Source organism: Carcharodon carcharias, chromosome 8, assembly GCF_017639515.1.
Source record: "Carcharodon carcharias isolate sCarCar2 chromosome 8, sCarCar2.pri, whole genome shotgun sequence".
In the NCBI taxonomy this organism is placed as follows: Eukaryota; Metazoa; Chordata; class Chondrichthyes; order Lamniformes; family Lamnidae; genus Carcharodon; species Carcharodon carcharias.
Window position 1 is genome coordinate 28,872,635 of NC_054474.1, and position 288,358 is coordinate 29,160,992.

Consider the following 288,358-nt stretch of genomic DNA (forward strand, 5'->3'; position numbering starts at 1 on the left):
GGCTCCTCCAGGCCACGGGCGGCGCTGCGGCGGCGGCCAATGGCTCCTCCAGGCCACGGGCGGCGCTGCGGCGGCGGGCAATGGCTCCTCCAGGCCACGGGCGGCGCTGCGGCGGCGGGCAATGGCTCCTCCAGGCCACGGGCGGCGCTGCGGCGGCGGGCAATGGCTCCTCCAGGCCACGGGCGGCGCTGCGGCGGCGGGCAATGGCTCCTCCAGGCCACGGGCGGCGCTGCGGCGGCGGGCAATGGCTCCTCCAGGCCACGGGCGGCGCTGCGGCGGCGGGCAATGGCTCCTCCAGGCCACGGGCGGCGCTGCGGCGGGATGAAGCACGGTGGTGTGCCCGGCGGTAGCAGCGGGCAGCGAGTCCCGCCGCGTGGAGCAGGCGGTGATCGGGGGAGACATGGCCGGGCTGCTGGAGGAGTACGGAGCTCGCATGCAAGAGCAGGTCAGTCAGTGTGGCTGGCTGAGTTGTGCCGGAGGATAGGGAGAGGCTCAGGGCCCGGAGATAGGAACCTCCTCTCTGCCCGGCTGAAAGTGGCGCTTCCCCCGCCTGAGGATGCAGCTTGTTCGGGCAGTTCTGTTTCCTTTCCCCGCCCTCTCGCCTGCTTTCCGGCCGCAAGAAGCTGATCAGGCCCTGAGAGGCAAAGCTTCATCCATTCCCCAGCCTTTACCCACTTAAAGCACTTCTTCACCTCTCTTAATTCAATCTTTGCTCCTCTCTGATTCACCTTCTGTATCTAAGAGTTTGACTATAATTCGCCCTAAAACTCAAGGACCGCAGTCGATATCTAGAGACGCAGGTTCATAGATCTTGAAGTGTGAGAGTGCAGATAGAAAAGGATATTTAAATGATAGGTAAATTGAGTTGTTGGATTTGTAAATAAGGGCAGAGAATATAAAAGCAAGAGAGTGATACTGAATTTGCACAAGACACTGATTGGGCCACAAGCCCCAGCAATAGGTGTAGTTCTTTCCATAATAGGGTGCCCAAGATAGCAAAGATTCGCAAGAATAATTTCAGAAATAAATACATTTATTCCAATCATTAGACCACTATTGTGATCCAGCAGTCAGTGCAGACCTGTCACTGGTTTAAATTTGCCACATCACAGTAAGGCACATTCGCCCGCATGGCTCAGTTTTTAATGTATTCTAGCAGCCACCCATTGAGACGATAACAAGTGTCTGGGATCCCAGCAGACAATCAGTTATATGCTGCACACACTTCCCTTGCATCCGTCAATCATGGTGAATAGTTGGGGGATAGACACAGTTCTCTGCAGTCAAGAGTGTGAAACCGGATTGCTGTGTTGACTGCCCAGTGCCAGGGTTTGGGACACCTGCTCTGGGCTGGAGAGGAGTTTGCAGTGGGAGGGGGAGGATCCAGTTGTCGTGGTCCAAGTTAGTACCAACAACAGAGGTAGGACTAGGAAAGAGGCTCTGCTTGGGGTTGATGAGCAGCTAGAGGCTAAATTAAAGAGCAGAACCACAAAGCTAATAATCTCTGGATTACTATCTGATCCACGAGCCAATTGACGCAGGGTGAAGAAAATGAGAGATTTGAATGTATGGCTCAAAGATTGAAGTGGGAGAAATGGCTTTTGATTTGTCGGGTACTGGCACCATTACTAGGGAAAGTGGGGGCTGTACCCTTGGTACGGTCTTTTTTTATTCATTCATGGGATGTGGACTTCACTGGCTGGGCCAGCATTCATTGCCATCCCTAGTTGCCCTTGAGAAGATGATCTTCCTTCTTGAACCGCTGCAGTCCATGTGGTGTAGGTGCACCCACAGTGCTGTTAGGAAGGGAGTTTCAGGATTTTCACCCAGCAACAGGGAAGGAACAGTGATATATTTCCAAGTCAGGATGGTGAATGACTTGGAAGGGACCTTCCAGGTGGTGATGTTCCCATCTATCTGCTGTCTTTATCCTTCTAGATGGTAGTGGTCGTGGGTTTGGAAGATGCTGTCGAAGAAGCCTTGGTGAAATCCTGCAGTGCATCTTCCAGATGGTACACATTGCTGCTACTGTGCGTCAGTGGTGGAGGGAGTGAATGTTTGTGGATGTGGTGCCAATCAAGTGGGCTGCTTTGTCCTGGGCGGTGTCAAGCTTTTTGAGTGTTGTGGGAGCTGCACTCATTAGCCATGTGGAGAGTATTCCATCAGGTCTTCACCATGCTCGGACTATTGTTCTGGCACTTTATATAACTAGGTTGCTAGAGAGCGCTTTAAAGTAAATGGTTGGGGGTGGGGTGGGGGCAGTGATCATGTGAGGGGAGATATGGTAAATTAAAGAGCAAGGACAAGGCAATAGAGCAGGGTAGCAATATGGGTAATAATCAGAGTGTGGCTGGAAGGGACAGGTGAGAAAAATCTTTTTCACACAGCGAGTAGTCAGGGTTTGGAAGTTTGGAATGCGCTGCCTAGAAGTGTGGTGGAGGCAGTTTCAATTGAGCATTCAAGAGGCCATTGGATAATTATCTAAATAGAAATAAAGTGCAGGGTTACGGGGAAAAGGCAGGAAATTTGAACTAAGTTAAAATGCTTGGCTGGTGCAGACACCTTGGGTGGAATGGCCTCCTACATCATAACAGTTCTGTGGCTCTGTAATGCTCTGGAGACGCGGGTTCAAATCGCACCACGGCAGATGGAGTTTGAATCCAATCAAATCTGGAATTAAAAGTTGGATGATGAGCATGAAACCGTTGTCGATTGTTGTAAAAACCCATCTGGTTCACTAATGTCCTTTAGGGAAGCAAATCTGCCGTCCTTACCTGGTCTGGCCTAAATGTGACTCCAGACCCACAGCAATGTGGTTGACTCTTAAATGCCCTCTTAAATAACCTAGCAAACCATTCAGTTCTGAAGGGCAGTTAGGGATGGGCAATAAATGCTGGTCCAGCCAGTGATGCCCCATCTCACGAATAAATAAAAAGAAAATTGAAAGAAAAACGCACAATATTTTGTATCCAATCCAATGTATCTATCCAGTGTTGGACCTTGTCTGGGAATCTTTACACACTCAGCTATACTTGGCACTGTTTCTGCATCTTTATGCACTGCCCTCCCTCCCACCCACCCACCCACCCAAAGTCCAGGCTGTTTATTATTATTGTTGCAGGTTGTCATGCAGGTTAGTAATGAAAGCCTATCCCAGTCTATCCAAGTGAATATTTTTGCCTAATTCAGTGCAATAAGGAAAATTAGCTTATCTGATTGCATTCTAATTTAAAATATAAGACTCAATAAATAACTCAATAAATAATTTACAGCTGTTCTGTGTTGGTTTTCCTTTGTAGATGGGGGCTGGATGCTTGAATCAAAGGAAATAAAAATCCCAACACCACTCTTTAAACAAACTTCCATTTAAAATTGTTATTTATTGTTTTTAATCCTTTCTAATCAAAGAAAGGCACTTTAAAGATAGTTGGATTTGAGTCAGTAAAACTGCAACACATGCAGCCGGTTACTGGGTACAGATAAAAATAACAAACATCCAGGTGCATGCTAATGATCAGTGACCTCTATGTGCTTTTCTTGCATTTGTGATTGAAAATTAGCCATAAGCCGTCCCTTTCAAATTTCCCTCATTTCTGTTTTCATGTGGTCTCCGCACTGAATCAGGCTAGAGAGGCACTACAAAGGGAGCTAGAGATGGTGAAGTACAGAAGTACATGGTGAAAGCAAATGATGAGTAGCCATCAGCACTTACAACACCCCTTCAAAAATTTCTACAGGATGTATTTTAATGTACTGTAATTATTTCTTCTGTATACACGCAATTGATTTGACTTGGGTCATGCCAATGTCCACACTGCAATTGCAATGAGTTACTCTATTTTATTTGCCCTACCAATGCTTGTACCAATAGCCTTTACAGTTCAGAGATGGAGCCCATTGGGTCGATGCCAGTGTTTGGGCTCCATATCAGCCTCCTCTCACCCCTCTTCATCTAACCCCATCAATATCTTCTCCTTTCTTCTTCATGTGTCTATCGAGCTTCTCCATAAGTACAACAATGCTAGTCACCTCATCTACTTTTTTTTGGTAATGAGTCCTACATTCTAACCACCCTCTGGGTAAAGAAGTTTCTGCTGAGTTCCCTATTGGATTTATTAGTGACTGTTTTATATAATTTATGGCTCCTAGTTTTGGTCTCGCCCAAAAGTGGAATGTCTTCTCTACTTTATCATATCAAACTCATTCATAATCTTTAACACCTCTGTCAAATCACCACTCATCAGCTTTCTTCCAGTTTCGTTAGCTGTTTTAGAAATGTTGGTCAACTTTTGCTAGCTTTTTACGTTGCCTGAAGGCTCACAAAGGCAGCTAATTCACTACCAATGAAGATTATGTAGGATTTTAATGAAGGTTTTCAAGGTTATAATATAGTTTGAACAAATAAATAGCAAAAGATTGTTTTCACTGGTGAATGGGTTACAAGGGTGCACACATGTAAATTAAAGCCTAAGCTACGAGAAACATTTTCACACAAATGGTTTATACAGGTTTATGTGCTTAATCTCACGTTGCAATTCAGTCAGATACTAATGTCACTTAAAGGAAATAAATATATATCTCCTTTCCTGAACCTTGTGACATGCCAATAACAGTTTACAGCCAATGAGGTCCTTCTTGAATTCTGTTGTATTGTAGAGGCATGCAGCTAATCTGCACACAGTAAAGTCCCACAAACAGCAATGAGAGAAATGCCCAACATGGTTGAAGAATACACAGGGAGAATTCCCATATTCATCTTTGAATAAAAATCTTGGATAAGCATTTCAAAACAAATAATATAGAAGGGTATGGTTAAAGTACAGAGACATTATTTTGGAGTAGGTCGCTTGTATTGAATAACTTGCACTGGTACAAAGGCCACCTCCTCTGCCATAAATTCTTGATGAGTTTGTGAAACTGCACTACTTCTGTGCCCTCAGCCTCAGCAATAGCTGGCCATCCACTATATTTACACTGAGTCATCACATATTGGAAATTTGTTAGTGAGCCAGATCACACATTGAAAATTCATTATATTCAATTAAAAGGCTAAAATTCTGGCAGGGTTTTCTAAATGCTGAGAGGCCAGGAGATGCTACTTTTTTTTTACAGAAAAAAGGTCTATGCGTTTTAGTGACATCACTCAAAGCCAATGGTTCCCAAACTTTAACATCCACGAAACCCTTTCATGAAAATGCCATATCTCGTGATCCCCCTCCTAAAAATAAGCATTTTCCAGGGATTTTCTCCCTCACCTGAGTATAAATAATAAAAGCAACGATCTTGGAAATATAAAATTTGTTTTTCTTAGGACATTTTTATTGCATGCTATTTATTATTACATTATTGTTTATCATTACATTATTAATTTTATCACATTATGAAAACAGCAGCGCTCTTCCAAGATTTCATTTTCGTAACTTGTATCACTTTGATTCAGCTTAAACTTTCTCATGTCTTTACACTTCCCATTTTCAGCCAGCTGTCCCATAATGGGTATAAAACAGTTTTAAAAAAACACTGAGAACGCTAACAAATGAACAAACTAGTAAATGAGAACATTCACTTGCTTCTCACTGGAGCAAAACAGTACACTACCGAGAGTGACTGAGTACAGACTAACTGAAGGACTGCACTGTCGCTACATTGGCTACGATGACTTTGGCTCTGGTCCTCAAGCCACCAAGATAGTTAATGAGTGCATTCGCTCATTTTATGGGTGCCAAGTCGACAGCTGTTTCTGAATAATGTGAATTAAAACTAAATAGCTTAGTTGTGTCGGTGTTGCTTTTATTGGGCTTGCATTTCCGTAATTATGTTTATTTAATTATTTATTTAAACATATGTCAAATTAATTGTGTCTGCGATGCCCGTAGAAGTTTGGCATTTTGGCGTGCAAAGGCTTTTGCTTCTGCCATCACCAAATTTTTCCAGAGAACCCGGGTTCACAAACCACAGTTTGGGAACACTGCTCTAGGCATTATGTGATGTTTTGTGGAAGCTGAAGTATGTATAATATATAGTTTGCTTTTAAAATTCTGTAAAGTTTGAGTCAATTTGCAGTAAAAAGTTGATATGGATTGACTGATGCAATAGAATTTACATGCACGGTAATGTTTGCACCTTTGTAATTTTTTTTTGTTTACAGTGTATCAGTTTCGAATAGGCGAAGTTTGCTAGATAAGGAATCTAACTGTCAAAGATGAGTTTGCTCAAATAGGCTACAGCGGACCAGTTCATGCTTTAATGTTATATTGTCTGCTTGGATTGCATTTCCAAGTTAAGAGTTGTTCTAAAAGCCACCCATGTCCACCGTCTACTGACCTTTTAGCCTGATTTTTCAGTGAACGAGAACAGTTTTTGAATTGCTCCCACTTTTAAATGGATGTTGGGAGTAAAAGGATCAACAAAAGAAGGATCAGATAAAGTTAAACAGCAAAAACAATTTAGTGCAAGAAATGAATAAAAAGTTAAAATATATAAATCAATAGGGGAACCTGTTTGTAATTTTAATGCTACATATGTTAGCGGATTGCCAATCACATTGCTCACAGAGGTAGTGTTCCAGACTGAAGTGGACCTGTTGTGCTGGTGGTGGTGGTCCTGCTGTCCCCAAAGCCCAGTACTGATTTGTTTAATTTGTAGATTTTTTTTGCCTGCTATGCTGACTGATAGACCAATCCTGAATAAATACAATGCGGTTAATGAATTTACTCCTGGCTTGCTGGGCAGTAAACACTATTGTAAGTTTTCAGGGCAGGTATATTTAATGAACAAGTTGATGGCTAGTAGAGTAAGTTATTTAATTACTAGCTGGGACTCCCCTGAAGACTAGTTATATGAAATAGAGACCATATATATCTATTTATTAAATTCCCAGTGGATTGAAGCCACCTGAAATATAATTCAAGGATTTTAGTGAATTCATTTATTTAATTGCTGCCTGAAACCTAATTCCAGGTATTTTGGGCACATTTATTATTATAATTCATTCAAGGGTGGCTGTTGATCCTGAAGCCATTGTTAAATATAACATACATAAATGAGAACTCATCAATGCAGACAAGTCACATTGAAGGAAAAAGCACCAGTGGCTTTGCTGGGAATATCGGTTAATATTGGCCTGTTTGAATTAATTCAAAAGCCACTCAGCAATGAGTCAACGCCAGCCAGCCTTGCACCGCAGCGCATCATTGATCTTTAATTAAACGTGATTTTTGCAGATAATGGGTGAGATTAATTTTTTGCTAATAAAATTAACTTTTCTTTCAAATTTATTTTTCTTTTAAATAACTGTGGCTCTGTTTTCATCTCCCAAGATGCAAGAGCTGGGTAAGGAGCAGAACCCAATATGAAAATACAACCCTATTAATGTGTTAGTGAATTCTAGTGACAGAAATAGATTTTCTTCAATAATTCTATCTGTGATTATCAGCTGACGGAAGTAAAGCTCCATTGTAACAAACACGAAGATTAACATTGTATTTGTTCTTTTAATAGGATCTCATTCTCAATGGTGTGACACCAGCTCTGGCTGAGTCATGGAGGTTTTTAGTCTTTATGTTGTGAGGGACAAACAACATATCTAGGGATTACTATTAGTTATGTGGGAAGACAGCCTGCCAGTGTTTTGCTCTTACTATCTGATCAGAAATAATTCAGGTTGTACGATTGTCCAGTCCAATACAATCTGACATTTTAATCTCGGCAAACTTGCAGGCGAATGATAGGCAGTCAGAAAGATTTCTATCATGGCCAGGAGTCTTGAACAAATAAATCAATACAACCCACTAGAGTGCATGTAGCATTTAACACCTTAGCAGTAACAATATTAATACTCTGCCTGACTGTTGACAAAGAACCTGTTTAACCTTCAGAGGTTGCAGCTCAGCCCACACTGCTGCATTTGCCAATCCAAGGAACATTAACTTACCAGTATTTCTATCCTTCAGCCAGCCCTCTCACATGCTGGCATTTCAATATCAGGGATTTTAATCTCGCAACAGGTTTATTATGTTGGATTTATCATAATAATGCAGCACTTTCATAGCATTCATACCATTAACATGAATGAGGTTAGCAATCTATAATTTTATATGTTGTGAATAGCCAATTAGCTAAAGGTACTGAGACATTTCTGCTTCATTATGTTTCTTTTAGGGAAAAAGTAAGATTTATAATTAATTTTCAGATAAAGCTTGTTCTTCCAGTGGAATATATGTGGAGTAATTTTATTAGTTATAATAATTGCAATAGTGATCACACTTGAAAAGTGATTAATTGGAATTGAAGTACTCGGGGATGTTGTGAAAGGTGTGATGTAATTGCTTGTTTTTCTCCTTTCTTGCTATTATATTCTTAAGGTTAGCATGATCATTGTTATAAAATACTTAATAAATAAATAAAACCTGCCTGGTGTAAACTTGCTTACATTTATGTTGTGTGAGTAAGAGATACTGAAGTAGATTTTCAACTTGTTGCCCAAGCAAAAAAAAAAACCCAAGACTTGGATCATTCACTATGGAAACCAGTTTTTTTGTGTCCATTGTTTGAGAAATGTATTGATCATTTCTACAGAGGGCCTATTTTACACATGGGTGCAAGCTGGGAATCTAATCCCACTGCTTATGAATTATAGTCACATCTCCATTTATTTTTGTTAACTTGTTTGTCTAGGAGAAAGAAATCAGGTCCCTTATTGCTGAAATTGAGAGTTTAAAAAACCCTGTGATACTAGATTACTCTTTGGGACTGGGCGAGATGTTAGAGGAAAACACCAAACTCAAGTACCGATTAAATGTTCTCAAGCGGGTGAGTAGTATTTTGATATGAAACCTTGTAACTCATTTCTGAAACAGTGTTGGGCCCGGCTTTGCAACTCGCAGCTATTTGACTGAGGTTCTACCTAATGTTTTTATGCTGCAAAATTGATTTCCGCTGAATTCCCTTTACCGACATAAAAGTTAGATACTTTCACCTTCTCGTCATGCAGAAAATGTAGATCTGACTCCAAAAAGCAACTTTTTTCTGCATTTCATTTATTTCAGAGCCTACAAGAAGAGGAGAGCAAAATAGGGACCAGCATGATAAATATCAACCAGCGTCTACAGAACATTTTCAGTGTTGCCATCAAAGTTGCCTATCCGCATCTTGAAAACCCACCATTAGCAGTCACACCAAGCCAGCATTCAAAATTTGGAGATTACCAATGCAACAGTGCCATGGCAATATCTCAGGTATGGGAATGTTATGAACTAGGGAACAAAATGACTTGGAGAGGATTTATCAGGAGCGGGTAATCACCTGGACAAAAACAAAAATACCTGGAAATACTCAGCAGGTCTGACAGCATTTGCGGAGAGGAATACAGTTAACGTTTCGAGTCCGTATGACTCGGGTAATTACCCAGGTAATCACCTGGGTCTGATGTGATTTATTTTACAGCTTGTTCGTAATAAGTGAATTCATTTGTAGAGTAAAAATGGTCTTGAAACATGTATATGAGCTCTGCTTTTGCACTAAAACACATCTTTGCGGGGGGTTGGGGCGGGGGGGGGCGTCAGATTTAATTTTGAGAAATGCTTTCTGAATAATTAAGAAAGATGGGCTGTCCAAAGGAAATAGTTTATTAATGTAGCAGGACAGATAAAATAGCACATTGCCACAACAGCTGGGAGTACCTTAATCAACTGTGCCCACCAAAATGTACACTAAAATTACATGGGCATGTACTGAAAAATACACGCTGCAGCTAAAGATTTTGTACCTCAATGCCAGAGACAGATTGGGTGAGGACACTACCTTGAAACATTGAGCAAGCCTTCAATACTTTAAAACCGCAGGCTGGTACTAAATTTCCCAGACTGCACCATTATCTCATGTTATGTTCTCTGGTACTGCATAGTTATATTCATAACAGATTCTGTCCTATTATATCACCTTTTTAACTAAAAAAAGAGAATCTAAACTCACAGGCATTAGCAACAAAATTTGCAGAGGATCATATTGCATTTTCAGTTAATGGGTGGTCTGTCGAGGAAAACCCAAAAGCACCACATGCCAGGTAGAAGTGTATTTTACTTTATCACAAACCGAGGTGGTGGGAAGTCTTAGAACTTGAAAGCTTTACTTTGGCCCAGTGGAGGACTGAAATTGCTCTGTGTTTGTTCACTGTAAAGCCTGATTCCTATTTATTTATAATTACTGAAGAGCTGGCTAACTTGGTTTTCCAGATATCCTTTCTTCCCTAAAGACTGTATCAGGAAATGCAGCCTACAATAACAGTATTATGCCTTTAACATAGTTGAACATCCCATGGCACTTATAAATTAGTTGCTACAGACTACCTGTGACCTAGGAAATTTAACAGAAACTGACCAGCTGAAGAACATTGATTTTACAAAGAAGTAACTTTAAACCCACAATCTGTGAAAACCAAGAATTACACTAAAAGCTCTTGTGACCCAAGGTAATATATATATATATATACATTCCAAATATTCCTTCATTTATATAGAACAAAATAAATCAATATTTTCTGAATCTGAAAAAGAGATCTAAGCGTTGGTGGCGTAAGATTTTTTGCTAGGCATGGATCTGTCCCAGAAAATTGTTTTTTTTTTATTAAAACACTTTCCATGTTGCCTTTCTAGCCTCTTGGAGCCTACAATAAAAATTGGATTTTTATTTTCACCCGAGAAGAGTAATTTCTTCAATTGTGTTGAAAACTGTTCATGTAGTTCATAATTTTTTCTCGCATTTTGTTCCATGTCCAATTGTACAAAATTGTATCACATAAAAGGAAGGGAATTTTAAAAAAAGAGGTTGAACAACCAAGCGCATAAATTGTCAACATCAAAACAGGGCTAGGGGACATCCTTCAAATATTTGAGCAAGCCTTGGTGATGCTAAAGTTCATGAGCAGTACCATTGATTGTTATTATTTATAAATAGTTCTGTTTTACTGTCTGTATGGGTAGAAAGGGATAAGTGAGAGAAAGAGTCTTGATTTTATGAGCAAATGAAGATCATAAATGAAGATTCATGCATTATAGCTCAGAACAATTTTCTCTAGACAAAGAATACACAATATTCCTTGTTTATGGATTGTATTACAGCTATTGAAAGCCAAAGGAGAGAAGATTGATCCTACAGAGATTGCCAAGCAAATTATCAATAACATTCCAAAAAATGATATAATTGAAAATGTTGAGATTGCCGGACCAGGTAAGTGTTTCATTTAGATTTCCACTATCCACAGTACTTTGTTTTTATTTGTGTTATTTATGGTCTGCGTTTGTTTCTTTTAGTTCATTTCTTAATCTCTGTTATGTGAGGTTTTTCTTTTCCTAATTAGATTGATGCAGGTGTAAAGATCCTTCACTATAGTTAATTTTATCATTCCAGAACACCAACAGTAATGTCTTTCCCATAAGCATTTTATCAACTAATTGGAAGGTCAAATGGTTTTAACTGAAGGAAAGCATCTTTAACAGTGCAGCACATTCTTGATACCACATTGGTGTTTTAGCAAGGAATATGTGCTCAAATCCTGGAATGGGATTCAAGCCACCATCTTCTGTTTCAGAGGCAAGAGTGCCAGCAACTAGGCTAATCTGACACTTACTTCATGTTTCCTTAGTTCACTTAGCATTTTTAGCTGACAGAACATTTGGTAAAGGACCCCAGACAGTTCCAAAAACATAAGGTGGCTATTACAGATTGTATTTTACACAGTACTTTTGCCTTATTTGTTGTAAAAATGTGTTCTTTATGCAGTCTCCTGTTGTTCAAAGTCTGCCTACATGCCATGTATATTTTAATGTGACCACATTTAGAAGTTAGTCCCTTGTGAATGGATAATATGGGATGCCCACCAAATTCCTTGGCCTTTACTGAAATGCAAAATATGCTATACTAAATACACACTAAAACTATTTCCAGGTTAATACATAGAACCCAAATGAAATTGTGATACTGAATTAGAAAAATACAGCAAAGTCCCGCCATTTGCAAGGTTTACATTCCCGCAAAACCTCTCAAATGGTGAAATCGAGAACGATAAACATGCTTTTTAGTGGGAGTCAATAAGATAGGTTCTAGCAATGCGAGGGCAGCATTGGTTTGTGCTGTAATTGTACAACAAATTGTGATACCTGTATACAATGGGGGAGCATCTGAGCAATACAAGACATGTAATGAGAATCTTTAAAAAGAGCCAATCCTCATTTGAGAAAAACATGAATCACCTCAAAACTGACAGACAAAAGTGGTGAACATTTCAAAATTGAACAGAACTGTTGTTGCAACTCTGGACCGAGAGATTCGGACATTTGCAAGCTAATCTCTCCGTTTGGGTTGCTCTTCAGCTGCAACCGTTCCCAACACCACTTGGAATAAAAGAGAATTTAATGTCCACAGCCAGGACTGATGGAAGGAATGGCTTCCAGAGACTTCGTCACCATCTCCCCATTAAAGTGTGCCGAGGTCTCTGCTCTCTCATGGCTGCCATCTCTTTGGGGAAAGAAAATGTGGATAAGTGAACAATTGCTCACGCAATGGGTGATATAGTGTACATAGACTTAAGTGCGGGCAAGCAAATATGTGAACAAGGAAGTCACGAAAGGTGAGACTTTTCTGTAATTGGTTCAGCAGAGATCAATTTTTTTTAAGAAAGTAATTCAGAATATGATAGCATTATCACTGGTGAATAACCCTTTGTGGGACTTCTTAAAATAATGATTACAGGTAGTTGGTGAAGATGTCTTGTTTACCAATGGAGTTCAGATCTTTTACCAGAACTGAAGATTTAGAAAAATTCTATAATACTTATTTAATCCAGAACTTCTCAAGCCAGAAGAAACAGTACTGCTTACTGATAAGCAGGTATTCACATGTAACCTGGGCTCTGACAAATAATGCATTGAAGTATAATTTGCTTGCAGAGCACGTATCATGATTATTTTTCTCAAACAGTCGATCTACTTCTTCTGTCTTTTCTGCATTTTGAAAATGGATAGGGGAGGGCTGTTTTAATTTTAACTGCATCAAAAGTATGAAATAAGTATGGAACTATTTTGTTATCCAATTTCCTGGCTGTTCAGTTTTTTTACCTGCTCACTCTGGAGGGAGTGCTAGACCTGCACAGGCTCTTAGTGACCCCGTGACTGAGATAAAAACTCATTATGGAGAGAGCTGAAGAAAGAACTGATAACCCCCCAATGATTCTGTGTATGCTGTTATTTCAAACTTCCAAACACTTCACCATCCACCCACACCTGGGAGCCTCTTATGGTAAAGCAGTGTCTGGAAAGGAATGTACAATAAGTACATATACATTAGCATAAAATTACAAAATGAATGCACCAATCTGATAATTAGACAGCCTGGAAGTTCCCTCACTGAACTGTTAACATTTAAAAAGTGTAGTTGAGAAATTCTGGACTAGGGTGCCTTCAAAGCTATTTTCCATATTTTTGATTTTTTTTTTAAACTGACTGCTCTTGCACTAATTTTAATTTCACATATATAGGTTTTGTCAATGTTCATCTCAAAAGAGAATTTGTCTCCAAGCTGCTGACAGACCTCCTTGTAAATGGAGTTCGGCTTCCGCCGGTAGGGCCAAAGAAGAAGGTATGCAATTAACAAATGAAGAACAGAATATCAATTTTTTTTACTAACAGATGTCAGTCTTGGCTCAATGATAGCACTCTTGCCTCTGAGTTACAAGGTCATTGGTTTCAGCCAATATTCCCTGCCAAATGTTGCTATTGTGTGTAGCTGTTTTTTTCAATGTGCGGAATCTTTACATACTTACATGTGGCTGTGAGGCGCTGTATTTATTATGCAACAAGGGCTGCACAGTCCCTTCCTAATGCGAACATTAATTCAGAAACTTGAACACACAATTCAACTCTGCACTTCATTGCCGTACTGAGGGAAATGCTGCACAGTCTGAAGTGCTGCTTTTCGGATGAGATATTATACTGAGGCCCTGACTCCCTTCTCTGTTGGATCTCATTGTTTTGAAGAGGCGCAAGGGAGTTCTCTTAAAATGACTGCCTGAAAGGATGGTGGAAGCAGATTCAATAGTAACTTTCAAAAGGAATTTGGACATATGTTTTAAAAGGAACTATTTGCAAGGCCAAAGGGAATGTGCAGAGGAGTAGGACTAATTGAATAGCTCTTCCAAAGAGCTCACCTAGACACGATGGCCTCCTCTGTCCTGTTATGTTTCACCTGGTGCCTTGGCTGACATTTATTCTTCAACCATTACCTAAAAGCAGCTGATTTTAGTTATCTAATTACTGTTTCTGAGACCTTGATATGTGCAATTTGGTTACTGCATTTTCTACATCATGATAGTGGCAAATAGTTTTGTCCTTTAAAATGGTTGTTGAAAGATCCACCACTTCATTGACAAGGAAAGAAAAACTTGCATTTATATAATGTATTTTACAACCTCAGGACCTTACAAAACATTTTACAGCCAATGAAATACCTTTGAAGTGTAGTTCATGTTATAGAGCAGGAAATGCCACAGCCAATTTGCGCACACCAAGATCCCAAAAGTAACAGTGAGATAAAGATCAGTTAAATTGTTCTGATGATGTTTATTGAGTGATAAATAGTGGCCAGTCTTTGCATTTCTTCGATCATTGTCATGGGATTGTTTATGTCCACAAGCGGGGACATGCAGGACTATGATTTAATGTAGCAACCAAATGACTTGCCTCCTGCAGTGCAGCATTCTGCCAGTACTGCACTGTGGAATGGAATGTGAGCCATAACCTTTTGACTCAGAAAGATCTACCACTGAAACAAGGCTGACAATGTATTCATTAGGTATCTGGTTTGTAATAATTGAATCAAATTCCACTTTTGTTACATGGGATTCCAAGAATTTTATTTATATTTAAGGGTCACATTCCGTGATTCTTTCCAGAATTCTCTGGGAATCACCAACTGGTAGCATTGGTGATTTTTGATTAATATTCGCTAATGGGGAAATGTATCTGATTAAATTGTCACATAATTTTAAATGTAATGAAGATAAATGTATGGATCTTTACCAGCTTCTGTCAGTCAACCCTTTTTATTACATTTTTAAAACCTTAAAACTGCTGCTTAGAAACACCATTGGAACAGATATCTTGGGCAGAATTTTGCCGTCAGCGAGCAGGGGGTGGGGCCTCCGATGTCATCCCGCCCCATTTAAAATTTCAGGAAGGCGGACCCGCAGCAAAATTAGCTGTGCGCCCGCCGACCTGTCAATGGCCAATTGAGGCCATTGACAGGATCATATATACAATTAAAGGACCTGTCTATCCAACCTTAAGGTTGGCGGGCAGGCCAGGAGCCATGGTGGCAAATCGTTAGAACTTGAAACCTCATCCACGGGCGGGATGAGGTTTCATGCAGGGCTTTAAAATTTTTAATAAAGTTATTATGTAAATTATGAACATGCCCCATCTCATGTGACATTGTCACGTGAGGGAGACATGTTAGGGAATTTTTTTTTCTATTTTTAATCTTTTTCAAAGTGGAAGCGATCTCCCTTAGCCTCAGGGAGATGTGCACTCTTTCGTGCGCATGCGTGAAAGTGCGTACACTTGCTTTTGGGGAATCCCCCCGCCTGCACAGGAAGCCCACATAAAATGGGGATGGGGCCCGCTTCTCCAGTGGGGATCATCTCCCCACCCGCTGGAGATTGGGATGGGTCCGCTCGCCCGACAGGCAGAAAATTCTGCCCCTTGTGTCATGCTTCAACAGCCATTGTGGATAGTAATAATCCCCAATCATGCTACAGCATGATATCACAGAATCATGATATCACATCAAAACAGGCAAAAACAACAAAAGAAAATCAATAAAAGCAAAGGAGATAAAAAGGAAGACATGGTTGCAGAAAAGGACAGCAAGACAGAGAAACACACCTCGAGGAGGCGATGGCGTAGTGGTATTGTTGATGGAGTAATAATCCAGAGACCCAGGATAATTCTCTGGGGACCCTGGTTTGAATCGTGCCGCGGTAGATGGTGGAATTTGAATTCAATAAAAATCTGGAATTAAAAGTCTAATGATGACCATGAAACCATTGCCGATTGTTGTAAAAACCCATCTTGTTCGCTACTGTCCTTTAGGGAAGGAAATCTGCTGTCCTTACCTGGTCTGGTCTACGTGTGACTCCAGACCCATAGCAATATGGCTGATTCTTAAATGAAACTCTGAACAAGGGCAACTAAGGATGGGCAATAAATGCTGGCCTAGTCAGCGACGCCACATCCCGTAAATGAATTTTTAAAAAGCACAAAGGAACCATAACATAGAAGACGGTGAAGAAGAAAGAATTTGAATTTATACAAAGCCTTTCATGTGCTCAGGATATCCCAGAGTGTTTGATGAAAGACTAATTATTTTTGAGATTTAGTAACTTGTTACAGAAACAAACATTGCAGCCAATTTGCACATATCCCCAAAAGCGGCAATGTGATGATTGTAGTTTTTCAGCACTGACTGTTGGTCAGGACAACAGGAAAATTTCCCTGCTCATTTTCTAAACCGTGCCATGGAATCTTTTATGTTGATTTGGATAGATACTAATGGTATCAAATAGATAGCAAGCAACTCACCTGAAAGACAACGTTTCTAACAATGCAGCACTCCTTCAATTCACTGAAGAACCGGCCTGAGCTGCCACACTCAAGTCTAGTAGAATTTCCTGCAGTGGAAGTGCTACCACTGAGTTAAGCTAAAACAAGAATGTTAAAAGCATGCTGTGGCATAAAGTGAGAGAGCTAAGCAGAATGGCTTGCAGTCAGAACATTGGAGTGGGTGGTGTGGGTGTTATCAAACAGCAGAGGAATATCACAAACAGAAATTAAGTTGCACACACAAAGTTCTTCCCCACACATACCTTAGTCAAGAATTGCAGAAGTAGACTTCTGTTTTGCTGAACCATAATTTCAACCACAGCCATTCAGTACAATACACTTTAAAGGGGAGTTAAGGCTTATTTTCCTTGAATTTCCCTCCCCATCTCTCTTTGCCGCATGAATCATATGCTAGCATACCAAAGCTTTTGGGTCAGTCATGGCTTAATAAGTAGGATCCTCGCCTCTGAGTTGAAGGTTAAGGTTTCAGTTCGCATTGCAGGGCTTGAGCACAAAAGTCGAGGCTGACACTCCAGTGCAGTACTGAGGAAGTACTGCATTGTTGGGGAAGACATCTTTTGGTTAAAACAAGGCCCAGTCTTCCCCCTCAGATGGATATAAAAGATCGCATGGCATTATTTTGAAAAAGAGTAGTGTAGTTATCCCTAGTGTCCTGGCCAATATTCTCCCTCAGTCAGCATCACAAAAAGCAGATTGTTTGGTCATTATCACACTGCTATTTGTTGGAACTTGCTGTGCATAAATTGACCTCCGTGTGTTTTCTGCATTGTAACAGTGACAACAGTTCAAGTACGTCACTGGCTGTAAAGCATTTTGGGATGTCTGGAAATTGTGAAAGGCACTATATGAATATACAAGTTTTTCTTTTCTTTTCGTATGAACTTAATTCCACCAATACCCAATATTACTGTCCTGCAACTGTTATGAGGTGCACAGAAGCATCCTGATGATGTCACTTCACACATTGGTACTACAATGCCATCACAATGCCATTGCTTATTTGATGTTTGTATCTACTGTAATTTACGTTACAAAGTTAATTTATCACATGGAGGTTTGAGACCCTTGTTCTATGCTTGACTTAATCTCTGGTCCTCGCTTTTGGAGCAAGCCTCAAAATTTGGTATTAATATTGCATTGCATAAAAGTATTTATTCAGATACATTTTCTTTGTAGGTGGTGGTAGATTTCTCCTCTCCCAATATTGCCAAGGAGATGCATGTGGGCCATTTGCGATCGACCATCATTGGAGACAGCATGTGTCGCTTGTTTGAATATGTGGGTTATGACGTTTTAAGGTCAGTGGAAATGAGTAATTTTGCGCATGAATGAATCCCACTTCACTCATGGGCAAGTTATTAACCCAGTCTCATAGATTTACTCTCCAAAGTTTGAACACTAATACAGAAGCAAAATACTGTAGATGCTGGAAATCTGAAATTAAAAACAAACAGCCTGGAAATACTCAGGTCTGGCAACACCTGTGAAGAGAAAAACAAAGTTAATGCTTCAGGTGTATGAACTTACATCAGAACTGAGGAAAGTTTGAAATGTTATAGGTTTTGAGCAAGCGAAAGGGGGGAAGAAAAGCAAAAAGGAGAGGTCTGTGATAAGGTGGAGGGTAGAAGAGATTAAGTGACAAAATGTCTCATAGTTCAAAAGCCAGAAGGGGTGATAATGGGTAAAGAAACAGCATCAGCTTAGATTTTAAAAATTTGTTTTAAGGGTAGAAAAGGAGTTGTGGTGAATGGTTGTTTATTCAAACTGGAGAACGGTTGGCAGTGGTGTTCCCCAAGAGTCAATGCCAAGACCACTTTTTTTAATATATATATATACATATATATATATATATATAAATTACTTGGATATTGGAATTCAGAGTAAAATTTCAAAATTTGCCAATGACACCAAACTTGGAGGTGTGGCAAACAGTGAGAATGGTACCAGTCGACTGCAACAGAACATAAATAGGCTCACAGAATAGGCAGATCAGTGGCAGAGGTGACAGGCCCTGTCAATCACGCTGGGAGGGAGGAAAAAGGACGACACATCAGAAGCACTGCTGTGGAAGGTTGCATCATCAGAACAGATGCAATGGAGATGGAGAAACTGGGAAAATGGAGTGGAGCCCTGTCCATGGGTTTGAGGCGAATATTAGTTGATAGCCTATTTCTAGAGATGGAGACAGAGAAGTCAGGGAAGGGAAGAGCCAGAAATGAACCATGTGAAGGTGAGAGAAGGCTGGAAGTTGGAAACGAAGCCAATGAAATCTGCCAGTTTATGGCAAGAGCAGGAGGTGGCACCGATCATCAAAGTACCAGAACAAGAGATGAGGGTGTGGGCCCAAGTAGAACTGAAATAATGAATATTTTGCATAGCCCACAAAAAGACAGGCATAGCTAGGACCCATATTGCTATCCATAGCAACACCAGTTGTTTGGAGAAATCTCCCATGTATGCTGGAACTCATCAGGTAGAGGCAACTGCACAGGCTAGAACATGTTCGCAGCATGGAAGATGGTCGCGCCCCCAAGGATTTTCTGTATGGCGAGGCAGCCGGAGCCAGAAGACCAATAGGACACCCAAAGCTCCATTTTAAGGATGCTGGCAAGTGTGACATGAAGACCCTGAACATTGATTTTCGCACCTGGGAGATGCTCACCAAGGACAGAGACAAATGGTGATATCACCTGTGGGCCAGCATGCACCACTATGATAATCAATGGCTACTGCAGCTTAATCACAGGCACTAACACTGAAAACATCAACCCACAACAACAGTTGATAAACACTCCTTTTGCGGTATGCTCCTTCGACAACACCCTCCAAACCTGCAACCTGTACCACCTAGAAGGATTTGGACAGCAAATGCATGGGAACACCACCACCTGCAAGTTCCCCTCCAAATCGCTCAACATCCTGACTAGGAACTATATCACCGTTTCTTCGTTGTTGCTGGTTTGACGTCCTGGAACTGCCTCCCAAACAGCACTGTGGGTGTACCTACACCGCAGGGACTGCAGCAGTTCAAGAAGGTGCCTCACCATCACCTTCTCAAGGGCAATTAGGGATGGGAAATAAAAATGCTGCCCTCGCCAAGGATGCTTACATTCCGTTATTAAACTTGTGGCTGAACCTGCCTCACAAGGGTTGGTCTCTTCAGCCATCAGCAAAATGTGCCTTATGAAGCTACGGCACCCCCATTGGATTTGATTTGCTGCATATCCATCAGCTTACGCAGATGGAAGAATGCTGATGACTATTACATAAGCACAATGGCACCACTTATATGCCACACTTTACTGTAGCTGAGGTTATGAAATGAACATTATGGAAATATTTTGAAATGCCTTTGTAATTCTACCTTATCACAACCCTTTTTAAATTGCATCTTTGTTGATTTCAGGCTAAATCATGTTGGTGACTGGGGAACACAATTTGGTATGTTGATTGCTCACTTGCAAGACAAGTTTCCAGATTACCTGATCGTTTCCCCTCCAATTGGCGACCTTCAGGCCTTCTATAAAGTAGGTTTCCTCTCGTGCTGCACAAGGGGTTTAGACATTAATTGTCCAGTCATAGATCTGAGCTTGGCAAAGTAACTTTAATGATATAGTAATATTACAATTGTTGATGTCCCACACCACTGCTCAGGTACAGTGGTAAAAATATATATTTTTTTTTGCTTAAAAATTTCCTCTTCCCTCCCAGACATCCTATTTTCCTCTTTTCCCTAGGTTTTCTTTTCCCTGCAAGGCTTGTACACGTTTTCTGTCTTTACTTCTTTTACTTTCTTTCTCAAGTGAGATAACTGACTGACCATCTGCTATCTCCCTTTGAAGGCGCACAGCCATGACAAACTATTTTGTGTCAAAATGTTTAAACTGCTTCAAGCATTCATAACCCTTTGTTTTCTCTTGCCAAACTACTTCAGCTTTTTAAAAAAAATTTCTTGGGCCATGGGCGTTGTTGGCAAGGCCAGCATTTATTGTCCATCACTGGCTACCCTTCAGAAGCTAGTGGTGAGATGGCAACTTGAGCCGCTGCAGTCCATGTGGAGGTGCCACCACAATGATAGGGAGTTTCAGGATTTTGACACAGTGAAGGAGCGGCATTATAAGTCCAAGTTTGGATGTTGTGTGAACTGGGGGAGAACTTGGATGATATTCCCATGCAACGACTACCCTTGTCCTTCCAGGTAGTGGAGCTTGTAGGTTTGGGAGCTGGGATACCAAGGATATCAAGTGGCAAACGTAATGGAAGAAGAACTTCGGATCCAATAATGCAGCTTTCAGTGATGTGGAAACTGATTGGAAATGGGAGTTGTTTTGAACAGATACTGACTGGACCAGGCATATAAATACTGTGGCTACAAGAACAGGTCAGAGGCTGGGAAATCTGCAGTGAGCAATTAATCTCCTGACCCCCAAATCCTGTCCACCATCTTCAAGGCTCAAGTCAAGAGTGTGAAGGAATACTCTCCACTTGCCTGGATGAGCACAGTCCCAAGCTTAAGCTTGACCCCATCCAGGACAAAGCAGCCTGCTTGATTGGCACCCCATCCATCAGTTTAAACATTCACTCCTCCACCATTGTACATAGTGACAGCAGTGTGTGCCATCTATAAGATGCACTGCAGTAACTCACCAAGGCACCTTCATCAGCACCTTCCAAACCCATGACTTCTACCACCTAGGAAGAAAAGGCCATTTGATGCATGGGAACATAGCCACCTGCAAGTTCCCCTCCAAACCACACACATCCTGACTTTGAACTGTATCACTGTTATTTCACAGTCACTGGGTCAATATCCTGGAACTCCCTTCTTAACAGCGTTGTAGGTGTACCTACACCACATGGCCACACAAGAAGGCAGTTCACCGCCACCTTCTCAAGGGTAGTTAGGGATGGGCATTAAATGCTGGCCTATCCGGCGGCAGCCACACCCCATGAAAGAATAAGAAGAAGACTGGGAACATCTAAAACTATAATCTCGTGCATTAAATAGGTTAATGCATAAATCTTTATCAAAGCAAAGTATCAACAAAATGTGTGCAACCAGTTTTGACATTTGGCTTGATCTGTTGTTCTGTGAGATATTTATAATTTATAGACTGATATTAGGTCAAGGTCTTGTGAGGTCAAGGTCTTGTGAGAACAAGGAAAGTTACCTGTATGCCACCAACAGCTTTGCAGGAGTCCTTGGGGATGGAGATAAGGGTGACCTTCCTGTTTCTTCCCTCCCAAGTTTCCCCAAAAAATCATAGCCGAGATCAGAAACTTGCCTTTTATCATAAGGAAAAATTCATTAAGCTTGCCCTTCTTGGTGTATTGTGTTGAGTTGGAACTTGATGAGAGAAAAATACTGCATTTTTTGATTAACTTTCACCTGTTGAATGTTAACCACATCCATATTGCACCCTAAAGTAAATGTAATTTGTCCAGACCTTCTGTAGTAGTCAGCAGTTAATGAATTTGAAGTAAATTTTATCATACCAGTAAAACCATTCATTTTGCCCCATTATTCATTGTTTAGTTGAGTTAATAGTTTCACATTTTAAATGGTGAATGATGATTATGTTGGACTAATTGAATGAAAATAAGCTCACCTAGGTGATCATGATCTGTTCGAGCAGCTTTATTATTTTAACTGCAAGATGGCATTGCCATTGTAGTCACTGTCACTCGCTCGTCAGTCTCATTTATGCACAAATGTTATGTCTGATCAGTTTTGGCTGAATGGAAGGTGCCATTTTATGATGGTTGTCAAGACAACGCTGAATGCTCCATTAAGATGTCATACTGTACAAAATTTGCTAAAAAGCTAAATTTGTGGTGTGCTGACTGCAGATTACTGGAATTTAATCTTCAATTATTGGGATATAATAGTGCTTTATATTCATAGGGTCACATAGAATATGCAGCACAGAAACTCATCTGGTCCATGGCAGTGTTTGTGTTATACATGAGCTTCCTCACACCCCTCTTCATTTACACCTCTCAGCATAATCTCTTATTTCTTTCTCCCTCGTGTGTTTAGCAAGCTCTTGCTTAAATGCATCTCTGATATTCCCTTCAGCTACTTCCTTTGGCCGAGTGTTCCAGGTTCTCATCACTCTCTGGGTAAAGAGGTTTCTTCTGAGTTCTTTCTTGGATTTATTAGTAGCGATCTTACATTTGTGGCCCCTTGTTTTGGTCTTGCCCGCAAATAGAATCTTCTCTATGCCTACCCTGTCTAACTCCTCAGTTCTAGTATTATTCTAATAAATATCTTTTTGCATTTTCTCAAGTGGCTCAATGTTCTTTTGTATAATAAGGAGCCCAGAACTGTTCACAGCACTTCAGGTGTGGTCTAACCAAGGTTCTGTGCAACTCTAACATAATTTCTCTGCTTTTCAATCTGATCCCTCTAGAAATGAATCCCAGTGCTTAATTCAGCATCAAAATTTATAAAGTTTAAAGCTGTATTATAGCCAAAAGTTGAGCACTCCTGTCCTTTTTTAATGTTTTAAAATTCTCAGCAATTGTCATGTGTTTACAGGAATCCAAGAAGAGATTTGATGAGGAGGAAGCCTTTAAGAAGCGGGCATATGAGTGTGTGGTACTGCTACAGAGCCACAATCCAGAAATTATTAAGGCTTGGAATATGATCTGTGACGTTTCTCGGAAGGGTAAGCTAAAAATCAAGTTAAAGGAGCCCAACAAAGGAAAGGATTTAGCTGGGATTTGTCAAGAAGGGTAAACCCAGTTCTTTGCGGGACATTAGAGGAACTTTTTAGTTCGACAGTTGAAGCTTTCAATGCTGAAGATAGTCTTTTTTAGGTAAGGATATCAAGGCATAAGGATCAGAGATTAATAAATGTGGTTTAGGTACAAATCAGCCATGATCTAATTTAACGAGAGCTGAATGACCCTACTCCTTTTCCTATGTTCCTGCAATAGTATTTGTCAGAAACATTATCTACTGCTAGTGTCTTTCCAGTATTATGGAAAATCCTGTTTTTTTTAAAAGTGCATGTCTAATAAAATTAATGTGCAGTTTCTCACGTGACATTCATTAAGCAAACATTGGATTAGTAGATGGGTTAAAACAGTGCGCTATTTTTATAATTTTTGTTTGTATCTTACAGATAGGGCCTATGAGGTTAGGATGTTGTCCTTTGTCGAACACTAGGAGGGACTTAATAGTTTGTGGCTCCAGTCTAACTTCCTAGATTGAAGTGCACCCTGGGTCTTTGTGTGAGGTTCCAGGTCGTATGAGATTCTACCAGTGGATTACAGACTGCATGGCAACTCTTGAATTCTAATCCAAATCAATACATCATACTTTCCACTTGGTGTAAGTCCCACAGTGGGGAAGTATATTTAAGAGTGACAGTTGCACAGGTGACCCTGTTGCAGGGGCTGCTTGTTTTCTTTTGAGTTAACCCTAAAGCCACAGGCTAGGCTTGCAGGGGTCGAAAGGAGGTCTATGAAGGCAGGTTATGAAGGGTTTTCAAATGGCAGGCCCTGGTTTTCAACTTGCACCAAGAGATATGTGGAGCAGGCCTAGTTCCAGTCCATAATCCCTCAGAGTTGGTTTGTATAAAATTTAAGTTTGTATCTTAAAGGTTATCCAGCCTACTAGCTGGAAAGATGTTGGGGACTGATGGAAGAACTTGACTAATTAAAGTAGGACACTATCTGTGTATGCAACATTTTATGTTCTACAGCTGTTAAAGAATGCAATCCAGCTGTGCAGCTTGCTTCAAAGAGCTCCATGGCCAGGCATTCTTGTGTTGACTCTAAGTGGAGGAGGAATGATAGTGTGCCATTGGTGCACACTATGAGTGTGGTTTTGGACTATAGGATTTTAAGCCACTTCAGTGCCACATCACCAAAGACTATTTGTCACAGTATGGCGAGTATCCTGCTTTCAGGGCTACTACCTTTTGTTGCACATCTCCATTTGAGACCAGTCTGGTTGCCAATGTTTTATAGTTATGTTCATAAGGTAAGCAATGAGTGGGATCTTTGCTTTTTTTTTTGTATGTTCGTGTGATTAAGTCTGTGAAAGTGTCTGGAATGGTGCTCATCTCTTCCAAGTGGGGATAGAGTTTCAGCAGGAGCATTGCCAGTTTAGGGAGTAGGGGCTTACAGAGCTCAGCTAGCTAGTCATTGTATCTAGAGATATTCTCAGACTACAGCTTTATATACTGCTGTATAGATCTCCTCGGCTGTGCCCATTAATAGTGTAGCTTCCCAAGTGTGTTGGGAGAGAGAGGAAGGTTGACAGATTGCTGTGATGTTTTGTTTAGGGTAATCTGGGGCTTAGAGGTGTTTAGTAAAGCATGGAAGTCTGCAGATTTCTTTTTGATTTCATTGCAATCAGAGGATACTTCTTCCTGTTTTCCTCATTGATACGAGTGTTTTCTCCTGTACCTTTTGTTATTTGGTGTACACCAGTCGTTTTCTCATGTTTTTAATTATTTTTTTGTAGAATTCCAGAAAATTTATGATCATTTGGATATAAAGCTGATTGAAAGGGGTGAATCGTACTACCAAAGCATGATGAATGACGTTGTTAAATTGTTTGAGGAAAAAGGTAAAATGAGACTGGATTAGACAATGCTGGAACTCCTGTTTAATTAAATAAAAATTGCTCCGAAATTTCTCTCATAAGTTGTATCTTTTATACACAGTTTCCTGATTCATCACTGTTTTAAAAATTTAGATTTTAAAGACCCAAATGTCACTCCTTGCTGACATTAACTGAAATTTGCTGTTTTATTTTTCTAAAAACTGTCTTTTCTTAATTAAATAACTAAATTTGCTCTCCAGTTGTCAATGAAAGTGAACTCGTTAAAGTCCTTTACGCCCATGACATTTTTCTTCTGATAGAGAATCAACTCGCCTGTCCTTGACTTTTGGGCTGAAATTCAATAGGAGTCGGATAATATATGCATTATTCATTGGATAATATATGGTGGATAACTGGGAGTGATTTCAAGCCAATCTAGTCTATTCCTGTTAATTCAAAGCTGCTTAATTTAAACTTTTTAGTGTATATAAAAGGAACAGAATTATCAGACATTGACTATAAACTTACTGAGAAAGTCACATTATGTTATAAGTGATGCTTGTCTAGTTTGTAATTGTCTCTAAATATGGAGGTTGGATTGCACCTAACAAAATAAAAACAAAGTGCTGGACTGGCAGCATCTGTGGAGAGAGAAACAGAGTTAAAGTTTCCAGTCCAATATGAATCTCTTTTAGAACATATTGAACGGGAAGCGTTAACTCTGTTTCTCGCTCCACAGATGCTGCCAGACCTGCTGCGTTTTCCCAGCACTTTCTGTTTTTATTTCAGTTCTCCGGCATCCCCAGTATTTTGCTTTTATTGCACCTAATGAGCACTCCTCATGTTTCTGTGAACTTCACAGGGGTGCTTTTGTTTAGATTGGGTCCTTTATTTTTGTATTTTTTTGCTAACAGTTATCTACAGGCAGTACACTCAACAGAGGTGAAATGTGACAAAATCCTGTCTGAAGTATAAGAGTATTGAGACATTGCATGCAGGTTTATTAACTATTTTAAAATTGCCTGAGAAAATTAGTATAACCAGGAGAGCTTTGTTTTGTGTTGTCATTATCCAGAGGGCTAAAGCCAGGTTGCATCATTTATTCTGACAGGTATGATACAGCTTGACGAAGGCCGAAAGATTGTTTTCCCACCAGGATGCTCGTTGCCCCTAACAGTGGAAAAATCAGATGGAGGGTACACATATGACACGTCAGACTTAGCGGCGCTTCGACAAAGGATTTTTGGTGAAAAGGCTGATATGATTATCTATGTTGTGGATAATGGGCAGGTGAGTTTGATTCTTCAGTGCATTGCTGCTGCCTTATCCCTCATATATTTGTGTTAAAACAGGAAAGCACTTTGAAGTTGATTTCATCCACTCTTTTGGGATTTCAGCTTCATTCCTTCAAAAAGAAATCTGTAGATTGATGTTGATAGTCAGTAACTCTATAAAAATATATATAGGGCATGGAAAATGGAAACCATATAGTCAATCCTGGATTGTTCATTTCTTATGTTGTGCATCAGAACTGGAAAATGTTTAAATTCTCTAACGTTGAAAAGCCTCACCTGTTGAGCACAAAAGTAATAAAGGTGAATGACTGATGGATCGAGTAAGTGGAGTATAATAAATAGCATTTGCATCTGAGTGTAAAATTCTCATTTAAATATTATAAGCAAGTAGCTCCTCCACTGACAAGATTATTCTAATATCTGCATTGTCACTGTTATTCTGATGTGTGTGTGAATGAGAACTGAGCATCAGGTGGTTGCCAGGAATTATCATTCTATCAATGTTGTAAATTGCTTGTATTCCCATGTTGTGATCCTAATCATGTTTTACCTTCTATCCCAGAGTGTCCATTTCCAGACAGTCTTTGCTGCAGCCCAGATGATTGGCTGGTATGACCCCAAAAAGATCAGAGTGGAGCATACTGGATTTGGTGTGGTATTAGGTGAAGATAAGTAAGTGCTCTTAATTCCTGTTTTCATGGTTTTCTGGCACCTAATGATCCTTTGACTATTGAATTACGGTTCTCCTCCAAAAACCTTGTAACATACTTATTTACATTTTTAAAGTGATTTGGAGCCTCTGAAACAATAGTGTGGTGGGGTAACATACGGAAGTTTCACCTCTCAGAACTGAGGTTAAGTTCTCCTAAAACAAAGATTAAAAGTTTGCTCTTTCTACTAGGTGTAAGGGCCTAATATGGAGTGGGTTTTGCCCCTTTCCACCCAGACTGCAAGTCAGGACAAATTGACTATCACTCAGGCAACAAAAGTGGAAACATAAGGAGTGGAGGTGCAATAAGAGTAAAATACTGGGGATGCTGGAGAACTGAAATAAAAACAAAGTGCTGGGAAAACTCAGGTCTGGCAGCATCTGTGGAGGGAAAAAAACAGTAAATGCTTCCAGTTCACTATATTCCAAAAAAAAGACATATTGGACAGGAAACTTTAACTGTGAAATAAAGTTGAGAAATCCATACTGATACAGAAGAGAAGGTAGTCTTTCACAGTGGAGTAACATTGTTAGGCGGTAGGGAGAACTTGAATGTTGCCTCGAGTAAATAACAGAACTAGAAAAGCATTTAAACCCCCATCACACACACGCATGTTTACAAAAAAATTCACTGTTCTACCTGCCCAAAACAGCCCGTAACACATTTCGGGGTTCTCTCAGCTTTCTTGGAACTAGGAACATTAAGAATAATGCTTGGGTCTTGTATATGTTTAGCAATAACAAAAGAACACGTAGAAGTTTGTTTTTTTGTGCCAACATTTAACTTTGACATTTGTTCACAGAAAGAAGTTCAAAACAAGGTCAGGTGAAACTGTGCGATTGGCTGACCTACTGGAAGAGGGTCTCAAAAGATCAATGGATAAACTATTGGCAAAGGAACGAGAGAAGGTAATGACTTTTAGTCATACCACAGACTTTGTTACTCGCATTTTTTTAGTTTCTCATAAACTTAAAAGAAGCATGTGGCAAGCTGGTGTGAGATTTGATGTATTCATACGAATCAGGAGCAGGATTAGACCTATTGAGGCTGCTCTGCCATCCAATAAGAACATGGCTGATCTAATCGTGGTCTCAACTCCACATTCCTGACTACCCCATATCCTTTGACTCCCTTGTTAGTCAAGAATATATCTTCCTCTGCCTTAAAAATATTCAATGACCCTGCCTCCGAAGCCCTCTGGGGGAAGATAGTTCCAAAGACTAGTGACCCTCTGAGAGAATAAGATTCTCCTCATCATGAAGGCAGTGAGATTCCTTGTTCAATGTTCTTTTCTGCTGTTTATTTATCACAAATCATATTTGAGCCTTATGTTGTAGGAATAATACTCTTCAGATTATGGCAACTTACGTTTATACAGTACCTTCAACGTAGGGAAGTGTCCCAAGGTTCTTCAGAGGTGTGTCAATAGATAAAGTTGACACTGAGCCAAAGAGGTGGATATTAGGATGTTTGCTTATAGGTTTAGATTTAAAGTGAGTCTTAAAGGAGCAAAAAAGGTGTTGAGCTAATAGGTTTAAAGAAGGAATTCCAGGGTTCAGTGTCTAGACTGTTGATGTCATGGCTGCCAATGGCAGGATGAATAGAGTTGGGGGGTGTGATGCTCAAATGCAGAGGGAGTTACACAGAGGAGAAAGGCAAGACCATGGATAAACAGAAAATATTTGAAAATAATCAAGTCAGTCACATCAGTGGAAAGGATGTCAAGTCAGTGTTTCAGATGCTTCAGAACTGGAAAAAATGAAAGCTGAGCCATAAAAAAAGAACATAACAAATGGAAGGGAGCAGGGAAAAACAAACATACTTACAGATACAGTAGTAAAATGACCTGTCAAGTATTTAAGAAGGAAAACAAGGTGATTAAATGGCTGAATTGGTATTAAGAAGCATAATAAAATAAATTAAGGACATTTAATAGACAGAGAATGTGTGAATATGGTGGCAGTGGGTGTAAGGCAGCTCAGAAATGGAAACAGCGTGGCCTGGCAAAGTGGAAGAGAATGTACTGTTCTCCAACTCCTGAATTACGCTTCACTTTGCCTGCCCTTCCATTCTTGGGCTGAATAGCCTCTTCCTATACTATAGATTTCTATAATCCTTGGTAATTGTTATGGACTAATGTTGAAGATCATAAATTTGCAGTGTCTCAGGTACTTCGTTTGATTATGATCTGTTGGCATTGAATACAACTGTTGTTCATAATGTTTTTGTTTTTGCCTTCCTGTTATAGGTTTTGACACCTGACGAGCTTAAAGCAGCAAAAGAAGCTGTTGCATTCGGATGTATCAAATATGCTGACCTTTCTCATAATAGGATTAATGACTATATCTTCTCTTTTGACAAAATGTTGGATGACAGGGGAAACACAGCAGCCTATTTGCTGTACGCCTTCACTAGAATCAGGTGAGACACCCCTGAGGAAATGTTATCCTTTCTAGGTTATAGTAGTGCCTGTGAGCATACTGGTCTATCTCCTCACATCATTCAAAAGTCCCATGTCAATGAGCAACTCAGTGGAACAGCAGTTTGTATTATTACTTAGTTGTGCCACAGCAGTGGTATGTGCATCTATGTCCTTGTTAGAGAAATATATTGAATTTTTGGGACCCCCTCCCAAATCAAAATGCTTTTTGAGAAGAATTCAAATCCTTCTCCATTGGAGCGAAACGCAATAAGTTGCCATCTCACACCTCTTCGGCCTGCATTAGCAAAGGCTGGTGTGTGACATAAGGGATATGCAGAAACACAATAAAATGGGGAGAGGTTTGCACCCATGTCTTCTTTGGCTGTTTAAGAAATTGTGAAATCTTGACCCTATTTGCAAGCTAAATCTTAAAACAAGCCTCATGGATGAAACCATTTTCTGTCTTTTTAAAGCAGAAAAGTACAATAGCATTTGAAACTTCAGTATCTAGTTTGCACCACTAGAGGTTCTCAGCAAGCTGTAGGAATGTTGTCTGGTCATTGCACAGTAGCCAGTCCTACTCATAACTCCTCAGATAATGAAGCAGTTCGTTGGGGAACATGGAGTCTTGGGCTATGAAGTGGCAAGTTATACTCGCATTACACAAGTGTCAGGCAAAGCACCATCTCAAAAAAAAGAGTTTACTCACCTTTCCTAGACTTTCAACAACATTGCCATCATCAAATATAAACCATCAACATCCTGCAGGTTGTCATTGATCAGCCATATAAATACAGTAAAATCTGTGTTACCCAGCTCAGAGAATGGGCGATACTGGTTAATTATAAATGTTGGTTTGTACCTTGATCAGGTATTGTTGAGGTGCAATTTTGAAAGTTTTTTTATTCCCTTCTGTTCACCCAGGTGCTGCAGAAACTTGGGCATTTATCTAAAGGCTGAACTGTTGTAAACAGAAATCTAAACTAACAGATTACTTTTTTTCTTAATTCTATCATGGGATGTGGGCGCCGCTGGCAAGGCCAGCATTTTTTGCCTATCCCTAATTGCCCTTGAACTGAGCAGCATGCTAGGCCATTGCAGAAGGCAGTTAAGAGTCGACCACATTACAGTGGGTCTGGAGTCACATCGAGGCCAGACCAGGTAAGGATGCCAGATTTCCTTCCCTAAAGAACCAGATGGGTTTTTATGACAATCAATAGTTTCATGGTCACCATTACTGAGATCAGCTTTATATTCCAGATTTAATAACTGAATTCAAATTCTGCCAGCTGCCATGGTATGTCCAGTACACAAAAAGCAGGACATATCCGACCCATCAGTCTATTCTCAATCATTGGTAAAGTGATGAAAGGGGTCATCAACAGTGCTGTCAAGCAGCACCTGCTTAGCAATAACTTCACTGATGCTCAGTGTGGGTTCCACCAGGGTCACATAGCTCCTGACCTCATTACAGCCTTGGTTCAAACATGCACAAAAGAGCTGAACTTCAGAGGTGAGGTGAGAGTGACTGTCCTTGACATCAAGGCAGAATTTGACAGTGTGTGGCATCAGGGAGCCTAAGCAAAACTGGAGTCAAGGGTATCGGAGGAAAACTCTTCACTGGTTGGAGTCGTACCCGGCACAAAGGAAGATGGTTGTAGTTGTTGGAGGTCAATAATCTCAGTTCCAGGACATAGCTTCAGGAGTTCCTCAGGGTAGTGTCTTAGACGCAAACATCTTCAGCTGCTTCGTCAACAAACTTCCCTCCATCATAAGGTCAGAAGTGGAGATGTTCTCTGACACTTGCACAATGTTCAGCGCTATTTGCGATTCCTCAGATATTGAAGCAGTCCATGCCCAAATGCAGCAAGACTTGGATAATATCCAGACTTGGGCTGACAAGTAACATTCGCACTACACAAGTGCTAGGCAATGACTATCTTCAACAAGAGTGAATCTAACTATCACCCCTTGATATTCAAAGGCATTACCATCGCTGAGTGCCCCACTGAATGATCAACATCCTGGGGGTTACCATTGACCAGAAACTGAACTGGCCTAGCCATATAAATACTGTGGCTGCAAGAGCAGGTCAGAGGCTAGGGATCTTGCAGCGAGTAACTTACTGCCTGACTCCCGAAAGCCTGTCCACCTCTACTACAAGGCACAGGTCAGGAGTGTGATGGAATGCACTCCACTTGCCTGGATAAGTGCAGCTCTAACAACAGTCAAGAAGCTTGACACCATCTAGGACAAAACAACCTGCTTGATTGTCACCCCATCTACAAGATGCACTGCAGGAACTTCCCAAGGTTCCTTAAGACAGCACCTTCCAAATCCATGACTGCTGCCATCTAAACAGACAAGGGCAGCAGACACATGGGAACACCACCACTTGGAAGTTTCCTCCAAGCCACTCACCATCCTGACTTGGAAATATATCGCCGTTCCCTCACTGTCGCTGGGTTAAAATCCTAACAGCACTCGGTGTACCTACACAACATTGGTATCAATGGTTCACCACCACCTTCTTAAGGGCAATTAGGGCTGGGCAATAAATGCTGGCCTAGCCAGCAATTCCACATCCCATTACTAATCCAGCAACGTTAACAGTAACATGTCTAACTTTTCAGCCACTTTAATCTGTGGTAGTAATATTTCCTTTTTATTTCTGCCTTCCTAGCTATTCTAACTTTTAAAAAATATATCTGTTTCAAGTTACAAACAGAAAATACGAGAGCCCATCAGGTACACTGTTTATTTAAACATATTCTCAGCATATCCTGTTATTACCTATTTGACCGAGCCGTGGAATCGGGGAGCCCTTGTAAGATTGAAGTCAGGGAGAAATCTTTCCATTAGTTGGAGTCATACGTAGTACAAAGGAAGATGGTTGTGATTGATGGAAGTTGATTGTTTCAGCTCCAGGACAATGATGCAGGAGTTCATCAGGGCAGTGTCCAAGGTCTAACCATCTTTAGCCACTTCATCAATGATCTTCCCTCCATTATAAGGTCAGAAGTAGGAATGTTGTCTGGTCATTGCACAGTAGCCAGTCCTACTCATAACTCCTCAGATAATGAAGCAGTTCGTTGGGGTCTTGGGCTGTGAGATGGCAAGTAATGCTCACATTACACAAGTGTCAGGCAAAGCACCATCTCAAAAAAAAGAATTTACTCACCTTTCCTAGACTTTCAACAGCATTGCCATCATCAGATATAAACCATCAACATCCTGCAGGTTGTCATTGATCAGCCATATAAATACAGTAAATTCTGTTACCCAGCTCAAAGAATGGGCGATGCCAGTTAATCAAAAATGCTGGTTACATTACAAGGTAAGGTGCTGTTCTATCTTTGAGGGGCTGAGGGATAGGGGAAGCAGCACAGCAGAGCATCACAGTAAAAACACCACAATTGACACCATCAGACCATCTTTTAAAGGAATTGAGCTGTCAGTTTCACTGTTAGTTGCTTTGAGCGCTATATCTTTGTTCAGACATAATAACCAAAACTGACCCAATGATTTAATAATTTCAATGTAATGCCTAAGAACAGCTTCTGCAGATTTACAATCACTGTTAGTATTATAATACTAAGGCATTGTATGAACACTGAAAGTGACCGACTTTTAAAAAGAATCAAGTTGTCAGAAATTCCGGTTACCAGAGCGTTCTGGTTGGTAGAATGCTGGACAACACACAGTAAACTGTACTGTGGCTACAAGAGCAGTTCAAAGGCTGGGTATTCTGTGACGAATGACTCACCTCTAACTCCCCGAAGCCCAGGTCAGCAGTGTGGAACCACTTGCCTGGATGAGTGCAGCTCCATCAATACTCAGGAAGCTCAACACCATCCAGGACAAAGCTCCTCCTCGATTGGCACCCCATCCGCCACCTTCAACATTCACTCTTTCCACAACCGTGCACTGTGGTTGCAGTGTGTACCACCTACAAGATGCACTGCAGCAACTCGCCAAGGCTCCTTGAACAACACCTTCCAAACCCATAATCTCTACCACCTAGAAGGACAAGAGCAACAGGTGCATTGGAATCCCGCACCTACAAGTTCCCCTCTAAGTCTCTTGTTCTCCTGATTTGGAACTATATCACTGTTTCCATATTGTTGCTGGATCAAAATCCTGAAAGCCCCTACCTAACCGTATTGTGGGAGTACCTGCAGCAAATGGACCATAGTGGTTCAAGAAGGTGGCCCGCCACACCTTCTCAAGGGCAATTAGGGCATGGCCAGTAACACCTAAATCCAATGAACGAATAAAAAGAACTGTAGATCTGGAATATTGTGCTGCTGCAGTACTGAAGTCCTGCCACTAGACACCCCCATTAAACCATGGAAATCAGTTTCCAATACTGTTCATCTTATTATTTCTTTGCTGTAGTACCAAAAACGAATCCTTCAGTTCTGTATCTTCCCTGTTTCAAATATTTATCCAATTTTGCCTTAAAAGATATCATGATTTCTCCTCCCTGTGTTAAAGCACTTCATGCTCCAGCAACCTCCCTAAATTCTGACCTGAAACTTTAACTGTTTTTCTCTCCACGGATGCTATCAGACCGGCCAAATATTTCCAGGACTTAGTTTTTAATTCAATTTCTATCTTCCTATTTTAGTCACAATTTTTAATTGATTCTTCTTCACAAACTTCCCAACCAGAGAACATAGGCCTATTGAGTCCCTTCAGCATTTTAGAACCCTTTATTAAATCTAATTTTAGTCATTTTTGCTTCAATAGAAATAGCTCCAGTATCAACTTTATCCCAGCAAGCTTTAAAAATTGGCCTCTGGAAAATCATAATGTTAATGACTCAAATTTGACTTGCAAGTTCAGTCATAGGATATCAATCTAGCTATTTGTATAGGTGGTGTTTCTCCTCTCCATGCTTTTCCTGGCTTTGCTGGTTGATCACATAGGTGATAATATGGATAACAATGGTTTATGAGAATTAAGCTTATTACATTATAGGGCAGAAAGGAGCAGACTTGTGTTTGATTTCCTGCGCAGCTACTCTCTTGAATAGACTGTCAGGAGAGGAGGGAGCCAGTGAACAGCGGGTTACGGAATGCCATTGATTTGAGAATAGGTCATCCACCTTCTGCTTTCTTGGTGAAGCAATAGTTTCGAAAACCATAAACCTTTTAAAATGACTAGATGGAATGTTCTCTTCATAATGTTCACATCTAGGTCTGAATCATTCATCCCAGACTTAACTATGGCAGTCTCTCCTTTACCAGGTCCTACGTGGAATGAGTTTAGAAATGTCACACTGATGGTGTAGTGCATCCCTGAAAAAAAAATGGGTTTCTCAGTATGCAGTTGCAATCTCAGTTTAAAATGTGATGTCCTTTGCAGATCCATAAGTCGACTCGCAAACATTGATGATGCAACCCTGCAGAAAGCAGCTGCAGAAACAGCCATCCTGCTAAATCATGAGAAGGAATGGAAGTTGGGTAAATGCATTCTGCGATTCCCAGAAATCATTAACAAGATCTTGGATGACTTGTATCTGCATACCCTCTGTGACTACCTCTTTGAACTGGCCACAACCTTCACAGAATTCTATGACAACTGTTACTGTGTAGAGAAGGACAGGCAGACAGGTGAGAGAACTGCATTTCGGCATATTGCATTGTTTGTCATCAGTTTCTGTTTAATAGTGTATTGCTAGAGGGCAACAGTAGTGAATGTCAGCAAAATGCCTTTCAAATGGTATAGGCAAGCAAAGACTTTTGTGACACTTTAAAATGGTCAGGATGTCCCAAAGCACTTCACAACTAATTATTTTTTTAATAATGTAGTCACTCTTATGTAGGTAAATACACACAGCAAGATCTCAAACAGCAATGTGATAAACAAGACAATTTGTTTTTGATGATGAAGTTTGAGTGAGAAATGTTGATTGACATGCTCAGAGATCTCCTTGACTCTTTTGAATAGTGGTGTGGAATCTTTGTCTGACCAGGCCCGATCAGATCAAATGGGGTCTTGCTTTCGTGTTGCATCTGAAAGGCAGCATGCATGACAGTGCAGCATTTTTGTTAAAATATTAACTTTATGTGCTCAAACCCTGAAGTGAAGACATTATGGCTTAGAAATGAGCACTACCAACTGAGTTGAGATGACTAGACATGAGGTCTTCAAGTTGAATGAGATTGTGTGGAGATCTGAAAATGCAAATGAGGGTCTTGTATTTTGCACACCAGTGTAGTGGACTATTTTAAATAAAATGGCTCTTCATATTGGATTCCAAACTATGAAAGTTAAATTAGAGATGATGCTTAAACAAAAGTATAGGGCTGTGTTCAGTAAATTCTTACAAAATAATACCTGTTTATAAATCATATACTGCTCAATCTTAACTGATTTTTTGAGGCTGGTGGCATTTGCAATTTCAGATAGATGTACGTGTACATGTGGATCTGCAAATCATTCAATCCAAAGCTTCAAATTATACTGTTCTTTCAGGATGTAATAAGATACATTGATGTGCTTGGCCAATAAAAGAAGAGACATTGTACTTGAACTAATACAGTAATGCTTTTCTGAATTCGGAAGCTACATCACATTGTGGGGAGTTTTGCTCTGCATCTTAGCTAGTTTGTGCTGGCACTTTTTCACCACATTAACCCCTCTCAATAAAAGAGAAAGAATGGAAATGTTCATAATTGAGTCCTTTTTTTAAAAAGGGCCTTGCTGAAAAGGCTGTTGAGGTTGTAGCTGTGGCTTTAGACACCACCACTGAAATCAATACTTGCAAAATAACTTGCAACCGTTAAATGCAAGTAAGGTTAATCGTACATCATGCTGTTCCCCTATTTCTTAACTGGGGGTATTTGATTTTCTGTGCGTAATTGCGAACTTGTTCACTTAATTTGTCTCCGTTTTACTTCAGGTGAAGTTGTCAAAGTGAACATGTGGCGGATGCTGCTGTGTGATGCTACCGCTGCTGTTATGGCGAAGAGTTTTGCTATCCTGGGAATCAAGCCTGTTCAGAGGATGTAATTTTGTGTGTTGCCGTTGCTGTTGTAGCCATCACTATGAAAACTTTGATGCTGTGTTTCTAAATCTTAAATAAAAACCTAAAAGTAAAGAAAGTGTTCATTATTAATATATTGGGGGTAGATAATCACCAAGTTGACAGAAGGAATCAGACACTTGAAGAAAAGTTCCAGAGCATACCATATGCCCATTGTAAATGATGAACACAATGTGCTACTTATAAGGGACAAGAACTGTCACCTGCAGTATTCCATGTACTCTCAAACTGCAGCTCCACTCGTTTTTACATTCCCTGGAACATGCACTTTTGTTACAAAGTTGGCAGCCCTTTTTGAATGTTGCAGAGGGACTGTGGAAAGGAAGGCTAACTAACACAAGTATCAGCCACTTTTCACAGGGAATAGAACATGGGAACAGTAGCACCTGCAAGTTACACACCATCCCAACTTGGAACTATGCTACTGTTCCTTCACTGTCGCTGGATCAAAACCCTGGAACTCCCTAACAGCATTGTGCATGTACTTACACCACATGGACTGAAGCAGTTCGAAGGTGATAGTGAGCTGCTTTCTCAAAATTGGGGATGGGCAATAAATGCTGGCCTTGCCAATGACACCAATATCCCAAGAAAGAGAAAAAAAGCTTGTTAGCAGTACGGTGTTTGTTGATGGTTTAAAAACTTTCAAAATTCCCAAAATTAAAACAAATGTTGTACAACCCTGATTCACAGCACAGTGAAACATCAGCCTATGGTTCAGGTGATAGCCTCGCAACATGGGATTGCTATCCTGATTGCTGGCACTTTATTCTTAATGATCTGTGGTACGGCATGATTCAGATGGAGGTCTGAGTAAGGTGAAAGAAACTACTACAGCAACATGGGAGAACATGGCTCTTGTGTCTCTCATGTTAAATTACAAGAGGCAGTGTAGCACAGATACATTTCACTTGAGGGAAACAAGCCAAATGCAGTTGCTTTTATCATTACATATTTAATAAGTAAGATAAATTGATGGACATGAAGTTTAAGATGCAGTAAATATATTTACATAACAAAAATACAAAATGTATAGATGCACATAAATAGATAAAAATGTAATTTGATTTCTTTAATTTTGGGCAATAAGTAATAAAAATCAGAAATGGTTCACTTCACATAAATATCTGCAGTTTTTTTTGGCAATCCAGTATCTTGAAAGACAGGACTACCAAGATTCAGCAGCTGCATAGAAATCAAAGTGATTGATAGCTCAGTATCCTTGAACTTGTCATCCAGAGTAATATCTTGTACATCTTTACTAAGTAAAACAATATAAAATGCAAAAAATTGTTAAACTGTTATAAGGAATATGAATCAAATTGTGCAGATTCAATTAGTTTACACTTGGACCTACTAGACACATTCTGCAAAATTGATTTTTAATTTTCTAACCTTTCTCCCCGTCACTGTCAATGAAGCTGACTGGCCCATATTTTAAACCACGTCGTCACTCATTTGCCATATTTTTAGTCTGGAGGTAACTTTAACTTCGTAAAACAGGCACTACCTGATCAAGTTACAATTGCCCCAGGCTTGTGTCTTGTGTACTATTGATCAGTAAACACCAGCAGTGCAGTTTTCCAGGTAATTCTGCTTTTGTTTTGGATTTCCAGTATCCGCAGTTTTGCTTTTAACCAAGTCACAGTTGGGTAGATGAAATATCAATTGTTCATTTGATAGTGAGACTTGTGATATCTTGCCTGAATGTTGTAGCTCTAGTTAAATTCCTCTACCATTTTCACATAGTAAAAATTGGAGTAGAAGGACCTTCTGTCTTCCCCTCACTAACCACCAGGTGACCATTGTGGTTACTTTATCTGCTACAGAAATAAAGCAATTCACACATTTACAGTAAACAATTGAAGAATAAGAACAGACACAAGACAAGTAACCAGATCAAAGGTTGTATAATATAGAAGCTTAAAAACACCATTTTGGAAACTTTCAGTTTCTGCGAAATTTTAATTCAACCCATTAACTTCCTCACCACAAATGAAATCTTTGTCCCTAATTTTCCTCTAAAGCTTGTTTTTCTTGACAAACTCTATGGATTATCATTCAAAACATTTAAACCTTGATTCAAACTGTAATGCCATGAACATGAAGCAAGACCATGTGGTCTGATAATTTTTGCAATTATTCCAAATGCCAAGACTTTGGTGATATAGAGGGTAACTACCTCAAAACGGGAAAAAAAAATTCCAAATAATGCGATTAGAAGTTGCAATGCAGGGTTAAAATTAGGCCCATAAGCAAAATACTGCAGATGCTGGAAATCTGATTTAAAAACAAAATGCTGAAAATACTCACTAGGCCTGGCAGCAACTGGAGAGAGAAACAGAATTAACATTTAAGGTGTTTGAAGAAAGATCACGACCTGAAACATTGGGCTGGATTTTACAAGGTGCCTCCCTCCCCACTCCCTACCCCTCCAGCTAAAAAGTCAGGGAGAGCCTACCCACGACCCTGACAGCTCCCCAAAGCAATTTAATGCTGGGAGCAGCGATAATTACTTTAGGGTGAGACCCCCACCCTTTTCTTGGAAGGAAGTCCTACCTTAGAGAGCTGCCGTCTAATTGGTTTGGTTGGCAGCTCTTTAGCAGCACAGCTGGTAGACAGTCCTACTGACCCTGGACTTAGCTGAGCTTCTCACTGGGGAGGAGAGTCTCAGCGAGGTGCAGTGCGTCTGGGTTCGAGGCCGGGGCGTGGGGGGTGGAAGCGAGCTCAGGTGGGCCGAGGGGGCCCACAGAGGATTTTCTCCTTCCCTTCGCCCAACAGCAGCCCACGCAGCTGAAGCTGGGTAAAATACTGACAGTGGTGGGAAAGGCTCTGCCACTTAAGGGCCTCTATCGGGCCAAGAGCTGGCAGGCCACCAGACACCTTCCTCGTTTCCATCTCCCCAACAACAATAACATTTCAAACAGACTGATGGGTTGGGTAGGTGGCAGGAAGTCCATGCGCTGGATTTTATGTATGCCCCCCTTTTAAACCCTCCAATGGGAGAGTGTAAAATCTAGCCCATTAAATTTTGTTTCTCCACAAATGCTGCCAGACCTGCTGAGTATTACAGCATTTCTGTTCTCATTTAAAATTCGTTCTGTTTGTTTTTTTTTATGCCCACATCACTAAGGTCTCATTTTCCATGGGATAGGGATAGTTTATAATTTTTTTTTAAATTGGTCTCTACGGCCATCATTGCTTATTTGACATTAGTTAAAACAAAATGGAAAATGTTAATGGTTATGATGATCTATCTCTTCACTCACTGCCATCCTCTATATTTATACAGAATGAAAGAAGGATTTGCATCATTTAACAGCAAGGGAGTTATGGCAATCAGGTGACGATGTTACAGGTATAGTTAAACTTGAAGAGGCACATAATTAGATTATAAATTGAGAAAGATAATTTTGAGAGTAAATGTAGGGAACTTTTAATAACTTTACTCTTAGAATTTTTTTTCAATCCCTGCATTCTAGGTCAACAAATTACAAGGGCAGCCTTCTTGGTAAAAACTCATTAAGGAGACACTAGAGACCCTAAAAGGTAAGTTAATAAACATCTTTGCTTGGTGCAGAAGACGATGAGTGAGCCTCTGCTATTATAGATGCCTCACTTTCCAATTACTGAGATGTTGATGAACCCATGACTTGCATACTGGCAGGCTGTGATCACCCACAGCAATTGGCCAACTGCTCATTACACTTGTTAGTGGGTGGGCAGCTTGTTGGTGGGATATTATTTTTGGCCGGCCTACAACTTCCCATGCTGGAGTTAAAATACTCCTTTAAATGTCTAAATATATGTTGAAGAAATGCTTATAAATGGGAAATGCAACTTGCAGGCATTTGACCAGATTCAATCATAATTTAAATAGCAATATTTATGATCAACATATTCCAACCAGTAGCAAATATTAATTAGTACTTTTTAGAAATCACTGCTGTCCATTCTTCCCCACATCCACCCACTCCACCCCACCCCAAACGTTCCCATCAGATCATAAGTTGAGTGAATTTGCTTTGGGTGTTTTCTCTTTCTCATGCCTACTCCCTCACCACCACCCCCCAACCCGATCTGTCATTACCACTGCAGCTGCTGGCTTGCTTTCCCAGTTGCTGAAGAATGGTACTTAAAAAGACATTGGGTTGGTCAAAACGCTCATTGTACAATTAAACTGCATGACTGTTTCAAATTTTTGTTTCCCGTAATTCAGCGTCATATGTTGTAAAGGAGTCTCTAATCTTGAGTAGTTCAACAGCACAGCGATAGCCAAATACTTTGTTGTACCATTCTGGTGTTCGTCCTCTGCAAGAAATCAGAGTGATAGAATGAGTGTGAAGCTTTGTATTCTGGTTTACGCTGTAATTTCCAGCAGCTTTATAACAACAACATTATTCATTTATATAGCACCTTTAACATAGTAAAATGTCCCAAAGTTTGATGATAACAAGCCCTATAGTGAGGAAGCTGCAAGTTATTATCTGTATGTAGGCCCATTTTTCAATCAGAAGGAAGAGATGAATGGAGACTAATCTAATTGAAATTAGTTATAGGTTTACAGGAGGTTGCCTTAGATCACGGCATATAAGTTAATCTTAGAAGCCTCCAGAAATCCTTCCAAAACTGGGTTGACTTATACGCATATATAAAATGTGAACCTGCAGTGTGGGTGGTTTCCATTTTGAAATGTGAAAAACTAACAGCACATGTAATTCATAAAATTAGTGTGGCACAGTTTATTGAATGAAGTAATTGTAAAAAGATACTTTTAACTATAATCAAAGCATTTTAAAGCCATCAAATTCATTGCCTTTGGCATTTGATGCAAAGAGCTCATTGAATTCATTCCGAGTCACTTTGGCTATGGCATCATCATAAGGAATCCACTCTGGATCAGATTTGGCACTTTTTCTTTCTGAATCATCCCTCCATAACAAATCATCTTCCCCTCCTTCCACTGAATTGGATTTTCCGTATTTCTTGAAGAATATGATGACACTTTGCGCACCAATGGATAGCATCTCATGATTTGATGTGGTTTCATTGTCAATCATGTCAGTACGCATGTTTCAACTCTTTATGAAGGTGTTTTGTCATCAACCCTCCACCTATTCCATTCTGTGTGAACATGATCCTTGAATAGCTTGTCAAGGCACAGCTCCAAATGTTGAGCTACAGACGTTAGACCTCCTGGTATAACTGCAGTGTGGGTGTTATTTCTTCGCAGGCACTTCTGAACATGTCCTACACTAACAAGCTGCATTCTTCACATAGGCCACCAGGACACCTATTCCACACATTAACAATCCATGTTCATCCATCCAACTGTTATCATGGACATGCACAAAAACTCCTGTAAGGAATTCGATACTTGGCATGGTTTTGTGTTTGAAAATTACCATAGGCTTTAATTTCATTCCATCGTCATGCCACCGTGAATCTTGTCTTATCGTACTGTCGTTTTCACTAGAACGGATTTTGATTCTTTGCACTCCATGGTTTAGCTGCTGGGCATACTTATGATGCCAATGTGACTTAATAGGTAGTTGTGCTTTTGCCGCTGCCTGATGAACTGCTAGAAATTGATAGTTTCAGCATTGAGGTCTCTTGGTTGTCTCTGAGCAACCTTGGTCTTCTGTTTCAACACTAGACTGTTTTGTTCCATAAAACGGCTTCAACAACTAGCTTTGGTCTGAAATCTTTGCTGGACCTGGTTTGATATGGCTCACTTAAGTGTGTATATATTGCATTTCTAGTCACAATGTATCAATTCTGACAACCTTCGAGGGCTCATTCTGAGATGATATTTCTGAAGATCAGGCAAGTGTCTGGTCGCCTTAATGATGGCACATTTGGTCTTGCTAAATCTTCTTCAGGACAGATTCTGTCTTCTTGCATTTTTGCACTAGTTTTTCACTAACACCGAATTCCCTCGCTGAAGAACCATTTTTTTGATGAGTTAGCAAATGTTATGACTTTTAGCTTGAAAGCAGCTTCTTGTTTCAATCCTTTCGCTGGGGGACCCAATTCTGTTTGTTACCCACCATGCCATGCACAATCTGTTCTGTGGCTGTGTTAAACTCCTGCGCATCTTCTTCGCAACAACCCATTTTGCCTAAATGATCCTAGAATTCGATGTACAGTTTAAGTTAAGTAAAACATGCATTTCCGGGGTGAAAAATTGAGGCTGACCACTAATGCGAGGAAAGCATTTGTAGCTGAAAAGACTTATATGCCGAGTATATACAAAAACATGATGTTTGACACTGAAAAAATGGGGTAGTCTTATATGCCGTGATCAATGGTATCAATACACTAGACAGATAAAATGGCAAATGGAATGCACAATAAATGGAGGATGCTGAGTAATGTAGAGGAAGAGAGAAACTTTGGAGTTATGTAGCAGGACATGCATATAAGGTTTGTATGGCATGCTTTTCTTTGTCAGCTGAGGCATTGAATATAAGATCAGGAAGGTTATGCTAGAACTGCATACATCAACGCTAGTTGGACCACATCTTGACTACTGCATAAGGTTCTCCTCACCACATGTAACTGCACTGGAGATTTATGAAGATGTGGCCAGGACTGGAAATGAGCTATGAGGAAAGATTGGATGTCTTCTTCGAAACAGAGGCAGCTGAGGGGGTGACTTAATTGAGGTGCAATACATTAGGAGAGGCTTATATGGAGTACATTTGGATGACCTAATTACCTTAGCAGAGGGATCATAGATTTAAAGTATTTGGTGGAGAGATTAAAGGGGAGATGAGGAAACATTTTTTCATCCAGAGGATGTTTGGGAATAGGAACTCATTGCCTGAAGAGGCAACAACTCTGACCACCTTTAGAAGGTATTTGGATGTCTACCTAAGCTACAGGGCTATGGACTAAGTGCAGGAAGGTGAGATTATGCAAGGTAGCTCTTCATCAACCAGCACACACACAGTAGTCCGAGTGGCCTCCCCTGTCACGGAAATTTTCTATGATTCTATGATCTCCTGTCTTACTGTGAAAAACATGCTAAAATTGAGGTAATATAAATACCGTAACAATAATTCTAGTAGAATCATTACACATTAAAGGAAAATAACTCTCTTAGAATCTCACAACAGCCCTGCACCCCTGATTAACTCTCTTTGGACTCTTTCCATTTACCTTGTGTCTATTCGACAGATATGCGACAGCTTGGATTTTGGTGCTCCAACTGGTTCGATGAGAAACTGGGACGTGATCACATTTCCTTGGACTCCTTGTAAATGAACCTCTTTGGCATCCACAAATGTGGCACCTAACACACACATTCCGGTTTGAGAGTCTGTCTGCCAATTCCTGGAAGAAAATTAAATCAGTTAGTGTACCACATTGCACAGCACAAATGAAACTCACCTGCACTCAAGAGCTTTTCATACAATTACGCAAATTAATTTATCTCCATTTTTGCTCATTTATATATCAATATATTTGATTGGGATCAGGACAACAGCACAACACTTATTTTATTTACACACTTTTAGTCTCATGAAATAGCACATGCTACTACTAATCAGATCAGTGATTGTGTCAGATTTTTACTTTGCTCAGATAATGGTATCAAGTATAGACAGGGTTATTTGAGTGATTGGAATCCAACAAAAGAAAATATTGAACTGAGTCAGGGAAAAGGGTGCTTAAGGCAAATGAATGGGCATTCTGGAATCCTTTAGCAATCCTTGGGTAGAGTTTCCGCTTCTGGCGCAATTGGCAATTCCAGCGCAAATGCCATCTGCTTTGAGAAATACTTTCACTGCCAATCCCCCCAAGACAACCTGAGTTTCCGCCCAAAGCTATTTGCATATTTCCAAATACAAAAATGAGCCAGGGTGCAATCAGGCAGTGTTTTAAAACTGAATATTTTTTTTGGCAGAATGGCTTGAGGGACCAAATGGCTTATTCTTGGGCCTGAATTTCACACTTCCCGCTTGGGGGTGGGGGACCATGCTATAGCACAAATGGGATTCTCACTGGGTTCCTGCCCACTCTGACCTCTCAGCGATGTTATGCTGGAGTGGGCAAGGCCTTGGACAATCAAATTGGTGGGCAGCTCTCTGAGGCGGGACTTCCTCTCGAGTGAAGGGTGGAAGTCCCACCTGCGGACAATTAATGCTCACTGGAGCGTGAAATGGCTTTAGGGCAGGTGGTGCCGGTGGGGGATGTGTTGCCCACCGACTCTTCGGATGATGGGACGGGAAACCCTGCCATCCGAAATATCCTTGCCCTGATCCTATTTTCAAAGTTCTTAAAATGTTTCCTTCACGTTTATGCCCATTCATTTGCTTAAGCACCCTTTTCCCAGACTCAATTCAATTTTTTTTGTTGCTGGTTTCCAATCATTTAAATAACCCTTTATAATCTGGGTACCATTATTTAAGCAAAGTGAAAGTCTGACACAATCACTGACCTGATATGTAATAAAGGTAGGAAAAATAAATCCAGAGCGCCCTGGATGATGAGAGAGCTAAAGGTAAAGATGAAAAGGAAGAAGTGCATGTACTACAGGTGTCATATAAAAATTCTATCAAGAATCAGGCTGAATACAGAAGGACCAGAGGGGAAGCGAAAAAACTAATAAGGAAAGGAAGGAGAAGGTGGTTGATGTCGGGAATGAACTTCCTGAAAGGATGTTGGAGGCAGGTTCGATCGAGGTATTCGAAAAAAAATGGAATTGCTACCTGAAAAGAGAGAATTTGCAAGGTAACAGGGATAAGGCAGGGGAGTGGGACTAGGTAGAATGCTCTTTCAGAGAGCCAGTGCAGTCTCGATGAGCTGAATAGCCTCTTCCTGCACTGTAAAGATTCTGTGATTTCATGATTATGTGAGCTAGGGTGTGTAAATAAACTGGAGTATTTGAATGTTGTGCTGTTGTCTTGATCTTAATCAAATGTATTCATATATAAATGAGTGCAATTAGTGTAACTTCCAACAGTGACTAATTCACCCCAGGGCACAGCCAATTTTGGAGGTAGGCCTTGCTTCCGACAGGTCTTTGAAACTAATGAGAAATATGCTGGAAGCTCCATGCCCTTATGTTTTATTTTTATCACAAGAAGCTTTGGGCAATCTTGTTAATTTGCATGCTTTGGAACACCTGGTGGCACTTTTGAGAGCAATATGACTTCAAGTGTCTTTCTCCTTTCCAATCTACTTCCATGGATTTCTTTCGAGTTTCTTATTGCATTCAATAGACTACTAATGCTGACAAATACTTTCAATAATGTGCTGTTCTTATCTGCTGACTTCATTACAAATGAGTTTATAATTTTAAAAAATTGAGCTAAGGTTGAACATTATTCATGCCTTTGTTATTTCTAGACTTGACTATTTCCAATGCACCCCTGGTCAGCCTTCCACTTTCTACCCTCTGTAAACATTAGGGTCATCCAAGACCCTGCCAATCGTGTCCTAACTTGCAATAAGTCCTATTCACTCATCAGCTCGCTGACGTGGTTAAGCAACATTTCATTTTTAAAATTCTCAACCTTATACTCAAATCCCTTCATGCTTGCCCCTCACCATCTCTATAATGTCCTTCAGTTCCAATGTCCTCTGCACTCTGCAAATTCTGGCCCCGATCATTCGATTTTAATCGCTCCACCTTTGGTGGCCGTGCCTTCAGCTGTCAAGGTGCTAAGTTCTGGAATTACATCCCTAAAGCTCTGCCTCACTACTTCTCTTTCCTCCTTTAAGAGGCTCCTTAAAATCCACCTCTTTGACCAAGCTTTTGTGGCTCAATGTCAATTTTATTTTTGTTGATAATGCTCCTTGGGACATATTAACACCTCCTGTCTTCCCAAATTTTATCCACCGTCTACAAGGCACAAGTCAGGAGTGTGATGGAATACACTTCACATGCCTGAACGAGTGCAGCTCCAATAACACTCAAGAAGCCTGACACATCTGTTTGGGTTTTAAATTGCAAAAGTACAACATGTTCTATTTAGCTTGCTGTATTCCCTCTGCCACGAGGGAATCTGACTATAAGTTGTCATTTTACATTAGTTCAATAAAGACCTCATACTGAGAAAGACACTAAGAAGCACTGCTGTCTTTGTACTCAAAACACCGTCCAGATCAAAACAGTCAGCTTGATTGGCACCCCATCCACCACCTTCAACATCCACTCCCTCTGCCACCAATGCACAGTGGCAGCTGCATGTAGTATAAACAGGATGCTTTGCAACAATTTGCCAAACCTCCTTTGACATCACTTTCTAAACCTGCGACTCCTGCCACCTGGAAGGACATGAACAGCAGATACATGGGAACATCACCAGCTGCAAGTTCCCTTCCAAGCCACACACCATCCTGACTTGGAACAATATCACCGTTCCTTCACTGTCACTGAATTGAAATCCTGGAACTCCCTAAAAGCACTGTGGTGTTCATTAGATGGATTGCAGCCATTCAAGAAGACAGCTCACCTTCTGAAAGGGCAATTAGGGATGGGGCAACAAATGTTAGCTTAACCAACGATGCCTACATCATATGAAAGAACATTTTTTAAAAATCACGTCAAAGGCACTATATAAATTTAAATTGCTGTTGTTATTGGTATACATCACAGCAAGTACTGTGTAACATCTGGAGCCATGTTCCCCTTGAACTATGTCATCTCCACATTGTATATGAATCCAAATTTTTTGCCAATAAGTTCTACATATTTCTTGTCTTAGCCATAGAATCCAGAGGTGCCACGACCAATAGCTCTGACCCTTCTACATAGATGTTCCAATGCAGACTTAACCATTACCTCCTGACCCAGAGTCATTGCAGGATGCAGTGGTCTGCAAGAAGACTGTAGGCTTTCTCCATTGTAACGGCATTGCTAATTTTGCTGGTTTTTTTGTGCTGTTAAGAACTAATTGCTCAAATTTTGTGGAGTCACCTTCATCAATCTTGTTGCTGTGACTAAAGCAAATCACTTAGTACAGACAGATCAAAATATAGATTCAAAGGAAGGGAAAGAAACAGGCAGAAAATTACTGCTTGTGCAGTGAACAATCTTACAAATCAGGCTCTTCATGACAGCGCTGCCAAAGTCTGAACAAAGGATTCTGTCTCGAAGGAAACTATTAAAATGTATATTTTCAAAATAGGGTCAGCACATGTAGAATTTTTGAGATTAAATTCTTGTTGCTTACCTCAAAACTGTGTAATCTCTGGCTGGGTGTGGGAATGTACTCCTGATGGTGTAATGATAAATCTCTGTCTCATCATCCAGAGTTTCAATGACTTTTGAATGAAGGAGGTCTTTTTCCCAAAGGTGATGCTCCCTAAGCAAGTGCTTCAGAATCTCCTCTGGTGGCTTTTCCATCTCAGTGGATACTTTCCACAGCCGCAAGGGATGATTGTCATCAACCTGAAAATGCAGATAAATGAAAGTAAAACATTCTAACTTGAAGTCCATCAATGTCAAACATCATTAAATCTGTAGATTTAAAGCTGATATATGGCTCAAAGATCAAGTTTTTGACTCGGCTCATGAAACTAATGACTGAATTATATGAGGTGCTGGATTCCCCACTCCCCATCCCAGCTAAAAAGTTGGTGGCAGAGCTCGCCAAGGGGAACAGCGGCTATCCCGCAACCATTTAATGACCAATTAGTAGTTTGCGGGGAGGGGGGGGGGGCAGGATTTTCTCCTTTCTGGATCAGAAAGTCCCACCTCAGAGAGCTGCCGGCCTCTGATTGGTCAGAAGTTCGCCAGCACTTCGGGACAGAGGCAAGTGGTGCTGGATCAGGACGTGGGCAAGTGTTTGGGGGTGTCACTGAGTACCAAACTGGCTGGCCCTGGCAGTGGGGTTGGGGTGGGGGATAGCGGGGCTGGGGTTTGAGAGGCCATGGAGGAGAAATTTAACTCGTTTCCCCTGCCTTCAAACCTGCTGTTGGGGAAGCATTAAATCCAGCCCTTCCTTACTTGATCTCCAATCAGTGCTGGGTTAGTTAATCTCAATCTGCTAGCGGTATAGGGTCACAACACCCCTGGATTAGAGAAAGGAATATCAGTGGCCGTCACTCAATATAAGTTATCAGCTTACTCCAGGGGGCTACAAAGATTGTCAGCTGTGGGATTTGAATGGCTAGACATTCAAATGAAGTATGGAAATGAAGGCAAAAGGCTGCCTCTTCAACAGTATAAAACACATCACATTTCTACCTCTCTTCAGCTCCAAAGTATCATATGGACTCAAAACATTAACTTTGTTTCTCTCTCCACCGATGCTGCCAGACCTGCTGAGTTTTTCCAGCATTTTGTGTTTTTATTAGAGAAGTATGGATATAGCAGAGGTTGCTTAAGCCAACATTGCATGGTCAGAACACTTAACTTCGACTCCTGACCTGGAATTATCCAAGGTTGGCTTGAGTAGGATAAAATTTTATTAGATGTGCATTTTTTATATTAACTAATAGGAAAGAACTGAAAAAAGGAACAGTTGACATAATGTTTCACCACTAAAGGCACAATATACCCAGTATCTTTTTAGATGGCACCAATTATTAAGGTATTGAATGTTTCACAGTGGAAGTTAATATCAGAATTAGACTATGCACTCACACTGCTGACCCTCATCCATTTAGTTACTGGATCATATCAATCACAGAAGCCAGAGGACAAAGGCCAACATTGCCAGAATTGATATTTTAATTAAGAGTTTCAACAAAATGAAAAAACAGGACTAATGATGCTGAAAAGTAGCACTAACAAAGGATTTGTGGAATTATTAATCTAAATCATTGTTCATGTGAGGGAATAATAGAAAGCAATTATTTTGCAACACTTGTAGAATTACACGGCCCATCATAGGTGACAAACAACAATTACATTCATATATGAAACCTACCAAATAAAGCCACAATAATTAACAAGTGTCTTGCACTCACTTCGCCAATGGAAATGTTTGTTGCGTGATACTGCTACCTGCAACATCAAAACTCATTGCACTGTCACTTTTGATAGCTTTTCCTACTTATGGCCATGCCCCTCCCTGTCTTGATAACCTCCTCCAAAGTCATACAGCTGCCCTGCAAAAACTTTCTGCTCCTTGGAGTCTGGCCCCATGCATTTATCTGCCTCATCTCACATTTGGCACTCATACCTTTAGCCCCATTTTCTGGAATCCCTTCGCAAAAACCACCACTCCTCTCTACCTTGTCCGCATCCATTAAGGCCCTCTTTAAAACTCATCACTTTGACTAAACATTTGGTCACCTCACTCTTAATATCTCCTTTTTAGACATGGCGCTTATTTTCGGATTACAGTTCTGAATGACATTTACGTTAACATAAGAAATAGGAGTAGGAGTAGGTCATTCAGCCCCCTCAAGTCTGCTTCTTAATTCAACAAGATTATGGGTGATCTTCTATAGCTCAGCTGCCCCTTTCCCACACTATCGCCAGGTGCCATGATTCCAAAAATATACTCAATGAGCACCCACAGCTCCCTGGGGTAGAGAATTCCGAAGGTTCATAATCCTCTCACTGAAGAAATTTCTCCTTAGCTCAGTCCTAAATGGCTGACTCCTGATCCTGAGACTGTGACCCCTATCTAGACTCTCCAGCCAGCAGAAACATTTCCCCAGCATCTATTGGTCAAGTCCCTTAAGAATTTTATATGCTACAATTAAGAAAGTATATAGACATATAGATATAGACAGATTCAAGTTGTCATCATTAGTCACCTTTTTGTATGTGATTTCTGCATGTTCTACACTGGAGCAGCTGATCCAACCTTTAAATTTCTCTTTCGCCTCCTTCCGCAGGTTCTGTAAAGAGCCCTGTAGTGTAGCTTTGACATTACAATACCACTCAGAATTATTTAGACCATCATCACAGTCAGACTGGAAATCCTGGTTGATGGACAAGCTCTGGCATTGCTCTATCCACTGCTCAGGAACCTAGAAGAAAGGAAATAATTGCCAATACCTCAATTTCTTCATAAAAAGTAAATTGGGAGCAAGGAGCTCAATGACAGGAAGGGAAAAGATCAACGGGCAAAGGAAAACAAATAATTTAATCAGATTACTCTAACTTTACTCTGTATCCATTTCTAAATAAGTTTAAGCAAGTTTAGCAAATTGGGCAAAACATTCACCTTGGCACGCATTAAAAGGACATTTTAAAGCCAGTTGAAAAATTCCAGAACCAGTTCACTTCCTGCTATATTTGGATCCAAAAAGATCCATATGCGTTAGCTCTCAGACCACGAGAGACTCAACCATGGCTTAATTAAGTTTATTATTGCACAGCCATATAAGGGGCGAATTATTTACTCATGCTCCAGGGATTAGATAGGAGCTTTTAGCAGACTGTGGGAGTTGATTCTTTGCGGTTCGTAAGAGCATTTTCCTGTAATAAGATCTTGCCGTACGTTGACAGAATATTTATTGTGGATTGAGCTAGATTTTTGTTTCAGTTTCATAGTTGTGAAGGTGTTTAAAAAAAAGCACAATTGTTTTAAGAATGAAACATATACTGTATGATTCGTAAACATATTTGATTAAATGGGAACTATAATTGAATTGAGAGTTAACTTTACAATAAGTACTGATTGGCAACTGAGCAACAGTTTACAGAATGTTATTACCAGAAAGAGATTTGTACACTCTGCAATCATATGGGCCAATCCCTGTGTGGCAGCAAGGTTTTCACTCAGATCTCTCTGGTCAGGTTTCCCGAGACTGTACTTCCTTTGGCTCACCCTAGGCACAAATGAGAAAAAAAACATCATCTAAATTGCTATCTAGTTAGCTAATGTTGTTCATTGAACAAAAGCTGCATGTAATATTTATTCCAGGGACTGTATCTGGCAGCATTCCTCTACTCCAGCGTAGAATCCTAGCTATCAGGAGGTGATAAGCAGCCAGTCTGCAGCAAGACTTTGAAAGTTTAAAGCCAAGCTTGAGAATTAAAAGAGCAGCTTTATCTGTAATTCTAAATTCAAAGCTACTCCTCTCCAAAGGAGATAAACTAACATTCCCTCTTAAGGGTGATTGCATTCAACGTGCATTACAGAATGGAACTCAATCAGGCCTGCTGTGTCAGCGCATGAACTACAGTCCATTGTACAATCTATTTATTTGCTGTAATCCTGGGCCAATTGAATAATGGAGTATTCCTGGGTCTATGCATTGAATTAACCGGGAGATAAATGTTTTTGAAATAAAAGAGCCTTGTGATCTGGTATCGACTGGTGTTACATTTTACAATTCCCCCCATAGTGTCTGCCAATCCACATCGCCTCTGATTATACAGTAGCACACAAAGTATCCCAACCTAAAAAGGCGAATAGGTCCCTTGCCAATACTGCCTTTTTAGTTGTGCCCAAAGAGGGGAAAAAAACCTATGCACTTTATCCCATTGTCGCTCTGTTACCCATTGTCCATCTTTTATATGTGCACAGGTGCAGAAATTTCTCTTATTTCCACACCTGCCGGGTGTTAAAGTTCTCTTTTGTGCGATGTTTAAAATTTACCTTGAGGTAGTGCTTTCCCTTCTCAGGGTATTGAGGTGGAAGAGGGATGGAGCCAGGCAGACTGCAAGGTTTGTAGGGGTCATTTGGTTCTCGTTGACACAAGCCACAACGTCACGAAGAAAGAAGAGGAGAGTCTGCAGAGCTTCACGATTTTCATCTGGAAGGAGCAGAATGGCTGATTGCACGGCAGGAAGTTGCTGGTCTGTTGGCAGGACTGTAGGCGAGGACAGAGTAAAGATTCCAAGCAGGATTGATAAATAAGGACAATAAATAGCCATTTTGTGCACTCACAAAGGTAGATTAATCAACTTTACAAAGCACAGAACTGATCAAAACTTTACTCATACATAGACTTATAGAATTTTACAGCACAGAAGGAGACCATTCTGCCCCATCACACCTGGCTGTCAGGAACAAGGGCTGGGGAATGAAATTACATTTGTAGTTCTATTTTTCCCCAAAGATGCATCTATTTTTCTTTCAAAACTTATGAGTTCTGTTTCCACCATCATTACTGGTAAAATATTCCATGTCCCATAACCTGTATAAAAATAATCAGCTGTTTTTCTGATGACCTTGTATGACTACCTAGTATTTTTGAAAAAAAAAGACAAGTAACATCCTTAAACCACATGGTATTTTAGTTGAGGAAGCACACAACTAGTTTATCAAATGAAAGCAGTGTGTTGTAAAATAGGCTACACTGATAATTGCATATCTCTCTCCAAGATGCCTAGTTCACACAGTTAAAGATTCCCTTCTGGCATCAGGGTTACAATGTATCAAGGGATATGGAGAAAGGGTGGTTAAATGGAGTCAAGGTACTGATCAGATATGGTCTCATAGAAAGGTGAAATGGGTTCAAGGAACTTAATGGCCTACTCCTGTTTGTTTGTTAAATTAAATCCCACTATCCAATGTGTTTGATAAGCCAACACTCCTGCAGAACTGGGAATCAATCTGCATCTCTCCATCTGCTCTCTCATAAAACAACCATTTGGGACACATTAAAAAGTTCTAACCCTTCTTTTGGTAAAGAAGCCATGGGTGAAAACAGATTGTATTATTCCATTTGAAAGAAAGGGTAAAGGTTTCCTCACTGGCTTTATGCACAAATGATATGAGATCTGGCAATTCAAATCCTTTCAGTAGTAAAATCAGTGTATAGAATAAAATCGTCTAAACTTCAAATCTTGCTCAACAGGAACGTGCAACTTTTAATGGGAGGGACTGCATTTGTATTGAAAGAAATGACATCTGGCTATCAGAATCACTTCTTTAAAACAAAAACAGACTGCATACATGAATTGGTGACTGTTTAACACAAGTGCACTTACACTGATATATATGAAGGAATGACTCGCAGAGCTTGGTGGTCAACAAGGGTTCAGGTAGATCCCGGAAATACTGTTTCAGCATGTCTGCTACATCAAATGCAGATTGGCCTTCATAGCTGACACCATCTGGACAGCTCTCATTCATTTCTCGTAATGCCTGGATCCTCGATTTCACTCCAGATTTTCTGAATAATCCAACCTAATGTGCAATGAATGTGAAAAGAAATTAAACATCATTGCATTAGAAGCAAACAAACTTTTTTTTATTTTTGATAAATATGATCAGCTTTATTATCAGCAACTAGCACAAAGATCAAAGTCGACCTGGATTTAAACATTTCAAACCTGATGCTTCATTTGAACTTACAGGTGAGTCCATTGTGCATGGAACTATACCAAAGTTGAGGAGGCATAGTCAGTGATAATGTTTTTATATAAAGCCTCATTACACAAAAAAACTATTAAAATGTTTTACATAATGTTCACATTGCAATAATAAACACACTGGTGGTAAAGTCAATGGAAGTAAAATCCAGGAAAGATGTGCTATTAACTATTTTACACCGTTGCAAGTCAAAACTACCCCCACAGCCCTCTGATGTCCAGAGTATGAAACCAGAGCACATAAGAGAGGAAAGCCTCCTCTGCTACTGATACTGAATTCCAAGCCTGGAGCATTCTTGTTTTGTTTTCATGGGTTACTTATTAAGAAAGTAAAACTGGCCAACAATTGGCACTAAATTATCTATTTCACTCAGGGGCTGATTGATCAGTTTAGAAAACAAAGAAATTCATAAAAATACATTTAGAAGGAGCACTTCTGAGGTGGGGGTAAAGACACAAACTGGTCCAATCTACAATTGACCAGGATGTGCTTGAGTACAACATTGGCTGACAAAAAGGAACTGGACATTCTTACTTTGTGATGAGGACAAACATGGGTCAGAAACAATACTGTTAAAATAACTACACAAACCTGATCCAGGCAGTGGCTCCTGAGGAAGTACATGGCCTGCAGAATACTCTTTGGTAGAGGATGTCCTGTGCGCTGAACGTTCAACAGCAATGGAACACCAAACACCACTTGGTCCTTGTAATCAGGTGCTTTCATTTTCCTGATAAACTTGGGAACTGTCCTACAGAATCAGGGATTCAATAGTTAGTGTGACTTTATACACAACAACTTGTGCCAATTTTAGGATTGAACAAAACACCAAATATATTGCTCCAGATTTTGCAGGCAGGGGGTGAAGTGATGCACTCACAGCTGGCCTTGAATAAAGTTGTCCAGAAAGATTTAGTAGGTTCTAGATTTCCTCCATTCTGATGTGGCTTTGAATTTGGAGCCACCTGTGGCGTCCAACAACAGTGCAGGCAACAAGCAGACTAATCAGCCAATCAGGCTGGAGAACGCTCATAGACAGCAAAGCAGGAAGTAAAAAGCAGGGATTAGAATTCACATTTTAATCAATGAGACATAGTTAGCATGCAGGTACAGCAAGTAATGAAGAAGGCAAATGCTGGACTTTATTGTGAGAGGGATGGAATGTAAAAATAGGGAAGTCCTGCTCCAGCCATACAGGGCATTGATGAGATTACACCTGGAGTACTGTGTGCGGTTTTGGTCTACTTACTTAAGGAAGGATACACTTGCAGTTCAGAGGACGTTCACTAGACTGATTCCTGGGACGAAGGGGTTGTCGTAGGAGGAAAAATTTAGTTGGTGGGCCTACTTTTATTAGAGCTTAGAAGAATTAGAGGTGACCTTATTGAAGCACAAAAATTCTCAAGGGACTTTACAGGGTAGATGCTGAAGAGAATGTTTCCTCCTGTGGCAGAATCTAGAACTAGAGGCCACAGATTAAAGATAAGGGGTCTCCCATTTAAGATGAAAATGAGGAGGAATTTATTTCCTCAGAATGTTATTAGTCTTTGGAATTCTCTTCCCAGCGAACAGTGGAGGCTCGATCATTGAATATATTCAAGGACGCGTTAGACAGGTTTTTGATTGACACAGGAGTCAAAGTTTATTAGGGACAGGCTAGAAAGTGGCATTACGGCCACAATCCTATCATCCACGATCTTATTGAATGGCAGAGCGGGCTTAATAGGCTGAATGGCCTACTTCTGCTTCTATTACTAATGATCTTATATGGGATTAAAGGAAGAAGCTGAAAAATAATTTAAAAAGTAAATAAAAATGTTTATTTTAAAGATCATTGAACTTATAAATTGTTCTGAGGGAATGAGACAGCACACTCAAAGTTAGTTTTTCGGAATGAGAGAAGTTGTTGAGCAAAATTAGGGCTTAGAACACCATTCAATACTCAGTTACACGTGATTAAACAAGGTTCAACATTGCCATTGGTTCTTACAGTCAGAATAGTACATAAAAGGTTGAATCAATTCACTGATTGTGTTGATTGCATCTGCTAAGCCTGAAACAGTGCACTGTGTAGAGGAGCACTTGTGCTCCAGAACTTGCCGCACTCCTAGCCAAGCTGTTCTAGTACAGCTACAACACTGGCATCTACTCAGCTATGTGGAAAATTACCCAGGTATATCCTGTACACAAAAATCTGGACAAATCCAACCCAGCCAATTACTGCCCCATCATCCTACTCTCGAACAGCAATAAAGTAATGGGAGGGGTCATCAACAGTGCTATCAAGCAGCACTTGCTTAGCAATATCCTGTTCATTGATGCCCAGTTTGGGTTCTGCCAGGGCCACTCAACTCCTGGCCTTAGTTCAAACATGGACAAAAGAGCTGAACTCCTGAGGTGAGGGGAGAGTGACTGCCTTTAATATCAAGGCAGCATTTGATCAAGTGTGGCATCAAGGAGCTCTAGCAAAACTGCAGTCAATGGGAATCAGGGGAAGACTCTCCGCTAGTTAGAGTCATACGTAGCACAAAGGAAGATAGCTGTGGTTATTGGAGATCAATCATCTTACTCCAGGACTATCACTGCAGGAGTTCCTTAGGGTAGTGTCCTAGGCCCAACCATCTTCAGCTATTTCATCAACAACTTTCCCTCCATCATAAGTTCAGAAGTGGGGATGTTTGCTGATGATTGCACAATGTTCAGCACCATCTGCAACTCCTCAGATACTGAAGCAGTCCAAGCCCAAATGCAGCAAGACCTGGTCAATATCCAGACTTGGGCTGACAAGTGGCAAGTAACATTCATGCCACACAAGTGCCAGACAATGACCATCTCCAACAAGAGATAATCTAACAATCGCCCTTTGACACTTAATTGCATTACTGTCACTGAATTTCCCACTAACAACATCTTAGGGAACACCATTGACTAGAAACTGAACTGGACTAGCCATATAAATACTATAGTTACAAGAGCAGGTTAGGGGGCTAGGAATCCTGTGACGAGTAACTCACCTCCTGACTCCCCAAAGCCTGTCCACCATCTACCAGGAATGTGTTGGAATTCTCCCCAGTTTCCTGAAAGAGTGCAGCTCCTACAACACTCAAGAAGCTTGACACCATTCAGGACAAAGCAGCCTGCTTGATTGGCACCCCATCCTCAAATATTCATTCTCTCCACCACCAACGCACAATAGCAGCAGTGTGTACCATCTACTAGATGCACTGCAGGAAATCACCAAGGCTCCTCAGATAGCATTTTCCAAACCCATGACCACAATCATCTGGAAGGACAAGGGCAGCAGATAGATAGGAACACCGCCACCTGGAAATTCCCCTCCAAGTCACTCACCATCCTGACTTGGAAATATATCGTCGTTCCTTCACTGTCACTATGTCTAAATCCTGGAACTCCCTTCCTAACAGCACTGTAGATGTACGTACACCACATGGACTGCAGTGGTTCAAGAAGGCAGCTCAACACCACCTTCCCAAGGGCAACTAGGGATGGGCAATAAATACTGGCCCAGCCAACGAAGCCCACATCCCTTGAATAAATAAAAAAAACGCAGGGCATTATTGACAATAACTTCCAGATCCCCACATTTGACTGTACATGTACTAGAACTTACTGTCAGCTTTCCACAGTAATGATAGCAAGCACTGACAATTTCACCACATGTATAACTTCAAATTTAGGGCCTTGTAATATTAAATTGATAGCATGACAATTGTGAATCCTCTTTAAGAGGACATGTAATAATAATTTAATGAATGGGACTAAAAGACTGTCATTCTGTGCGGACTTATAGGGTCAGATTTTAGGCCTCCCTGGGGATGGTATGGCAGGAAAGAGATGGCCCACAAAATTAGGCACCATGCAATGGACGCTATGCCCACCGCTTATCCATCCACCCTGTCCTGCCACAATTTTACCAACGGTTGGAGAGGCATCAGGAGGCCTTTGGGTGGTCATAGGCCTCCTTCCACCACTACTGGGATTTAACCAGCAGCGGGGGAGGCCTAAACAGGGGCAGAATTTTTCCCTTGTTGGGCATGTGCGCATCCGACCTGAATGGGAGTAAGTAGTGTGCAATGACGTCAGACGAGCGTCCTGACATCATCGTGCACTCTCACGATATTCTGCTCGGCTGGTACGCATGAGATGCGGCAGCACACATTCCGACAATTAAGAGGTCTATTAAGGCCCTTAATCAATTAATTAAATCGAATTTTTCACTGTCCACCCAACCGTTCAGTTGGCGAGTGGGCGAATAGGTCAAGTGGCCTTTGCACAGGGGGGTGGGGGTGGCGGGCGGTGGGGGTGTGTGTGTGTGTTGGGGGGGGATGAGGTTTCGACCAGTGATTAAAAAGGAAACTTTTAAAACTTGTTTTTAACATGTTCCTGCTCATGTGACAGAATCACGTGAGGGGACATGTTTTCCTTACTTTTCAACTCTGGTAATGTTAAAAATCTTCAGCTTCCTGGAGGCAGCTCTGTGCCTTCAGGGATCTTTCACTGAGTGCAACTCCATGCATGCGCACACTCCAGCGCTCGGGCTCCTCTCGCCAGTGCTGAGGCTCTGAGCGCGTCTTTCACATTGGCTAGCCATTACCTTTAATTCCAGCCCCATGGCTCCTTGCTTTTGAGGACTGCATGCAGTCCCAAGCAGTGGCCACCATTCCCAATGGCACTAGTCAATAATCTTATGTTCTAGACTAATAAAGCATTTTAAAACAGTTCTGAAATATAGGAGGAACCAGAAAGACACATGTCATGGTATAATTAGGAAATATCCAAACATTAAAGAAATGCCATAGAGTTGTCAGGTATTTCACCACAAAGAGAAAGGATGAAATATATGAACCAAAAAATAGAAACTGAGGACAATGATAATTTAAAATGTATTGACATTATACAACACTGACACTATTCTGTCCTATATTTAATGCAGTTGTAAATAATTTGGTGCAGGTCTCAAGATGCCATTGGGTAATCCATAGATAGATGCAATGAAATGGCGATGCAGCCGTTGTGTAACAGATGGCAAATGTTGTTTAAATAATGCTTTAACACTACAAAAACAGTTTATGCGCTGCCAACACTATGGGGTGCTGCTTTGATCTTCAAAGAGGCATTATTCTGTGGTAATTACACTAAAATAGCTTCTTGCAACCTCCAAATCAATGTAATTTTGACACTCTCTTTAAATTCTTTGGGATTGATTCCACTTTCATGAAGCTGTAACATACATAAAAGTGATAAATGATAGGGCCCAACTAACTTGGTTTCATTTAATCTAGGAATGTGAAGGGCATTAATAAAGCACTTGAATTTTACTCGTGAATTACAATGTTTCTTGAGCCAAGATTAATTTATATCCATGTTTACCAATTCCAGCCTTGCTTGCTGGAGGGAGAGTATTTGTCCATCAGGGTAGTGAGCTTCAGGAGAGCCAGTTTCTGTAAGAGGTTGAGCTGAGCAGCGGACTGGTTATCAATTTGCAGGTGTAGATTCTTAGGATTCAAGTTCTGCTCACTGGGCCAACATAATCTCTGCTGCCTGTAACATAAAACATCATCAGTCTGGCAATGAGTTTCTACCGGTTAGGTGTAGAAATTACACTCTTTTTGAAATAAGATCAAGATGTCAAGAATGATCTTGTGGTAGTGTTCTGTTCTGTGCGTGCAAATTACGCTGTTCATATTACAGTTCGAGTTTCTAGTAAAATATATCAAAACAATCACAAATGCAAAACCTTCCATGAACTAGTGCAACTAGTTAGGATAAGAGAATATAGTTTTTTTTTCTTTGCATTTAAAATGTTTACTGCTGTATATAAAAGAGTGGTAACCTGGCAATTTTATTAATATAGCTGAAAATGCGCTTGTCACAAAAATTAACATTTTTAGGAAGAGTGTCTAGTTCTCCACATGTGAGTAACAGATTTTTAAAATCACTGAAGGTGATTTATAAAAACTATACTGAACTATTTTCTAGTTTCATTGGTGTAAAATCAGTTTTAGTAAATTAAATCCTAAATGTTAAAACATTTAAAACGTACCTACTAGTGCCTGTGTACCTATGAAAACAAGTTCACTTTGAGCTTACTAAGTGTATAATGTTCAGTTTTTGAGATCTTCAGTCCATATTTCCATTTTAGAGAGACTCAGATTTTTTTGAAAAATTACTCATCTTCCTCAATACAAAAAGAACAGCTTTATTTATTTGCCTTTGCAAGTTTAGGATCTGGCTCAGTTTTTCTTGTAGGTTCTCACTATTTAAACAAGCTGATCCTGTTTTTTTATCATATTGCTAACATTTAAATAACCTTGCAGAATTAGCAATAAAATTATAACTTACAATAATAGTTTCTAATGAACTGAAAACTAAAAAAGTGTTTTTACGGGCAATCTCAGCAAAGTGGCATTCCCACACTAGGAGCGGAATCTTGTGGAGGCAACGGGGGTCTCAGCTGCTATGGGAAAAATCAGTAAGACTTGGAAATGACTGGTACTGGTCCAAACTGGTCTTGTACGCCTTAAAATGGAACTCCAGTTCAGACCAGTACCAATCATTTCCAAGTTTTATTGGTTTTTACTTCTGGGCGGTGAGACCTCAGTGTTGCCTCTTTTTGGGAGGGCCCATCCAATTTGTGCCACTGAGGCCAACGGTGGGCCTACCCTCAAGATCAAAGAATCCAGTGACCAAAGTTCCGCCCTCCAAGAGCTGTTGACCAATCAGAGGCCAGGACCTCTTCTCAACAGTGCCACAGGGGAGGCAGTGGCTGCTGCCAGTAATATGCCTCAGATTGAGGAGGGACCCAGGCACAGGTGAGTGATGGTGGAAGTGGGGTCATGGGGGAGGCCGGTTGGCAGCAAGGGTATGAATCAGCTTCCAGCTGGCGCTTCAATTCCCCATGCTGAGTCCCTCAATCAGACACTAAGTGCCTTTGAATGAGGGACAACCATACCTTGCTACCCCCACACCCCCTTCCCATCAACACACTAGGGTTTGCTCATCATGCTTCCTGCCCCAAATGCCAGCAGACCATCTCACCTGCCACCCTCCTGCCTGATTAAATGATCCCCTGCCACTAAGCTTGTCATGGGGTAGGGCACAAGATTCTGCCCTAGGTTTTCTCATGATTGACATTCCATGGCTGTCTGCTCAAGTTGTCTTGATTTTGTGCACAAACTTAGTGCACTTTGTGACTAAATCAACCTTTAAAGTCCAACACCAAAGCTGTGTACCTGTGTACTTCAAATTTCCAAAAAACATTGCTTGTCTCTATCTCACCAACCAGACATTGTCACTGCCAGATCAAACTTTTTCCACATCCTCCTCAACCATCTCTTGCATAGCCTTCAACTTATCCAGAACTTAAAACAGCCATATCAAGAACCACCCTTCTGTCACCTCAGTCACCACCCACTCTATTGGATTCCCATTATTTTGAAGTCTCATCCTTGTCTATAATCCTTCCATAGCCTGCTTTCACCCAACTTCTACATCCTCCTCCAGCTTTATATCTCCATTTGCACCATCTACTTTTCCAAGCCAGGCCTACTCTGCATTCCCTCTGCTACATCAATGACAGCAGAACCTTCAGTCATCCCTTGTCATATTTTCAAAATCTCTTCCTAATATTTAGTCTTGCTGCATATCTGACCACCTCCAAAAGCTTCCTTAAAAAGTTACCTTTATGATTGTGTCATTGATAGCATCTTTCCTTTCTTATTCAAATGCGAACCCACCCCTCCTCCCCGCCCTTGAAGCTTTGGGACATCATGATGTTAAGGGCACTATATAAATGCAAATTATCATTGCTCCCAGTGTGGAGCCTCAAACAAATACTTACTCTTAAGCAAATACCTCCCAAGTTATTTTCATTTTAGGATCAAGACGGCAGCAAGAGTCATCATCTTTACTGGATGCAAACACGGAACCCCAGTGACACAAGGAAAGTCTCTAAAACCACATCAGCCCAAAAAAAACACACTCTAATTCTAACAGTTCGGAGAGAAACTGCTTTTAATGAGTTTAATTATCCTGTAGAAAGAATTATATGAAAAGAATCGATCATAGGGATCAGAAAATCCATGACATGGAATGACACAGGCTAGACAACTCACGAGCAAGGGAAGTTGACGTTGATTAATGGTCAGTCATCATAGGAACATAAGGAATAGGAGCAGGAGTAGGCCAGTCACCCCCTCAGGCCTGCTCCACCATTCAACTAGCTAATCTTCTAGCTCATCGGCATTTTCCCACACCATCCCCATATCCAATGATATCTTTAATAATATCAATATTATTTTTAATTTATCAATAGACATGTTTATTTCTTATTGCAATATAGCCCCCTAATATCACACCTTCCAAACCCACGACCACTACCATCTAGAAGGACAAGGACAGCAGATAAATGGGAATACCACCACCTAGGAGTTCCCCTCCAAGTCACTCACCATCCTGTCTTGGAAATATTTTGTCGTTCCCTCACTGTCACTGGGTCAAAATCCTGGAACTCCCTTCCTAACAGCACTGTGGGTGTACATATACCACATGGACTACAGTGGTTCAAGAAGGCAGCTCACCACCACCTTCTCAAGGGCAACTAGGTATGGACAATAAATGCTGGCCCAGCCAGCAAAGCTCACTTCCCGTGAATGAATAAAAAAAAACTAAAATTAAAATAAAATGTTTCACGAAAAATAGCAATTGCATTTTCAGATTCCACGTGTGCAAATATTTCTATTATGTATTTTTCAAAATAATTTTAAGTTTTCTAAACTGTGTGGATTTTCTGCTCAGAAAAGCTCACCGGTGAGGGGGATGGCGTGCATGGGGGGTTGAGTGGGTTGACCATATCTTTTCAATAAGCCTTGGCAAGTAGAAGTGCCTAAGTGTTGTTACCTGTGGGAACTCTCAACTTGATTGCAATAACTGCATATTTCACTAACCCAAGTCACTCTGCATTATTGTTACATTTTAAATGTGCAAGAGAATGACTCTGTACCATGAAACTACTAGATTTAACCTGAGAATATAAATGGTAACTACAAAACTGTAAATGTTAGGAGCCTTATTTCAGTGCAGACATATAGCACAAATTGCAATTTAGCTGTTCACTTGCATATACACAGAGAGTAAATTGGCTAGCTGAATGTGGGTTGTACAAGGGGTTTAAGCATACAATAGCCCAACATTTTGAATGTGATCACATTGATTGATTGATGCTAACATAACAGTGATGGTTACAGCAAATTATATTTACAATGCAGTAAAAACTGTGTAAAACAATCCTGATCCTTCATGCAATTCCTCCTCAAGGGAATAAGATCAATAGTTAATACCTGTTAGTATGCGTTAAAGATGAGCCAACTCCAGAGTCTCTCTCATAATGGAGCGCTGATGGGTCAAATTCACTGACAGACTTTTCAGCAATATCCAGGTTATTAGCTGGTGCCCCCTCATTAACACACTCAAGGTGTTTCTCTATCTCCAGATGAATATCCTTTGGAGAGGATGGATAAGGGGATGTTGAGTCATTTGCAGAATCTGATTCTCCTTCATCAGAAAACTTTTCTGACCACTTGTTCACTAGTCTTTGGAGGCCATTCACATGCTCCATGACATCATCTAGTTCTGCAAACACGTCATCATCAGCTGCATCTGTTACCTCTCCATTGTTCAAGTGAACAAGGACCCTTGGGACATTATCATAAATGCTCATTCGATTGTCTAGCAAATTATGAGAGTTGTGTCCACAGTCTATCTCCTTTGAACTGCTCACCCGACTGTCTCTGCCAAATCTACTCCGACGATAACCATGGAAACTGCCAGTTCTCCAGTTTACTGAAGTGTTGTCTATTGGTGATAAAATGCCATGCTGAAGTGCTTTAGGAAACGTTCCTGGTTTGTGACCTTGTGGAATCTGAAAAAGAAGATGGTCATGCTGACCTTTCTCATTCATATAGTTCTGTTGGCCAATACACCTGCAAGGTGGCGGAGCAGCCGAATTAAAATTCTCCGTATACATTCCACCTTGCTTTCTACTCAAGGTTTGGTTCCGTGTTCGAAGGACAGGGCTAGGTGTGCTTACTGTACTACTGTTCTCTGATTGACTACTGCTGCTGCAAGTTTGGGAGGAGTATAATGGGTTTTGTCTAAGAATGGGCTCATCAAGTTCTGCAACATCAACACAATTGAGATTTCTCAGTTTTTCTTCATCAAATCCTTCTTGGAGCACAGGTGCACTGATAAATGGTCTAATTTTTGCTTGATTGCCTTTTTTCTGGCTTGAGCTTCTTAATCGAAGCCTTTCCATTTTCTTTAACAAACCCTTTCCCTTTGTCTTTGAGCATTTTTCAGTGACTTTTTCATCAATACTAAAACTTGAGAGCTCATTTGGGGATGGTGGGCCACTGAAGGAAGAATCTGCAGATGGCAATTTAATTGAGGAACATCTTGAGGAACTTCGACTGGTCTCAAAATCTGTAATGTGGGCTTCAGAGTTTTTTGGTAAGCTGATGCTATCACTGCCTCCACTGCTGCTACTGCTGTGAATTGATGAGACTTCCTGCTTCTCTCCCAGCTCTGGAAATACATCATCATTGTCGATGCTTTTCAAACATGGGCTACCAGGTAATGAGAGATTTTCTGGATGGAAAAGTTCCAACGCCTCCATACGAGACCATCGCTTGCTGTCCCTTTGGAAAGTCCATTTGTTGCTGATGGCACAAGGCTCTTCATCTTCAGAATCATCACTCTGAATGTGGAAAAACAGAAGACAAAAGCAAGCATTGATTCCATGTCAAGGCTAATAAACAAATGTGAACTCTTGAATTCCTTCTCATGTAACATGACATCATAATTAGGGCTGGCAGTGAACGGCAGCTTATCTTTTAAAAAAAAAGCTTTCAATAGGATTGTGTACATTTTTAAAAATGTTATTTTTTCATGGGATGTGGACATTGTTGGTAAGTCCAGCATTTTTTTGCCCGTCCCTAATTGCCCCTTGAACTGAGTGGCTTGCTCAACCATGTCAGAGGGCAGTTAAGAGTCAACCATATTACAGTAGGTCTGGAGTCACATGTAGACCAGCCCAGGTACGGATGGCAGATTTCCTTCCCTAAAGGACATTAGTGAACTAGATTTTTTTTTACAACAATTGATGACAGCTTCATGATCATCATTACTCAATCTAGCTTTTAATTCCAGATTTTGTTAATTGAATTCCACCAACTGCCATGGTGGGATTTGAATCCATGTCCCCAGTGATATTACCATTATGCTACTGTCTCCCCAAGTTACAGAAATTACATGAAATCAACAATAACTTGGATGCTTTCAATTAAGGAACAACGGACACCTTGGGATAGAGGGGCGAAACAGAAAAGGCTAGAACAAAATTTCAAAGGCATTGTTGAACAGGATAGTTTGAAAGAATATTCCTTCTTAAAAAAGGAAGCAGAAAGGGAGGTGGCAAGATAGACAGAACTGGTGAAAGTGTTCCAGACGTGTAGAGATGAATGGTGGATGTTCAACTGCTGATGGTGAAACAGAGGGTGTGAGCGATAAGAAATTCTGTGTTAGAGGAGTGGACAGTGCAAACTGGGATCATGAAACTAGTATGAGGCAAGATGAGGTCATGGGGAGATTTGAAACAAGAATTCTAGCTTCAATACGTTGAGGTATGCTGTGCCAGAAAAGGACCGAAGTGACAAAGATGTTGGATTTTGTGCAGCTGAGGGTTTGATTTTTGACATCTTGGATGAGTTGTAACATTTAAAGGGTTGAAGTGGGGAAGCCAACTAAGAGACCCTGGATGATGAAGGCATGTATTTTGGAAGTGGAAGGGGAAGTGGATAGCATTATAAAATAGAAGTAAATCCCTTTTACTAATGGAGCGTGGGCAGGATTTTCCCTTCGTCAGGCGGCTGTGGCGGGTGGGCCACGGAGCAGCCGCGATATTGACTGCCGACTATGATCAGGTCCTGACATTGATTCCATGCTGGCTGGCCAATTACCAGCTAGCCAGCCAGCCAACGTGAAACGCGCGCTGCAGCACTTAGCGCTGCCAGGGTGGGGCAGGAGGAGGGCGAGCATGGAAGTTCGCACAAGCATATGAGTGCGCGCAATGAAAGCTCCCAGAGGGACAGAACTACATCAGGGAATTGAGAATGTAAAAAAATCAGAAAATAAAAACTTAGCAATGTTAAAAACATGTCCCCACGTGACTCTGTCACATGAGCAGGGACGTTATGTTATAAATAAAATTTAAAATTTTTCATTTAATTTTTAATTGCTGTTGGAAACTTCATCCCACCCGTAGATGAGGTTTCCTAAAAAATCCAAAGACCACTTGGCCAGTGAAAAGTTTCATTCAATTATAACTTTAATGGCCTTAATAGGCCAGTTAGTTGTCGGTGGGTGTGCTGCCGATTCCCATGCTTGCATGCCAAAATATCACGTGAGTATGAGATGACGTCGGCACGCTTGCCAGACGTTATTGAGCATCATTTTACACTCGAGCGGGTTGGGCATGTGCCGTCACAATGCAAATTGCGCCCTCATCGGGCAGGTGAGGTAGGTGGGCTCAAAAGCGGCCACAAAGCCGACCGCCGCCCACGATTGGGCCCCGACATGGATTTCACGCCGGCTGGCCATTTAACGGCCAGACAGCATGAAATGTGCGCTGCGGTGCTCAGCGCTGCCGAGGTGGGGGCGGAGGAGAGTGAGTGCGCATGTGTGCGCATGTGCAGCGGTGTGTGTACTAAAAGCTCCCTGAGGCACAGAGCTGCCTCAGGGAGCTGAAGATTTTTAACAATAAAAACAAACATATTAAAAATAATGAAAATGTGTCCCCTCATGTGACTCTGTCACACGAGCAGGGACATGTTAAATATGTGTTAAAAGTTTTACATTTTCTTTTAATCATTGGTCGAAACCACGTCCTGCCCATGGATGAGGTTTTGCCAAAAATGCAAAGGCCACCTGGCCTTTGCGCCCGCCCGCCAATTGAATGGTTGGACGGGCAGTGAAAAATTAGAGTCAATTGGGTTCTTAAGGGGTTAATAGGCCGTTTAATTAATGGCGGGTGTGGCTTCGACTCGCGCGCATACCCGCTGACCGGAATATCACGCGTGTGCACGATGACATCAGGATGCTCGTCCGACATCATCACGTGTCATTTTACACTCGATCGGGTTGGGCGTGCGCCCGCCTGACAAGCGAAGAAGTCTGGCTCATGTGTGCAAATGGAAATCAAGCTCAAGGTCTGCAGAACGCAACATCCTGACAGGCTGAGATGGCAGCATGATGATGGGAGTTGAAGCCAGAAACTATTACAGTAAGTGATTTTTGGCGTGGAGTAATACATTTAATAATCCGGTTGCAATATTAATTACATAGGTAACTCACCCTTTAATATAACAACCAAACAAGCAGCTAAGGCATTTTCTTGACCATGTCATTTAATAATGAACTTAGCTTTTAAATAGTTGTTTGGTATTGCTTTTACTTACAATGTAACTTTTGAAGGGATGAATGATTTGAAGCTCTCAAAGAATCAACACAAAGTCCTGCCTTAGTGCAAATCTGGGATGATTCTGCCCAAGTGCTGTAGCGTGCGGGTAAAATGACGTTTTACCCACCGGCAGGTTTCCACGCCGTATTGTCCCAAACCCGCCACATTACTTATGCATTCCCGGGGACACGTCATTTCGATGGCGGGCAGGCTGTCATTCACCCACCGCCCCATCACCTCGCTGCTTCATCACTCCAGGCATTACGTTTAAAGTACAGCCGTGCTCAGTGCTTCCAGCCCAGGACTGCAGCAAAGAAGGCATGGCCACGAAAGGCAAGATGACTGCAGCCCTCGAGTGCCTTTTGGACGCGATGGAGGCCTGCTGTGATGTCCTCTAACCCCACTCTGGTTGCAGGAGGAGCAGGTACATTACCACTCCAGCTAGGTAGGCAATGGCAGCAGTGATCAGTGCCAATGCTGCACAGAAGGGGCTGAATGATTTCATCCATGCAGCCAGGGTATGGCAACCATCTCATCACTCTAAACTCACACACTCAAGCCCATCACACATTCACTGGCATCTTGCTCAGTGCCAGCTCAAGGGGCATCACCACCCATTCTCACACACATACTTTCACATGTCCATCTGGTCTCATTTTCTCTAGAGACTGGCCTCCTCAGCCCTCACCATTTTGAGGCCACTTGCACAAATCAACATGTGCCCCTCCCACCCACACCCTGGGTTACCTGCCTTCCCAGTACAGCCTTTGCCCTGCAGCCTCTTCTCCCCCTTCCCCAAGCAACACCTTGCCATGCAGCCGTTGAAAAGCCACCTACATATGGCTGATCTGGTAGGCAAAGACCTACCTGCGAGCCCCCCTAAAAGTGATGTGGGGCTGGTGACTGTGAATGCTGCCCAAAGCAAGGTAGACAAACAAATTTTGAAGGCCCGTTTTCTGCCAACGTGGGTGGATGATCCAGCGGCAGGTGGAATGAATCCAGTGGGTTGGCCTTATAATGATATGCAGCAGTATTACAATAAAGTTCCCGATGTCCGATGGTGGGAAACGCGGCCCGCCATTGGTGGGCTAAGCCGATCATTACAGACTGATTTCACGCCGTCATGAAACTGATCGCACCATATTGTTCACTCACGCTACCGAACAAGCCCGACGCCAGTGGATGCAGAAAATCCCGACCCCTTATCTAAGAAAGGACTTACCATAGGAAAATCACTGAAGACACATTTTGGGTTCAATAAAGGCAGTTGGATTGGCAGTTAAGGTGCATTTTGTTTGCAAATAAATCTTCTTTATTGGCTGGTCAATACATAATTTATTTATATATTGAAAAGGAACTGCTTTTATTTTCAACCTATATCTATACAGTCCACTTATTATAAAAGTCACAGCTCTGTATATATCTGGGAAGTTTGTCGGGGGGTTTTCTCTTTCGTTTGAGAGAGTAAGAAAAATCTAAATACCTAGTGTTAAAATTGAACAGAAGAACAACGTTTTGTGCTCCAAGGAATGTTCTCTTCTATTTAGGATTCTGCAGCAAGGATCAGTAATTCGTATAGTACAATTATTAACATGAATAAAAAACTTGTGGAGGAAGGATAGTCTTCTGACATACCTATTATTGTCCGATGACAAGTGAAATTGTGCATGTTTTGAATGTTCAGTCTTGGTTTGAACCTTCACAGTGAGACAGAATTCCCATTGGTCAACACCAGATTTGTACATTCTCTCTCAGGGGAAATATATTCCCATCCTTTTTCAATCCCCACTGGCAAGGATAGCCCAGTAACATTGGCCAGATCAATGATCTATCTCTTATGAACTGTGTGAGTACTGTGTTGTTTCACACTAGGATTTTCCTTCCTCTGAAAGGTCTGATTTAGATTGGGAACTCACCAGATGGAACAATATAATGCTAACCCAGTGCCATACCATTCCATCACGGAATGTATGGATAAACCTACGTGACGTATTCCTGAACCTTATGTAGTCTCACTTTCTCATAAAGACCATGCACATTTAAGAAATTAAAATTCTGTGTTCAGTATTTTAAATTCCAATCATACGCTGAAAAAGTAAAATGCTTGAAGACAAATTACCTTTCTCCTCTCTCTACCAATTTCCAATTTCATCATTGCACATTTGTTCAGTGTTTTCAATCGTCTGAAAGAAATAAAATATCTAAATTAATATACAGCCTATGAAAATATTAAGATAAGAAAAGCCAACTCTCCTCTGGTCCCCACAAACCACACCCCTCCTCCCCCTCGTGTCTTTTAGGACACACATATATCTCAGCTAAGTCTATTTAATTAATCTACATACAGGTGCTTTGCACTTTGACCTACCAAGGTTACTGTGGAATAAGTTATGGATTACATGATTGTTGGATCCTGGTCACCAGTTTGTTGGGACTTATCGATCTGGGTTGCACGCTTGTTGTGGGATGGCCGAGTTGGTACAATAGACAGAGCTGATCAGCAGATAGTTCTTAGTTGGAACTCATTCTGTTTATTTACAAAAGGTACTCAGCAGCTACACTTGTGTGCTTTCAACTCAAACCCTGTCTCTACACTACAAACTCTAACTATAGACTACTGGCTACAGAGGTAGCCCACGCTACTCTGCTATTAGGTACTAAGATCATGTGATCTTCCATTATAACATTCTTTGTAAAAGGTATATTACACATCAGATTACCACAATGATGAATATGTAACAGGAAAGCTATTCATCCCATTTTAACTTAGAAAACCTACTCGGCCTAATACATCTAATTTTAGGGGCAGACATCTAGACTTCCGATGCAAGAAACTTAGCTTCAGCAAAACATTGGGAGAAAAATGCAGCCCCATGTTTGCAAATGCATACTTTTAAACACAGACACAGAAGCGCGCCAGTCTAATTTGTCTAATTACAGTCCGCACATGATATTAAAATCTGCGATTGAGGTTTCTCATCACAAATGGTCAATTTTAAAATTTGACAATTGAGTAGTCTAGATGTTTAACAGACAAACTAAATAAACCAGCTCAGCAAACACAAGTATGAATTACCGCCATTGAATTGTATGTGACGATGGACATGACAGTGTGCAATTGATGTGCAAGAACTGTTATATTAAACTGAATATAAACAGATAATTGGTGGGTGCAATAAAGGCAGGATTGAAAACAAAATGTAAAATTTGCATTTTAAAGCACACTTATGTATCTCTTTGCTCAACAGTCCTCTTCTAGACCCTTGTGCAGTACAATACTATTTATAGTATCAAGCTTAGAATCAATCTCTAATCTATGTTAACCACTAAGTCCTGTAATTTCCTGCAATTAAACAGAATTTAGCTATTACATCCCAATTCCTGCCAGATCTCTCTGCTGTAAATTCTGGGTGGTGCTCAGGACCCTGGATTCCAGACTCTACATAATAATTACTTTTACATTGCTCCACAGAAAAAAGCTACCTGACAACAGACTAGCCCCATGCATCAGTAGCTAGAACAACTAGCACAAGTCTTTTGCAATATAACAGTAGCTAATGCCAAGACCTTACTCTCAAGTATTTCATTGCGTGATCTAAGGAGTTGGCCACTTGTACTTAGTTCATATTGGTGATGCCTTCTATGATGTGAATGTTTTGCTGTGACTCCAAGTATCGACACAGACACATCCACATAGCTTCAAATTAACAATGAAGAATCTAAATAAACCAGAGGAAACATTCAGATTTTTTGTAGACTACATAGAAGTAATGAGCTGTACTCTTAAACTACTGTTACACTTTGCTGTTTTGCAAGGGCTACGTTTTATTGATGGTCAAGCAATTATTGGCAAATGTTTAAAGCATCCAACGTTATACCTTGATTCAAGGTCTTTACACGAGTTGGGCAACATATGTTGGATAGGGTTCTTAAAAAACCTTACCTAAGTATGTCTATTCAATAAAGTGACCTTAAAAACAGAAGCCAAGTAGAAATTAGACCAGGGCCCATTTAGATATATTAGTCCAATGAGTACATGGATTATGCAAAGGTGATTTGATTATGCAGTCAGGCAGTCCTCCTGGGAAATAGTTGGCCTGAATTTTGCAGCCAGCAATGGAACAGTAGCGTCATCACTAACCTCGAAGTTAGCTGCCTACAGAGGCCTAACAGTTTCTGTGGTGTCTTGTTTCCTTTTCCAATGACGGTTTAAATATGGTGCCAAGCCAAGGGGAATGTCAGTTTCAGTGGAGTTACGATGGTGAATACTGACAGCTTTGCTGTTATTAGCACTGCAAAATCTGGGCCAATGCAACCAATGAGATTGTGGTATGCATTCTACATTTATCATTAGATACATTTGTATAGAGGCATAGAAACGTAACATTAGTTTATGACTTCTATGAAATAGAAAATTTGTAGAATCCAATTTTAGGTACAACATGAATTACATGCTAGGTAAACTGCATTATTCTATTCCTGCAATGCCTTTCAATCTCAGTTTCAAAAGAATATCTCTTGCCAGCCAGTGTGATATTTTGGATTCTTATACCAGCCATCTTTATGGCAATTTTGTGCAATGGTTTGTAGGTTTATTCAACTGATTTAGCCTCTAGGGAACTAGATTGCAAATTCTGGCACCCATTTAATTCAGGATTGAGAGAGAGAATCGCACAGTCATTCTGAGTTGGATTCAATCCCAGAAGTGCCATGCTAGTGTTTGAACCATTCTTTAAATTTAAGATGTTGTTTATATAACTAGCTTGTGGAATTTACAGCATCACAGTGGCATTCAACTCAAAAATAACAATGAGAATTTTTAAAAAAAATTTCATTCCACTAATTGAACAGTATTTAAGGAGTAATTGCTTGGGCATCTGTGGGAAAAGTTTGAGTAATAGGGCAAGTATCACATGGATGCCAACGGCCTCAGGGGAAAGCACCACAACCATGTTTAATTTTTGCTGTGTGATTAAACTTTCAGGGATCATTGGGTATTGATCAGGAATAGAAACCCTGGTTTATTTTCCCCCTTGCATACCTGGGCAATTATAGTAACCTAACTGTTTTTCTAGTTTGAAGATCGTTAATTAAGGACAAACTGGGGAACGAACCTAGCTCTTCCTGGTGTATAATGTCAGCTACTCTGAGCTGTGCTACACAAAGATTTAACATAGATCAAAACCAAAGATGAACAATTTGACTTGCAACATCATCATGTGAATTGCACTATTGCATATTTTGTATATAAACAAAGAAAGCTATGGAACAGATAGCTCTTTCAAAGAACCAGCACAGGCATGATGGATGAAATGGCCTCATTCTGTGCTGCAAGATTCTAGAACTTTATAACCAAGGCAGATGGAAGACAACAACTTTAGTAATTTTGTGCTCATATTGTCAGAATGGGGAGATTTTCTCTAAACCAGTATTTTTTTTATTCTTTCGTAGGATGTGGGCATCATTGGCAATAGCAACATTTATTGCCCTTTCCTAATTGCCCTTGAACTGAATGGCTAAGCCATTTCAGAGGCCAGTTAAGAATCAACACATTGCTGTAGGTTGAGTCACACGTAGGCCAGACCAGGTAAGGATGTCAGATTTCCTAAATGTAACAAATTTTAATTGCACATCTTTAAATACTGATACTATAAGTTGTACTTGGCCATTCTACATCTATAACATTGAATATGCACCCTCCCAACTTCTAGATCTACATCTCAACATCCACTACAATAATCAATACTTTCTCTGCTCTGAAGAAGAGTCACATGGACTCAAAATGTTAACTCTGTTTCTCTCGCCACAGATGCTGCCAAACCTGCTGAGTTTTTCCCCAACATTTCTTGTTTTTATGTCAATACCTCCTATCTGGGTAGTCAAGGTTCACTTTCTGCATTGTGTAGGGAGAGACGAAATTAACCATTAAAATAGCCATCTTTTATTAGGCTCATTGCCATGGTCCATAGAAACTAGGTGTGAGTATAACTACTCAGTCTACATTCTAAAATGATGGGTCTAAAGCAAGATCTTACCTGCACAAAGACTCTGTGGCATCCCTGTCTAAAAATTCATGATCATTTTTCACTACTTCAATATCAATAGGAAACTGGGAGGCTGTGAAGAATGAAATGGAAGGGAGTAATTAAATTGTGCGGAATTCTAATATATCATGAAGAACTGTTAGTTTAAATCACATAAGAGGCTTTGAAGCAACAGTTTGATGCTTGGGAGTTTTAGTACATAGTTGTATGAGTCAGATGCCATGATGGATAATGATTGAAATAAGAAAATGCACAACCAGATTTATCCTTTCATTTATTATCCATATGTACATCTTTGAACCATAGGACAGGAGCAGGGAAAAAAACAACAGTGCTTAAAATTGCTTAATTTAAACTTGTTTTTCCCCACAATTTACTTTAGCAGTTTGGGATTACTATTACAGCAATAGAGCTACCCCATCACACTTCAGTAGATTTCAGCTTCGGTTGTGCGAGCTGAAAACTGAGGAAAGAAATGGTCACAACCCCAACATGGAGATCCCAGAACCTACTGGCAATATATATCTAAAAGGACAGGCAACTTGCCTTCAAATAGCTGTGAGTACTGTGGAAATCCAGCAGCTCTCAGCCAGTCACAAGCATCCTTTGCTTCAATTTCTGTGGAGGAAAAGAAAGGAAGGCAATCAACATTTGATCCACATAGTCCAGCAATAAATTATGGCAGTGCAAGCTGGAAAATAAAGTTCCAGTCCCTGGTGATGTAAACTCAGCAAGTTGTTTACCCACCAGGACAGAAGGGCACACATTTCTGAGCAGGACACATGTCTTGGCAAAGGTGAAACAACGCGATTTATTTCAGAATTCAAGACACATTGTTAAAATAGAACACAAGCAGAATCAAAAGGGTTGGCAAGAATTGTGCAGCTTTAGCATTCCTGCACATTGATCTCCAAAGTCATTTTATCTTAATGGAAGTTGTGTGAATGCAGTGGGTTGCAGCATCAACCTGGCTGATTGAGTTACCTTTCTAAATCCTGCTCCACCAGACCTGTTTCTAATTGAAATCTGAAGGCTATTTTAAAACTTGTGTTTCCAGTTCTGCCTCATTCTTCGACATCAAGCAGTTGTTTGTCCCTGTTTACTTCCATATTATAACGAGACAACGGTTTCTGCGGTGGCCTATGCTACTCAATTTTACTTTTTCTTTATTATTTATTCACAGGATTAGGGCATCGCTGCCAAGGCCTGTCTGTAATGCCCTTGAACACGTGGCAGTGAGCTATCTTCTTGAACCACTGCAGCCCCTGCGGTGTAGATACAGCCACAGTGCTATTGGGGATGGAGTTCTAGGATTTTGATCCAGGGACAGGGGAGGAATGGCAATATTGTTCCAAGTTAGTGTATATGGCATAGGGAAACTTGCAGGTGGTGGTGTTCCTATTATGTGCCTGCTGCCCTTGTTCTTCTTGGTCGATGCAGTTGTGGGGTTGCAGGTTTGGAAAGTGTTGTTGCAGGAACATTGAAGAGTTACTGCAGTGCATCTTATAGATGATACACAATGGCAGCAGTGTATTTCAGTGGTGGGGGGAGTCAATCAAGCAGGCAGTTTGGCCTGAATGATGTCAAACTTATGAGTATTGTTAGAGTTGCACATGTTCAGGCAAGTGGAGAGTATTTCATCACACTCTTGACTTGTGTCTTGTAAATGATAGACAGGCTCTGGAGTTACTTGCCACAGAATTCCCAGCCTCTGGTCTGCTCCATTAGCCACAGTATTTATGTGGCTGGGCCAGTTAAATTTCTGGTCAATGTGGGGAATTCAGCGATTGTAATACCATTGAAGATTCAGAGGAGATGATTAAATGCCAGTGTTGTAGCTGTACTGGAACAGCTAGGCAAGGGGCGAGTTCATTCCGCAGCATTTCTTGCTAATATGTTGAGTGAATTTAATTGGCTGAAGTCTTGCATCTGAGAGGCTGGGAACCTCGGTCGGGGGGTCAAGATAGATCATTCACTCAGCAATTCTGGATGAAGATGGATGCAAATGTATCAGCCTTGTCTATGTTACTCATAGGCTGGGCTTCACCATCATTGAGGATGGGGAGGTTCGTGCAACCTCATCCTCAGTTAGTTGTTTACTTGTCCACCACTTCATGACTGAATGTGGCAGGCCTGTACAGCTTTGATCTCATCAGTAGCTTGTGGGCTGCTTAGCTCTGTTTGTAGCACAAAATGAGGCCAATCAGCAGAATTTGAAGACACAAGCAGCACTTGTTTAGCAATAACTTGCTTGCTGATGCCCAGTTTGGGTTCCACCAGGACCAATCAGCTCCTGACCTCATTACAGCCTTGGTTCAAATATGGACAAAAGAGCTGAACTCCCAAGGTGAGGTGAGAATGACTGCCATCGACATCAAGGCAGAATTTGACTGAGCGTGGCATCAAGGAGCCCTAGCAAAACTGGAGTCAATGGGAATCAGGGTAAAGCTCTCCACTGGTTGGAGTCATACCTAGCACATGGTTGTTGGCGATCAGTCATCTCAGCTCCAGGACATCAAGCACGCGTCCCTTAGGGTAGTGTCCTTGGCCCAACCGTGTTCAGCTGCTTCATGAATGACCTTCCTTTCATCTTAAGGTCAGGGGATGTATGCACAATGTTCAGCACCATTCATGACTCCTCAGATACTGAAGCAGTCCATGTCCAAATACAGCAAGACCTGGACAATATCCAGGCTTGGGCTGACAAATGGCAAGTAACATTCACGCCACACAAATGCCAGGCAATGACCATCACCAAAAAGAGTGAATCTAACCATCGCCCCTAGACGTTCAATGGCATTATCACTACTGAATCCCCCACTATCAACATCCTGGGGATTACCATTGACCAGAAACTGAACTGGACAAGCCATATAAATATTGTGGCTACAAGATAAGGTCAGAGACTAGGAAACCTGTGACAAGTAACCACCACCTGATTCCCCAAAGTCTGTCCACCATCAATAAGGCACAAGCCAGGGGTGTGATTGAATATTCCCCACTTGCCTGGATGAATACAGCTCCCACAATATTCAAGAAGCTTGACACCATCTAGGACAAAGCAGCCCACTTGATTGGCACCACATGCACAAACATTCACTCCCTCCATCACCAACACACAGTAGCAGCAGTGTGTACCATCTACAAGATGCACTGCAGGAATTCACCAAGGCTCCTTAGACAGCACCTTCGAAACCACTTGATTGGCACCACACGCACAAACATTCACTCCCTCCATCACCAACACACAGTAGCAGCAGTGTGTACCATCTACAAGATGCACTGCAGGAATTCACCAAGGCTCCTTAGACAGCACCTTCGAAACCACAACCACTACCATCTAGAAGGACAAGGGCTGCAGCTAGATGGGAACACTACCACCTGGAAGCTCCCCTCCAAGCCATCCTGACTTGGAAATATAGTGCCGTTCCTTCACTGTCATTGGGTCAAAATGCTGGAATTCCCTTCCTAACAGCAGTGTGTGTGTACTTACACCACATGGACTGCAGCAGTTCAAGAAGGCAACTCACCACCACCTTCTCAAGGGCAATTAGGGATGGGCAATAAATGCTGGCCCAGACAGCGAAGCCCACATCCCATGAATGAATAATAAAAAAAAATCCCAGCTTATTATTTAAACTGGCATTTCAAAACATTGCACATTGTTTTCCACTCACACAATTTTACATAAAAAATATAAGGCCTGTATTAAAGCCAAATTTGTGTTGCTTTGCTTTCTTGTAATTAATATTTCATTGATTATATCACAGATTCAGTCACAGATATGTTTCCAATCAGTGTCTTTCTGGTTTTTAAAATGTACCATTTTTTCAGAATGGCCCCCAAAAAATGAACTAATTCTCCTCAAGTATTATAGTGTGATGTTGAATAAGTCACAGTCTTTCCTGTGCTCAAATGAGCAAAACAAAACTTGTGGATAGTACATGAGTTAAAATGGTGAATGTATTTTGTGAAATTTATGGAAATATGTCAGATGTTTTCTCATTATATCACCTCCCCAATTGAATGCGGGTATCCAGTAGTTGGTGGCACCACAGATTGCCTGTATTTCAGGACCTCAAAGAATCCCTTGCCAGCCATCTGCCATCATAATTATAAGGTCATGTGGACATTGAACTAGAAGCAACAGATGGTATCCAATTAATCAATTCTCTGTGTTTAACCACAATAATTATTTGATGAATGATCAACATTAAATAAAAGGGTTTTCCTGCAATTGAACAAGAATGTGATTTAAAAGGACAGTACAGTAAGTCACAAAATAATATTGCAATCTGGAAAAGAATCTTGCCCTCTTTGACAGTGCCAACACAAGAAACTTTTTGTTTCAAAGCAAAAAAGAAACTGAGCATTTATTTCAGTTGCTCGACTAAATATAAATTCACCGGTTTAAAAAAAGAGATGCTACTGGAAATTGAATAGGGATTTCAAAGGGTGATCTTATGACACTGAATTGTACAGAGCAGAGAGGTTTTCAGTACAGAGTACTGCCCATGCTGAATTAGCTAAATACACTTCTGACAGTGGTGGGGATACTTTGATTATCCTTGATGTTCACAAGGCAGGCAAGGGCAGGGGGAAATGGTCAATGATCCCATTATGATCACTCTTCAGTAATCCTGCTTCAAGCGTGCACGAGTGGATACCAAATGAGAATAGATTAGAACTCTACCATCATGGCAGTGAAGTAATCCATTATCACCTTACCATGCATCAGGGTTCTCACACACGAAGAATGCAATGTTGTTTTAGTCCAAAGAAATTAGATTAGAGTTTATAGACAGTTGTTGTATGGAACCACAAGTTTCACAATTGCTGCTCGCCCCAAAAATCTTTTTTTCTTAAAAAAGAAAAATAGCCCTCATCTTCTGTCTGGTTAGGAGCTGATATCTAACTCCTCTCTCCAACCAATTAATGAGAAACATTTGTAACAGATGACTAGGCCTTCAAGAACCTGGAAACTTTCAATGGATGAAAATCAGGTGGGTTCTCCAACAAATGGGTGCTCTACTCTATCTGGTTACAACCCAAGCGACAAAGTGGATATTATCCACTGAATCACTTCCTGACCCCCTCTGTACAATATGTGTTCAATGGGCTGGTCACACAACTGCCTTATTGGGAGAAACTCTCCATGGCTTGTGTTTTGCAGGCATTGGCTGACAATTCATTGGCCTGAAAATAACACTGAAAGAGGTCCTTTGTCGCACATTGAGTAAGCAACATTACATCATTGGTGCTGTTGAACTGAACACATATGCTATGACTTCAAATACTGCACATTACTGCATTGCTAAATATTCCCAGTTCATTAGATTTGTAATATAACTGCTTAATTCACTAAAATAATCAACCTGAAAATAATTTCAAATCTGAAGTTGAAGGGTCTGAACACTGAGCAATTAGGAGCTCATTTTAGCAAATGAAAAGGAGCAGGAAATCCAGCCCTTAGAGCTTCAGTTCAATTTAGCCTAATGGATGTTTTTGGCTTGATGTTTGTTGGACAGTCTGTCTCCTCCCAAAAGTAATCAGGAAACCTGGCAGCCTTTGACAACTTGGCAGTGCTAACGTTGGCCCCATCTATAATACATGCAGATCCAAATCATTCTTATCTAGTATCTACTGGAGTCTTGGATTGCTTGATTGAGCATAACCGTCTCCAGAACACAGTAGCTTACCACACGCAGATGCACGTACACACCAGCTGCCAGTGTTCCCAAGCACAATGACCTCCCTATATTGGCTATGGATTTTTTACATTCTTGCAGCAGATTCTTTTGCCATGCATTCTATACAGTACAGTATAAGTAGTGTGCTCTGGAATACAGCAGGACACACCACCCCCCACTCATTATACTTTTGCTTCGCCTCAGGCTGAATTTGAATTAGTCACACACTCATGCCACTGATGTAATGTTCTGCTATCTACTCAATCTATATTGTGAAGTTCCTTAATGCCCTCCAACCAATGCCAGAACCCCATTTGATATACCTCACTCTCATTTAGTTCACACTAGTATCGAAGGCTACTTGACTTGAACATCTACTTTCCTCTTCCATTTCATCTCCAATAACCTAGCACCTAAAGAAATCCTTCAAATTAAAGCCCTGTTTTTAACTCTGGACAAGAAAATCAAAACTGTACAGTTTGAAGGCTGTTTTGGAAAATGAAATAACCAAAACTAGCGCCAAAGAAAGCCTCAATGATACAGTCTGATATGTGGCAAAGAGTACAGTAGTAGAACTTGCTCAATTTAGATTTGATCAGGAATTTCTCATGGTTTTCCACTCCACACCGGCCAGTATCCAGTAACTAGAATGGTTTACTAACAATGTTGCTGACAAGGTGAACCAGAATGAACCAATTACAAGACTTTAGATCCCTCAGTTTTATTCAGTGGTTGAAGTTTTACACCATCCTGTGTAGATTTTAGAAGGCAGGTACAAGGCAAACATGCAGGAGATCCTGACGATCCCAAAATACAAAAATAGGACAGTATCTGGAGTGAGAAGGAGCTTAAACAAGCTCACACTACAGCTATTTAACAAAACAGGTACAATGGGGGAGCTTTTACCACTCCCGAGAAAGCTTCAGGTGTTTCACTTGTGTGTCGCAAATCAACCATTCTCAATGTGTGCTCCCAGTTCAGGTGATTGATTAGAAAATTCCAATCAGTCTGTGGGCTCCTTGCAACATAGGGAGAACAGCAGATGCCTGGAGGCTGTCTTCTAAAGCAGGAGGCTGCACTCCAGGGTGAATGTAGTTCCTGCCCCCACCACCTCATGGCCATATATATGGCGTCTGGGCACCTTGTGGAGGGGATCCCACCATTTTTTATTTCAAAGCTTTTAAAAGTACTGAAGGGGCATTTTAAGATTGAAGCGCACTCTCTCTGCCCTACCTGTATCGACAAGCTGCAGTTCTTCAGTTCTGGAGGGCCTCCTGCTTAGAGACACTGCCCACTATCTTTAATTGGATGGTGAGTCACCCTTTAGCCACCAATTGGCCAATTCAAGGAAGTTACTGTAAGGTTGCTGCTCCCGACAATGCAGAGTTGGGATCCGCATTTGATGCTAACGTCAGGGTCCTAACCCAAAATGGAAAATCTTGCCTGTGAACTCTGACAGCTTTGAAACCAAACCTGTGAAATTACCATGTTCTGTTCTTGTTATTAGTCTCATCTTAGCTATAGTCAATCCTACTCAAAAGATATGCCCAAAAAAGTCAAGGAAACTTCCAAATGATTTGAATTTGATTGGTATGATTGCCATCAAAAGTATTCAAAAATTCCCAGAGGAGCCTATTTTCTAATGACAAACTGTAATAACCAGAGTAAAACAGGCAGCAACACCAATAAGAGCAATAGCGCAGGGGCAGAATTCACTGGGAGGAGTTGGAGAGGGATATGCCTTTTGCTGGGTTCCATACAATTTCAGGTCCTCTAAGGTTGATATCAATTTAGTCAATTATAGGATATTCTCATTATAATGAAATCCTAAACTTCACTGGTATCAGATGAGTTTGCGTTGTGCTAAAAGTATTTGGGTGCAAAGCTAGACAGATTATTATTCATGTAAATCCAGGAAACTCATGAGAGATGGTCTTTTGCATGGAAAGCAAGGGCAGGATTTTCACCTCTGTGGGCGGGCACGCACCCGACCTGCTTGAGCGTGAAATGGTGTGCGTGTGTGTGTGTGTGTGTGTGTGTCCGGAATTACATGTATGCCACACCAGGTAAAAATGACAGATTTCCTTCCCTAACGCGCATTAGTGAACCACTAATGGTTTCTACAACAATTAACGATGGTTTCATAGTCACCATTACTGAGATGAGCTTTTAATTCCAGATTTATTCATCGCATTTAAATTCCACCAGCTGCCATGATGGGATTTGAACCTATGTCCCCAGAGCATTAGTCAGGGCCTCTGGATTACTAATCTAGTGACCATGATGCCACCACCTCCCCCTGAGTCATGTGGATGAGTGACAGAGCGTTTTGGCATGAATATCTTGTACAAGGAACAAACATTCAAGTCATTTTTTTCATAATGCTGTTTCAATGCCTAAGGGGTCAGAATTGGAGGAGTGTAGAGCTGGAGGAGATATCAGAGCTAGGGAAGGGTGCCCTTGGAGGAGTTTGAAAAGATGATTAGAATTTTAAATTTGAAGCATTGCTGGATCAGAAGCCAATGGAGATCATGAACCACATCCTATTCACCATCATCTTTGTTCCAAGTTAGGGTAGGGGCAGCTTTGGGTGAGCTCAACTTTACAAAAGGTGCAAGGTAGGAGGCAGAGCCAAATAACAGCCAGAAAGTTAGCATGCAAGAGTCTGTGAACATTTATGCTCTCCAAGAATGAAATACTGTGGAATGAATCATCTTGTAAGGGGATTAAGTAAGCTTCCCCGCCCCAATTGATAAAGCACTACACAAGCCAGATACAACACAATGTTTCCCTACACTCTTTCAACCACATGTATGAGGTCCAAGTTTGGAAGTACATAATTTTCATTGCCCAAACCGTTTACCCATATGGCAGTATAAAATAATAGTGCTATTTACAGCATGGTCAATGACAGCATTGGTACGTATCAATATGTCCACCGAGAACCAATGCAGCTCAGTTTAATTCAGAGAAATTCAGAGCTGAAGGAACAATGCTTTAAATGCACAGCTCCTAAATTATATTCATTTTAATCAAAACTCATGGAAACAATCTGAAGTCATTCCTCGGATTTCATTTCATCAATGCTTGAGCTCCATTCTTTACATTATCAAAAATTTCCTTGTAAACAAGACTAGAGTCCAATAAGTTATTTTTGGAGTTGCGATACTTGCGCTGGATGGTATTTCTAATTGTTAAGAATATTGTCAGATTATAAGTTCTACTAGCCCCAAGTCTGCTTGGCACTGTTGCACAATTTAACTCCTGGTTTGCCCAAACTCTACCCTAATGATTTTCTTCTAACACTGTGATATTGACCCCCAATTGATTTCTTTAATACATATGCATAATACACAGACTAAAACAGCACAGAGTAAGATAAGACTTTGCCTTACTAAATAAAGATATGTTTATCCCCCAACAGCTTAGAAAAATATTTTGCTCCCAGGCAACATTTCTTAGGTGGGAGCCAGTCCAGGCAACTTGCTTCCAGGCTTTGACCAATTCCAGTCATTAATTGTTGGAGAAAACACAAAAGGACTAACTTATTCTTTCTTTGTGGTGCTGCTAACAGATTCAGAACCTCCCTCCATTAGATCAGAAACTCACTGTAATGGTAGAGCCACCACGCATAGTCTAACAAAGTACCATGTCAGACATTTTAGCACTAAAGTGTTGAAGTCTTATAATGCATATGATGCTGGCTTCCGAACCCTACTGTCTGATCAACCTGGGAAAGATACATTTCCTTGATATGTGGACGTTAGCACTGTAGTCTCATTTTGTCACTTACAGCCCAAAGCTTGCCAATAATCATGTGGGCAAATGGACCATTGAAGAGGTACAGTCATAAGTTCAAGGAATCTTCAGACTTCATGCCTGGTCTATACTAAGTGAGCTGTTCTCAGTCAAGAGGCTACATCTTACCTTGGCACCTGGACCAGACAAAGTAAAAGAAGAATTAGCAAAGGCTTCTGATTTTGCTACCCAGTGAGTCCTACTGGAATTGTATGTGTACAGATACCCTGCAAGGACAGAGTGGAGTGTATCTGTAATGATAAAAGGCTGGCAATGTCTGAAATGATACCTCAGCAGGAGAATTGGCAGGGAAAAAGTAGGAGAAAATGTTGGAAAATTAAAATGTAATCTTCTTGCAAGAGAGAGAGAGAGAAAGATTGACCCCTCCCTCTTGGCTAATAATGGGTGTGATCCCCTCTCCAGAATATTTGCTGCATAACTCACATTTTTAATCACCATGAATTTCCCATTGGAATAACTGACAATCCTACAATTTTCACTGCAATAGCATGTCTCCGCTTAGAAATTAAGCTTTCAACAAGAATCAGAGGCAGCAACACTGTGTTACATCATTCTTATTAGACATTTTTAAATAAAATAAAGCATATATGGTTGATGACTCAAACACTTCTTTAAACATCAACTCTTTCAACGCTCCACATCTCAGCTTCACTATAGTACAATGAGAAATTTAATACTTTTCATTGTTTGCCTGGAACAGCAGTTTCTCCCCAGTAGAAATGGGTAACCATTCAATAGTGGTATATACTCTGAAGCAAAGAAATATTTACCAGCTTAGTAAATATAATGTACAAGGTTCAGTCCTAGTGAAAACAGATGTCCAGCCCTTCAAATTGATCTTTGGTCTTCAGCCCATGCATCACGGAAAGGGAGTTGATTCCATTGCTGTTCCACTCCCCTCATCCAGCTAAACCATTAGCAGACTGATACCAAAGTAACTACCTCTCTGACTTGGAAGATCATTAAATTATTAAAAAGATGTGTTCTAGTTGCAGTTACCAATACATGGTATGAAATATAAAAAAAATAAAGATCTCAAAGTTGTCACATTTATTTTTGTCTCTTATTAAAGCCTCTAATTCACAAGCTCATGAATATTTTAATGCCATAGATATTTTAAAGAAGGCATATCTGTTATTTTAATAAATTAGCCCTTTGTTCATTCCACCAGCAAGTCAGTGAATCTCAAACCAGCTACGTTTCAAAAGCAGGAATCTCATAGCATTATAATAGCTGTAAATTAGTTTGACAACAATAGAAAGTAAAAGTTATTCAGTAGATACTCACGTTTTATAATCATCTTACTGAGAAGGCTCACACCAAATGTGAATGGCTTGCAGGGGTACCAAGACTCTTGCTCAATAGGTTATATAGAAATCGTTTCTTAAGTTAACCTGTCACATAAGTTAAAAGTCAATTTCCTAGTAGCTTAGGAAGCTGCTGAAGATTAAGATTCAATCTTAAATTGCTCAAGTGATTTTACTTCCTTCCAAAAAAGTAAAAAAAGTTTTGTTTCCTCCACACCATCACCCAACTCCTTACAAAGACATTACTTTGCAGCATGCTCCTGTGAACTCCCTGCACAGCTGGTGTATGTATGACTTTAAGCTCCAGTATTGGCATGAACACTTAGTGGACTCTTCCATTCGTGACTCAGGGGTAATGAGCTGTCAAATTTAAGCAAGTACTCTCTGACTTCTTTCACTGCTTTAAACAGCTAGTAAGCCACATCCAGTTGCTAGTGGAAATATAGGAAACCCTTCCACTTGATTTGGGAAGACTGTGCATACAATTAGAAGAAACATGAAAGAGTGTTTTTGTTCTGGTCTGATCCTATTCTACTGTGGAACACTCCACAAGTACGCAGAAATGAATTACTGCCTATAGAATGGAAGAAAATGGTCATCCACCCAGCTGACCAGCACCTGCACCAAAGAGACTTTACCTCCAGGGCTCTAGGGCTAATAGAGGCATAGATTAATGGTTGCACCTAATTGAATAATCTCTTTCAGTAAAAAAATACTTATGTCATAGTAACGTGAATCCAAGTTGTTTTTTTAAAAATACTTGAAAGAAAAATAGCTTTACCAATATTTTAAATCAGCTGTCACCTTCCAGAAATTGTTCTTACCCTACAAGATCCAGAAATGACTACAAATCACCAGAGTTCAGAAAAATATTATTTAAATTTATTTAAAAAATGATTCAAAAAAAAGGAAACTCAAGATGCACAAAATTCCAGGAGTGCGATTTAATAAGTTGGACAAAAAAGATTATAATATTTAATGCACATTTAAAATTATAGCTGGTGCCAATGTATTAATGTAATTAAGAACTAACATCTGCAGCTTGGTAGCTATGAACACTCCTTGTGACAGATACGGGCGGAGTTGGGAACACAGGGTAAAGCTTGTTGTACTTGGTCTTGGATTGTTTAACAAATTAACAAAGGATGAGGCTACAAATGCTTTATGCAAAGGTTGTTGAATTCCCATTAGAAAATGGTGTAAATGAATCTATGTTGGATTTTAAAAGGAAAGTAGATAAATGCTTGAAAAAGAAAATATTAAAAGGGCAAGGGAAAGGGCATGGGAATGGGACTAAACAGCAGAAACGGCATAGGCAAATGACTTCTTTCTGTGCTGTAAAATTCTATGACGTTAGTGTCCTTTGAAGTCTCTTGCTAAGCTTGCCTATTCACATGTGACTGAATCTGAAATATTCTGAAACTATTTCTTGGTTACAAAACCCAGAAATTGGAAAAAAAATCTGGCATGTATAAGTTATCATAAAATTGTCATCAGATTGCATAAAAATCCAACTGGCCACTCATATCCTTTTGGGAAAGAAACTTGTCAAGTTTGCTTGGTTTAGCCTATTTAAGGTCTCATACCAACATGATTGCCTCTTAACTTCCTCTCAAGTGCCCTGGCAAACCAATCTATTTAAGAACTGCTACCCAGCAGCTCAAGAAGGTAGCCCACTGCTGCTGACTTTTCAAGGGCAACTATGCATTTCCTTCTGACAGAACCACTGCATTTGCATTGAAGGGTTAATTTTCAGATGTTTATTAAATAATTAATAGTGTTTGATGTCACCTAATCTAGCAGAGGAAGGCATATAGAGAACATCTGGTTTCCCATGGAACAGTAATATTTGGGAGGTGGAAAGTGGGATAGATTTTTAAAAACAGGATTCATGACAATTTTGATTTTCATTCCCTTGAACCAATTAAAAAAGGGCCATTTTCCATTATTGAAGAATTTGTTCTGTGTAAACAATATTGGTCCACTTAAATATCATATAAACTTTTTAAAAAATGGAAGTAGCTGCCATCCAACAAATGCAACATTTAGTGTCATGACACAGTAAAAGGGTTAACTAATAGTGAGTGTCACAAGACAGCTTGCACGCAACTCAAATTCAACCATGGCTAATTCAGTTTATGCACTAAGCTACTGCATTGTAACTGAACCTTCACACACAAATGGGACGCAGCTGCAAAGTACTTTGCATTGTTCCTCATTGGCTAACTTTCCTAGCATTAATCTCTATGGATCCAGAAGGCAAACTGGCCAGATGCACGGCTGGCTGACATCACAGTCATCCTTCGATCAGTAAATATCCTAGGAGACACCTGCCGTCTCTGGGGACTGATTTGACTACTGATTTTCCCTATTGTTATTAGGTAAGAGATCTGATGCTTCGAACCACTCATGGGTTTTTGATTTTTAAATGTTTTGATCAATACATTTGACCTTTCAAAGATTTCTGTATTTTCTCTACCCAAGTGTACATCTAAATCAGGGTGCAAGCTTCAGCAAGCATGTTTGGGATGCAGCAGAGAGAAAGAATGGTTCCATGATTCACATCGAACATTTTACGAGTTGAAATTAAATATGAACAAATATCTTGTCGCACTATATTGTGTGATGATAGGGTGCAAAGTTGTTGCTACAATTTCCCTAAATAGATACTGATAGAATGTCAATGTTGACCTTGGAACGATTTGTCTAGCTTCATTTTTCTAGAAATTTTATAAATGGATTCTTGACAAATTGTAGCACTGGGGGAATTGTGCAGCATGGTGAGTAAACACTTACCTCCAGGAGATCAATAATGCTGAAGTGGTCCGAAGAAAGATTATCTTGAACAATCCAACTGAGTTATTACTATACGCAATAGCATAAACATCAGCCACAATTTTACGATCCTCCCAGGAAAGATGCAAGGGGATGTAAAATTGGCCACCCTGGTAGTTGCACCATGCCTGCTGTCTATCTGCTAACCCCCCCACACCCCGTTAGGATTTTACCAGCAGTGGGGAGAGCCCACTCACCCATGGGCCAATTGAGGCCCTTCAATGACCAATTAATGGCCATCTAAGGGCCTCCTCCCACTACTGCTGGGATTTCGCTGGTGGTGGGGAGGCTGGCACCAAGTGTCCAGCCTACCAGCTCAAAACTTTAAGTCCAACTCCATTATTGTATGTCCCTTACAGTCCCAACAGTGGCCACAGCTCCCAGTGGTGCTGGTGGAACAAATGCACTCCAGGCATTTGATTGCTTGGCAGCTCCTGGAGCTCAAACTTCCTCCCTGATGGGGGTAGAAGGGCTGTCTTGAGCCAATTAATAGCCCGATAGTTGCCAAATGGCTGAGGCGAGCTGTGGCCAAGCAGTTGTGAGTTCACCACCAACTTTTATGTTGGGGGGCAGGGAGCCCACACCAGCGTAAAATTCAGCCCCACAATTGAACATAATGGACCGAGTCCTCCATGTCCGCTGGCGTCAGGCATGTTTGCTGGCATGAGTCGACAATATGGCAAGAAGGCAAAAATCGTTTTCACGACGTCTTGAAACCAATTTGCGATCGTCTGCTCCGCCTGCTGATGGTGGGCTGTATTTCCTGCCATTGGTCTACTCTGAGGAAGACACTGAGGGAGATGAGGGTGAGGAGGTCCTCAAAGGCGACGATTACCGGGATGAGGCCCTCGCACTGGCCAGTCGAGGCAGGCGCACTCGGGAGGCCCTCATAACTGCGAGTTTTGTGGAGGATGATGACGACATGCAGTGAGGAGACACCATAGATCCTCACATTGCATCTATAGATGTTTGACTCCAGTCTGGCTTATGGCAGCGCACATACCCTATGTGATAATGCTCCTATCATGGAGACGCAGTGGAGGCCCTAATAGTTGCTCAATTGCAGGAGAATGATGATGACATGCAGTAAGGACACTCCATAGATCTTCACATAGCCTCTGAAAATATCTGATTCCTGTTTGGCCGACAGCAGCTCGCTTGCGCTCTTTGATCAGGGTCATGTCATAGAGATGCAGTGATGAAACTTTAAAAGTATTTGACCCTTTGTCTGCCTTCAGAACCTGACCCCTTCAGGAGCACAGCGTCACTGGTCACAGATGCTGAAGGAATGGGGGTCAGCTCCAACTTAAAAGGCGTTGAGAGCACACAGAGAGAATGACGGTACTCTGTGGTACCTGCCCATTACATTTTGGTAGCAATGACAAGCATCATCGAGGTGCAGACATCAGTAATGTGTCCAGCGAGTGTGAGGCCGGACCATCACTTTGTTCTGAAGGCTGCACAAAGCACAGGGGAGAGGCCCTGGACTGAGACACCTGCTTTTTATCTTGTGCAGAAAGGTTTCACATCTGAGTGACACAAACACTGCTCATCAGAACAAGGAGCCATAGGCAGGGAGACATTCTTGCAAGTTTATTGACAATATTGGACGGTATGTATAAATGATTAACGTTTGTGCCCAAGCTGTGCAACAACACCTTCTTCACTTTTCTCACCCTGCCGCTACATCTTGGTTCTCCCCAGCCATCCAGAGTGGAGGTGGAGACAGGCTATTGTGCCCCGCCTGTGATGACAGTGATGAGTGTCCTCTGGATGGCCGAGACCTGGAGGGCCCCGGCTTGCTTTCGGGGTCCTGCTGTGTGACAACGGCACCCTCCTCTGCCTGTGGAGCTGAAGCTGCTGAGGTCACAGGAAGGAGGGTTCAAATGGGCTGGACACTCCTGGAGTATCTGGACGGATTGCCCCAGGTGGTGGTGGTGGTGGTGGGGTGGGGGGGGGGGGGCTAGTGGGGGCGGGTGGTGGCGGTGGGGGGGGGGGTTCACCTGCTGATCCTCCTCCATATGGGTGTCCAAGGGTCCTGGCTGACTCCTTGAGAAGGGGTAGCTAGAGTGAGATCAAGCTGCCCCATACCCCTCTTGCATACACACTGTTGGAGGCCAACTACGGCATCAGCGATGGAGTTGAGCCCGTGCAGCAGTGCAGGAGCGACATTCTGGACCAAGGTCTCCATGGAGGCCACCATCCTACCCAGTGTTGACCTTGGTCCATTAACATGCTGGCGCTATTACCTCAGCCTGAAGGCAGATGGACTCCTCCATCGTGCCTTGCAATCCGAGGAGTGCAACGGACATCCCTTCCTGATGTTCCCGAGCTTGCCTTTGCAACTCCAGCAACAGTGACATGACCGAGTCCAGAGGCTCGTCACCTGACTCGGGCTCAGCAAATTTCTGGACTCCTACAGTCCTCTGAGTGCTGGACACCTGGGAAGTCCCTCTGCCTCCTGCTGCAGATTAGCCAACGCAATGTGCTTACCAGGTTGTGATTTCAGGCTCCTGGAAAGCTAGATGCCGCTGAGGTGTCTGTCTCTGTACTGGTGGAGGGTGTGGGTGAGCGCTGTGATGGGACTTCAAGGAGGGTGCATCCAGATCCCTCTTCAGAGGGTTCTGGGGCTTGATTGGAAGCTCTGGGTCATGGACTTCATCGGCTGTTTCCCAGATGTGCCTGCGGTAGCAAGAGGAGATAAATAGTGCATGTCAGCGGCCTGTGAAACAGGACACATCAGTCACAGCATGGTTGTCTGATGGATGCTGCACTACTGGATCCTCACTTGGTAGAGCACAGCCGACATCGCCGTCAGTAAAGGAACAATCCAGATTGTTTTTGCCAGCTGGATAGTTCTGTTTTCAAAGTCCATGAGGACTTTGATTTCAGGCATTCCTCCATGGTCTGCGACCTCTCCCTCTTATTGTGTGCCAGCTTGCCCTGCACGAATAGAGATGGAGAGAGTGCAAGCAGAACGCCTGCCAGGCCAGATGATAAGTATGCCTGGCATGTGCAGGTCGTAAGTAGTTTCGTGGACGGGATGAGGACAATGAAGGTTTGTGTGAGCGTGTGAATAGTGATGTCCCTTGAACTGGCAGTAAGTGAGGCCCCTGTGGATGTGTGATATGCTTGTGAGTGAGAGAGTTGAGAGTGATGAGAAGAGTGACATACCCTGGTAGAAGGGAGGAGATTATTCATCCTCTTGCAGCACTGGGTCTCTATGCTCTTTTGTAGGTATTGCTGCTGACCACCACTGCCACTGCCGCCTAAAGCGGATTAGTGAGGTTGTTGCGCATCCTGCAGCCAGAGTAGGGGTAGAGGACATCATGGAGAGACTCCACTGTGTCCAAAGGAACTCGAGAGATGTGTCATTGAACCTAGGGTCTGCAGTTTGTCTGTCTTTCAGGGCCATGTCTTCTTTACAGCAGTCATGGGCTGGAAGCACTGAGATGTGTGCATGTGGCTGAACTTTAAATATGGCACCCGGCATGCTGAATTGGCGAGGTGATGACGTGGCAGGCGAATAAGAGCCTGCCGCCATGGAAATGCCGTGTTTCCTGGAAATACATAATTAACGTGGCGGGTTTGGGATGATACGGCGTGAAAAGCTGCCGTTGCAGTTGGCAGGTAATTTGTCATTTTACCTGCTCACTACCGCACTTAGTGCAAATCTTGGACGATTGTGCCCAATGGCACTAAATTGTAACTCTCATTGAAAGAGGGCACAAGGATCACTGTGGTGGGAAATGAAACATTGCGCAGTAGATGATGCCACTCTACATTTGGATTTAAAGTATGTTGTAGGAGTAGACCTTTCTGGGTGTTCCATAGAACCCTTTGCTGAGTCCATCAGGAAGAATCCGGGCATAAGAGGAGTGACAATCCCAGGCAGTGGAGGCACTCAGCTCAAAGCCTCCCTGTACATGGATGATGTCGCCGTCTTCTGCTGGGACCTGCTGTCAGTGCGCAGACAGATCCACATCTGCGACCAGTTTGAACTGGCTTTGGGAGCCAAGGTAAATTGTGGGAAGAGTGAGGCCATGTTCTTCGGGAACTGGGCTGACTCGACCCTTTGTCCCCTTCACTGTCAGGGCTGATGGTCTGAAGGTGCTGGGGATATGGTTCGGAGGGACTGGGGCATGCGTTAGAAACTGGAAGGAGCGAGTGTCTATGATGAAAAGAAAACTGGGCATGTGGGAGCGACGGTCCCTCTCCATTGCGGGTAAGAACCTGGTCATCAGGTGTGAGGCACTCTCGCTGTTGCTGTATGTGGCGCAGGTCTGGCCCATTCCAGACTCCTGCGCGATGGCGATCACCCGAGCCATCTTCCGCTTTATCTGGAGGTTGAAAATGGATCGTGTCCGCAGGGATGCGATGTACAAGCCTCTAGATAAAGGGGGAGAAAACATGCCCAACATCGCCCTCATACTAATGGCCACCTTTGTGTGCGGCTGCATCAAGCTGTGTGTAGACCCTCAGTACGCAAACACCAAGTGTCACTACATGCTGTCCCCGGTGTTGCGAAGGATGGGTCTGGCCATACTGCCACGGAATGTGCCAAGTAGTTGGACCGTGCCGTACCACCTGTCCCTCGTGGAAAAATTTATGCAGAGAAACACCTTTGACCACAAGTCCATCATGCAGTGGTCAGCACGTAACGTCTTAAAGGCCCTGCGGGAAAAGGAGAGGGTGGATCCGGTGGGATGATTCCCTGAGCAGACTGTCAAAGTCATTTGGCAGAATGCCTCATCGCCAGAACTTTCCAACAAGCACCAAGACGTAGCTTGGCTGGTGGTGAGAAAGGCCCTCTCCGTCAGATTCTTCCTACATGCCAGGAGTCTCACCCCCTCCGCACATTGCCCTCGAGGTGGCTGTAGTGGGGACGAGACTGTTGTTCACCTCCTTGTGGATTGTGCCTTTGCAAAGAAAGTCTGGAGAGAGATGCAGTGGTTTCTGTGGAGGTTCATCCCGAGCAGTTCTGTGACACAGGACTCTGTGCTCTACGGGCTGTTCCCAAGGACACACACAGAGACAAACATCAACTACAGCTGTAGAATCATCAACTCGGTGAAAGACGCTCTTTGGTCTGCCTGAAACTTGTTGGTCTTCCAGCGCAAAGACTTGTTCCCGACCGATTGTTGCAGACTGGCACATTCCAAAATCCAGGACTACGTGCTGAGGGACACACTAAAGCTTGGGGCAGCCGCTGCAAAGGCACAATGGGGAAAGGTCGCTGTCTAAGACCTTTCTGCCACAGTGCACAGGGGGACTGGGAACTATTGAGAGCACCTCGGGCTGTACAGCTCAAAATGAATGTCTGCATTGAATGCTAATTGTATTATAATTGTATTGAAGCACCTCAGAGTGCAACATGATGTATGTTGACAACTCCAATACCATTGTCTGATTGTCTGCATTGACCATATTGAAATGATTGTAATATTCATTGGTTGTATTGATGTACCTTGTGATACATGTTGTAAAAGTTGAATCTGATTGGACTTACGTGATGGTGATTTTGAAATGGTTTGGAATGTTCTTCCAGATATTTTATGAATAAAGTATATTTTTTTTTAAAAAATGTAGTAGAGTATAGGATGCTTCGTACTATGTTGGGCTTGTTACAACTAAACTAGGAATGCTCAGTATGGATAAGTTACCAAAAACAAAAAAGCATTATACTCTTCAGCTTGAAGGACTCACTTTGATCAGCAGAAATTTCATCACAGGAACACAATAGAAAAAAAACTAATTTTTAAATCTTCTACCCACTATTTCTGGAAGTGATAATCAGGCTTATCAGGATAATCAGTAACTAAAAAGATTTGAAGGGAACCTATCCATTCAACTATTGGATAGTTTATTTTATCCCATGCCTCAAAAGGCAAATAGTGACTCTCTCTGCTCCCCCCCCCACCCCCCCCACCACCACCACCCCCACCACCTCAAGAGGTCAAGCACATCTCTCAAATTTTGATTGGTTTCTTACTACTGACATCTCCAGAATTTCTTGTTTGAGAAATGAGTGTAACACTTCATGACTCAGAATAGACTCAGAAGAATAGCCCCTCATTGTGACTAATTCTTATCAGACAGCACTAATTAACATTACATTTGTCAGTTTTATGCTGTGGTTTCCTGAAGTTAAAATCTACTACACTTAATTCTCATCAAACGTTCATAGCTGGAAGAGAGAAGAAACTTGGATTCAACCAAACTAGAGGTGGAAGGATAGTGCCATGACCAAACATGGAACCCAGCCAAATTTTACTTGCATTTGTAACAAAAAAATAAAAGTTTTAAGGTGGTCATCAATATATCATTTCAAACTGTACTCACATTGGTCGAATGCCTCACTTTGATCAGCAGAAATTTCATCACAGGAACACAGACAAATCATGATTTTGGCACAAAATAGTGCCAAAGATCATGAGATAAAAATATATGACAAACTTTACATCATTAGATACAAGAACTCTTAGGGGATAATTCTTGATAGACCTCTCATGATTGGGTCTGGTGGATCTGAAGAGATGGTAGCTACACTGGAGGGGGAATTTTCTCCCCGTTTGGTGGGGGGCTGAGTGGGAGCGGGAGCGGGCGGGCACACAGCCAATCGCTACCTGCAATCAGCTGCGCGCTGCCATTTTACGTGGGCGGGCCAATTAAGCGCTGAGCTCTCCCTGTGTGGGCGGGGGGAGTAGCCTGAGTCAGGGCCCACGCTCCTTCACGTGCATGCATGTGAATGAGTGCAGGCAGCTCTGTGCCTCAGGGAGATTAATTTGAGGACCCCTGTGCTGATTAGAATGGGAATTATTTAAGGATAAGAAATATTAGAATAGACCATACAACCCTTTGTGCTTACTCCATCATACAATATTATCAACATTAAAACCCAGGTGCATGGTATTGCGAGATTCGTTTAACAACTACCAGTAGCTCACATTGTAATATTGTAGTTGATAACATTGACCAAGCTGATCACAAAGTCATCATAGATGCAATATATTCGCACATTGCACCTGTTGGAAATTATTACAACTACTGAACCCCCTCCTTACTCCCAGGCCAGAATCTTCAGGTCAGCGTGCGGGGGTGAGCCCCGCTTGCCAATGCGTAAAATGATGTGCGGTGATGTCAGGCGTGCATCCCGATGTCACCGTGTATCACTCTGATTTTCAGTTTGGTGGGCGCGCACTGGAGTCGGCTGCACGCCCGCCGAACTATCAAAGGCCTATTAAAGACATTTAAAAACTAATTAAAATACTTAATGAAGCTGCGCGTCCAACCTTAAGGTTAGTGGGCAGGCGAAGAGCCCAGGTGGCCTTCTCATTTATCCTGAAACCTCATCCATGGGTGGATGATAATTCATGAAGTGTTTCTTAGTTGAATAAAAATATTTATTAAAGTCCATTAACATGTCCCAGCTCAAGTGACACTGTCACATGAGGGGTCATGTCTTAATTTTTTTTCTTCCTGAGGCACAGAGCTATCTGCACTCTTTCACATACATGCACGTGAAAGAGCGTGGGCCCTGACTCAGGCTACTCCCCCCGCCCACACAGGGAGTGCTCAGCGCTTAATTGGCCCGCCCATGTAAAATGGCAGCGCGCAGCTGATTGCAGGTAGCGATCGGCTGTGTGCCCGCCCGCACCCACTCCCGCTCAGCCCCCCCCAACCGGGAGAAAATTCCCCCTCCAGTGTAGCTACCATCTCTTCAGATCCACCAGACCCAATCATGGGAGGTCTATCAAGAATTTAGGAGAATCAAGACTCGTAAAGTAAATAGTCCTGATAGTGTCTCCACAGATTCATCTGCTAGTTCTCTTTATGAACTTGCTGAACCCTTGATGGACATAATCAACACAACATATGTGTAGACAATCTCAGCACAGTGGAACAGGGTGTATGAAATTCCTATTCCAAAATAGTCACCCACCACCATTGACATCCTGCAGTCAGTCATTCTAGCCGACAGTTTATCCAAAATCACAGAACACTTTATAGCACAATGAACAATGGAGGAAATACAGCACAACCTTAACCCCAAACAGTTTGGAAACATGAAGGGTGCATCAACTTCACATTGCTGATCGATATCCAACACACATTCATTGAGCATGCCATTACATTGGGATCAATATCTTCGATGATGAGTGCAGACTTCTCAAAAGCATTTGATCACATCAATCACATGATTGCCATTTCAAAACTTCTACAAATGGGAGTCAATTCATGTGTTGTTTCTTGGATTATTATGACACAGCAGATGGTAAAGGCTGAGTTGTTTAAATCCCAGAGGGAAAGTTGAAACAACTGTCAGAACCCATTTTTGCAAGTTGTATGTTTCGAGATGTAGGCTTTGAATTCAGTAATAATAAGACCAAGTCTCAAGGGTTTTTTTTTAATAAAACTAAATTAAACATTTATTAATACAAGAAAAATTGTAAACACATACATGCATCTACAAAATTACTACTATAGTAACTACAAAAATCTCCTAATTAATCTGATTCTCAGTTAACCTCCCATTAAGGCAACAGTAAATCTCAGATTTAAACAGACACCTGGCAAAGCACAACCTGGACAGTCACATTCAATATGAGTTTCTTTCAGCTCTGAGTCCTTGCAGGCAGCAGCTTGAAGCTTCTCATACTTGTTGGATATTAAAAATGCCTCTGCCTCTCTCTCTCACACACACACACGCATACACACACACACACACACACACACACACACACACACACACACACACACAATCTCCTTTATACATATCTTTCTCTTTGAATGTAAATTTTCCATTATATTACTAGGTTTTTAATTTTACCTCTTCCAGCAATAACATCCTTTGATTCCACCAATGTTATTAGTAAGCTGAAAAAATAAACACGTTGCTTGACATCTTCTAGCTTGGTGAAAGATTTCACCCATTCTTTTGAATGGTTTATTTAAAAATGCAAATTGTCCCCTTCCCCATGTTTATCTAATTATCATTTCAAGCCTACTTTTTTCTATTCATCAAAGCCTCTAGACCAACTGGCTTTAATCCAATTAAGACACACACAAATAGACACAGACACCACTAAACTCTATTTTAATATGTATTTTCCCATAACATTAAAAACATTAATATCCCTTCATGACACGGATCAGCTTGACACGCTTGATTGCAAATCATGAACAATGTGTCAAGTTCGCTGATAGTGTGAGTGGCACAAATTTGAAGAATTGGTGTCTTCACCAATATTTATCCCTCAAATCAATATTATTTAAAGAATACAGATTATCTGATTTTTACAGTGCTGTTTTCTAGACCTTGCCATGTGCAAATTATCTGCAGTGCCTTGTACTTTCCAATGAAAAGAGCTGTATAAATGTAAATCTTTTTTTAAGCTCGTACATATCTGAGACACATTGCTTATATTATTGGAATGACGTGAAGACCAAAAAAGGGTTTTTTAAATAAAACATGAGGGGGTTAAGCTAATGAGCATCTTGAAAAATTAGGCCCAATTTCTGAACCCTCTACAATTTATATTGTTGGCAAATAATATGGGATGTGTGTCACGGAATATTATATTTGCTGATAATAACTGAGTTACATAGCTAGGTTATTTTTATAGAGAGATGGTTAACATTCAAAGGGATATGGATGTTTAAGTAGGATGAGGAAAATAGAATGGCACTTATCTGGCATTGGTTGTCAAGATGTAATCAGTGGTGTGCCATAGGGATCAGTGCTGGGACTTCAACTTTTTACAATTTATATAAATGACTTGGATGAAGGGACTGAAGGTGTGGTTGCTAAATTTGCTGATGACACAAAGTTAGGTAGGAAAGTAAGTTGTGAAGAGGACATAAAGAAGCTACAAAGGGATCTGGCAATTGGAGTACAATGTGGGAAATGTGAAATTGTCCATTTTGCCAAGAAAAATAAAAGAAAAGCATATTATCCAAATGATGAGAGATTGCAGAGCTCAGATGCAGTGGGATCTGGATGTCCTCATGCATTAAATTGCAAAAGGTTAGTATGCAGGTACAGCAAGTAATTAGGAATGCTAATAAAATGTTATTGTTTTTTATGAGGGAATGTGAATATAAAGTAGGGAGGTTATGCTTCAGTTATACAGGGCATTGGTGAGATCATGTCTCGAGTACCGTGTACAGTATTGGTGTCCTTATTTAAGGAGGGATGTAAATGCATTGGAAGCAGTTCAGAGAAAGTTTACTAGACTAATTCCTCCAATGGGAGTGTTGTCTTATGAGGAAAAGATTGGACAAGCTAGGCTCGTATCTGTTGGAGTTTAGAAGTGTAAGAAGTGACTTGATTGAAGTATCTGAAATCCTGAAGGGTCTTGACAGGGTGGATGTGAAGAGGGTGTGTCCTTTTGAGGGAGAATCTAGAACTAAGGGTCATTGTTCAAAAATAAGAGATCATCTATTTAAGACAAAGATAAGAAGGTTTTTTTCTCTTAGGGGGTTGAGAGCCTTTGGGACTCTCTTCCTCAAAAGGTGGTGGAAGCAGAGCCTTTGACTATTTTTAAGGCAGAGGTAGATAAATTCTTGATAACCAAGGGGATGAAATGAGCAAGTGGGAATGTGGAGTTGAGGTTAAAATCAAATCAGCCATGATCTTATTGAATGGTGGAGCAGGCTCAAGGGGCCAAGTGGCCCACTCTTGCCCCTAATTTGTATGTTCGTATGTTATGTGGAGAAGACTTGGGCTGACAAGTGCTAAGCAAAGGCCATCTCCAGCAAGAGAGAATCTAACCATCTCCCCATGACATTCAATGGCATTATTATCACTGAGACCCCACTATCAACATCCTGAATATTGCCATTGACTAGAAACTGAACTTAAATAATCATCTAAATACTGTGGCTCTATGAGCAGGTCAGAGCTTGGGAATTCTGCATCTCCCCAGAGTCTGCCCACTATCTACAAGGCACAAGTCAGGAGTTTGATGGTGTACTCTCCAATTGCCTTGATGAGTGAGGCCACAATAAAATTCAAGAAACTCAATACTATCCAGGACAAAGCAACTTGCTTGATCGGCACCCCATGCACCACTTTAAACATTCACTCCTGCCACCACTGACGCACAGTGGCAGCGGTGTGTACTATCTCCAAGGTACACTGCATCAAATCACCAAGGCTCCTTCAATAGCATCTTCCAAACCCATGACCTCTAGCACTTAGAAGGAAATGGGAAGAAGATGCATGGGAAAATAACCGCCTACAAGTTCCCCTCCAAGCCACACATCATCCTGACTTGGAATTATATTGCTATTCCTTCACTGTTGCTGGATTAAAATCCTGGAACTCCCTAACAGCACCTTGAGTGTACCTACATACCACATGGTCTGAAGTGGTTCAAGATCGTGACTCAACACCATCTTCTCAAGGATAATTAAGGGATGGGCAACAAATGCTGGCCTTGCTAGAGATGTTCGCATAACATGGAAAAGAATGAAGATAAGGGTGCGCAATGTCCAAAAAGTATATACATAATTGATTAATATCCACTGACTAAAGTGGAAGGAGGAATGTTGAGTATACATTGAATTGCATTTCAAGGAAATTAAATCTCAAGCCTTAAAAAAAAAACACATTTTTAAAAAAGTTTTTATAAATTCTTTGGTAAAATCTTGGAATGTTTTGAGCAGTTTTGGTCAATATATCTATAAAAAGTAATTGAAAAAATCTGAAAAGGTCAGGAAAAAAAAGAGAGAGAAGGGAGATGCCAAATCAAACTAGAAAATTGTGCAGGAGAGTTAGAGAAACTGGGTTTAAGTCACTGGAGACAAGATTGACAGGAAACATGATCTAGATCTTTAAAATGCTGAAAGGCATTGATAGTTTTAGTTAAACAACCTTCCTACATCTACACCAAATAAAACTTGACATAAATACAAAATTATGAAGCCTCAAGCAAGGCTAGAGGTTAAAAAAAAGGTTTCCCAGATTATTAAGTTCAGAAAATAGACGTCCGGCAGAAGCAGTTATTACATTGTCAATTAACTCCTTTGAAAATAAGTTAGACAGACACCTGGTTATGAAGAAAGTGGAGATTTGAAAGATGCTAATGGATAAAGGTGATTAAATAGTGCAAAGAAAGTTTTAGCTCCAGTCCTGTTGGGACAATAGATATGCCATCTATGGAATGCAACAACCCAGATTGAATAATGATTGAGATATTGTAGAGCTTTTTTTAAAAAACAAACTCTGTTGCAAAATTCTTCTGCCACCCCGAAGGCAGAATTGTCTCTCAAAACCTTTCATCTTACCTAGGGTTATTCACATCTTTCAGAAGATTGAATAAGTAGAGTGCATGAAGAAATTGGTTCAACATGGGCTTGGAGGACCAAACAGCCTTTTCACATTCTAAGTCTTTTTCCTATTAATTTAATAAGCAAGTTGATGGTAGGAGGTACTTCCAGGGTAAATGCTTATTTTTATCTTGCCAATCAGAAATAAATAGGTCACTCCCTGGTCTAAATCCAGGGATGGGAGGAGTGTATGATAGCTGGAGCTGGTTTGGCACCAGAAGCCGATTGTACAAATTGGAAGGCTGCCCACGAGAAGGCAAAGGAACCACAAAGGGGAAAGCCATAAACGCAAAACTGCAAACTCGGCTTTTCCACATGTCTCACCACAGCAACAGGCCATATAATGATTCCCAGCCCTTTTGGCCAAACACTGTTCTCCAGAATTACTAGCCATCAAAGGTGTACAAAGCTAAGTCAAGTATAGGGAAAGGTTATTTGGACCCATCAGAGTGCATCCCTCAGGGACCCCAACTCTCCCATTTTAACATCCAGCTGCATCCAAATGCCAAAAGCTGTTGTCTCCATCAGGCTATTACTCTAATCATTTGTCAATCTTTCAATGAGGAAATGGAAGTTTTACTGATGATTTCTAGAATAAATTTTTTATTGTCACATAAGATGCCATAGGCTAATGTATACTGAATTCCCGTTTCAAGAGTAAACTTTAGAAAATAGCAGTTACTTATTCAAACAAAATCAACACGGTTAATTGACTAACAGTGAAAATCACAGATCATGCCTCCATTTCTAAGGGTATATAGTGCTGTTTATAGCGATCATGCAATGTCCCTCTCCTTTTTTCTCTTTTAAAGGGGCAGGCATTGGCATAGTGGTATTGTCACCGGACTGGTAATCCAGAGACTCAGAGTAATGCTGAGGGCCCGGGTTCCAGTCACACCACGGCAGATGGTGGAATTTTAATTCAATAAAAACCTGGAATTAAAAGTCTAATGATAACCTTGAAACCATTGTTGATTGTCATAAAAACCCATTTGGTTCACTAATATCCTTTAGAGAAGGAAATCTGCCAGCCTCACTTCGTCTGGCCTACATGTGATGCAGTAACGTGGTTGACTCTTAAATGCCCTCTGAAATGGCCAAGCAAGCCATTCAGTTGTATCAAGCCACTACAAAGTCAATAAAAAGGAATGAAACCGGACAGGCAATACGGCATTGACCTGGCACCGGAAATGACAATGGCAAATCCAGCCCTATCGATCCTGCAAAGTCCTCCTTCCTAACATCTTGTTCCAAAATTGGGAGGGTGGTCCACAGACTAGTCAAGCAACAACCTGACATAACCATACTCAGAATTATACCTTCCAGATCATCACCATCCCTGGGTATGTCCTGGCCCACCGGGGGACAGAACCAGCAGAGGTGGCGGCACAGTGGTATACAGCTGGGAGGGATTGGCCTGGGAGTCCCATGAAGCCTCATAGCATCAGGTCAAACAGGCAAATATACCACCCTCCCTCAGCTGATGAATCAGTACTCCTCCATTTTGAACACCACTGGAGGAAGCATTGAGGGTGGGAGGGGCGCAGAACGTACTCTGGGTGGGGGACTTCAATGTCCCCACAGACCGAGCTAGCAGAGTTCTAAACGACATAGCTGCTAGACTGAGTCTGCAGCAGGTGGTGAGGGAACCAACAAGAGGGAAAAACATACTTGACCTCATCCTCACCAACCTGCCTGCCACAGATGCATCTGTCCATGACAGTATCAGTAGGAGCGATCACCACACAGTCCTTGCAGAGATGAAATATCATCTTTCACATTGAGGATACCCACCATCGTGTTGTGTGGCACTATCATCGTGCTAAGTGAGATAGATTTCAAATAGACCTAGCAGCTCAATACTGGGCAACCATGAGGCCTTGTGGGTCATCAGCAGTGGCAGAATTGTACTGAACCACAATCTGCAATCTCATGCCTGGCATATCCCCCACTCTACCATTACCACCAAGCCAGGGGATCAATCCTGGTTCAATAAAGCATGCAGGAGGACAAGCCAGGAGCAGACTCAGGCATACCAAAAAAAGTTAGGTGTCAACTTGGTGAAGCTACAACACAGGACTACTTGCATGCCAAACAGCATAAGCAGCAAGTGATAGACAGAGCTAAGTGATTCCACTACCAACCAATCAGACCTAAGCTCTGCAGTCCTGTCATATCCAGTCGTGAATGGTGGTGAGCAGTTAAACAACTCACTGGAGGAGGAGGTTCCACAAATATCCCCATCCTTAATGATGGGGGAGCCCAGCATATCAATGCAAAAGACAAGGCTGAAGGATTCACAACCTTCAGCCAGAAGTGGATGATCCATCTCGGCCTCCTCCGGAGGACCCCAGCATCACAGATGCCAGTCTTCAGCCGATTCAATTCACTCCACATGACGTCAAGAAATGGTTGAAGCCATTGAATACTGCAAAGGCTATGGGCCCTGACAATATTCCGGTATTGGTACTGAAGACTTGTGCTCCAGAACTTGCTGCACCTCTAGCCAAGCTATTCCAGTATAGCTACAACACAGGCATTTACCCAGCAATGTGGAAAAGTGCCCAGGTATGTAAAAACAAAAAAAACTGCGGATGCTGGAAATCCAAAACAAAAACAGAATTACCTGGAAAAACTCAGCAGGTCTGGCAGCATCAGCGGAGAAGAAAAGAGTTGACGTTTCGAGTCCTCATGACCCTTCAACAGAACTAGGTGAATCCAAGGAGGGGGTGAAATATAAGCTGGTTTAAGGTGTGTGGGGGGTGGGGGGTGGTTTCGGTGGGGGGAGTGAAGTGGAGGGGGCGGTGGTGGTGTGGTTGTAGGGTCAAACAAGCAGTGATAGAAGCAGATCATCAAAAGATGTCACAGACAACAGAACAAAAGAACACATAGGTGTTAAAGTTGGTGATATTATCTAAATGAATGTGCTAATCAAGAATGGATGGTAGGACACTCAAGATATAGCTCTAGTGGTGGTGGGGGGAGCATAAAAGATTTAAAAATATTTAAAAATAATGGAAATAGGCGGGAAAAGAAAAATCTATATAATTTATTGAAAAAAACAAAAGGAAGGGGGAAGAAACAGAAAGGGGGTGGGGATGGAGGAGGGAGCTCAAGACCTGAAGTTGTTGAATTCAGTATTCAGTCCGGAAGGCTGTAAAGTGCCTAGTCGGAAGATGAGGTGCTGTTCCTCCAGTTTGCGTTGGGCTTCACTGGAACAATGCAGCAAGCCAAGGACAGACATGTGGGCAAGAGAGCAGGGTGGAGTGTTAAGATGGCAAGCGACAGGGAGGTTTGGGTCATTCTTGCGGACAGACCGCAGGTGTTCTGCAAAGCAATTGCCCAGTTTACATTTGGTCTTTCCAATGTAGAGGAGACCACATTGGGAGCAACGAATGCAGTAGACTAAGTTGGGGGAAATGCAAGCGAAATGCTGCTTCACTTGAAAGGAGTGTTTGGGCCCTTGGACGGTGAGGAGAGAGGAAGTGAAGGGGCAGGTGTTACATCTTTTGCGTGGGCATGGGGTGGTGCCATAGGAGGGGGTTGAGGAGTAGGGGGTGATGGAGGAGTGGACCAGGGTGTCCCAGAGGGAACGATCCCCATGGAATGCCGACAGGAGGGGTGAAGGGAAGATGGGTTTGGTGGTGGCATCATGCTGGAGTTGGGGGAAATGGCGGAGGATGATCCTTTGAATGCGGAGGCTGGTGGGGTGATAAGTGAGGACAAGGGGGACCCTATCATGTTTCTGGGAGGGAGGAGAAGGCGTGAGGGCGGATGCGCGGGAGATGGGCCAGACATGGTTGAGGGCCCTGTCAACAACCGTGGGTGGAAAACCTCGGTTAAGGAAGAAGGAGGACATGTCAGAGGAACGGTTTTTGAAGGTAGCATCATCGGAACAGATGCGACGGAGGCGAAGGAACTGAGAGAATGGGATGGGTCCTTACAGGAAGCAGGGTGTAAGGAGCTGTAGTCAAGGTAGCTGTGGGAGTCGGTAGGCTTGTAATGGATATTGGTGGACTGTCTATCACCAGAGATTGAGACAGCGAGGTCAAGGAAGGGAAGGGAAGTGTCAGAGATGGACCACATGAAAATGATGGAGGGGTGGAGATTGGAAGCAAAATTAATAAATTTTTCCAAGTCCCAACGGGAGCATGAAGCAGCACCGAAGTAATCATCGATGTACCGGAGAAAGAATTGTGGAAGGGGGCTGGAGTGGGACTGGAACAAGGAATGTTCCACATACCCCATAAAGAGACAGGCATAGCTGGGGCCCATGCGGGTACCCATAGCCACACCTTTTTATTTAGAGGAAGTGAGAGGAGTTGAAGGAGAAATTGTTCAGTGTGAGAACAAGTTCAGCCAGATGGAGGAGAGTAGTGGTGGACGGGGATTGTTCGGGCCTCTGTTTGAGGAAGAAGCTAAGGGCCCTCAGACCATCCTTGTGGGGGATGGAGGTGTAGAGGGATTGGACGTCCATGGTGAAGAGGAAGCGGTTGGGGCCAGGGAACTGGAAATTGTTGACGTGATGTAAGGTGTCAGAGGAATCACAGATGTAGGTGGGAAGGGACTGGACAAGGGGAGAGAGAAGGGAGTCAAGATAACGAGAAATGAGCTCTGTGGGGCAGGAGCAAGCTGACATGATTGGTCTACCGGGACAGTTCTGTTTGTGGATTTTGGGTAGGAGGTAGAAGCGGGCCGTCCGAGGTTGGGTGACTATCAGGTTGGAAGCTCTGGGAGGAAGATCCCCAGAGGAGATGAGGTCAGTGACAGTCCTGGAAACAATGGCTTGATGTTCAGTGGTGGGGTTGTGGTCCAGGGAGAGGTAGGAGGAAGTGTCTGCGAGTTGACGCTCAGCCTCCGCGAGGTAGAGGTCAGTGCGCACTGACAATTTCCAGTTCCCTGGCTCACAGCTTAAACCAGCTTATATTTCACCCCCTCCTTGGATTCACCTAGTTCTGTTGAAGGGTCATGAGGACTCGAAACGTCAACTCTTTTCTTCTCCACCGATGCTGCCAGACCTGCTGAGTTTTTCCAGGTAATTCTGCTTTTATTTTTAAATAAAGCTGAATAAATTGCTCCCAGGAAGCACACCAATGCTATCCTTACACAAACGTCTGTCCCACAAACTACCACCACATGCATTTAGTAACCTAGCTATTAAGCTACTTAATGCCACTGTGCCCACCAAAATGACTTTTGCATTTTATTCTTCCTCCCCATCCCCCCTTTTATCTTAAGAGAATCTCTCGTGAGCTTCCTTGTAAGTGATAAGATCTTGTATATTTACACAGATTCAGTTGCATTTGCAAACTCCTCAAAGCCACCAGCCTGGCAAACACCACATCATGCTATTTGCTCTGCAGAAATTCATGTCCCCCTCCTTCCTGTGATTAATTACGGAAACATAATAGTTTGTGCATCAGGAATCCACATCAGATTCAACACAAGTATGTGTTACATTACACAGTTTAGAGCCTAAAGACCCACAAACCATTGAGGTTTTTTTTTTGAATTGAGCTCCCGTTGGTTGATCGTTGTCGGGCTTCATGGCCAGGATTTTTAGGATCGCAGCGTTTCCCTTCCCAACACCCAAAGAGTCAGCGGGGGGAACACCCACATCCCCACTGACACTGCTTGCTCTGCAGCTATTTCACGCTCCGAGTGTTATTTGGCTTGAGGCGGGATTTCCGCCCCTCATTCTGGAGGCCAATCTGATTGGCTGGCAGCTCTTTAGTCCTTGCATTGCTAGAAGGTGCAGTGTACAGGGCTGGGATTGTGTACAATTTCCAGAGCCTAAGTCCTGGGATTCCAGGAACAAGTAAGTTTGGAGATCTCAGAGCAGGGAGGCCTAGGGGAAGGGGGATGGACAGTGGGTGTTGGCAGAGTGGCTGAGGGCTTGGGGGGTGGTGTGGTCCTGTGGGTACCGGATCTTAAAGGGGCCGGGGGGTGGGGGTTGGCGGTGATGTCTGATGTTAGAAGGTAGCTGCTGATGGAAGCACCCCTGCCTCACCTTAGAGGCCTGAACTTGATCATTTTTAGGCTGGTGGGAAGAGTTCTGAGATATGGGGGAAGCCCAAAAATAAAGGCCGGGCAGGTAATGGCCGTTAAGTGCCTCAACTGGGCAAGGGTGGGCCAGCTGGCTGGCCGAAGCTTCGCCCATCCCAGTATAAAATTGCAGGGTGGTCAAGATGGGTGGGAACCCAGCGAGAAGTCCATCTGAGGAAATTTACACTCAATCCCCACCTACAAACCCCCTCGCGAGACTTTAAAATTCTGCTCCATGTCTAGAGTCTTCCCATTACTTAAACAGGTGGTGAAAAATGCAAATCAAAAGAATGGGCTTAACCAGTTTGAGTAAGCAATTTATTTTCCCAATGCAGCAAAAATGAGGCCTGGCTTTGCTCTCTCTCTCTTATTGGCAGTACTACTCCAACTCATGAATGAAACACTGCTACGCGCAAGAGTCTCAATAGTCTTAGAAAAAAACTAAAATCACAATCTCTCAAAAACTAATCAGAATTTGTTCCAAACCCACAGCATTGGCTCTTGCTTCAGAGCAGCAGGAGGTCAGAGTAGAAAACGGAACCTTAATCATAGTGAGGAAAAGGGGAAAGGAGGGTGAGAGATGCTAGCAAGTATGAAGTGAGAGAGAAGGAAAGTGCTTGATGTGGAAGGAGGGAGACTTTCATGAATTATTTTCATAGTGATTAAGACAACATGCTAAACTTAGTTGAAATACTGTTGGTAAAAATAAACCCTGGATTGAAGACAATGTGTTATTCAAATAATATTGCTTCCTCTTTTGTAATAAAGAAACTTATTCCACCTTATTTTCTTATGCATCAAATAATGTGCTGTGACTTTTACAAGTAAAATAAGATTTCCTTAGTTGGTACTGTTGGCAACAGAGACACAAACACTTCACTTGAGCCAGGAATTTGTCAATTAAGGTTTTATCAACTTGCAATTATGTTACAGATACAGTAGTTCACACACAATGAAGTGCTACTTCATTTATATCGCATACAAGAACTATATAACAGCAGAGTGCAATTACAGATGTCCTATGGGCAAATGGCATCTTACACTGGTGTTCAGTGGATTTAAACAAAGGAAGATAGTGTGAGAAGCAAATACTATTGATAGTAATTAGTTACCTGAAGATCATTTTCACAATATTTCTCAATCAAATAAAGCTGGTGCAATATTCTCTTTTAATTAAAGAGAAAATAAACCATTAAGTTAGTCTAATATTCTGGCTTTTCTACAACAAGTTCCTCCCCAACAGTGCACAACTGAAAAAGAAATCTCCCAAACACACATGGTGCTTGTTTAGCTCAAGTGAAATCAGTGATGATCAATGTACCCCTGTCACCTGTGATTGCAATTATCTTTCTCTGGTAATATGCCAAGTTTGACAGAAGTGGTCTTGTCTGGTGGAAATAAATGAGTGATGAGTGACAACAATCAAAATAAAAACAGGAGTAAGACTTCTGGATCACTGACCAAGCACAAGAATCTCCCATTATCAGATTTGAAAATGTACAAAATATTTAACCCCAGTTGATCAGCAACTTTTCATCTAATAAAGGCATTCTTGCCCTTACACTGACAACAGCACTTTAAAGCCTCGTGCATTGCTGAGGGTATAAAAAAAACCATACTAACAACTATAAAAAGTCAGCTTAAAATATAATAATTGGGAAAAGGATCACTTGGATTTGCTACAGAAGGAAAAGGGAAACAAATAGCTCTCGGGAATCATGCAAATCTTTTTAGAGTTTGGGTGAACGGGTAAATTATTCTCTTTTTTCCCCAATTCCCAACCACAATACAATTCCCAGCTGAGATCGCAACCTTAGAAAATCATCTTCGATACTATGGAAAAGAAGAGCTTTCACAACATCATGTTTTTGTTTTGAGTAAGAACTGGTTTTGAACACAAGATTTAGGTCATGAAATAATAGTAGACTCTTAAAATAACCTGTCAATACTCCCCCATGTCAGCTCTCACATGGAGAATGCCTCTCCAATGAGACCACTTATATTAAATTTTTAATTGCAATGGGGAATGATGGAAGAAGCAGATAGATAAATGTTATTAACTAAAGTAAAGATACAGAAGTAAAGCATTCTATAGGCAACATAAGAAATAAAAGAATTGTAAAGATAGGGATATTGGCAAGTGAAGTGCACAAAAATTTATAATGAAATTGTAAAGGTGCTGAACAGATGTTTTGCCTCAAGTTTTCACTGAGGAGGCTTATACAAAAGAGGAAACTACAATAGAGGAAACTACAATAGTAGAAATCAAGAAGGATTTTCTAATGGTTGAGATAAGAAAGGAAAGAGATAATAGATAAACTAGCCAATCATGGAGGCATAATGGATTGCACTTGTGGATACTCAAAGAAACTCGGGAAGAGAAAGTAGAGGCGCAATATACCTATATGTGTAAATAAAAAACAATAAAAAAGAAATCAGTGCCACATAATTAGTTGACAGCCAATCTAATTTCTATCTTCAAAAAGGGGAGATAGAACTAGCCCAGTCAATTGTAAGCCAGTTAGCTTACCGTATGATTTTATGATTCTAGGTTGGGTACAGCACAGGAGGAGGCCCCTCAGCCCGTTGTGTCTGTGCCGACATCTGAAAGAGCAACTCAGCTAAATGCATTTCCCCACCTTTTCCCTGCAACTGTGCAATTTTTTTCTCTTCAGATAATTGTCCAATTCCCTTTTAAAAGCCACAATTGGATTACCTTCATCACACTTTCAGGCAGTGCATTCTAACCACTCATGCCGTCTTTGGTTCTTCCCTGGTGGGAATGGCACTAGAATTTTGGTGAGATATCAAGTAAAACAGAATATAATTAAACCTAATCAGTATGGATTTCTAAAAGCAAGGTCATGTCTAATCAACTTTATCAACTCTTTTAAAGAAACAAAAAAATGGGCAATGGGGACAGTGTATACATGGGAATTGGCAAAGGGGATGGTGTATAAATGGGAATTTTACGAAGATTTTGATAAGGTGCCACATAAGATACTTATGACAAAGCAGGCCACAACATATATAATCAGAGATCAGGCAGCAGAAAAGGATTGAAAAATGTTTACAATACAGTTAACGAGGGAAGGTAGGAGTTAAAGGAAGTTCTTCAGGTTGTCAGAAAGTGGAAAATAGACTCCTGGAGAGAGCTGTGCTGGGACCACTCTTCTGGGGGATATTTTTGATTTGTAAAGTTATTGATCATACTAAATATTCATAAATTATATTGCAAAGTATATGTACTGAGCTAAATGGAGTTCTAAAGCAATTATACATGTTAATGTTTTGTTGCATCTTTGTATTCCAGAAGGACAAGGACTCTCATCTTACATGATATGCTACCATGGTAATGCTACCTACTAAAGTATCTGTGTTTTAATGATTGTGAGCTGCATTACAGACAAACCAACAAAACTGTGCCCGTAACATGAGAACTACTCCATGTGCCTCTAGTCTGCTTCATACAAGCTGATTTATTTGATTATATTTGACATATTTTCCAAATTAGTGGCCAGTAATCAAGCCTGTGTTTGGGTTCCCAGCTGTCAGTATTCTTCTGGTATGCACTCAGTTCATTGTGAAACATGTTGATTAATTTTGCAGCTGACAATCAATCATGCTAATGTTGCAGAACACTCAAGGCTACTATCAGATTTCGCACATACGTGACCTTAAAGTAAATTCCCATTCTAAATGACAACTGAAAAAACTTTTTAAAAAAAATCCAGAATTTCATGCTTGCACAAAAATTATGATAATGAGTCTCATTGCTCTGAATTTGTACTTTATTGGAAAATTTGTTACTCTCTCAGTCAATGGACACTGTCACTTAGGGTTGAATTAAAAGGTGCCTGCTTTGCACCTCATTTTGATTCCTGTATCAAGTTGTTCAGGTAGTCCAAATAAGGGCAACATCATTGAGGCAACACAATGTTGGGATGAAGATCTGCATCTATAACATTTTCTAGGCAGTACAGGGCCTGAGATTTACAGTAAGGCAGGGAGGGTACAGGGAAAATGCAGCAAGGCCAAGGATGTGGAAAGCAGGGAGAAAATAATAGTGATCTGAGACATGGCGACAAATCATATCTCAATGGATTCTGGGTAGTGAAATGGGAAAACAAAATAAAGCAACAACTCAACAAGCTGGGAAGATGGCACGAAAGACAAACTTAAAATTAAAGTTCTATCATGATTTGAACCATGTTTAGGAAAGAGTTCTCACAGATCTTTGAAATGACCAGCGTACTTTAAGAAACTAACAAATGTTTATTCAGTTAAAGTAGAAGGCAGGATTCAAGGACAAGTTTTGAAGCCTTTCTGAGTAAATTTCTCCCTTTACAATCCGAACGCAGTGAATCATAGGTTTACAGCATATAAGGAAGCAAGTCAAACATTTGATAGAGCAATCGAAATCTAATCTCTCTGACTTGCTGTCTACCGTTCTATCCCAACCAGACTTTGTCTGTCCACCAAATCTTCTCTTCCATTAAATGATGCAATCGTATAGGCTTGGACAACTGTGTGGCAAAGCATTTCATAGAATCATAGAATGTTTACGAAGAGACCACTTGGCCCATTGTGTCTGCGCTGGCTGAAAAATGAGCTATCCAGCCTAATCTCACTTTCCAGTATTTGGTCTGTAGCCCTTGAGGTGAATATCCAGACACCTTTTAAATGCCTCCACTACCCTTCAGGCAGTGAGTCCAGACACCTACTACCCTCTTTAAGCTCCCCTCTAATCTTTCTACCAATCACTTTAAATCCATGCCCCCTAGTCACTGGCCTCTCTGTTAAGGTAAATAGGCCTTTCTCATCCACTCTATCCAGACCCCCTCAATTTTGTGCATCTCAATCAAATTTCACTTCAGCCTCCTCTGTTCCAAGGAGAACAAACCCAGCCTATCCAATCTTCCCTCATAGCTGCATTTTTCTCAGTCCTGGCAACATCCTCGTAAATCTCCTCTGTACCCTCTCTACAAAAAGGATATAATTGCACTAATGAGGTGACCAAAACTGCGCACAGTTTCAAAAGCCCTCATGTTAAGAAATTTCTCATAATCTCTCTTCTCACTCAGGGTGGAATTTAATCCAGGTACCAGGGGTCTTGCCCGCTGGATTACTTGCACATCAGGCATCAATTGTGGCCACTGTCAAGCCTTCTCTGGGATTAAGGGCCTTGAGGGTGAAAATCCCAATCCCTGAAAGCTGTCAGCTAGAGGTCAGGAGCTCTTCATTGCAGTCAGTACCAACAGGAGCAGTAGCTGCTGGCAATGCACCCACCAGAGGCCCAGGATCAACGAAGGAGCCGAAGCCAAAAGTGAGTGAGGGCAGGATGGGTGGGGGTGGGGGTAGGGGTGGAGGTAAAGGGGGTGGGGAGGGGGTTTTGGTGGGAGAAACCAGGGAATGGGGTATCAGAAGCAAGGGCAGTGGAGTGGCTTTCAGCAGCCACCCCCCACCTTCCCAGTGTTGTGTCCCTCAATCAGGCACTGAGTGCTTTTGAATGAGGTATCTGCCCAGGAGCCCACAAGCAAACCCGACAAGATTTTTGCTTTATGGACTTCCTGCATGGCAACTCATCTGCCTACCATTGGTTGAATACCGGAGCAGCATGAGGCCCTGAAGTGGACATTAATTGCCCGCTTAAGTGTCTCAATTAGCATTCGGGTGGGAAGCCCATCCACAAGCCTGCCCAACCTGGACATAATCAGGTAGAGACAGGCAGACAACAGGGCCCCCAGCCAGTATCCTCTGGTCCCATTAAATGTCCATTCACCCTCCCCCATCTCCAGGGAGACATTAAATATTGCCCTCGGTCAGCCATTGGAACTTACAGAATGGTCAGTGGAGCTTAAAAGACAGCAACATTTACAACGATGATGGCCGTGTGAATAGTGATGACCTTTGACCTGGAGGCAGCACAGTAAGAAAAATCTGTATTTTGTTTTAAATGTCTAGGGAATGTATTTGTTATTAAAAAAAGTTTGAAATGGATTTTAAAGCATTTGCACCAATTGTAATTTCCCTGAATAAGAAATACTGGTCCATGTGACCTGGTGATTTGACCAGGAAGCAGAGCCGACAGAAAGGAAGTTAACATATGAAAGCCATGAGGCTGGTAGACACAAAGGAGAATTACATCCAGAAATGAGGAGTTACAAGCAGAGGAGCTGGAGGGTGGAGGCAATCAGCACACACATGCAGGCACAAACAAAGGGGAGCACAGAATTTTTGTGTGGAGAAGAAGCAAATCTCTCTCAGGAAGAGGCCAGTTTTTCTGCTTGGCAGTGAAAGAGCCAGGAGCTCTTGAAGGTATTGTGCAAGGTTAAAAAGGTCTAAAGCCTGGAAAGCTGTGTGAATAGCTCAGAGACTGTAAAGAGATGGGTTTTTTCCCAGAAGTGGCCAAACCATGATCTGGGGTGTTATTGATTGGTCAGTTGAAAAGGAACTCTAGAAAGCTACACCATCAGGAGTGTCATGACATGAGGGAGAGAGGATTTGTAGAAGTGTGGGTAGCTGATGATAATTGTACCTGTGAAACATGAAGGTGAAAGCTGTTGTTGATAGGACTCCTGATCTACCCTAGGTGAATAAAGATCAGCATATTGTGGGACTGTGTAGATACATGATGCCACATTTGCTGGGGAGTGATGTGAATAATTATGGTTCCCTATAACATTAATGTTGTATTAATTATTAAAGTTCAAATGAAAACGTAAATTTCATTATCATTTGCCTGTAAAATCATTTGTAATTTGTGTTGGTTCTGATTTGTGTTAATGTAAAAGCTACAAAAAGTGGAATCCTGTTGGCAATTTCTTCATTTGGGGTCATTCAGTAAATATGTGATTGTTTGGCTTAAGGTATCCCAAGGTGATTGTAACGGGATACAAATGCCTAACTGTATTGTGAGTAGCTCACAAAATGATTACTGATAGAGTTGTCCACATTACTCAAGAGAATATCACAATAGAAAAATTCAGAATTATTCCATGATAACCAACTTAGATCCAAAAGTAATACAAAAAATGTTTGCCATAAAGCATGAGTGCAGTCTTCATATGAAGACTTTGATGGGCTCAGATGATTGGCCAGTCAGCCTGCCTTGCTGATGGGTCAAAATGCCACAGGGGGTTTGATTTATTTTGATAACCTGAAAAGCCTATTTTGTAACACAGAAGGTGTAGTCAAGCACCTGGGAAACCATTTGGTGTTCTGTACAAGTCAGCTATGCAATGTTAGTTCCTACATACCTGTGAGACTTCAAGCCTTGGTTCATGACACCTTGCACCCAAGTTTTTTGGCTTAGGTAATTAGGAGTAGATCCATATAAGAGAATGCACTTCACATCAGGCAAATGTAAACTCTTTTATAAGAGTTTTTAAGGTATTTGGCTGAGAGATTCTTGAACACAATGGTGGGTTTCCATGTATGCCAGGTGCTTGGCTGACCAAAAATACTGATAAGTGTTTAATCAGGTTTAGTTGCATGCTGGTCCTTAGCAATTATTGACATCAATAGTCTTTCTCCAACCAAGAGTACCCTGACATATCAAATGCTGCATTAAATGGGATAGTAACAGTTATCATTCTAGTTCCTGTCCCTGCACAGGTAGCTGCAGAAGTCCAGCTGTAATATCCTTACCAAATGCAAGTCTAATCAACTGCTTTACTTCAGAATTTCTGTGTTTAACAGATGGCCTTGCTTAATGAGAAAAACATGGATACAATGTATGGCTAAGCAAGGGAGGGTGGTTCTTTAAAATATGTAACAGAATAAATTCTGATAAATCACTGCAGCTTGAACCACATTTGAAATTAAATCAGAACAGTAACAAGACAAAGTATATTATCTTCCCCAAACATTGTGTGTGCATGCGCGCATGTACTTAAAAGATTCAAGTTACATCAGTAAAGTGCTCAAACCTTATTTGCATCTCTCGAGATACTCTGTATAAGTGGAAACTAATGTATGAGATAGAGACATAGACAACAAATACGCATATTGTGTGTGGAGAAAGGACAGGCATAGAACGGCATGGCGGATGGTAAATGCTGAGTTGCTCAAATCCCAGAGGGAAACTGGAAACAGCTGTCACAGCTGTTTTTCAATTTGTACTTTCTTTTGAGATATGTGCCTTTAATTCAGTAGTAATAAATCCACCAGGTCTTGGAGGTTTTTTCATGAAACTAAATTAAATAATTATTAATAAAAGAAATGATTTTAAGCACATACATAGGTCTACAAGTTACTACTTTGATTACTCCTAGCTCCCCTAATTAACCTGACTCCCAGTTACACCACCATGAAAGCAATAGTAAAAACAAATACATTTCAACAGACGCAGGCAAAGCACACAATACCCTGGACAGTGATATTCATAGTGAGTTTTCTTAGCTTTGGTCCCTGCAGACAGCAACTTGATATCTAGAGGCTGGAGGATTTTCACATTTGTTAGATCTTAGAATGCCTCCCCCTTACACATAACCTCATTTCCTTTATATATGTTTCTCCCTTTTTAATGTAAATCCCATTGTTCCAATATGTCTTTGTAACTTTACTTTCTCCATAATATAAATCTTTCATAGTACTCAAATTATTAGTTATCTTTGAGAAAAATAAACACACTGATTGGCTTAGCTTATTATGGCTAGGTGTAACATCTTACCATCTCTTTGAAATTCACTACACTGGTTTATCTAAAAATGCAAATGTTCCTAACACCTCACATTCTAAAACTTCAGCCATGCTTATGTATTTGGCTTCCCTTTTGAACACTCAAAAGCTCCAGGCTAGCTGTCTCTAATTCAATTAACACTACCACCACCCGCACCCCCCCCCCCCCCCCGCCAACACACACACACACACACACACACACACACACACACAGAGGAACTAATCCAAACCCCAGTATTAACCTACTTTTACAATAAATCACAATATATTATGAAAATTACTATATTTTCATGGCAGAACCCAGAAACAAAGCTTTCATGAATAGTTGGAGGAGGCTGTGAAAAGTGAGCCAAGTCTATTGAGAGTTTCATAGATGAGAACAAGAATTTTAAAATTAAGGTTTAGGGATTGAGAGTCTGTGGTTCAACAAGATCTGGGGTTATGGGTGAGAAATGTGGCTGAAGTGACCACACACTTGCAATTGTATATCATTCAATTTGTCAAAATCTCTTGATACCACCAAGTCTCCTTATGACCCCTTGACCAAATGATGAAAAGTAGGCAATCACCTGTTTAAAGTAAGCAGAGTGACTGCTGTTACCAAGAGTTCTCATGACAGCCTGGAATGAACAGGATATGAAAGAAGTTCAGGGCTACTATGCTGGACTGTTTGCCAAAGTTACCTTTGGTTATCAGCTGCAAGTCTTACTGCAAGTGGTGGCACAACTCTGCCACAGCCTCAGAACAAGCGAAGTCTTATAGCACTGCTCCTCAGGAGTACGGCAGGCATGGGCCTATAAGTTCTATTGGGAAAGCAAAGATTCCTGTGAGCATGCCTCACTTCACAGTCATAGAGTCATAGAGGTCTACAGCACAGAAAAAGGCCCTTCGTCCCATCGAGTCTGCACCAGTCAAATAGATATCTAACAATTCTAAACCCTTTATCCAGCACTAGGCCTATAGCCTTGTTTGCCATGGCATCGCAAGTGCACATCCAAATACTTAAATGTTACGAGGGTTTCTGCCTCTACCACCCTTTCAGGCAGAGAGTTCCAGATTCCTACCTAGGTGAAAATATTCTTCCTCACATCCCCTGTTAACCTCCTACCCCTTACCTTAAATTTATGCCCCTTGGTTATTGATCCCTCCACCAAGGGCAAAAGTTCCTTCCTGTCTACCCTATCATTGCCCCTCATAATTTTATACACCTCAATCATGTGCCCCCTCAATCTCTTCTACTCCAGGGAAAATAACCCCAGTCTATCCAATCTGTCCAGCCCAGGCGACATCCTGGTATATCTCCTCTGTGCTCTCTCTAGTGCAATTGCATCCTTCCTATAATGCAGACTCTATTTTCTGTTCCTTTAGCTGAAGCAATTTGCTCCCTTCTCTTGCTGCACTTCCTGCACACCCCATTCCCAACCCCCTCCCACCAACCCCACTCCTCCTCCCTGCTATAGAGGAACCTTCATAAAGCCACTTCTACCTAGATTTAATCACTTGTTGACTGTCCAAACTCATAGGCCAGGATTTTCTGTTGGGGGGGGTGGGGGGAAGCGGGGGTGGGCGCGGAAACGATCGCTGCCTGTGATCGGGTCCCGCGCCGCAATTTTACGCGGGCAGGCCAAGTAAGGCCCGCCTATAGCATTTGCCGACTCTCGTGGATAGGAGTGTGTGGGCGGTGGCGGGCATGCACAGACTGCCGGGTCTAACGTGAACCTGGCAGTCTGTTTGAAAAGTGGCCTGGTAGCCTTCTGTAGGCTGCTCACAATGGCCAATTCCAGGCCGCACCAGTGGGGTTCAGATGAGCAGGCCAGGCTGAAGGGTAGGCCAGAGGAGCAGGGTAAGTCAGAGGAGGTCAGGCTGCAGGGTAGGCCAGCGGGGAGCCAATGCACCCCTAATTTTTCTGATGAATGGCTTGTTGCTCTCCGAGGAAGTGGCAGCACGGCAGGAGGAGTTGGTCCCCCAGGATGGGTGGAGGAGGCACTCCCTCTTGACCAAACCTGGCTGTGAGGAGGTGGCGGAGGTGGTGAGCCTCCTGCAATGTGGTGCGGCGCACCTGGATCCAGTGCTGCAAGCACTTCAATGATTTGCTGCGCTCTGACAGGGTGAGTACTATGTTGGCATTGGGCATTAAACCCAGCAAGCAACCTTACCATCTGAGGCACTCCACCCCCAAGTCTTACTGTCGTGTTATGACCCACTCTGGTGGGGTGTGGTGTGCACGAGCAGAGTTCATGTGAAATTTGCCCTAATGAATGGTCTTCTCTCTTTTTCAGGAGAAGAATGCTCATAACGAATCAATGCGCGTGAGGACTGGAGGAGGCCAGGCACAGCTGTCCATATTAAGCCATTTCGAGCAGGAGGCCCTTGAGCTGGAGAGGCACCATGCACCCAGGTCTACTGGTGTCGGTGAGGCTGGAGCATGGCTAGGTATTTAAGGCCAACAGTGAGGTCAGCATTGTCCTCCTAACAGCCATAGCACTGAAGATTATTAAATTAGTTATTGTTGCTACATTGCTGGGCCATTGGTTCTGGAAGGTTGAGTGCATAATGAGCCGGGGGGACAGGGATGCACTTTGTCATGTCTCCACACTAACTGATCCACTGTCCTTGTTCTTCCTTTCAGCATCATCAGAGCATGGCTAGGAGGAGCAGCAGATGCCCCTCTCACACCTGAGGGCCCTGAAGTCTCACCAACGTCACACTATTTCTGCGAGGCAGGCACCAACACAGATACTAGCACCTTGGTGGGAATTCGAAAATCAGCTAGTGTCCCGGGGCATAGTGGTGAGGGAACTTCACAGTTGCTGGAGGAGCTGGTAGAGACAGAGTGCCCATGGCACCAGCAGTCGGATGACTGCAGGTAAACAGGCATATGCTCAGTCGGTGCTTGATGATGTGCCTTTGGAGTCGTCCGTGACGTAGCAGCTGCAGGAAATGTGGCCGGGTGTGCGGGAGCATCTGGGTGAGATACATGAGGCGACTCTTGGCTTGGTCTCCGTGGTGGAGGATTCTATACAGACGATCGCCAAAGCAATGAGCCACATGTCCGAGCCCCAAGCATCCCCCATGGAGAGGACTCCCTGGGGATGCGCTCTGACCAGCAAGCCCTCACATCGGCAATGACCTCAGCTGGTCACTGCCAGTGTGGGAGTGGTGTGGGCATCAAGCTTTTCAGCTCATTGCACATCCATCCACGGTGAGCAGGGAGGTCTGAGGCGACCCCACGTTGGTGCAGCAGCTGCCTGTCATCTCTGTGGTCTCCTCTCAGGGCGCTCTGGATGAGGGCACCAGCTCCTCTGCCCCTCTCCCAGTGACCGCATCATCCGGTGAGGCTGTGACAACTGGGGAGATGCCAGCTGTGGAACTGGCAGTTCACTCCCAGACAGGGCCAGCGCAGGCTCAACAGGCCAGAGGACGGCTACCAAGGTCATCAAGGCCAACAGGACAGCAGACTGTCTTAGATGCCACTCCAAGAGATGGGGCAGCACTAAGATGTAGGGCCCGGAAACGAAAGCATAGGGCACATTATGCACACCACGGGTTTTTCAATGGCACTTTTGTATTGGCCCGAGGCTCGGTCCTTATGATTTCTTTTTGATTGTTGACGCTATTGTTTAATAGTTGTGAGAACTTCTGGTTCACACATTAAATGCCAGATGTGTGACCATGGCTGAGGGTGCCTCATTTCTTCTGCATGTGTATGTTTAAGAAAAGTGTCATGGGTATTTTTTTGGACATTCATCTTTATGTACAAGGCCCTTAGTTATTGCTGGTGACCTGGCAGATTTTGCACTTAGGTGTCGAGTATCGAGTCACCAGTCCAGACTTGTCCCGGAGGTCCATTTGTGTTGTGCTAGCTGAAGGTTCATTGGATTAAAGCATCCCAGGTGTCCCTGCCTCTGTGGAGTAGTCCTGGGTCAGTTTCTACCCCCCCCCCCCCAGCATTTCCCTGTGCAAGCTCATCCTCAGGATCACAGCTGGACTCATCGTGTGTAGCAGCAATCACTGCGTCGACATCTTCATCGTCCACTGCGTACCCACTTTCCAGCACAAGATTGTGGAGAGCGCAGCATGCTATCACTATCACCAAGATGCGATCAGTGAGGGGGGGGGCACTGGAATGCGCCCCCTGAACGGTCCAGACATCGGAAGCGCATCTTGCGAAGACCGATAGCTGTCTCCACCACAGCCTTTGTGGAGGCGTAACTCCAATTGTACAGCTGCTCAGCTTCTGTTCTTGGATGGCAGAGAGGCATCACAAACCAGCTTCTGTGGGGATAGCCCTTGTCACCCAGCAGCCATCCATCCAGCCGGGCTGGAGCACTGAAGAGCCCCGGCACCTGGGAGTGTCTGAGGATGTAGGCGTTGTGGGAGCCGCCTGGGTACCTTGCACAGACCTGAAGAATCGGCATCCTATGATCACACACTAACTGCACATTCATGGAGTGGAATCCCTTCCTGTTGATGAAGGCACCGGGCTCACCTGCTGGCGCCTTGATGGCCACATGTGTACAGTCTATTGCACCTTGGACGTGGGGGACACCAGCAATGGCCGTGAAGCATCTGGTTCACTGTGTCTGGCTTGCCTGGTCCCAATGGAAGTTGATAAAGGTCAATGCATGTCTGAACAGAGCGTCTGTGACCTGCTTGACACAACTGTGTACAGCTGTTTGGGAGATACTGCAAAGATCACCCACCGAGCCCTGGAAGGAGCCAGACGCATAGAAGTTGAGGGCAGCTGTGACCTTCAGAGCCAGCATGGCATGGGGTATCCACCCACACAGTTAGGGGAGATCTCAGGCCCAATCATCTGACAGATATAGTTCACTGTCTCCCTTGACAGCCGGAGCCTCCTTTGGCATTGCACCTCCGACATATTGAGGTAACTGCTTTGCCGCCTGTATACCGTGGCAGCAGAATAGTGGTGTCTTCTGTGGCCCCTTCCAACTTGGACTACCTCTTGGCCTTGCACCCCTTGTGCCTGTATTCCTAAAGGTGGCTCCCCTGGAGGTTGAATGTGCACTCCTGGCATCCTCCTCCTTCTAGCCCTCCCTTCCTCCTCAAAGAAGCTGTCTCCAGTGGACAGATCCTATACCCAGGCTAAGGGAAGGCTTCCTGAAAGCCACAGGCTGGAAAAGATTCCTCACTGCAGAGTGCTGACCTGAAAGTTAAGAGTTCAGAAAAAGCTGCTGAGATGTGTTCTGACGTACTGCAGATCACACAGGCAAGTTTAAAAAACTTTCTCCAATAAAAACTCCACAGAGCAGATTCACGACCCCACTAACCTGCCTGTGGATGAAGTTAATAGAAATGACTCCTACCCGCCTGCCCTTTGCGCCCATGCGCTGACCTGAAGATTGCACCGGCGCCGAAAAATCGGTGTTGATTGAAGACTAAAGGGCCTTAAGTGGCCCGTTAATCTGTTAATTAATGGCGCACCCCACACATCAAACAGAGAATTCTGCCCATAGAATAATCCTTAGGCTAAAATATCAAATCGCTGCTTCTGTCCAAGGATATATAGGTCTGTACAAACATGCCTTCAGGAGATCGGGGACAGGTGGGGAAATGGGGAGAAATGAGATTGGGAGGGAAAGCTTCACTTCAGTTTCCAGTACCAATACCAGAACACTGTCTAACTGCTTGGCAACAATAGTCACAAAGGGGTTTTCTGCTCCGGGAGATGCATATAATTTTTTCCTAATTCTTAAATGTTTGCAAATATACTGCAGCGTGACTAGGATGTGGAAGCTATTTAGCTGATGAACAACCTGTAAACTTACTTAGAACTCACCAATATGCATTCAGTATTCCTTGCATGGGGTGGCAGAGATAATACTTCATCACTAAAAGCAAATGCATAACATTCTGCTCGAAGTGCCAGTCTCATTATTAGAAGGATTGAAGATGCCGATGGTGTAAACTACATTTTTGACATCAGAAGGTCACACTTTCACATGAACTTTCTGCTACTATTTACATGAGAAATGTAGTGATCATCTCAGATGAGTCAGCTTTACTGCTTTGCTTAAAAATTTTGAGGCTGCCTTTAGGATGTTGATTTCTATGCCGACAGTGAACACTAGAATCCTGATGGTTAGATTATAGTCAGACTGGAAAATAGATTCATAAGCAGTCTTGAATTAAGGAGGTTTTCCTGCAGGATGTAGTCATATGAATCAAACATGATTTATCATCAGCCCGTAGACTTGGCAACAAATAAATTTGACTAAACAAGCCATGTTTCATTGCCTTTTAAGGGCTGTGGTCAGCCAGTTAGACAAAAATGACCAAGAATCCTGAACTTTGCATTACTTTGCTATGTTGGCAGAGTTACCAAGTTCCAATGCTCCATTTTAGTGAGATAACTACGCAAGCTGGACCAAATCAAGACCTCGCCTTGACCTCCTACTCATATAAAAAGAATGTTGCGATGTTAACTTTTAACATCTGTTTACAATGAAATTCCTTTGCCATTTATTTTTTAAAAAAGGGATTATAAAATACAAAGTTTGAATGCAAGATTGCATTTCCAAGAATAAAAATATTGCAGCGCCTCAGACCACCTTCCTCAAAAGAAACCCCACAATTTCAACAACAGATTAGATTTGGGTTCATTTCCATGATTGGCAAACATGGCAAGTTGGACCATAGGAATAGGCCATTTAGTCCCTCGAGCCTGCTCTGTCATTCAATGAGATCTTGGCTGATCTGCAATCTAATGTTGCATAACCAAAGATATTAAGGGATGTGTGTAACAAAAATCAATCTCAGATTTAAAATGAATAAAAAGCAAGGGTTAAGGGGAAAAAGTAGGGAAGTGGAGTTGAGGATTATTAGATCAGCCATGATCTCATTGAATGGTGGAGCAGACTCTTTGGGCCGAATGGCCTATTTCTGCTCCTACGTCTTATAAAAGTTTCACATCAGTTTTGGAACAGAGTTCCAATCCTCTACCATCCTTTTCTGTGTACGACTGTTTCATAACTTCATCAAAAAGCGTAGCTCATTTTTAAAAACAATGCCCCAAGTCCTGGATTCTTCAAAGAGTGGAAATAGGGTAAATGAAGAGAAACTCATCGGTTCCCTTAATATCTTGAAAACTCATTCAAATCACCCCATAAACTCTTAAATTCAAAGGAATACAATCCTTGTTTGTGTAATCTCTCCTCATAGTTTAACACTTGGTGGTCCAGGAATTAATCTGGTAGATCTACTCTGCAGTCCTTCCAAGGCCAATATATTGTGCCTAAAATGTGGGGTTTGAGTTTCTGTTTGGAGTCAGAACCCCAACATTGGGATTAAATTCATGTCCCGACCCCGCAGTGGAGGAATAGTCACCTGACAACAATTTTGATGAGCTAGTCAATTAGAGGCTGGAAGGCATGCCTGCCATCTAGTCAAGGAAAGTGGGCAGGTTCCAAGGCTGCGGGGGCAATAGGAGGCCCTCTGACAAAGACACATTGGTGCCTCTGAAGACCATATTAAAAAAATAATTAATTTTAAAATGGCCGCAGCTGCCAGGCAGTGAACAGGCTTGTGGCTGGGTAGCCACTCCATCCCCAACATTCAAAAAAATGGTTCAGTGACGGATGGTATTGGAAAAGTAGCATGGCAGCTGGCAGCATGGATTACCGGGCCGGCCTGCTTTGGCCTTCAAAAATTCTACCAGTGGTGTTCAAAACCGTTCACAACACTCAGGGTGTCGTCTAACCAGAGCTTTCTATAGCTCTGACCAGGACTTTGTATAAATGTATACAAAGTCATTCCTCTATAATGCCATGTGGGCCATTTGAGAACAGTTGCTGTGGGATATGCAGCTTTTGGAAAACAGAATGTTTGTGGTTGAGAAAATGGAAGGCCAACCGATATAGGCCCCAATTTAACTTTTAAAAAAAGGTGGAATATAGTGTGCACCAGTTAGCATGATTTTGAGTCACACTTTATGGGTCAAAATTTTATAATGAGAAAACCCTAAGGATATAAACATATCCTGTGATGTAAATATTTCCTAATTTCCTATGGTGGCAATCTATAAAATTTTCCCTTAAACTTCAGTGGTCATTGTTAATTTTATATCAATTGTGTTTAATTCTATTGCAGATGGAGGTCATCAGTTGAGGTTTTACTTGAGCACATACGAAGAGACACTAACTCTGGGGAGTTAAGTTAGAAGGTTTATGCTTGTTGTAGCTCAGGTTAACTAAATATAAGACCGAGTAAAGATTGACCCCAGTATCATCCTTCATACTTATAGTATAAGGGTCTGGCATGTATAGGGTTAACATGGGACTGAGTACAGTACAGTCCACACAGTGATGTAAGAAGAAACATGATCCAGTCCGGTGTTGAGCAAAGATGTATATAGACCTGGGCATGGAGACAGCTCCTAACTTGTACCCTTTACTGTACATGCATACATACTTCTTGTAGTTGATAAAGACTTTGGGCAGGATTTTCCGGCTGCACCAGTGGTGGGCATTGTCGCGGGTGGGACAGGAAAATTTAGAGAGTGGCCAAAAGTAGCTGCCAGGGGAGACTGGAGCAAAAGGGACAGAAAGCCAGTCCCAAGCTAAAGAAAAGACACCAAAATAAAAGGAAGTGGAACAGGAGAAAGCCCCAAGCAGACCTTCTAGTCAACGAAAGGACAGGAACCTGGAAAAAGTCCTGTTAAGTGAAGTTAAGAGTGAGGAGCAGAGAAAAAGGCTCCAACTTTCAAATTTAAAGAGACAAAAGCTGCAGAAAGCAGATTTAAAGTGAGAACAGCTTGCAAGATGCCAGAACATCCAAAGAAACAATTGAAGTGAAGTGAACTATGACTCCGTGACTCTTTGCTATGGGCACATGAAGCAGTGGTACTGTTGATGACTGAGTCAGTGAGAGAGAGTGTGTGGAAGGCAGCTTGAATGCATGTGGTGACCCAGGGGAGAGAAACATCAGAAGGAGAATTTGAAACCCTGGAGGTGAACCCTTGTGGAAGGCATCAGAGAAAGCATTGGCTTGGGAGAAGATTCCAAAGCAAGTTCTTGAAGAGTGGAGACTGGAAACCCTCGTGTGAAAGATGGAGGAGTTCAGTGATACAGATTGGCTCATGATGGGACAAGTGTCTGGGGGGAGTTGATGAGAGATCCAGAGCATCTGATTGTAGTGGCATCTGTCACTTGGTTTCAGAGTGTGGTGTGTCTGACCACAGGGCACCTACTGGTTTACATGGACTGTGTACTTATTGTGAACATGAAAGTATAAGATAGCTTTTGTAACTTGTATTATCCTTACAAATCTGTATATAACTGTAAAGGTTTAGTTGTGGGTGAAATGGTATTATAATATAGCTCATGGGCAGAATATTACCATCGGTGCACGGGGATGGGCCCGACAGGCCGACACGTAAAATAACGCAAGTTGATGTCGGGCTTGCGTCCCGGTGTCATTTTGATATTGTGTTTGGCAGGTGCATGCCGGAGACGGCTACGTGCCCTGTGCCCACTGAACTGTCAATGGCCTATTAAGGCTATTAAGAGAGCAACTGACTTTATTAACAACGTTGCCCATCCAACCTTAAGGTTGGGGGGCAGGTGAAGAGCCCAAGTGGCCTTCACGTTTTCCAGGAAACCTCATCCACAGGCGGGATGAGATTTCCTGAAGGTTTTATAAATAAATAAATACATTTTGTACACTTCACAAACATGTCCCAGCTCATATGACACTGTCACATGAGGGGACATGTTCAAAGAAGTTTTTAAACTTTATTTTTAAAAACTTTTATTATCCACTTAATCTCTCTGAGGCAGCTCTGTGCCTCAGGGAGATTGCTGCGCTCTTCTTGTGCTTGTGTGAAAGAGTGCAGGCCCCAACTCTCCCTATTCCCCCTGCCCGCACAGATAGCGCTAAGTGCTACCATAATAAAAAAAAACTGCGGATGCTGGAAATCCAAAACAAAAACAGAATTACCTGGAAAAACTCAGCAGGTCTGGCAGCATCGGCGGAGAAGAAAAGAGTTGACGTTTCGAGTCCTCTTGACCCTTCGACAGAACTAGTTCTGTCAAAGGGTCATGAGGACTTGAAACGTCAATTCTTTTCTTCTCCGCCGATGCTGCCAGACCTGCTGAGTTTTTCCTGAGTGCTACCAGATGTGCATTACACTGGGTAGACCTTAATTGGCATAAAACGACGGCGTGCAGCTGATTGCGGGCAGTGACCTCGGCTCTGCGCCCACCCCCACCCGCCATAGGTAAGATTCAACCCTCTCTTTTCTTGTTTAATAAATATTTTATGCTTTTGTTAAAAGTTCATTAGCTGACTCTGGTCACTCTGTTCAGTAGTCCCTCTCCATGTATTTAAACAAACAAATAAATGTTAAGATCTATCAAGCTTTGTTCCACCCTGGGATTAGGCTTGTCCAGTGGTAACCTCAGCTGGGGATCATAACACTGAGGAGATGGGAATGCAGAGACATGGGGATGGAGAATGATAATGACAGCTGGAGAGAGGTAACCTTTCAGTTATAATTAAGAAATCAAATGGTTAACCCATCGAATCGTGGCTAAAGGGCTGCATGAGCAGGGAAAACGAAAACGAGAATGGAAGTCACTCGGTTGTAGTTAATTATGTTTTAGTGTGGGTGTGTGGGGGGGGTGGTGGGTGGGGGTGACAGTTTCTCTCAACTTCTGTCGATGTTTCACGGCTTTTAAACATTATGACCGCTATTAAAACAGGTCAATTAACTGATCTGCGTGAGGATTAGTTCAGGCAGAATGTGGTGGATTTTTTATTCTTTGAGCAAATAATGGGCAATTCTTTCCACACTTCTTGTACGGTTGGAATTTGAAATACAGCACATTTCTTTGCTGTGCTTTCATCTTGTCTTTGAAATATGAACAAGCACTGAATTCATTCATTATAGCTTATCGCGATGGTTTGACAACTTCCACCACCAACAGTACCTGATCCCAGAGACTTCAATGGTTAGCTGATTGTTGTGTTCATAAGATGAGCGATAGTTTCAAAGGTGCAGTGCCACTTTTTAAAGCTGAGCAATTGTAAATCAGAATATTCCTGATGCAGTGAGGAATCGTGAGGTTTTCTTGTTGGTCTTTTTCTGGCAGTGGATGGCTTGTTGTGAGCCATTTTGGTTGTCAAAGGTTTAGGGAGCAAGCCTGTGCTGTTTGTGGATTATTGGCTACATCAATCTGTCCAGTCCTTTGATGCCAGTCATGTTGTGAATTCTTTATTTTGTTCAAGCATGCCTTGGGGGCAATGGTTTGATAATCAAAGTGCTTTGAACACGGAAACCACAAGTTCAATATATAAAAAGCAGTTACTGCTCAAAGAAATGACCTTCCATCCATTAAATTATAATTAGTCAAATTTGGGATTCCTTATATGACTATACCAGTAAGAAATTTAAGTTAAGTTATTTTCAGCCCAGCTAAAGGCAGAAATTTAAACTTCCTTACTGCATCAGAAGACTCTACTGAATCTCCTTTGGAAGTCCAGAGTCAACAGAGCCCGCAAGGGTGAGCTAACTCTTTTAAAATTCCAGCAAGTCCAGACAGACTCCAGTGTTTTAATTATAAGCAACTTGGTATTCACCCAGTAGGCTGGCTCCTATATTTATAACAAAACTAGCTAAATCACAAGCATACTGGTGGATTGAAAATATCTGTTAAAAGGGTTGACTCACTGAGGAAGCTCATATTTATGTGGAAAAGGTTTAGCCAACAGGGTCTTCCCTAAATACGCAGCCAGAGGGATATAAGGGGCCTGCTCCTGCTCCCACTCCAGACAACTTCCTGCCCCTTCACTTTCCCTTTTATCCCAAACACCCTCTCCTTATACCTTATCATACTTATATCTTTTTACAATCCCTGCCACCATCTCTAGCCTCAAACACTATACCTTCTGCTCCTCACCCTGTTGCTGTTCTCCCTACTGCCGAGCATTCCAAATGCCCACCTTCTCCTGAATTGTTTGAGCACCTTTCACTTTTTAACCCCTCCCCCTCCTATTGTAGGCCAGCCCTGAACACATACCTCCCCAACCTGCAGGAAACATTCAACCCCAAAAATACAAATGCCCCATATCTCTTCCCCTATATACAAGCTATGAGCCAAGGCACTGATTATCCCCCTACTAGTCTATTTTTTCCCCCATCTCCTGCTCCATATACCCTCAACACCTATCCCAAACCCAAGTTAAAAAGGTGATTTTTAGTTAAAAATATGCCTATCCTAGGATGATTGTAAGGCACCTGAACTTCAAGAATTTTGTAAATATGAATTGTGTTAAAAGATAAAGATTTGAGAGTGGTAAATATACAAGAAAGGGAAAAAGTTAATTAGCTTCATTTCAATTGCTGTTAACCTAGAGTACATAATATTTAAATAAAATTAGTGAACGTCAGCATGGTTATGTAAAAGGTTCTTCTTGACAATTTAACTGATATTTTGAGGATTTGATAAAGATTCAATATGATATGAAGATGAAAGCCTGTAAAGATATGCAGCTGTATGGATAGAGAAACCAAAGAATTGGGAGTAAATCAGTTTTTGGGGGGTTTAAGTGGTGGTAAAATGATCCAGAATTGTGTGTTGGTATCCCTTTTGTTTTCCATTTATTCAAATGATTTGGGCACAAGGCAAAAAAAAAGTATCAGAATCCCCCAGAGGTTCACTGATAACATCAAAGAAGAATGCGTAACGAGAGGAGGGCTTGATCAAATTAACAGAGCGGGCGCATTCAATTCAACATGGAGAATTGTAAGTAGTAGATTTTGGTGAAAAGAACATTCAACACGCTGTGACATCCTTTGACCTGGAGGCAGTACTAACAGGAAGGAAGACAAAATACAAAAACCGTGGGGACAGAGACAATGAACTGCAGCTGGGGAGAATAGAGAAGTTAAAAACAAAAAAACTGCGGATGCTGGAAATCCAAAACAAAAACAGAATTACCTGGAAAAACTCAGCAGGTCTGGCAGCATCGGCGGAGAAGAAAAGAGTTGACGTTTCGAGTCCTCATGACCCTTCGACAGAACCTGTCGAAGGGTCATGAGGACTCGAAACGTCAACTCTTTTCTTCTCCGCCGATGCTGCCAGACCTGCTGAGTTTTTCCAGGTAATTCTGTTTTAGAATAGAGAAGTTACCTTACAAAGTGCTGTGTGTGTAATACAGTTAAAAAGGATAGAAAGCCAAAGATTGGGTTAGAGCAGAGATTGTGAATTGGGCAATTCTACAGCTATGCTTTAGTTTTGCTAGAGCCAGACTGTTTAACGAGGAGTCAAATAAAAGAAGTTCTTGGGGAATCTGTGCCATCAAGACTGTCATGAACCCAATGAAAGAGGTTCTGCATGAGTGTGCTATGTAGGTGATGATCATCGCCGGGGCACACAGAATGAGTGGAGCTATCGTTGCAGGTCATTTGAGGACAAACCCATTGAGTGAGAAAAGAGAGAGTCTTTCCAACTTGGCCTCAAGAATGTAGGATCTAAGGGCAGAATCGTCCCAGATTTGCACTAAGTCTGGAAGCGGATGTGAAAACAATGTTTTACCTCCATCGTCAATGGTGGGTTTTCGCACCATATCATCTGCTTCCCGCGTCATTAATTTTGCAGCCACAGAAAATATGCTGTCTCATTGACAGGCAGTCTCCGAATCACCTCCACACCATTACTTCACCGTTTCCTCACTTCGGATGCCATATCTAAACTGCAGCTGTGCACACAGTTCTCAATGCTTTCAGACCAGGACTTCTCCAGTGAAAGCCAAGTAGAGTTCAGTGACCCCCTCCCTGGAATGTCTTTTGAAGGGCTAACGTGATGTCCCCCCACCCCCACTCTGGCCGCAGGAGGTCCAGCAATTTCACCACTCCAGCTTGGGAGGCAGTAGCAGTGGTGGTCAGTGCCAATGCAACACAGAAGAGATTGGCCATATATTGCTGAAAACGGATGAATGATCTCATTCGTGCCACCAGGATAAGGCAACCATCTCAACACTCTAAACTCACACATTCAAGCTCACACATTCACTCGCATCTCACCCACTGCCAGCTCAAAGGGCACCACCACTCACTCTCTACCATACATCCTCACATCTCCATCTGGCCTCATCTCCTCTGGAGACTACCTCCTCAGCTCTCACCATCTTGAGGCCACTTGCACAGATCAACATGTGCCCCCACACACATGCTGGGATATTCCCCCTACCCCAGTACAGCCCTCACCCTGCAGCCTCTTCCTTTGCCTGAGGTCATTTCTTCCCCTTCCCCAAGCAAGCCCAAGCCCTGCAGCCATTGAAAAGCCAACCCCACCTTACAGCTGGTCTGGTAGGTAGAGACCTGCCCCCAAGCCGCCTCCCTAAAAGTGATGTGGTGCTGTCTGCAAAGCCTGACACTGATGATCCCCAGGCTTGCCCGAAGCAAGGTAGGCAAATGAAGCTTGTCATGTGCACAATGCTTACATATAGTTGTGAAATATGTTGGCGTACAATCACGTCAACATGCCCGATGATCCAACGTGGGAGGGGGATGATTCTGGTGAGTAGGGCTTATAACGAGTTGAAGTATTGAAATTAGGTTCTCGATGTGTGGTGGTGGGAAATGCGGCCCGCCATTGATGGTGGAGCGGACGATCGCAAATTGGTTTCACGAAAGTTAAAACTGATTTTTGACCTTCTCGCTATATTGTCCACCTCCAACGGGACTGGACAATTCCACCCTAAGATCACTCATGGTGCTACATTGGTGCAGGGATGCACCAGGGATGAACGCTTATAATCTCTTAAGATGTCTTTGTTGTATCTGCAATTCCCTGTGTAATTTATAGTTTGTACTGATTGTAATTTGCCTTTCAATTCAGGTTTCATTTACATGGATTCTGATTATTATTAAAGTAGAAGTTACAAAAAAAATTGGTGATTTCTTTATTTAGGGATTGTTTGGTGAATGTTACAATCCCTATAAACCGAAACAAGCACAATGTACACATACACCTCTTATCTTGGAATTCAATTCAAAATTGGATTTGATTTTTTTTTAAACAATAAAATAATCTTTTGAAATATGTTAAATTTAAAAATCTTTTTCCATGAAAGTGCGCATTGAATGACCTCCATTAGTCCAGTTAAGTATGTAAGATTTCCAAAAAAATGTGAAGATCTATCAAATATGCAGTTCAATTCCCGCAGTTATTAAATGAGACTATTGCACATCATAACAGTGCATTACATATTAAGCAATGTGAAGGCCTTGGATATATTTGAGATGCATGATGAGATGCTATATCACGTCAGTGCATGTGAATCCAGACATTTGACTTAGATTTACTGTTCTTAGCTATGTGTTGCAGAAAACAACGTCAGCTGACAGTCTCAGTGCTGCTTAACCGCACTTAGCCCTTTATCTTAACTCAGTACTGGGAAGAGACCAGAATAAGTCTGATGTCCTGAATGAGTCATGTATCAAGTCTAGTCTCCATTGGCAAATGATCTGTCCCTCACACAGATTATATTGTGGTATTAGTATTGTCAAAGAATAAAGCTTAATGGGCAAACACAGATGTAGAAATATGCCATCTAATTAGCTTTTATGTTCAACTAACTTAAAATTACAATTTGAACTTATGCCTATAAAATAAGCAGTTTTAGTTTCCCCAAACACTCAACAGCAACATAACTTTTCCCAGCACTTTTATTTGTAACTGTGTGCTGTAATATCAGTGAACTCTAAGTTCAAGGTCACTGTATAGTCCCTTAGCAATTTTCTTCCATTCATTCCTTGAATAGCCTCACTATCTCTTGGCTAATGCACATGGACAGAATTAGCTTCGCTGCCGATAGAATACTACTGTTGGCACTATTGGGTGTGTGTTGGCCAAGGGCGCAAGGAAAAATGTTCAAGGCAAATTCCCCTAGCAAGGAGCAATTTGGGGGGAAAACTGGCATGATAATTACTCTATTATTCTGTTAGAGTCGGATTATGGAACAGCTTTAGTTTGGTGTTGTTTTTAAACCCAGCCACTAAAAAGGATTTCTATACACCTATTTTTTTTTTTGCCCACGCTCAGAATATCAAATCAAGGTGTAGCTGAAGCACTACTTAAATTTATCTTTTGCATCAAGGAACATCCCTCCTGTTAAGCTGTAGTTTGAAATAACACTTGTAGGGGGCGGTCGCACTATCTTTTCAGAGTCACTGCAAAGAAGTTACTATTGTGTGCGTCAGCAATTAACTATAGAATACAATGTGGTTTCACCCCATGTGAAATCTATAGCATTAAAATCAGAATTGCTGCTGCACTGTGAAATTTTCATTGCTTCTAACTCATCTTAACAATGCAGTGTTTATTGTGCACCTGTCAAGGACAGGTTTCAGCTAGGGTAAGGAGAGAAATGTCAGTCAGTCTCTCTTTCACTTATCTAAGTTTAGTTAAAAAACAAACAGGGAATCCTATCTAACACATGCCACATGACAATCTGTCAATACACATTCTGCTTTCTGACATTTGAGAACTGATAATGACACCATTCCAGCTACTAGCTCAGGCAAGCTTCACATACTCACTTTTCTGGAAGAAACGCTTACTACGTAATATTATGTTTCGAGGTATTTTAAATTTAGTTAATACTACACAGACAGATTTTGGGCATTTATTATTGTTTCAGGCTCCAAATACATTTAATAAATGGAACCCTCCTTCCATATGTAGCTCTAAGTACAAATTCAATATTATAGTTTCAACATAGTAGAAAATAAATTATTGAAACTTTGCTCTCTGTAGGTGACATGAGGAGTGGATAGCAGAAACATTGAAGGGCATTGAGGGGCTTAACAGCAAAAAATTAGCTTCAGGTATTGCATTGTAAGGTATATACTGTACTATATATAGGGCTTAATATTTCACTGACATCTAGGATTATACAGGTCATGAATACTTGCATTTGTACAATAGATCCAATGTAAACAATTATAGTTTTTATGTTACTGTTAATATATGTGTAGCAGTGTCAAGTTTGTACTGAACATAGATTAATGCAGTTTAGTTCACATATATGTGGGCTCTGCATCAGTGAAGGAGTTAAACTGATTATATTCAAAGTTTCCTTTGTTCAGTTAAAATCAGCAGAAATTGACATTGCAATTACTTCTGCAGCATTTGCGTACGTCAAATTCTCGCCAGGTGAATTGTTCTGGAACATAGCTGCCAACAGGCACGTAACACCAAACCTCTCCTTCAACACCATTGTGAATTGCCTCCTTCAGACTTGTAACTCCTTTCTAATGAGTGCCCATTAGGGTGAAACTTCACAAATTACACTCTGCTGCTTCCGTCTCTTGTTCCCATTTCTGGTGCTGTGAGAGGGATGTGACGGACTCCATACAGTCTCTTATCACGTCTCCACCAATATCCAGTATGTTGTGGCATGTAACTAATCTATTGACAAGCTAGCATTAAATTAGTTTCCTGTTGGAAGTTCAGAGCTCAAGTTAAGCTCTTCTTTTAGTTCAGTAGTGTTTGGGTGAAAGTCACCCTCACTGAATTTCCATCAGTCTATGGCAGAAATAACAAAGCTAGCTCTCCATTGTTATTAAAACAAACCAATTTTGGAATGCAGGTTAAAGCAACAATATTACTGAGCCATGAAACTTTTACTTCAGATTCAAGATCATCTAGTTTTGGTTTAGACAAAGTTTAACTCAACACCCCCTCCATAAAAAAGGGTCAATTGTCACAGAGCATTCAATCACAGTACTCGAAACTGGATTTCCCCACTCAAGCTCCCAATTTTCACTTTTATCATTCCTTATAGCACACAGCAATTTGCAAAGGGATGTGGTGCAGAAAAGCAGAAAGAGAGCACAAACAAAGTGAATGAAGAAGAAAAGGCAAGACTGGTGGGAGAAAGAAAGAGGTGGGAGGAGGGGTAGAGGCCATCTGTCTAGGTTGGATTTAAACCCAACACTGAAAAAAATGTTGTCATTAAACTTGCTGTCAACAGTGGCACAGTGGTTGTTTGGGGAACTGACATCTTACTTGTGGAGGGCTGAACGCCAACTCGGACATCTCCTCCTATCTTCTCTGGACCATACCTCACTACCAAACATTAAATCATTATTTCCCGGACTGTCACTGACTTCATCGCTTTGAGATCTTTCCTACACAGCCGATAACCTTAGCCCCCAAACCCCACTTCTAACTCCTTCCCATGATATACAAACAAGACTGCCCTGGTAGAACAATAATTTCAGCCTACTCATGCGCCACAGGACCGATACAATTCCATCTCAGCCATTTTTCTCCCCTTGTTCAGTTTCTTACCATCTACATCCTGTACTCTTTAGATGCCCTTCGCCACTTCAGCGGTTTCTAATTTCCTGGCCCTAACCAAATCCTTTTCACAAAGATGTCCAATCTCTCTACACCAGAATCCTCCAAAAAAAAGGGTAGCAGTGGGCTCTCTGCTTCTTCCCAACGAGTCCCCATCCACGACTATCATCCTCCACCTGGCTAAATGGGATCTCACGTTGGACAAATTCTCCTTTGACACCATTCACTTCCTCCAAATAAAAACTATTGCTTTGGGAGCCCATTTGGATTTTGACTATATGTTTGCCTTTTTGACAGTTAATGGAACAATCTTTGTTTTCAATTGCCTTCCTTTCCTTGCCTTTATCTCTGACAGTTTCTGCCCTTTGTTCTCCATTTCTAGGAACAAGCCAGATGACCAATATCCAATGTAAGCCACCAACTCTGTTACCTTGAGTACAATTTTTCCCATCCCGCTGCCTGTAAGAACTCTATTCCATTTCCGCAATTTCTCTGTTGAATCTCTCCTGACGATATCACTTTCCATAACAGCACTTCTGACAAATCTTCCATTTTCCTCAACCATGGATTCCCCTCCACCGTGTCCATCCCGTTTCTGGTCTCACCCTTTCCTGTCCCTCCCAGAATCATGATAGTGTTCCCCTTGCCCTCACCTTTCACCACATTCAATGGATTCTCCTCCACCATTTAAGCAATTGCCAGCATGATGCCACCACCAAACATCTCCCCATTTAGCATTCCAAAGGGACTGTTACCTCCGCAATGTCCTGGTCAGCTCCCCTACTACCCAAACACCCTGTTCCCTTACTATGACAACTTCCCCGTAAGAGCAAGAGATTCAGCATTTGTCATTTAGCTCCTTGATTCTCATATTCATATTTGAGGCTCTCAAATACTAGGTGAGACAGCAATTCACTCGAGATTCTTTAAATTCCGTACACTGTATTCACTGCTCATAATATGGTCTCCTTTATATTGGGGGCAGGGGTCTGGAGACCAAATGTAAATTTGGTGATCACTTTACAGAACACCTCTGTTGAGTGTGAACCTAAGCTTCCAGTAGTCTATCACTGGGGCAGGTGATGGTGTAATGGCATTATCACCGGACTATTAATCCAGAGATCCAAATTAATGCCCTGGGACCTGGGTTTGGATCCAATCACAGAATTCAATTTAAAAAATCTGGAATTAAGAGTCTAATGGTGACCATGAAACCATTATTGAGTGTCATAAAAACCCATCTGGTTCACTAATGTCCTTTAGGGAAGGAAATCTACTGCCCTTACCTCGTCTGGCCTACGTGTGACTCCAAAACCACAGCAATGTGGTTGACTCTCATATGCCCTCAGTTCTCAAGGGCAATTAGGGATTGGCAATAAATACTGGCTTATCCAGCAATGCCCCTATCCCATGTACAAATTAAAAAAAATCATTGTCCACCTCACTCCCACTCTGATATCGGCTTCCTACCCTGCTCCAATGAAACTCAAGAACAATATTCAAAACTTAATCTTTTAGTTCAAAGCTCAGCAATTTCAGGTTATAAACACTGCCCCCAATTTTTCAGGCAACAGCTGTTGGTAATGATTCTGCTGTTTATGTCTGCTCCAGACCCATCTTTTGTTTCTTCACTTGTCCCATTACCAGCTCCTGTTGGCTTGCACCATCCCTTTGCTTGTTTAACCTCTCCTGCCTGCCACCTTATCAGACTTCACTCTTTCTTCTCCCTCCCCCTTTCCCAGCCTCTACTTGCTTAAAGCCTGTTGCATCTCTTAAGGTTTTCCAGTTTTCATAAAAGGTTGTTGACCTGAAACGTTAACTCTGTTTCTCTCTCTGTAGATGCTGCCTGACATACTGAGTACTTCCAGAATACTAATCAGGGAGATAGACCCGAGTACTAATTGTGAAATACAGTATGTGGCAGCAGGGACATTTTTAACTTCCTTTCTTGAGGTTGCCCCAACAACTGCGGCGTACCGCATTATAGCCTTAAAATTAATTCAATAGCATGTAAAAGTGTTCCTGTTGCCACACTCTCATTTACTGTTCACCAGTTTGAACACAGATGCTGGATATCTTCCATACTTTTAGTTGCAGAATGGTGAATGGCTAACATTTGGCAGAATAATTCTAGGTGTGGTTTGGATTTGAGATATTATTAATTCCACGTTATTCCTTGCGCAATAATTTCCTTTGTTTCTGGTGATTTCTGCAGTACATATCTTTTGCAAAAACCACAGCTTTGTTCCTGCCCACCAATTGCCAACCTCAACTCTAACCACAATGCTTAACATGGAAATTTCATTGGGTCTTGCCAATTATTTTTTTGAATAGGAGGCAGAAGGGTAAAAAAATGAAATACTGTTTTATATTTTTGTTTTATTATTACACAGTATTTGCAGCACAGAAACAGACCATTCAGCCCAACTGGCTTTTAATACCATTCGAGCCTCCTCCCACCTACTTTCTCTAAGCCCATCAGCATACTCATTTCCTCAAAAAAAGCTTTTTCCCTCAAGTAGTAATATAGCTTCTCCTTTAAAGGCACATCAACTAGTCCATGTGATAGCAATTTCCATATTTTCACCACTTTCTGGGTAGCTACAGATGCCCATGACAAACATTCAGATTTGACCAAAAAAACTACACCTTCAGACACAGACATATACCTACTTGGCCATACTGGAGGAAATCAGCCTTCACCATCATTGCGTCATAAAGATGCGTGTCTCAGAATTGCCATGAGCTGGTGCTGAAGCTGAACCTGTAGGCAAGATCTTAGATAGGGACAGCCCTGCCCATTGCTGTGAAAGCCATCATGTACAGCTTTAAAATTCTGCTCCTTCAGATTTTTTTCCAAGCCACCACTATTAGTCATATTACAGCTCATCACTGCAGTAAGTTTTCAGAAGCTTTGTTTAGTAACAATTGTCATTTTCCCCAAGTAAAGGAGGCAATAGCATGAGAGGATACACAGCACTATTACCAAGCGACAGGCTTTCCAAACGTTTAGTGCCTTATTGATGATATGCATGCAGTCAAAGTCCCTGACAATCACTGCATGCCATACATGAATCAGAAAGACTTTCACTCTATCAATGGACAAGTGGCATCGGACCACAAGATAAAGGCAAATTCCTTGGCAACAGCAACAATGCTATCATTTGTGCCAGTCCACAGTGTCAGCACTTTTTCCAAGGAGGAGGAGGACTGGAAAGGTGACCCTGACCCTCCCTTCCTCTTGTTGCTGATCATCTACTACCATTGCTGAACATTCTCTGTTTTTATTTCAGATTTCCAGCTTTCTTTTGACCATGGACACATAGCTTGTCAGCTTGTCACCTCACTGCACATTTGGCTCAAGTTGAAAGTTTGTCCTTCGCTGCACTTCATCCACCAACACAATACAGGCTTTCTTTAGTGAAGAGGACAGGTCTCTAGTTGCTCCAGTCAGCTCCTTAGCCATAACAATCAGATTCTATTCAAAATTATACAGCAGCACTTTAATACTCACACCCTGCATAACTGTCACCATATTACTCTCTGCGGACATGGGAAATAAGCAGGGTATATGTTGGAACGGCATGAATTAAATCAATCTTACTGAATCCAGTAGGGTCAGAAATTTGCACTTGAGATTTGCTGCATTTAACAATAGAGCATCAATAGAACATAATATGTTGCCAGAAACACACACTGTCAACTAAAACAAAAATGCTCATTAGAAACTCAAATTTATTCCTGCTGATAAAAAAAAAACCTTCAATCCCAAAAAGCAAAACACAAGCACTGGAAATGTGCAGAGTCCTGGAATTCCCTCCCTAACAGTACTGTGGGTGTACCTACATCACACAGACTGCAGCAGTTTGAGAAGGCAGCTCAACACCACCTTCTCAAGGGCAATTAGGATGGTCAATAAATGCTGGCCCAGCCAGCGATGCCCACATTCCATGAATGAATAATAAAAAGAAAGTCCTTGGACCCATTTCCTAGATCAGTCAACAAGGAAAGGAAGCAAAAGCACTTGCAGTTTTAGAAAGTCTTTCATGAGCTCATGTCATGCCAAAGTACTTTACAGGCAATCAAGTAGTTTTGAAATGTGGTCACTATTTTTTATGTCTTGGGTAAATAAGTTTGTTGGCCAACCGAACTCTAAATGCATGTCTTCCTATGTACTCATTAGTTGCTGCTTGCAGTTAATAATGGGGACAGACTGATGTAAGAATAAACAGTGATGGTTTATTGAGACATAGGGCAGAGCACCAGAGCATACGTGCTCACTCAAACCTCCAGAACTAGACTTACGGTTCCCAGTTGGCTGCGCTGTATAGTAATTCGTCAGTGCTGTCACATGATCAGTACACCTGCATTCTCTTAAAGGGACAGGGTACCTCACTTTATCTCACTGTTTTATTGAAATGTAGGAACCTGCAATATCAGTAAAAAACTGCGGATGCTGGAAATCCAAAACAAAAATAAAAATACCTGGAAAAATTCAGGTGTGACAGCATCTGCTGAGAGGAACACAGTTAACGTTTCGAGTCTGTATGACTCTTCAACAGAACTAAGGAAAAATAGAAAAAATGAGGTGAAATATAAGCTGGTTTAAGGGTGGGTGGGGGTGGGACAAGTAAAGCTGGATAGAGGGCCAGTGATTGGCGGAGATAGCCAAAAGATGTTATAGACAAAAGGACAAAGAGGTGTTGAAGTTGGTGATATTATCTAAGAAATGTGCTAATAGGTGAAAGCAGGATGAGCAATGTACAGATAGCCCTATTTGGGGTGGGGTTGGGGGGGGCAAGGGTTCGAAATAGGCTAAAAAAGGTAGAGATAAAACAATGGATGGAAATACATTTAAAATAATGGAAATAGGTGGGGAAAAGCAAAATCTATATAAATTATTGGAAAAAAAGGGGGATTGGAAAAAGGAGTGGGGATGGAGGAGAGAGTTCATGATCTAAAATTGTTGAACTCAATACTCAGTCCGGAAGGCTGTAAAGTGCCTAGTCGGAAGATGAGTGAAGCTCAACGCAAACTGGAGGAACAGCACCTCATCTTCCGACTAGGCACTTTACAGCCTTCCAGGCTGAATATTGAGTTCAACAATTTTAGATCATGAACTCTCTCCTCCATCCCCATGCCCCTTCCGATCCCTCTTTTATTCCCCAATAATTTATATAGATTTTTCTTTTCCCACCTATTTCCATTATTTTAAATGTATTTCCATCCATTGTTTTATCTCTACCTTTTAGCCTATTTCGATCCCTTCCCCCCACCCCAACCCCACTAGGGCTATTTGTACATTGCTCGTCCTGCTTTCTACCCTTAATGTCACCTATCAGCACATTCCTTGGATAATATCACCACCTTCAACACCTCTTTGGCCTTTTGTCTATGACATCTTTTGGCTATCTGCACCTATCACTGGCCCTCTATCCAGCTCTACTTGTCCCACCCCGCCTTAAACCAGCTTATATTTCACCTCTTTTCTATTTTTCCTTAGTTCTGTTGAAGAGTCATACAAACTTGAAACGTTAACTGTGTTCCTCTCCGCAGATGCTGTCAGACCTGCTGAATATTTCCAGGTATTTTTATTTTTGTTTTGTCCTGCATTTCAATAATGGCCTGGATTTTCCACGGAGCAGCAAAGCTGCGGTGTTTGTTGCTGACTGCCTTGAAAGATCTGTGCTTATCTTATCCATGGGCTGCAGCAAAAAATTCCTCTTCTTGTTGCAGCAGGGCCTAGGGTTGGGATAAACAGTGAGGCCCTCCAGTGTGGCACATTGTTGGAAGCCTCGTTGCCCCTTTTGGCAGCACAAACTGAAGACAAGCCCCCCCAAGGTCAGTCTTTGGCTCAAAGGCAGATAATTTTTAATGGTTTATTAATATTTTCAAACATTATGACACTTTTTACAACTGATAGAAATTAATATGTACTTTGAATGGTTTTGAAAAGTTTACCAGGGTTTGTTGATTGGACATGAATGCCACCCGGCTTCTCTTTCACTCCCATGCACATCGAACTCTTCTAGCTTCACTCCGGCTCCCCCTGCTCCTCCGTCACACTGAGGTCAGAAACAATACTTGATGCAGGGTAGTGGGGAGAGCGAGTGAAGCTAAGGGAGCCACAGAAGAACAGGCTGCAGGTGGGGTGTTTGGATCAAAGCCAAGGATGCGTGGTTGAGTAGAAAAAGGTAAGTGTGGGGGTGTGGGCAGGGGGATAGTGAAAAGAGAAAGAGAAGCTAGGGGTTGTGGGTGGCAGGTGCTGGGGAAATAGCAGGAAACATTTCAATCACAATTAGCAACGGTTTATTTTGTGAATTGGGACATAAGCATTTGGAGGAATGACTCCTGGATTTACACCCATGATTATCAGCCTTAATTTTTTGCACAGAAGCATCCATGCAAGCTGAAGGCAAACAGGTATGTTTACAAAGTAATGGTCCCTGCCACTTTAAGAATAGGAGCTGCAGGACCATCAGTGTGGGCTCCTCCAGAGCCCATTGGGGTGCATCACAACTTTCAGATTTCAGCACTTGAGCTCGCTGGAAGTTGTGGTGTTCTTGTGCCCCTGAGTAGTGGCAAATGTTTGCTGCTATCGAGGAAGGAAAATTTTGGCCATGTTAGATAATCTGTTTTTTAAAAAAAATGTAAGTACTGTTTGTTGAGGGATAAATACTGGCTAGTGAGGGTGGGGAAAACTTTCCTGCTCTTCTTCAAAAAAAGTGCCATAGGACCTTTTACATGCACCTCAGAGCAGATAGGGCCCTGGTTTAAACAGTTCACCCGAAAGACAGCGCCTCAGAAAGTGCAGACTTAGAAGCGTCAGCCTAGATTTTGTGTGTCCAATTCTGTAGAGGGACCTCAACCCACAACCGGCTGATTTAGAGGCAACAGAGCTATCAATGGAGCTACAACTGACCGAGGAGGAGTAAGTCAATTAAATTTGTTCTTGTTGGACTAAACGTATGCAGATTTTTTAGAATCAGGATGCAGTTTATGTACCTAAAAGCAAAATAGAACCCCCTCCAACATCAGATTACTTAAGTTATGGAATAAAAAGGCGCAGCTTTGCTTGAAATTTTGGCTCAGATTTGCGTGTTCAGGTCAGTTGTGCTGAAGTAGGAGTTAGGGCAGGCGACCCAGAAATGAGTGCTGAGACAGCCAGGTGCAGAAGTGGGCTGGGTGAAAGGCCTGCCTCTGTGCTCCAACACTATGTTGAAATAGATAAATAATGAAACAAAAATTGGCTCTCACCAATCAGTCCCTCACATTCCCCAAGCTCTATCCTTGCCAGCATATGCCAACCCATTCCCCCCACCCACCACCCTATGCCACTGACCCAACTCACCTAGTATCCTTGGACACTTACTTGACAGCTAGACAGTTTTGATGAGTTTGTGTGTAAAAGTGCACAGTCATGTTCAGTTTTAACAATCCCAAAGGCTGCCTCACGACTCCCAAGCCTTTCCAAAGGGATACCCTGGCTATCCAAACAAATCCACCAAGTTCAGGCCTCCACTTATCTGTTCTAATTTGCACATTCTGCATTTCATACTCCTGGCCTACCAAAATCCTACTTCAGTGGAAGCAGCTGGTGACTTAAATGGCCAGCTGCCTCCTCAAATCATACAAGCGTGAACCCTGGCTCAGTTCCACTCCTGCCTCTGCGAGGATGGCAAATAGCGGGTTTGGGGGCAGAACTTAGAAATTTCGGCCATTTTTGGGATTTTCGGTGAAAATCTAGGCTTTTGATTCTGTAACAGGCAGATTTACCAAGTGCAGCCATGGTAAATCTCAACATTAACATTACGACAGAAGGAAGGGAACAATATTACTGACCGGTCTCCATTTACCAATTTAAAACAAATTTGAGCGGATAATCTTTCTATTCTTACAGCTCCTCTCCTATAGTTACCTCAGAGCTTCTGGTGGGACTAGGGAGGGGTATTTTTTCTCAATAATAGCAGAACCACAGCAGAAAGGAGAAAAGTAACAAGGCCATAAAATACACAATCCCCTCCCCTGTAAATTTATATGGAGGGATTAGGCTGACAAGCGACAGATTTGATCACTTGGATATTGCTCAAAGGAAGGCAGTGATCGTAAAGCAATGTTCTACCAACTCATTAGCAAAGGATAAAAGCAAAATATTGCGGATGCTGGAAATCTGAAACAAAAACAAAAATACCTGGAAAAACTCAGCAGGTCTGACAGCATCTGCAGAGAGGAACACAGTTGACGTTTCGAGTCCGTTTGTTCTGATGAAGAGTCATACGGACTCGAAACATCAACTGTATTCCTCTCTGCAGATGTTGTCAGACTTGCTAAGTTTTGAGTTTTTCCAGGTACTTTTGTTTTTGTTTCTTTAGCAAAGGAGATTGACATTCCACCTATCCACTTTGGTTTTGGATTGTTCATGTAGAACTGACACAAACATATGATGCATGGTCTCCTTTCTTGCTAGAACTATTACTGATCTTATAAGATTCTTCTAATAGGTGAAGGGGCACTCCTTCTCCAGTTAATGTATATAACAAGACATTGCAAACATAGAGGGAAGATTTCCTATGTCTCCTATTTCTAGTGAATTTAAAAAATGTTCCAAAAGTACATGCGAAAGATTCACAATGTAATCACATGATATCCTCCAGCTACCTTTAAGATATAGGAAATCTTCCTCTAGGGTGCGTAAATGTCAGTTCCCTAGGCGAATAAAGATTTGATGCATTTTAATAATGGCACCAATGTCTCCATTAACTGTGAAATATGCAGTATCTCCCTGATAGGAGTTATTTGAGCAAGTAGAATCTTTCCTGGAACCACACAGTTCAAATGAATAATAAACTGCTTCAGAGTTGACTGCAAGTTGAAAATTTCTAGTAATCATTGCACCCTCTGGTGTCTATTAATAAAACTGAGAACTTAATAATGAGAACTATCTCACCCGTCTCAGGCTGTTGAAATAATATTCGTCCAATTTGCACAATTACTTTTGATTTATTGAAGTGCTGAATGCACATGCACCTTGAGCTAGTTTAGAATTTAGGTATTGAAAGATAGGGAATATTCTTCAAACTGTATATGTTCTATTTCTTAGCTTGTAATTTAATTACCGATGAATATTAGTGAAAGGATTATTTGCAAATAGCAAACTGTTTCTCAGTTGCCCTCACTTCCAAATGATTTTTGAACACACAGCTGGTGTCCTGCCCTGCTGGGATTAAGCCATGTTAGGAAGAATAGAGGGGGAGGAAAGAAAGTTTGAGCTTTATTCATAAAAAGCATCAAGTTAAAAGATATATATGAAAAAATTGCAACTTTTTTGTAGTGAAAACATCCTTGAGGTAGAGGAATACTATGGGAAAAATTCCCCCACCCCGGTCTGAAGTGTGAGAGGGGGCTGCCTCCGATCGGTGCACCCAATCAGGGGCACTTCGCCATTTTACGTGGGCAGGCTAATTAAGACCCATCCAGAGTGATGTCTGCCAGGAAGCGCTATGTATTCCCTGTGCGGGTGGGGGAGAGTCCCTCAGCCGGGAATGTACTCTTTCGCGCATGTGTATGAAACAGCGCACTGATCTCTGTGAGGCAAAGCGCTGCCTCAGGGTGTTCAGCTCAGAATTAAAATTTGCAATAAAAATTATAGAAAAATTTCCCTGACATGATCCCTCATGTGACACTGTCATATGAGTTGGGACATGTCCATAACTTTTACTGAAATCTTTATTAAAAATTTAAATACCCTCATGAAATCTCATCCACCCGTGGATGAGGTTTCCTGCTTTTTCTGAAGCCTGCCAGGGCTCCCGGCCTACCTGCCAAACAATAAGGTTGGATGGGCAGGTCCATTAATCATTTTAATTAGTTTCTCAATGGCCTCAATAGACCGTTTACAGGTTGGCGGGCGCACAGCTAACTCGGCTGCACCCCTGCCGACCTGAAAATGGAAATGACGTGGGGTGAGGTCGGGAGTTCCACCTGACATCATCCCACGTCATTTTACACGTAGGCGATTGGTCTGGGTCCCCGCTCCCCCACACGCCGACCGGAAGATCCTGCCCTATGATAAAAAAAGTACCTTGCAAAGATTGTAGGAAAAATAAACCAGGAGCGGAAGAACATCTGTGATTTTTACCCTCACACGTTTGGTTCTGCCTGCTTTAATAATGCAAACAATTCAATTATTTGGCAATCCTTGTTCCGTCCTTACTTCCCCATGCAGTTAACTCACTCTCTCAAACCCATTCCCTTGCAACTGCGGAGTTCTTTAATGACGCAGCCAATGTCTTTTCACCTCTGAGGGATTGTGCTTCAATGCAGGAAGATGGGTATTCAGAAGCCCTATCAGTTCTAGGTATGAAGATATAATCAGATTTCACTATACTGCTCAGACCATTGTCTCATTTGTTAGCATTAGGTGCCTCAATGTAAATTACCTCAACTAATGATGCCTACACTTCAGAAAACAGCAGCAATAAAATATTATCTACAAAATAGCAAGATTCATTAGGATTTATAAAATGCAAAGTTTCAAACAAGCTGAAGAAATTTTCCTGGTGCTGGGCTTTTAGCAGGGATAACAACTTATTCCATTTGTGTGGACGTTACATTGGAAGATTCAGCCAAAATTTTATCTCTGTGCTTCTATTAATCGAGGGTCTGTTTATAAACATGTCCCAATCCAGGTTTGATCATGAAGGAATTTATGTGATTCTTCAGAGAAACTGTTGTATCAGAAGCTGACAGCAAGGGATGGGTGCGGAGGGGAGGGAATTAGCAGATTAGCCCTGACCTCGTGTCTTACCTTTGTGACCCACAAGACATCTAAGGTGGGGAGAGGTTTTGTACACTTTCAAAACAAGACAGTGATGATACTTCATGCTGCAAATAGGAAGAGACTAATAAGCTTAAACAAGAGCTTTCATGCCCATTGTAAAGGGATGTCAGCTCTAGGAAACTGAATTATACAGTGTCAGTAGCAGGCTATATATAGCAAGTGAAAGATGCAGATTAAAATTCCATCCACAATGCACCAATATGTTTTAGCCCAATAATAAGAGTACTCCCCACTGCAGAATTTTTAAAAATATACTCACAGGTGCTTATAATCAAACATGCAACTCTAATATTGTAGAAATCCCACCAAAACTGTAATTCAAGTTTTGTCCTCCAAGTGTGCTGATGCTCCAGTTTTGAAAATCAAGCTTAAACATTTTCAAATTGCCAGTTTATTTAAGCCAGCCCTTGTACTGAATGTTTAATGCTGTATGACAACATGCAAAGGCTCATTATCTTTATAATGAGACATGAAAACATTCAATATTGCCCCCGACAGTGTGTATAAAGGACACATTTGCGTGGTGATGCCATAGCAGCATTAAAAACCTGTCAAACTATATTAAAATAAAATTAGTAAACAAGGAAATGCAATTCAAAAGTTAATTAGAAGTGACTTGAACAGTCCATAATTCAGAAAAAAATCAGTACAAATAAATAAAATGGAGAACAGTTTTAAAAGAAAGTCTTGCATTTCTACAGCGCCTTTCACAGTGACATATTCCAAAGTGCTTTACAACCAATGAAGTGCTTTTGAAATGATCACTGTAGTATAAGAGTCTTGCAAAAAAAATGGTTAACGTGGGACTGGGTACAGTACCACCCACACTGTAATGTAAAGGAACATATGACCTGAGTCTAGCGGGCAGTCTTGTACTGGACAGAGATCGGTGCAAAGGCAAGCATGGAGACAGCTCCTAGCTTAGACCTTATGCTAAATGTACATAGTTATGAGCAGTTAATAAACAAGTACTATTAAACCATACAAGACTCAGAACCTCTTCATGAGACCTACCAAACTACACACATCTTAAGACAGTCAGTTGTTTTGTAGGAAATGTGGCAGTTTGTGTACATAAACTCCCACAAATAGCAATGTGATAATGACCAGAAGGGAGGCTCGTTAGCTCAGTTGGATAGATGGTTAGTGTGCAGATCAGATTAATACCAACAGCACAGGTTTTGATTCCCATTCTGGCTGAGGCCGACTCCGGTTTGCCTCCTCCCTCTAACCGTAGTAAATTTATTTTTTGCCATCGTTCAATGAATAAATCACCAAATAAATAAATTGCAACCTATGTAGCGAACGTCAAGCAGTTAACAGAACACTGACTTTGGGGACATATTAAACGATACGCTGTGGGACCGATTAGTTTGTGGAATTAAGGACGATGCCATACGGCATTGTTTAGAGCTTGGCCTAAATAGCCAAATGGTTATGGTACTGGGTTTGTAACCCCAAGATCAAGAGTTCAAATCTCACAATGGCAAACTATGAAACAATGTAACTTCATCTGAAACAGATGGAAACGGGTTTGTACTCAAAAGAGTTACAGCATTGTTTACTCGCCAAGGTTGACATTGACTTTAAGCGTGCCTTAGGTATCTCCCTCACCATAGAAAGTGCTGCGAGAGACTTGCAGGCTTTGCGACACAAAGAACATGGCGCCATACCTAATGCTGAGTGGGAACCTACTGCTGACCGTAGTGCAAAAACCAAACCCACAGCACCAAAGCAAGATGCATTGTCCACTGTAAGAAACATGAAAAAGCCTAGCAGAAATGTTTCAGCAGTAACTTCAAAATCAAGTTGTTATAGATATGCAGGTGACCACGGAACGGACACCTGTAGATTCAAGGAGGCAGAATATCATTACTGCCTTAAGAAAGGTCATGTGGCAAGGCAATGCCACGTAAAGCTGAAGCAGCCCGCAAAATAGCATACCAATTTGATTGAATTAAAGAATAGAGCAGAGACTGAAACTGCTGACACTGACTTTTATGCCCTGTATAACATAACTACTGTGAAAACTGAATCTATCACCGTGATAATCCAAGTTAAATGAGAAACCACTAACAATGGAGGTGGATACGGGTGCCTCAACTACGGTGTAGGAGAGCACACTTTCAGGTCTCTTGATGAAGGTAGGCAGCCAATAAACTAGGAGTGGACAACCACAAAATTAAAGGCATACATGGGAGAATCCATTCAGGTAAAGGGCATCAACAAAGTACCGGTTTCTTACAAGCAACAGACAGCTCAGCTGCCTATAATAATTGCGAAAGGAGAAGGACCCAGCCTTTTAGGCCAAGCCTGGCTACAGAAGATCAAGCTTGACTGGTCCGAGATATTTGACCCAAAATAGGATGAAGTTCCAGAACTTCTAAGAAAATACAACATGGTTTTTCAGGGTGAAATAGGGAAGTTAAAAGGCATGCAGACCCAAGATACATGTGGAGCCACAGGCAACACCTGTGCCTTATATGTTGAAAGAAAAGGTCAATGAGGAGCTGTGCTGATTAGAAAAGTTGTGTATTATCCAACCTATTCAATTCTCGGAATGGGTTATGCCCACAGTTCCAGTGGTTAAGCCCGACCACGTCATATGTATCTGTGGAGACTATAAATTGATCATGAATAAAGGCAGCCAAACTAGTCAAGTACCCTAGCCTAAGGACAGATACCTTATATGCCAAGCTGGCTGAAGACAAGTCCTACATGAAATTGGATATGTGCCATGCTTACCAGCAACTAAAACCTGATAGCACATCAAGGGAGTATGTAATCATACACACACACACACACACACACACACACACCTCTGTCAGTATATCCATCCACACTTCAGGATCCTGTCAGCTTGTGCCATCTTCCAGAGAACAACGGAGAGCCTTTCTCAAGGGCTCCGAGTAATTGTATATCTAGATGATGTCCTCATCACGGGGTTGACCGAGACAGAATACTTGACCAACCTGGAGGAGGATCTAAGGAGATTCATGGAAGCCAGTGTACGATTAAAGAAGGAAAAGTGCACATTTCAGGCACCAGAAGTGACTTAGAGGCCACAGGGTGGATGCCATGGGACTGCATCTGGTAGAAGACAAAGTTCAGGCAATCAAGGGTGTGTCATCACCATCCAATGTAACAGAACAACTCCTTCCTGGGCATGATCAACTACTACAGCCACTTCTTACCAAATCTATCAACTGCTGTGGCACCGTTACACGCATGACTGAAAAAGAACCACTGTTGGCTTTGGGGTCACAACAGGAAGAAGCCTTCATGAAAGCAAAGGAATTGTTACATTCATTGTGTCTATGAAGTCAAGTCGCCAACGTCAAACACAACTATAGAGAAGTTACATCACGGTTTCAGCGCGCATGACCTACCCAAAATTGTTGTTTCAGATAATGGCACCACTTTTACCAGCACAGAGTTTCTGAAGTTTATGGATCTGACATATTAAAACAGCCCCTTACCATCCCTCATTGAATGGCCTAGCTGAGAGGGTAGTGCAAACATTTGGGATGAAAAAGCCATCAGAAGGCACTCTGGAATCTTGACTTTCCCCACTTTCTTTTCAGTTATTGTACATCACATTCGACTACGGGTTCAACACCATCTGAATTATTGATGAAACTCTGCATATGTACATGGTTACACCTGGTGTTTCCAAATTTAGAGGGGAAGGTAAAGTGCAATCGCAGTAATCAAAAATTGAACCACGATATGCACAGCAAAGGTTGCACATTCATTGTAAGTGATACAGTATTCATGCAAAATTTTTTGGTTGGAATCATTGTTTCAGAGACTGGTCCATTATCTTTCCAAGTACAAGTGGGAGATTGGATCATCCATAAGCACGCAGACCATATTTGTGCCAGAGAGACATTCCAACAACCAACTATTCTGCCCATGATTAATGTCCAACCATCACTTCCTGAGGTGACTGATCAACGTGGAATAGACATGCCCAATGGCTCTGTAGAGTTGCCAAAACTGGAACTGCCACGTTGCAATGATGTGGCTCATGCTGCATTTCCAGATCCTTTTGAGGAACCTCAAGCAATAGAGCCACACCACTCTAGGAGAGCACCTGAGACTGGATCTTCAATCAACTGAAGCTATATATATGTATATGTTATTGGATGTTCAAATGTTTCCCTGTTAATAGAAATTGTAAAAAAAACTAAAGGGGGAGGAAATGTGGTGACTGAGGGTATAGCTCCTCCTGTTGTCAATCAGGGGTCACATGTTGTTCTGTTAAGTCTCCGATCAGTGAGGCCCAAGCGCGGGGAATCGGGGTCGAATGGGGGTCGAGTAGGGGGTGAGTGGGGCTTCCTGATGAGAATCCTGATTGAGCACGTAGCATCTGAAAAGCTCTTGGTAATAAAGTTTAGCCAAAGAACATGTCTTCAGGCAGAATTCAAGAAGAATGGCCAGATAATTGTTTGCCTTGTGATGCTGATTGAGGGATAACTAATGGCTAGGACATGGTATATAACTCCCACTCATCTTCGAAATAGTGTCATGGGATTGTCGTTTAGTGGTGGTATTTGTTTTAAAATTAATACTGTCAGCATTTCACAGGGGATCTTTTCCTGTCATGTAAAACATCACAAATTTTAATTTAATAAAACAAGTGATTTATAAAGGAGACTTTAGCAGAAACAATTTTTCTTCAGCTTTAAAGCATGGATAATAAAAGATCCCAATGATATTTAAGCATAGTTTTGATGCTGCTACATTCAAATTGTGCACTCAAAATTCTGGTTGCAGAGAAAGAAAGGTTGAAGCAAAAAAAAGGGGGGCCCTTTTGCATTTTACTGGTAAATATTGATTTTTTTTCTCAAATAAGATTGATCTCTGCAGATAAATAATCTGTCATCAAGCACTACCAGTTATGTCACCACATAAATTACTACATTACATTGGTGACAAATGAAACAAAGTGGCCCTCATACTCCACTAAAGGCATGAGACAATTTCATACTTGGATTTAATTTATGGAAAAAAATGAAGTCTTGGCTCAAAAAGCAATGCAATTACAGCAACTGGATATAAAAACATCTGGTAAAAAGGGTTTCTCAGATGAAATTTCATAAACAAACTGAAGAGAAGGCAGAGGATTTGAGAACAGTAAATCAATAGAGGGCATATTCTTCTGTTTAAACATGTTGGAGGTGCAAGTTTAGATTCATTCAAAGCTCTGCAATATAGCATGATGGAAGCTTACTATTTCCACCTAGATGTTTGAGCCAAGGTGGGCTGATTGTTTCCATTGTCGGTATTTATTGCATGAATGTGGATTGCTGGTTAAATGATCATGAAAAAGAAATCTATGAAGCAAGACTAGAATGCGTCATTACCTCAAAAACAATAATTATTGCAAGAGAAAGAAAAAACAAAGTTTTACCATAAAGAAAGACACTCACCAAGGATTTGTTTTTTTGAAAGTAGGCAGTGCATTTTCAGAGTGTTTGTAATTTATTTGGGGGTTGGAGAAAAGCTATCATGATAAACACACTGAAGTGAAAGATGAAATGTATTTGGCATAATCTATTTAAGTGCATTATGGGCTTGTGAAGAATTGTTTGCCCAAAACATTTTTAACCAGTTAATTCATTAAATTATTAACCAAATGCATTTTGGGTTGATATGTGAATGCCAATAACACAGCAAATCCCAGGAATTTACACACTGCAGTTCAAGTACTGCACTTTTGCATAAAAAATCCCGAGGGCAATAACAGATGTTTGCTCTAACTAAACTTAATTGATGATTACACCAATAATACAGAAAAGTCATTGTACATTTTTATCTGGAGTCCACAAATTTTGTGAGCAATCTCATTTTCATTCTAGAATCTAAAGCCATAGATCTATACATCATATTTTCACATTTGCAAATGTTTCATCCACTACCTAAAACATAGAAGAGTGTGTGTGGAAGGAGATGCTAGCATCCTGCCAGGAAGGAGGAGGAGGAACTGAAGAATGGTACACAACTGGCTATGCAGAATGCCACTGAACTAATAAGCTCTCTTTCTACAGGACTGGCAGGATGTTCTACAGGACCAGTATTTAGCAGAGACATATGGATCTTATGGAAGCTAATCTCGTAATGGACAGGGGAGCAGAAAACAAAGATTTAGGTATTAAAACTGAAAATGATAGTATGCAGATTTGTTTCAATGTAGCAAAAGGCATTAAGTGTTCTGAACAGTAATTGGGAGATAAGGTTGCTTGTCAAACTGATTAGACCAAGTCAATACACATCACCTTTTTTATGCAGCACTTGGCTCTTACTCATATCTCAATTGACTGTAAAATGCTATGAGATCAAATACTTTAAATATACTGTTGCAATCTAGGAAATGTAGCAGCCAATTTGCATATAGTAAACTCCTACAACAAGCACCGAAATAATCTAACAGATAATCTATTAAGGTTTTTGGTTGAGGGTCAGTGTTGGCCAGGACACCAAGTCTTCTTCAAATATTACCATGGGACTATTTCTGTCCACTAAAGAGGGAAAATGTGGCCTCATCCAAAGGATGGCACTTCTGATATTACAGTACTCACTCAGTAGGACACTGGGGTGTATTCTACAGTATGTACACAAGTGTCCAGAGAGTGCTTGAACCCACAAATTTTTGATTCAGAGAACACTACCACTGAACCAACACATCTGATGCCGCCCATAATTACTGATGCAAGAGTGTGTGTGCGTGTGTGTGTGTGTGTGTGTGTGTGTGTATGGTGTCCTGGACGAGCACATCTGCAGGAAATTCCATCAGCTGGAGCAGCACAAACTCCAGGTCTCTGAGCTTGAACAGCAGCTGGTGTTACTCTGGTACTTCCACAAGGCTGAGTGTTTCATGTCTAGCTTGTTTCTGGAGATGGTCACCCCACCGCTTAAGGGTGTGCAGGCAGATAGGGAATGGGTGACCATCAGGCAGCCAAGGAGGACCAAGCAGGAGCCCGCCCATGCCCTCAAGAGCATCTCATTCTCTAACTGGTATTCAGCGAGACTGATGGTCCTTCTGGGGAGTGCAGCCAGAGCTAAGCCCACTTCATCATGAATGGCTCAGCTGTACAGGGGCAGAGGGAAGATTGGGTAAAGCAATAACGATTGTGGATCTATGGTTAGGAGGCAAACAGACATTCCTGCAGCCACAAATGCTAATCCAATATGATAGGCTGCCTCCATGGTGCCAGGATCTAGGATGTCACTGAATCGCTGCAGGTAAGAGAGTGAACAGCCAGAGGCTGTGGTCCATATCAGTAGCAACAACATAGATAGGAAGAGGGATGAGGGCCTGTAGGCTTAGGGAGCTAGGAAGGATACTAGAAAGCAAGACCACAAAAGTTACCTATTACTTCTGGTGCCAGGTGCTAGTACATAAGTGGCAAGTAACATTCATACCACTCAAGTGCTGGACAATGATCATTTCCAACAAGAGAGAATCCAGCCATCTCCCCCTAATATTCAATGGCATTACCATTGCTGAATCCCCCACTATCAACATCCTGGATGTTATCATTTACTAGAAGCTGATCTGGACTAGCCATATAAATTCTGTGGCCACAAATGCAGGTCAGAGGCTGGGATTTCTTCGGCAAGTAACTTACCTCCCGTCTCCCCAAAGCTTGTCCACCATCTACGAGGCACAAGTCAGGAATGTGATGGAATACTGTCCACTTGCTGGATGAGTACAACTCCAACAACACGAAGCTCGACACCATCCAGGACTAAGCAGCCTGTTTGATTGGCACCCTATCCACCATCATAAATCTTCACTCCCTCCATCAGAGACAAAGTGACAGCAGTGTGTACTATCTACAACATGCACTGCAGCAACATACCAAGACCCCTTTGACAGCACCTTTCAAACCTGTGACATCTACCAGCTGGAAGGACAAGGGCAGCTGCCATGATGAAAAGGCATGAAGACAAATTTGTTTCTCTTGCATATTCTCCTGTTCAAATTCTGTTTATTTTTATATAAACGGACAAATGTTAAGTCATCAACCTCCTGGAATGTGGCATTCCTTGCATTTTATGAACCTTTCAGCCAAAACAACATAAAGGACTAGTAGAAAAGACATTTTAAAAAATTAATTTATGGGATGTGGGTGTCGCTGGCTAGGCCTGCATCTATTGATAATCCATAGTTGCCCTTGAGAAACTGGTAGTGAGCTGCCTTCTTGAACCCTGCAGTCACTGTGGTGTAGATACACCCAGTTCTGTTACGAAGGGAATTCCAAGATTTTGACCCAGTGACAGTGAAGGAACAGCGATATACTTCAAAGTGAGAGTGCTGAATGGCTTGGAAGGGAACATCCAGGGGGTGGTGTTCCCTTATATCTGCTGCCATCATCCTTCTAGATGGTAGGGTTGTGGGTTTGAAAGATGCCGTCTAAGGAGCCTTGGTGAGTTGAGTTTCGGCAGTGCATCTTGTAGATGGTACACACTGCTGCTGTGCGTTGGTGGTGGAGGGGGTGAATGTTTGTGGACGGGGTGTCAGTCAAGCAGGCTGCTTTGTCCTGGATGGTGTCAAACTTCTTGAGTGTTGTTGGAGTTGCACTCATCCATGCAAGTGGGGAGTATTCCATCACACTCCTGACTTGTGCCTTGTAGACGGTGGATAGGTTTTTGGGGAGTCAGGATGTGAGTTACTCACTGTAGGTTCCCTAGCCTCTGACCTGCTCTTGCAGCCACAGTATTTATGTGACCAGTCCAGTTCAGTTTCTGGTCAATGGTAACCTCCAGGATGTTGATAGTGGGGGATTCAGAGATGGTAATGCCATTGAAGGTCAAGGGTTGAAGGTTAGATTCCCTCTTGTTGGGGATGGTCATTCATGCCACACAAGTGCCAGGCAATCTTATTTGCCATTGGAAGCCCAAGTCTGGATATCGTCCAGGTCTTGCTGCATTTGGACATACTGCTTCAATAAATGAATCACTGCAAATGGTGCTGAACATCCCCACTTCTGACCTTATGATGGAAGGAACGTCATTGATGAGGCAGCTGAAGATGGTTGGGCCTAGGACACTACCCTGAGGAACTGCTGCAGTGATATCCTGGAACTGAGGTGACTGACCTCAAACAACCACAACCATCTTCTTTTGTGCTAGGTATGACTCCAACCAATCGAGAGCTTTCCCCCTGATTCCCATTGACTCCAGTTTTGCTAGGGCTCCTTGATGCCATATTAGGTCAAATGCTGCCTTGATGTTAAGGGCAGTCACTTTCACCTCACTTCTGGAATTCAGCCCTTTTGTCCACATTTGAACCAAGGATGTAATGAGGTCAGAAGCTGAGTGACCCTGGCAGAACCCAAACTAAATGTCAGTGAGCAGGTTATTGCTAAGAAAGTGCCTCTTGATGGTACTCTTGACGACCCCTTCCAGCACTTTACTGATGATCGAGAATAGACTGAAGGGGTGGAAATTGGCCAGGTTGGATTTGTCCTGCTTTTTGGGTGTACTGTACATACCTGGGCAATTTGCTACATTGCTGGGTAGATGCCAGTGTTGTAGCTGTACTGGAACAGCTGGACTAGGGGTGTGGCAAGTTTTGGAGCACAAGCCTTCAGTATTATTGTTGGAATATTGTCAGGACCCATAGCCTTTGCAGTATCCAGTGCCTTCAGTCATTTCTTTATATCATGTAGAATGAATCGAATCGGCTGAAGACTGGCATCTGTGATGCCGGGGTCCTCTGGAGGAGTCCAAGTTGGATCATCCACATGGCATTTCTGGCTGAAGATTTTTGCCAATGCTTCAGCCTTATATTTTGCACTGATGTGCTGGTCTCCTCCATCATGGAGGATGGGGATATTTGTGGAGCCTCCTGCTCCAGCGATTTGTTTAATTGTCCACCACCCGTGTTGTAACTTCACCAGGATGACATCTAATTTTTAGGTATGCCTGGTGCTGCTCCTGGTATCTGCACCAGCCACCTCTGGACAAAGGTGACTCTTCATCTCCAACTTTGTGCTAATGGTTTCCTGGTTATCTGCTCACAATAGAAGGGGTTTTACTGATGGGTCCTGAAAGTACATGGTTAATTGAATGGCTTGATGCAAAACCACTGTCACATGACTGAAACAAGCTGTTCGAATTGTTTTAATTATATAGCTTTTAGATCATATTCAGTTGCGGCTTAACCTCAGAAGAGAAAACCGGACTCCAGGCTAGCAGCCTTTCTCTGACCTCCATCTCTCCAAAAGTCGGATCTCCAGAAAGAATCCTGCATTTCACCCACAGAGTGAACTAATTCCCAGGCTACAAGAATATTTTGCTGCATCTTCAACCACCTCAACCGAGTTCCTAGGACAAAGACCAGGAATTCTGCCAGACAAAGCCACATGAAAGAACTTCATTGCACATTGACTTACTGGACTCTACTCATGTGAATTAATGCCAATACCTTTTTGATTTTTTTTCAGTAACTCACAATTTGTAATTTCTTTCCTTTTCTTTCTCTGCCTTTCTACCTTGTATGCTCGAGAGTGTGATAATGTGTCGCGATCCATCCCTCAGGTTTTGAACGTGTTAATAAATCCTGGTATTGTTTCACCTTAAAGAATTTGCTGTGGAGTTATATTTAACACTGGACTTCATAAACCAGGGTTTGGGAAACACACCATGGCCCATTTCAACAAGGGAAAGGACACCAAGAGAAACAAATTTGAAATTTTAAAAAATGACCACTGTCATGGGCAGAAGAGGGGCTCAATAATAATAATTCAATTCACCGCGGCCTCTTGTCCATAACAGAATTGGGAACTGGTGTCCAGGATTGATCCATTTGCATGAGCCAAAAATTGACCAAAACGAACGAAAATATGACCAGAGTCCAAATTTTAAAACGAGCCCGAATTAGACACAGAAAGAAACCAATTGGAAGTCAATCTCACATTGTGGGTCTAATTTACCATGTTGCTCGAATGATGGGTGAAACCTTAGTCTCCTTAAGGCTGGGACAATTGCTGTTTGTAGCCTGGAAAACACAGGTGAAAAGGTTCCTCCTGAAGCCAAAGCACCTGAGGTATTCCAGGATACTTGAGGATTTAGACCTCAGTCCCTATCCAGAACAGATAGAAGATCCAGAACCAAAAACTGATTGGAGACCTGTATTCAAGATAATTACCCTAACCACAAAGTGCCTGTTAGAGTTGGAAAGGAAGAGATTACAGAGTGTCTTCCAGAAAAGAAAATGAGAGAACGGGCTCACCAGCAAAAAACGGAGATGAAATTAGAAGCTCAAGAAGCAGAGAGGGAATTCCAAAAGGAGATGGAAAGGAGGCAGAGTGAATTAGCTGTATTACAGGGAAATGGCTTGGTGAGATCTCAAGCACTGTGTGCTGAGAAGTCAGAACAGTCTAGAGAGGTGAAAGAACCCACAGGGATGAAGTGGCTCAGGGAAAGCTACCTGGATTTAAAGAGGCTGCAATTAGGCCAGTAAAATTCAAAGGGGTTGGGAAAATGGATTTCAAAAGAGTTGAAGGGAGTGAGCCAGAGACCCAATTGGCCAACAGCCCCTTCTTTGCTAAATTAAGCAGGCAACGGGGCCATTTCCAGGCAACAAAAACTGATAGTGAGGAAGCTGCCTCACACAGTCAAAGAGCCACATGGTGGAGCAGTAGAAGCTAGCCAGCCCTGGGTGTCCCAGGAGACTGAATAGGCACAGGTAAACCCCTATGGTAACTACATTGGGGCAGTCATTACCCCATGAGCAAGTCCACCCTTGCCATGGCCCAAAAGGCAGAGCAAGTGTTGCAGTCAACTCCCAGGCGTCCAAAACGGATGGGTAGTACTCAGTTGAGGAGCTGGGGGAAGCAAAAAGGCTGGGATAGGAGCAGCAAAGGTTGGAGGAGACGCAGCCTAAAAGGGAATAGCGGAATCCTTCTCACAGGGATCAGTAGGGGCATCGAAAGTCCCCAGATCCAGCCAGCAAATTTAAAAAAGGGAGCCCCGTACCCCTGCTGGATGAGCAGAAGGCTTGGCTGTCTGAAACCCTCTTTTCAATTTTAGCACAGGGGTTCCAGGAAAGTCCACAAATAGATACTCAGTTGGTGAGGAAACAACCTTGTCCAGATTTAAAACAAGAGGGGCCTGCAGCCCTTCTGGGTGAGCAGGAGGTCTGGTTACCCAAATCCACCTTTCCAAATTTGGAGGCAGACCAGAGATGTTCCCAAACGGATCAGAGGTTCCCAAATACCCCCCAGAGCTGGTGAGGAAACTCCCTCAACCAGTTGAAGAGCCACCGGGTACAGCAGCTGAAGCCATCCCGACCCCTGTGAGTGCGGAAATCCCCAATGAAACAAGACAGAACAGGAACGCAAAAAAGGTCCCAATCCAGGCAGAGTATTTAAAAAGAAAGAAACTTGCACCCCTGCAGGATGAGCAGGAGGTCTGGCTAGCCCACACTGTCTTTCCAATCTTAGAGGGAGAACAGGAAGATCCCAAATAGACATGCAGATAGTGAGGGAGACACATCACCTAGTTGATAAGCTGCAGGGTAGTGCAGCAGGAGCTAGACAGCTAGTTAAGGGCAGTGGTGTCTCAAACAAAATGGGACAATGTGGGAACGAACCCCTCCCCAAGGTAACAGGCCATGGAAAGACAACAACCCCGAAACTGCACCAGCCTTGGGACTACCACAAGTGCAGTTAGAACCAAATTGAACCCAGAGCCCAGTCAGCCAGTGAATATCAGCCAGAGGATGGACACAGAGGGTTGCCAGCAGAGGTCAAGTGAAGGAGGGAGGGACAGGAGGATTCCCCAGTTTAACCCCCAGCTGCCAGATCCCAGAGAGTCTCGAATTCCCAATGAGCAACCCTGATCCAAAAGCAGTGGGGGCCGGGGGTGAGGATGTTGTCACCCCACTCAGGAAATTTAAAGGAATTCACAGGGATCTGCTGGAGGGTACCCCACTAGCAGTCTATGACATGGATGTGGAGAACGCCCACCAAGACATTGAAAGCACCATCAGCTGAGCCCCAACCAGCTAGCCCAGGTCAGGCAGGAAACCCAGCACATGTTGGACCCCAGAGCAGCTGGAGCTCCCCTAGTACTCGATTGGATCTTGAAAACATTAATCCAACAAAATAAATTACTCACATTGGCTGACAACCTGTCCTGTGTATAAAGACCGAGAATTCAGGAGGGAACGGACATTTCCCCTGCTAGCTGTGTTTGTTTTTTTTCCCCCCCAGGAATGAATGAGAACACTAATGTATCCCTCTTTAACATTTTCTCTTCTCCTTAAAAGATGTTTAAAAAAAAACAGAATTCAGTTTTTTTCTTTTAACAGTGGAGGCGTGTCATGCCGAAAGGGCATAGAGAAAAAGAATCTTAAATTCTCTCTCTCTTCCATACTCTCATTTAAATACTTTTTTATAAAATGGACAATTCATCATTTATATAAATGACATAGATGACTATGTTGGGGGTAGGATTAGTAAGTTTATGGATGACACAAAGATTGGCTGGGTGGTTAACAGTGAGGTTGAGTGTCTTGGGCTACAGGAAGATATAGACAGGATGATCAAATGGGCAGATAAGTTGCAGATGGAATTTAACCCTGAAAAGTGTGAGGTGATACAGTTTGGAAGGAGTAATCTGACAAGGAAGTATTCAATGAACGGCATGACGCTAGGAAGTTCTGAGGTAAAAAAGGACCTTGGTATGTGTGTCCATAGATCTCTGAAGGCAGAGGGACATGTTAGTGGGGTGGTGAGAAAGGCATATGGGACACTTGCCTTTATCAATCAAGGCTAGGATTACAAAAGTAGGGAGGTTATGTTGGAGTTGTATAGAACTTTGGTAAGGGCACAGCTGGAGTACTGTGTGTAATTCTGATCACCACCTTATAGGAAGGATGTGATTGCACAGGAGGGGGTGCAAAGGAGATTCACCAGGACGTTGCCTGGAATGAAACATTTAAGTTATAAAGAGAGGTTGGATAGACTTGGGTTGTTTTTGTTGGAGCAGAGAAGACTGAGGGGTGACCTGATTGAGATGTACAAGATTATGAGGGGCATGGACTGGGTGGATAAGGAGCAATTTTTCCCCTTAGTTGAAGGGTCAGTTATGAGGGGACACAAGTTCAAGGTGAGGGGCAGGAGGTTCGGGGGGGGTGGTGGGATGTGAAGGAAAACTTTCTTATCCGGAGGGCGGTGATGGTCTAGAATGCGCTACCCAGGAGGGCAATGGAGGCGGGTTGCCTCATCCTTTAAAAAGTACCTGGATGAGCACTTGGCATGTCATAACATTCAAGGCTATGGGCCAAGTGCTAGTAAATCGGATTAGGTAGGTAGATCAGGTGATTCTCACGTGTCGGTGCAGACTCGATGGCCTGAAAGGCCTCTTTTGCACTGTGATTCTGTGAAAGGCCAACAATAACTTCCTGATGCCCCTTGCATTTTATGAACACTTCAGCCAAGACAAAACAAAGGACTATTAGAGGAGACATCTGCGCCAGCCAGTTCTGTACAAGTGCAGAGCTATTACGATGCCTCATCTCCCACATTGTGCTAATGCTTCCACAGTTTTCTGCTCAAAATGCAATGGGTTTTAACGATGGTCCTTAAAGTACATGGTTAGCTGAATGGCTCGATTTGAAACTACCCCATCACATGACCAAGCCTTGAGCCTTACTTTAATTATACAACTTTAGAATTCTGTTTTCAGTTGCACTTTAACCTCAGAAGAGAAACTAGACTCCAGGCTAGCAGCCTCTGACCTCCATCTCTCCCAGAGAGAGATCGCCAGAAAGAATCCCATATTTTGCCTTCAGAGTGAACTAATTCCCAGGCTACAAGGACACTTTGCTTCATCTTCAATCACCTCAACCAAGTTCCTAGGACAAAGACCAGAAATTCTGCCAGGCTTTGCCACCTAAAAGAATGTTCATTGGACATTGACTTACTGGACTCCACTCTTGTGAATTAATGCCAATACCTTTTTTTAAGCATCTTACAATTTGTAAAATTATATTACTTTCTTCCTTTGCCTTTCTGCCTTGTATGCTCATGAGTCTGAATGTGTGTCACGATCCATCCCTTGGGCTTTGTGTTAACAAATCCAATTGTGTTTCATCTTAAAGAATTTGCTGTGGGATTACTTTTAGACATTGGACCTCATAAACCGAGTCATGGGAAACACACCACAACCCATTTCAGCAAGGGAGAAGATACCAAGGGAAACAAAATTAAATTAGAAATTAAAGAGCTACCGCTGTCACAGGCTGAAGAGGGGAACAGTAACAATTCTATTCACTGCGCCCTCTTGTCCATAACAGCAGCAGATACATGGAACATCACCACTGCAAGTTCCCCTCCAAGCCGCGCACCATCCTGACTTCTAATTATATTGCCGTTCCTTCACTGTCACAGGGTCAAAATCCTGCAACTCCCTTCCTAACAGCACTGTGGGTGTTCTTACACACCGCACAGGCTGCAGCAATTCAAGGCGGCAGCTCACCACCATCTCCTCAAGGGCAATAGCTGCCGGTCTAGCAAGTTACACCCATTTTTCATGAGAATACGAAAAATATAAAAAAGGAGAATAGAGCAGGTGATTGCATGTTTCGAGGGATTGTCCCAGGGATTTAAATCCCTTCCTCCTGCACTAGTTCTGGGAGAGGTGGTACCTGTTCAGAGCAGAGAGGTTGCACCTAATCAGGGCCAGGACCAATCCATGCGAGGCAATTTGCTAGTGCTTTTGGAGAGGATGTAAATGGCAGGGGTGGGAACAAGGATGTAGCATTAGGCAGGATAAACAGGGGACACAAAGGATTGGGAGAGTCAGATAACACTGGAGTAAGAAGTAGCAAGGTATTAGGTGGGGGTCAGACTAAGAGGAAATACAATAAGGTCTAACTTAGGTTTATAGTGCATTTATGCAAATACATGAAGTATGATAATAAGGTTGGTGAACTGCAGGTGCAAATAGTCACATGGAAATATGGCATTGGGGTGATAACTGAGACCTGGCTCAAAAAAAGCAGCAGGACTGAGTCCTAAATATCCCTGGATACAGAATGTTAAAAGAAAAATAGCGATGGAAATAAAGGCGGAGGCAGAGGGGGGGTGGGGGCGTGGGTGGAGGGGTGGCAGTACTGATTAAGGAGAATGCTGCAGTGTTAGAGAAAGAGGATGTCCTTGAATGGTCAAGGACAATATCTGTTTGTTTCGAGTGAAGGAACAATAGAGGTGCCATTGCATGACTGGGTGTACTCTATTAGCCACCAATTGTTGGAAAGGAGCAAAATTTGCTGGGAAAATTACAGATGTGGAAGTTTACTTGCAGTCTATGGCAGTACCATGACAGCTTAACTTACAAAGCAAAATCTTCATAAACGTTGTTGATCATTTGCAGGCAAGGTGCTTCTGCTTGCATACTCTGGTAGAAGTACTCACGAGTGCCTTGAATCTCTGCTACAATTTCAATAAGCTGGCCTTTCCTTGTTGCTACTATTTCTCTTTCAAGAAAGAAAAGTGCAACGGAGAAAGTCATTTCACCATCTTCAGACAATGCACAATGGAATAATTTTAGGAGATGGTTAAGAGGCAGATGACAATGTGATTTGCAGCAGCAAAAACTTTTCCATTAAACAGCTTGTATATTTGGTTTTACCATTTTCTTAGAGAATGTGGCAAAATTCATTAAGATCTATGGATGAATCATAAGAAGCTGGACATTACATTTCCAGGAATGAATCCCTTTTGCACGTCTAAAGGACAGCGGCTGGGTGTAAGGATTATTTGAAGGAGTTAAATAGAGTTGTTGAAATTCCTCAATTTAAATCTACATTACAAAATGTTTATGAACCCCAGCCCTCCTCACCATAAGCAGACAAGCCGAGGATTAGCACAGACTAGTTTGTGAGGCCTAAGAGTTCCTCATTTCCTGATGAGAATCAGATGCTTCATTAGGCAATTCCTCTGATGAATGCTTTGTCTCAAAATAAACACAAAGCAGAGTATGACTGAACCAACATGACAGTACAAAAGAAAAGCCACATGTTTTATTGGGCAAAAGGGCTGGCACTTAATTTAAGTTTACAATAGATTTGTTCTCCAAAAGACTAGATGCTTTGATGATTTGTCTTTTGATCAATTGCTATTCTGCTGCCAAGGCACAAGATGCTTTACCTCTGCTGACACATTCATTTGGAACTTTTAAAAGGGAGCTGAACACCACAAGATATGATCCCTTCCATTACATTTCTCACTCTAATTACCTTTATTGTTTCTCAGCTGTCACTTATATTTCTGACCAGGGAACTCTGCACTCATTTACTTTATTCAGCTTTCTTTAGAAGTCAGATCCCATTTGTCATTAATATTTGCAAAGAAATCCATACAAGTTACAACATGGAAATTTGTCCCAACCAGCTGATGTCAACTCCACATGAACATACAGTTCTAATTGCAGCCCCCCAGCATGTTGCATTATCCTTTTAACCCCTTTTCCTTCGTCCATCTGTGGTAAAGTGTAGTGCTATGTACCTTTAAGAGAATGTTGTTAATTGACCACATGACTATGGACCAATCACTATACAGTGTGGGCTACTTTGGTAAATAAGTCTGGAGCTGGAGGTGATTGAAGAAGCTCACGTTGTGTTAGTGCTCTGTTCTTAGTTCCAATAAATCAGTGTTTGTTCAATCAATTGTTCCCTCTGCCTATATTGTTGCAAGCACCAACTATGTGTTAATATCAAGGGCGCAGCTCACGTCACTGGACAGAGCAAACCTGATCAAAAAATATAAAACCGTCTTAGCCTGTTAACCCCTTTTCCTTCATCCTCCTGCCCAAACTAACTTCAAAAGCTGAGATAGCTTTCTCTCAGCTGTTAATCTAGGAAGTGAATTCCATAGACTCTTCTGTGATGAAGATTCTCCTATTCTGTTCCAAATCTCTTGCAGAGTCAACGTGTTTGTAAAGGATTGGTCATGTGATCAATTGGATTGAATTTTTTTTTGAAGGAGGTAATTGTTATATATTTTGTGTCTCAGATCTATGCAGAGAGGACAAGTTTTTTTTTTAAATCACATGCTTTAAAATGTCTGCTGCATGCTTCAGCTCTAGCTTCCAGCTCTATCTGCAGCCTGAGCTGTTTCCTTGGCAGTTTTTGTCAGTGGGGGTTTGCCACTGTCTTCCACAATCAGGGGTAGGTCAAGGAGGCAGGTTCCAAGTCTACCTCAGCTGGAATGGGAATTGAACCCCTGTTGTTGCTGTTATTCTGAACCACACACTATCCATCTAATCAACTAGGCCAACTGCGCACCCCCCCCCCCCCCCCCTCCCCCTCCATCTCCATTTAAAATATCTACACAGATAAACTTTCCGGTGATTGGGTATTGCTGGGAATGAGCAGCTGGGTTGATTTTAATCCAGGGGCACCAAGGCCAATAGGAATATCTGGACTGGCAACCCTGGTTAAGAATCAACTTACCACGCATCTATGCCTCAACATTGAAAAAATTGATTTCACCTTTGCCAGAGATAAAACACAGGTCGCCAACTTGGTTCTCCACATCTCAGCCTCTGTCAAATAGAGTACAGTATTTGCTAAAGCCGAGTAATAATAAACACAAACTATATTTTGTAAATAAGGACAAAGTACTGTGGAAGCTGGAGACATGAAATAAGAACAAAGTGCTGGGCCAGGATTTTATGGTCCTGACCTCCACCCTGGTGAATGCGGTGAGTCATTTAAATCTTCATTCAGTCTGGCGGCACCATAATATCCTGCCAGGTTGGAGGGGACATAAAATACTGGCCCTGGAAAAACTCATCAGGTCTGCCAGCATTTATGGAGAGAGCAAGAGTTGACATTTCAAGTTCAATAGGACTTTTATTTGGAACATTTTGTAAAGCATGGCACTATATTTTGTTTGCCACAGTTTTATGCCACCAGTGAAATATTACACAAATTAGAGATTTAATATAATTTCCACCCACTTTTGCACTGGAATATGTAGTCAGATCCCCAGGGTTGGAAAGACTTTACAATGCATGCAAGGTATGAAAGAGCATGGAGCTGAATTCATAGCACAATCATAGATGCCATTTGGGTTCAGTGGAGGCAGATCCTGCTGCAAGCAGTCAGAGCATCTTTCTTTTATGGGGGTTTACTCCCACTGTCCTAAATCTGTTTGTGCCACAGCTTATCCTGGGATATTATAATAGCATCCTCTTAAATACAGGTCTGGGAACTTTATGTTCTGCATTCATGCTTCTTCAATCTCTTCAAAGTGAGCAAAGATGGCAAGTCTTAGTCTAGCTTTCCTAGAAGCAAAGCATGATCACAAGGTCAACCAAACATATGAAAGTTCAAATATAAACATTTATTAAAAATGCATAAATAACTGAATATTGCCTCTGCGCCCTACTATATAGGGTATTAAATATATTGTTACTATGAATTCATTTCACTCAAATGGACTGGTTGGGCCAAATAGCCTGCTCATGTGCTGCATATTCACTAATTTTGCTAAAACGCTTATTGTGTGGTTCAAGAGTCTGAAAATATTGATTTTATTCCAGATAGAAATGCAAATTGAAACAATTAAAGTTCTTTTCAAGGGAAATGGTTAAAAAGCATGCGCTCTCTGAGCCCTCAAAATAAATTAAACATTTTATCAACTTCAACTACACTCTATAGCTTTCTACGCAATCCCTTACAAACATTTTGAAAATTCTGAGACACAAAAACAAACAGAGGAGTTTCTGGACAAGGTTACTCATCTGAAAATGAGAAGGATGTGAGTAAACACAGACAGACACACAGTTAGAATGCTTTAGTGATCATGTCATTTCATGTATTTTTAATTATATTAATTCCACTTTCACACACTGCCAGGTTTACTTATTCCCCTAAAATGTTTGCATGTCTATTTTTTGATTGAACAAAAAAAATTTGGAAAGTTCAGTAGATCTAATATTCATTAAAATGGGAATTAAAATGTCTTCAGGCTGGCTACTTGTGAACTCCAGATTATTCTGGACAAAGCCAGGGATTGTGAGGGGTTAAGCACTGATTGCATGACTTCAATAATCATGGTTAAAAAAAAAAATTCCACAACCAATTTAATTGTGTAGCACACTTTTTTGTTTCTGGCATTTATATTTAAATTCAGGATGATGACTTGAAAGTGTCTGTTCTGACAGCCTGAAGTTAGAACAGTTAGACTGTAGCAGGTGCAAGAAAATAACCAGAGAGTTCATAGAGATGGTCATCTTGCCAGCATTATCATGAGAGATAAATCTCCCCAAAAGATCCAGAATAGCTTTATTACAGCAATACTAATCTTAGGCCAAAACAAACAGATACAATATATCCAAAAAGTATTGGAAACACTCAGCAGATCTGGCAGCATTTGTGGAGAGAAAGAGTTAATGCTGAATCAAATATAACTCTTCCGAAGAGATAGTTCAGAAGTCATATTTGACTCAACTTCTCTCTCTACGGATGCTGCCAACCTGCTAAGTATTTCCAGCACTTTGTTTTTATTTCAGATTTCTAGCATCTGCTGTATTTCGATTTTATCATGCTTACATATAATATTAATTCAATACATTTAAACCATTTAATTACGATCGGCCTATAGTTCATATTCATTTTTTTCTATCATTTTCATTGCCTTAAGTTGTACTTCCCACCCATCCCCATTTTAATCTTATTTTCAACATTTTTCAACTTCAAGATATTTATCAAGAGCGGTCACAGAATAAGTACAATACTGGAGATTTTGCGCTTTGAAATTCCCAATTTATGATTTTTCGACCATTAAAATAAATGGAGGGAAAGATCTGCAGGCTAGACCCCAAGAATGGAATTGGTTTAAATTTTAAACATATTAAAGTCAAAAAGCAAGGACTTGTATTAATTGTCCTGCTTTCTACCCTTAATTTCATCATTAGCACACTCCTCAGCTAATATCACTACCGTCAACACCCCTTTGTCCTTTTGTCAGGCAGGGGTCAGTGTTGGGACCACAACTTTTCACTTTATACATTAATGATCTAGATGAAGGAACTGAGGGCATCCTGGCTAAGTTTGCAGATGATACAAATATAGGTGGAGGGACAGGTAGTATTGAGGAGGCGGGGAGGCTGCAGAAAGATTTGGACAGATTAGGAGAATGGGCAAAGAAGTGGCAGATGGAATACAACATGGGGAAGTGTGAGGTCATGCACTTTGGTAGGAAGAATAGAGGCATAGACTATTTTCTAAATGGGGAGAGAATTCAGAAATCTGGAGCGCAAAGGGACTTGGGAGTCCTAGTCCAGGATTCTCTTAAGGTCAACTTGCAGGTTGAGTCGGTAGTTAGGAAGGCAAATGCAATGTTGGCATTTATTTCGAGAGGACTAGAATATAAAAGCAGGGATGTGCTGCTGAGGCTTTATAAGGCTCTGGTCAGACCACATTTAGAATATTGAGAGCAATTTTGGGTCCCGTCTCTCAGGAAGGATGTGCTGGCCCTGGAGAGGGTCCAGAGGAGGTTCACGAGAATGAGCCTAAGAATGAAAGGCTTAACATATGAGGAACGTTTGAGGACTCTGGGACTATATTCAATGGAGTTTAGAAGGATGAGGGGGGATCTGATTGAAACTTTCAGAATACTGAAAGGACTGGATAGAGTGGACGTGGGGAAGTTGTTTCCATTAGTAGGAGAGACTAGGACCCGAGGTCACAGCCTCAGAGTAAAGGAAAGACTTTTAGAACAGAGATGAGGAGAAACTTCTTTAGCCAGAGAGTGGTGAATCTATGGAACTCATTGCCACAGAAGGCTGTGGCGGCCAGGTCATTGAGTGTATTTAAGACTGAGATAGATAGGTTCTTGATTGGTAAGGGGATTAAAGGTTACAGGGAGAAGGTGGGAGAATGGGGTTGAGAAACTTATGAACCATGATTGAATGGCGGAGCAGACTCAATGGGCCAAATGGCCTAATTTCTGCTCCTATGTCTTATGGTCTATGACATCTTTGGCAATTTCTTCTTTGCCTCCACCTATCACTGGCCCTCTATCCAGCTCTACTGGTCCCACCCCCCTCAACCAGCTTATACTTCATCTCATTTCTATTTTTCCTTAGTTCTGATGAAGAGTCACATGGACTCAAAACGTTAACTGTCTTCCTCTCCGCAGATGCTTTCAAACCTGCTGAGTTTTTCCAGCTATTTTTGTTTTTGTTTCAGACTTCCAGCATCCGCAGTATTTTGCTTTTATCTTGTATTAATATAGCACGCTTCACAGCCTCAGTACATCCAAAGTGTTTCACAATTCATGGTGTACATTTGAAGTGTCCTCACTGTTGTAATGTAGGAAACACAGCAACCAATTTATGTGCAGGATTCCACAAACAGCATGTGCTAATGACCAGCTAATATGTTTAAGTGATAACGTAAGGGAGAAATGTTAGCCAGGATACCAGGGAGACTCACTTGCTCTTCTTCAAATCGGATTTTTTGCAGCCACCTGAGGGGACAGCTAGGACCTCAGTTTAATGCCTCATCCAAAAGAAAACTCCAAAAGAGAACACCCCCAGACAATGCAGCATTCCCTCAGTACTGCACTGGAGTGTCAGCTTATTGTTTTGTGCTTATTCATTGGTTCACAGGAGAAAAATGCATCAGGACAGGTAATCTCTTTTGCAATTCACCAAGATTTAACCAGTTCCCCATGGGCAGAGACTTGTAGCACAGACTGACCAGGGGTTAGTTAGCATTAGATAAGCAATCTTATTAAGAACTCTGAGCAGGCCTTTCACAGGAAATAGAAACATTACATAATAGCATGTGCTTTAAGATAGCTGCATCTTTTCTAGGGAGGTCTGACACTAGTGTGAAAAATCTTGACTTTGATGAGCATGGTATAATAGAATCACATAACAAAAGGAAGCTATTCAATCCATTATGCCTGGGCCACTTCATAAGAACTATTCAATTAGTCCCACTCCCCTGCTCTTTCTTCATAGCCTTGCAGTTTTCTCCCTTTTAAGTATTTATTCAATTCCCTTTTGTAAGGGGCGATTAAATCTGCTTCTGCCATCTTTCCAGGCAGTGCATTCCAGATCAAAACAACACATTGCGTAAAAATATTTTCATTCCCTCAATAGTTATTTGGCAATTACCTTAATTCTGTGGCTTTAGCAGTAGGAACGATTTCTCTCCACTTACCCTCAAAACTCTTTTGAATTTTGAACATTTACTAAAATTTCTCCTTGGCCTTCTCTGCTGTAAAGGTTCATGATCACTGTTTCACCACATAATTGAAATTACATTCAGAAACAAAGCTGTTCGATTTCCCCTCACCCCAACCCGTCCTCTCCTTTTATACATTTTACCTATGCCATGTATCACTTCCATTTGTGAAAGTATTGAAAAACTGCCAATGTAACACCCCCATTCAAGAAAGGAGGGAGACCAAAAGCAGGGATGTGTAGGTCAGTTAGTCTAACATCTGTCATTGGGAAAATACTGGAATTAATTATTAAGGAAGTAGTAGCAGGACACTTAGAGTCAACATGGTTTTGTGAAAAAGGAAGTCATGTTTGACAAATTTATTACAGTTCTTTGAGGATGTAACAAGTAGGGTGGATAAAGCAGAACCAGTAGATGCTGTGTATTTGGAATTCCAAAAGATATTCAATAAGTTGTCACATAAAAAGTTACTGCACAGATAAGAGCTCATGGTGTTTGGGGTGATATATTAGCATGGGTATACTACCAAGAAAGAGTTGGGACAAGTGGATCATTTGGCAAACTGTAACTAGTGGAGTGCTGCAGGGATCAATGCTGGGGCCTCAACAATTTATGATCAACATTAATGACTTGGATGAAGGGGCAGAATGTTTTGCAGCCAAATTTGCTGATGATAAGAAAGTAGATGGGTAGTTGTGAGGAGGATACAAAGAGTCTGCAAAGGAATATTTATAGGTTAAATGAGCAAAAGATTGGCAGATGTTGTATAATGTGGGAAAGTAAGGGATTGTCCACTTTGACAGGAAGAATAGAAAAGCAGAATATTATGTAAATGGAGAGAGACTGCAGAATACTGCAGTGCAGAGAAATTTGGTTGTCCTTGTACATGAAATCACTAAAACTAGTGTTTGGGTACAGCAAATAATTAAGAAGGTATTTGGAATGTTGGCCCTTATTGCAAGGGGGATGGAATATAAAAGTAGGGAGGTTTTGCTACAGCTGTGCAGGGCATTGCGAGATGTTTTAGTCTTCTTACTTCAGGGAGGATACACTTGCATTGGAAACAGTTAAGGGAAGGTTTACTGGGATGAAGGGGTTGTCATTTGACAAAAGGTTGAGCAGGATGTGTCTGAACTAATTGGAGTTTAGAAAAATATGAAAGGTGATCTTATTAAAATGTATAAAATTCTGAGGGGACTTGACAGGGTAGATGCTGAGAGAATGTTTCCTCTTGTGGTAGAATCTAGATCTAGGGGGGCACAGCTTCAAAATAAGGGATCACCAATTTAAGATGGGGATGAGGAAGAATTTCTTCTCTAAAAGGATCATTAGTCTTTGGAATTCTCTTCCACTGAGAGCAACAAAAGCTTATTCAAGACTGTATTGGACAGATCTTTGATCGACAAGGAAGTCAAGCGTTTTTTTTTATTCATTCACAGGATATGGGCTTCGCTGGCTGGGCCGGCATGTATTGCCTGTCCCTAGTTGCCCTTGAGAAGGTGGTGGTGGTGAGCTGCTTTCTTGAACTGCTGCAGTTCATGTCACACCCACAGTGCTGATAGGAAAGGAGTTCCAGGATTTTGACCCAGTGACAATGAAGCAACGCTGATATATTCCCAAGTCAGGATGGTGAGTGACTTGGAGGGGAACTTCCAGGTGGTGGTGTTTCCATCTATCTGCTGCCCTTGCCCTTCTAGATGGCAGTGGTCATGAGTTTGGATGGTGCTGTCTAAGGAGCCTTGATGAATTCCTGCAGTGTATCTCATAGATGGTGCACACTGCTGTTACTGTGCGCCGCTGGCGGAGGGAATAAATATTTGAGGATGTTTTGCCAATCAAGCAGGCTGCTTTGTCCAGGACCGTGTCAGCTTCTTGAATGTTGTTGGAACTGCAGTCATCTAGGCAAGTGGGGAGTATTCCATCACACTCCTGACTTGTGCCTTGTAGATGATGGTGAAAAGAGGACAGGTTGGAAATTGGAGTGAAGGCCACAATCAGATCAGCCTGATCTTATTGAATGGTGGATTGGGCTCCAGGGGCTAAATGGCCCAAACCTGCTTCTATTTCTCAGGATCTTAGTAAGGGATTACCTATCTCCAAACTTCTACTTATGCTGCTTTTGATATAAAATGCAACAGATTTATACAATAATTTTATTTTCTTGAGTAAGATGTTTGTCTCCAATCACCACCCCTCCAAGATGACTCAAGCCAGAATTAGCAACCATAAAGAAGTGTGGAGCAGCATGGGGTGGGGTAGGAAGAAATAATCTGTGATCTTTTATGCTATGATATGCTGGGGTTCCAAGGTGCTTTATTCCCTCAGCCTAACTTTTATTGTCGTCAGCAATGACTGCAAAAGTTGATGTTCGAGAAATTAGCATCAAGCCTTTCCTACTCCAGACCCCAACCAAGTCTACTCTCCTATTAGAAAGGTGTAGACCTGATTATTCAGACTGAGGAAGGTACCGCTCAAGGAAACCAGCCTTCAGAAGGACTTATAATATTGACCAGACAGTAAATGCTAACATTCTTGCTCTAAGATAACTATGTTAATCATCCTGCCACATGAGCATAAACAACCAGCAAAAATCAGATGCTATTAAACAGTCGCACAGGGCTTTTCATCCAGAATTCTGAAGCAAGATCATAAATTGCTGAGACATTTCTGTGGAGTCAAAGTGCAACTGAAATGTATCAAGAGGGTGGGACCCATGGTGGATTAAAAAGTCAGAGGGCAATTGTTGCTGGAAAGGAACTTGCAGCAGAACATAGTGTTTGATATGACCTTCCCAGAGCATACTCAACAACACATGAAGTCACTCTGCTATAGTTCTATTAACTGCTTGTCTTAGAGTATTGTCAGCTGGTACACAGGAAGTAGGATCTCATTACGTACAAGAGTTCAAAAGCAGAAGCTTCTTTGATCCTTAGAATAGAAAGGAATGAGATACTCTCCATCTTGTGTGCACTACAGAAGATAATTCTGCTCTTTTGCAACTGAAATATTGCCAACAGTTTCACAAAAATACTTTGTTACATTCCTATAATGGAAAAGGTTGCTAAAATCTTTGAAGTACTGCACATTAGTTACCGATGATTAATCCTTTTAACAATGATTCCTCTGGAAGGGTTCACACTTCGTTTAGGTCATTATGTTCAACTTGTTTACTGAAATAAGTGTGGAGAAATAATGTGTATTTTTGTACGTCGCTTCTGAAGTGTGGAAATCTTCTAATCCTTTCAAGGGATACTGCCGCACTCTGCCCTACATCCCACCACCATCTTTAGAAAGAACGATGTTCTAAATTATTCACCGTTAACCTTTTAGGTGGAGAAATCATGGATCTCTTATTAAAAAGCTTCATTGCCAAATGCACAGGGTGCCCCAAAATGCCATCCTATAAAATAGTGGGATATTAACATTAATAAAAACACAAAATGCTGGAAACACTCAGCAGGTACAGCAGCATTTGCTGAAAAAAGGGGAATTAATGGAAGCAACAGGAGAGTTTCTCCTGCTGGCTGGAAAGATTAAGCAGTGGTGGATAGTAATGGGGAAATCGGAAGAGGGATAAAGATAAGTAAAGGCAAAGTGTTAGATAAATGCCAATACAAAAATCTAAAATTACAAATGTCAGCTTTTAATTTTCACCCCTTTTTCTGAACATTACCACTCAAGACAGATTGATAGACAAGAATGCATACACCAAGACTTGCAAGCACAAAGTCAATCTTAATCCAGTGTCAGGGTTTGTTCCAAAACTGAGACAAAAATGGAGGGAGTCACATATCGATTCCCTTCTAGGTTAACTCAGTTCTTGATGCTCAATTAACTCGTCCTTCCAAGTTTAGCGTTAACATGAAGCGGTTTTGGCTTTCCAGTAACACTAAACCGTGGAATGTGATTGCACAAAATTTCATTCATATGGGTTCCAATCTCGATTTGCCAATTGCTAAATCTACAAGACATCCAATGTCCAACAGAATGTTGAGCTACATTTTAAATTTAGCCAACCACACTACCTGCTTAAGAAAATATAAGATACTCAAAAGAAATAAGCAACTTAATAATATAGCATCTTTCACAACTCAGGATATTTCAAAGGACTTTACAGTTAATGATGTACAGTTACTGGTGAGGTGAAGGAAGTTGCTCATTTGCACACAGCAAGGTCCCATAAACAGCAAATGCAAAACAGCCAGAATCTGTTCTGGTTATTTTTTTTGAGGGATGACTATTGGCCAGGACACCAGGGAAAGTTAGTGGTATAAGATATTTATTGTGCACCCAAAACAGACATGGACTAAGCTTAACACTTCACCTGAAGGATAGCACCTCCAACAAGAGATGCTACAAGATGGACAATTGAGTAGCAAAAAAATTCACAACCATGTTTATCTACAGCATCACTATTAGAAGAGTGTTCACTTGAAGACCATTAGAGATTGCCATGTGAAATAACTTCTGGCAGAGGTTGAATACAGTCCTGTAGACCAGTTCATAGCTCATTACAACCTTTAATTTGTCATTGCTTCCCAAGAACATAAAAACCCAAAATCATAAAAAATAAGAATAGGCCACATGGCCCCACAATTCAATAAGATCATGGTTGAACTTCTCTAACTCCACTTTTCCACACTGTCACTAAATTACTTGATTTCTCAAGAACCTATCAATCTCAATCTCGAATATGTTTAGCGATTGAACCTGCTCAACTCTGGAGTAAAGAGTTTCAAAGACTCACAATGAAGTCAGGGAGAATAGTGTAAGAAATGTAAACCTCTCAATCTTTTCATTAGAAAGAGATGATCTTGAGATTTTAATTGAAAATTATTTTTCCAGATAATTTGGACAGAAAACCTGTATTGCAACTGTTTGGTTCTTAGTCCTGAATTTTCACACAGGCAGAGGGTCTCAGTCTGAAGAGGCTGGCAGAGGCCCGGATCCAGAAGGTGGGGGGGAGGGGGGTGGGCGGGGGTTCTAAATTGCACATCTGTGGTTCCAGGAAGCAGCTGCCCCCGCTTATGTAATTTTGGCAAGGTAGGTGGCTGAAACCCAAAGTGTGGAGATTAGACCTGGTCTGAGCCTTGTGGATTCATTTGGATAATCAGTGTACCCTTTTGGGGAGGGAAGGTACCCCTTTGGATAAGGTCCTGGCACACCTTTGGGAGAGATAAGGCACCCTTTGGGATTATTAATAGTAGACATGATAATGCACATCTCATTGGAACTATCAAGCTGTCAAAGGTCTGGTCAAAACTTTCAAGGGATTTAACTCTACCTGGCTTTAAATTTTTAAAAAGTATGGAGTTTAAAAAAAAAATCAGTGCCTGCTATTTCACTCTATAGACATAAGCCTGAGGGATATTATAGGATTTGTGCTGCATGTGTTACAACATATTATAATGGTTGGATGCCTGTTAAGTAAGCAGTTTCATTGACAGCTCCAAGTGTTTATAGATTAGAAATGTTTGCTTTCATAAGAGAATAGTTGAAGGAATTTCAATGTATTGAATGATTTTATAAACTCAGTGTTTTTTGTTTAAATAGTAATATCATCAACAAACAACTTCTATGTCAGCATGGCTCCTGAGATTTGCCCAGGGCAGATAATAGGTGAGTTAGCATGGAGGGGCTAAAGGCAAAGGGTAGTTGGTGGAGGGTATGCAGTGGCATAGGTTGGCATGAGTGGAGCAAGAGAAGTGTGTGTGGGGTTGTCGGGGGGAGGGGGGGTGAAGAGTTAGGGCCACCCCTCTGCTCCATGACTATGACTTCAACCATGCACAGATTAGTGCAGGTTGAGGGACCCCTCCCAGCTAGCAGAGTTTTAACAGTAGTGCAGGCAGCATGTTAGCAGGCGCACTTGGAGCTTGGAAGATTCCAGAGGTGAGAAGAGGCCCTTAAGTAGCTGTTAATTGGCCACTAAAGGGGCTCAAGTGGAGGTGGGGTGGGGAGGTCGACCATGGACCTTCTGTCCAGAACTTACTTCCAGTGGAGGCGGGAAGGGTATCAACCCTGATGCTAACCTTTAAATTCCCTTCCTTCCTTGCCTTAGGCGGGGACAGAAAATTCCAGTGCCTCCCAGAGCACAAAGGCAGGTCTTCAGCACCCAGCCTGCCTCCGCACGTGGCAGCTATCGAACCCATTCGAGGAGCAGTGGCAAGGTTTCTAATCCAGCCTGCACACCCACCCTCCCCCACTCCCAGAATGAAAACCCGACCTTCTAGGCATCTTTTTCCGGAATTGGGTTGGCAGAGCCAGGAAATGTCCCATCTTGGGAGTGAAAATCTGGGCCTTAGCGTTTAATGATGCTGTTGAGAAGTTAAAATACGACACTCCTTAGTAGGGTTTCTAACTGTGAAGAGTATTTTCACAAAGAAAAATCACAACATAAATATTGTAGCTCCATATTATACAAATTGCTTATATAACAGGAATTGTTATTCCACAATTCAGGGTGACTTTTTAAGTGTTTTTTCCTATAGTTGCAGGCATTATATGGTTTTTTCAGTATGTGGTGTAAGATTTTCAGGGACCATCCCTACAGAAAATGTCAAAAATATATCAGTTCAAATTCAGCCTCAAATTACTTAGGTTAAACTGTGTGCTTAATTTCTGTATAAATTCTACCCAATTGCAGCTAATGAAAATTCACCAAAAAACTCTAATGACTAAGCAACTTTGGAACAATTTATTATGAATGGGGGGTACATTTGGCCCAGCAACCAAAGATCACAATATCAAGCAAACCCAAGATATGGAGAAAGAAAGAAGCAAGCCCATGAGTCAAGAGGTCTTTATTCCTTCCTTCCCACCCAGCCCACCCACCCGCCCCCCCACCCCCCACCCCCCCACCCCCCGAAACACCTTCAACTGGTAGAAAGAAAATTAAAATCAAACTTCTAGACTAGATTTCCCTTACTTCGGTCAATCAGCCAACAACATAAAGAGTGATAAACAAGACTGCAATGATTATTAGTCATCTTGGAAAATTCATCTATATATAAGCCACCTTTAGCATACCATGTGTATCCAAGATAAGTTAACACAGGCCCATACATTGGCCATTAACTTATCCAGAACTCAGTATTTGATTAACTTGTCTGATGTAGGGTATTTTTAGTTCTAATGAAATAATTATTATTGTCAGTCTTTTAAATTTGAAGGCAAAGCCAATGTGTTTATCTCTTCTCAAGCCCTGCTCGAGAAAGGTCACTCCTTCCCCTCCTCTGTTACACAGCTGTTTTCATAAGCTTTGCAAACTGAGGCAAGATTCCATTTTAATCTTCAGCTAATACCATACTGAATTATGTTTTCCAGCTCAGTAACTGAGGAATTAGTATTTCTCACAGATCTGATGTTAATTGTATATCAATTGTGTTGAATTATATGCAGGTGGAGGACATTAATTGGGGTTTCACTCAACAACATATAGAGACACATTAAAATTATGGTGTGGTTGAGTTAGGAGGTATACGTTTGTAATGTTTCACTCTAAATTAAAGGCTGAGGAAAGATTGTCTCCAGTATCATCCTTCATCTCGCACAGAAACAGGAATAGACTTCTCACACATCTACTACACATATAGAAGCAACTCATCCTCCAAACCAACTATAACCTCAAAACCTTGTATTTTCCTTAGGATAAAAGCAAAAAACTGCGGATGCTGAAAATCCAAAACAAAAGCAAAAATAAAAATACCTGGAAAAACTCAGGTCTGACAGTATCTGCAGAGAGGAATAATACAGTTAACATTTCGAGTCCGTATGACTCTTCAACAGAACTAAGGAAAAATAGAAGAGAGATGAAATAAGTTATAAGAAATAAGTTTATTTCACCTCTTCCACTTTCTACCTGTCCCTCTCTTTTCAAAAAGGAATCTGAATGTCTCTAATCAAAAGTTGAGATCATATGGCCTTTTAAACCTTTTAAAAATAAATTGGGTTCATATGGAGACAATTTCAGTGCTGCATGTTAATTTGATGGGGCATACATAGTGGCTACCTAGAGGATTCATTGTTGGGCTCAGTTGATTTTAGTCCTGGCTCTTTCTGATAATGTAGATGAATTGCCTGCATGGAGTGTGCTCCGAATAGTAAACTCACCAATTTATAGGCAGGGGGAGAGAGAAAAAAAAAATCATGGACTGAGCCATTTGTGAAGGTGTTCAGCAGAACCATGACAGCAGGGGCACCACCAGCAGTCCCTTTGCAAGATCTCCCAAAGTCAGTGGCAAGAAAGGCAATCCAACTGTAGTGTCTTTTCCCAAGCCAACTTGTCGAGCATCAAGACGCTAATCACTCAAAACTAGCTCCATGTAGTTCGTATGCCTGACACCAGACTCCCAAAGCAACTGCTCTACTGTTGCTGTAGGAGATCCTAGGAGGATAGCAGAAATGCTTTAGGGATGCTCTCAAAGCATCCCTGAAAAGGTCAAACATGTTCAGACTCATGAGAATCCCTGGCTTGTGACTCACCAAAAAGAAGGTGACTCATCTGGGAAGCCATCGAACACACCGAGACACATCATTGGGAACATGCAGAGGCAAAGTCAAAGTGGTGGAGGGAGCCCACAAACCTCCAACAACCCAACTACCCAACCCATGAAGCAGCACCTGCCTCACATGTAGCAGAGTCTGCAGATTGTGCATTGGACTTGTCAGCCACCTCAGTACTCATTGAACCGGAGTAAAAGTCAATCATTCTTGATAATACTTCAGAGCATCATGAAAAATGTTTTCAGCAACTACAGCAACAACTAGCATTTAAATTTAAATGCCTCGAAATATTTTCAACTTTTGCTGTACTGGCAGGACAAGCAGAGTGATAGGGAGGAAAACAGTACACCAGCAGCTTATCCAAGAAAAACTTGAGTGTTGGTAGATTACTTGATCAAAAAATACAACTCCCTGCTCACCTGTTACCTGCTCAATCACAGCAAGAATTGCTGGTTAATGATCTGGAACAAGAAAAATGATTGCTATTTGGGTAGTACCTTTCATGACCTCAGGACATTGCAAAACACTTCAGACACAATAACATATATAACCCCACCCCCGCTCCCCCCCCCCAAGCGTCGTCATTGTTGTACTGTAGGTTATCGTTGACATTATTACATAACCTAGGGGACTAAACCTAGGTGCCCTATTCAGTTTGCTTTCATCAGAAGTTGTTTAAGACTTCAACTGAAAAATGACATTCGATTTTGCATTGACAATCCTTCTAGTTTGTTAAGCAGTAGAGTGAGAAGTAAAAACAAACGTGAATATAGGACCGAGGGATGTCATGAAGTTCAAACAGTGTAATTTACCACACATGGACTTTTGCTCATTTTGAAGTCCTCTGGGTAAATTATTGAGACCAAAAAAAAATCAAAATGGTGTGTTTTTGCTGGAACTGTTAAATCAGCTGCAGTGTGATTAACAACACAAACCATCTTATAAAAGACACTCCACCAAACCAAAAAAAATCAGATAGTGTCCTTTCAGTGGCAATGGATGGTTAAAGAGGACTTTGCTACCTCACGTAGGGAATTCTCAAGCATGTTTTATTAAATTCTGAAATTCTACCCAAGAAATGGAATTCATTTAAAAAAGTTTTCTCGGTCTGTTCAATGGATTGAAACCAATTAAGGGTAGCACTGCACCCATAAAAAGATATATAAAAAAAGCTGTAATAAAAAAAGGGGGATTTATTTATTTTAAAACTACTTGTATAGATGGAAGCCTTTAATAACTTGTAGTTAAGTAATAATAGATTTGAATGCTAGAATGTGTGCCCTCTTGAAGCATTTCCCTCTGTCTTCAGATTTTTTGTCTCGTTCATTATGGATTATATACTTCCAAAAAGCCTTACAAGTAGGTGAACTGTTGACCTCCAAGAATTGAGGCTTCTTTTAATCTTTCTTTCCCTCACCCCTTTGAGAGTTCCTTTTGTTTAAATATAATTTAACTGGGAACATGTGACAAACATGCTTTAAAAAATGTAACAATTCAGAATAATCAACAAATTAAAAATAGCAAACAGTCACTTTATAACATCTAAGTGGTAAGGTAAACATCAGAGTTAGTAATTATTAGAAACTCCGAATCAAACTAGATTTCAGACTGCTTCATATTTAATTAGAACTTGTAATTAGTGTCATATTTAAAATGTTTTCATTAAAAAGCATGGCTTGAATAACACTCAAGAGAACTTCAATGGAATTTGTAATCTCTTTAAAGTACTGACTGGCAGACTGCCACTTAAAATATTCCAGATTTTTTTTTTTAATTAAACAAGATAGTTATTTTCTCTCCAGCCTCTCGAATGGTCTTTTCACACTGCACTATTCATGTAAGAGAACAGGAGTTCCAAAGCTCTTGTCTATCTTATTTGTGAGCCAGTATGTGAGAGGGGATACTAGTCTGGGGGTACAAAAGTAAATGCGAAATGGATTGTTTTGGTCTCTATTGGTGTTTTCCTACAGTGGCATGGTTGAGACCTGGAGCATTTCATGTGGAGAAATTGCAGATGTAATCCTACACCCTGCCATAGGCTGCATACCCAGGCCAATTCGGACTCAGACTGGATGAAAATTTCAGACCACAATCTTTGGCAGGCTTTTCAAATGGAACTTCAGGTGTAATTTATCAAACTTACCAGGTCACACTTTTCTATATTTATTCAAAATATATTTTTAGGTTAGCCTGGTACTAACATTTTGGTACCAGCACTTTTGACTTAGTTTCCACTATGCTTTGTTAGAGCCAAAAATGTTACTAAATTAATATTGGACATCTGCAGCAGATATTTTGGATAGGTTTACAGCTGACAACAACTTGCATTTATGTAGCACATATAACATAGTAAATTCCAATGGCTTCACAGCAGCATTATGAAAACAAGTGATGTTGAGTTCCATAAGGAGATATTGGGACAAATGACCAAAAGTTTGCTCGTGTGGACTTGAAGGAGTGTCTTAAAGGAAAGAGAGAGATAGAGGGGCACAGAGATTTAGAGAAGGTATTCTGGAGTTTAGAGTCTAGGCAGCTGAAGACATGGCTACCATATAGTGGAGCAGTTGAAGTAGGGAATGTGTAGGAGGCCAGAATTTAAGGGGTGCAGAGATGAGATTGTTGTAGAGCTGGAGGAGGTGATAGGAAGATAAAGGCTATGGAGGGATTTTAAAACAAGAATGAAAATTTTAAGAAGTGAGGCATCAGACCAGGGGACAATGGAAGCCAGTGAGCGCAGGGGTAATCTGTGAACAGGATTTGGTGTCCCTCCAGATGCAGGCAGAGTTTTGGATGAATTCAAGTTAATAAAATGTGGATAATGGAAGGCCAACCTGAAGAGTGTTGAAATAGTCAAGTGTAAAGACATCAAAGGCATGGTTGAGCATTTCAGTAAGAAATGAGATGGGGCAGGGACAAAGTTGGACCGTGTTACAGGAGGTAGAAGTAGATTTTCTTGGTGATGGTGCAGACATGTAGTTGGAAGTGCAACAGGGACATATGGTTGGATGTCCATGCGGGGGTGAAATACAATACCAACATTGTGAATGATCTGGTTCAGCCTCAAACAGTTATCAGGGAGTGGGATAAAATCAATGGCTAGGAAAAGGAGTTGTGATGGCGACTGAAGTCAATGGGTTCGATCTTCCCAATATTAAGTTGGAGGAAATTTCTGTTCATCCACCATTGAATATCAGACAGACAATCAAGCTGACAATTTAGAGATAGTGGCGGACTCAGGAGAGGTGATTAAGTGAGCTGGGTTTTGTCAGTATACATGTGGAAACTGGTAGGTTTTGGATGTTGTTGCCAAGAAGCATCATGCAGATAAGGGGGCAAGAACACTCTAGAAATAGTGAGATTTACCTGTAGCTTACAAAGCATCAACCTGCATTAGTCCTGATGACAGGTAGTTCAAGTCATTAACTCTTAGCATTGTTATGGGAGGGGGCAGATTCAGAAATCTCAGATTGGAGGCCATTAAGCCTCTCCTTCATTTCCATGCCATTACATTGCCCCTTGAGCCTGACCCACAATTCAATAAAATCATGGTTGATCTTATTGTGGCCTTAACTATGCTTCCCTGCCTGCCCCTCATAACCCTTAGGTCAGGGTGTCTACCCCATGGGGAAGCATCAAAGTTATCAGGCCAATATAACAGATTCAGGAGTCTCAATCCCCTCTTACTGCCTGGGAGTTCCACAGTTGCATAGATTAGGAAACTTGCATTTTATAAAATTGGCTAGCTATTTCACCCATTCGAGCAATGGTTGGAATATTTAACACAAATGTTATATATAGAGGGGGATTAATTCTGAAGATCTTGATGTTACAATGCAATCTTCCTGCTAGAATGTTATCAAACAATAACCAACAGAGTTAAGCGTTATGAAGGGCAGGCAGGAAAGCAGAGTTAAGGCCACAATCAGATCTAGGGGCTAAGCAGCCTACTTCTGCCCTTATTTTTTATGTTCTGGACTTCAGTAGCAGCTATGGCATTTGTGGGCAAGAAACACAACAACTTGCACTTTTGTGGTATGTGACAATATTAGGGTATCTTTCATTTCTATAACTAATAATAATGATGATATTTCTGTTTTGAAACTAAAATAAATGGGTAGGAAAGAAAAAAAAAAGTGATAATCTCATTGTTTTGTTTTAATCTGAGCTCCTCAATGTATCTATAATCCCTTGTGGTTCTATACCCTGAGATGGGATTATTTTCCATTGTTCATTCCCAGATGTTCCTAATCATCTCAAAATAAAAAGCATTAAGACTTAAGAACAAGAGAAAGCTAACGACATTGTGATTTGAACTGTTATCAAAGTAGCTTTAGGTCCCAACAAGACTAATCGGGTAAAAACTGCCTTATTTTCTGAAAGCAAGAGCTCCAAATGAAATTAATTTCGGCAATATCAGCTAAATTCCGAAGGCATGTTTATTCATTAGATGCCCATAATTGGGTACTATAATATTGGCCTCATTCAGAAAAGCCACACGGATTGGGGTGAGGCACTGAGGTACGGTCAGTGCTATATTAGGGACCTTAGTGTTCATTTTAGCACTTTTGCATCTAATATTTTAGAAGTTAACACGGTCTCTAATCCAAGGAGAATTTGCTGATCTTGCATAAATCACCTTGTTCAGCATCAATAAAATACAGTGAAACAAAAGTTAACTTTAGCTCAAAAGTCCTAGTCTATTTTCCATAGAATTTTTGGGTGAGGGGTCCAATGTATTTCTACATTCTGCACAATGCCCACTAACAAGCCACTGCTGCAGGTGTTTTATAATGACTTTATCTGTCCATGAGACAGAGTTTATACCATGGGGATGAATTTATTTCACAAGCTGAAATTACCATTTTCAGGGCCTGTGTGTTTGCACCTTTCTTTGTACTATATGGCACATTTTTGGTTTATGTTATCCAATGCTGAGGTGGTGTATTTTTTTTAGCCACTTTTGTTCTCATCTTTGGTACTTTTTAGGTCATTATAGCATATAACAGTACAGTTCACAGGTGAATATTCACATCACATTGCACCTTTGGGCCATGGCTATGGCCAAACTACTGCTGAATTCTGATTTTTCTTATGGTGAAACCATGGCATCTATTTTGACATTAAACATGCAACATGACAAGCATTTATGAGCTTTTCTTAAAAAAACTCATGCTGCTCACCACCATTCTACTAACTCTACCCAACGGCATAACTAGAGGAAAGCTTAGAGCCCAATTTAGAGCATGCATGTATGGAACTACATAACTTGGTTCTGTAACATAAATATGCTGCTATGGAAATGGAACTCATACGGTGTAACTGTGTAACTGAAAATGTAAAGACGATGAAAAAGAAAAGATATCTACTTCCCTGTGGGTGGTTTCTGATCTGCATCAGCAATATTTATGAAGAACACTAAATGCCTGTCCCCTGTGACACTTTTAGTTGAGAGATTTGTTTTCCTGAGGAAATGAATTTTTTCCCCCCAACTTCAAAACTGCATCCTCCTACTAGTCTGTAGGGGTGGTAAATTCCCATTGGCCTACAGTAACATTTTCAAATGCTTTAACCTTTGCGCCTGGAATTCATTGGGAAAAAGCATTACAGCATTTAGTGACATTACACCTTCTGCATATATTGGTTCTTAACTCAGTAAACTCATCTCACATTGTCTTTTTAAAAAAATCTTTAAGCTTATCAACATCTGGTTTTGAGCTCATGACTAAATTATATGTCTGGACATTTTTAAAAGTAGAAACGGCGCACAAAGTCTGATTTTTGAAAATAACGTCCGATTTTCTACTTGTGTCTCATTACTTTGGCCAAACATTAACCGTTGCATTCACTTAGATATCACTGTCACCAAATGCCACTGCTGTTCCATCTGCTTCAAGATCCTAGGTCTACTTCTGACAACTCCTCTTAAATCTCTTAAAAATTTAGCTCAGCGCCTGTGTTTTCGTACACCTCTAATGTGCCTCAAGATATTTTCTATATTAAAAAAAAGTCACCACACAAGTGAAAGTTATTGTTGTGTTGTAATACTAGAGTATTAATAAAATATTGAAAACTTAGTTACTATTAGCAAAGCAAAAATACATTTTCTTGATGCCTATTCCACTCTCCTTCAATTTTGAACTTGGCACAAGGTGGCAACCATACATACATTCAGCATCATAAGTAAAAATCATACCATATTTATCGACACAGTTTTTTGGGGGGCGGGTGTGGGGCACAGTGCATGGGAGTATGCTGGTACACTGTCAAGCACAAAAATCTCATTTCATGGAACTAAACAGTTGTGCACAAGATGGTTAATTCTGTAAGTCAATAACATACGTTTCAAACACTCTTCATATCATATTACAAGAAACATAATACTGCATTTTAAACCAATATAAGATTTATTTTGGCGGAAGACTATACACATGCTGGTACTTAAATACTTCCCATCTGCTCATTACACCCATTTGCATAGGAGTGAGGAGAATGAAATGGGTAAAGAGTACATGGAGTTGAAGAGCCATGTACTGAACAAGCTGCTGCAGCATTTTCAAAACCATGAGAACAATAGTGAGGAATTGGATATCTGATTCTCCCCAAGGGGGCCTCTTTAGGCATTAGCAGGCATACAACATGCACATGTAACTTCTACACTTATTAAACAATATTTCACTGATGACCAATGTACAGTTGGAAAATGCTTTTGTATTGCTTCAAGATGTACACAGTTGCCCTTGGAAACAATTTCTATTTGACATATGAGAAATTTGATCTTAAAAAAAAGGGACATGATCTTTCCTCAAGGAGATTTCCAGGTATGCCAAGGTATTTGAGCTTCCTGAATTGAGAACTCTGCCGCTACACCATGTTGGGCACAGCAGCACACCAAATGCTACATCTGCTGTGCAATGAACTTTTCTTTTTGACAATAGGTTTTGTTTTTATTTTCAATCTTTTAGTGTGGCAGGAAACAGGCCTTAACTTAAAAAAGGATTGAACTCTAACCTACAGTGAAACCTCTGCAAACTCATGGATATCAAGCAAAGTATTTATCAGGATTGAAGGGAGGGAGAGCATTTTTTTTAACATTAGTTCATGATAAAAGCATACCACACTTCTTGTTCACATTGTAGGGAGTAGGATAGAGTGGGTAAATGTTGAATATATCCAAGGTATGATCCTGTCTAATTCAATTAATGTTTTGTCTAAATGGGAAATGATAACTCACTGCACAGCGACTAATAGGAATTAAGTGTGCTGTATTAGTCTTCATTATAGGAGGATACAAGTAACATCCCAGAAGCAGCTATAAATCAGGAAATGGAAGGGAGGGAGGAACTCTGGAAAATCACAATCATCAGGGAAGTGGTACTGAGTAAATTGTTGGAGATACAGGCTGACAAGTGTCCTGATAGACTTCATTCTGGGGTCTTAAAAGAAGTGGCTAGTGAGATAGTTGATGCATTGGTTTTAATTTTCCAAAACTCCCTACATTCCGGAAAGGTCCCATTAAATTGGAAGATAGCAAATGTAACTCCATTATTCAAAAAGGGGAGGGAGACAGAAAGTGGGAAACTACAGCCCTGTTAGCTTAACATGTATCAGACGGAAAATGTTAGAAGCTATTATTAAAGAAGTTGTAGCAGGGCACTTTGATAAGCTCAAGATAATCAGGCAGAGTCAACATGGTTTTGTAAAAGTGAAAACGTATTTAACCAACTTATTGGGAGTTCTTTGAGGAAGTAACATGTGCTGTGGATAAAGGGAACTGGTGGACGTACTGTACTTAGATTTCCAGAAGGCATTTGATAAGGTGCCACATCAAAGGTTATTGCAGAAAATAAAAGCTCATAGAGGTGACATATTGGCATGGTTAGAAGATTGGCTGGCAAACAGGAAGCATAGAATAGGCATAAATGGATCTTTTTTGGGTTGGCAAGATGCAACAAGTGGTGTGCTACAGGGATCAGTGCTGGGACCTGAACTTCTGACAATTTATGTAAATGACATGGATGAGGGGATGGCTGCCAAATTTGCTAATGACACCACAGATAGGAAAGTAAGTTGTTAAGAGGACAGGAGGCTACAAAAATATATAGATAGCTTAAGTGAGTGGGCAAAGATCTGGCAAACGGTGTATAATGTGGAAAAAATATTAAATTGTCCATTTTGGCAAGAATAAAAGAGAAGCATATTATCTAAATGGTGAAAGATTGCAGAGCTCTGAGAGGAAGAGGGATTTGGATGTCTTAGTGCATGAATCGCAAAAGGCTAGTATGCAGGTACAGCAAGTAATTAGGAAAGCTAATAGAAAGTTATCATTTGTTGCAATGGGAATTGAATACAAAAGTAGCGAGGTTAAGCTTCATTTATACAGAGCATTAGTAAGACCACATCTGAAATACTTTGTATAGTATTGCTCACCTTATTTAAGGAAGGATGTAAATGCATTGGAAGCAGTTTAGAGAAGGTTTACCAGACTAATAGCTGGAATGGACCGGTTGTTTTATGAGGAAATGTTGGACAGGTTAGGCTTGTATCCACTGGAGTTTAGAAGAGTAAGAGGTGACTTGATTAAAACATACAAGATCCTGAGGGGTCTTGACAAGGTAGATGTGGAGAGGATGTTTCCTCTTGTGGGAAAATCTAAAACTAGCGATTACTGTTTAAAATTAAGGGGTCAGTAATTTAAAACAGAGATGAGGTGAAATTTTCTCACTCAAAGGGTCGTGAGTCTTTGGAACTCTCTTCCTGAAAAGGCAGTGGAAGCAGAGTCTTTGAATCTCTTTAAGGAAGATGTGGGTAGATTCTTGGTAAGCAAGGGGGTGATAGGTTATTGGGGCTAGGTGGGATGCCAGTTTGAGGTTCCTATTAGTTCAGCCGTGATCTTATTAAATGGTGGAGCTGGCTTGAGGGGCCAAATGGCCTTCTCCTGCTCCTTGTTTGTATGTTCATATTAGATACTGAAAAATACTCCAGGGCAAGAGAGTCATAATTGAAATGGATCATTTCCCCTCCACCCCACCACCACCCCCCCCCCTACCCATCATCTTTCTTTGTTTTACCAATCTTTTCAATTTTGTTACCTGTGGTTTTGATTTGTTTTTCAGTCAAGTCCTTCTTTCTATTTCTCCATTTTTTCCCAAATTGTACATGCCTGTGTTGACGTTTATTCTGTGACTTTGGACTAATCTTTTTAAAGAAAACATCTCAAGGTTGGCTCTCCTGCACCTGAAATACATGCAGTTCTCTCATGTTTCAAGTCGATTTCTATGTATGTATAATTGCAGCTGTTGCCGGAATGACTCCTCCTTAATGTGCACATCACTTGCTTACATCCCTGTGAAGACCTCCATAAAGTATTTGAACAAGCAAGCACACACTTTTGTCTCCACAAATATCCATGCAGCTGTGGGAAAGAATGTGCAAGGAGGAAATATAACATTTCAGTGGGAAACAACCCAGGGAAAAAAAAGACTGATTGAGATATCCAAAAGTAGATTGGGCATTGCTGGGACAATAGACTTTTTCAAGAGATTACAAGTCAACAAATTCTGTTTATTTTATAACTGCACTGCTATCAAGAAAAATTGAGAAACAAATCCTTCACTGTAATTACATCCTGGAGGACATTATATTCAAGCCCAACGGATGCCCAAATACACATACTTCCAAAAGGGTCACTTCAAAAAGTAATTGAAAAGGAAAATTGAATTTTAGCCTTTATTGCAAGGGGACTGGAATTCAAAAGTGAGGAAGTGATGCTTCAGTTGTGTAGAGATTGGTCAGACCCCATCTGAAATAATGTATCCTGAACCTCAGGAAAGATATCTTGGCCTTGGAAGAGGCACACTGAAGATTCTAAAGGTTAATTTGAGGGCAGGTTGCATAATTGGTTTGCATCCCCTTTAGTTCAGAAGTTTGAAGGTGAGTTAACTGAGAAATTTAAAATGATTAAGGGACTCATTAGAGTGGATAAAGAGGAAATATTTGGGGGAAATCAGGTGGACACAAACTTAGAATTAGAGCTGCATTATTTTGAAGTGAAATCAGAAAGCTTTTTTAGCATAAAGTTTATGGAATTATCTCCCTCAAAAACTGAATGATGAGTCAATTGAAATTTAAGACCAGGGTAAGAAGATGTTAGGCAAGGATATCAATGGGTATAGATTAAAAAACCCTCAGGTTACTGGAGTGGAGGTTAACCATGATCTCCATTGAATTACAGAACATGCTGGAGCAGCCAAATGGCCTACTCCTGTTCTATACATCAGTTAGATACTCCATCAAGAAAAAAATAAATAAAATTTTGTCTCTCTTTTCAGGCGTAGTTGGATCTGTTGTACATTTCCTGCTTTCATTTCATCTAATTGTGTTATAGGCTTGGTATGTCCTACTGCTGATTCCTCTGTGATGTTGCCTTTTCACAGTTACTTGATTTTTTATGAAAATATTTAAATCGTAACATGTTCCAAAAGTTCTCAATAAAAGCTTTCTTTCATCTTTTATTACTTCTTCATGTTCTCATTATTTCTCTTTGGCTTCTGCTTTCATTTCTTCATTTAAGCCTCAGGTTCTACAGGCCTTGGGCCAGCTTGTCTCAACAACAAAAATGCACTACATCTGGCTACTGTGATTATGATCACAAGCGTCGGTAATGTTCTCACCACTGCTATAGTGCTGGTTTTAAAAATGTACCTTAAACATTGTTAATTTAAATCCCCTTCCTTTTTCTCCACTAGCCTGCCTACACCTTGTCTAATTTTTGTAAATGCCCCACAAAGACACACAATTACGTTCACAGCATATGAGATTGGGAGCCAAGTAGCAGACTTGAAGGGCAATGTCAGGCCCACTGCCCCCAGAAGCAGAGTATACGTGGCCACAGGGGTAGCCAAGTGCTGAAGCAAGCTGGTTAGAAGACCTGCCTCAGTGCCTTGGGACTTCATTCCAGTTGTGTTTTAAGATCTTAGGCCCTGTAGCCCTCACCCACCCCCATGAATCTTTATATCCTCATATTAACTCATAATTCCAACCACCCCCCATGATCCCTTATACCCCCAGGCCAACTCACCTAGTATCTACCTTAATCGGACCTCTGGAGCCATGTGGAGATAAAATAAATTTCTAAAATCTAATACAGATTTCACTACACAGCCTTGCCCATTCAAACTTTATTTTTTTTAAAGCTCAAGTGCTTAATCTAAAATAAGAACTTCCATTCAGACCTACATCAAAGACAGCAACCTTTTAGTTGCCTCTTTAAGCTGTCAATTAAACTGAACACAGAACACCCCTGCCAAGATAATTGTAGCTTTATGAATGCCTGGCTGACTACAAAGAGCCCTTAAGGAAATATCAACAAACAGCTCTTGAAACTGCTATAACAGATTTAAAAAAACTTCACTGTTACCTGCAGCCTGTTTTTTCAATTTATAAAAGGGCGGAGGATTTAAACAACTGCACATTGTGACAGTTATACAGATGTTATTCACCCTTTAAGAGCCTTTATGTCTATTCCATAACTTTGTGACTCCCACACTATGGGTTAAATCCCTTGCAGCAGCCAAAAATGGGATCTATTTGAACTGAACATTGAGTTCAAATGGCCCTGAGTTCGAGTTTCCCTCAATGCCCTCCCCCCTTTCCTTTACTGGTAGAAATTGGATCTATCAGATACAGTGAGGGGCAGAGTTTTCACATCCAGGTGCAGCCCGCCATTATGGAACCTCTGCAGAGCCTCTATGACTGTGCAAATATCTGGGCATTATGAAACGGTTTGAAAAGGTGGACAGAATTGTTTTCACCTGTGAGACAAACCAAAATTAGGAGCCATAAAGGGAATTCAGCAGAAACTGCTTTACTTGGAATGATTAAAACCTGAAACTCACTACCACAGACATAGGAGAAGCAAATAGTATGAATGAATACAAGAGGGAGCTAGATAAGTAAAGAAATAGAAGGATAGTTTGATAGGATTAACAAAGTGGGGGGAGGCTTGTGTGGAGCATAAACTCCAACAAAGTTGTTGAATGGCCTGTTTCTGTGCTGTACATTTTGTGTAATTCTATGTAATCTTCAGCTGACATGGAACACAAAGACCCATTCAACTTTTGCACGCCTTTGCCGCTGGCTAGTATACTCTAGTGAATCAACATCCAAGATTTTTCTCCTATATTTAAATTCTTCACCTCACTTTATTGGGAAACCTTCAGCCTTACATCAAATCCTATAATCCTTTGTTTTTTTTTTGAGTCTAAATTATTAACTGTTCCTCACCATCACTATGGAGGCAGATGGTATATAATTATAACATTTCTATAAATCATCCTAGAATTCAAAGACACTAAAGGAAGATAGGACTTTGGCTGACAGCACACATTCAGGACACATAGGTGGTCAGGAGAAAACCTAAAATTTAATTTTGTTCTAATAACAACAGGTTCAACCTGAACGATTAACTTTATTTCTCTTTCCATTAACACTACAAACCTACTGTGCTTTTGCAGAAATTTTCTGTCCTTATTTCAGATTTCTAGCAGTATTTTGCTTTGCTTCAAGGCCCTACTTGCCTAAAACAGGCTGACGTTATTCTCCATTGATTTGAAGGGAGAATAATGAGACAAACATATTACCAGGACCATCATGGCAGTCGTCAGTCCTGCACTAAGGTGTGAGCAGAGGTTTCCTCTTTTTACAATGCACCAAAAAAAAAACAAGTAATACAATAATCATTTGGCAGAAAAAAAATCTTTCCAACATAGAACAAGATAAATGATATTAGCCTTAATATTAGTGCCTAGTTTGATAGATTTTGCTGCACATGATGTTATGCTAAAATAGAACTTAATCTAAACCAAGTAGAATGACTCACTCACATATACTTTAAGCATTGCATCATTACATCACCTCAAATTTTCACTATGCATATTCAATATATTCAACAATAACATAAAATTGTAACATTTGCTCTTCTGGAGTTGGATGGGGAGGAAAGCAGGCAATATGGTCAAAATCTTACAGGTTATAAAACAAAACAAACAACAACAAAAAAAATCAACCTGTTGATTTTTAAGAGATATGTCAATATCTTCTTGAATTGTTACCTCTACCTCTGCCCTGTAACGGGGAAAGAGTTCAGCAAATAGTTCAGCTGTCGGTGTAACCCATCCTCTGTTGACCTTGCTGTCAACCCATGGAAAATGAATGTGCCTACTTCTACAGTCGAGAACCTTGACACACATCAACCCTCACAAGTCAAAGGGCAAAGAATTGGCAAGTGACTGATGGACAAAAAAAAGTCAAAAATCATTTCTGGATTTGATTGGCAAATACAGGGCATGTCAAAGCTGGGCTTTGATATCTTCTTAGAAGTGGGAGGCTAAAGATGTGAAATTAAAAAGTTATTACAGACTTTTTAAAATTGGTTTCAAGTCACAGAGCTGCACAGCACTCTGCAATTTCAGCCTTAAAATTCAGAACCCAGGGACGCAACCCATTCTTACACCAACGAATCATCAAGAGCTAGCCCAATTATGGGCACTTCCTTATAGAACTCAATTTTTAAAACTTCATGTTACTAGTAAACTGTTATCTACAACTGCAAAAGCACAAATAACCACTACCAAAGGTACTGGAACAAATGTCATTGCTGTAATATGCACAACTTTCATTTAACTCAATCACCTGTTTGAGATTCAGCAAACAAAAATAATCAAGAACAGAGTCATGGAAGAGCTCCAGCTAAATGAGCCAAGGTCCTTCTCCTTTACTCTACATTTATGGAATTACAATAGACAACACCATTTCCTATTCACTTCTTATATGCAATTCTGATCTAAATAAAATGTGTTTCCAACAATTCCAATTTAATACTATGTGTTAAAATGAGTGAACAAACTTAGATTTAACCTGCAGATTGTAAAACACCAGAAATCTTATCACATTATGTACACATTTGTTCTTATTCAGAGTTGATCTGAATGAATGATTCAGTGAGCTGTGGTACAATGATCAGTCAATTGGATCATTTTTAATTACATTTTATATGAATCTTATTCCAAGCAGAATCCTGATAAAGCATAATGTTGCTTGGCAAACTAGTTACTTGTCACCAAGATTTAACTCAGTTGGGTGTCAGCTGCAAAATCATTTAACTTGGTGAATTAAACTAAATTAAGACCATTTGCTACCTAATTAAGATAAAAGCAAAATACTGTGGATGCTGGAAATCTTGAAATCTGTTGTGATGAAAGGTCATCAACCTGTGAACTCTGTTTATCTCTCCACAGTTGCTCCCTAACCTCCTGGGTATTTCCAACATTTTATGTTTTTATGCCATTGAATTAAGATTGTCCATATCTTGAATGTTTAAAGTTAACAGAGTTTCTATTTATTACCATTGACCACAAATTGCCAATAAGGATTATTGAGAGAATATTTTCCCTTACCATCCTTGTATGTTATCTGGGAGCAAAGCCTAGAATTTTATTGTTCAAGGAATTGTGGTGTGGGGAAGATAGGAAGGAATAATAAGATAGTGTTGCCTCATATTTTTAACCATTAAGCTGCAAACTACAACACATCAAATAGATTTACAACAGTAACAAAAATTATGTATGGCATCTTTAACAAATAAAATGTTTCAATGCACTTCACAGGAGCAATATTAAACAAAATTAGACACAGGACCACAAAAGGCAATATTTGAGCAGATAAAAGCTTGGTCAAAGAGGTAAGTTTTAAGCAGTATCTTAAAGAAAGAAAGAGAAGGTGGCAGGCAGGAAAGTTTAAGGAGGAAATTTCAGAGCTTAGGTCCTAAGCAGCTGAGGCACAATCACCATTGGTGGTGTAGTTAAAATTGGACATGCTCAGGGGGCTAGAAGTAGATGAGCACAGCTATCTCAGAGGGCTGTGGGGCTGGAGGAGATTGCAGGGATAGGGAGGGCTGAGGCCAAAGAGGAACTTGAAAACAAGGATGAGAATTTTAAAATCAAGGCAATGACATCAGCTAGGATTGCCTTGGAATAGCCAAGTCTCAAAGTAAAAAAAGGCACGAATGAGGATTTCAGCAACAGTTGAGCTGGGGCCAGTGCAAAGTTGGGTGATGTTACAGAGGTGGAAATAGGCGGTCTTAGTAATGGTGTGGATATGTGGTCAGAAGCTCATCTCAGAGCCAGATGTGACACCAAAGTTTCAAACAGTCTAGGTTAGGCTCAGATTATTGCCAAGGAGAGGGGTGGAGTTGATAGCTAAGGAATGGAGTTTAGAACGAGGACTGAAAACAATGGCTTCAGTCTTCCCAGTATTTAATTGGAAGAAATTTTTGCTCATCCAGTACAGGATTTTAAACAATCATCTAATAATTTAGTAACAGTGGAGGAGTTGAGAGAGATAGTGGTGAGGTGAGCTGAATGTTGTCAGCATACATGTGAAAACTACCGCTGTCCTTTTGGATGATGTCACCAAGGAGCAGCATGTAGATGAGAAATGGAGGGCAGTCAAGGATAGGTACCTTGGAAACACAAGAGGTAATGATATGAGAGCGGATGAGAAACCATTGCTCCTGCTGCAGTGATTCGTAATGAAAAGCCCTGATTTCTGAGACGCAATGTTTGCATTATATAGTATGATCATAAATTAGTGAAATAAACAATGATTTGAAGTGCAATAGAAATGATTGATTACTGGACTCTTTCAAGCCTTCATTATTCATACTTCTTTATATTTTATAAGTTGAAATGTAATTTCTCATAAACAACATTTATGTAGCACCTTTAATGTAGGTAAATGTCCCAAGACAGACAGCTTTAAAAATAAACTTACCTCATTGTTTCAGACCCTCACCTGAGAATCTCATCTGTTTCTGTCCAAAGGATAATGTAACATTGTACAGTGATGATAAACTTGAGTTTCTGAACCTCAGAAGGATATTCGAAAGTTGCCATGTTAGCAGAAAAGGCAATCGATGTTTTATCTGACACATGGTAAATGTTTTGTAATGTTGTAAAACGGGTTACTTTTAAGGGAAAGTTTATAAATCTGTTGAAAATGTGCAACAAGTCAGACAGAGTCTGCAAAGAGAAATGACTGATTCTGGTGCTTTGAGCTTATAACCATTCATCAGATCAGTTCTGACAAAGCCTTACTCACTTAAGGTGTCATAACCTGTTTTTTTTTATTATGATGCTGACTGACTTGTTGCCTATTCCCCGCATTTTCTGTTTATATTTCAGATTTCCAGCAATTTCAGTTTATTTTCCAATTTATCAATTTGTTATTAAAAGCTCCATCTAAGGTTCCCTCATGTCATTGTTCCAGGTATTGTGCGTGCCATCACTGCACCTATTTTCCCATTATCAGGTGACAGCAGCTCCCCAGCAATCCTCCAATGACTGATCTCTTCTTTTGAAGTAGAGCGAAAACTGCTAAACCATACTTTTACCAGCTCATATCAATGTAGATTAATGCACCAGTCCTAAAAATGTACAAAAAAGGTGATGTTCAGAGTGGGCAGTTAATCTAAACATAACAAATCTTTCAGAGTTATTATGGACCGAATTGAGTAATTAGAGAAGCAGAGAGGCTTGATGATATTGAAGGAACAAAGAACAGAAGAAAAGCAACGACAGTGCTTGGAGTGTAAGCAAGAATTGCTAGGTGAAGCAAGGCAATTTATAGGGGCACAGCCTTCATAAACCATTTTTATTTGTTTGCCAAATGACAGATTCTGATGCAAACTGTCTGTTCCCATTGCAAAAATGCTGAATTGTTTGCCTGTGGCTTTAAAACAATGATGCACTCCTGTCTAGCTGATCTCTCACCCAGTAAATGAAGCGCCTTTTGAATGCTGGGAGTGCTGAACAATCAGGTAAGGCTGATGGGAAAAGAATAACCTGGCAACTTCAGAGAACCAGTAAAATTCTGCAGCATTTGAAAATAATCTTAAAACTGGCCCACCAAGTACTTGCACATTGTTTCGTAGCTGAATTCTCTTTGTCTTTTTAATCCATTGCTTACCCATGTTTATTATTCTGAATTATCAATGAAGCTACATTCAGCAAAGATTACTATGAATTTCCACAACTGAGCTACATGAGTTGCAATGCTTTTAGAAGATTCATTTCTTTTTAATATTTAGAAGTGAATGTCAAAAATGACTTCACTAGGGCAATGAATATGTCAGCACTCTTCCATCAAACCTAAGACCAAAAATACCAAAACAAATAAAGAACAGAGGATGTTGTTTCTCACCCCCTGTGCTGCCCTGGCTACATTTAACCAAGGGAGATTCCCAACCATCTGGAAATGTTTGGATTTGACCTTTTTCTGCAATAAGGGAGCCAACACACTGCAGCTTAAAACTGAACAGGAATGTTTTCCATAGTAGCAATCTGCAATCCACATCTCAGTAAAGTTGGGTACTAAATTTTCAGCTGTTGAAACTTGCCAAACACCCCCCAACTCCCACTTCATCTGAAAACACTGGACATGATCAATAGTTCCATTGATGGATGTGAAGAAATAAAAGACATTGGCATAGGTCTTTTGTTAAAATTGACCAAGTTCTCAAGAAATCATTGGGCGAGGTGAGGGAATAGCGATGCATTCTCAGTCTCCTACTTATTTGGCATAACTCCAGTGGAAGAGCCTTGGTCATTCTGAAAAGTTGACACAAATGATCTTTACACCATCCTTCCAGAGTTTCTGTGATTTTTCCATCAAATTCATGGAAGATCAGTCAGAAAATCCTTGTGGAAATAGAGCCTTCCCAACCCCCAGATATCATCCTATTACTCTTCCTTAAAAAGAAAGAATACTGGAAATGCCTTGCTGGTCTGGCAGCATCTGTGGAGACAGCAACAGAATTATTGGCCCAAATCTTTTGTACTCTGGATTGTGGAGACGGGACGTGCATTGGAAAATGCACATCAGGACCCTGCAGATGTTAATTTGTGCAGACAGTCGGGAAATTGCCTGAGAAGTTTAAACTTTTGAAGGGCTGATTCCCTGCTGTCCGGAATCCTCTGAAAATATCTCCAGCCCTGAGCTCAGGACAGATATACAGGACTTACCTGCATACTTACCCAGGAAACGTTACACAGTTTAATAGCTGGTCTAACTCAGTGGTTAGCCAGAGTAACTCAACTGAGCACCACAACCGACCCCCTCAATCACTCTCCCAGCCACCCTGCCCCCTGACCAGCACCCTGACCACATGACCCAACTATCTCCCTGACCACCCGAGAACACGCTGAAATCCCAGCTAACCCCAGACCACTGAACTAAATCCCCCACCTTCACCTGGCTACCACCCGACTAACCCCCCACCCGACCAGACCCGACCAACATCAACCCAATCCGACTACTTCCCAACACAATCACCTACCTACCCAACCCACCTAGTAACTTACCCACTACCCACACCACTCACCTTACCCACTTACCCAGTTAAGCACTCACCTACTTACCCACCTCACCCACCTCATCTACCACACTCATCCACCCATTCACTCATTCACCCACTTACCCATTTGCACACCCATTCATTCACTAACCCATAATCATTCATTAAAATACCTGGGCCTTTTAAAAGCTTACCTGAATACGGCAGCTACTGTCACCAAAACGGGGTGTGTCCTCTCTTTCCCCTGACTCTCCTGTGTTCACTGGACTTACCCTGGAGAGGCGGCAGTGCCCATTTCTGCTTCAGCCGGGATAGGAATATCTAGGCCAATGTTTACTTGCCGCTGACTGGAGGATCCAGGGCAATGTTTCAGGTTAATGGCCTTTCATTAGAACTGGTAAAAGTTAGAGATGCAACAGTCTTTAAGCAAGTACAGAGGCAGGGAAATGGGGGAGAGGTGGAAAGAACAAAAGAAAGGTATGCCATGGGGTGGAAGGCAGGACAGATTAAATGCCAAAAGGCATGATGGTGCAAAATAAATGGTAATGGGACAAGTAAAGAAACAAAACATGGATCTAGAGATGTAAATGGGAATAGCACAATCATTACCAACAGTTGCTGCCTAAAAAAACGGGGGCAGTGATTATGACCTGGAATTGTTGAGCTCCATATTGAGCCCAGGAGTCTGATGCCCTGAGTTCCTTGAGTGTCTATTGAGCTTCATTTGACCAGTGTGAACAGAGAGATCAGAGTGGGAGCAGGGCAGAGAATTAAAGCGACAGGCGATTAGAAGTTCGGGGTTCATACTTGCGGACTGAACGCAGGTCATTGAACAGAAACGTTAACTCTGTTTCTCACTCTTCGGATGCTATTTGACCTGTTGAGTATTTCTGGCATTTTCTGTTTTTATTTCAGATTGGAGTATAATGTGGGAAAATGTGAGGTTATTTACTTTGGTAGGAAGATTAGTAAAGCATAACATATTCTGATTGGTGGGAAACTTTTAAGAAGGATTTGGGTCTCCTCAAAAAGAACAACAAAAAGTTAAAATACAGGTGCAGCAAGCAATTAGGAAGACAAAAGCATGTTGCCTTTAGTGCAAGGGGGCTGGAGTGTAAGAGTACAGGGCTTTGGTGAGAGTACACCTGGAGTATTGTGCACAGTTTTAGCCTCCTTATCTGAGGAAGGATATACTTAAGTTGAAGGCAATACAGCGAAGGTTCACTACGTTGATCCATGGGATGCGAGGGTTGTCCAATGATGAGCAGATTGGGCCTATACTCTGGAGTCTTAGGGGCTTAGCAGAATGAGAAGTGATCAACTACCTCCCCGACCACCCGAGAACACGCTGAAATCCCAGCTAACCCCAGACCACTGAACTAAACCCCCAACCTTCACCTGGTTACCACCCAACTAACCCCTGACCCGACCAGACCTGACCACAATCAACCCAATCTGACTACTTCCCAACACAATCACCTACCTACCCCACCCACCTAGTAACTTACCCACTATTCACCCCACTCACCTTACCCACTTACCCAGTTACTCACTCACCCACTTACCCACCTCACACATCTCATTTACCACACTCACCTACCCATTCACTGAGGATAGAGTAGCTACTGCAAGATATAAGCAAAAAACTGCGAATGCTGGAAATCCAAAACAAAAACAAAATTACCTGGAAAAACTCAGCTGTTCCGGCAGCATCTGCGGAGAGGAACACAGTTAACGTTTCGAGTCCAAATGACCCTTCAACAGAACTAAGTAAAAATAGAAGAGAGGTGAAATAGCTACTGCAAGATTTTTTCCCAGGCTGGAGAGCTTAGAACACAAGGGCACAGTTTCAGGATAAGGGGTTGATCATTTAAGACTGAGAAGAGGAAGAACTTCTTCACCCTGAGAGTTGTGAATCTTGAGAATTCCCCACCCTAGAGGTTTGTGGACGTTCAGTTGTTGAGTATATTTAAGGCTGAACTGGATAGATTTTTGGACTCTAGGAGTATCAAAGAATATGGGGATCAGGAAAGTGGAATTGAGATCAAAGATCAGCATTGATCATATTGAATAGTGGAACAGGCTCAAGGAGTCATATGGCCTACCCATGATGCTATTTCTTATGTTCTTATATCAATGCGGGAAATGCTAGCTGTGATCACTGGCTAAAAAAACGAGCAAGCTATGTTTTTGTACTGTTTTTTCTGGCTATCAATTTCCAAATACAACAGCTGTTGGAAAATTGTGGGAAATAAAAGAAACACAGAAATGATACTGAAATTTGCTGGCAGTTTATGTTATACATTTCTTTACAAAACAATTCAAATTTTAAATATGTTACTCAATTCAAAATTGCAACAGGCACTGGGTTTTCACCCCTGAGGTGGCTGCACAGAGCTGGGTAACCTTCTGGTACGCCTCGGGAAAAAGTACCCTGAATGAAGGGATCTTCATTTTTGGGGTGAGGGGTGGGGTGGGTGGAGGCAGTGGGTGCATGTTAGAGTCAGGCTGCTGCCCCCGGAAACAGTTCTGAGGTGGCCAAAGATGCAGCTGGCTGTCAAGGCGGGTTGGTTAAAAGGCCAGCCTCAGTGTCCCAGTTGTGTTGTTGAATATTAGACCCTCTAGCCTTCATCCCTCACATCCTCTCACCCTCCCACACACTCCCCTTGCCCCATCCATGCTTACCCATGCCCCTGTACCCACCCCCAATGGCCCCTCATACCCTCCATGCCAACCTATGCCCCCCACTAATTCCCATGGCCCTTTATAGTCCTTATGCCAACTTAGAGGAAACTCATGCCAACACATGATCCCCCACTCACTCCATGGTCCCTTATAACCCCTATGTCAACTTAGTGCCAACTCATGCCAGCCATGCCCCCAATGCACCAATCTTTCCCATTGCACCCTCCATGCCAACACATTCAATATTCCCCACGGGAAGACCTCAGGAGCAATGCCAAGGTGAAATAAAATAAAGTATCCATTACAGATTTCACTATCTATCTGAAAAAAACCTAATTGATAAAAGCCCATTCAATACATTTAAATTCCATCAAGTACTTAATCCCTCACAAAAACAAACGTTCATATTCATAACCCCAGATCAACGCCCGCTAATCCATAATAACCTCTTGAGGCTGCACTATGAATTTACAACCACCGCCCAGTCCCACTCCCCCCCCCACCCCCGCAACACTGTGATAATGATTGGCTGTGAAGCAGCCAAGTAGTAATAATACTATAATGATAGCTCTCAGGGTTATATCAACAAACAGCTATGGAAACTGCAAGCATCATAACTCAGAGCCACAGCAGGCTTTTTTTTTAATTTAAAGGGGAGAGGATTTAAATAACTTGATAGTTCCACAGACATTATCCATCTTTTACGAGCATTCACATCTACTCTCAAAACCTGCAGTTATACACTGCTGGGAACGAGCCTCACTCCTGTGAAAACTTCAACATTGAGTTCAGATAGCTCTGCTGGGTTAGGGTTTCCATCATGTACAAGTCACATCACACCCCCTTTCCCCTGCTGTTGCAAATAAGATCTGTCGGAAATTGGGGTGGGACTTCCAGATCCAGGGTTCCAGTGCCAGTTTGGATAAGGCATGGATGCTCTATTACTCTGTGAATATCTGAGCCTGGGAGTCAAGATCTGGTGTAATTTTCAGGTGAGTGGGGTTACAGGGCAAGGGTAGTTAGACCATAAAGCAGATAAGTAATTCACCCACTTTATTAATCAGACATTCTGTCCTTCATTTTATAGAATACTACAATTTAGTATTAATTATAATACCAAAGCCTACAGCAATTGGAGGCTATGAAGCTGGGTGGATTACGGTTTGTGTTTTTTTGCAGTATAGGTTGAGAAGCTGGGAGATGCAGAAAGAGATGCTGCAGCATCACCTCTGGCAGAAAGCTATAATTACAGTGTGACAAGTTTGAATTATAAATGTGGGCATAGGAATTTATATTGACAAAGTTGACATAAAACTGTGACAAGAAATGTGACTAGGGACTGGATAGGATGTGTCCACTTAATACTGTTAATATAGTATAGATGTATAGAAACAATGCAGTATTTTCTCTGTGCCAGTCAACAAAATAAATGCTGACATCAATATCGAGGTAACCATGTACATTACTACCCCTGGCTGAATCATGTGATACCCAAAGCACACCCAAAAGTTATGTCATCCCCACCAGCAAGATAAAGAAGAAAACATTAAACTGAGCAAAAGACAATATAAAAAGCTCTCTTACAAATATTACACAGGACACCAACACTGGAATGTTTTCAAAGCAGCACAGGCCCCATCACTTATAGGTTGCTGTCAATGCGATTGGCCTACCATAAGCATTGGACACTGTATGGACAGAGAGACTGAGGGACGAGGAAATGTCCAAGGCTGGGATTGAAATAACTGTTTTGCCATGGGACTGGCTTCCTTTACAGAAAGTGGTGTTCTCTCCAAAAACAAGGTTTGCTTCCCTATTTTTGACCAAATCCTTCCAGAACTGATCCTTATGTTTATCAACAACATCCACTCCTATATCTACTGGCTGTTGAATCATAGAATCATGGAATGGTTACACCACAGAAGAGGGTCATTTGGCCTGGCGAGGTCATGCTGGGAGGTTCTCTGCTCGAGCAATTAACCCAATCCCCTGTCCTTTCTCTGTTGTCCAGCAATTCTTTCCTCTTCAGTTGACATTTACAACGCTGATGACCACCAAATCTAACTTAATAAAACCCATTGAGACCCAGGAAATAGTCAGGCACAGAGCGATCCATGGAGGGATGTAAATGTAAATAAAATATGATAACAGTACAAAAAAGTGTATTGAATTGCCTGAAAAAGCCAGCACACTTAATGCACTATAAATAGAGACTTTGTAATTGGCTTCAGTGGAAATGGAAAATGGTTAGCGTCATCTGTGCAATGTAAGTGGTTACCCAGGATGAGCAGTGATGGTGTAAATAATGAGGACTGCAACACATCCTCCGCTTGAGTTGAGGTTGATGGACCAGTCAAGTTTATGCCATATAGTATATGATGTCATATTGACACGCTGTTGAGTCATAGCTTTAAAACACACTGTACATTGTGTATTAACCTGTATGAAATAGTCAGGTCCAATTTAAACAGTCACCCATCGCAGTTACTTTAATCACAGATGTGCTACTTTTACTCAAATCCACTCTCTGGTGAGCTGAATGGTTCACGTTTATGTGCTTTATGTTATAAAATACAGTGATGCATTCATTTTCACTAACCCTCAAAGGTACCTTAAGATGGGCTCTCTTGAGTCATGATTGTGGTTTAAAGCAACAAATATATACTTGAGTCCAAACAAACTTATTACTAGAGTGTACATTCTGTTATGATATCTTTAATAAAACTACAATGCTATCACAGGAAGCTGCCATTCAGAAGCCAGATTTTTTTTAAAGAGAGGGTGCTTAAACTTTTGCATTTCACAAAGAAATTTAACTGCTTGATAGATAGTAAGAGGGAATTTCTTTTCACACACACAGTTAAAGATTTAGTAAGCGTACAAATTGATGAGTTTTGTGCTCAGCAGATATAGTGTATGCAGCAGGTAAAATGTCCATGACTGACAATATGACTGTCAAACAGTGGAGGTCCTGGAAATGGTCATTCCTATGTAATCCAGGAAAGGAGCTAATGAAGAACAACAGAAAATGGTGATCACATAGCTCTTGTTTGCTCTAACCTCTCTCAATTACATTGGCTCCTCCTCCCCATTGGGCTGGGTTTAAAATTCTTGTACTCATCTATAAATAACATGCATAGTCTCACCCCACTACACCCCTGCAGGACATATGAGCCTAAAATATTATCAAGTGCCCTTCAGTGCTCTGACTCTGGACTTCCTGTGTATTTCACCCTCTAGTTGTACTCTACTCTCAACAGCAGAGCCTTCAGGTGTCTCTGCCTTCATCTTTGGAACTCCCTCTTCAAATTTCTCTGCCTTTCTATCTCCTGCCTGTTGTAAGGGTTTGTTCAATGTCTCACTAAGAAGTCTGGAGGCTTGTGTGGTTGAACGTTAAGTGTTTATTAACAACTCCTAACCATATACAGCTCTAAAGGATAGCCCTGACTAGGTACCATCTCCATGCTGGCTTCTGCCAGACTACTGTTATACTCTGTCCACTACCATGCGACTCTCTGCATCATACTGTGAGTGATATTGTGCTCCAGTCCCACATTAACTCACGCTATGCCAAACAGCCTTTTACAACACCTCCCCTCCAAGCCTTTACCCAAAAATATTTACATTACAATAATGTTACCCCTTCTCCCGACTCAAGTCTCTGACTTCACAAATTCAGATGACCTGGAGGCTTGACAATTCTTCCAGATCTCATTCTAGTCACATTTGGAGCAGTGGTAGGCTCAGTTGACTTGGGCAAGCTTTGTTTGGAGTTGAATTCGTTTTTCTGGCAGTAGGTTGTCTCCATTTGATTCACTTTCTGCACTCTCTAGAGTTGTGTTTCTCTTTATCAACAATCCATCTGCTTTGTTTGGACTCCATAGATTTGTCCCATTCCTTCCAAAGGGAATGTTCAGTCTGTTCATTGATGGGTAGGCTCAGGTTTTCTTTTTCTATGGGATCCACATGTACTTCCTGGAAGTTGATGTTTCAAAAATGGAACCTTCATTTCACAATTTCACCCAACTTCTTTACTCTCTTATTTTCCAGTTCTTTTTTCCAGCATGCTAATTTTTCCTTCAGCTCAGCAACTGCTCTGGTGAGTTCAGTTGTCTGTGTTTCAGAGTTATCTGCAGAATCCTAATACAACTGTAACAACTTCACCTCGACCTTCAGTTCTTTCTTCCATGGTCACTGATTGCTCCTTAGACTCATTCAATTCAATCATTAGATCCTCAATCTGTTTCTTAGAATTTTCCTTACAGCTTTTAAAGTCAGGGTTTGCTCTTTCATACTACATAGCTCAACTTTCATTTTCTTCAGACTGGATTGAAGTTCAAGACGTTCATCAGTTTTCGTTGTTAGTTCTGCATTAGGAACATAGGAGCAGGAGTAGACCATTCAGCCCTTCAAGCCAGCTTGGCCATTTAACTAGATCATGGCTGATCTTTTTTCTGGGTGCCATCATCCCGCATAATCTCCCTATCCCTTGATGTCATTGGCATCTAGAAATCTATCGACCTCTGCTTTGAATATGCTCAGTGACTGAGCCTCCATAGCCCTCTGGGGTAGAGAATTCCAAAGATTCACCACCCCATGAGTGAAGAGATTCCTCCTCATCTCAGTCTTAAATGGCCTATCACTTATTCTGTGACTGTATCCTCTAGCATGCAACCAATTGTTCTGATTCATCAACAATCCCATTTCCTGTTTCAGGCATTTTTCATGATACTTAATAGATATTTCTGATACTTGAAGTTCATCAAGTTCTAATTTTTCATTAGCAAACTAATCTTTCATACTTGAAAATTGATTCGCTACACTGAATAGTTTTTGCTTAGCAGAACCTAATACCTCTTTGCTATTCCTCAAGCTCACATTCTGTAACCTTACTTCAGCTAATTGTTTCTGAGACGCTTCATGCTCCTTTGTGAGAAATTCTACTTTCTCTTGCAACTGTTCAAATTTTTCATGACATCCTAGGTTTTTTATTTTCACTTCAGTCATGTCACTTTCCAACAACTCAATAGTTCTCAGTAGGTTTGATGCATCCTATGCTTTTTCCTTCTATTCCTTGATCTCGAACATCAGACTTACATTTTCCGTTCATATTTCTGTCTTTTGTTTCTCCATTTGCAGAAGAGCTATATCCTTGTCTTTCAGTTTGTTTTCAGTGTTAGCCAGGTCAGTCTCTGGTGGAGACTTAATTTGTTTTAGCTCTGTAATCGAGCTGCTTGTGGCTTCGTCATCTGCTCACAGCTTGGAAAACTCTATGGCTTTTCCTTTCAATGTATCTCTTTTCAATTGAGCTGGTTCTTCAGCTCTTCAGTCTCTTTCTTGTACCTCTTGGCTTTCTTCTGGAATATTGAACATTGCTGAGTCTTCTCTGCCAACTGGTTCATCGGTTCTTCCATTCTGTTGTTCAAGGCAGTTTTCATTTCTTCAGGCTGCTAAAGGATTATGTATTCCTTTTGCATTTGATCTTGGAGGATGATCAGCTGTTCTTTCAACTGTTTATTTTCTTGTTGACCCCTTGCCAACTCACACTGCACTTCAGTATATTACTTTGTCACTACTGATAGTTCCAATATAGCTTTTGCTGAAGTAGTATTCAACATCCTTTTTAACTCCTCATGTTTTTCCAGAGGCACCTATTGATTCCTCAAAAACTCTTTCAAGGCTGTACATTTTCTGCTCATTGTTGTGCCTGGCTGCACTTCTGGTTGAATTAATCCAACTAATTAATAACATGTCCCTACTCATGTGACAGAGTCACATGAGGGGACATATTTTATTACATTTTTAATGTCTTTATTATTTTTTAATATAACTCTTCATCTCCCTGAGGCAGCTCTGTTCCTCAGGGAGGTTATGAAGTGCGCACTCGCATGCATACGTGAAGTTTGCGTTCACCCCACTTGCAATCCCCCCTGCCACACAGGCAAGGCTGAGCACTACTGCCCGTGTTTCATGCTGGGCAGGCCTTAATTGGCCCGTCAGCATGACATCACCTTCCAGTCTCGATCGATAGCAGTGGTCGGCTTCCCAACCACCCCCATCTGCTCCCACCAAGCCTGCCCCATGCGTTTTCAAAGGTATATACTCAGCTTGAATCTTGTGGTTCAAGTTTTCCAATTCAGTTTTGATACAAACATTTTCCTGTGGAACAGCTTAATTTTCTTTTTTCAGGTTTTGTTTATTTTAGGTTACATCAGATAGCTTTCCTTCATTCATGGCTGTCTGCTCACCTCACACTAACACCTGCTGTTGAAATTTAGGTACTATGTCGGTATTTTCAAAAAACTCTATTTTTACTTTCACATGCTTCTCAGCCTCTTCTTTCCTCTGTACTAAACTCTTCAGCTTGTGCTCTTCAAAGTACTGACATGGTCTGCTGCTAACTTGTGGTTTGCTTGGGTATTGCCTCCCTCGCCCTGCGGCCTCCTTGCCCTTTTGTGCTTTATTAGGGTTGCTCTATACCTTCTTTTAAGGCCTGCACAGTCCAAAACTTGGAGTTTAAAATACTGGTCAAAGGTTTTTAATACCTCACCAAATATGGTTGAGAATTTATCTATACTTGCCTTATACATTGTCAGTCATTTCTGCAAATAGGTTCAAGAATATATTAATTAGTCATTTGGTAGTACAGAACTTGAGCATTGCCGAAAAAAGGGACTTTTTCTCGAAGCTTTTTGTCTTGCACTCATTAGGGCAATTCACAAGAAAATACCAATGTCAGAGGAAACAGCATATTTATAACGTATGAAAAGAGAGTGTTTATTGGTTGGCAAGCGGTCTCTGATTGATAGAGGTCAGTGCCATTGTGATGCTAGGTATGTAGGCCATATGCCCTAAAGACTGGCAGATCATATCAAACAGCAAATCCTATTTGCTGTTTGCAATGGGCAAGGTATGGAGTGCACCCAACTAGCCTGTGCTTGCAAAACTCAAAACACAGTTTCCAACATTAGATGTGATTCTGTGATTGGACAACATTTGCTAAATAGTCCTCTGGGTGCTAAGAATTATGCTGGCAACTAATTTAAGGTTGTCAGTGGGGCTTGCAGTGTGGCACATTTGCATGTACTGGAAGCTACATATATTAATACACAGCGCCCTGTTCTTTGCAGACAGAAGGAATCCGTAGACACATCGGGTCTGTTTCAGCTAAACAAAAACAGCCATTCGCTGGTTCATTCCCCAGGGCAATGTCTTGACTAATCAGAGTCAAGCTACCTGGGTTAAATTTCAAACAGTTCTTGGAGGTTAACTGTCAATCACCATCCACTAGTGCATTCTCCATGGCAAAGCCTATACCAATCAGGGTCCACTTGCCAACCAATCAGCACTCTCTTGTCATACAGTGTAAATATGCTGTTTCCTTTGAAATTTATTTTTTTTCTGAATTACTTTGATGAGTGCAAAACAAAAAGCTTTGACAAAAAAGTGTACATTTTTTCGGCAATACTCAATATTATATTAACTTGCATTCCCTCTGAATTCCTACTTAATCCTATGGTACTCCAATAACTTAAAACTTTTGCATCTTGTTTGGCCCTTTGTCAACCCAAATTGACCTGGTAGTTTTAGTTTACTATCCATGGCTGTTTTTGTAACAATTTCAATTTTTTTTCTTTTCAAAATGGTGCCGCAGTAACCATTTCTTCCTATGCTTGTTGGGTTTTGATGGGCAGTCCTGACCTCTTTGGGATTTATTTTCTGCAGTGTTTTATTAAATCAATGATTTGGAGCCTTCCCCATGATTTCAGAAGATTTTTGGGTGTGTAATAATCAATTCCCAGCTTTGGCCGAGGTTTTTAAACCTTCTGTTTCTTTGTTTTCCTTTAAAAGAGCTCAGCTGCCATATGCTATGGCACTGAATCTGAACCTGGGTTGGCCACAGCGATTTTGGAAACAGGCTGCTGGACTTTGTAAAGCACTGAAAACCTTTAAAACTAGTTCTGGCTTGGAACTGAATTTTTACTCACCCCTGCTAGGTCCTTTGACTCTGCACTTTGTGGGTATTCCATGGAACTTTGTAGAGTCCTTAGCTGCACAGTCAAGTTTTTCTTCTGCCATTCTATTTCCTGTTCTTTCAGGTGATCCCCAGTTGTGTCTTCACCTCAAGTGCTTTCAGTCACGTCAGAATGCTGCTCCTTTAGTTTTACAGCTTTCAGTTTTCTGCTCAAGCTTCTCTGAGGTCCTGGGTTTTTCCAAGAGCTGCCACCATGTTGCAACAGGTTGTTCAGTATCTCACTAAGAGGCCTGGAAGCTTGTGTGGTTAAAAGTTGTTTACTAACAACTCATAACTATATCTATCTGCAAGGGATAGTCCTGATGAGGAACCATCTCCATGCTGGCTTCTGCCAGATGGCTACGGTATTCTGTCCACTACATTGAGGCAATGGAGTAGTGGTATTGTTGCTGGACTAGTAATCCAGAGACCCAGGGTAATGCTCTGGGGATCTGGGTTTGAATCCTGCCATGGTAGATGGTGGAATTTGAGTTCAATAAAAATCTGGAATCAAAAGTCTGATGATGACTATGAAACCATTGCCTATTGTTGTAAAAACCCATCTCGTTCACTAATGTACTTTAGGGAAGAAAATCTGCTGGTCTGGCCTACATGTAACTCCAGATACGTGCTGAATCTTAAATGCCTTCCAAACAAGAGCAATTTGGGATGGGCAATAAATACTTGCCTAGCCAGTGACACCCATATCCCATGAATTAGTTTTAAAAAATGTGAACAGTACTGTTCTCCAGTCTCACATTAACCCTTGCTATGCTTACATCCTTATACTACATGTCCCACCTTGAAAAGCCTTGTCAAAATGCATGACTTTGATCATCTCTCCTAACCCACCTGCAAAGGCCCTGTGTTGGAACTTTTTCTTCCTTAAGCAACATGAGAAGTATTACTACTTCAAAGGCATTATATAAATGCAGATTGCCTCCATTTCTCTGTGAAGGAAGAAACTACTGACCTCCATGTGGTACTTTGCTACAACAGTTTGATGAATATTGATAAATGACTGAGGGAATTTACGCATCTCGGTCTGAATACAGTTAAACAATGGCATCGCTCCAACGTACTGTGTAACTGCAACAAACTTGCTAATAATCACATTTATATGAAATGTATGCCTGACATAAAATTTTGTTGTAGTTAATTCTAAAAAAATGACCCAGAAAAAATAACATTTCTAGTCTTTCTACATAATGTCCTGCATCACATAAACATATTTTCAAACCCAAAAATGAGAAAATCTGTGCAAATACGAAAAGATATGCAGCATTGCCAGGAATTGAAGGCAGCAGTCTAATTTCAAAGATTCAGAGAATGATTGTATATCCCTCCAGCACTGTTTCCATAGCTTATAATATTATTCGAACACCATAATTAGATTACAGCCTGTAACTCACTCCTACATACACATCATTATACATAGAAAACATCTCAATCTCTCAATTAGACTCCAGAGTGCTCACTTCTGTGTAACTGTTATTTTTTCTATAACAGACTGAATGTCTTGGTTTAACTGCAGCCCATAATTGACTCTCCGATATCGATTATACATTCCCAAATTCTCATTACGGATTTGAGCTCATAATTTAAGTTTACACGTCAGTGAATTACAAAGGGGCTGCTGCAATGTTGGAGGTGCCATCTTTTGGGTGAGACATTCAACCAAGGCCTATCTGTTTGCTCTGCTGGATATATAAGAGCTATGGCAGTATTTGAAGAAGGGTAAGGGTTTACCATATATCATGGCCAACATTCCTCCATCAACCAACACCACCAAAAACAAACTATCTAGTGATTTCATTCATTTTCTAATAGTGGGCTTTTTCTGTTTGCAAATTAATGCCATGTTTACCTACATACAAAAACATTAGATGAAACAAGGGAGGGAGGAGACACAAGTGGAGCATAAACACCGACACAGACCAGTTGGGATGAATGGTCTGTTTCTGTACTGTAAATTCTGTGTGAAAATTTAAAAGCAATCCATTTACTGGTGAGGTATGTTGATGTTTCCTGAGAACATGTTAAGTAAGGTGCCACTTAAATGCAAGTTCTCAAGGTTTTTCTTATATATCAATCAGCTATACCTGCTAATTAAGAGGAACATTATTTCATCTCCAGCTTTCTATTACTTTTCCCCTTACCTATTTTCTCCTTTCTCCTCTTCTGAAGGCATTGACTATTGCAATAAAGTTTCATTGGCACTGTTTTCCAACTGGCACATTTCCCAAGTGGTCATTATTTGTGCATGAACTCTGACAGTAAGGGTCAGGAATCTATTTGTCCATGAGGGTTATCAGAGCCAAATCCAATCCTGTTCTCACCTGATGCCCACACATGTGCTTCCATCAGATATTTCTGCATAGCAAACCATTGCTGATGATCCTCATGCTAATCCAGAGGCACTGAGGCAAATTATAATTCCTGACTGATTGAAATCACACAACTCAGCACAGATCATGAATTGAATTTGAGACATTCCTGCTCTGAACTCACTGAACTATTCTTACTATAATAAAATGTCATGGGATTGGATGATGCTTTTATTGAATTACATATATTGTGAAATACATACTGTACTGATTTTAATCCTGTCCACATCCAGATAACAGTACTAATGGTTAAAAACTTATGGTCTGACTCTTAATCTGTATGGAAGGCAGAAATGCAGAGCCTAGTTTATATGGAACATAAAAGGTAAAAAAAAGAAACTGTCAAGGATAATGGCAACATTTCTGTTTATGGGAGGAGGAAGAGAAGGAAAAATGAAGGGGTGGGGGGAGGAGAGAGGTAACTGGTGTCCAGATTTAGTCATAAATTTTGAACATTTAAGATTCAACTTGTGAAGGTGAGCAAGCTTTCATGTGCAGGTGAGCAAACTAACAAGTTTAGACTCTATCTCCTCCTTTCTCTCCTTCTTGTGATTGTCAGGATCAACTGACGTCATGCTCGAACATAAAGATACAGAAATGTCGTGAAAGTTGACTGAGCATCATGAACCTTCAAAGTTTGACTCATGTTCATCCCAGTGACTATCCCTGGCATTTAATAACACAAAGCCTTATGGAAGATTTGTTTGCAAGTTATTTTCTCAGGGAAGCTTAAGCTAACAACATATTGAAAGATGCCAATGGCATAGCAATGCAGGGAAAAAGCCATTTCTCAGCTAATGCTCTCTGAATTTTATTATCTTAGTTATTAAGAAGTCAGTGTTAGGAAGTGAGCTGAGCTTTGGATATAATACAGTTTAGTCATATGATCAATATTACAGTTAGATAGTGAACAGTGTGCCTACAGAGACATAGATGACTAGAAATAGAATGAGAAGATGCACTGACCTGAAAGTCTTTTCTCCCTTGTATTTTTCCAGATTATATCCCATGCTTTGTTGGTAGAATCCTTAATGTGTTCACTGAAGGAGCGTCTTAACGGAGATTTGGAGTGAAGAGCCATTCCCTGCTTGTCACTCTGCTGAATTCCCCACATACAGAAAGTGTTTCTGTTCCATTAAAGATCTGGATGATACAGAGAGAGAGAGAGAGAGAAACTCCACTCAAGACACCACCAGATAGAAAATCTGCAGCCTACAAAAAAGGAGCCAGTTTGGAACAAACAGCCTGGGTCAAACCATTTCCTGATGTGGAAAGAAGTTGTTAGTAATCTGCTGACACCCTTCTCCAAAAACCTCCCCTCCAGTGCCTTGGGGTCAGGCCAGACTGGAAAGGAAACAGCAATCCATTGGGGTGCCCCCTCCTCTCCTCTCACAACTAAACACAGTCTTACAACACAGCTGCCACTTACTATACACTTGCATTTCAAAAGTTACAAAAGACAAACATTTAGACAAGCACGGCTTTAATAAGTCTTAAAACGGTTTTAAAAAGATTTTCATAAGGCATCACATTGACATAGGACAGGAGTTCTGCTTTTTACACAGCTGACCCATTTCAATATTTTTTTTAAATATGAAGATGAGTTCATAGTTACCATAATTTCTGGAGTAGAAGCAACATTATTTTGATAAGCTACACTGGAGGGGAAGAAACACATTTTAGAGCTTTCATAATCAAACACCATGTTGCTTTACAGTGTCAATTTTTTAAAAGAGCTTATTTGATACTTCAAATGTTTTAGCCCATTTTATTTTTGGAAACGTTGGAAAATCTGGTGTATAAACCACATATCGCTAACAGAAAGAAAGGCATGCATTTTTACAACACCTTTCACAGCCTCAGGATGTCCTAAAACACTTAACAGCTAATTAAATGTTTTTGAAATGTAGTCAATGTTGCAATGTAGGAAATGCACCAGCCAAATTGTGCACAGAAAGCTCCTGCGAGCATCAATGAAATAATGTCCACATAACTTGTTTTAGTGGTGTTAGTTGACAGGTTATTTTTGGTCAAGGTATGATGAGAACTTTGCTACTCATCTTCAGGATAGCCTCTTGGGATCTTTTACTTCCACCTGAGAGGGCAGGGGGTGCCTTGGTTTAACATATCCAAATAATGGCATCTCTGTCAGTCCAGCACCCCTATACTCTATTGGGCTCTCAGACCAAATTTTGTGCTCAGGCCCCTGGTTGGGCCTTGATCTCCTGGCTTATATAGCCTTATGCCTTCTAAATAAGGAGTATGATCTATATGGGTTCTACAAAGCTGGCAACAGTACAAGAATGGGTTCCCCCAGATAACCCCCCATCCTGGTCTGGGGAAGACTAGAATACATTGGAAGGAAGTCTATAGCCAGCTGAGCCACAGCATAAAGCTGGCATTAAAGGGAAACCATTGAACAAACAGAAAAGAACTGGATATCCTCCTCATGACCAAAACAGTGTGACTAATCAGCTTCATACTTGCACGGTGCTCTAAAAGAGTGACAAGTTAAACAGATTCCTGGTCAATGCATTGAAATGCCATTGGAAAAGTAGGACCATCCTGTCAATATACACACAGCATCGGTCTGATTAATTTGGAGTTAGGAACCTGACACTTAGATGAATTCCAGATCCTGATGCCATGCTCGAGCTGCATCGCTCCTATGACGTCCACAACTGGCCTAATTGGCCAGGAAGCCAGCTCGGTGCCCAATTAGAGGTGCTGAGTGCCTCCATCTGGTGGGAGCTGCCTGCAGAGTGCGAGTGGCAAAGGCAGGTGTCAGCCATGTTGGAAGCTGCCACTGCTTAGCAATCAGAACAGACATTTCCTGGGAAGGCTATTTAGGTGGAACAAAGCAGTATTGCATAACAAGAAAAGAACCAGCGCTCATGCCAGCGCTAGTTGGCCCCACAGGTTGATTGCAAAATAAACTCCACAGAAATTTATTTGGGGCCCACATCAAACACAGCAGCTATGTATTGACTGTTCAGGCTCACTGGGAAAAAAATAATTTGCATTTGTGAATGGGCAGGCCCCTTACCAAGCATCTTAAATGGCTTAAGGAGCTGTTAATTGGTGACAGCGCATTCCCCAATTCTTCCCCCACCTGTCCTTTCAAAATTCCAATCTGTCCTGGTGATGTTGGGATCCTGAGATGATCTCCGTGACCATGATATTCAAAGCCTGCGCGCACCAGGTCCCACATGTTGCTACCTGAGGTTCAAAGGCGGTAAATCATAACGTCATGAGATTTTGTAAGAGGATGCACAAATTCAAACCCTCGCATCAACAGAAACTGGCTGGATGAGGAGGCAAGAAAGCAAACTAGGTGTCTCGGTTCCCTGGAGAAAGTATCCCATACAATGTGAGCCATGCAGAGTGATGACGCCTTGGGCAAATAAGTGCTTCAGAGAATTGTATAAAGTGCTAGCTGCCAACTGCCAACTGCTTCTTGTGCTTTCATTCTAGCCGGCATCATGTAGCACAGCTGGGATAAGAAGAGATGAATGGAAGAGCAGCCAACTTCGTTTGAGGATCAAAGTGTTGCATGGTGCTAGCTGACAAGTAGGATTCCAATCGACGATGTTACCCATCTTGACTTGCTGTTGTGAAGAAGGCATTAATTGAAGTTCAGATTGTCCTGCATAAAGTTCGAAGGAAGGAAAAGAGTGGAATATAATAAGGAAAGTCACTCAAACTATTGTTGCCCACTTCTTGATGTCCAGTTACAGGTGGAACTATTTTACAGGACTGGGAGAAGATTGTCCTTTCACTTAGGGAATAGCTGTAGCTCACTGGGCAAACAAAACAAGGGAATACACAATAGGACAAACAAAGCAAAGGAATATGCAATAAACAGGAAGATATTGAGAGGAGTCAGAGGAAGTGAGAGATCTTGGAGTGCATGTCCTTAGGTCCTTGAAGGTGGCAGGACAAGCAGATAAGGTAGTAAAGAAAGCATATGGAATACTTTCCTTTATTGGACGAGGTATGGAATACAAAAGTATGGATGTGATGCTAGAACTGTATAAAATGCTGGTTAGACCACAGCTGGAATTTTGCATACAGTTCTGGTCACCACATTACAGGAAGGACATAGTTGCTCTGGAGATGGTCCAGAGGAGATTTACTAGAGTGCTGCCAGGGCTTGAAAATTGCAGCTATGGGGAAAAATTGAGCAGGCTGGGTATGTTTTCCTTAGAATAGAGGAGGCTGAGGGGTGACTTGATTGAAGTGTATAAAATTATGAGGGGCCTAGAGAGAGTAGACAGGAAGACTTGTTTCCTCTCGTGGAGAGGTCAATTACCAGGGGGTACAGATTTAAGGTGATTGGTAGGAGGATTAGAGGAGATCTTAGGAAAAATGTTTTCACCCGGGGGCGGTGGATGTTTCGAATTCGCTGCCTGGATTGGTGGTGGAGGCAGAAACCCATGACTCATTTAAAAGGTACCTGGATCTGCACCTGAAATGCTGTAACCTGCAAGGCTATGGACCGGATGCCGGAAGGTGGGAATAGAATGGGCGGCTAGTTTTTTCAACCAGCGCAGGCATGATGGGCTGAATGGCTTCTTTCCATGCCATAACTTTTCTATGGTTCTATGGTCATATCTAAAAGATAAGAGAGAAAAAAATAGGAAATTGAGAAATAAGTTAAATAAAAAAACATAAATTACTCACTGAGACAAGTAACGCAGGATAGAGCTGATTGATTGGTCGATGCCCCCACCACTGGACTTAACTCCCTCCACCACCTGCATGCTGACTGCAGTTTGTCCAATCTACAGGACGCACTCCAGCAAATCGCCATGGTTATTCAGGCAGCACATGGGATGTGGGCTTCGCTGGCTAGGTCAGCATTTATTGCCCATCCCTAATTGCCCTTGAGAAGGTAGTGGTGAGCTGTCTTCTTGAACCGCTGCAGTCCCTGTGCTGTAGGTACACCCACAGTGCTGTTAGGGAGGGAGTTCCAGGATTTTGACCCAGCAACAATGAAGGAATGATGATATAGTTCCAAGTCCCTTGAAATCTCTATCACTAAGAAAGACAAAAGTAGCAATGTTGTGGGAACACCATCACTTCAAAGCTTCCCTCTAGGTTACCATGCTGATTTGGACATATATTGATGCTGTTCCTTTATCGTTTCTGGGTTTATATTTTGGAATTTCTTACCTGTGTGAGAGCACCATATCTGCAATGAGATAAGAACATAAGAAACAGGAGCTTGAGTAAGCCACTTGGTCCTTCGAACCTGCTGTGCCGTACAACAAGATTGTGGCTGATTTTTTATCTTAACACCTTCCCGCACTATCCCTTATATCTATTACTTCCCTTAGTAGCCAATAATCTACTGGCCTTTGTCTTTAATATGCTCAACAACTGAGTACCTACAATTCTATGAAGTAGAGAATTCCAAAAATTCACAAACCTTTGGGTGAAAATTTCTCATCTCAGTCCGAAATGGTTGACTCCTTATTCTGAAACTGTGACCCTGTGGTTTAGATTCCTAAGACTGGGAGATATTTTTTCAGTATCTACCTTGTCAAGCCCATGAAAAATTTTATACGTTTCAATTAGATCACCTCTCATTCTTCTAAACTCCAGGGTATATAGGTCTAGTCTACTACAGTTCTTCTAAGGAAAAATGAACCACCAACTTCTTAGGTCATCTGTGAATCTTGCCTGTGTTGCTGTAGCCTGGAAATGAATAAAACAAGAGACAATGATATCAATTGAACCAAGATGATACTCTGGGCATGGGAAATTCAGATAACTGGACAAATAACACAAAAAATAGATCATCTCCACTTGTGTTAATTTAATCCCAACGTACAGCTGATTCTCTTGCCCCTACCACTGGCAAAGGCCCTACAAAAGCAGTTAGATCTCCACTGGGCTTATTCCCTATTTATAGGTTCAGGGACAGGAAATTCACGCAATCCAGGAAAATCAATGAATGTCCTGTGGAGTTTCAGCCTGGTCATTTATATTTTTTGTGACATTGATGAAGGGAGGAAAGTTGGCCAGGAAAACTCCTTGTTCTGTTTCAAATTATCCCACACGACATAGAAGCATAGAAACTAGGAGCAGGAGGAGGCTATTCGGTCCTTCAAGCCTGCTCCGCCATTCGTTATGATTATGGCTGATCATCCAACTCAATAGCCTGCTCTCGCTTTCTCCCTATATCCTTTGATCCCTTTCGCTCCAAGAGTTATATCTAACTTTTTCTTGAAAACATACAATGTTTTGGCCTCAACTACTTTCTGTGGTAATGAATTCCACAGGCTCACCACTCTCTGGGTGAAGAAATTTCTCCTCATCTCAGTCCTAAATGGTCTACCCTGTATCCTCAGACTGTGACCCCTGGTTCTGGATTCCCTCACCATTGGAAACATCCTTCCTGCACCCACCCTGTCTAGTCCTGTTAGAATTTTATAGGTTTCTATGAGATACCCCCTCATTCTTCTGAACTCCAGCTAATATAATCCTAAGCGACTCAATCTCTCCTCATATGTCAGTCCCACCATCCCAGGAATCAGTTGGGTAAAGCTTCGCTGCATTCCCTCTATAGCAAGAACATTCTTCCTCAGATAAGGAGGCCAAAACTGCACACAATATTCCAGGTGTGGTCTCACCAAGGCCCTGTATAATTGCAGCAAGACATCCCTGTTCCTGTACTCGAATCCTCTGGCTATGAAGGCCAACATACTATTTGCCTTCTTTACCACCTGCTGACAACTTATGAATGTGGAACTGAGCCACAGACTATGCAATATCTCCTGCAATGCCTATAACGAGAGGAACCCTGCACTGTTGCAGATCTTGCTGAATTCAAGAACAAGGCACAAAAATGTGTCCAGTTCCGGCTGGGCCATGTATAGATTGTCCATGGACACGATAAGAAGACCATCTGCTGCACCTGCATGCTTACCTTCAGCGACTGGTGTACACCCAGGTCTCGTTGCACATTCCCCTCTCTCAATTTATAGCCATTCAAATAATAATCTGCCTTCCTGTTTTTGCCACCAAAGTGGATAATCTCACATTTATTCATGTTACTGCAACTGCCACGCATTTGCTCACTCACTCAGCTTGTCCAAATCACACTGAAGCATCTCTGCATCCTCCTCACAGCTCACCCTCCCAACCAGCTTTGTGTCATCTTCAAATTTGGAGATATTATATTTAGTTCCCTCATCTAAATCATTAACATATATTGTGAATAACTGGGGTCCCAGCACCGATCCCTGCGGTACTCCACTGGTTACCGCCTGCCATTCGGAAAAATACCCGTTTATTCCTACTCTTTGTTTCCTGTCTGCCAACCAGTTTTCTATCCATCTCAGTACAATACCCTCAATCCCATGCACTTTAATTTTACACGCTAATCTCTTATGTGGGACTTTTTCAAAAGCCTTCTGAAAGTCCAAATAAACTACATCCACTGGCTCTCCCTCTTCAACTCTACTAGCTATATCCTCGAAAAATTCCAGTAGATTTGTCAAGCATGATTTCCCTTTCATAAATTCATGCTTACTTTGTCCAATTCTGCCACTGTTTTCCAAGTGCTCAGCTATTAAATCTTTTATAATGGACTCTAGAATTCTCCCCACTACCGACGTCAGACTGACTGGTCTATAATTCCCTGTTTTCTCTCTGCCTCCCTTTTTAAATAGTGGGATTACATTAACTCTCCAACCTTTAGGAACTGTTCCAGAGTCTATAGAATCTTGGAAGATGACTACCATTTCTATTTCTAGGGCCCCTTCCTTAAGTACTCTGAGATGTAGATTATCAGACATGACAAGTACTGTACTTGGATTCTTTATATATAAATTACGTGTGGTGGATACTGTTCTTGCTTGGAAACATGCTGAAGAATGTAAATTCTAATGAATTGCAATGTGCCCTAATTATTAAAAGGGACTTACCAGCAGCATTCAAGCATATGGGCTGGATTTAAATCAGCCCTCTGTGGTGAGCAACATGGCTGCAGGTCCCACCTAATCAGCTAAGAGACCCTGTGTCAGTCCCTCAGCAGTGCAAATCCTCTCTGAATAAGTTGGGGGCGGGGTGGGGGGGAGGGTGGTGGGTGCGGAAAGAGCTGACATGGAATTCCTGGCTGCCGGCAGTGGGATGTCAATTAGGTTTGCTAATGAGCCAATTGACACCCATTACCCCTGAGCCCACCACAATTCAATGGTGGCTCAGGGACTAAATGGGGGCCACTCAGCTTTTCCGCGCCCTCAGAAGGCTGCCCAGCAAACCCTGGAGGGTTTGCCAATGACCTCCCAGGAGGGTCCCTCGCTATTAGCCACTGTGTGTCCAATTGAGGGACTTGGCATTGGGTGTGTTGGGGTGTTACTGCTGAAAGCCAACCACTGCCCTTGCCTCTGACGTCTCCTGCCACCCCTCTCCTGTGACCCCTATCCTGCAATGCCCATCCCATCCTCACTCACTATAGTTTGGAGTCCCATAATGATCCTGGGCCTCTGGTGAGTGCATTGCCACCCCTAGCCACTGCTCCCACTGAGACCGGCAGCATGAAAAGCTTCTGGCCTCTGCTTGGCCAGCATCTTTAGGGCTTCCACTGTCAGGGATCTCAATCATGGCAAAGGCCCGACGGTGCTTCTGTCAGGTCTCCCCTTTGGGACTGATGGAGGTTTCCCACCAGTTTTCTGACATGTGGGCAATGCCCCCATTGGCCAAACAAAATTCCAGCCCATATGTTCAGTTAGCAATCCTGGGGGTTATCATTGACCAAAGACTGAACTGGACCAGTCATATAAATATTGTGACTACAAGAGAAGGTCAGAGGCTGGGGATTCTACAATGAATAATTCACCTCCTGACTCCCCAAATATCTGTCCACCATCTACAAGGCACAAGTCAGGAGTGTGATGGAAGACTCCAATTGTCTTGATGAGTGCAGCTCCAACAACACTCAAAAAGCTCGACACCATCCAAGACAAAGCAGCCTGCTTGATTAATACCCCAACTACCACCCTAAACATGCACTCCATCTGCCTTTGATGCACAGTGGCAGCAGCTTGTACCATATACAAGATACACTGCCGCAACTCACCAAGGCTCCTTCGACAGCACCTTCCAAGCTCATGACCACCTAGAAGGGCAAGGGCAGCAGATGCATTGGAACACCACCTGCAAATTCCACTCCAAACCACCCTGACTTGGAACCATGTTGCCGTTCCTCCACATCTTGGAATCCTGGGTCAAAATCCTGGAACTCTCTTCCTAGCAGTATTATGGATGTACCTACACACATGGACTGCAGTGGTTCAAGAAAGTGGGTCACCACCACATTCTCAAGGGCAATTAGGGATAGGGAATAAGTACTGGCTTAGCCAGCAATGCCTACATACCATGAAAGAGTAAAAAAAGGAGCTTTTTGTTAGCATTCAGGCAGTGCTCAGAGAGCTTTCCCACATACTCTTGCTGGCTGCCCTATTATAGTAGAAAATCAGCTTCAATGACTTTGGGCATTTATCCTGGCTCATGATTAGACTTTTCCACTATTTTTCCTAAACATTTTCTTGTGCACTTTCCCATACCAAATCATAATTAATGATTTTATGGATTTTTGTGGTGGAGGTAGGAAGGTTGAGTTGGGAAACTTCTTAATTCGCCAGACCCATCTCCTTTAAAAGGGCCCCTGTCTGCCATACTTTCATTCTGGGGAGAAGGATGTAGTTAGGACTGCTGCCTGTGGAGGAAGGCCCAAAGTGACAATGGGGGTGGGCAGAAGTCCAGGCTGGCAGGCCAGAATGCCCAACTCTGTTTACTGGGATATTGACCCAATTTTAATGATGAATGTCAGGCCTGCAGATATCACCTCTCACTGCCGACACACCCATATGCCCCCTATGCCCATGCCACCTCCATGCCTCTCATAACCCATGTGACCTGCATGCCCCCATGCCACTTCCATGCCTCCCATACCCTATGCCACATCCATGGTCCCCATACACCCAAGCTACCTCCATGCACCTCATTTACCCTCAATAGTCACTCACCCAGTATTCACCATGGGCAGACCTCAGGATAACTTTGAAATATTCATTAAAAAACCCTCCTTCTAATAGAGTTCTCATATTCAAAGACACATCATACTGAAAAGAAAAATCTCATCCATAAAACCCAATTAAAAAAAAGTAAATCCGCTCAAGTGGTCAAAATAAACAAACACTTATCCACTTACAACATAAAAGACAGGTAGTCCTTTAATGACCTCTTAAAACTGCCGATCAAAATGTGAACACAACCCCCTGCTGAGATAAATGGCTCTGGGCATTTTGAAATTCAGCCAAATGTTCATAATAACCCCAGTTATGAAAACAAATGTTAACAGTGGAGTCTATTGAAACTGAAACAGCAGATTGCTTTATTTTTAAGCTGCAGCTGCTGTTTCATTTTCATCTAAAAACAGGTGCTTAGCTTTTCTTTTAACATTCAACAACAAGTTAATCTTTTTCAAAGCTAAAGATTGCTGCACCTTTAAATCATACCCCAAAACATGATAGGAGAGTTTCCCAGTACATTTTTTTTACAGTTTTTAAATGCATTATGGCATTTTCTTCATTGGGAAAAGTACTGTATTGTATGTCAATGCTTAGACAATGGTGGTCAATGTAAAGGTCAACTTTGCCTTGCAGGACAGAGCACTATAATTTATCATTGCAGTAAAAACAGCTAAACTCCAATACAGTATCTAACTACTGAAACTGGTAAAACAACTTATTTTGTTTTTCGAATCCTGTCAATGAAAGAATTCCAGAATCAGGTGACGGTTTTTTCAGTTCCTCATTTGGAACTGGGGCTCCTTAATGGTTCACAACTCCTCTGAGGGGCCATGAACAACATCTCCTATCAAAATGTGCTTGACCCCATGAAAATCGCGGGGCTCACCTCCACAATGGAATTGGCAAGGTTGGGATTGTTGAGTGCAGCCTAATTACAGCAATACCCTTATTCCACAACCAAAAAAATCCCACAGACAGGAATGGGGGTGGGGATCCCTTCCACCATTTTTAAATCCCCCACCTCTGTCCTGACATGGACAGAGGCATGAAAATCCAGGCCTAAAACGCTATAAAAATGGATGCACTTATGTTGTTTTAATACTCTTTGCGGCAGTGAAACCATACAATCTAAGATTCTTTTATCAGTCCGTTGAGTGGCACATATAACATGCAAGACCATTATAGAGTTGGGGCCCACAAGTCAGCCATTTTGTAATCTGATCACTAACAGTTGAACCTCAGATTCAGTTGATTTTGTGGCTCATTTTCCTTTCCATGCCCATCTAAAACATACTGTTTCTGTAATATGCAGGGCTCCTTGAAGATATGGCACACTGCTGATTAGTGTTGCAAGTACAGAAAAGTAGGAGAAGCAAAGCCTGCCTGCTTTCTCTCAATGTGACAACTGAATATCCCTACAATAGATTACAGTAAGGCATACACAAAAAAAAAATCTGAACACATGCCTGTTTTTCTTCTTCATAGACAGATTTACTGACAATGAAAATGTAAAGTGTTTTACCTTAGATCACAGCCAGGCCTGGGCTAACACATACATTTTCTTATTAGAAATAAAACAATTGACTGAATAAAACAATTAAATTTGCAAGGTTAGATAACTGTTTGGAGACAAACTAATGCAGAAACCTGAGATACATTATTCACCATAAACTAACTGCAGTAGGAAATTAACTAAAGTGCATGAAGTATCTAAATTCTTTTTGTTGTAATTAAAACATTTTTTTCCCTCCTGATATCTCACTTTGTCATGCATTATCACCATGCCAAAGGACTAGCTTACAAAAGAGGTCTCTCTCAATGTTAATTTTCAGGCAGACATGCAAGGATTTCAACAGTAACACTGGGGACTTACTCACAGCTTCAACCTTGCAGATTCAACCAACAGATATAAACAGATAATCTGCTCAAATTTCAGATTGCTGTTGGTGGCACCTGTCTGTGAGCAAATTGGCTGCCATGCTTCCTACATTATAATGGTGACTACACTTACAAAGTGTAGCTGTAAAGTGCTTTGGAGCATCCTGAGATCATGAATGGCATGATAGAAATGGGAGTTCTTTCTTTTCTTTTGCTCCCTCTGGAGAAACAAAGATCTTCACTCTACAACTTGGTGAGCAGCTATTGTGGATTCTCTATTTGGGGAACTGCAGTTATGAACCTACCACTTTGGGGCACAACAACAATAATTTACATTTATATAGTGCATTTCACATAGTGAAACAACCCAAGACACTTAACAAGATTTAAGTTTAGCAAGTTCATATTGGAACTTCTTACACCATTCACACACAAGAACTACATTTTAACTTCACTAAAAATGAATTTGAAGAAATTTTAATATCTATAGCAATAGAAAAGCATAGGAATAAAATGAACAGGGCTGAGGCAGAGAATGGGATTGTGCTATCTGCTACAGCTCTCTCCAAAGATTGAATGGAAACAGGCTGGATTTTCACTGCCGAGGTTGGTAGCTCAAGACCCAGCTCCGCTCCTTCACACCCCGGGCCAGCTCATCCCACAGGCATCAAGGGTAGGATTTTTTTTTATTCATTCATGGGATGTGGGCTTTGCTGGCTGGGCCAGCATTTATTGATCATCCAAGTTGCTCTTGAGAAGGTGGTAGTCAGCTGGCCTTCTTGAACTGCTGCTGTCCATGTCATGTAGGTACACCCACAGTGCTGTTCGGGAGGGAGTTCCAGGATTTTGACGCAGTGACAGTGAAGGAACGGCAATATATTTTCAAGTCAGCATGGTGAATGACTTGGAGGGGAACTTCCAGGTGGTGGTGTTGCCATGTGCCTGCTGCCTTTGATCTTCTAGATGGTAGCGGTCATGGATTTGGAAGATGCTGCCTAAGGAGCCTTGGTGAGTTCCTGAAGTGCATCTTGTAGATGATACACAGTGCTGCTACTGTGCATTGGTGGTGGACGGAATGAATGTTTGTGGATGGGGTGCCAATCAAGCAGGGTCCTTTGTCCTAGATGGTGACAAGCTTCTTGAGTGTTGTTGGAGCTGCACTCATCCAGTCAAGTGGAGAGTATTCCATCACACTCCTGACCTCTAGATGGTGGACAGGCTCTGGGCAGTCAGTGAGTTACACGCTGCAGGATTCCTAGCCTCTGACCTGCTCTTGTAGCCACAGTATTTATATAGATATTCCAGTTCAGTTTCTGGTCAATGGTAGCCCCAGGATGTTGGTCGTGGGGGATTCAGTGATGGTAATGCTATTGAATGTCATAGGGCGATGGTTGGATTCTCTTTTGTTGGAGATGGTCATTGCCTGACACTTGTGTGGCGCAAATGTTACTTGCCACTTGTCAGCCTAAGCTTGGATATTGTCCAGGTCTTGCTGCAATTGGACATGGACTGCTTCAGTATCTGAGGAGTCACGAATGGTGTTGAACATTTTACAATCATCAGTGAACACCCCCACTTCTGAACTTATGTGGAAGGGAGGTCATTGATGAAGCAGTTGAAGATGGTTGGGCCTAGGACACTAACTTGAGGAACACCTGCTGTGATGTCCTGGTGCTGAGATGACAGACCTTCAACAACCACAACCATCTTCCTTTGTGCTAAATATGAGTCCAACCAGTAGAGGATTTTCCCCCTGATTCCCATTGACTCGAGTTTTGCTAGGGCTCCTTGATGCCACACTTGGTCAAATGCTGCCTTGATGTCAAGGGTAGTCACTCTCACCTCACCACAAGAGTTCAGCTCTTTTGTCCATGTTTGAACCAAGGCTGTAATGAGTTCAGGAGCTGAGTAGCTCTGGTGGAACCCAAACTGGGCATCAGTGAGCAGGTTATTGCTAAGCAAATGCCGCTTGATGGTACTGTTGATGACCCCTTCCATTACTTTACTGATGATCGAGAGTAGACTGATGGGGCGGTAATTGGCCTGGTTGGATTGGTCCTGCTTTTATGTACAGGACATACCTGGGCAATTTTCCACATAGCCTGGTAGATGCCAATGTTGTAGCTGTATTGGAACAGCTTGGCTAGGGGCGCAGCAAGTTCTGGAGCACGTCTTCAGTATTATTGCCAGAATATTGTCAGGGCCTGTAGCCTTTGCTGTACCCAATGCCTTCAGCTGTTTCTTGGTATCATGTGGAGTGAATCGAATTGGCTGAAGGCTGGCATCTGTAATGCTGGGGACCTCCGGAGGAGGCCGAGATAGATCATCCACTCGGCACTTCTGGCTGAAGCTTGTAGCTTTATCTTTTGCACAGATGTGCTGGACTCCTCCATCATTGAGGATGGGGATATTTGTGGAGCCTTTTCCTCCAATGAGTTGTTTAACTGTCCACCATCATTCACGACTGGATGTGGCAGGACTCCAGAGCTTAGATCTGATCTGTTGGTTGTGGGATCGCTTAGCCCTGCCTGTCACTTGCTGAATACGCTGTTTGCCATGCAAGTAGTCCTGTGTTATAGCTTCACCAGGTTGACACCTCATTTTTAGGTATGCCTGGTACTGCTCCTGATTTGCCCTCCTGCACTCTTCATTGAACCAGTATTGGTCCCTTGGCTTGATGGTAATGATAGAGTGGGGGATATGCCCGGCCATGAGGTTACACATTGTGTTCGAGGACAATTCTACTGCTGCTGATAGCCCACAGTGCCTCATGAATGCCCAGTCTTGAGTTGCTAGATCTGTTCAAAATCTTTTCCATTTAGCATGGTGGTAATGCCACAAAATACATTGGATAGTATCCTCAATGTGAAGGCGGGACTTAATCTCCGCAATGACCGTGTGGTGATCACTCCTACATATAGTGTCATGGACAGATGCATCTGTGGCAGGCAGGTTGGTGAAGATGAGGTCAAGTATGTTTTTTCCTTCTTGTTGGTTCCCTCACCACCTGCCACAGACTCAGTCTAGCAGCTATATCCTTTTGGCCAACTCGGTCAGTAGTGGTGCTACCGAGCCACTCTTGGTGATGGACATTGATGGCCCCCACCCAGAGTATATTCTCCACCCTTGCCACCCTCAGTGCTTCCTCCAAGCGGTGTTCAACATGGAGGAGCATTGATTCAACAGTTGAGGGAGGGTGGTATGTGGTAATCAGCAGGAGGTTTCCTATTGAGGACTCCCAGGGCAACTCCTTTCTGACTGTATCCCACTGTGCTGCCACCACTGCTGGGCCTGCCCTGCTGGTGGGACAGAACATACCCAGGGATGGTGATGGTGGTGTCTGGGACATTATCTGTAAGGTATGATTCCATGAGGATGACTATGCCAGGCTGTTGCTTGACTAGTCTGTGAGACAGCTCTCCTAATTTTGGCGCTAAACCCCAGATGTTAGTAAGGAGGACTTTGCAGGGTCAACAGGGCTGAAATTGATGTTGTTGTTTCTGGTGCCTAGGTCGATGCCAGGTGGTCCATCTAGTTTCATTCCTTTTTTATGGCTTTGTAGCAGTTTGTTACAACTGAGTGGTTTGCTAGGCCATTTTAGAGGGCATTTAAGAGTCAATCACATTGTTGAGAGTCTGGAGTCTGGAGTCACGTGTTGCCAGACCAGGTAAGGATGACAGATTTCCTCCCCTAAAGGACATTAGTGAACCAGGTCGGTTTTTACAATAATTGAAAATGATTCCATGGTCATCATTAGATTTTTATTTCCAGGATTTTATTGAGTTCAAATTCCAACAACTGCCGTGGCGGGATTCAAACCCGGGTCCCCACAGAATTTTCTCTGGATTACTAGTCCAGCGACAATACCACTAGGTCTCTTGAGGAGGCAGAGTCAGATCTGATCGATCCACCAACATAGCTACCAGCATTTCAGAGGGATGTTGCACATTTAGAGTCAGTGGGTGTAGAATCAAAGGGTCTAGAAGGAATTGTCAGAGTCAGAGACATCTGCTCAATCCTTCTAGGAGGAAGGGGGAAAGTCATGATGATGATGATCCAGTGGGCAGTACCATGAGGCCTCAGGAGTCACCTTCTGGGGCATAGTATTTGCACAAATAGCAACAGATGTATGGATATCTGGTGGAGTTCCCTCAGGCAGTGTGGCTACGAATGGAGGAGTCCATCACCACCATGAGCCACATTGTCCCAGGGGCTCAACTGCATGAGCTCTATCCATAAGAGATTGGCCACTTTCATGGAGAATCACATGAAATAGAACTTAGAGTGGATTCAAGAACCAAGTCTCGACCCGGAAAGGGCGCAAGCCTTCCTCAGTAGCCTGGGTCAGTCTGCTCAGCGTATGAGCGTCGACATACATGAGGAACTGCCGTACCCTTAACAGGATTCTTGCACTGTTGATCCAGAGGATGACTGCTGTGTGCCAGCAGATAGCCCCATCAACACTGCCTGAAGGCCAACTCAGGGCTGTGTAGGTCATTGAGGAGGGTGAAGGTACTGAAAGTTCCTCAGCACCCTCATCCTTCCACCTCCCCAGCCCCTCTCCCAGAGCCATTATCTGCTGTGCAGGTGCCAATGACCAGAGCTCTACATGCAGAGACACAGAGGCTGCAGTCCAAAGGAAATCCCCAATTGGTGCCTGCAGGACGAGGCCAGCCACCGTGCTACTCATTACCATGTAGAAGTGAGCAGCCTGCATCAACCTCCTTCAAAGCAACAAAGTCGGGGTGGGGGGTGGGGGTGGGCAAGTTGTGGTTGGGAGCTGGTGGAGGAGGTTGTAGGAGTGTGCATGAGTGTAGGGCATGTCTTGCCTAGAGACTAATGGGTTCACAATGGTTACACTTTTCACATTCTAAATATCACGTCTGAGCACTTTTTGAATGTATGTACATACATTCACAGGTGGCTCAGTGTACACTACAGGACTCAGAAAGAATGTTAACACCATGAAGGGCATTCTTATCAATGATAATGAAGGTGGCATGCTGAGGTCTATCTCACATTGAAGTCATCAGGAGCAAGGGTGTGACCATATTTGTGAAGCATTGAAAGGGTTGTTCCTTCTCTGGTCTAAAATATAAGAATCCAATGTTCAAAGGCTCAAGCATTGAGATGCTCCTTGCATCTTTCATTGTCCATTCATACTTGATTTTAAGGGAGGCTCAATGATCAGACTTCACGAACAGATGCGTCTCAAGTATGAGTGCTGGTTGCAAGACATTCTCCCACAAGGCAGTGTTGAGCATTGGCCTAGGTTTAAGCATTGCAGGTTGAGAAGCCATGTTTGCTCCAGGGAATATTGCTCTTGCTTTCCCCACTATGTTAGCAGCATTTGCATTCCAGGTGGCAGGGGATGTGCTTTGTGAGGGAAGCTGAGGCTTATGGAACCCTGGAAGGTTTCACATGGCATGCACTGCAGAAACTGGGCCATTGGCTGGAATGGATGGTGCACAAGTTTATTCAAAGAGCTGTTGTTGCACAGTTGTGGACTTATCCAGAGTTTATACGCCTTATCTGCATATATGTTGGCGAATACAATCACATCATCTTTTGGGTGTGAAGTCATAAGTCACAATGGAACTTTCAGCATTATGGACATGGTTTGATTATGGACAAGGTGGCGGCTTTGGCACCTCATTTACAGGCACTGGCATTTGAGTGAGGGGGCCAGGGTGTGAAGGACTTACTACCATGTGTGTTTATGACATGCTGAAGCCCAGGGTTGTGAATATGGGATTTGCAGCCATTTTAATGTGACTGAGTCAAACTCATTGATGCTTATCCTCTCCCTTGTCAGTGGCGGACATTCTCCTGAGTAACTGTGGCGTCAGTGTGAAAGGCTCTTTATTTGGAATTTACTCACCAGGGATTGGCTGATAGTAAGCGTGAGATCAGAGGACTTTATGTGAATCTATTTTACACAAGGACGTGCCTGGCAATGAGTCCCTCCTGCACAGTCAGTCCTGGCTACATGGCCATGCCTTCTCGTTCCTCTGCCATTGGCAGCCTCCTTATCCTCCTCTGTTTCAGAATTGACAAAATAGACAGGGGCTTCCCCCTTCTCCTCCACATCTTCCTAATCATCCTTCTCCTCAGAGGTTGGAGCTCTGCTCATGGCATCGTCATCTTTCAGTTGTAGGCCCCTCCAGTGCACGATGATGTCCAGCATGAAACACACCACTGCTATTCTTGATACTTTTGCTGGGGCATACTGCAGGGCTCCACCTGAGCAATTGAGGCATCTGAAGCACATTTTTAAATGCCAATGGCCTGCTTGATCGTACTCCTAGTGATAACTCGGCTGCTGTTGTATTTGTGCTCTGCCTCAGTTTGTGAGCTCTTAAAGGGGGTCATTAGCCAAGTTCTTAATGGAACTGTGAAGGTGGCTGAAAATGCTGATGGAGTTAGGAACTCTTCAGAATGAAGAAGTCATGGCAGCAACCAGGGAACCTTGCACATACTTAAAGGAAAACCTTGCTGTGGTCACATACTACCTGGACATTGATTGAGTGATTCAGTCAACCAAGGCATCATGTGTTGAGTTGGAGCCTTTATGGTGACATGGGTGCAATCAATAACACCCTACAACTGAGGGAAGCCTATTGATCGGGTAAAAGCTATAACTCTCTGTGTCTCAGATGCCAAATCTACAAGGAAATTTATGTGCTCTCCCACATGAGCAAGCAGGACATTAGTTACTGCCTTAACACAGCTGTCTGCTGCTGACTGTCCTACGAGAAAGGAGGCACAACTAAACCTCGTTCTTGGGAATGAAGTGAGCAATGTTGTTCAAGCATTTGTAGGAGAACATTTAGGGGACAGTGATCATTGTATCATAAGGTTTAGACAGGCTATGGACTAGGGGAAAGAACAATCCAGAGTAAAAATAATTAACTGGGGAAAAGCTAACATCAATGGAGTAAGAACAGATCTGGGCTGAATAAACTGGAGTCAAAAGTTGACAGGAAAAACAATAGCTGAACAATGGGCTACCTTCAAAGAAGAGATAGTTCGGGCACAGTCAAGGTATATTCCCACTAAAGGGTAAGGCAGGGCAAACAAATCCAGAACTCCCTGGATGACAAAAAAGATATAAATTAAGATAAGGAAGAAGAAGTATGCTTATGACAGAAAACACAGTTGAGAACCAGGCTGAATATCGAAGGTTGAGAGGGAAGGTGAAAAGCAAATAAGAGAAGCAAAGAGGAATAATGAAAAGAGATGGCAGCTAACATAAAAGGGAATCCAAAAGGCTTCTATAGGTATATGAATAGCAAAAGGATAGTAAAAGGAGATGTAGGGCCCATTAGGGGCCACAAAGGAGATTTACACATAGAGGTAGAGGGCATAGCTGAGGTATTAAGTAAATACTTTGCATCCATTTTTTACCAAGGAAGAAGTTGCTACCAAGGCCATGGTGAAAGAGGAGGCAGTTCAGATATTAGAAAGGTTTAAAATTGATAAAGAGGAGGTATTGGATAGGCTATCTGTACTTAAACTTGATAAGCCACCAGGACTGAATGGAATGCATCCAAGGATACTGAGAGAAGTGAATGGAACTGGCCATAATTTTTCAGCCTTCCTTAGACTTTGGTGGTGCCACAAGACTGGAAAATTGCAAATGTTACAGGTGTAAAGGAATGCCCAGTACTTACAGGCCAGTAAATATAACTTTGGCGGTGGGGAAACTTCTAGAAACAATAATTTGGGACAAAATTAATAATCACATGGATAAATGTGGGTTATTTAAGGAAATCCAGCATGTATTTCTTAAGGGAAAATCATGGTTAACTAACTTACTGGAGTTTTATGAAGGGGTGACAGCGAGGGTTGATGAGGGCAATGTAGTTGAAGTGATGTACATGGACTTACAAAAGGCATTTGGTATAGTACTGCACAACAGACTTGTGAGGAAAGTTATAGCTCATGGAATAAAAGAGAAAGTAGCAACATTGAGACAAAATTGGTTGAGTGACAGGAAACAACAAGTAGTAGTTAATGGATGTTCTTCGGCCTGGAAGAATTTTTGTAATGGAGTTCCCCAGGGGTCAGTGTTGGGGTCCTCACTTTTCCTGGTATATATTAATGACCTAAACCTTGGTGTGCAGGGCACAACTTCAAAATTTGCAGATGATATGAAACTTGGAAGCATTGAGAACTGTGAGGAGGATAGTGTAGAACTTCAAAAGGACATAACAATTTGGTGGAATGGGCAGACAGGTGGTAGATGAACTTCAATGCGGAGAAATGTGAAGTGATTAATTTTGGTCAGGAGAACATGGAGACACAACATAAAATAAATGATATAACTCTAAAGCAGGTGCTTGCAAGTACTGGTTAACAGTAATTGTAATTAATTGTAATTGGGAAGTATAACTATCTATCTCTTCCTAAAGAATTCTCCCAGCGCGCACACATACGCACAAACAAAGGACAATCAGATAGAGTTTCTCTGCTTTGGAGGATGGGCGTTATATATAAAAAGGATAAAGTCCACAGGGTGTTGATGCTGTTGACCTGAAGTTCTCTTGTGTGTAGACAGGCTGCTGGTCTTGGTGGATGCCTGGAAGTTCTCACCACTGGTCTCAGCTTTGCAGGTCCAAATGCAGACTGGTTACACTCAGATGAAGGTTCTCTCACTATAGGTTGACAGCCACACACAATTTTAGGCAAAGTAAAGAGAGAGAGCCAGTTAAGGTAGCCATCCTTCCTTGGCTTGTTCCCTTTGTCTCTCTATTGTCTCAACTAGTCTCTTTCTTCTCAGACTTGATTAGATTCTTCTTTACTCTAGTTCTTAGGTTTTTTTAAAAAATTACCCTATCATTACCTTATTTACTTACACCTTTTTACAACCTTCATGCATCTGCCTTTGAACTAAAACAACTTAATTCAAAACTATTCCTGTTTTTGCTCTATGCAAAACTCTGATTGAATTTTCATTCATTAGCATATCAAAACCACAACTTACTGTTGCCTTTAGACTCCTGCAGACACTCTGCCTCTTATTCTAATTACCATATTTACACCCCCCAACAGCCTGTCTTCCAGTACATAAGAAAAATGACAAGGTTATTAACGGAAGAAAAATATTAAAATTCCTTGTTTTCTTGAAAGCTCCCCCCTTTTTTTAGAAAATAATCCAAAATTTAATAACTCAATATTCAATAATTTAAAAAGACAGTTACATTTTCTTAACCTCTTTCCTATTAATTACTACTTACCTCTATATACTATTACATTATAAGATGCATGCAATAACATGATAATATACCCAAGGTTTTGGTAAAAATAGAGTTCCTTTCAGCCCTTTTTCCCAGGTTTCACAAGTCCAATCTTCCTTGTACCTTAAATTCTTGCAGCTTGATTATGCATCTGCAATTAAGTGAAAACAATTGTTTCTGATGAATTGTTGGCAACAAAAATTTCAAAACGTTGCAATGCCACTACCAAACTCAGTGTTTCCTTCCCAACGGTGGAGTATTTTTGTTGATGAATATTTAACTTCTTTGAAAAATATCCGACAGCCTTTTCAACACCTGCGTCATCTTCCTGCAATAATACAGCATTAATACCCACATCACTTGCATCAATAGCCGATTTAAACTGCTTGGCATAATTCGGTGTCATTAAAACTGGTGCTGTTGTCAACACAGTTTTCAGATTTTTGAATGCATTTTGCCACTCTGATGTCCAGTTGAACTTCTTGTTCTTTTTTAAGAGTTCAGTTAATGGAGCAACCACACTGCTAAAATTTGGCACAAACTTCCTGTAAAAACCATTCATGCCCAGAAATCATAAAACTTCCCTTTCATTGAAGGCAATGGGAACTCGTCAATCACCTTTAATTTTACATCTTGTGGTGCCATCCAACCATGTTCAACAGTATGGCCTAAATATTTGACCTGTGCTTTCAGAAATTCACTCTTAGCCAAGCTTACCACCAAATTAGCTTCTTGTAGATGATTGAGTAGTTCTCCTAGACACTGTAAGTGCTCCTCTCATGTTTGACTGACTGCAACCAAATCATCAATGTACACAGCACAGTGACTTAATACAGCAATAACCTTATTCGTTAGTCACTGGAAGGTTGTTAATGCATTTTCCATACTAAATGGCATGGCTTTGAACTGATAGAGCCTATCTGATGTTACAAAAACCAAAACCCTCTTTTGCCCTTTCCGATAGAGGTACTTGCCAATATCCTTTCAGCAAGTCGATCTTTGTAATGAACTTTAATTGTCCCATTTTCTCAATGCAGTCTTCCAAATGTGGAATAGGATATGAATCTGCTTTTGTCACTGCATTCACTTTTCGATAATCCACACACAGTCTTTGTGTTCCATCAGGCTTCGGTACCATCACAATAGGTGAACTCCAATTGCTGCAACTCAACTTAATAATATCATTCTTGAGCATAAATTATATCTTTTTGCACTTGTGATAATTTTACTGGATTCAACCTATTAGGATGTTGCTTGAAAGGAACAGAATTCCCCACATCTACATCATGTACCTTTGTTTTTCCAAATTTATCCACACAGATAGTTTTATGTGGCTGAAATCTCTCTCTCAAGTCACTTCAATTCTTATTCGGAAGGTAACTCAGTATTTCATTCAAATTTTTAAACACTTCTTCATTGTCCAATTGAATTCAAGGAAAGTCAATTTCAGGATCTTCCATCCCAACTTCTTTTTCCTGATTCATCACTATTAATACTTCTTTTTGGTTATCCTCCCTTTCAAAGTACTTTTTGAGCAAATTGATATGACAAATTGTCTGCTTTATTCTTCTATCTGGAGTTCTTACTAAATTATTCACTTCACTTTTCTTTTCAATTTGTTAAGGCCCACTAAATCTGGCTTTTAACATTTCACCTGATACAAACTAACACTTTTTCCTGAGCTGCAAAGCTATGAGTCTTTGCCTTTCTATCTGCTTCTGTCTTCATCATCTGCTGTGATGTTTTTAAATGCTCTTTAGCTAATTCACATGCTCTGTTCAATCTTTCCCTGAACTTTGATACATAGTCCAAGAGTGTGGTTTCTGAATACTTACTCACTAACTTCTCCTGAATTAGTTTGAACGGTCCTCTCACTTCATGACCATATACTAATTCAAAAGGACTAAGTTTTGTTGAGTCATTTGGTGCACCTCTAATAGCAAATAATAAGAATGGAATTCCTCAGTTCAGTCTCGTGGGTAATTTGATTATGCGTCCTCATCATAGTCTTTAGAGTTTGATGCCATCTCTCTAACGCCCCTTGTGATTCAAGCTGATAATCTGATGATTTAAACTGCTTTATCCCTAGGCTGTTCATGATTTCCATAAATAACTGTGACATGAAATTTGAACCCTGATCCGACTGTATATTTCTTTTGGCAAACCATGTCTGGTAAAGCATTTGGTCAATTCTTCTATAATCCCTTTTGCTGTGATATTTCTCAATGGTATAGCTTCTGGGAATCTAGTGGATACATCTATGATTGTCAGAAAGTACTGATTTTCACTTTTTGTCTCAGGGAGGGGTCCTACACAATCAATCAGGACCCTAGTAAAAAGTTCCTCAAATGCTGGAACGGGAATTAAAGGTGCAGCTTCTATTACTGCTTGGGGTTTTCCTATCACTTGACATGTGTGACATGTTCAACAGAACATCTTCAACTCCAGGCCAGTAAAATTGTTTGTGTATTTTAGCCTGGGTTTTCTTGATTGCTAAATGCATTCCTCACCCCCCCACCACCCCCTTTTACTGGAACTTCATGAGCTACTCTCAGAATTTTCTTCCTATATCCAGATAGGATTACCACCACTTCTCATCTACCAGAATATGAGAAGGTCTCCACTTCCTCATTAATAATAACATTCTGGAATACACTTTGCCTCTGTTTCTGAGTAAGATGGTTAGTATAACTGCTTTATTTTCAGATCTTTTTGCTGTAATTGTATCAATTTCCTTGAGCTAAATGCTTCAGCTTCATCCTCCTCCATTCTCTCTTCTTAAACAACATTATCAAAGGTAGTATCAGCTAATTGCACTTCAGTATCTTTGCCCTGTCTTCTAGACCCCTCATCCTCCTGTCTCAATTTATGAGTCTGTGATCCTGTTACTACACAGTCTGGAAACAAACCAGGGTGTTCTTCCTGCAACACTTCTGTGGATTGTTTTTCCACAGGCTGTTCAACTACAGTAGGCATCACCAACATATGTGAACCAGCTATATCATTTCCTAAGATAAATTGAACCCCTGAAATAGGCAATTTCCCCACTACTCCTACAATCACCACCTGTTTTCAAGCTGCTTTCCAAATTCACCTTACATAATGAAATACTTCTTGTTTCTCCATGAATTCCCCTTATTAATACCTTTTCCTGCAAAATTCCCTCTGGACAACAAATATTATTATTCCATAGCATTAAGGATTGACTAGCTCCTACATCCCTAAAAATTTGTATATCTTTGCCAACTCTACTTTTCTCTCACAGATTAAATATTTAAACATGTCTGCAACCTGTCTTTCAACATTCCTTTGAATCGGGTGTGAACCCATTTTCACATCTTCGGTTAATACTTGTGCTTGCTTTTCTATTTGAACACATCTTACTGGGTTGTCTTGTTCTAAAGCCTCTGACTTTTCAATACCTTTTGTAGTCCCTACTAAACCAAACATTTTCCCATGTAAACCCAGCATATTGACTTCGTATGGCCAATCTTACAATCTTATTACAATGAAAACATTTAAGCTTTCTTACATTTCTTCCACTCTCAGCACCTTCCTTCCCAGTCTGAGATGAAACCTCCTTAGAATCTACAGCTGTTCCTTCTCTTCCTTGACTACCTACCTTCATCCCACCTTCCCATTTTCTATCTTTCTCAGGTTTAAAAGAATGTCGGAAAAAAGATTTTGATTTATGGACCAGCTCATAATCATCTGCTATCTCTGCTGTCAGCCTAGCAGTTTTAACCCTTTGTTCCTCCACATGGGTTCTTACTACTGAAAGAGGTGAATCTTTAATTTCTTCAAAATGAATTACTTCATACGTTCCCTCTATTTTTAATGCCCTTATCCAACTGTCAAAGTTATTTTGCTTGGCTCTTTCAAACTCAATATAAGTCTGTCCAGGCTGTTTTCTCACATTTTGAAATTTCTGTCTATATGCTTCTGGAACCAACTAAAAGGCACTCAAAATAGCCTTCTTCACTGCATCATATTCTGCAGCTATTTCTTCTGACAGTGAAGCATATACCTCATTAGCTCTACCTACCAACCTGGACAGTAATAGCAATGCCCAAATTTCTTTTGACAATTTCTTCTGTTTAGCTATCTTCCCAAATGAGATAAAGAATGCTTTGACATCTCTTTCTTCAAACTTTGGAAGAGCTTGTACAAATTTAAACATCTCCCCACTGGGTTCTGATCTGAAAGTAAGTCCTTCCTTAACTTCTCGTGTCTCTTATTTTAACTGCCAGCTTTCTAAACAGGAACTCTCTGTCTCTCTTTTTCTCTTCCCTCTTTTTCTAACCTTGCCATTTCTAATTAACTTCCTCGTCTTCTTTCTTCGCGTACTCTTGTCTTTTCTCTCTCCTGCCTTTCTGCCAGATCCTTTTGGAATGCCCTTTCTCTTTCCTGTTCCTTTTCCTCTGCCTCTAGCCTTTTCAATTCCAATTCTCTCTTTTCCCTTTTCTTTTTCTTTGCTTTCAATTTAAGTTTCTTCAATTCCCTTGCTTGTTCATGTTCAAACCTCTTCATTTGTAACTGAAATCTCACTACCTCCAGCTGTGACTCACTAGTTTCAGGTAACCCTCCCAATTTCAAATGCTGTGCTATTAATTCAATTATGTTTGCTTTCTATGTTCTATGTTCCTATGGTTAACCTCAACTGCAACTTATCCACCAATTCTATTAACTTAGCTTTAGTTTTTTTTTTAAACATCAAAGGTTATATCATCTACTTTCAGACAAGCCTTAGTAACTACCAAAGCCATTTTGCAGTCTCTCACTGTAAAATCTCACAATACTACTCCTGGTTCAGTATACTCCTCAATCTAATTGCCTTTAAATTCACCAATTCCAAGCCAATCAAGGAATTATTCTTTTAATATCCTGTAAAGAGCCCCCAATTTTGTTATGGTATGGCTGATGGTAAATGCCGAGCTGCCCATATTCCAGAGGGAAACTTGAAACTACTGCCAAAATGGTTTTGGAGTTTGTATGGTATAAGGAGAGGTTCTGAAGTCAGGAAATTATGTCCCTGACTACTTGTGATGATTTTATAGTGGAGTGAACTTTTCTTAAAAGAAAAGAGAGTAAAAAAAAACAATTAAACTTGAACACAGAAATGGCTTCACACAATAAACATGGCTTTAAAACAGTTCCAAAGGATCTTAACTACCCTCAGAGCTAACTGTCGCCTTTTCTATTTAGCAACTATCCTATAGATTTCAAAATCTGTAGAATTCCAGTAATTTTTACCACACAGTGCTTTTTTATCTTGAGGTCTCCTCTGAGACTGACAGCATCTGGTTCTACCGGTTGGCCTTGTTCACACAGTCTCCTGGGAATTCTGATCAGCTATCACTTCTTACTGTTGGCTTTAGACTCTTGCAGTCACTCTGGCTCTTACTCCAATTATACCATATTTACAACCCCCAACAGCCTGTCTTCCACTACATAAGAAATAAAACAGGGTTATTAATAGAAGAAAAATCTTACAGTTTCTTGTTTTCTGGGCATAGGGGTGGACAGAAAATGGTTCTAGTTTTTATTGGATCATATGACATACATCAATGACCACTTTGCGGCTTAACCTCTGGTACTGGTTCTCTAACATATTGAGGTATGGGTTCCAAGGTCCGTACACCCTTCCGCATGGTGGTACCTGGTTATCCTGCCTCTCTTCCTCCTCCTTCTTGGTGTGTGTGGCGCTGCTTCTCATTCCTGACCTTGCCCCATCTGGCCTCTGGGTGTTCCCAGTGACTGACTTCTATGGCCTCTCTGTTCAAGGGTGCCAAGCCCATCTTCCATCTTCCTTCGCTCAAAGCGCAATGCATTTTTCTTTGAGCACAAAGTTCTTCCTGGCACCTGGGTGCATGATTCATTAGGAACAAAAAACACTCTGCAAATCCAGCAGCCACACCCTCCTACCCCCTTGGGTTAAAGCCTAACAGTTGGAATTGAGTTTTTGCCAATTCCTGGGCAGTTAGTACCAACTTAAAGCAAATTCCAAAGGGGCCCCTGTACCTCTCCAAACCTGGTTATCCAAACAAATCTACAAAGTTGAGAACTGGTCTTACTGGTCTAATATGCACATGTTGCATTTCACACAGCTTTGACACCAAAATCACACATTAGTGAAGGTTGCTGCTGATTTAAATGCACAACCGTCTATGTGAAATGTGCATGTGCAGATCCCAACCTGGGTCCATTCCTGTCCTTGCGAAAACGGTAGGTGCCCTGTTCGGGGGCGGGACTTCTGATTTTTGACTCGTCCTCCACTTTTGCAACAACAGAGAGGGTCTTTGCCATTTTGAATAACTAGGAATCTATCTGAAGATGAGAGATGCTAGTCCCATGTCATTGCAAATCTGCTGTTTGGCCTTTTTAGTCTTCTTAAAGGCATTTACCTTTTTTGACATTTTACCAAAATGTGTCTTTTTTGTGTGTAATTGTTTTCAAATATTTGGCTGTCTTTTCTCACCTGATTTCACCTACATTTAATATCAGCAGAGGCGTGGTTTAGGGGAAAGAAAATGCAAAGTCCTTCTCCTCACTACCTACTCGTGTTAAATTTAGCTTCAGTGCAGTACTGCTTATTTCCTGGATTCTTAATTCAGGTTACCATGAGGTGCAGCTTCATGCCAAACATTGGGCTGCCTTTTTTATGCTAAGATGTTCCACACATTTTGTGCATAGCAGCAATTGCGACTGCAGTGTTTAGTCCACTTAAGTCAATTACTGGAAATAATCACCATGCAAAAGGCAAATAAAATTGAAATAATAATGCTCTTAATATATTTTCATGCTTCCTCTCACTGACCAACTAATGAGAGTGCTGTGGGCGATAATGCCATTTGTACCATAAGTGGAAATAATAATGGGACAATGAGCAATAAAGTTTACAAACATCTTTGCCCAATTAGCAGGCACTAACAATGACAGAGTGAGAAGGAGTCACTAGCCCCAAAATATTCATAATAGAAAAAATGAAATGAACCCATAAGGTGTTTGCAAATCACGTCTCCAAATGGCATAGTTGACAAATCTGCTGCCTGGTAAAGAATTGAGCCATTCAACAAAAGAAACAACAATTTGCATTCATATATTGATCTGGTAACCAGCACAAGGCCTTTCACAAAGCATAATAGGACACAAAGCACAATAGGACACAAAGCAGTCGCATAAAGAATAGGTGGCTGAAAACATTGCTGAAAAGGATTTCAGTGGTTTTTGAAGGTGAGAAGAAAGATAGCAGGCAGAAGGGGTGTGAGTGAATGTTGCAGGGAGAAGAGCTGAGATGGTTGAAGGTTTTATCATCAATGGGTGAGCTGGGCTGAAGGGCCACCCATAAAGATCAGGCACATGAAGGTTTTGGGCTGGGATGTGAATCTTTAGGAAGTTGCAAAAAGACAGGATTTGTAAATGAGGGCAGCGATTTTGGGCCAACTTTTGTTCCTGGCTCTGGGTGGAATGGGGCAGTAACGAATTTGAAGCAAACTTACTGCCCTATTCCTGCAGACATGCAGCCCACACCTATCATGGTGGGGCCCTTGAAATACGTGGCTCAGGTCCCTGCTGTAAACAGATGGGCATCTTGTTAGCCCATGAAAATTGGAATCCGATGACATCATTGGCAACAAGGGGTCCAACAGACAACCATTAAAGGGATCGTTATAGACTGCTCAGAAACAGGTGAGTTTAAATTTCTTTTGACCTCTTTGCACCATCACCCCCCCACCCCAACCCCTTAGGATAATGGGGCGGGAAGGTGGGCAAGGAATTGCTAGACAATAATGGTGATCAGTTTAGGGATTTTCCAGTTGAATGGTGGTGGGTTGGCACAAAAGTTGCATTCATAGTACCCACCAACCCTAAACTAATTAGAAAGAAAGACTTGCATTTCTAAAGTGTCTTCCACAACAATCAGACGTATCAAAACATTTTATAGCCAACAAAGCACTTTTGAAGTGTAGTCTTTGTGGTTATATATGAAACTCAACAGCCAATTTGTGAACAGCAAGCTCCTACAAACAGCAATGTTATAATAACCAAATACTCTGTCTTTGTGATGTTAATTGAGGAAAAAACTTTGTAAGGATAACTTCCCTACTCTTTTTCAAATTAGTACCACAGGATCTTTTATGTCCAGCTGATAGGGCATTCAGGGTCTCCCTTTAACATCTCATCTGAAAGACAGTCCCTCTGACAGTGCAGCACTCCTGTATTGCAATTGAGTTTCAGCTTTGATTTTTGTGCTCAAGTTCTGGAGTGGAGCTTGAATCCACAACCCATGTGACTCAGAGGTGATAGTTTTACCAACTGAGCCATGCCTGACAATCTTACTGGCCCCATTGGTGAGCTCAGTGTTTGACAGCACTGGCGAATATGATCTTGGTATAACTGCAGCCCATGGATTTTTAGTGGCTTGCCCTCTGGGTCCAAACTCAAAGAATGATACGTGAACAGGCTATTGGATGTTGACAAGTTTCTGAGGAACCATATTCCAATTTAAAATTCTGCCTTTAAGCAAGAACATGCAAAAAATAATATCAGACAGCACTTACAGAAAAAGCAGCAAGTTATTTTAGCACATTTGCTTAATTGTGAAAAGAGTTTGCAGCTTTTGGTGTCTGTGACCATGAACCAGATTATTTAATCTGTAATTCTGTTATTTTTCTTTAAAATGATGGATCCTCTTTCTCTCCAGCCACTCCCTCCCCCTCCCCAACAAAATGATTGTACAAATCAGGAAAATGCTGAGATTCTGTAGAACTTCTTTATCATGGGCCAAAGTCTGTCCTGCAGACTGTCAGATTGACAATTAATTCACATTTGAGTCTTTTTGCTATCAAAGGAATATGTGGTTATGAAATCTGGGTACTGGGGAAGGGATTGGGCTGATTTGTTCTGAAGTCAACCTTCCAGACAAGCTACTATTTTAACTTTTGTTTTATTACTTTCATGACCTCATCACACTGCTGGTGGATTGTTCTTGCATGACCTGACAGGATTAATAAATTGCTGTGCAGTGCTATAGCTTACATGAGGTGAAGCATATCTTGGCATGTGCATGAAAGTGGAGAAAAGTGATTGATGTTGTCAAAGTGAAGACTCAGGTGTAGAATATAAAAGTCAGAAGCATCATATATCCACTTAGTGTCAGGACATAGTTAATCTGTGATTATCATTTGTGAATATCTTTTAAATGACCAAATACTGAGAGGTCATTCTATTTTGTGGAGAAAAACCTCTGCTGATTGTTCTCCTTAAAATATTGGTGCTAGCTTGCAAAATTTGGGATTTGCAGTGCTAAAAATAGATCTGTGAGAGACAATAGTTGCTCCATAGCATCAAACGTAATTGCCTGGTTGACACTTAGCTGGTGCAAAGTGCTAATTCTAGGTTAGTCAATGGAAGAGCTTCTTTGCTACCCGTCTGTAAATTATCTCATCAAATCAGCCCCTTCCAGGAGAAGAAAGTTAAATGGACGGCTACAATTTTGTTCACATCATATACATAACTCTTATGCTTCCCTTCTACTCTAATGAAGTTCAGTGCCAGTTCCACTGATGAAAGCAGTTACAATGGGTATTCATAATGCTAATTTGTGTTTGGGGATATGTAATGCAAATGTTTAAGGAAACATTTAGGCATTCTAAAATAAAGGAGGAGGTTGGATTTGAACTCAAGCCATCATTTGTACATCCCTGGAGAGTTAAGATATTGTAGTTAATTAGCAGTTAAGGGAACATTTCAAGATAAGACTTTGCAATAGCCTTATCTTTAAGTTTTTATACGTGATATTCCCTACCCATAATTTAGAAATGCCTCACCATGTAGTGCCTAAACAAACAATCTCCATTTTTGTATCCTGTCTGAGAGAAGCTATGTGCAGATTCACCTCTCAGAATCCCCTCAAGTATCTACATAAACCTGGAACTGTTAGGAGTCTAGGTATATTTTGAGGCCGGAGCATTTGAAACAAAACAGAATTGGTAACCTAAGTACATGTTAAGATTGAAGGAAAATCTAAACCTATAAACAATATTTCTGAAAAAAGAATCCAAGATAGAACCCACTGGCAGGAAATGGGGTTGTATAGGTTCATTGCAAGGCCTAACCTCAGATTAGGAAATGGCAAAAGAGGGCTCCCCAAAGGCTTCCTCTATTGGGCCAGTAAGTTATAGATACAAACATTTAATACCTTGTCCATAGTGATCTCAGCTATGGCAATCATAGAGTCAAGTTTAGCCTCAGTGTACCTGGACTGAATGGGGAGGAAATTGGTAGGGTTCCTGTTCTCAATCATTGGCCAGAAACCCCGACTTTAAGTAGTTTTGGGAAAGAAACATATTTATTTATTTTTTAAATTCATTCATGGGATGTGGGTTTTGCTGGTTAGGCCAACATTTATTGCCCATTCCTAATTGCCCTTGAGAAGGTGGTGGTGAGCTGTCTTCTTGAGCTGCTGTAGTTCGTGTAGGCACACCCACAGTGCTCTTAAGAAGGGAGTTCTAGGATTTTGACCCAGTGACAGTGAAGGAATGGTGATGTATTTCCAAGTCAGGATGATGAGAGACTTGGAGGGGAACTTACATGTGGTGGTGTTCCCATCTCCCTGCTGCCCTTGTCCTTCTAGTAGTCATTATGAGTTTGGAAGGTGCTGTTGAAGAAACCTTGGTGAATTCCAGCAGTGCATCTTGTAGATTGTACACATTGCTGCTACTGTGTGTTGGTGATGGAGGGAGTGAATGTTTGTGGATGTTGTGCCAATCATGTGAGCTGCTTTGTCCTGGATAGTGTCAAGCTTCTTGAGCGTTGTTGGAGCTGAACTCATCCAGATAAGTGGGGAGTATTCCATCACACTCCTGAGTTGTGCCTTGTAGATGGTGGACAAGCTTTGGGGAGTCAGGAGATGAGTTACTCGTTGCACGATTCCTAGCCTATGAACTGCTCTTGTAGCTACAGTACTTATATGGCAATATGCAATCCTAGATTTAGTAAGTAAGGACACAGAATACAAAAACAAAGGTGTAATAATAAATAAAAAAAAAGGTTAGTCCACAATTAGAAATTTACATCCCCTATGGGTACCCTACATTGATAAGGTTTTCAAGAATAGTGTACAGGTACAGAAGGGAAAGGCTTTAGTTATGAGGAGAGACTGGAGAAACAGGGGCTCTTTTTGCTAAGAGAGAAGCTTGAGAGGCAATTTGATAGAGGTATTTTGAAAGTGTAAATTTGAAAAATGATTTCCACTGATTGATAGATTGGTAACTAGAGATTACAAATTTAAGATCAGGAGAAGAATAGAAGGAGAGGTTAAAAGATTTTTGTTTATATATTTTGGCCGGTTGGATCATTTGATGTTCTGCCAAAAATAGTGGTGGAAGCTAATCAATAATTGTTTTTAAAAGGGAAATGGATAATTTGATTTATATTTCATTAATTCCTGGGATGTGGGCATCACTGGCAAGGCTGCACTTATTGCCCATCTCTAATTGCCCTTGAGACGATGGTAGTGAGTCACTTCCATTAATCACAGCAGTCTTTGTGGGATGTATTGTATATCTTATATATTTGATTTTCCTCAGAGCAATTCAGAGATGACACTAGTTTCTAAGTGTGCAGGGACTTTATTTATAGAGTTTTGTATAATGCTTTAAAATACCTACATCATCCTTCCAGCTCAGCTTCTAGTAGTTTCTAGTAGTTTCTTTATGTCTGTTTACTTTGCTCTGAGTCAATACTGAGGCTTGACCAATCAAGAACAGTGAACATAGATCAGTTACCAGACTCACATAATCAAACACAGGACAATTGAACCATTGAACGCTATGGTGCCGGTACTCTCACGGTGCTGTTTGGGAGGGAGTTCCAGGATTTTGACCTAGCAATGATGAAGACATGGTAATATATTTCAAGGAAGGATGGTCTGCGACTTGGAGGGAAACTTGCAGGTGGTGGTATTCCCATGTGCTTACTGCCTTTGTCCTTGTTAGTAGAGGTCATAGGTTTGGAAGATGCTGTTAAAAAAACCTTGGCGAATTGCTGCAGTACATCTTGCAGATTGGACAGGTGCACCTGTGATGGAGGAAATGGATCTTTAGGGTGGTGAGTTTGGTGCCAATCAAGTGAGCTGCTTTATCTTGGACAGTGTTGAGCTTCTTGAGTGTTGGAGCTGCATTCATCCAGGCAAGTGGGACATATGCCATCACACTCCTGACTTGTGCCTTGTAGGGGGGAGGCATTCTCTGGATGAATATCCAGCCTCTGACCTGCACTTGTAGCTACAGTATTTATGTGGCTGGTCCAGTTAAATCTGTGGTCAAAGGTGACCCCCCAGGATGTTGATGGTGGAGGACTCAATAATGGTAATGTTGAATGTCAAGGGGCGTTGTCTAGACTCTCTCTTTTGTTGGAGATGGTCATTGACTGGAACATGTGGGCACAAATGTTTCTTGCTATTTAGCAGCCCAAGTTTGAATGTTATCCAGGTTTTGTATGCAGGCAGTGACTGCTTCATTATCTGAGGAATTACAAATAAATATTTGAACCAGAAAGTTTTGGAGGTTATGAGAAAAGGCTAGAAGGATTGGAAGAAATGAATCACTGTTTATCAGAGCCTGTGCAGCTGCAATAGGCTGAATAATCTCCTTTTGTGCTATAAAATTCCATTGTTCTATGTGTGAATGTCAGGTGAGCACTGAGTGAGGCTCAACAGTGCAAAATTTGCTCTGAAAGCTCATGTATGAATAATGGCTAAAAGCAAAAAGCTGCGGATGCTGGAAATGCAATGAATAATGGTTGCTTGGACCATAGACTTGTAGCTGGGAATGATCAAGCATGGAGACAGCAAGATGGACTGACATGTTAACTACTCTCTTTTTAAGATTGAAGCCAATAAAATTATCCTTGCATGATTTATTGGACTAAATACTATGGATAACATGAATCTTTAACAGTCTTTGAATCTCCTTAAAAACTAATTTCCAAATATAAAATGGAAAAAAATAAATCATTTAGTAATATCAAACTGTCTCTGAAACCTTTAGTCATCTTCATTAATTAATCAGATGAAACAATCTTTTCTAACAAATATTGAAGTCTTCAGGATCATAAGCAGATGCTATAGATGAGGTGAGATTTGTTCAGAAGTGTCACACTGATTATTGAAGTGGCAATCTGCAGCAGATGGCTTTCATTACTGATTTCATGGGAAATATTCTAGGTCCTAAATTGGATAGCCCTCAAAAATAGAGGGGGAATCTCAATGCGCAATTAACCCTCACCTGTTGATTGTAATGCGAGCAACATGCCAGATTCGAGCTGCCTGCACATTTTTATGATACCTGTGACCAGTCAGGACTAAGCATGTTGTTTATTGGTTTGGTGCAGGGACCAACATCATGGGTGGCTAACTCCATTTAAAGCTAGCCTGCACTGCTTAAAGCTGGCCGCTTAAAGGGGAAGTATATTGTGGCTGGAGCAGGTTCTGGCAGTCATGCAGGAAGGGGATCTGACCTGGGAAAGACTGAAAAATTGTACAAAAGAGGAGAGAGCAGGCTCCAAAGGCTTTCAGATGTTGCACTGGAGACCTTGATGGAGGAGGTGGAAAATAGGAGAGATATCCTGCATTTGCACAAGACTAGGGGGCCCTTCAGACACCAGACACACACTCAGGAGGCAGTGAGAGCAGATAACCATGGAGGTCAATGCCAGGGTTCAAGTCATTCTATCATGCAGCAGACATGTATACAATTTGTGTACGGAGTCATCAATCTTCAGCCTATTGCACTTGTCCCCCAATAGCCACCTTCTGGTTTGCCATGGTGGCTCAACTGCAGCATAGACTGTTACAGAATGGAGGTATTATAACAGCTGTCAGGATACTGGGCACTGACCTGAATGATTTGCTCCCATTCACTTCTGGTTTAGGGCAGAGCTGACATGTGGCGGCTATAAAACAATGTGTGTACAGTCAATGGAAACCTGCATCAAGCGGATGCAAACAAACCTAGCAAAACTGTATGCTCACTCCGCCTGCTTGACTCAGGCAAGGGAGAATGAAATGCTGTTAGTTCTCAATGAATAGAGAGTCTCTGTGACCTCCCATGTGCAACACAAAACCTGGAAGGAATTAGACATATAAAGTTCATTGCCATGATCACCTTCACAACCACTGGTAATGCGGTCCTAGCCCTGCTCTGAGGTTGCAGTGTGATGGTAGCAGATGGGAGATTTCAGCGAGATGAAAGTGCAGATATCTCACACCTTATTCCTTGCTGAGGTTCAAAAAGGACAATTGCTCTCTGAACATCCTGAATTGATAAGGCCTTCTGATGAAAGCTCTTCCACTCCCCCCCCTCCTCCTCCCTCTTCCAGCAGCTTCTCTTGCTATGTGTTCATTCTCCATGCTGTATTCCAAGGTGAATACATACTTATCCATCCATGCCTTGGAGCAACTGTTCTGTGCAGAAGCCATGAAGTCATCAAAATGTCCTTCAGTACCTACCACACCTTTCCATATAGACTTATGTAGCTTGAAGCAACTGTAGAAATCATCAAATACTTGTAGAATGATAGCAAAGCAGGATAAATCAATCAGCAGTAACTATCACTAGTTGATGATCCCTTTAAATAGTGCTGGTTGGGGACTAAGGGCACACCCCTCGGCACAAGAGAACGTGGAAAACAGGAGAGATATTCTGCATTTGCAAAAGACTAGGAGACTCTCCAGACACCAGACTCAAAATCAGAAGGTAGTGAGAGCAGATAGCTATAGAGGCTTGAATGTGTGTTCCACTACGCAAGACTAAGAAAGGGGGTTGGCTGCAGCATGAGCTCCAAAAAGATACCACTGGCATATAGCAGCTTTGCATGCTGGTTGTCATCACCATCTGCCTGTTTTTCTCTCAGCAGATGTCCATTGTGCATATGCTAATGCCTGCCATTTCAGAGCTCTGAGGGCACTCATTGTGCTCAAAAAATGGGCATGAACAACTGCAATTTCTCACCCCTAGTCTCTAAATTAACGAGGGAGAAGGAGGATTAAGAATATGCAGGATTAATTGATGTTCATTGCTGATGCTGTACAACATGTTAAGGTCATTTCTATGGAAGCAGAGTTTCAAAGTCATTTCCAAATTTGAAATGATTCCTAATTCATCAGGGAGTAGGATGAACTAGGCAGTAAAATGAAATTGGTCTGAACAAGCTCTGATCATAGATGTATATAATTGGGGATGAGATTGATGGCTGAATGTTATCTATGTTCCTAAGTTTTCATGATTTGAGATGTCTCAATCTAAACAAATCTTTGAGATTTCTATGTCTCAGTTTAATTTGGATTTTACTCAGTGTTTCCACTAGTTTTCAGGAAGCCTGAGTGACAGGCGTTTGGAAAGATAATTTGGTGAGCTGTTTGTATGCTTTCTTGTTTTCTTTTGCTTCTAATCCCTCAATTGAAATTCAGCCCCTGACTCATTGCCAGTTTCTCATGATTCTGTATCAGACAGTCTGAACCCCTCAATTAGGCTACAAGCTGTAACCCACTGCCACATTCCCGGTATGATCTTCTAACACAGGTTAGGGATCAACATTATCTTCCAATTCCAATTTACCTATGAATGTATAATTTAAATGAAGCAATGTTGAATTTGGGGGTGTAGATTATATTTAAGTCATTAGTGAGTTCACGTGGAAACGTTCTATCATTTAAAACAGTGGTTGACTTCAAAAGTTGGTTGTGAAGTGATTTGAGATGCTCTGAGATCATGAAAGGTGTGGCTGGCGCTTAAATGACATTAGTGCTTACCATTGTCAATAATGAGTTCTTAACCACTGAGTTACTTTCTTTTTTTTAACTCTGTTTATGATTAAAACATTAAACATAATGAACTCGACCTGCAAGGAAATATGTGTGCTGTAACAAATAACTTTAGTTGAAACAAAGATTGAAAATACCTGTCATGATGGTCTGACAAATAACCATTTCAATTCATTCTTCTTGCTGATATTGGACTATTGACCTGATGGAAAGGTCTTGATCTGACACTACTCCCAGACCAGTCTTCCAGGTATAGTCAGCTATTTTAATAAAATTCTTGAAACAAGGTCTGGTGCTTATTGTTGTAATATGTCTTTAAGGTATTGCAGCATGATATCACTCGAAGGAAGTGTGTCATGCAATCCAATTTTAGTTTCACTTTTGCTTGAGCAGAGGACACACACTGACACAGCTCTGTTGATAATGTCTTCAAGCTCTCCACTTCTGTATATCTGTTCTTATGTGCCTAACCTTAAAATGAACTCACAATATGTTTACTCAATCCCTTATGAGTGATTGGTGCCTTTATATTATTATAAAAACACAACTCTTTATTTTTGCCATTACATATTAGCTATTTGCTTACTGTATTTGACTTTTCTTTGATGTAATAATGATATAGGATATACCTTCCTAAAGAATGTTGTGTATAGCAAAGCCAGACGGTCAAGAACTTAACTTAATTACCTTTGAAGGCTAGGAGAAGTGTTAAAATATTTCCCTCAGCTCCTTAAATATGTTAAATAAAGCATGTGACTGAACAAATTGAACAAGATTTGTGGAACAATAGGCCTGATGGATCAAAGAGCCTTTCTTTCTCCATGTTGTCTATTTGTTCTCATTACTGCCTAAAGAGTAGAAATTGACTTTTGACTCTGCTGACACTAGTAAAAGGAGCACTAGCTATGCAAAATGCCTTTGCTTTTCTTGCATAAATGTAACAGAGTATGTACTTGCAATGTTAAGTAAGACATAAGTGAGAAAACACATTTATTTTTTGAGTTCTAACATTCTTACACTGGGAAAAACAGCTTGTTATATTCAGCTAAATGGGGCAAATGTTTGGTTTATGCACCCAATCAGCAAGCTTAACACTTCCACTGCTTACCTGGTATAACCTCTGCGAGATCTGAGCTATTTTTAAGCCTGAATCTAAGTTGCAAGAAGCTGGCGAACTGTGCATTCCTAACCGGCACACTGATTCCGGAGGATCGGAAATTTTGCTGGGGCCCATATGGAATCAGACTGCGGTCAGGGACTGCCAAAAGCAAAAGATACAGATTTCATGGGAACATTTCCTAAACGGCCTTCAACGGTCCTTTTAAAAATGGTTAGGCTGTTCAATGTCAGAACAAAAAGGCGGAGCATGCTCTGCCATTTGTACCTCAAAATAGCAATTAGGCTCCTTTGTATACAATTGGATCCCTATTTGCATGTTAAAACTTGCTTTCTGCCTGAAACCAGAAGGTGGTTTTCTCAGGACCCTGCCCAAAATGTCTGCTACTGATGGAGAGTGTAAATAGTGTGGCAAGTGACCCAATGACATTTTCAAGTCACTAGAGTCTGATTTGAACTAGGTAGAGGCAGTTAAAGTAGGCCCGTCCATGTTGTAACATTGGGCTGAACTGCCTCTTCCAGAAGATTCTTTATTCAAAGAGTATGATGCGGGCTCAGTGAAAACACAGTCAAACGACTTAGCAGAACATGTGATGGGAGAGGCTGCAGCCTGTGCAGTGAGATAGGGTATGTAGCGGAGTACATTGTAACCTGGAAAGTGAGGTGACAAATGAGTCGAGACACATTAAAATCTGGATAGTGGGATAGCCTGTGGCCTGGGAAACATTGAAATTTGGACAGCTGGGTAGGATATATGTTGGGAAACACTATGAACAGATGTTACGGCTCCTTGCTGGGCATGATTTTGGCGGGAGGTCATGTTAAATATGTTGGGTCACCAGCCCACCTTCTTCTTGCCCACCCCTAAATCATGCCCCATAATGTGGGGATGGTAGGGGAGATGGTTGGGGGTTGTGGGGGGGGGGTGGTGGAGGGTGGTGGATAAGGCTCCCACTAGGCTGCCTCTCTTAGGCTTACTGAGGCCCTTAAATGCTCAATTAACTGCCAATTAAATGCCTCTATCCACCTTCACTGCCATAAAATATCAAGCGGGCCAGAGCCGAAAGACCATTTTTAAAGCTGCTTTTCTGAGAAGGTGGGAAGAAAGAAGGGAGCATGTAAGTCGGGGGGTGTCCTCAGTGCATCAGGGCGCCACTACCAAGATTTCATCCCCACTTTGTGTCTCTCCTCCGGGCCTCCAAAACCACCTCTCCCCCACCTCAATTGCCCTCTTCCCTAGGGTGGTTGACCCCCTTCCTGCCCTAAAGGTCAGTGACTTACCTCACTCTGAGATCCATCACTCTTCTCCCTGGAACTGCTTGTAATCCCTGCAGCGTCTGCTATTGAGTTCTGGTGCTGCTGGAGCTGCTAGAGCTACCAGCCAATCTCAAGGGCGCTACTTCCTGTCCACTGAGGGGCAGGAGTCTGACCCTCAGCTTGTTTATGCCACACCCAGTACGTTACTGCTGTGGGGCAGGCTTTTTAACAGTCAGTCCGCTTGGGACCAACTTTTCTTCTGGGGGGAGGGGTGGGGTGATTTGAACAAAGGAAAAATCCCGCGGATGCTAGGCATCTGAAATTAAAAAGGCTTGCTGAGTATTTTCAGTGTTTTCTGTTTATATTACTGTAATCTAGACAATGGGATAGGTGTTTGGAGATACTGTAAGAGAATGCAAATTGACCTTTGTTTCAGATTTATTTGCTCCATGTTAAAACTATATTGTGATCACAGGTTTTCAAACATTAAAGCCAATGCTTTCTCGTCCCACAGGAAAAAAACAAGGCTGAGGTGTGACCTAATAGAGGTCTTTAAGATTATGAAATGCTTTGATAGAATGCATACAGAGAGAATGTTTCCTTTTGTGGGGAAGAGCAAGAAATCCACAAGGCAACTCAGGAGGAATGTATTCAGCAAAAGACTGGTAAGAATGTGAAACTCACTACCACAGCAAGTGGTTGAAGCAAATAGTATAATTGCATTGAAGGGGAAACCAGACAAGGGAGAAGGGAAAAGGGAGATTTAGATGAGAAAAGATGGGAGGAGACTCAACTGGAACATAAACACCGGCATGGATTGATTGGGCCAAATGGCATGTTTCTGCGCCATATGGCCTAAGTAATCCTATAAAACTTGAATATTGCTGAAAATGGAGACATGTTACCAAAGGTTTTCATTTTGTATTCATCCGGACAAACTCAAGAATGCCAAACCTCCAATGATGGCACCAATTTATACTACAGGAGAAATGGGTGCTGATTGGTCGGCAAGTTGACTCTGATTTGTTGAGGCACTGCCATGGAGAAAGAAATGGGAACAATTGGCTCTCCATGCTTCCAGGTAATTCAAAAAGATGCAAGGCTTGAAAATATTTCTTTCGTTTACGTGTTGAGAACGCGTCCTGCGTATGAATCTGTCACTTCTAGCAAGCTTAAATAAGCCACGTTACGAGCTTGATTGATTATCTTAAATTGCTTGTTAGTGTAACACAATCAGGATTGTTCAGCAAGTGGTGCCCAATTGCAGAATTACATAACAGTAGATGTTTTGGATTTTGTAAACATGGACTGGTTTAGTACCGTCTGCTATTATGAACAGCCGGAGGAACAGGTTGTTTGATTCGATTAGCCAATTGTTGAGATGTACGGCCTAATCCTACAGAAATCTATGAATGAGTGAAATTTGCTCAAAGGATCATAAGACCCAAAATCACTCTTTTTTTTGTGGGAGAGGCCAACAGGAATACATCTTATGGGTTCTCAAACAAAACTTGGATAGTTTTTAATCTCTGGAGCAGATAGTAATTTGATTGGGAGCATGAAACACAGGAAACAGGAAAGTCTGAAAAATCCAGATTTAACATAATAATGAAATAATTGTTCATTTTTAAAAGAGTATTTGAATAATAATTATTACCTGACAAGGTAGGATTACCTGGAAAACCGCATCCAGTGCTGCAGTAAACATTGTCTCTGAATGTAAAGGGAGAGAGAAATGATTCCTGGTAACCTTGGTTAAAAGTTAAGCCCCAAACTTTTCCTCTACTTCACTGTATTCCTCAGGGTGCCACAAACCTTCAGTAACAGTTGGTGCAGACAGAGTGTACTTGGCATAATAATGCAAGCGTTGACTGACAAACGCCTGTGGTCTGCATTGCCACTCATCAGATATAGTTTCACCAAGCTGATCATATGAACTGGCATTTCTTAAAGATATTAAGCTGTGTCCTATTCCTTCATAAATTTGACAATTACAGATTTATGGCTGCTGTTCGCTTTGCCTGGCTGAGTGCAGCTTTTTTAACATTAGGCACAAGAATCCAGGCTCAGGTAATGAAAATGACTTACTGGAAAAATAGACTTTCTACATGAATTTACAGGCCTTAGTTTCAGCTTGCAAATGAGTTCCCAAATTCCCAAGCTTCAGCTAACCTTGGAGATAAAAATAAATTTATTCAAATTCAAAACATCCAATTTTAATGGGTTCATATTCTCTATAAGATGGCCTGTTATAATGTGTATTGTTCATGCTTCATTATTAATGAGGAAATATAGAAAACAACCCTCACTGCAACAAATCCAAAGTAACATAAAAGATATTAACTATGTACAACACTTTCATGGGAACTGGCTAAGGAATAGTTTTGCAAATATTTTTATGTTTACAAAGCATTATTATTATTATTACAAACCATCACGTAGGTTTTCTTTTCATAGCAAATGGACTGGCAAGATAACCACAACATAAAACCTACTCAGTAGCAACCTGTTTTTCATAATTGTGTATTGCTTATTCCCTTCACTGTTGAACAACCCATGTCCAACAATTTGGCACACATTGCTTATCGTTCTTTGGCAAGTGGGAAAATCATTCAAAAATTGTCATTATAACAAACACCTCATTATTAGCACTTTGCAGACCAGAACACCTGGCATTACGCCACTCTATTGAAGGTTTACTGTTCAATGGAAAGAACAGATTTGCATGCTCTCTTTAAACACTCTGTAATATATCATCGATTGAGACTATGGTGGAAGCGATAGGTAGTTGCAGTTAATAACTTTTACAAGTGAGGCTGGCTGGATAATTTGTATATGAAAGCCATGCATAAGTATGGTCACTCTCACAAGTGATGCTTCAGCAGCCACTATAGATGCATGGATGCAACTGTTTTTATATGGAAGAAATGAATATAATTTAATATTTTTTGTAACTTTAGTGCAAGAAACTCCAAGGACACAATTTTGTGATGTTAAACAACATGGAACAAAAATTGTGGAAATAAATAGCAGAATTGTTTCGTGTATTACTTGGGTGTTAATGATAAAATGATTACCTATCCTCACTGTCCAAACAAAAATGTGTAATTGAGGTTCTCAAACACAATTTATCACTGGCAGTAAGTTTGGTTATTTAATGGATATCAAATATAATCATGCAAATTAAATAGCTTGTTAATTCAAAACAAACCACTAGACCTTTGTTAATATTCTGATCTAGTTGCATGTTATGCCCAGTAAAGGCGTGTCATATTCATAACTTTTAACATGCACTGTATTAAGTATAGAATTTTCTGGAACTGGCTCTTCTTTTTAAAAATTAACAGTAAAAAGCGACTAAGATTGCTGTCAAGGAAGGTGACTTTTGCAATTTCTGCACAGACTACCTCAAATCTCTAGAAAGTTCTTAAAAGATTGACAATGGGCGGGTCCCCTGAATGGACATACCAAGATGAAAACCACCTGTGGAATTTACTTGCTCTATTGTTTGTTGACTTATACAAAACTCAAAATCTGTGGATTCCTAGACTTACTGTCTCCAAGACTGAAACTTAACAATGAGAATAACAGGGAAACCAGTTAAATTATAAATAGGTCTGAATGGCCATTGTATAGCATTGGTTTCTAACTTTAAACCAGTCTAGGTGGACAATTGAAGTATAGGTTATGTGGCCAAAACTGACTACATAACCAATCTCATTATCCCAAAAACTAGGGGAGAAGCCAGTCAGTGTGGGGACAACACCTGCAGAGTCAGCAGCAGAAAGCGCAGCAATATCTATGTCTTTAAAAACTGGATGCCACAATATCTTAAAGTCTCCAAGCCTGTTCCTTTTCAAGTTCATCAGTACCTAAAACTGATGTCTTGGTAATAGGACTACAAACAAATAACTTCATAAACTGCTGAAAATCCATCTCTTTGAGGGAATCCTGCAACAATTCTAATATATGACTCTGGCTATTGAATCTACTTAGACTACACTTGCAGAGTGAAAGAACCTTCTTTACTGGGCAAGATGAGCAAAAACATATGAATTATGAACTATCCTTGTGTTTATGATTCACAAAAATGCACTATTCTCTTTAACTGTATTCTTTCTCTCACGTGCATGTGTGTGTATGAGTACTGAGTAAGTGACGTAATGTTAGACCTATGGGGTGAATGTGCGGATAAATAATCCTGTTTATTTAAACCCACAGAAGTTTGCTGTTGGTTATTTAAATCAACCACACACTCAGGGGTAGGAAACACACATATATTCCTTTTCAAAAACACATAGATTACAGACAGTAATGAAATAGAATCTGAGTTTCAGTTCACTTTAATCCCTGCCTATAACACTGCTGTTAAAGAAGAAAAGATTTTACCAAATTCTCCAAGGCTAAAGTTAGGATGTATGAGCTTCATGTTTAATAAAATTAAGTGAAAAAGAATGGCTTGAAAATCTAATTTCTAACAAGTGGATGTCAAAATACCATGACTAAAGTTTTCTCCAAATAGGAGAAGTGTGCAAGTTAATGATTTCAGAAGGAAAGGACGTTAAATGAAGCTCATATCATAGATTGTAAACCAAGAACAAAGATAGATTTGCACTCTTGATAAAGAATTCTATACAGAAAAAAGAGTTGACCTACAGTAAGGATAGTTGAAGTACCAAGGCCTCAAGTTCCCTAAGTTTATTTTTTAACCTTTGTTATGATCCCAGCTGATGTTAATACTGGACAAGTCAGATCCCAGAGCAAAACTTGGCTTGATAGATCCTAACTTTTACTTTTTTAGAAACAGTAGATGTAGGTCAATGAACAACTGCCCGGGCATCTGCTGATGAACTTTTAACATGAAGAATACAACATTTATTAAACAAGAAAAATGAATTATAATACACCAGAAAAAAAAGGTTGGAAAGATCTCAAAGACACACAAGAAAATTATTCAAAAGTTCACTTTTCCTTCATCCCAGGTATCTCTTTACAAACACATACAGATTCAGAAAGATAAAATAATTTACCGTATCTATCTTATACTTTAATATTCAGGGTAAGCATGTGGTGCATGTGAATCAACTTGCAAGCCATGGTCAGACACACTACACTCCTAGGTAAATGACAGATGTGACCAAAACTGATTCTATGGATTTCTCAACAACCTACCCAGGCGCTTGTCACACAATGAGCCGACCAGTCTCACTGATACTCTGTGTTTCTCATGAGGGTTTCTAATCTTCACATTTGAAGTTCCCACCTGGGAATGATCTCCCAACATCGTTCTCACTTGGATAGCTTCAACAAGGATCCACCTCCAGGGTTTCAATCTTGCCTTCCAAGATTCCTTTCCCTTGGATCTCCGAGTACACTCATGTTTCACCTTCCAAGAATACTTTCAGATCTTTGGCCATGCCAAGCAGAACACCACTGCTGCAAAAGTGTATCTTTGCCCTTACGGCCCACAGCACTGAGTAACCAAACTTTGGCCACCCTCTCAGGTCTTCAGGGCTTCTCTCAAGCCACTTTGCTTCAGATCTGCTCCCTCCAGCCCTTTCTTTAACTTGGAGTCTTTTTTCTCTGCTCTTGTATATATCTTGACTCAATAGGATTTCTCCCTGAACCTGGTCTTTACCCCTGTCTTTGACTTTCTTCTGGGACATTTTTATGCCCCGCTCCCTGGTTTGGCACTTTCCCCTTGGTTTGGGATCTTCTCCCTGTCTCCCTCCCCTTGTCCTGCTCCCTTGGACACTGTCTCTTGAATAGCACTCCGGTTCAGGTTACTTGACCTCCAGTTTCACGCTGTTCACTTTTTTACTTCCATTTCTTCCATGCATGTATGTAGGACTGGTTCACGACCTAATGACTGTGAAATCAATGAACTGCGCATGTGTAGCCACTTTCTGGCCGCTGCATGTGCAGAAGACACGAGGAACGCAAAAAAATTTGAACTATGCATGTGTGGCCATTTCTCGGCCAGCACATGTGCAGAGATCCTGAGGTCCACAAGAACGACAATTCCTGTACTATGACTCACAATCTTAACTTAAGGTAAGTATCGGAGTTCATTGCACCTTGCTTTCCTTTAGGGTCTTATCATGTCTTCAGGACATTCCAAAACACCTTACAGGCCTTTTGAGATTCAGTCACTATTCTTATATCAGTAAAAGCAACAGTTAGTTTGTACTATGAAGTCCCAGCAACAAATGAAGGGCTAGCTAATATTTTTTTGGTGTGAGGAAAATATGTTAGCTAGAACTCACTGTTTTTCTTCACATTGTGCTATGGAATTTGGTATGGCTATCTGAATTCACAAAAATGGCCCAGGTTAACATATCAGCAAATGACATCACCTCTGACAATGCATCTCCTCAGGAATACACTGAAGTACTAGCTTATATTATGTCTGCATAATTTATTTCTCAAAGGCAAATGTTACGAACTGAAGAAAAGTGACATGATACAATATTGGAGTATATATATAAATTATATATAAATATAATTACATGGATTACAGGCTAATACAATATGAGATCAATTAAAATTATTTGTGCTTGTCTCATGTCACAGTATATTATGAATCCTTGGTCAATATTTTTAAAATTGTACACAGACTATTAAAGTGGCTTCTCCAAATCATGTGACCTTAGGCATTTTGAATTTCAGACTGTCCTGAGTCTCAAGCAAATGTCTAATTAAAGATGGACATTCTCAGCCACCCAGGGAATTCATACATCCTTTTGTTTAAGTATGGATCAGCAACAAATGAACCATAGAACTCCAGCCAGCCTGTCTCTCTATTTCACCCTAGACAAAAGGAAACATTGAAACTCAACATGTGTAAGAGAGATGTGAATGGAGCTTATCAACCTTCCATTGTATTATCCAAACTAGGCTGGGTGAATCACAAGGTGTCAAGTGGCAACATAGCATAATTGGGATCAAACTGGAATCAATATATGCATACAACATACACCACCATATTTTTGGAAAATGACTTTGAACTTGTGGAAGTCATGATGAAGGAATCATTTTTGTTGTCTGCTTTTAAAACCAGCAAGAAGCTGCTTACAGACAGAGAGTTCCACTAAACAAGCTGCAAGTCATCCAAGTAGCCAAGGTAATTGTCATGAAGCTATTAATGTATATGACGTTGTTGGAAATTACTTTTTTAAAAATAGAGGGTTAGTCTATGGGCGTGTCTTAATTGGATTAAAGCCAGCTAGTCTGGGTGCTTTGATGTATACTAGTTTTGAGATATAAGAGAGGTAGAGTGCATTTGCATTTTGTTGAACAGACCATTCGAGAAGCGGAATGAAATCTGCAGAGGCCAAGAAATGTTTATATTACTAATAAAATCAGTATTATTAAGGAGTTCAAAGGGGCTGGTGATACAATGAGAATTTACGTTCAATGAGATGTGTTAGGTACAACAGATAGCAGTTTCATGTGTGCAGGGCAGAGGCATGTAACATCAAAGCTTGTAAGCCTATCACTGTGTCTGAAAAGGAACCAAAGTAAACCAAAGAATTTGTAAGGTAAAAATTCTTTGCCTGGTGTCTGCTTAAAGTCATTAGTTTGTTGTTGCCTTAATGGAGATTAGTTTGGAGATTTGCTAAAAGTTATGATAGTAGAAATTTGTAGCCATGTGTATATATTTAACTTGTGTAAATTAATAAATGTCTCATGTAGTTTGATATAAAAACCTCTTGAGAACTGGTGGTCTGATTCCTGAATTTAGAGCTGCATCTCAAACATACAACTTAAAAATATAAGGTATTAGAGTTGTTAAAGTTTCCCTCTGGGATTTTTAAATAGCTTAGTTTTACCAACTGCTGTGTCATAACAGTAATAAACAGTAATAAACATTGAAAATGGAAGATCCCAACAGAGAAAGAAGGACTCTCCAACCTGGATCAGTTAAAGATCACCTGAGAACCAATCTCCTGAAATTTGACTATAAGAAGCCTCATTGAGAATCTTTTGCTTTACCAGACCTTCAATTCAGCTAAAACACCAACTTCATCCAAGAAACTATAGGCCTATCATAAATGAGATTGAGAAAGATATAAGCTGTAACAGTATATTATCTTCATCTGCATCTAAGCTTTGTGTGCTTGAGAGCATGGATGAGAAAAGTGAGTGAAGCATTGCGTCAAATTTGGGGTAAGTATGTGATAATGAATAATCTTTATTTTTAAACCCAAAAAACTTGCTGCTGGAATTATTTAATTGGAGCCGTCACTCTGATGGTAAGGAAATGCTCACCACTTACATGCCAATTTGTTGGCCCGAATTTTCACAAAGAGGAGAGGCTCTTCATCTTTGCGACAATGGCTCTGGAGGCATTAGTCCAGAAGTTCTGTCTCTAAAACCAGCCCCCATCATTTTAGCAGGGGAAGAGGTAATGGCTGGTGGATTGAACTTTGTACATTTGTGGTCCATGGAGGCAGCTGCACATGTTAAGGTGCAGCTGCCTTCAGTCTGATCTGGCTTTCGTGAGGAAGGTGTGGGAAATATGGCGTGTGCAAATTAGCCCTGGTAGGAGAAGACCTAAATTTATTGGAAACTAGGATACCCTTTTGGCGAGGTCCTGGGACACCTTTGGGAGAGTTAAGGTACCCTTTGGGAGAGGTCAGGTGCCCTTTGGGAAAGGTAAGGTGCCCTGTGGGCATGTTAAAAGTGAACAGAAATGTGCATAAAAAGTGGATAAACTCATTGGAACTGTCAAGCTCATTGAAACTTTCAATTTTATTTGTACTGTCAAAGGGAATGGTCAAAGGGAGTAGTGAAGCTGTCAAGGAATTTAAATTCTGTCCTTTAAACATTTCAAGAAATGTTTAGCTGTATTGAAAAAAACAGCGCTTGCTATTTCACTGGTTACCATTGCAGGATTAGTGCCACCTGACTAGTTTCACAACCTATTATCATCACAGTCGGGTACCTGTCAGTTCACAGTTTGATAAAAACCTCCACATGCTTATAAAGTCTTTTAAGTGGGACAATGAATATAAGTTCTTGTTTGTATAAGGGATTTAAGGAAGTTACATGTAGTGAATGAGGTTTTATCAGAGTGTTTTTTAAAATGGTAAATTCATCAATAGAGACTCAGGAACTTTATTTAATCTCCACATGGGTCCTACGGTCTGCCCATGGTAGATACTGGGTGAATTGGCATTGGGGGTGTAAGGGCAAAGGGTGGTGGGTAGGCATCATAGGTTGGCATGAGTTGGCACTAATTTGGCATAGGGGCTATAAAAGACCATGGGTATGTGGGTGGAGAGGCATAGGTTGTCATGGACAGCATGAGAGGCCATGCGGGATAGGTGGAGAGTCATAGATTGGTATCGAGTGTATGACGGGCCATGGGGTTTGGGTAAAGGGTGATAGATTGGCATTGGGGCTATCAAGGGCCATGGGGGTGAGTGGAGGGTTGTAGGTTGAGATGGAGGGTATGGGGGCCATGTGGTGGGTGGGGACATAAGGTGGAATGTGTTGGCATAGATGGTGAATGAGGAGAGTGTGAGGGGTGAGGAGATGTGAGGAGTGAGTGCTGGAGGGCTGATTTTAGTTTTATTCTTTTCTTCACAGTGCCGGAGCACCGAGGTGGGCCTTTTCGCCCAGCCAGTCTCTGCACTTGATAGCCCACATGCTGCATCTGAACTGTTTCTGGGGGTGACGAGCCTGACAGCCATTTCATCCTGCCAATAATCCTACCATCCGGGCACTTCTTCCCAGATTGGGCTTGCAGAGCTGGGAATTGTACTGACCGTGTGCTCCCAACCTGGCAGCAAAAATTCAGGGCAGTAAAAGAGAACACATGAATGCTGTTAGTGACACTTGTATAGTATTCATCATCTAATTTTAATACAATTCCATAAAATTTTAGTGAACAAACATGTAATTTAATTCCCTGCATAAATATTAGCTTTTAAAAATAACCCAGGCTCAGGTCATGTGTTCACGAATCACACTTTCACAGATGATTCACCCTCATTATACTTGCATTTAATTTTCGGTAGAAGATACCATGGCCTTGTCTGAGGGGGAGGTGGAGGTGTAGACAAAGGAAGAAAACAGGCTAACAGGGTGGATATCATTGACAACATGGAAATCTATCCAATACCCAGAGATTATTTGCTTTGCTGATAGCAAACATCACCCAGAAAATGACAGTTTATCTGCAGTATTTTCCTTATGGACGCTTTGCAAAGTAATGCTCCTTCATTGGAAAATATGAAGGGGCATATTATGCAAAGGCATCAGAATTTATTTTTGCCTGTAACATATACTATTGGGATTGTTGGCAGAATCATGTCATTTGATAGAAAGTGACCTTTAAAGCACAGAGCATAGTTTGTGGTTGCCATTGATATTCATTAAATGTTTAATAGTCAGCTTGGCTCAGGGTAGCACTCTTGCTTAAATAGTTCTCATTTGGAATTCTTGGAAGGCTGAAGGAGATTAGAGCTAGGTGGGCATGTGGTAATGGAGGGCTTTGAACATGAGGACAAGAATTTTAAAGTCGGGCTGCTGTGGAGCTGAGGTTAATGTAGGCCAGGGACACATGAATCTCTGGTGAATGGGACTTGTGTGAATTGGGATATGTGCACAGAGTTTTGGATGAGCTCAATTTTATGTAGGCTGGAAGATGGAAGCACAGCCAGAAGAACATTGGAATAGTCAAATCTGGAGGTAACATTCGTATGGATGAGGGCTTCAGCAGCTGATGGGTTGAGGCAGGAGTGAGATAGATGATATTAAGGAGGTGGAAATAGATGGTCTTGGTGATGGAAAAACTATAGGGCTGAAAGCTCAGGTCAAATTGAAATAAAACACTAAGCTTGCAGGCAGTCTGGTTCAGCTTGAAACGATGGCCAGGGAGATGGACGTAATCAATGGCTAAGGAATGAAGTTTGTGATGATGGCCAAAGGCAATGGCTTCAGTGTTCCCAATGTTTAATTGGAGGAAATTTTGACGGAGATGTTGGACAAGTGCAGAGGAAGTGGAGGGGTCAGAAGAAGTGATGGGGAATTAAAACTGACTGTTGTCAGCATACCTGTGGAACCTTACACTGTACCTTTGGGTGATGGCACCAAGGGGCAGCATGTAGATGAGAAATGGGAGGGGTAAACTGAGAAATATGAGGATAACTAGCGCAGTGTAATGGGGGCTTTATAAAAAAAAGAATCTTGTTGTGATCACAGCAGAAGGAGAGTGAACATTTCTAGTCCAACAAAAATGTTTTTCAATTAGTCCCATGGCACATTTTCAATGCTCTTGAAAACCACAACATGCTTGAAGCATTTCAGTGCTGCTGTGTAGTTCCCAGAGGTTCACTTATGCTGCATCATTAAGATACAGCTCTTGGTGAACCACATTATATGGTATTGCATGATATAAGGCCCACAGTCATTAGTCCTTTAGTTGTGGTTGGAAGCTATTGTGAAAACTGGTACAACATATGAGATAGCTAGCCAAAACATGCATTCCTTTCAACAGGGCCATAGAATGTACAATGTAAGTTAGAATATTTATTCAGTTAAAATAGCTTTAATATGGAGGCAATTACTATAAATGGTAAGCACTTACCTAAGGATTGGTTCCAAGTACTTCATTGTTTAGCCAAACATTTTTCTTTCCTAAACATTCCAATTTACTAAGTTCCTCATTGAAGATGTGATTTCATTTATTTTGATTGTTGAACAGCTCAAGATCGCACTGAGTGTTGGCAGAGACTCAAAACAGAGAGCCTGCAATTGGTATCTCAATAAGGTGATCAAGGTGGTAAGAGCAGACACTCCCAGCTGGCATTAGAAAAATACACCTTTTAATTGTTTGCATTTGGAGAAAAACAGGGGGGTCCATTTCAAACATGGCCTACCTAACCATCAGTTAATAAATTCTAGTTATCCACCTTCACAAGTGCAGCATTTTTTTATTAGAGCTGATATTAACAAGGAGAAGTGATTCATATTTTGCCTGAACTAGCAACCCAGTTGTGTTGCTCAAAATATAAGATATGTGTTGTGGTGCTGTGCTGGGGATGGAAATCTTATCCCTTTCATGCAGCTAGGAATCAGAAGGACTTCAGGGAACGTTTCAGGTTGAAGTTTGCTACAAATACCACGCTTAAGACATTGAGCAGGATTTTTCGGATGAAGAGAGCCAATGGCAAACGCATTCTCTCTGATCACAGCAGCCTGCAGCCATTTAATGTTCCAAGGACTGTTAATTGGCCGCAGATGGAACTTCTGCCCTCACTCAACTGGAAGCTCCATCTCGGAGAGCTGCCAACCAATCTGATTGGCTGGCAGCTCTCTAGACCTAGCCCTAGCCACTCCAGCAGCAGAGGTGGCCAGGACTCGGATCACAAGCAGTCTCCAGATTCTGTGTCCAGGACCAGGTGAGTGCAGGGCAGGGAGGTGAGGCCTGAGGGAGGTGGGGAAAATGGGGGTGGGGCTCTTGATGGAGAGGTCAAGGGTGATAGCACCTGAAGGGGGAAGACCTCGCAGTGGAGAGCACCCAATGTGGAAAAGGGGCCCTGGTGTGGGAAGCCACCCCTGCCCCCCCCACTTCCCACTCGAGACCTGAAAAGCATGCTGGGCTTCCACCCCGCCCCTGACCTACCCCTGCCAGCCTCAAAATTGAGCCTGACTGGGAAGTGACCCTTAAGTGGCCAATAATTGCCCACTGAAAGGCCCTAACTGGGATGAGGGTGGACATTTTCCTAAGCCCCGCCACCCCACGTATAATTGCACACAGGAAGATCACCCAGGGAATTTTATGGGCCTCTTTCCACCTGCAAACCTGCTGGTGGGGGGGCCGTAAAATTTTGCCTATTGAGTTTCCTTCACCAGTCCCTGAAGTAAACCCTCCTCCAACCCCTGCCAAAATTAACCTGAGATTGGCATCAGCTGTTTACATTAGTTTGAAGCTGAAACATTATCACCCACTCTAAGGCCTGAACAATTCTGAACTTTTATTCTGGATTCTGAGTAAAATTAAATTCAATTGGTCTTCCTTAGTAGCATGAAAAATTCAGTTCAAATCTGGGCCTATATATTGGATTGTGCTGCATGTGTTTTACATGTGTACAACAGACATCTTAAGTGCACAATATAGCAGGTTACATGCATGCATTCCTTCCACACTGGAAGTGTGCACCCCGGTGTTGGTTAGGGCTGCTTGGTAGATATGCCTGGAACAGGGATTAGGCTTATTGTGTATTCCATTTGGGGGCCTAATGCTTGTTTCAAGCCCCTTTGTCAAATTGGCCTGTGGATGAATGCAGTATGCCGCTGACTGTTTTTTCAGGTGCTCAGCAGCCAGAGTGCTTTTCTTACAGTGACAGCTGGAGTCTGCCATGCAAAGGGTAATCTTAATGATTTTTACTTACCCTTTAGCATAGCAGGAAGGATTAGGACTGCTCCTCCTGGTATAAGGTTAAAGCCACAGGTGGCAGTTGGCCTTTGTTTGTCCTCCTTCAAATTGCCTCCCCCTCTACGGGATCTCAGCAAGTCAATGTTTCTGCAGCTGTATCCCTCTGCCCCAAATGACTGGGGCTGTGACTGGCACCTGCATTTTGCTGGTGCTTTCCTAATGAAGTTGCTGGGTCCACTGCTGGTGTCATTAGGCGTGTGCAGCACACTTTACATTGGAATCACTTCTGATTTGGGCACATTCCAATGTCTAGACCCTACAATCTGTTTTACACTGAACACCATGTAAAATGGGCTGCTGATCCACTATGAGAGGATTTTGCGTTACTGGCAAACATCAATTTTGCTCTCTGGAGCTCCACTCCATTCATACACAAGCATCTAATAAGCAATTAAAATCTGTAGCTTGAATGCGAACAGATCTTATTCATTTTACATGTTGGTAAAAAGAAAAATCTTGCCCAGGTTAATTTTTAATTGCATTGTATAGGGACTGGATGACTTTACTGGTACAGACAGACCCTCAAGGCTTACCCAGCAACGTTAAATGTCAAACCCTTGTTGTCAGTCACAGACAGTGAAGATGGAAATTTTTGAGCTTCTTTTCTTAATAGCTATAAGCTATCCATGTTTCACAGCCATACTACAGGATGCTGAGACACAGGCCTTATAAACCATCAGCTTGGTCCTAAAGGGTCAGTTTAGTAACAGAAGGTATAATCTATCCTACTATTTATCAGGGGTCATGTGGTGTTCTTGGATGCTCCAACCAATGAGGTCTAAGCACAGGTAATCCAGGGCGCAGAATTTCATGTTGAGAATCCTGTTCCAGTTTGTAGTATCTGAAATAAAGTTTATCTGTTTCTTATTGAAACCTATCCGCTATGTCAAGTTTGGCGATGTGGGTAAAATAGCTCAGATACTGCACCTTGCCTTGTTGACGTGAGTACATTGAATGTTAAGAAAAAAGAAAAGACTACTCACTAGTTGTGTCACTCTTTGGCAGAATCGATCCTTACAATGCAACTGTGGAAGACTGGAGCCAGTACGCAGAGCGTCTTGGTTTTTATTTTATAGCAAGTAAAATTACTGTGGAGGAAAAGCTGAAAGCAATCCTTTTGAGTGTATGTGATAGCAAGGCATACAATCTCATCCGCAGTATAATAGCGCTGAATGTGCCCAATTCCAAGTCCTTTAATGAATTACTGGACCTTGTGAAAATGCATTTCCAGCCGAAGCCATCCATAATAATGAAGAGGTTTAAGTTTAATTCCAGAATTAGGGCCGGGAGAGTCCGTCACAACCTATATAGCAAAGTTGAAGCAGTTGACAGAACACCATGACTTCAGAGACACATTAAATGCTATGCTGTGGGACCGATTAGTTTGTGGAGTTCACGACAATGCCAGTCGGCGCCGTTCACTCGTAGAGGCCAACATCGATTTGAAACGTGCCCTGGAAATAGCACTATCCATGGAAAGTGTTGCGAGATACTTGTAGGCTTTAAAACACATACAACATGGCGCATGATGTTCTTGGAGGCTCCGACCAATCAGCCTTAAGCACAGGTAATCCAGGGGGCGGGGCTTCCTGTCGAGGATCCTGTTCAAGCATGTAGCAGCTGTAAAGGTCTTTGTAATAAAGTTTATCTGTTTCTTGTTGAAACCTGTCCAGTATGTCAGGTCATTACACTCAGCTTGATGTTATCCCATGCACGTTTCGTGAGTCAGCCAATGGTGGTTGCTGCTTCCCCTATGTCTGGATCAAGTTCTGCATCAAGGGGAAGATTCTCTGTCACCATGGACCGGAGGTAGCAGAATTAGCTAACCACTTTCCTCAAAGCGTTATTTAGAGTGATCGGGTTAGAGATGCAACCTTGTCCCATGACCATGGTTCTTTTGACGCTCAGTCAGGGAGAACCAGTTATAGGCATGGGAGAGACAGCCCATGAATCTTTGTAGCTGAGTAACTGTCATAACATCATAAGAGATAGGAGCACGAATAGGCCCTTTGGCCCCTTGAGCCTGCTCTGCCATTCAATAAGATCTGATTGTGGCCTTAGCTCCACCTCCCTGCCTGTCCCCCATAACTCTTGACTCCCTTGTGGATCCAAAATCTATCTAACTCAGCCTTGAATATGTTTAATGACCCAGCCTCCAATGCTTTCTGTTGGAGAGAATTCCAAAGATCAACAAACCTCTGAGAGAAGAAATTCCTCCCCACCTGTCTTAAATGGGAGACAGCTCATATTGAAATTGTGCTCCCTAGTTATGGATTTCCTCACAAGGTGAAACATACTCTCAGCATCCACGTTGTCAAATCCACTCAAAATCTTATATATTTCAATAAGGTCAGCTCTCATTCTTCTAAGCTCCAATCAATATAAGCCCAACCCGCACAACCTTTTCTCATAAGGCAGCCATCCCAGGAATCGACCTAATGAACCTTCCCTGAACAGCCTCCAATGCAAGTATATCCCTTCTTAAATAAGGAGACCAAAACTGTATGCCTTACTCCAGGTGTGATCTCACCAACACCCTGTACAGTTGTAACAAGACTTCCCCAAATGTTTTTACTCCAACTCCTTTGCAATAAATACATTGTGAAAGTCACTCGAGGATTAAATCAATTGAGTGGGAAGTGAGAAATTCTTTACAGCAGAGTCCGAGGTGGGAAGACAGCAGTGAGATTGCATATGGTACCGCATTTGTGTGGGAAGTGATGCAAGTGCTTGTATATACATGAGGCGCACTATGTAAAGTGAAATTTACCTTCTTGTTTGAAATACCCTTCACCTGTTAATTAATGTTTGAATTTGATGATTTTAGCTAGTTTGTTACAGTAAAAGTTTTAACAAGTGAAATCTTGTCCATTTGTTTTCTTTCCATGGTGGAGATTCCTTTTAAAAAAAGTTGTTGGTCTCTGCAGCAATAATAGCACTTCCTAATTACATGTTGTACCAAAACTGTATGCAGTACTGTAACTGTGATCTCACCAATGCCCTGAAGAGTTGTAAAAATACTTTCTTACTTTTATACTCCATCCCCTTGCAATAAATGTGAATATTCCAATTTCCTTTCGAATTCCTTGCTGCACCTGCAAGCTTACTTTTAATTGTTTGTGTGTGAGAACACCCAGATCCCTCTGCATCCAGAACCCTCTGTACTGCAGTGTTCTGCAATCTCTCTCCATTTAAATAAAATGCTGTTTTCCTATTCTTCCCACCAATGTGGACAATGTCACAGTTTCCACATTATTCTCCTTCTGCCAAATGTTTGCCCATCACTGAACCTTTCTATGTCCCTTTGCAGAATCTTTGTGCCCTCCTCACAGCTTGCTTTCCTCCCTATCTTTGTATCGTTAGTATTGTCACTGAAACAACATCACCATAAACCTGAAAAGAACCGAGTTCAGCAAGAGTTGCATTTGGTCAGTGTCCTGACAGAAAAATTGAATCTTTTTTGTTGTTGTTGCTCTCTAAGGAAATGGGTAGCTTCTCACTGGAAGGACCAGCTGGTAAGGTGGCCATTTGGAATTGCCCTTCCTCTAATCTTATTGGTTAATATCAATGTCATTTGCAATCATTTATACTGGTCATCGAATGCCCACAAAAAAAGATCCTATTGGACCTTTCTCAGGCTGGGCATTTCCACATACAAAATACTGGACATAAGGACGTTCAGTATAGGAACGGAGACAGGCCCATTGATAGCCGAACTTCTGGTCCAAAAGTGGTCGAATTGCTGCCCTAACTTTTTCTCACTTCTGAACAAAATAATATAAAAATGGGGAGCAATGCAACAAAATGCAGAAGAGTTCATGAAGGAAAGGCAAAAGGTTTTAGCCAGCATGTTTATCACGTAACATTTTTGTTGGGGCTTGTGAATCCCAGTTGCACGTTTGTTGTGGGATGGCTGAGTTGGTACTAGAGATCGAGTTGATCAGCAGACACTTTTTAAGTAGAAAACATTACACTTATTTACAGGGTACTCAGCAGCTACTTGTGTGTGCTTTCACATCAAACTAATTACAGACTACAGGCTACAGAGGTAGCCCGCACTATTCTTCTATTGGTTACACAAGATCATGTGATCTTCCTTTATAACATTCTTTTCAAAGGTATACTACACATTAGCTAAAACCATAATTACCACAATTTTAAAATACAAAAACAGAATTTTGCTGAATTTTCATCTCATTCATGTTTATGTTGGAGTTTGAAAATTTTCACTGCTCTTAATCAATGTTAGGATCAAATATATCCAGCTAAGCTCTGCTACTCTTCCCCAACAATTTGTTTTCAACCTCCTACTACATAAAACCAATATTCTTTTCATTGCTGCTAATCTAATGGTCTGTTAGAATGGAACACCAATTAAGTGCATGTTTGCTGAGTTGTGGCCAGCTTTGTGACGTAAAACAAGGATTATATCCACATGCATTATATCCACTTACACTTTATTTGAATGCTTCAACTCACGCAAGGTTCTTACATCCAGTTTAATGCATGCTGTTTCAATCTTTCTTAGGGATCAATAAGAGTATGCCTGTCATTGAGGAAGTGTTAAGAGAGCACAAAGTGGTCTTTGAGCAATTAAGGGGGACCAAATGATAAAATTAGCTATCAGTACGTTATTAAATACTGTAAGTCAGCAGATCATGTAAATGTGGACGTTCTTTTGAGATTTCTGAAGACTGGTTCATTTCTAGTCACTCAGTGACCTCTGAATTACGTTACATAAATGACATGCTAGCGTCAGCTAGAGAAATTAGTGAAATAACTTGCATGGATGTAATACTCAGTAAAGTGCTCCAATGTGTCATGAATGGCTGACCTAATGATTGTGATGCTGAGAAATTGCAGGAGTATTTCACATGTAGAAATGAAATGCGTGTAGATCAAGGCTGTCTTCTATAGGATTTAAGAGTCATTATTCTTTAGGTTTATGGAGAGATTGTGAGAGGAACTTCATCAAGGACACACAGGGATAGTCCATATGAAAGCAGTAGCAAGAAGCTATTTTTGGTGTCCAAAGGTAAATGGAGATATTGAAGAGTTGGTGAAAAGTTGTGAAATGTGTCTCAGAATGAGAAGTGATCCAACCAAGGTCACTTCATTCCATGGTTTTCTTATGTTTGACCATGGAAAGGAAAGAGTACCTTGTTTTGGTTGATTGCTATAGCAAGTGGATAAATGTTAAATCTATGTTCAATACCACAAGTACCAAAAACAAATGAGGTTTGCATTTAGTTTGCAATTTATGGATTGCCAAAAGTGTTTGGTGTCAGATAATAGTTCGCAGTCTATGTCAGAAGAGTTTGCAACAGTTCTAAGTAAGAATGGAGTCAAATACACTCTAATACCTTCATATTACCCAGCATCAAATGGTGCTGCAGAAAGTCTATAGACTGCAATGAGGTCTTTGCAGAATTATTTGCTAGGTGACAAGCTAAGCAGTATTTCCAAGTTCTCTTCAACATAGAATAATTTTCTGTTCTCTTACAGGATAAACCCACAATCTAGAACAGGTTGACCACCTTAAGATAAACTCACTCCTAGGACAAGGTTTAATTTAATTAAGCCTGACATCATTAGCAAAGTAAGAGACAAGCAAGACAAAGTGAAGATGAGGCATGGAACTCAGAACGCTCAGTGCTGGTGAGAAGGTCATTTTGAAAAACCACAAAGGATAAGAAGTGTATGATTGGAGTGGTTTTAAAGAGACTAGGTGCATTCACATAGATAAAAGCAAAAAACTACGGGTGCTGGAAATCCAAAACAAAAATAAAAATACCTGGAAAAACTCAGCAGGTCTGGCAGCATCTGCAGAAAGGAACACAGTTAACGTTTCGAGTCCATATGACTCTTCAACAGAACTAAGGAAAAATAGAAAAGAGGTGAAATATAAGCTTTTGAAGAGTCATGCGGACTCAAAATGCTAACTGTATTCCTCTGGTCTGGGTCAGCAGAGATGTGGTTGACTTTTAAATGCCCTCTGAAATGGTCTAGCAAGCCACTCAGCTGTATCAAACCACCACAAGCCTCAAAATAGGAATGAAACTGTATTCTGCCAGACCTGCTGAGTTTTTCCAAGTATTTTCATTTTTGTTTAGGTGCATTCACATATCTGGGGAAAATTGAAGAGAAATTCTGGGCTGAATAATAAGTCCTGAAAATGGGAGCGTTCCATCCTGATGTATTTTTGGGCGTGATGACATTGGGTTGTATTCATGACATCATCACACCAGTTATAGATAATATGGGTGGGGGGGGGTGTAAAAATTGGCAGACCACCAGTGTTATTCAAATTTAATTAAAGTGGGTATTTAAGCTTGTTAATGAGGCAATTGACTTGAATAATATGTAGTCTCTGGAAAAATATGCTTGTAGATTCTGTTTCACGCCAGGTGAGGTTCCTGTTAACGGATGCCTGTAGCTCTAAAGGTCACCATCACACTCAACTTCTTTATGGCAGGGTTCTTTCAGGCAGCATGTGGAGACCTCAGTGGCAAAATACAGCATGCTGCATACCACTGCATCAAGGTCTTCACTGAAGCAATGTTTCGATAGGCAGGGAATTGGATCTCCTTCACACTGAATGAGCAGAGTCAAATCGATAGATTCAGAGGATTTGCAGCGATTACGGGTTTCCCCAGGATACAGGGAGTTTCCCGTGGTACAGGGAGCCATTGACTGTACTCACGTCACCATAAAGGCTCCTGTTGGACAGCTCTGCACCTCTATTAACAGGAAGGGGAGGTGAAGGCGTAGTGGTATTGTCGCTGGACTAGTGATCCTGAGACCCAGAGTAATGAAGAGCCTGGTTCGAACTCCACCACAGCAGATGGTGGAATTTGAATTCAATAAAAATCTGGAATTAGAAACCCACCTGGTTCACCTGGTCTGGGTCAGCAGAGATGTGGTTGACTTTTAAATGCCCTCTGAAATGGTCTAGCAAGCCACTCAGCTGTATCAAACCACCACAAGCCTCAAAATAGGAATGAAACTGGACGGATCAACGTAGGCACCGGAAACAATGACAGCCCTATTGATCTTCCTTACTAACACCTGGGGGCTAGTGCCAAAATTGGGAGAGCTGTCCCACAGACTAGTCAAGCAACAGCCTGACATAGTTATTCTCACGAAATCATAACTTACAGATAATGTCCCAGACACTACCATAACCATCCCAATATTGATTCTGGACCCCATGAAGTCTCATGGCATCATCGGCACTTGCCTCCCTCTGCTGATGAATCAGTGCACTGAGGGTGGCAAGGGCGCCGAATGTACTCTGGGGGGGAGACTTCAAAGTCCATCACCAAGAGTGTCTCGTTAGCCATTGAGCTGGCCGAGTCCTAAAGGACATAGCTGCTGACTCCTAAAGCACATCGGACAGATGCATCTGTCCATGACTATTGGTAGGAGTGACCACCACACAGTCGTTGTGGAGATGAAGTCCCACTTTCACATTGAGGATGTCCTCCATCGTGCTGTGTGGCACTACCACCAGGCTAAATGGGATAGATATCAAACAGATATAGCATCTCAAGAATGGGCATCGATGAGGTGCTGTGGGCCAACAGCAGCAACAGAATTGTACTCAAACACAATCTGTAACCTCATGGCCTTATATATGCCCCACTCTACCATTACCATCAAGATAGGGGATGGCTAGGTTGAACCCTGGTTCAATGAAGAGTGCAGGGGGGCATGCCAGGAGTAGCACCAGGCATACCTAAAAATGATGTGTCAACCTGGTGAAGCTATAGCACAGGACTACTTACATGCCAAACAGCATAAACAGCAAGTGATAAACAGAGCTAAGCGATCCCACAGCCAAGGGATCTAATCTAATCTCTGCAGTCCAGCCACATTCAGTCGTGAATGGTGGTGGACAATTAAACAACTCACAGGAGGAGGAGGCTCCACAAATATCCCCATCCTCAATGATGGAGGAACTCAGCATATCAGTGCAAAAGATATAAGCTACAGTCTTCAGCCAGAAGTGCTGAATGGATGATCCATCTCAACCTCCTTTGGAGGTCCCCAGCATCACAGATGCCAGCCTTCAGCCAATTCTATTCACTCTATGAAAGATCAAGAAATAGCTGAAGGCACTGGATACAGCAAAGGCAATGGGCCCTGACAGTATTCTGGCAATAGTATTTGTTCTTCAGAACTTGCCGTGTCCCTAGCCAAGCTTTTCCAGTACAGCTACAACATTGGCATCTACCCAGCTATGTGGAAACTTGTCCAGGTATCACCTGTCTACAAAAAGCAAGACAAATCCAACCTAGCCAATTACCGCTCCATCAGTCTACTCTCAATCATCAGTAAAGTGTTGGGGCCATTAGCAGTGCTATTAAGTGGCACTTGCTTAGCAATAACCTGCTCAGTGATGCCCAGTTTGGGTCCCTGACCTCATTATGGCCTTAGTTCAAACATGGACTAAAAAGTTGAACTGCCAAGGTGAGGTGAGAATGACTGCCCTTGACACCAAGGCAGCATTTGACCAAGTGTGGCGTCAAGGAGCCCTAGCAAAACTGGAGTAAATGGGAATCAGGAGGAAAACTCTCCACTGGTTGGAGTCATACCTAGCACAAAGGAAGATGGTTGTGGTTGTTGGAGGTCAGTAATCTCAGCCTCAGGGTAGTGTCCTCGGCTCAATCATCTTCAGCTACTTCATCAATGACCTTTCTTCCATCATAAGGTCAGAAGTGGGAATGTTCACTGATGATTGCATAATGTTCAGCACCAATCGCGACTCCCCAGGCACTGAAACAGTCCATGTCCAAATGAAGCAAGACCTGGACAATATCCAGGCTTGGGCTGACAAGTGAGAAGTAACGTTCGTGCCACACAAGTGCCAGGCAATGACCATCTCCAACAAGACAAAATCCAACCATCAACTCTTGATGTTGAATGGCATTACCATCACTGAATCCCCCACTATCAACATCCTGGGGGTTACAATTGACCAGAAACTGAACTGGACTAGCCATATAAATACTGTACTCCTGTGATGACTAACTCACCTCCTGACTCCCCAAAGCCTGTCCACCATCTACAAAGCACAAGTCAGGAGTGTGATGGAATACTCCCCACTTGCCTGGATGAGTGCAGCTGCCAAAACACTCAAGAAGCTTGACCATCCAGGACAATGCAGCCTGCTTGATTGGCACCTTGTCCACAAACATCCACTCCCTCCACCACAGTAGCAGCAGTGTGTACCATCTACAAGATGCACTGTAGAAATTCACCAAGACTCCTTAGACAGCACCTTCCAAACCCATGATGACTACCAGCTAGAAGGACAAGGGCAGCACATAGACGGGTACACCACCAACTGGAAGTTCCCTTCCAAGTCACTCACCATCTTGACTTGGAAATATATCACTGTTCCTTCACTGTCACTGGGTCAACATCCTGGAACTCCCTTCCTAACAACAATTTGGGTGCACCTACACCACATGGACTGCAAGAAGGCAGCTCACCACAACCTTCTCAATGGCAACTGGGATGGGCAATAAATGCTGGCCCAGTTAGTGAAGCCCACATCCCGTGAATGAATTTTAAAAAATTCTTTGAACGTCCAGCTGGTCTGTGATCGATGGATCATGCAGGTTTGTGCCAGGTACCCAGACAACAGCCACAACTCCTTCATTCTGCAAAACTCACAGGTACCAGACCTATTCAGCCGCCCTGATGCCCTGGATAGACGGCTTTTAGGTGACAAGGGTTACCCATTGAAGAGATGGCTCATAATGCCAGTGTGGGCACTCAGAACAGAAGGCGGAGTGGAGATACAATGACAGCCATGGAAGAACCAGGGTCACCATCGTGCAAAACATCGGCCTATTGAAAATGAGGTTCAGATGCCTTGAGAGATCAGGAATTGCATTGCATTGCGCTCCATTACACGTGTCCTTCATGAACACGGTGTGCTGAGTGCTCCGTAACCTCGCTATCCAAAGAGGGGTGGCCTTGAGGATGAGGGCACGGCACTGTCCTGTGCCGGGGGCACTTTAAATTACTGGCCATTCCAGGTCACGACAAACGACCTTGGAGTTTGCCCTCAACACTGATTGGGTGGAGTGCTCATCGCTTGTAGGCCTCAAACACTGCCCTCTGATCGCAATTGGATCAATTTGCGCTCTATGGGACATGTTTCAACTGCAGGCCCAGAAGTCGGAAGGTCACCCACTTGCAGGTGTGGGCCCCACCCTCCCTTCCAGGTGTGGGCCCCACCCTCCCTTCCAGGTGTGGGCCCCACCCTCCCTTCCAGGTGTGGGCCCCACCCTCCCAGAAGCCACCCACCTCCAGGTGCGGGCCACACCACCCCCCCCTCCGCCCCCACCCCCCCCTCCCCCCAACCCCCATGCTGGAGCATATTATTCAGCCCACTGTCTGTGCCATGAAGTCTATTTGCTTGAAATAGGATATCTGACAAAGGGAGAGTGTGAGAAATCAACTACAGCCTAAATTCCTCCTACAGCCCAAAGGGGTCACAAAGAAACTGAAAGTAGGTTGGTATTACAGAATCCACCAGGAGAGCAAAGTGAATCAAGGTCTCTGATTAAAAATGATCAATCAATGTCACAGTCCTAACTATTACATGGAGTTGGTAATCAAAGTCAAAGTTCAGATTTGATGAAGTCAGAGATGTTGAGAGAGCAGAGTCAAGCTAATGTGGATGGAAGGAGATACCCAGACAAAAAGAGAACGAAGCCAGATAGAGTAATTGAAAATATGTAGGAAGAAGATAAATATTGTCTTTTCATTGGGTGGAAACTTGTTGAGGCACCGGGTGTCTCGCCTACCTGCTGGAGAGCTGGTGGGAGACCCATGCTGCCTCTTTTCGGGAAGGCCCTCCAAACACATGCCAAACAGGCAGTGATGAGACCAGTAGAATCAAGACCCTGGGGGCAGGGGTCTTGCCTACCGAGAGCTGCCAGCCAATCAGAGACTGGGATCTGTGTGCACAGCAGCATTACTGGAGAGGCTGTATCCACTGCCGGAAGAACAGCAACTGAAGTCGCAGGGTTGCAGAGTGAACCAGGCCACAGATAAGTAATGTGGGAAGGTTGGGGGTGGTCTTTTGTGTGGTGGGGATTGCAGGGAGAGGGTTGCATGGGGTCAGTAGCAAGGGTGGGCGGGGTGGGGGGGGGCGGGTGGGCTGGTGGTGGCTCCCAGCGGGCTCCCTTTCCTGATGTCCAGTCCCTTGATCAGGCACTGAGTCCCTTTGATCAAGGGATTTCCTTGCTTACCCCAGAGTTGACAAGCTGGCTGCAGTTTTACCTGCCTTGCATGCCTCATGGCAACAGGCCTGCCGGCAGCTGGGTTCCCACCAGCAGTGGAGGGATGAGGCCCTTAAGTGGTCATTAATTGGTCACTTAAGGGCCTCAATCACTGGCCGATGGGAGGGTTGACCATGGGCCTTCCCACCCAGAACTTAATTCTGGTGGAGGTGAGAATGCAGTGGAGTTCCAATATGCCACCATCCCGCCTAAGTAAATGTTCTTCCTGTCTCCAAACCCGCCACCAGCAAAAGCACAAGATTCATACCACTATTTCTTTTCAAATGACGATATTTTTGTTAAATACGTAGCGGTATTCAGGGAAAACTGTTGTTTTTGCTTTACATGTAAATTACTCCGATAGTATCGATTATATATGTTTTGGTTGTGATTGCAGTAAAAACAAGCATGGAACCAAACCTGTTAAATTTTCAGGTATTATTGATGTTGGTTTAGTCATATTGTATTCTGGGAATTTATGCAGATTGTACCATTTTACATTTTAATGTATAATCTTTTTTTAGGTGGGGAGAGAGTATAATATATTGCAAGATCTGAGCATTTTGTTATATTGTCCTCTCTGCTGCCCTCTTTGTTGAGGAGGTGTAAATAAAGTTAGTTTAATAATGGCAGACTGCAGCTAAGCATATGTTAATCTTCCTCAGTGCAATACACAACAATGTAGTAGTAATCTGCTAGAACACAGATTGCTGGAGACCCTGTAAGCCCCTTTGAGGACTAGTATCTCAAACCGTGATGGCAGAAGTTTGAGCCTGCATGACAATAAACTGAAAATTCATGACCACAGACTGACCACACTCAGAAATTAAGTTGCTTCTGCTTGTGTTGTGATGGAAGCTGAGATATCAGCCATCAGATGATGTACTATGATCGGTTCGCATTTCTTCTCATGGAGTTGATCGCCACTTCCACATTTGAAAGGATGGACCCAAGCTCTGCGGGAAGCTTTCAGTCTAGCTGGAGCCCAACTCGTCCATGCTCCTTTGACAATGACACCAGGCTTTTAATGGCTGGCATGCAACATGCATTTCTGTGTGCATTCCCACCAGCCTTTTTCTGAATGTTTCCCCATCTAAGTCTTCTGAGTCTTTTGCAGCAGAACTTGTGTATGACCTCACCCTCTGTCAAGATGGCCACACCTTTACCCTTTCCCTCTGCCCTGTCTGCAGATTGTAAAACAAAAACAGAATTACCTGGAAAAACTCAGCAGGTCTGGCAGCATCGGCCGAGAAGAAAAGAGTTGACGTTTCGAGTCCTCATGACCCTTGTGTTGAAGGGTCATGAGGACTCGAAACGTCAACTCTTTTCTTCTCCGCCAATGCTGCCAGACCTGCTGAGTTTTTCCAGGTAATTCTGTTTTTGTTTTGGATTTCCAGCATCCGCAGTTTTTTGTTTTTATATCTGTCTGCAGATTGTGCCTGATTACTCACCAAGTGCAGATCACACCTTTGTGCTACACTGTAAATTATTTGCGTTGCCAATATCTGTGCTGGTAGAATGCATGTGAGATTGCATGTCTGTGTTTTTTCATCAATATCTTGTTTCCCTTGGTCTTCATGCTCCCGTACCAGTGCCTGACCTGGTGACAGTTCTTGGGTATCTGAAAGGAGAGAGGCATGAGGATAGTTTTGCTGAGAGGGATGGGGCTGGAGGGGGATGCCTTCACCATCTGCAGCTTTTATATCAGAGGTGATTGTTGGGTGAGATGGAAGTGGAGTATGAGAAAGTTGATTAGTTAATAACAACGTGCCATCTTACATGGCCTAGCTCCAACGCTGGCCATGGCTGCAGTGGTGCCTGCTCCAATTATGAAAATCATAATTTCCTCCATGGGCATGAGGACATTCAACTCTGCCTGTGTCCCACCGGTTAGCTGTTGAATAACTGGCAGTGTGTGCAAGTGGTGAGATGTGGGTGTGAGGCCTGCAGCATTGGCAAGTTTATGAGGGTGTGCTGCAGCTTTGAACGTGAGGTATAAGTTGTGATTGATCAATATAGGAATATGGGAATATAGGAACCAGAGGAGGCCAGTTAGCCCTTGAGACTGTTCCATAATTCAATAAGATGATGAATGATCTGTGACTTAATTCCATATAGCCAACTTTACCCAATATCTCTTAATACCTTTAGTTAACAAAAGCCTATGAATCTGTTTTAAAATTAACAATTGATCCAGCCTCATTGTTTGTGGAAGTTAGTTCCAAACATCTATCACCACTAAGCTGGTTTAACAGTTCAGAGTCACAGAATCACAGAATTGTTATAGTGTAGGACTCCATTCAGCCCATCGTGTCTGCACCAGCTTTCTGAGCATTTCAACTTAGCTCCAATCTCCTGCCTTTTCCCTGTAAACCTGCACATTGTTTTTATTTAAATAATCATCCAATGCCCCCTTGAATACCTCGATTGAACCTGCCTCCACCACACTTCCAGGCAATGCATTCCAAACCCTAACTACTTGCCATGTGAAAAGGTTTCTTCTCACCTCGCATTTGCTTCTTTTGTAAAACACTTTAAAACTGTGCCCTCTAGTTCTTAATCCGTTAAACTGTGCCCTCTGGTTCTTGATCTGTTTATGAGCAGGAACAGTTTCTCCCTATCTACTCTGTCCAGGCCCCTCATGATTATGAAAACTTCTATCAAGTCTCCTCTTAGCCTTCCCTTCTCCAAGGAAAACAGTCCCTACTTCTCCAATCTTTCCTCATAACTGAAGTGTCTCATCCCTGGAACCATTCTTGTAAACCTCTTCTGCACTATCTCCAAGGGTTCACATCCTTCTTATAGTGTGGCGTCCAGAACTATACACAATACTCCAGCTGAGGTCTAACCAGTGTCTTGTATAAGTTAATCACAGCTTCCATCATAGGTTCATCGGGGTCCCCATCCCACTAGAAAAATAGTCGGGGCATGTGCATCCCAAGCTTTGTTGGCTTGCCCTGAATCCATTTCTTGACCGTTGGGCTGTTAATAGGCTTAAGTTGAGACATATACCCACATCTGGGGTGGAAGTCCTGCCTCTGAGAGCTGCCAGCCAGTCAAATGGCTGACAGCTCTCTGGTCCCAGTAGTGTCACTGGAAGTGGAAACCATTTTTGGAACTGCATCCAGTCTAAAGTGGCGAGGAACCATGGAGCTGGAATTAAAGTGGGGGAGGGGGACGGAGGGGTTATTGGTGGGGCCAGGCTAACCAGTCTTGGTGAGGGGGTAGTAGGTCTGGGTGAAAAGGTAAGTAAGTGTTTCCTAATTTTAATCCTGAAAAATCTGTCTTTAATTTTTAAATAAAAGGAATTGCATTGAAGACCATTGGATATCTCAAAGCTTTTGATAGCCAATTAAGTAGTTTTGAAGTATAGTTACTGCTGTAAGATCTAAATTATGGCCCCTTGGCTCTAGACTCCCCAACCAGCAGAAATAGTTTCTATCTCCCCTATCTGTTCCTCCTAATATAGTGGAAACTTTGATCACATTACCCTTTAACCGTCTAAATTCCAGGGAATACAACTCTAGTTTGTGTAAGTGCTCATCATAATTTAATCCTTGGAACCCAGGGTAAATCAATGCTGCACCCCCCATAGCCCATGTGTGGTACAATATATGCAATAATAAATGCGGTGAATAGTTGAGGCTCCAATACAGGCCCTTGTACGACATCATTAGTCACATCCTGCCAATTAGAGTATGTGCCCAATATCTCTTGTCTCTGTATTCTTCCCCTCAGCCAATTTCCTGACCAAGTCAATAATTTGCCTTCAATTCTATGAACTTAAACTTTAGCTAAAAGTCTCCTGTGTTGGGCTTTATCAAATGCCTTTGGGAAATCCATATATATAAGATCCAAAGACATTCTCCTGTCTACTAGTTTAGTTAACTCTTCAAAAAAATAGTTGGTAGGTTGAGTGAAGGGGATGTGATGAAATGATAATGTAGGCTAGTGGTTCAATTATAAAGGTATGGCATCCAAAATGAATTCCCTGACCTTTAGCACTTGTGTGAGGTAATTAGTGTTCTTATGGCACTGTTTTTGGGACCTGAGACATTAATGTTCACGTTGATTTCTATTACTATCTGCTCTCATTACTATCTTCAAACACTTCTATTAATATCTGCTCCCATTCCCTTCCCGGTGCTGTCTGGAGGACCTGGTCATGGCCCCTGTGTGGATCCAGGACCACCCTCCTCCACTTCCTGCAGCAGGGCCTTGAGTGCTGGGTCAGAAAATCTGGGAGCCCACTCTCTGACATGCTTCATCATCCTTATGCTTCCTGTAGATCAGACAATCTTTTGCAATGACTTCCAGTGCCTGCTGTAGCCAGAATGCACTCTTTAAGAGATGCTGATTGGCTCGAAGTAGCCCTGGCTAGCTTTAATTGATGCTAGCCTTGCACAATGTTGGGCCCCCTGCTGTGGTGTTCAGCCTCTCAAAAGCATGTTCAGCACTGGGCTGCATGCCACTATTGTTGAAATTAGCAGGCAGCACAAAGTTTGCACACTGCCTGCATTACTATGAGTGGGTGCAGATTATTGCACATTGCGATCCCCATGCCTGTTTTTGGGTCTATCAAATTTTTATTCCCATCTTAACATTTTCTCAATTAATGTCAGGTTTGCAAATTGTTCTTCATTATTTCATCCTCCCTTCCTCACTCAAGAATACTTAAAAACATGTAAAAAGGTGTCATGCCAATGACTCAGAACTATCCAGTGATCCTATAGTGACCAAACTTGAAACAAAAAAGAACAAATTCCAGAAGTAGCTTGATATTAACAGTGAGGATCATTCAAATGTCAGACAGAATGTATTTTCTGTCTGTCTGGCCTGATTACAAAAAAGGAACCAAAACTTGTTCTTCTGCTTTTACAACTAGTCAACATGATGAAGGTGCCTCTTTCCAAATGTGCCTCTTTTGTGACCATTTGTTTTGTGGACTTGCTGTTGCTCTGTATTGGCAGTGCAGTGCTAGTCGTCACAGCTATTCTCTTGCCATCCTAAAAGTTATAGCTACAAATTTCAACTTAAAATAATTGGAATAATTTGAAAATTTCTAAATTTCAGCAACAAATGACTTTCCAAGAAGAATAATAAGGTTTTGTTTGCTAGTAGTTGCAATATATTTACTTACTTTAAACCCAGCTATATGAAAGGAGCATTTACATTAAAAGCTCTTCCTCTATGCAAAATAATAATCTTGAATGTTTGTCTGATATTTTAGTTGAGTAAATAGCATACATAGAAATTTCATATAAATATAATAATGCATTTGTTACTAATACTGATTGATGCAATTTTAACCACAAAGTTCCTCAAATCCAAGAAGATGCAAATATCCACAGATAAACCTTATTCAGAAAGAGAATCATTTATGAAGTTACTTTCTATCCCAGAGAAGAAGTGAGTGAAAGATTCAGGATTTTATATTACATACAATTGCATTGAATATATGACACAGAAGCAGGCCATTTGGCCCAACCAATCCATGCTGGTGTTATTTTTCCTCATCTAAATCTATCATCACAACATTCAATTCACTTCTCCCTCAAATGTTTGTCTAGTTGGCCCCTTAAATGCATCTATATTATTCCCTTCAACCACTCACTATAGTAGCAAGTTCCACATTCCCACTGCTCTTTGGTAAAGAAGTTTCTTCTGAATTTCCTGTAGGATTTCTTGGTGACTATCTTATATTAATAGTCTCTAGTTGTGTTCTTCCCACAGAAGGAAACATTCTCTCTCAAGTCATTCTACCAAAACCTTTCATAATTTTAAAGATCTCTATTATGTTACTGCTCAGCCTTTTTTTCAAGAGTAAAGAGACAGTCTGTCAATCCTTTTCTGGTATGTACATCTACACATGTCTGGTATCATCCTTGTAAGAGAAATCTTCTCTGCATCCTCTCCAACGTCTCTATATCCTTTTTATAATATGGTGATCAGAACTGCTTCTAGTACTCTAAGTGTGGTTTAACCACATGTAACATAACTTATAAATTTTGAATTCCAATCCCCTGGGAATAAAACTTAGTGCTTGGTTTGCTTTTTTATGGCCTTGCTACACTGTGGCACACATTTACTGATTGGTGTATTTGTAGTCTGAGAACCCTCTATTCCTCTATCCCACCTAAACCTGATGCACAATTTAATGCCCTGCCGTGAGGCAAATTTGATGAGGGGGGCATTTAACCTAGCAGGAGGGTGGGAACCCAGCCAACTTCCTATCTCTGCCCTGATTATGTTCATAGTTGGAAGGCCTGAGGATGGCCTTCCTGTCCTGGTGCCAATTGAGAGGTACTGAGAGCCATATTATGGCATGGGCAACGTATTATCCAGGTCAATAGGCTTGCTAACAACCTAATAAGCTTTTAGTTTTTATTTACATTGGCAGGGGCCTGCCAATTTCAGTGTCCACCCACCTAGTGTATTATAGGGATGGGTGGTAAGGTGCACTCAGTCTATTTTATGTGCCTACTGCTGAAAACACACCTGGTGGGGTCATGTAAAATCCAGCCCATTTTAGACAAATTTATTAGAGTTCTTTGAGGATGTATCAAGCCAGGTGGACAAAGGGGAACCAGTAGATGTAGATTTCCAAAAGGCACATAAAAGGATAGCACACAAGGGAATAGCTCGTGGCTTTGGAGGTAATATAGTAACATGGATAGAGGACTGGTTAACTAACAGGAAATTGAGAGTAGGGATAAATGGGTCATTTCTGGGTTGACAAACTGTAACTAGTGGAGTGCCACAGGGATCAGTGCTGGGACCTCATCTATTTAAAAACCTATATAATGACTAGGCTGAAGAGACTGAGTGTACTGCAGCCAAATTTGCTGATGATACAAAGACAGATAGGAAAGTAAGATATGAAGAAGACACAAAGAGTTGCAAAGAGATATATAGATAGGTTAGGTGAGTCAGAATAAAATTGGCAGATGGTGTACATTGTGGGAAAATGTGATGTATTTGACTTTGGTGAAAAGAATAGGAAAGTAGGATATTATTTCAATAGAGAGAGAATGCAGAACGCTGCGGGATGTGAGTGTCCCTGTAAGTGAATCATCGATAGTTAGCATGCAGGTACAACAAGGATTTAGGAAGGCAAATGGAATGTTGGCAGTTGTAGCAAGGAGATGGAATAAAAAAGTAGGGAAGTATTGTTACAACTGTACAAGACATAGGCGATAGTGCACTTGGAGTAATGCATACAGGTTTGGTCTTCTTATTTAAGGATGGATATATTTGGATTAGAGGCAGTTCAGAGAAGGCTCACTTGGTTGATTCCTGTGATGAAGGGGTTGTCCTATGAGGAAAGGTTGAGAAGGTTGGGCCTGTAGTCATTGGAGTTTAGGAGAATGCGATGCAAACTTATTGGGCAGAATTTTGCTCTTGGAAGGCAGGTGGGCCCCACCGGCTCGGCGGCGGGCAGACAGCTGACCCCCACCACTGCAACGGAGCCCGCCGTCATTTTGAGTGGGCGGGCCAATTAAGGCCCGCCCAGCGGCCTGCCTGACAGGAAGCGCTGGGGGGTGGAGGGGGGAGGGATTCTCCATTTGTCAAAGCGAGCTCTTTCATGCATGTGCGCGAAAAAACACACTGCTTCCTGAGGCAAAGTCCTGTCACAGGGAGTTTAGTGAAAGATAAGTAAAGTCAAAAAATAGACACATTTTAAAATTATTAACATGTCCCCCTCATGTGACAATGTCACACGAGTTGGGACATGTTGATAACAAACTCATAAAATTTATTAAATTTTTACAAAATGGTAATGAAACTTCATTCTGCCAGTGGATGAAGTTTCATTAACAATCTACAGGCCACTGGGGCTCCTGGCCTGCTTGCCAGCCTTAAGATTGGCCGGGCAGGGCATTTAACTATCTTAATGAGCCTGTCAATGGCCTTAATTGGCCATTGACAGGTCGGCGGGCGGACAGCTGATTTCGCTGTCCGCCCTCCTTCCTTAAGATTTAAATGGCCCTGGATGACGTCGGGGATTCCTCCCGAGCAGGCCCTGCCCCCAAATCGCCGAGGGGAAAATCCTGGCCATAAAATTAATCAGACTTTTTAAAGATGGACATGAAAACTCATCCGGCCAGTGGATGAGGTTTCGTGCTTTATCAGAAGCCCGCTGGGGTTCTGGCCTGCCCGCCAGCCTTAAGGTTGGACGGGCAGGTCTTTAATTATCTTCATTAGCCTGTCTATGGCCTTAATTGGCCATTGACAGATCGGCGGACGGACAGCTGATTTCGCTGTCTGGCCGCCTTCCTAAAAATTTAAAGGGACCGGAATGACGTCGGAGGTTCCTCCTGACGTTATCCCGCGTCATTTTCCCGCCGGTGGGTGCCCCACCCCCAAATCCCCGACGGGAAAATTCAGGCCATTGAAACATATGAGATTTTGAGGGGCTTGGCAGGGTAGATGCTGAGAGAATGTTTCCCCTTGTGGGAGAATCTAGAACTCAGGGACACAGTTTCAAAATAAGTGGTCTCCCATTTAAGACAGAGATGATGAGGAAGTTCTTCTTCCACAGGGTCGATAATCTTTGGAATTCTCTCTCACAGAGAGGAATGGAGGCTGGATTATTGAATATATTGAGTTCAACAGACTTTTGATCTACAAGGGAGCCAAGGGGTATAGGGAGCAGGCAGGTAAGAGATGTTAAGGCCACAATCTGATCAACCATAATATTATTAAATTTGTGTATTGTTGAAAAAAGGCACTTTGTCAAAACTTTTTACAGCAATACTCAAGTTCCGGAATACCAAAGGAATATTTTATTAAATGTCAGAGTTGGCTTGAGGGGCCAAATGGCCTATTCCTGCTCCATTTTTAAAAATGATTTTATTACCGCATTACCACTTTGATGTTTATTTTTTTTCTTAAGTATTGGAAGATGCTTAGCCTTGACCTGCCAGCTCATCATTCTTCCCTTCCTTTTTTTTTGAAATTCATTTACAGCATGTGGGCATTGCTGGCATGGCCAGCATTTATTGCCCAGCCGTCTACAACCGAATGCCTTGCTAAGCTATTTCAGAGGGAAGTTAAGAATCAACCAAATTGCTGGGTGTCTGGAGTCACATTTGGATCAGATCAGGTAAGGGCAGCAGACTTCCTTCCCTGACGGACATTAGTGAACCGCATTTTCTTTATATATGTGGCAGTACAGTAGTTTTGTGGTCACCATTACTAATGCTAGTTTATTAGTCCAGATTTATTTAATTACTCCTGCTGCAGTGAGAGGATTTGGGCTCCTATCTCCAGATCATTAGTCCAGGCCTCTGTATTGCCAGTTCAGCAACATAACCACTATGCTCCGTGCTCCATATTAGCACACTTCCACAGTGCACACTGAGATATTATAATCGGTGAACAGTCATACAAAGCCAACAAGTGAAAGAAGAAGCCTCATTTTAAGGCATGGAAACAGTTCAAACTTCAGTGACTGGTTGAAGGTTTATTTAGATTTGTTAGTGAGCAGTTTTCGTTTTTTTCCCTGGTTTCTTTTGTAAGAACACAATGTTCTCAAAGGATGAAAAGGACAGTATGAAGCAGTTGATGAAGCATGAAGTAATGTACAATGCAACCTTGAAAGACTATTTTGAACACAGCGGTCAGAGCCTCTGGTTATTCAAATAGAAATAGTAAATATGATAATTTGACATGTTTTATTTTCAAAACATTGTGGCAGTCGGATGTTTGCAAATAACATTCCAATTCTCATTTATTTTTTATTTAAGTGTTTGTTATGAGATTGTGGGAATTCATAGGGAAGCCAGAGGTACTATTTTGCACTTGCTTGAAATAAAACAGGAATGTACAGAAACGCAAAAGGCAGGATTTTCATGTCGGTGTGTGGGCGAGATCGGCAGGCCCGGGAATGGCCGGGGAATGCACCGCCAACTGCGATCAGCCCCCGTCCGCTATTTCATGCTGGCTGGCCAATTAATGGCCAGCTAGCGTGCAGTGAGCACTGGGATACTCAGCATGGCCGGGGTGGGAGTGGGAGGAGGGCGAGCGCTGAAGTCAGTGCGGGTGCGGGCAAGCACTCAGATAAAGCTCCCTGAAGGCCGAGAGCTGCCTCAGGGAGCTGAAGACTTCAAAAGTTTTAAATAAATATTTTAAAATCAGAATAAAAATGTGCAAGCATCTCAAACAGTCAACTGAACATAGACATTATAAAAGTTCTGTCCATAGATTTTTATTTATTTATTTAATAACAGAAACCATATCCTGCCCTTGGATGAGGTTACCTGAAAAATGCAAAGGCTGCCTGGCTGATTCACCTGCCCGCCAACCGTCATGTTGGATGAGCAATGGAAAATGTCCATTAATTGCGCCGTTAATGGGCTTAATTGCCCTCTTAATTGTTGGCGGGCGCACTTCCGAGATTAGCACACGCCCACTGACTGAAATATTGCACAATTGCGCAAGGACATCGGGATGCTCGCCCGACGTCATCATGTGCTATTTTATGATCGAGTGGTTCAGGCGCACGCCTGCATGCCGAGATAAAAAGGACCATCATGGTCTGTCTGATCTTAATAGTTCAATAGTTTCAATAAGTACAGTTCATTTGCTACATCCTATGATCATTTTTGCCAAAACAAAATTATCCTAATGCCCTATCGAATCTTTGTCCACAATGTTATTTGGTAATCTGTTCCACACATCCACCCACCTCTGTGTGAAGGAGTTAACTATAAATTGCTGGCTGATCTTCCCTTTTAAAACTTCAGACTGTGACTCTGATTACATAGTTTACGCACTTGTGAAAAATAATTATTTGGGTTTGTTTTATCCATACCCCTTAAAATTTGGAAACTTTTAATAAGGTCTCCCTTAAACTTTATTTTTTGTGGCAAACATTATTAAATTCCCTAGTCTATTATCATGGTTCTGGTGCCCAATCCCTGGGGACGAATTTTAAGTATGGCAGGGGCTTAGTCCCACTGCCATTTTACGCTCTAACAAGCATTGATTGGCATTAGTCATAGAGTCATAGAGGTCTACAGCACAGAAAAAGGTCCTTTGGCCCATCAAGTCTGCGCCGGTCAGACAAGAATGCAACTATTCTAATCCCATTTTCCAGCACTAGGCCCATAGCCTTGTATGCCATGGTATCGCAAGTGCACATCCAAATACTTCTTAAACGTTATGAGGGTTTCTGCTTCTACTACCCTTTCAGGCAGTGAGTTCCAGATTCCCACCACCCTCTGGGTGAAAAAATTCTTCCCACATCCCCTCTAAACCTCCTGCCCCTTACCTTAAATCTATGCCTCTGTTCCGTCTCTCACTGGGAAGTCCCACCTTGGAGAGCTACCGGTCAATCTAATTGGCTAGCAGTCCTTTCAGTCCTTCCAGGCACAGCACTGCAGTGGTCAGAAGAGACACTGCAGGGAGATGCCTGACACTAAGTCCCGGGAGCTAGAGGACAGGTAAGTGGCAGGGGTGCCAGGGCGAGAAGGGTAGAAAGGCCTGGGGGGCTGCAAGGGAGTGATTGGGTGCTAAGGGGATAGGCCAAGGTATCGGGGGGAGTGGGGGAAGGAGGCCCGAAGGTCAACAGGCCTTAAGGTTAGGGCTTATTTTCAATTGTTTATATTCCTATCCCAGTTTCATAATCCTTGTATTTTTCTACTTAAAATAGCATCTGCCATTTGCTGGTCAAATTCCCCAGTCCAGATCCCTCTGTATTTAGTCTCCTTTGTCTCTGTTATTTTCAGCTGGCTACCTAGTTCTGCAGAATTGCAAAGTGGGATAACTTCAATCTTATCCACAATTTTGGAGTATTTATGCACCAAGTAAAACCATTATAGCCCCAGGGTCCTCTAACTTCTTCTACTCTACTGCAACTACCCTTTGTTTCGTCTGATCAAGCTGATTATTGAGCCACACCAGGATTCTCCATTTCTCCATTCTGTACCTTCCAACCTTATGGGTTAGTCTCTAGTGTCGCATTTTCAAGATTGTTCCTAAAGTGAATATACATGTGCTGTATTCCCTTTAACTACTAGATACATCATATTCTAGAAGTCTAATATATCTATCAAACATGACTTATCTCCCAATAAACTATGTTGCTTCTCTCTTAAAAGTTTATATTTCTCGAGATATTCACTATTCATCCCTCAAATATTTTAACCAATACACAGCAAGTTATAGTTCACAAAATGATATGTTATGTCCTGCTTATTAATTGCAATTCTGTCCCAATTCTGGATAATTTCCTTTGCCTAAGAATCCCTAAAAATGCAAAGCATAATGTGACTAATTTTGGTAGCTACTTCTTTAGATGTTATTTGGATTAGGTGTCATGTCCTCTTTCTGCTCTCAGTTTGCCTGTACTTCCTTATTTTTAATTTCTATTTTTATTAAAATGTGTTTTGTGACATCAAATCAAAAATAATCCCATCCTTTAGATATTTTGTGATATGTGAAATTTTAAAAAATGTTGGTTCTGCACTTTTCTGATATGGGAGCATAATGAGCTGAAAATGCACAACTTTGCTATAGTACAGCGTTTAACTTGAGTCATAAGAATCTTACTCTTCTCCCTGGTGTTTTCCTAATCTCAGCTCAGCCAGCATTCGGAGGCTTTTTAATCGAACCAGAAGGAGGAAAGTTTCATAAGTGCACACAGACATTTAGAATTCTTGAGGCCCTGGACACCACGAATGTTTGGGGTCTATCTGCACTTTTTAGTGGCATCCGAAACAGATAAGAAGAGTGAAAAATAATCTCACCAAGTGAGCTCCTTTCGGTGCATGCCATAATTTCCTGGGAGCCCAGGGTATGTGGGAACCACTAATCTTCAGCCTTAAGGTGATGACAATAACTACGATCCTAGGTAAGCATGATGCTGGCAAATATGTTGATAAAATTCCATTTGTGACAGAGATTTGCTGATGCATTTTCAGCCTTGGTGTAGATGAAGACGCCATGGAATTCAAGGATTTTTTGATTCTGCAAGGAGAGCATTTTTCTGCTTAATACTTTTAGTGATTTAGACGTCAAAGAATATAATGATTATTGATTTCATGCAAACAACCTGGGAATCAGCAGTTGCCTGAAAAACACCTCTATTTAAGAATGGCCCCAGTAAGCTCAACCCTTAGACATACATCTACAGAGCTGATTAATTTAAAGATTATGAGTTTGTGAATTGCATCACATACTTGACTACCACAACCATGTCCAAGCCCTCCTACACATGCCTAACATTAACCCATGTATGAAATACTATACCGTGTGAGATATAGGCAGGATAATATGAGGCTGACCGTGAGCTTTGAGCCTGTAATTCAGTTGAGTGGTTCTGATGGCATCAATAACACTCTGAATTGACACTGAGTGCGGCCTTTGGTTCATTATTTCTTATTGTTATGGAGGAGACACATTTAGCAGAGTCCCATGGCAAGCCTTCGTGAAAGAATGTTTTAAGGTAAATACATCTAATCGCAATCAAGGCACAAACTGGCACTAATTTCAAATATTGCTTTTCATAAATTCGGTCCCTTATATTAAACACATTTGTAACAGAAGCATTTCGATACAGACTGTTCACATCAGTATTTTGCTTCAGAGGTCAATGTTTGGGGCATAGAGGATAGAGAAGTATGGGGAAATAAAGTAAAAAGACAACAAGTGGAATAATATTCATTTATTTGGACCAATAGAAAATAAAGACTGAACTTTCCTTCTAAAATTAGGAACAATTTGACACTGCTTCAAAAGACACCTTAACTTTTCCTGGGCAAGCTGCAATATCTAGTTGTGGAATACAATCTTCGGGTTGGCATACAGGAACGGGCCCCACTCACCGACGTGTAAAAAGACGGGCGGTGACATCAGGCTGGTGTCCTGAAGTCACCATGCGCCATTTGATTTTCAGTTCGGCGGGCAAGCACTGGAGTCAGCTGCACGCCCGCTGAACTGTCAAAGGCTTGTCAAGGCCATTTAAAAACTAACTTAAACTCTTAGCGAAGCTGCCCGTCCAGCCTTAAGGTTGAAGGGTGAGGTTTCATGAAGTGTTTATAACTTGAATAAAATTTTTTATAAAGTTCCTCGACATGTCCCAGCTCATGTTACACTGTCACGTGAGGGGACATGTCTTAAAAAAACATTTTTCTTTATTAAAATTTTTTGATAATCAAACTAATCACCCGGAGGCAGCTCTGTACCTCAGGGAGATTTCTGTGCCCTTTCGTGTGCATTGGCCCACCCCCATGTTTCTATTTTCTGGTGGTATTATTGGGCTCATCACTCTGGAACAGACGTGTTGCTACGGGTGTGTTTCTCTTTTCCCCAGCTATAATGCTCCAGGAAATTTGCAAATTGAACAGTGGGATCTGGATTCAGGTTTGTGATGATTAAAACTTAGGGCAGAATTTTCAGCCTGTTGGGCGGGCCGTGGGGGAATGGGCGCGGGTGGTGCCGGCTCTGAATGCCGCCTGCGATCGGGTCGGCGCCACCATTTTACGCGGGCGGGCTAATTATGGTGCGCGCCCAGCGGGAAACGTGTCTCCCGAGGACAGCGGGAGTGGGTGGGCGGCAGCGGGACTGCTATGACCACCGAGTCTAACGGCGACCCGGCGGCCTGTTTAAAAGCGCTCCTGCAGCTTTGCAAAGGCTGTCAATCATGGCCAGCAGAAGGGCCCCCCAGAGTGCTGCTGGTGAGCTGGCCAGGCAGGAGGGTAGGGCAGGGGTACACTGTGCCCCTAGTTTCTCAGATGATTGCCTTGCTGCCCTCCTTGAGGAGGTGGCAGGACGGCGGGAGGTCCTCGTTCTGAGGGACGGGAGGAGGAGGCCCCCCCACCACATGACCAAATGTGCCTGGGAGGAGGTGGCGGAGTTTGTGAGCTCCCACAACATGATGCGACGCAACTGTGTCCTGTGTCGTAAGCGCTTCAACGACCTGTTGCGCTCTGGAAGGGTGGGTACCATGTTGGTATTGGTCATTTAACCCAACAGATAGGCTTTACCCCCGGCCGCTTCCCCCACAACTCTGAGTGCAGTTACTGCATTGAATCATTGACAGCATGTGTCCTTCACTGGTGGGTCAGCAGATATTGCCCATGCTGAGGCCACCCTGAGAGGGTGGTGATGAGATGGGTTCTGCACCCACAGCATATGGTACAGTGACACATTACTGTCTAGGGGGCAACCTGGAGGATCTGCACCTAGGCGCAGTGCTGGAACTGCAAAACATGTCAATGTCAGAGTGCTGACACACTGGGAGGGGAGCTTCAAGGTGGCAGGGCACTGATCCATCTGCTGACCTTTGTGTTCCATGTGCTTGCGCCTCCTTGCTTTGCAAGGTTGGACTGTGTGGTGCCAAATGTGATGTAGGCTGCATTTGGCCAAATGGGGGGGACAGGCCTGGCATCTTTGTGTGAGTGTGTGGCAGCAGTGGGGTAAGGAGCCTTGCAATGTTTCACTCTAGTTGGGGTGGGACAGCAGAGAAGGGATTCCAGGTACAAGTTGCACTAATCAATGCTCTTTTCTTCTTTTCAGGAGAATAATGCTCACAATGCTGCTGAGTGGTTGAGGACTGGCAGAGGGCCAGCCCAATAGGCCATCATTACCAGGTTCGAGCAGGAGACCCTTGATCTGGAAAGGCGCCATGTGCCCCGATCCACCGGTGTCAGAAAGGCTTGGATGCCACGGTAAGGTAAGTTAGCCCAGCACTGAGGTCACCATTAGTGTCCCAGCAGCCATGGAGCTGCTGAATGTTCAGTGATTGAAGTTTGCAACATGGCTTCACCATTGCGTATGGAAGGATGAGCACATAATGATCTGGGGGACAGGGATGCACATTGACATTGCCTCCACATTAACTAATCAAATGTCCATGTTCTTCCTTTCAGCATCAGTGGATCAGGGCCAGAGGAGGAGCCACAGGGGCCTCCTCTCACTCCTGAGGGTCCTGAAGTCTCAGACCCACCAGCGTCACACCATCTCTGCCAGGCAGGCACCAGGGCAGATATTAGCACCTCGGTGGGAATTAAATCATTGGCTAGTGGCCCGGGGCACAGTGGTGAGGGCACTTCACAGTCACTAGAGAAACTGGTGGAGGACTGCAGGGGACCAAGCACATGCTCAGTTGGTGGCTGATGATGTGCCTCTGGAGTTGTCCATGAGGCAGCAAATGCTGGGAGACCAGCAGGGTGTGCGGGAGGATCTGGCGGGGATACATGAGGCTATGCTTGGCTTGGTCTCTGTGGTGGAGGAGTCCACGCAGACCATCATCAATGCAATGAGCCTCATGGCCGAGCGCCATGCTTCCTCCATGGAGAGAGTGGTGACTCTCGTGGAGAGGGTCCTCCAGGATTTAGATGCAGCTGCTCCGGATGCACACAATGACCTAGACCTAGCACCTGAATGTGTAAATTTAAGGCATCTTAGGCATGCCACGGGTTTCTCACTGGTGCTTTTGTGTTGCCCTGCAATGAGGTCATGATTAGTTGGTGTGTTGTTTAACACCTTTGACGTTTTGTTTCCTTAAGTTCATTTTGTTATATCATTACATTTAGACATGTGACCATGGCTGAGGGTGCCTCTTTTCCTCTGCAGGCAGATGGTTACCCATGCTGTTATGAGTGAGTTGTGTCACATTGAGCCTTATTGACAAGGTCCTTAGTTAATGTTCCTATCCATGAAGATTTAGCACTCAGGTATTGAGAATGGAGGCTGTAGCACAGGCTTTTGTTGGAGGTCCATCTGTGGTGGGCTAGCTGAAGGTTTGTTGGATTAAAGTCTCCTGGGTGTCCCTGCCTCCCTGGAGTAAGCTTGGGTCAGCGTCTACCCCCTCAGCGTTCTCCTGTGCGTGCTCATCCTCGGACTCACTGCTGGACTCATCGTGTGCATCCGGAGCAGATGCATCTAAATCTTCTTCATCCACAGCATCGCCCCTTTCCAGCGCAAGATTGTGGAGAGTGCAGCATGCAACCACTATCAGTGACACACGATCTGAGGGGTGCTGGAATGCTCCCCCTGAGCGGTCCAGGCATCGGAAACGCATCTTGAGAAGACCGATGGTTCTCTCCACCACAGCCCTTGTGGAGGCGTGGCTCCTATTGTACTGCTGCTCAGCTTCTGCTCTTGGAAGGCTGAGAGGTGATATGAGCCACCTTCTATGGGGATAGCCCTTGTCATCCAACAGCCATCCATCAAGCCCCGGCACCTGGGAGTGTCTGAGGATGTAGGCTTCATGGGAGCTGCCTGGGTACCCGGCACAGACCTGTAGAATCAGCATCCTGTGATCACACACTATCTACACGTTCAAGAAGTGGAATCCTTTCCTGTTGATGAAGGCACTGGGCTCACCTGCTGGCACCTTGATGGCTACATGTTTACAGTCTATTGCACCCAGGACACGGGGGAAGCCCGCAATGGTTGCAAAGCCTCTAGCTTGCTCTGGCTGGCCTAGTCCCAGCGGTAGTGGATGAGCATCAATGCACACCTAAATAGGGCGTCTGTCACCTGCTTGACACAAGTGTGGACAGCTGATTGGGATACACCACAAAGATCACCCACCGAGCGCTGGAAGTAGCCAGAGGCATAGAAGTTGAGGGCAGCTGTGACCTTTAGAGCCACTGGCAGCGGGGT

The 288,358-nt window shown here is 41.8% G+C and overlaps 2 protein-coding genes across 7 annotated transcripts; one reads left to right on the top strand and one right to left on the bottom strand.

The window, feature by feature from the left end:
- Positions 1 to 310: 310 nt before the first annotated feature.
- Positions 311 to 36,768, top strand: rars1 (arginyl-tRNA synthetase 1). The gene is made up of 15 exons (XM_041192894.1): positions 311 to 445; positions 8,677 to 8,811; positions 9,048 to 9,236; positions 11,118 to 11,226; positions 13,532 to 13,632; positions 17,850 to 17,971; positions 20,080 to 20,200; positions 23,215 to 23,344; positions 25,153 to 25,257; positions 26,345 to 26,523; positions 27,091 to 27,200; positions 28,041 to 28,146; positions 29,487 to 29,659; positions 35,031 to 35,278; positions 36,571 to 36,768. The coding sequence occupies exons 1-15, from the start codon at positions 401 to 403 to the stop codon at positions 36,678 to 36,680; spliced, it is 1,983 nt and encodes a 660-aa protein (XP_041048828.1). The 5' UTR covers positions 311 to 400; the 3' UTR covers positions 36,681 to 36,768.
- Positions 36,675 to 207,895, bottom strand: si:dkeyp-23e4.3 (rho GTPase-activating protein 7). Of its 6 annotated transcripts, none has more exons than XM_041192888.1 (15): positions 207,603 to 207,895; positions 74,079 to 74,150; positions 73,524 to 73,605; positions 69,608 to 69,671; positions 63,314 to 64,728; positions 59,346 to 59,516; positions 54,546 to 54,705; positions 53,570 to 53,768; positions 52,233 to 52,446; positions 51,345 to 51,459; positions 50,440 to 50,655; positions 47,901 to 48,118; positions 43,879 to 44,052; positions 41,008 to 41,025; positions 36,675 to 36,757 (listed from the first exon to the last, which is right to left on the bottom strand). In XM_041192888.1, the coding sequence occupies exons 1-15, from the start codon at positions 207,748 to 207,750 to the stop codon at positions 36,739 to 36,741; spliced, it is 3,285 nt and encodes a 1,094-aa protein (XP_041048822.1). In that variant the 5' UTR covers positions 207,751 to 207,895; the 3' UTR covers positions 36,675 to 36,738. The 6 variants fall into 6 exon arrangements, with proteins under 6 accessions (XP_041048822.1, XP_041048823.1, XP_041048821.1 ...); XM_041192889.1 differs by lacking the exon at positions 36,675 to 36,757 and adding an exon at positions 37,654 to 38,537; XM_041192887.1 differs by lacking the exon at positions 36,675 to 36,757 and having other exon boundaries at positions 38,609 to 41,025.
- Between the last annotated feature and the right edge of the window lie 80,463 nt (positions 207,896 to 288,358).

What these genes read in the sequence shown, in the direction of transcription:
- rars1 (XM_041192894.1), top strand. Translation starts at nt 401, where the DNA reads ATGGCCGGGCTGCTGGAGGAGTACGGAGCTCGCATGCAAGAGCAG. An exon ending in GATTAAATGTTCTCAAGCGG is followed by an intron (nt 8,812 to 9,047) that starts GTGAGTAGTATT and finishes CATTTATTTCAG; the next exon opens with AGCCTACAAGAAGAGGAGAG. An exon ending in CGGTAGGGCCAAAGAAGAAG is followed by an intron (nt 13,633 to 17,849) that starts GTATGCAATTAA and finishes TTTTCTTTGTAG; the next exon opens with GTGGTGGTAGATTTCTCCTC.
- si:dkeyp-23e4.3 (XM_041192887.1), bottom strand. Translation starts at nt 207,750, where the DNA reads ATGTGGGGAATTCAGCAGAGTGACAAGCAGGGAATGGCTCTTCACTCC. An exon ending in GTACTCACAGCTATTTGAAG is followed by an intron (nt 73,606 to 74,078) that starts GCAAGTTGCCTG and finishes CATTCTTCACAG; the next exon opens with CCTCCCAGTTTCCTATTGAT. An exon ending in AGTGTACAAATCTCTTTCTG is followed by an intron (nt 50,656 to 51,344) that starts GTAATAACATTC and finishes CCTTTCTTCTAG; the next exon opens with GTTCCTGAGCAGTGGATAGA.